The sequence below is a fragment of the Lissotriton helveticus genome, chromosome 7 (genome assembly GCF_964261635.1).
Source record: "Lissotriton helveticus chromosome 7, aLisHel1.1, whole genome shotgun sequence".
Lineage (NCBI taxonomy): Eukaryota > Metazoa > Chordata > Amphibia > Caudata > Salamandridae > Lissotriton > Lissotriton helveticus.
In genome coordinates, this window is record NC_136068.1 from 109,518,870 (window position 1) to 109,804,476 (window position 285,607).

The window sequence follows — 285,607 nt, forward strand, 5'->3', positions numbered from 1 at the left end:
CCTGACTGTGGAGGAGCTTCCTTGGGACTTACGAGATACAGTGTCATCAGAGGTATGGGATTATACTGGAGAAGAGATAGGACTGATCAAAGGAGTAGAACCAGTGAAGATCATGGTAAAACCAAATGTTGAATATCCAAGAACGCCTCAATACAAATTGACCCCGGAGACGATTGCAGGAATAAAACCTGTAATCGACTCTATGATTCAACAGGGAATACTGAAGGAAATCGTGGGTAGTCCATGCAACTCCCCGCTTATGGGTTTGCAGAAACCTAGTGGGAAATTTAGAATAGTACAAGATCTTCGAAGGATTAATAACATAGTTGTTTCATGTTGTCCAGTGGTACCGAATCCATCAGTGATATTGTTTCAGATACCATTCCAAGCTGAGTGGTTCACAGTGATAGATCTCTGTCAGGCTTTCTTTTCAATTCCATTAGATGAGGAGAGCCAGTTTCTTTTCGCTTTTAAGCTGGAAAATAGTGTCCTAACATGGTGTCGTATCCCACAGGGGTATACAGAAAGCCCATCAATTTTCAACCAGCTATTGAAGAAGAATCTTGAAAGTCTAGTACTGCCACAGAACTCGGTTCTGGTCCAGTACATAGACGACCTACTTGTTGCGTCAGGAACGGAAGAAGCTTGTAAGACAGATACCATCGCCTTGCTGAACCATTTAGCTGAAAATGGGCATAAGGTATCTCCGAGCAAATTGCAGTACTGTCTGACAGAAGTACAGTACTTGGGTCACCAGATAGAAAAAGGAAAGCGCAAGGTGTCACCAGATAGGATAGAGGCGATAATGAAGATGAACTCGCCTACGACACAGAGAGAAGTCAGGATGTTCCTAGGAATGGTCGGTTATTGCCGACAGTGGATAGCTAACTTTTCCCTGAAAGCAAAACCCTTACAAAAACTGACGCACAAGGAGGTGAGTGATCCGGTACCATGGGACAAGGATTGTTTGATGTCGTTCCTACAGCTGAGAGAGGACTTGTGCCGTGCTCCAGCTTTGGGGATGCCGGATTACGAAAAACCATTTTCACTTTACTGCTGCGAAAGAGAGGGTTGTGCTTTGTCAGTTTTGGTACAAACTCGTGGAAATGCCCGTAGACCAGTTGCATACTTTTCGGCTACTTTAGATCCGGTAGCCGCAGCGTTGCCCGGATGTCTCAAATCCGTTGCGGCAACAGGTGTCAGCATTGAAAGGTGTGAAAATATAGTAATGGGACACCAATTAGTGGTGTATGTACCTCATTCTGTAGAACTGTTAATGACCAGGACCAAGACACAGCACTTAACCAATAATAGGCTCACGCGCTACGAGCAGGTTATTCTTGCTGCGAGAACGTGACCCTTAAGAGGTGCTCTGTTTTGAATCCTGCTACATTGATGCCACTTCCTAATGATATAGAAGGCGAAGAATGTGAAGATCACGATTGCCTTGATGTGACTGAACTATGCACCAAGCCAAGACCAGATATTGTGGATGAGCCGTTGACTGACCCTGATGAAATTTTCTTTGTTGATGGCTCATGTTTAAGAGACGATACTGGTCGGTTGAGAGCAGCTTATGCTGTTTGCACCATTACTGGAGTTGTGGAAGCCGCTTGCCTGGAAGGAGTACACTCCGCTCAGGTAGCCGAACTCATTGCATTGACACGTGCCTGTTTAGCAGGTAGCAAAATTAGAGTCACCATTTATACCGATAGCCAATATGGTTTCGGTGTAGTTCATGATTTTGGGCAATTGTGGTCTCAGAGAGGTTACATGACCTCCTCTGGTTCGCCTATTCGAAATGGGGAATTTGTGCGACTGTTGTTAGAAGCATTACAAGGTCCAGCAGCAATTGCGATCGTTAAATGTGTAGCCCACACCAAAAATACAGATTTTGTGTCGCAAGGTAATCGATATGCAGACGAAGTTGCTCGATATTGTGCGGAGCAAGGATATTCTTTCACGGAAGTGGAAGTAGGTGGGACTCCGGAAAAGACAGAGTTAAACATGATGCTAGAAACAGTTGATACTTGGGAGAATTTAAAAGACATGCAAGAGAACGCTCCTGATTCTGAGAAAAAGGCATGGGAAACAGCAGGTTGTGTGAAAAGCGAAATGGATTTGTGGGTTTCAGCAGATGGAAGGGCAGTATTACCTGATGAATTAGTGAGTCCAATGGCACGACAGATACATGGTCCAGTACACTTGGGAAGAGATGCCATGCTGAGGTTATTTAGGCAGACTTGGTATAATCCAAGGTTTAGGATTGCAGCAGAAGCAGTGTGTCAAAGATGTGTCACATGTCAGCAATTGAATGTAGGGAAAAGAACACCAGTTACAATGAGTCACATTGGGAGGTCTGGGGGGCCTTTCAACCGAATGCAATTAGATTTTATTGAGATGCCAAAAATCAACCGCCTCAGGTATGTTCTGGTGGTTGTATGCATATTTTCCAGATGGGTCGAAGCATACCCTACACGCAGGTGCGATACACTCACAGTAGCAAAGTTGTTGCTTAGAGAGTTGATCCCGCGCTTTGGGGTGCCGACCTCCTTGGAATCAGATAGAGGAACTCATTTCAACAGTGAAGTTGTGACGATGCTTTGCTCTGCATTAAACATTGATCAGAAGTTGCACTGTAGCTATCGACCAGAGGCTTCAGGTATCGTGGAGCAGAGAAACGTAACTCTAAAGCCCCGAATGGCCAAAGTATGTTCATCGACGTCCTTAAGCTGGCCTGATGCTCTGCCCTTGGTACTCATGAGTATGCGTAGCACACCAGATAGGAGGACAGGTCTCTCCCCACATGAGGTTTTAATGGGGAGGGCAATGAGACTTCTATCTGTTCCAACTACAGCTTTGTTGAATATTACAGATGACCTGATCCTGGATTATTGCAAGGGACTTTCTGATGTCATTCATTCTGTGTCTCTTCAGGTGCAGGCTGCTGAAGTTCCATCTTCAAGAGACCTATGTCACAACTTGTGCCCTGGTGATTGGGTGCTTGTGAAAAAACATGTCCGGAAGAACTGCCTAGATGTGCGTTGGAAGGGGCCCTACCAAATCATCCTGACAACGAATACTGCTGTAAAGTGTGGAGGGCTGCCAAACTGGATTCATGCTTCCCATACTCGAAGGGTTCCAGCACGCTTAGAAGAAACAGCTCCTCTCACAGATGAAAATCCAGCTGTGGACGGCGAACCACTAGAGGGGATCAGTCAAGCTGTGGGGGTGTCGAAAGATGTTGGGAGTGCTACAGATCCAGCATAAGAAAGACAGGACGACAGTGAAACTGAAGTTGCCACCGAAGGAGAAAGTTGCTGTGAATACGGCTCAGACACGGATCAAGACAAGAGTGATCAAGAACCGAGTGTGAGGACAAGAAATAGGAGAACAAGGCGTGGAGAAGCTAGTTGGCCTGAGAGAAAGAAGAGGCCGAGCTTGAAGCCAACTCCAGAGAGAACTCTTGCTCCTATATCTGAAGACTCGGATCTGGACGAAGGTGCACAAAGACAGGAACAGGAATGTCCAAGAAGATCGAGGAGGGTGCGAGTGCCCTGCGGAAGATACGCTACTCCTGAGTGGACCTACCTAGCAGCAGATGTCCAGTGCACGGAGATCCGGGAGGGTGAGGGAAGTGACAGTGACCAGTACTGACCCAACCAGTACTGACATTGGAAGTAGTGTTATTGGTACCAGGAGTGGAGGTCGAATGGTTGCTGACACTCACTATCCCCAATCCTCCTTATCTGAGCAGGATAAGAGAACTGGTTTTAAACAGAATAGAATTTCCGACTTTTTGTTCAACGATGCCAACACTCGAGGAGATCATTCTTCGTTTAGAAATATTAGAATACGTGATTAGAGCCGCTGGAACACGTATGATTCCAGATTGCTAAAGACTTTGTAAATAAACAGATTGAAAGATAACCTAGCGCCAAGTGGAAGAAGAAGAAATTTAGGGACTTCCCATTTAGTGGACGGAGAAGGGCTAGGGTTGTCTGTTGCTATAGAACTCAAAGACTGATCTTGCAGAAGGGATTATCAGCTTCCAGGTGTGGTTCGGAAAGGCTGAATAAGCAAAGAAAAGAGACTTTATGTTGTGAAAGAAAATCAGAACTACACTGTCTTGAGATCATGGAGGCCGGCAACCCAAACCGCAAGACAAAATGCATAGTAGGCACACTTTTAGTGGGAGTCATTTTTCTTATAGATTTAGTAGTTACTATATCATAGGTAGTGGGACATGAAAATGAAGGGAAGGCAACAAAGGAAGCAAAAATTGTATCGATACAGAAACCTACTACTGCTGGTCAAAGGGGGGACAATACAGAGAAAGATAAAGCTTTACTAGCAGCAGAGACTCGTAGGTTGCATGTGGATGAATCACAGGGAAATTTCAAATCAAATGCATATGCTAAATTGCTTTATGAATATATTGATGCTATGGAGGCAAAGGATTGCTATGTGTGCATGCAATTGCCAGCCTCTGTAGACGAAAGTATTAGATATCATCATCTTCCATTGACTTATGGAATCACATGTAGTTTGTTGCTTAGTATATTTTATGAACGTGATGGTTTTGAGTATTATTTTTCAAATTTTGATGCTGTTTTACCAGAAGTTCCAAAACTACAAGCACATGAACAAGTGGGATTATTATAAGAGTGAAGATAGATTAAAGAAATGTTTCATTCCTTGGAAAACGTTGGATACTTCACATGCCCGAAGAAATAATTTGACTTGTAAAGTGTCAGAAATTGAGAAAAGGTTTATAGGACAGGTGGATGATCGGTATAGGAGACAGAAGATCTTAAAGGCTTCAGGCCAATGGGAAACAGATTGGACCGAGGAAGAAAGGTCACACAAAATAAAGGGTAGTAATGGTCCAATAGCTTTAGATCGAGAGAAAAAAGGGAAACTGTGTATATATAGGGTAAAACCTATTATGAGAATGTGTTTGTGGGAGAAGTAAATTGTGAACATGCTTTCCAATTAGAATATTATACAAAGGATTTCTTGAAGGGAATGCAGGTGATCCCGAATGTATATTTTGTTTGTGGAAGAAATGCATACGTGAAACTACCGGATAATTGGTATGGATCATGTTATTTAGCAATTGTCTTCCCCAAAATATACCATGCTAAGGATTTAGAAATTATAGAGGGAGGAACTCAAGCTAGAGGAAGAAGGGATGTAAGCTATGAGGAGGTAGTTGGAGACGTATTTGGTGCTATGTTTCCTCTTTTAGGGATAACACTGAATGATGTCAAGATTAGAAGATTGGCAACAGTTGTAGATAGGTTGTCCGCCAGTACTGCTAGATCATTAATGCTGGTGGAGGGAGAGATGCAATCGATAAGGGCAATGGTTCTTCAGAACCGACTTGCTCTAGACGTTCTGTAAGCCAAAGAGGGAGGAGTCTGTAAGGCTTTGAAGGTTCAGGAATGTTGTACTTACATCCCAGACAATTCAAAACCTCTAGAAAAGTATATACGGAACATCACTGAAATTCATCATGAGATTGAGGATTTGACACAGGTAAATGTGTGGGAAAAAGTAGGTCATGAAATGGGTAAAGTTGGAGGTTGGTTTGCCAACCTAGGAAAGGGTTTCATTTGGTACATACTGAAACCTATCATCATAATAGTGATTTGTATAATCACCTTGTGGGGATTGGTGCGGCTGTACCAATGGTATAGATCAAATAGGTTGCAGAGATCCATGAGAGAGCAGGAGAGGAGATTAGCTGCGATGCAGGATAATCAGTACAGGAGTCTGAGGGCTCTAGAGATGATGAAACGAGAGAGTACTGCAACGAGTTCTGTTTGATTCAGTTCATACCTCAGGGATGGTGTGATCGTGATGACTACTAAAAGTCATCAAAGGGGGGAACTGAGAGAGCGCAAATCGAGAAAAAATAGAAGTGCACCATATTTACAAGCACGTTGCATCAGTTTAGTAAAGAAAATACATAAGAGTGTTTAATTAAAATAGAATGCATATATCAGTGTGAAAAGCTAATGTAGAAGTGTGTAGAGATGTTAGAATGATGTTGAAATCCCATGTTATGTGGCTGTTGTAGAGGAGAATGTAATGCTGCTAAACGTAGAAATGTGTAGGCCACATGGCAGTTCACAGAGAATGAAAGGTGCTGTTACACTCTCACATGATATGGATTTTTAATGTTGTAATTCAAAGTATTATTGATCATAGAACTGAAATATATGTTTTATAGAAGTGTTTCATATAACCATTGTGTGTATTAAGTTAGAATACTGTTTAGACTAAGAAATTAAAGGTTTACAGAGTGCACAGGCCCGTTTCATGTAATTCTAATAGGCCTGAATAGATAAGGTCATTTCTTTTGATCTGCATGTGTTAGTTAGAGGAAGGTCATGTTAAGCATAAATTGCGGAGCCTGCTCGAAGGTTTACGACTTAGAAGATACGGTGGAGGCCGGAATTTGGGGCCCACTGCACAAGTGTCTGTTTGCAGGTGCGAGGAGGCTCCAATCAAGAGAGTGATGAATAGAGTTTTGTTCAGGGAGCCAGGCACAGGCCAGAATCGACACCACGTGAGGGGCGTCTCTAAAGGGCGTTTCTATTGTAAATGTGATTTTTGTATTAGGCAAATAAGTGAAAAGGGAGGTCTCCTCACAATCCGATAGGGGACGAGGAGAAAAACAATTGTTACAACGAACAAGTAGTCCCTAGCTGGCCTATAGTTCAGGCAGAGAAGGAAAATTTCCTCAGTTAAAGAGATGATGAGGTGGGGGGGAGGGGGGGGAAAGCCAATTGGCCAGCAAATACCATAACCACATGCAAAATAAATCACAAATGTTGAGGGAAATTTCAGAGACACAATTCAAAACACAAGATGTATGTAATTGTACAATTTTTAATTCATAGTATACAAAAATTAATATATAATGCCAGTTTAAAAAACATAAAAATGTACTTTGAAATGTACATGGGTACAAAGAAATAATTTAAAAACACAAGAACACAAGTTGTCGACGCAGCGTTTCGGTATCTAGGATTTGACCGCACTTTTGCGCCGCCCTCGGCTGAGGGCCTTCAGTAGGACAGGAAGTGAGGCATTATTTAAGGAAGTAAGATAATAAAAACTACACGAGCAGTCCTTTTTATCTGAACTACTCGAGTAGTCCAATGCGCGACAGAAAACGCGCGGCAATCAATTATCTCAAACAAGCGCCAGCTGAGTTAATTGACTTGGCGGTTTATAAGGAGTGTCTGCCACCACCCTATTGCATTCATGATCGGAGAGACGCGAGGTAGCAGGGAGGCCGCAGTACACTTGTAAGGTAAGCGATTCCGCTGGTAGGGCTAAACTATTGAATCCGCTGTAGTTCTGACGCCCTATGCGTCACTCAGCTGTCCCACAACAGAGCGCTCTAATAATCTAAAACTATAAATATCTGAGGCTCTTATGAGCGATTTGATTCATGAGCGGTACAAATAATTTAAGTTACGATTAGTATGCTCTCACTAGAGGTTGGATGTGAAGTAAATAATCTACCACCAGCTCTACCTAACCTGACTTGTAAATACTTGTAAATAATGGTAGGCTATGAACTGTGATGATAAATAGTGCGCAATAATACTCAAAAAGAGACTAAACCTGCAGAGATCACTAGCAGCTTGTAAATAAAAAAGCGTAAATTGACATTATGCAACTCTCTCTCTAGCCTGGTGATACAACTTACCCAGTGTGGAGACAAAACAGTCCCTCGCAGCAATTTATTCCCTGCGTTGAGACATCAGAGATTGGACCACTATTTCAAGAAATATATCATAATATATACGCCTTGGTAAGTATTTAACCACCAGGACCGTATTTTTATGAAAATGTGATATAATAGAATTCACTAAATGAATGTCCTTCACCTTTTCCTAGAAATTACCAGTTAGCAATGAATAATCGGTGGCTACCTGCACTCTCCCACTTTGTTTCCTAATTGAATAAGGTAACTATAAGAACAATCTAGGGCTATTGAGATGCTCATATGATTCTTATAGGGACATCATACATTGTATATACTGTCTTTTCACAACATAGGACGTTAGAGGACCCCCATAGAGAATTACTAATTGACGAAGGTAACCTCCATAGAGACCTATCTGAACAATCTCAGCGGTGTTAAATATTCAAGCATACACCAAGAATACCAATTTTTTAAGGTAATTCCATAAATTGCATCCATCAGATACTCTTAAGATTTTAATAGAGACATCATATATTGGATATACTGTTTTTCCATAACACAGGACTCTCATAGAGAATTACCAATTGATGAAGGTAGCCTCCATAGAGATCCAACTGAACCATCTCAGCGGTGTTAAGATTCAAGCATACACCAAGAATACTAATTTTTAAGGTAATTTCGCATATTGCATTTATGTCTAAGTAACAATCCCCATTACAGCTTGATATTAATAATATAAATACTTTCTAAATTATTTAGAATTACCCTATCATCTAAAGGAACGTGCCACCACAAGGTTGGATGTCACAATACTAACATAGAACCCAACAGAGAGGATCTCGTCTTCTCCATTTCAAGGTACTTGTGTAATTCCATCAAATTGGGGCTGTAGCTACAGGGGATTAACAAACCCTCACGTGTTCCAGTACTAAACACACTGGCCGTAATTTCCCTGTAGAGATGGGCTACTCTGTGAGAATCAAGGCCAATATTCCCACCCAAGTCCCCAGGGCTGGCGTAAAAAGTATATATTCTGGCCAACCTGTCCCCCACCCTTTCCAAGTCCATACCACATGCTTAATAAAAGAGGCGAAAATGTGCCCATCTTTGTTAAATGAAAATCACGACACTGTATTTGTCAGTCAATCACGCTTGATAACGTGGGTCTTTTTCTCAATGATGTGAACATGTGAACAAAATGCTAATCAAAATGTAACAGAGCCATTTCTTAATAAGATGTTTCTTCTTTTAGAAACCCTGTCCTGATGAAGGTCAAATCCTAGATACCGAAACGCTGCGTCGACAACTTGTGTTCTTGTGTTTTTAAATTATTTCTTTGTACCCATGTACATTTCAAAGTACATTTTTATGTTTTTTAAACTGGCATTATATATTAATTTTTGTATACTATGAATTAAAAATTGTACAATTACATACATCTTGTGTTTTGAATTGTGTCTCTGAAATTTCCCTCAACATTTTTGTATTAGGGACAGCACCCCTGGGTGGAGTTAGGGCAGATGGTCTGAGGAACCTAAGAGAGCGGATGGGTAGGCAGATAGGATAACTGCGAGACACCGATTCACAACGAAGACTAAGGGACGTGAGTGATCTTCTTTGGAAGTCACCACGGCTGACACCTTTTTAGGTTAAGATTTTGCTAAGTAGGGATGTCACTTAGTCTAGTGTAGGGACAGTCTAATCTGGATTTTCTTCCTTTCTGTAAATGACTCACAAGTTACAGCTTGTGTCTATTCTTGCAACTCTGATGATTTTTTAATTGGTTTTGGTGACATTCTTCTGCCGACTAAGAGCATTTAGAAAATGTATGTTTGTATTGATACCAGTATATCTTTTGAACCTTATTTTGAGATGTTTGTATCTCCAGTTAACTTTGGCTTTATAATAAACTTTTAAAACTTATTCGTAGTAAGTGGTTCTTTAGAGTGGTGTAAGTCCTTAACCGATTGACCTAGTAGTGGATTGCCTTTTACTCTATGACAGGTATCAACGGTTCAGTCGACCTGAGTTGGGATCTAGATCTATAGCAATAGATCAGAAATCCCGCCGTAACACCATCAAAAGCAGGTCTCTCTAAGGGGGAAACAAAACATAAAGGTGAATATTATAGTTTGCAATTCTCGGGCACGTTTACTTAAATACTGGCTTTATTGTCTTCCCAAACCAACTTTATGCCCTATGGTCACCTAGCCACTTCTAGTGGATTTTGGTGAAGCTCGCAGAGTGCAAGGAATGGATGGCCTTCACAGTGTGCACAATAAAACTAAAGAAAAGCATGCACACGAAAATATGCGTCAGCTCCATAAATTAAAAAAACAAAAAAACGGATTAAAGGCAATGGTTTTGCAAGTGATGTTAAACTACTGGTGAGGGGGTTCATACAACGTTGCTGGATTGAATGCTCAAGTTTCCTCTATCCATTGCACGCTGCTCCCCGCTCACTCCCAGTTATTCAACAGAGGTGTTGTGTCGTGCAAACTGATGCACCTCAGCTGGGCCGGCCTTCAGCATGGGCGAGCGGGGCCCAGGCCCCGGGAGCCAATAGTCTGATTGGCGCATGGTGCTGTGTGGATTAAGGTCAGGCTAACAGTGGCACTTCCGTCGTCTTGCCCCAGCCTTGTCAGTGTCACTAAGAGCTTGTTTCTGTCTCATTTGCCAGTAAGTGGTTTCAATCCTACACTATCATACTGTGGGCAATGTTTTTAACACTGCATTAACCCCTTGCCCTCCCTCACAGTCTCACCCCTGCTGACACATTAACAAAACCATCCTCAGCATAAGGCAGCTAATGAGCTAAGCGATTGGTGCTCTGGGTGCGCTAAGGGAGGTCTGGGGATGTTTGTATTCAGGGTGCAGTCCTTGCTCAGCCAACGAGTGACCTATGACCGCCAAAGGGACCCCCTGCTGCCTCTTATGCTTTTTTAGCATCGGCACTAAATTCTGAGCCCCCAAGCCGAAGATCCCATCCCGCCCCCACATTCTTCCCCCCCCCCCCCCCCGTTTGTTAACCCTCGGGCTGAGTAGGCAGCAATCAATAATGGAATGGTGCGACGGCGCGCCCTTTCCCTCCACCGCGAAACAGTTTTTATTTAAGTTTGTACATTTAATCAAAAATCGAAGCACTGCACTGTGAAGATGACAACAACCCCTGCCTCCCCTCCCACCCACATGACGGCGGAGGATATGATCCCCTGCTGCTGCCTTTAAATGAATTTCGGCGTGCAAAGGAAACTGCATGCCGCAGCAGCGCGGCAACATTTGCTACTGTTTTGCTGTTTCTATATATAAATACAGACAAAGGAAATATAGATTTCCGTCTGTATTTATATGTAAATATCCGTAAAAACTGAAAACCGGGAGCCCCGTCTATATCCCATCTCGACTGTATTGTTTATATTTACTCAGGTTCCAGTAACAGATACCCTGCGGAGGGGGATGAGGGCGGTCTACCCTGGGATATGGGTGGGAGTGGGCAGGACCTGTCTATGCGCAGACGGTATGAGAGCTTTCAAATGTCTAAATGGCCAATCAACAGACCAATTCATTGAAACTCTGGTCCTGGAATGTTAACGGGTTGGGGGACAAAATCAAACAGACTGCGGTACTTCAATATTTGCACAGATCTTGTCCTGTTGCATGAAACACACTTACGGGGCCACCACTACTTGGCATTGAATTGATTTGGTTATACCCTGCGAGCACATGCAGAATACACATCAGCTCCAGGGTAGTGGCGATACTAGTGAAAAGTACGGTCCCGCTTGTACTGGACCAAGTTTGACAAGACCCACTTGCGGGACGTAGGAGTGCAGTAAGCTCAATTTATGCTCTGTATATATACACACAGAGGTACTTTCCCTGAACTTAGCACAATGCTGTTGAGTATGCTGGCTGGGGTGTTGGTATTGGGTGGGGACATGAATGAAGTGATGTCCCAGGAATGGGACAAGACTGTGTGACAGAGCGGGCCACAGGACATCGGATCGCTTCAAATGTTCCGATTTATGGTGATTGTATAATCCCTCCTGTCCGCAGTATACTGCCCATGGCAGCAGGTCTAGACTAGACTATATCTTCACACAATGCACTCAGGTGGGACACTACTGTGCCGCCCATCACATGGCACGAGGTATTTCTGATCACTCTCCGGTTGAGGTCATGTTTCAAGGACCTGTCAGGGGTCTAACACTCCACCCCCACCCCCCTCCCCAACGTATTGCGCCCTGGCATCTGAAGGATAGGGACTCCAGGAAAAACTTTGGGAGCGCACTCGACAATACTTCGAAGAGAACTCAGGGTCTGTTGACTCGCAATTTACATTGTGTAAGGCATATAAAGCTGTGATCAGGGACTATATTCAGGCGCGATGAGATGATCTGGAACAGGAAATTGAGACTTTGGAGGGGCAGGTACCCCAGATTTATTGCGACTGCTCCACCTTAAGCAGCGAGAACTTAGCGACCTCTGGGAGGATGAAGCTTGTCAACACGCATGGCTAGAGAAACGGGATAGGGACAGAAACTGGATATCAGGGATCATAACAGGCAGGGCAGACCCTTTAAGCTAGAAAATATATTGCAGGGGAGGGGGGGGTTCGTAGTGTATTATGAGCAGATGTACCGCTCTGCACGAGCAGGTCATTAGATGAATCGGTAGACTTATTACGAGATTTATCCCTACCGGTCGTGTTGCAGGAAGATAGGGATGACATAAATCGGGACCTTACAACGAAAAAAGTAGAGGGGTCTATTAAAGACCTCCAGTCTGGTAGGGCAGCTGGCCCAAATGGGCTGCCTGCTGAGCTCTTCAAATGTGTGGCTTCTGTCGCGGCAGGTCCCATGTTGGAGATGTTTGATGTGGCACAATGGGAAGGCTGTCTGCCCTTGAATCTCCATTCTGCCACAGTGGTGGTAATTCCTAAGAAGGGCAGGCCGCCACATCTTTATGGATCTTATCGACCCATCTCCTTACTTAACTTTGAAACTAAAGTATTAGCGAAGGTGCTAGCGAACCACTGGTGCCAGTGATATCCTCGCTGGTCCACCCAGACCAGACAGGATTTATGCCCCAATGTAACACTAGACTGAACCTTCGCCGTCTATATGGGGTGATGCAAGCTATGGCAGCTAACCCGACAGTACCGGCGGAACTGCTTTCCCTCAATGCGCAAATGGCATTTGATAGCATCGAATGTCCCTACCTGCAGATGGTGCTGTCTAGATTTGGCCTAGACCTCAGGTTTGTGGCTTGGATTAGTCTTCTATATCGGGACCCATGTGCCCGAGGTAGGGTGAATGGGGTGCTGTCTTGTTCCTTTCTGCTGCATAGCGGTACGCACCAGGGCTTCCCTTGTCTCCCATCCTTTTCGCCTTGGCGCTCGAACCACTAGCGGCCTGGATCAGGGGTGACCTTCTAGTGAAGGGTGTGGATATGGGCAGGGTGTGTAAGGAGCGCATATCTTTTGTACGCCAATGACATTCTGCTCTATGCGGGCAACCCGAGACAGACATTCCACAGATTCATTAATGCCATCCGGCTATTCGGTTTATCAGGTAAATTGGGATAAATCTCTCGTGTTTAACTTTTCCGGTGTGCTCCCTCCCCTCAACTCTGACTGCGAGGCCTTGACGCAACAAGACATTCAAATATTTGGGAATGTGGATTTCACATTCCCCTGCAGAATTTCACAGCATGAACGTTCAGGTGCAACTGTTACGACTACGCAAGGACATTGCCCACTGGCGTCAACTCCCCATCTCACTCATGGGTAGGGCAGTCCTATTTAAAATGATGGCCCTGCCGCGGCTGATCTAGTGATTCAGAACACGCCATTTAAGCTACCTGATGCCTTCTTTCATACCATTGAGGGAGAGCAACGTAACCTGCTTTTGGGGGGTGGGGCATCGCAGGTTGTGCTCTGCAAACTCCAGAGGGGGGTCTATAAAGGGGGACTAGTCATACCGGATATGAGGTGCTACTACTTAGCGTCCCAACTCATATACTGTGATATACATTAATGGTTGGGTGTATGCACCACAATCTGACCCAGAGTATTGAGTGGACCGCTTGGCCATGGGAGCGATCGCATACCCGGCAGCGCTCTACATGAAGAAGGGGAGGAAGAGGCTCCAGATGCACACTCAGATGGTAGTGAGGGCTTGGGATGACGCCACTAAGGTACTGGGGTGGAAGGGTTAGTTGACACAACGGACCCCGCTATGATATAAGGTGGGTCGATTGAGTGGCTTTCGTGGCTGGAGCCTTATTGGTATCGACCATCTTGGGGATATATGGAAATGGGATTAACAGAGTTCCTTCGGCGACCTCCAAAAGGAGTATCAAGTGGCTGATACGGAGCAGTACAGGTACATTCAACTGAAGCACGCACTGCATTGTACACCCCATTAGAAGACCAATTGCTGTTAGAGCCCATTCCTGATAAAGCAATCTCCCTTACATATAAAAAGTTAATGAATAATCTACCAGACCCGCTCGGCACGCTATGGGCAACTTGGGAAACTGACGTCTGCCTACTGGAGGACGATGACTGGCAGGAGGCGATTCAGCGCCCTAGAGAGAAAGCTATAAGAACAAGATTTAGACTAATTCATTTACGCATCCTGCATAGGGCATACTACTCTTGCGCACTTCAACACAGGATTTGGCGGGCAGACTTGGATACCTGCCTCACAGGGTGCAGACTGCCTGGTACCTTTATTCACATCCGGTGGGAGTGCCCAGTAATACAACTGTATTGGGGGAAAGTAGCCGGGGTCATATCCACAGTGGTGGAAACTCGCATCCAAGCGGAGGCAGGCTGGCTTTTGCTAGGCATTACCGGAGAGGACAGATGGCCTTCACACACTACCACTGATAGTATGGGTTTGTAATAATTATTATTAGAATGTTATATACCTACAGGTGGATCAACTAGAAAGGCAGAGACACACTACACAAAATTGGGGTAATATGGAAGAGAGCGCTGCAGTAACTAGGCGTTATGGAGTAATGCTCTTATTTTTAGATCCACACAAGTCACAGTAAGCGCGTGAGTAAATATAGCTCGGATAATTATGGTATAGGGCTATTACGGAGATCATGGGGTTATGAATACTGTAAGACCATAATTTTTGATCCGAGAAATGTTATCTGTGGGTAATGGAATGATGACTTGAAACTTGTTTTGATAGAGCAACAGTCGCAGTGAAATAGTTTTTAGTTGTATTCTGTTATTTTGATTGGACTTAAGGATATGTTTGTGGGACAGAATGAATATTAAATGAATTAATGGTTATGTATTTATATGTTTTTGTTACAGATACCCCTGATGACGGGTTCATCCCGAAATGCATTGGGTTTTTAATAAAATCGTGATTTGTGGAAACACGTAAACTTCCTGTCGTTGATGAACTATGATTAAATCTAACAATGAGTGGAACACATTGATGATAAAAAGTAGGAAGAAAAGGAAAAATAAGGAACAGAGCAAAAAAAGTGGAGAAAAATAATGAAAAAGTATAAAGAAAATCAATGTATTTGATTCATAAGGCAGTGCAGCTTAATGAGGTCCAAAGGGGGCCTGTTCATTTTTCCATAGTTTTAACTGACATAACTGTGTCCCGACACCTACCCCAGCTCTCTGCACTCACATTCAGGTGTGCACCATCTATGCGGGGTGCTTTGGTTAAAAGCGGTCCAGAGTTATTACCACATCTAAGTGGTTATCCTCCTAGACCGGTTTCTTCAAATGCTCTTCCTTTCGAATGTGTAAATTTGGGGTGAATACCACAGAATACACCACAGCTTTCGACCCAACTCCTGTTAAGATCCAGGGTCTTTACACCTGTAGGACTGATCACGCAGTCTAGGTTTTAGAATTTACCTGCAAATTGAGGTATGTGGGGAGCACTATGCTCCAATTACACAACAGGATTCTCCAACACTTACGAGCTGTGGTCAATTCAGACCCAAATTACCCAGTGGCACGCCATTTGAACTTGTCCACTTCAACAATTTGAATGATCTCAGATATTATGTGATTAGGGCAGTGAACAAATCTATCCGAGGGAAAAACAGTTACGCCAACTTGAATCCCTGTTTATCCTCCAATTGAATACTAGACTGCCAAATGGTTTAAATATGGGGGAAGATTTGCACAATTTTTTTTATAGTTCAGGACATTCTTAGGGTTCTTATGAGTTAGAGTAGCTGCATATTTTCAATATTCTCCCTTTTGCCCATCACTACAGCCAACTAAAACAGTTTTTTTAGTATTGTTAGTTTTTTTTTTTCCTCCATCTTTGCACAGAGTCACATGTTTACATTATATATGGAACTTGCATTATACTGTTTGAAAGGGCTTTCCCCTATGCTTTAAATATAGATCTTATTTTTCGAACATGTAATTTGCACATTTTTTTGCACTTGCACTCTAATACCCTTATTGCATATACCCTAAAACAGGTGCCATACCTTAGAGTGCTGGAGATACTCTCTGAGACTAGAACACAAGTATGATTTAAGGTTATAACTGTTTTAATTAGGGTAGAGGCATATTCCATCATTATGATCATATTGTTTTATTACACTTTGTAGTAATATGCCTTTTTATCTATTTTACAGTTTTTACTGTGATGTTACATTCATGTATTCATATTTATATTCATGACTGTTTACCTATTTATCTACAAATGTTAGTACTCATGGTATTTATTGATCAGTCTGTATTTCCTGGAAAGTCTTGTTTCTCTGTTTACTGCAAGAGGTGTGGTTTCTCTGTTTACTGCAAGAGGTGTGGTTGAGTATCAACTGAGTGTGTTCACTAATTAAGAGATGTTATTGGTCCAGCACGTCATGTGATCAAGACCGTGGAAATGCATTCGCAAAGTGTCATGCTGGGTACTTGCTCTTCATTGTATTGGGTGCTATGAATTTTTGGAGTTTCTGCAAATAAAGCACGAAGATTTCACCTCTCATGCTGTGGTCTGCACCTGTTCTTCGCCGAGCTGTTGCTGGAGGTGAACCAGGATTGTGGCGAGATATTTATATATCACTCCAGGTACCTTTACCAAGTGTGAAGATTTTTACACAGCTAAAAAAACTGTGCCTTTTGAAATAGGACAGATGTACCAGTGACTAATTTAAGTATTCAATGTGTAAATAACTGATGTGTGAGCCTTTCCCACAATATACCATATGTTTTGTTTACTTGTATCTATGGCATTCAAGCCCATTCCTGTCCTTTCCCCCTGCACTGGTGCCATTTTGGCAGACTAGCACCAACACAGGCACCCTTGCACCATGCGTTGCATGCAAGCTTGATTTTTGTGTAGGAAGGGGCACCTTCCTGCACAAGAGAAATCCTTCGAAGCCTTTTTCTATTTCTGTGTGTGCTGTAGAATTGAAGCACACATACAAAGAGGAAAAAAACAAGGAGAAATAGGTATTTCACCTCATTGCGCCTACCCAGCGGAGTTGTAAGGTTTTGGTGCATCCCCAGCTTTACATGGTCTTGTAAAGCTGGGGAAGCTTCAAAATCCTTGAGTGTTGTGTGGGAAAACTCACCAGAATGCCAATATGATTTGGTGGTTTGCCCTGCTGGTGCATCTCAAAAAGTGATGCTGCGGTGGTGCATGAGACTCGTAAATATACCCATAAGTGTCCTGGTGCTAGTGTGGAAAACTGACTGTAGAAGGGGGTTCAAAGGAGCAAACTGTGTGGCTCTGTCAGTGTCCAGGAGGGGGTGACAAACTGAGTTGTTGGTAACCAGGCTAGCTGACTTGTATGTTGATTGCAAGGTCACAAATATTGGGAAGGACGGAGCTAAGAGCTGTGGATGTGACTCCACCTTGACTGGCTTACACTGGACACGTGGGTAGCTAGTGAGTTCTCTGAAAGACCAGTGAACGCTCCAGGTGAAATATCTAGATGACCTGTCCTCCTTCTGAAACATGGGACTTCCACCGCTCTTTATCCCCCACACCCTTTGCTTTAAATGAGGTACAGAACTTGGGCATCAGCATTACATTTGCAAAGAGGGAGCCTTAAATCATTCTGGAGTCTGTGCTTGCAGCATCCATCTATTCCAACAAATCAGTCTCGAGAACTAGACAGAAGCTGGTTGTACTTCAGTGTGGGAGGCGCATGCTTTAAATCCCATGAGCCATGCGCGTCCAGCTTAGGACAGTCCTCCTTTGCTAAAGAGGTAAAAAAGTAGAGCAATACTGAGGATCTGCCTTCAGCGCCCCCTTATTTCTGCAAACTCAACTGATCTTGATATAATCTGTAACATATTTGCAGGGATCAGGGCTGGAATGTTGAATCAGAGTGGACTGTCCTAGATGCCTGACAGCGGGGAAGTTCATCATGCAGAGAGACTGATTGGAAAAGACTCTAGCCCGGGCATATTGCCAGAGTCCGCATGTGCACAGTGGTGGCCACTTCGGCAACGGACGATGCAGCCTTCATCTGAGAAGATCTGGCACAGCTAGCACATGCCTCCACACTGTAGCGTTACCCCAGTCCAATATGTTTCACGGGTCTCTCCTCCTCTTCATCTCTGTGCATGTCTTGAATAGATGGCATTTAAAAATGAAGCAAACTCCCTGGTGAATGCCTCACAGCGGTTTGTCCTATGAGTAGTTCAAAGATCTGCATTTCGCCTCAGCGATTTCAGATTCCTGCTCCAACATCCTCTCTCCACCCCCTTAGCCATTCATCCTTATTCTTTTGCCCAAGGTTCCTATCGGTTTTCACCCTTCTTCCTGCCTTTGTTTTTCACCTTGTCTCCAGTTACTAGGTCATCCCGTCCAACAGCGCTCTTCAGATTCATCAGCCTACAGAATCCTCAGGCGCTATCCATCTTAGATTGGTTTTCTATAATCCGAATAGGCCACGACTCTTCCATCAAAAACACCATCTACCCAACTGGACTCTCTCACCATGCACAGCTTTTTATATCTTGTATATTTCGAGGTGCTAACAGAAGAAGGCCTTACCATATCGGTCTAACTTTGTGACCATGTCCATGCAGTCTGAAATTTTAACAAGACTATCCTGGTGTAAAACACTCTGTGATCCTTTGTAGTTTAGTCTGTGCTATAAAACACTGCAAATAAAAATGTGCATTTTAGTTTGACTTATTGTGTCACCTACAGGTGCTCTCAAGAGGTCCCTTGCTCACTACCAACAACGTGAAGAAATAGAACACGTCGTTCTGGTTTTTTCCCCCCTTGAAGAGCATTGATGGTGGTAGGGGAGGCAGTCAGTGGGGCTCTGACTGGGAATGCCTTGAATGGACCCATGTTTGTGCCTGAAGATGACTTTCCTATTATAGTGGGTAATACAGCTCATTGGGTGACACACAGGCTTGAATTTAAGTGGATTGCAGATGGTCGGTGACTAATTAACCCTTTGTGTGCGTCGGCCGTCTGACGTCACAGTGGGCGTGTGCGGAGGACAGCCAGGGGCCGCCCGAACCACGCCCACTCATAAATCACCCGCACTGCTGCGGAATTTGTGCCGCGGTCAACGGGTTAAGAGTACCTTTTGGTTGAATAGTCCATCAATTATTGTTTTGTACAGCACGACTACTCACCCGTAAGGGTCTCAAGGCCCTGTGGAGGGAGGTTCTGCTGTTCAGTCGAAGAGCTAGTTCTTGAGGTCCTTCCTGAATTAAGGCAGATGTGATATAATAATGCCCAGTGTAGTACCTGAAGATAAAACAGTCATCTAACCAGTGTTGTTCCAATTTGCAATCATGTTCGCCTTTTAGCTGCAAGTTATATGACTACTAAGGGCAAACATTTATTTTTCATCAATAACACAAGTTACTTTGTATTGCCAGTAGAGGTGGACAAGCCGGCATATCTAAAGGGAAAATTGAACTAAAGGTCCAACCTGTCTCTAAGAGCCATAACATAAGCCAAGCTGACAACATGTTTGCCATGTAAATTATGAAAAAATATAAAAATTACAAAGATTCTTCAAAATTAAATAACAGTATTTATTTAACATGCAGTAGTGCTTCACTTTAGTACTTGGATTATATCACTGCATCAAGTGGCATTTATCAGCCAGGATTGGTGGCTCAGTGGGTTAAAGCAGCCACTGCAGGGACCTGTGTTTGACCTCATGGTCACAGGTTCAAATCTGGCGGGTCCACTCAGCCTTTCATTCATTTGAGGTCAATAAAATGAGTACCACTGAGTTGGGTAACAATAAACAACTGTTATTCAGCGCCAAGACACCTATGGGTAATTGTGCACTTTACAAATACACATGTTATGTTATCACAAGCGATTGTTTCTAAACATGAACATCTTGAAGATGACGCCATTAGCGAACCAAGAGGCAAGTCAGTTGTCATTCGTACCTTGTGTGTGTCCTCGGTTATTGGAATAGATGGATAAGCATCATAGTCTATGACAACATATACAGGAATGTTTTTGCATAGGGCACATCCTGAAACAATATATTTCATTATCTGATTTGGGTGACTAACAGCCAGCATCGCTTTGTGTTTACTAGACTACGATTAGGTAATGGCCCCCACCTACTTGGCTTCCCTGAAATGAAAAATCACCCACTATTCCTTGTCCTTGTGACAGTGTCAGGCCAAAGCACATAGCACTTCTTTTTATTCTGCGGTTTTTACAGGGGTATTAGGAAATATTATTTAAAAACACTGTTCCTCGTGGCCAAGATCAGGGATCATAGAGCTCTTTTTGACATTTTTGTTTATTTGCAATTGAGAAGGCTTCTGTCAGAACTACAACCTATATTTGGGGTGCAATTCATCTTATAACAAGCATTTGCAATGCAATAGGTCTCGCATTAGGAAAGTTTGAGCTATTGGTATTTTAAATGACATTTTTTATTTATGTATTGGTTTTGAAAATAGCTAAATTAATAGCTTTGTCATTTACAATGCCAATATTTTTAACTTTGGCAAATGTGACACCTATAGCATTTGTAATGCAATATGTGTTGTACTTACGTGACTTAGAAGTATTGAAATTACAAATAACAATGACTTTTATTTTTTTAATAATTAATACTTAAATAAAAGTTATTGTCATTTATAATGGCAATAGCTGACATTTTTGTAAGTACCTTTTGTGAAGATTATGTTCAGTGTATTTTATTGTGACGAAAATCCAAGAACAGAAGTGAAATATTGGTGCAATGTTATGATGTTAATTATTCATATATACTACACATATAAAGATGTATTTTTGATATAATAGTTGACGGCTCAGATGTGCGCAATACGAGCGTACGGTATCGCGCTCTATTGATAGCTGAACAATTTTTCCTTTCAACCCATGGGCTCGGTTTCATTTACAAAGATGGCAGCTGATCGTGCCAGGCCTCTATTTGTTTTCACTGTTAGTCTCTTTGAAATTATCCCTCACCTCTGCGATTGGCTGAAGCTCATCAACCATTCAAAGGAGTTTTCGTCGGGCCAGGGAGGCCAACCGAGAAAAAAGCATTTCAACTTTTCTTCGAAAAGGGTGTAGTAGGTTGTTTACCTTAATATTTTTAGCAGTATGCTCGGTTGATATTGGATACGTACATGATATGAAGATCACGTTTACTTTCGAGGGGAATACACACAAGGAAAGGACAACACTGTCTTTTTATGGATTCTATATTGACAGAACGTTTAGAACACCGACCTGTGTCAACGAAGTGGGGGACTGGGCACTTTCTCCGTTTTAAGAACGCACTAATAAAACAATTTCCGTTGGGATTAATAATGTACCACGAGTGTGTCAATTACGTAAAAGAAATTCTCTCATTTTAAAAATAATCGTTTCTATCACCATTGCTTTTTAAACGACTCGACCGAACTTAAAAAGCAAGAACGTATTCTTTTTTTTATCGCTACATGTATTATTTGTGGATTGTGCAATCAACAGCCTGTGATTCTAGGCAAATCGATCTCCTAGCAAAATAAAATAAATGTGGCCTTGTGTAACATAACTGTTGCTCATCCATAGCGCTCTAACACCTTCGGGTCGAGTTCGCGCTATATAAAACCGCAATAAAATACATAAATGTATTTATTTTAACCGGCAGCGGTCCGGAACTCACTAGTCTGAAGTCAGACGTGTCCCAAAACGTGGCATCCAGTCGGTGCAGGAACGAGATAGCCACAATACAATGTGAAGTGCTGCCTGCAAACTGAGCATCGTCAGCCACATTCCGCACAAAATATGGTTACTTTTATAATTACTTCTAAAAAAAAAAACAGCAACTCTTAAATTTAGCATTAAATATATACAGTTGCCAGTTAAAAAGGGCAAAAAATAATGTGCATTCGAGTATCACCAACAACAGTTGTATTAAAAGGAAGATGAAAATTGCATTTACTTTTTCCCCCATGTTGTTACAGGGAATATTCCTATCACTACGGCCGGTACTTGTTTAACGGTCAGCTGCTTCGGGCTGGCTCGTGTGCAGCGGGGTGACCTGCGGGTCACGCGCTGTGCTTTCTGTTTCCTATTCAGAGGGCCAGGTGTCGCCTCCCGCGCGTTTAACGACGGGGGCGGAGCCGGGCGCGCTGAAGCCCTGCTGATGTCTGTCGGCCGTTGAGCGGGGCGTAAAATGGCAGCGGTGAGACGCGCCCGAGGGGACCCAGGCAGCGTCGCAGCTGCCTGCGGGGAGGCCTCGGAGAGCGGGCTGGAGCCCCTCTACCGAGAGAAGGCCATGTGCCCGGTGTGCCTAGACATCCTGCTGAGGCCGGTGACCATGCCGTGCCGCCACTCCATGTGCTTGCTGTGCTTCCAGCGCACTGTGGAGCTGACTAGCCTGTGCTGCCTGCTTTGCCGTACACGCATTTCCAACTGGGCTCGGCAGCACAGCCGGGACAAGACCCTGGTGGAGAGGGAGCTGCGAGTGCGCCGGAGCTTCCCGGAATGCTGCCGCCAGAGGGAGCAGGAGGAGGAGGGCGGCAACCCGCAGCAGGCAGCGTTAGAAGCTGCGGAGTGCGGCCTCTGAAGTCCCGGGTCCCAGGAGGGGGCCCGGGTGAAGACCAGCGCTGCGGAGGAGACACAGAACACGCCAAAAGAGACCGGTGAGTGGGTGCGAGGGGAAAGCGCGTGTGTCTGTGCGTGTGTCTGTCTGTGTGCACGTGGGTCTGTTTAAGGGGGGGTGCGTGTGTGTATGCAGTGTGTGTGTCTGTGTATGCGTGTGCCTGTATACACACACAATCACACGAAGCTTATAGGCACGTTGTGAGTTCAGGCTTACTGGACTCCGTAATGTTACCTACACTGTTTCCTTGTAAACAATATGTGACTGTCAACAGCACGCCCAAAGCCTATTTTAAAAGAAAAATTTACAAAAACAGACTCTTAAATGGCTGTGTGCTATGGTGCTTGCATACACGCATACACAAACACGCACGTATACACGCGCACACACATGTATACACACACGCACTTTCTGGAGCTTAAAAACACACATGTATATACACGCAATCACACGCAATCCTAGAAGCGTAAAGGCACGTTGTATAAAAATAAAGTACACCACAATTTTTGCATGAGGCCACATTTGCAACCCAGACATGGCGGCGTTAAAGTTAGCATTAGACTTATATCTGCTACTTGAAGTACAGCTCTTACATAATAAAGGAGTCACCAAATCACCATGTGACATCTGATAGTGGCTAATTGACAAAACATCACAGTATTCAGCAGCTATTCGCCATCACGCTGTTTTAAAGCAACCTGCAAATTTCCCCACTTTCGAAAACTGGCTTCAAACGACACCAGCTTTTAAAAGACAACCAATGTCTACGTTTGCATGGCGCCGGCTTCACAATCTAATACACAAAGTAAAACGTCTCAGACAGCTAATGGCAAAGTGCTTTCCATTTGCATGGAGTCAACTGGGTATGGCATACCTTTTCAGCAGCTATTTGACATTACGCTGTATAAATGGTTATTTGGAGCATATTTGGCCGTATTAATTGAAAGCTATAAACGCACTTACGCTCCCTAATAATGCTGACTTGATTTAACGCATACGTGAATATGCAAAACTTATTCCACATACCATATACTAAACATTGACTACACATAATACTCAAATAAGGTGTTGTGAATGTATGAAAATAATTATTGAAAGTTAGTTTTAAAAGTAATGCACACAACGAGCGTGTTGATTAAAACACAGCCTTACAGAAACGAAACTGATAGCAGGCTATAGCTTTTAAAAATGCCAACTTCATTGACGACTGTTATGAACCTTTCATTTAAACGTAGTTATTTATTGAAAGCATGTCGGCAAATAAGTAATAATGTTACTTGAAAGACAACTTTGAAATGAATAATTGAAAGCCAGCTTTGTAAATAATGGTCACAGCGAGCGTGTTCATTGAAAGGCAGCCTTCAACGAAAGCATAATAGGCAAACAAATATATAATTTCGAATGTTTAGGAATAATAAATGAAAGCACCTTTAAAAGTAATGCTAACAGCGAGTTTGTTAATTGAAAGAGACTCTTAGAGAAACAAAAAGGATGAAACGCTATAGCTTTTAAAAATGGTAACTAGCTTATTATTGAAAGCATGTCGGCAAATAAGTAATGTTGTTACTTAAAACACAGCTTTGGAAATAATGATTCAAAGCCATCTTTAAAATAATAATTCAAACCCACGTTTAAAAATAATGATCACAGCGAGCGTGTCCATTGAAAAGAAGCCTTGGAAAAACTAAACCAAAGCCAGCTTTGGAAATAATGATCGCAACGAGCGTGTTCATTGAAAGGCAGCCTTAGAGCGAAACTGACACTGCGCACACGGCAAGCAGCCAGCGGCGCGCTCCCGAGGTCAAAACTGACTAGGAAAAAGCGCGCGTCTGACTAGTGTCCACATTCCCAAATACGGCTCACAATAGGTCTGAAGCAGACACAATCAATGCTTACGCATTGAATGTAGGTCTGCTCGACCTAAAAAGTATTGTACTGTAATTTATTTTATGTTTGGGGGGGTTCAAGCAGGAGTTTTAATTATTTTTAAAATTGCTGAGTATTTATAGATAATTACAGATGATGTATTTCTTTTTTATGCACTTTTAAGGCCTTTTGTCTCTGTGCCAAATAAAGATTTAAAGAAGACTATCTATTTCAGACAGCTCTCAAATGTAATTATAAAGGACAAAGAGGTGACGGTGAAAATAGGTAATGATCTATGTTCACAAACTTTGTCCATGCCAGGATTGATCCCAGGTTTCCTGGTTGTAAATTGTCCAACTCGGTCCCTAGTGGGTTATCTCTTTTCACCTGCCATTTTATATCAAAGATTAGTTAATTCTTAGTGTGCTGATGAAGCTCCTCCCTGTCAAGTATATGCATTGCATGTTAGATTAAGCTGAAACAAAAAGGCTTTCTAGACCATAATACAGTGAAGGGAGGCAAAGTTCTCTGCTTTAATGTTGATATCACCTGCTTCCTCTGACTTAACAAAGAGACTGATTTCCGGAGAGGCACCACACCTCAGTGAAGGCAGTTTCGTGCATTAAAACTAATGTTCTGCCAGAGCTCAGAGTTTACAACACAAGAGAAGTACAGATCTCAGCTGTTGGCTGACTTTCACAGAGCCCGCACAGTGCATGGGTATTGCATTTTTCAATCCCCTCCTGGTTATAATGGATATTCAGCTGATTGTAGCGCAGTGTGTGGGCCTTGGTGACTAGAATGTGAGGATAGGCAGCAGAAGGTACATGAAGCCCCCGCTTGTTTTTGGTTCACAGGAGACCTCGAGCTCAGCAACAGCCAGGAATCTGGCCAGAGCATTCAGCATCTTGCCCACCTCTTATCCCCATTTGTAATCCAGCTGAGGTGCTGCTGGAGGGGTGAGTCCAGCTGAAACAGAGGCTGAAAGGACAGTACTAGTTGGGTCTGGGTTAGACGAATATTGTAAAATATGACCATGTGCAACCATAAAACCAGGGCTTTAAGTGAAATGAAAGAAAAAATAAAATGAATTTATAAAGTGCGACAATCACCCGGGGGTATCTAGGCGCTAACAGACACGGACGAGCTAAAAAGCTAGAAGATACCCAGATTATTTCCTAAATAGCCACGTTTTTAGCTTCTTCCTGAATTCCAGTAGATCTGTCTCTAGTTTTAGTTCTGTCGGGAGTGAGTTCCACAGCCTCGATGTGCATGAGATGAATCTTCACCCACCCCAGTTAGGTTTCTTTAATCTAGGGATTACAAGGTTTCCACTGACGAATGAGCGCAGAGAGCATGCTGGGATATAGCATTGAAAATGCTGTATCAAATATTCAGGGCCAATACCTTGTTGTGCCCTAAAGGAAATAAAGAGTGCCTTAAACTGGATGTGTTTACCTATGGGAAGCCAGTGTAGTTGGATCAAAGCGTGAGATGTGCTTTTATATTTCGTGATGCCTAGCAGTAACTGTGCTGCAGCATTCTCAGCATTTGTAACTTGTGTAAAAAAAGGCTTTTGAATATTAATAAAAAGTGTGTTACACTAGTCTCCTTTGGATTAAATTAGTTGTAACGACCATCTTCTGCATGCTCAATGGGATTATGGGCAACAGTAGCCTTAAGAGTTTTCAAAATGAAAAATTACGAGGAGGAGATGTGATTTATATGTCCCTCAAAAGATTTCTTGGTATCAATAATTAATCCAAGGTTTTGTGCTTTACCACTAGGGATCGGAAGAGTCCCCAGTTCCTTGGGCCACTAGTTGTTCGACCAAAAAGAGGATTTATTGCCACACAGGCGATTTAATTTTAAACATTTTCTGCTCATCTACTTCCTGATATGACGCATTTAGTCCTGAAACTGCGTTGCCGTGGCTTCAGGATTATCAGTGACAGATACAACAATCTGGGTGTCATCTGCATTCAAAACCAGAGAGAAGCCAAATGATCTCGCAAGCGGAGTAACAAAGATTAAATAAAGTGGGGGTCAAGGATGAACCATGAGGGATCCCACAGGGCAAAGAAAAGGCTGGTGAGGTAAAATCATAGAGAGAGCCTGTCTGGATACGATCAGCCAGAAAAGAGGTGATAAACTTGAGTGCATTGTCTTTGATCCCAATTGATTCAATGTGATCAATTAAAAGAGCATTATTGATCCCATTAAATGTGGCTGAAAAATCCAAAAGGATCAGAGACGTATTTCCTCCACAATATATCATCTACCTGATTTCTTCCGTGGCTGTGATCAACGCTAATTCAGTACTATGATGACTGAAATCCAAACTGTGTGGAATCAAGACACTGTTTTATCTTAAAAATGTTAGTTAATTCCTGGTTGACGATTTTTTCGACCAATTTGGCAGGAAAAGGTCATTGAGTAATTGGCCAATAATTGTTGGCGTTGGCCGTATATAAGTTGTTTTTTTTATAATGGAAGAAAAGACCCTATCTTCCAGTCTAATGAAATATCCTGCTTCAAATTTATTGTTGAACAGGGCCGTGAGGTGTGTGGCTATCACCTCTGGGTCAAGTGAATTATTCTGGCCGGACATAGGTCCTAAGGTGAGCCCGATTTAATATGCGTCAGTGTTTTGCATCTGATCCATCGTCGAAGGCCCAAAATGAGATAGAGTACTGAAGTTATGCGTGTCCTTCGCTGGTCTGTTGTTTGTCTACCGTTTGACTACTATCTATAAAAGACTCTTAGACAGATTTAAATTTGTCTTGGAAGTAAAGTGCTAGTTTGTTACAGATGTGTTGATTAATATTGGGATTCTTTGGGTATGGACGTTTTTTAACTGTTGCAAACAATTCCTTAGAGGAGTTTGCAGCTTCTTCAATTTCTGCCACAAAGGATTTCTTTTTTTCAATTAGAAGAATTTTTTTATAGGTCTGTAAATGATTGTGTGTGTCTCTTTATCTTCTGGCTTATACTTAAATCTCCATTTACGTTCTGATCTCCTACATTCCTGCGCTGGTATGGGCAACAATGGGTGGCGCAAACTGCAGTGACGGCCTGAGAACTGAGTTTAAAGTTACGTACCTTTTCGTAAGCTCTGCTATACAAAAATGGTTTCTTGGTGCAGGTAGGGTGTATGTTTTACCTTAATGCTTTGACGCTGGAATCTTTCACTTACCTGCCGTGAGGGGAACGGCTGCTGCTTCTTCTTGCCCCACCAGCGTGAGGGAGACGCCGTGAGGGGAACGGCTGTCGCACCTACACCGCCACTTCGCCTGCAGCCACCGGGGGGTCAAACACTACATCTCCCAGGTGCCCCGGCGGCTGAGTCGCGTCCCTGACGCCACCTCTGCGCCCGGAGGCGCCAGAAAAGAGAGGAGCGCCGAGCGCTCTGTGGGACGCGGGAATCTTTCACTTACCTGCAGTGAGGGGAACGGCTGCTGCTTCTTCTTGCCCCACCAGCGCGAGGGAGACGCCGTGAGGGGAACGGCTGTCGCACCTACACCGCCACTTCGCCTGCAGCCACCGGGGGGTCAAACACTACACTTCCCAGGTGCTCCGGCAGCTGAGTCGCGTCCCTGACGCCACCTCTGCGCCCGGAGGCGCCAGAAAAGAGAGGAGCGCCGAGCGCTCTGTGGGACGCTGGAATCTTTCACTTACCTGCCGTGAGGGGAACGGCTGCTGCTTCTTCTTGCCCCACCAGCGCGAGGGAGACGCTGTGAGGGGAACGGCTGTCGCACCTACACCGCCACTTCGCCTGCAGCCACCGGGGGGTCAAACACTACAACTCCCAGGTGCCCCGGCGGCTGAGTCGCGTCCCTGACGCCACCTCTGCGCCCGGAGGCGCTAGAAAAGAGAGGAGCGCCGAGCGCTCTGTGGGACGCTGGAATCTTTCACTTACCTGCCGTGAGGGGAACGGCTGCTGCTTCTTCTTGCCCCACCAGCGCGAGGGAGACGCCGTGAGGGGAACGGCTGTCGCACCGCCACTTCGCCTGCAGCCACCGGGGGGTCACACACTACACCTCCCAGGTGTCCCGGCGGCTGAGTCGCGTCCCTGACGCCACCTCTGCGCCCGGAGGCGCCAGAAAAGAGAGGAACGCCTCTCGCCCCGCAAGTCGCGCACGGGAGCGCCCGGGGAAAGCCCGGGCAAAGGGCGGGCCCTCTGTGGCCCTCAGAGGACCGAGAATGATGGGTCGGGCCACCCCCCTTGCCTCCATCAGAAAGAGGGCACAAACGTCTACCTCCTATTGAATTCACCAACAAGGTACTTTTCATCATCCGTTTGAGTATTCCTATTTACTGATTGATCATACCCCTGTTATTACGATGACACGAAAGAGGGCAATAAATAAAGATACCTCATATAGGGGCTTGCCAAAAGGGACACAATACCTTCAAGGAAATAAGCCCACTCAGCAATCTCCCTTAAACCCAGGGGTAAACGATTCTATGCAGTCACCTGAGTGTATAACTACTAATCATCCTCGTGTATCTGTTTTTGGTTATGGGAATAGCTTAAGAGGGCTAGACGAACTAAACAGACTGTGTGGAACTAAGTACATTAAAGTTGTAAGCAGCCCTGACTACATTAGCACCCCAACTGGTTCACTAAACTTGAATAACAGTCCGTACGAACAACCCCAAATCAATCCAGCAGACGCCCAGAGTACAGCAACTGTACGGCCTCCACCTGGTAAAAGGAAGTGCGAAACAGACAAACAAAATGGGAATCAATCTAAACATCCCAAATTGTCTTCAAACTCCTTGCTGTCTGCGACTACCTCCCCTCCAACTCCTGAACCGGGGGAAACCGTGGGAGGAATAGATCTTTCAGCGTCGCCCTCACAGTCGTCCTTATTGACTCTTATTGAACGGCTAATTAACTCCGCCATTTCACCATTGATGGCCAAATTAGACCTTCTAGGGGATAGACTTACAGAATTAGAGACGACGGTCAACACAAACTTGGCCCCCTTAAAAAATCAGGTATATATTAGGCAATCCCCTTCATCTGCTGTTTCTGGAACCCCGAAACCAACTGCACTAAGCACCAATGCTCAGACTCAGGCCTCAGCGCCTAATATACTAGATCCAAAGGTTCCTTATCCTCTGCCTAATCGTGTATTTCCACACCGCAACATCGCCAGTTCGGGGTCAAACATAGCACCTCATATTCACTTACCACCAGAGGCTGCTCCCTTTGTTTATGTTCTATCAGGAGTACCACCAATCACACGGGGAAAAACTGAAACCCAACACGAACTACAAAACAAAGATACCCACTGGTTATCTAGGAATAGACCCCTGCCTGCTGAACTTAATGGCAAAATACTAGCTGTTAGAAGGGTGGGCTGGCTAGGTCCCCTGCGAAAGGATATCGTGGGGGATCTGGTCTTAGTGAAATTTTGTAACAGAAACATTGTTTCATTCCTCCAATCTTGGTACCGGCAAGAAGAAGATGGACCGATACATACTGGGGACCTCTATGATTTTTACCCTCATCTCCCCGCACTTAGACCAGGGGCAGGCTATACCCATGCTATCAGTAAATCTGTCTGGAGAACGATCAATAGCAACCTCCCTGCACCTAATCGTCGCGATATGCAACACTACAGTGGCTTTTATTAGTAGACCATGGGGAGGGCGATATCTATGTAAAGGCAGGACTGCTAGAATATTTAAATCCCTAAATACTGTGTAAAGTTGTTTTTTACAATGAATTAGGTATGCACATTTTAGGACCGGGATCCTTTCCTTTTGAACAATCTTTCAAATTCTCACTTTTAACTTTGTCAATATTTTGTGACCCTTGTTAAGGTTGTCTTAATCGTATGTTTTTAATATTGTATTCTTTTATGATTTGTATAAACAAAATCGAAATAAAGCTAAATGAACTGAACTGAACTGACATAATATTGCCAGGCTGAAGACAATACTATCGTGCCCATCTCTGGCCCTAGTTTCCTTTGAAATGCAGCTCTCTGGTCTTTTCAAGCCTCGGTTAGTTGGACCTTTGACCTCCACGACCTCCGCTCTCACTTCCCCCGTCTCTTCTGTGTGAGCTGCTTCTATTGTCTCCGTCCATACAATGGCTGCTTCTGTGGGCTGGCATCGGCAAGCTTCGCAGCCTAAATGTCTCCTTTCATGCCAACTTCTAAACCAGCTGCGTGGATACAGAAGCGAAAGGGGCTGCCCCCCGCACCGTCTTCGGAAACGGGATGCGCGCACTAATTACTGCCTGCGCGCCACTGCACGCTCAGATCAGGTGTCTCGGGCTTTCCTCTTGTTTCCAAAGGAATGGATTCCTTGCAAGTTATTTTTCATCTGATTGGCATACAAGCCCCCCCTGTTTCTTCCCTTGTGCCTTGCTGATGACGCACCCGTATTTTTGGCTGTTAAATGTTCCTCGTGTTCTCCCCCACAGTTGCCCAGAATAGAACTGTCCTCTGTGATGGCTGCCGCCCCTGCAACACTGCCTTTGCTTTCTGCATCACAAGACACTTCCTTTGCAGTTTAACGTAGCGGTTGTGGCTAGGTGGTTTTCTCCCCAAATCTGTAGGGTCTTTCCTTGGTGGTAGAGCGAACTATGAAGCCGAGAGATGAACATTAACTCTCACTGAGACAAGAAAATGTGCATAACCTCGCCCGTCATGCTTAGTAATATTCACGAGGCAACGCAAGTCCTTTTCATTACAAACTTATACAAATTTCCTTCCACACGCTCTCTTCTTAATTTCCCACCCTTTACCAGAAAGACATTTATTAAGGGGGTGTAACATCCCAAACACCCTCCCACCCAAAAGCGACGACGTGCTCATGGGTTTATTTATAAAGATAATACCATTCTCTATGGCTGTTAATCTGAAATACACATTAACATTCATTTTTTTGGAGCAGCACTATATATGCAGTGCTTAATTTGAGGTGATAAGGTCTCTGGCACTCATATTAGGGGACTGGCACTTATGATTTTTACATCAGACATTTACTGAGAGCAAAAGAAAGAAAAAGAAACCAAATGGAAAGACAGAGGAAGAGAAAGACTGGGGACTGTCATAAAGGGAGAACGCAGGAGCCTGTATGAGTGAGATAAAGGGAGAGGGAGAGTCTGGCAGTGAGTTAAAGAGGCTTGAGGTGGCTTTAAGACTACCAGACTTTGTATTTGACATGCCGGCGTTTGATAGCGCGATTCGGGCTTCTGAGCAGACCTATGGTGCCAGCACCTATTCTTTTACAAATGAACCGATATATATATTCACTGAAAAAATCAAAGGTTACAGGGATGTTATTATAGTTAGCTTAGATTTATAGTTAGCTTAGATTTGACTCCTACAAAACCAGTCAAATTCAGCAGTTAGTTACCTGCGCTAACTACAACTTACGCCCTGCAATGCACTGCTTATGTCCTCACATATAAAATCACACATGACATGGTCAGTGACCACACTGATGACATCTCAAATTATATCAATGATGTCCTTATCCAGTGAGTGCTTTCAAAAAGATTTTGTTAAACGTATATACTAGAGTACCACAAAAGTTAAATTAGTTTGCTTTGTGTACTACAGAGTGATTTCTTTTTTTAACATAGTTTATATGTGTATCTGTGGGTAAGTGGGTGTCTGAATGACTGTCCAGGTGTGAGGGGCTATATGAGTGCATAACGGGTGTCTAAGTAGCTGTGTGGGTGACTAAGTGGTTGTGTGAGTGGCTGTATAGGTGTGGGTGTGTCAGTGACAGCATAGATGAGTGAGTGGGTGTCTGAATGGGTGGGTGAGGGAATGACTGGGTGTGTAAGTGGATGTTTGAGTGTTTGATTAAGTAAGTTGGTGTGTGCTTGGCTGTATGAAAGGGTGAGTATCTTTGGGATTGGATGTATGGGTGAGTGAGTGGCTGTGTGAGTGGTTGTATAGATGTATGAATGGGTATGTAAGTAATTGTGTGAGTGGTTGTATGGGTGAGTGAGTGGCTCTGTTGAGAGGCTTTATGGATGAGTGTGTGTGTGAGTGGCTGTATCACTGAATAACTGGGTATGTCAGTAGCTGTATGGGTGAATGTGTTGCTGAGTGAGTGGTTGCATTGGTGAGTGACTGGTTATATGATAACGCTCTATGAGTGGGTGAGTACCTCTATGGATAAGTGAGTGGTTGTGGAAGTACTTGTATGGGTCTGCGAATGGGTAAATGGTTGAGTGGGTGTATGAGTGGGAGTATGAGAGGTTGTATGGGGTGCGAGTGGGTGTGTGAGTGGTTCTGTGGATGATGTCATCAGTGATGTCACTGATCATGTCATAAGTGATGTAATATGTGAGGTCATAAGCAGTGCATTGTGGGAGCGTGAGTTATAGTTAGCTCAGGTAACTATAACTGCGGAATTTCACTGGTTTTGTACGATTGAAATCTGAGCCTAACTATATCGTCTCTGTAACCTTTGGGTTTTTTTTAAGTGAATTTGTAAGGTTTTAAAAAAAAAATGTGTGGTGAGCGAGTGGGGCAGTAATTGGGTATATGAGTGTGAGTTGGGTGTTTGAGTCCCTGAGAGGGACTGTGAGTCAGTGTGTTAGTGGGTAAGAGAGTGTGAGTGATTATGTAAATGGGTGCACAGGGGTCTGACTGTCTGTAAGTAGATGTACATGTTTGAATTCATCCGTGAGTGGGTTCTGCTCGTTTTCTGCCTCCTTTCGCTTATTTTTGGCCTCCTTCTGTTAATTTCTGCTCACTAATTTGACTTTTTCTGTTTGTTTCGGACCTTTATTCTGCCTCTTTCTGACCTCTACTCTGTCTTTTGCTGCTCGTTTCTGACCTTTATTTTGCCTTCTTTCTGCTCGTTGCTGACTTTTATTCTGCCTCTTTCCGCTCGTTTCACACCTTTATTTTGCCTCTTTCTTCTCATTGCTGACCTATATTTTGCCTGTTTCTGATCACTATTTTGCCTCCTGCTGCTCACTGCTTGCTTTTATTTTGCCTCTTTTTGCTCGCTTCTGGCCTTAATTTTGCCTTTCTGCTTGCTGCTGACCTTTATTCTGCCTCTTTATGCTCGATTCTCACCTTTATCTTGCCTCTTTCTGCTCACTGTTGCCCTTTATTTAGCTTCTTTCTGCTCATTTCTTACCTTTATTTTGCCTCTTTCGGATCTCTATTTTGTCTGTTTCTGCTTGCTGCTGGCATTATTTTGCCTCTTTCAGCCCCTATATTTACATTTGTATAGTGGAGGGAGGCCGATTTTTGTGCATGCCCCAGGGCCGGGCCCTTTAAAAAATTTTTTTAGGGCAGACTGGGCTGTGAAGCCTCCCTACCCCTGGGGCTCAGCCACTGTATTATAGAGGGGGGGTGGGGAGGGGGGGTGCCGCGGGACCACCACCCGAGACGATTTTGGCCCGAGGACCCCATTTCCCAGGGCCCAGCCATATCATCTAGGTGCCTCCAGGATACCAATTATGCAATTGGGACTGTGGGGGAGGCTCATGCCCCCACAGTCCTAGCCTGCTCCCCTTCTCCTGCGAAAACCGGCACTGGTGCCGCAAGCAGGGAGCTGCTTCAACACTTTCGCTGCGGCGGCTATCCTGCCGCAGCGCCAAGGGGGTGGGGGGGCCACGCGGCACGCCCATGCTGGTGACGGAACCGCTCCGTCACCAGCCTCGGTTGAGCTGTGCTCATGACGGAGCGGTTCCGTCATGGCCCCACCCGCTCAATGGAACGCGCCGCGCAGGCGCGTCGAGCAGGCCATGACGGAACCGCTCCGTCATCAGCAAAGCGCTACCGCAGCTGATGACGGAGCGGTTCCGTCATCAGCGTGGAAGTGGTTAAATAGCAGCAGACTTCTTGAGGTAGCAGTGTTTTTACCTTTTTTCCTGCATCCATGTTTGTGTGCAGGCAACAGATGAAAACTTCGCTTTCTGCAAACCGGAACTCTTTCACTGCTCCGGCTCTGAGAAAGTGGAGTTATGTTTGCTTTTACTAGGCAGGCCCGGACTGACCGTTGTGGGCACCGGGCATTCCCCCGGTCGGCCGCATGGGTGGGGCCGGTTTTGGACCCCAGGGGGACGTTTTTGTTACAGGGCTGGTTTTTGCAGCATAGCTGCAAAAACAGCCCTGTAACAAAATCGGCCGAATACCGGCCCTGGCAAAGAGCGCGGTGGCACTCCAACAGCCCCCCCCTGGGGGAGGGGAGGCCGGCCGAGAACTTTGCCAGGGCCGGTTTCAATTCCCAGTCCGGCCCTGTTACTAGGTGGGAATGGTGAGCTCCCACCAAGCAAAACAAACACCTTGGGAGGTAGCAGGAGCCCGTCCTGGGGTGTGGTGGTCCCCAGGGCCATAAATGGCTACAGGAGGGAGCCCTTACATCGTATAAGTTAGCGAGGGTGGGCTCAGCGGGCTGCCTAAATACATATTTGTAAGTGCCCCAGGGAGATGGTGGTCCCCGGGGCTGTGGGACCTGCGGGGTGCCCCCCTCATATTTTTATGAAAAGCCCCCAGGGCCTGGCTTGCTTTGGGGGTTATTCAAAAGCAAGTGTGGAAGCCAGCGCTTAGTTTGTGGATTTTTCCAGCGAATTCACAAATATCGCAAATTCTGAGCAATTTTTTTTGTAATGGTTTTAAGCCTTGGTAAGTCATGGGAGACCCCAAAACCAAGGCTTGTGGGTCAGGCTATTCCTACCCTGTCCCCTTTTCTTTTTTGATATGTGAAGACGAGTCCCACAATGGCTGACAATATTTCCTGGTTGAAGTGTTGGCAGCCAATTAGAGCTCTGCATTTCCCTGCACACGCTCGTTATTTTTTGCCAAATTGTCTCAGCCACAGATATCACAACATTCTTTTTTAAATTTCTCAAGAACTACTGAACAGATTTACCTCAAATAACAAAAGCACAATGTGCATAACCAAATCTACCTTTCTGAAAATTTGGTGTAATTCCATTCAGCAGTTTGGGCTGCAGGCATGTCTAAAGACTCTATGGGAAGTAACACACTTATTTTGGCACCCCTTTTTCTCGGCCTCCACTTAATGGATCACCCCAAAACTTCCCATGCACAACAAGACCTAACTTGACACTTCTTAAAGATTTGTGAAATGGCGCCAAAGATATAGTCAAGTCAAAAAACGCTTTTCCTATTGAAACATGCCTCTAAGTGGTTAAAAGAAGTGATGTTATAGTTAGATGAATTACTCAGTGACACGATGAACGTTTTGACCTAAAAAAAAAAAACACAAACATTCACCAGAAGCGATCTAGAACTTGTGCTGCTTTCATACATTGCTTATGACCGACCTGACATATTACATCACTCATGACATGATCTATGACATCATCGATGACATCATCCAAGCTTATTTTGTACATATTACTCTATAAGGAGTATGGCCTTAGAGGTCTGAAAGTAAATGCAATGTAGCTCAGAATAATATGAAGCATCAGTAATGCCATCACACTAACAAATCCCTTAGGTGTAGCAAGTTTGAATCATGTGCAACATTGATGCTATACCACACACTTCATGGGTAGTTGAGTTCACATTAACAATCCACCCCAGATAGACCCCTACTACACAGTGTTCAATCTTCAAACAGGTTTATCAGAGAAAACCAAATTCCTCTAGATACTCAACTTCCGTTACATAACTAATGCCCTATTATGGGCAGCCTTTATCTGTATCTTAACCTTCATAGTCACCAAAGCTACAGTGCGAAATGAAGTAGATTTGAGTGGAAAAAAGGATATTTAAAATAGTGTTTACTCTATGGAAAGAGACTCTGTACCACACTGTTTGCAGACAGTGAAACTCTCTTGAGAAATACACCACAGCGTACTAAAAAGTAGCTACTAAGAAAACTGTTCACTCTATGCCAAACATGTCCAAAGAGACACAATTCTTTAAAAAATACCCAAGGTATGAAGATGCTAAGGTACTACTACCTGGAATCTACATACTGTGGTGAAAGCTTTACAGATAGCCCATCTTTTAAAGCTAAACAAGCACATGTACATGGGGTTGTACCTGGTTCTCACAGCCTTCTATGTTATGTTGAAACTGACATGTCTCAACGATTCTGTTTAAAAACTGTACGCTGCTTACAATACTTAGACTCTACTACATATAATCTTTGCCCTGTTGGGAACTTTTTCTGCAAAAACAAAAAACTTGTGTGGAACAAACTGGGCAGAAGTTGTCAACTGTCATCTGAACACATAGTTACTCTTTAGTACAAAGATTTATAATGTACTCAATGCCACTACATATCTATGATGTATTTGGAGCACATGTTTTGTAAACATTTACACCCATTAGCTGGAAACAGGCTGCACAATATTAGGTAGAGAAGTAATATGGTAGTTACCCGCCACAATCTAAATTAACAAACTAACACACTCACTGGATGATGTCATCAGTGATGCCATAAATGATGTCATAGAACATGTCATGAGTGATGTAATATGTGAGGTCATAAGCAGTTATGCTAACTATTACTGGTGAATTTCTGTGTTTTTGTTTAGTTCCAACCTTAAATGTTCTCACTGAGATACGAACCTAACTACTACGTCACATAAGGCCAGATGTAGGTAATTTTATTTGACCACTTCTTAAATACCGACTCATACCGATTCGGTATTTAAGAAGTGGTAAAATAGAGGGGGGGGGGGGGAGATGTAGGTATTTCAGAATCGGTAAATACCGAATCGTTAAGATTTGGTATTTACCGATTCCGTAAATACCAATTCGGTAATGCCCATTGATTCCTATGGGCATTGAAGCCCATAGGAATCAATGGGCATTACCGAATCGGTATTTACAGATTCGGTAAATACCGATTTCAGCAAAGGTGCAGGGGGGTGTCACTTTGACACCCTCTAGCACCCCAAATACAGGCATGTGTGCCATGTGGCACACAGACATGCCCTTAGGATGCACACCTGAATTCGGTATTTTACCACCCAATTGGATTGGGTGGTAAAATACCGAATTCTGAAGGCCTGTAGCACTGTAAACAGTGCTACCTACATCTGGGTTTTACCGAATCGGTAAAATTACCGATTCGGTATTTTACAGAATCGGTAAATTTACCGATTCTGTAAAATTAAGGGCCCTACATCTCAAACTCCAATTACCGGTCGGTAACGGCCGAATTCGGCCGTTACCGACCGGTAATTGGCGACCTACATCTGGCCCTTTAACCTTTGATTTTTTCAGTGAATTTCTAAGGTTTTTTTAAATACAAAAACAGATCTTTACATCACACCTTACTCTGACGTTAGTTCAACCTTTGGTTTTTTCTGTGGAAAAAAATTAATGGAAAAAATAAAGGTTATAGGGACATTATAGTTAGGAAACAGCATTAAATAAAACATAGAAATTCTCTGAAAAACCCAAAGGTTACAGGGGCATTATACTTGGGGAGTAGAATTTAAAAAACACGTAGAAATTCACTACAAACCAAAATGTTACAGGGACATTATAGTTATGTTCGGATTTTACACAAATAAAACCATAGAAATTCAGCAGTTGTAATTATTATTATGTCAAGAAACTATAACGCGTGTCCTAATGTAACTCTAACTTGTGCCCTCGCCATGCACTATTTAGTCCACATATTACATCAGTTACTACATCTTCAATTCCATCATTGATAATATCACTGACATTTTCAATAAAATTATTGATGACAACTGCGGCCAGGCCCTGTGGCCAACCCCTCAAAGGCAACCTACCAGCAGGACCACTTTTGGCCCTGGTGACCCCACCACCAGGGACATATTTTAGGCAGAGGGGGGCACAGGGACCCCCAACCCCGGGACGCTTTTGGCCCCGGGTACCACATCCCCCAGAGAGCGACAACATATTTCAGGTTGAGGGGACACACAACTCCCCTCATGCAGCCAACCCCAGGTAAGGCCTTTGGCTGTGCGCAGCGGGGGTTGGCTACATTCAGCCAACCCTACGCCGCACATGGCCTTTGGCTGTGTGCAGCAGGGGGTCGCAACAAGGCTTGGCTTGTAGCCAACCCCTCAAAGGCAGCCAACCCACAGGCTCCCTCCGTGGGACACTTTTGGGCCCTGGGAACCCTGCCCTCTGGGCCCACCACTATACTTATGGGAGAGGGGGCACGCACCCCCCTCCCAGGGCCGACTTTGAGCCTGGTGATCCCATCTCCTGGGACCTGGCCATATCCTAATAGGGGAGGGGGCATGCAGCTCCTCTCCGCGGGCAGATGTCAGGCCCAGGGACCCTATTACCCAGGGCCCATCAGCTATTTAAATGGGGAGAGGGGCATGCAACCCACCTCACTGGGCCAATTTTGGCCCCAAGGCCCTCGTCTCCCATGGCATGGCCAACAAAGGGTGGGTACCCTGGTGCCCACCCCAGGCACCCACTAAACTATGGTTAGGGGCCGCACTGTAGGAGCCCCATGGCTCTGTCTCCAGAGGGAGCCTGAACTGCTCCTGCCCACAGGGAGCAGCTAAAAATGCTGCTCGCTGCGGGCAGGAACACTATTCAGATGTTTCCCCGCCCGCATCTCTGCAGGCAGGGAAAGTGCGCTCCCACCTGGAAGGAGAATTTTTATAGCTCCTGCCTACTTGGAACAGTGTTTGCTTTCGCTTGGCATGAGTTTTTAAATTGCTACCGCCAAACGAGAGCAAACACAGGTTTTTCTGCCAGCGCCAGTGCAGACCCCCTCAACTCTGGAATACCCTGATCCCATAGGCCTGTGGGCAAAAAAAATAACAATAAAATGCAGCACATTTGCAGAGGATCCGTGGCATAAAAAAAAAAAAGAAGACTTTTTAGCCATTGCCCCGGGTGGGGAATTGTTTATATTAATATGGGGATGCAAGTGGCCAGGCCGATTTTGACCGCAAGGACCCTAACCCCCGGCTGATATTGAGAAGAGGAAGGGGGCTGCTTGGTCCCATCCTCTGGGTAAATTCAGCCCAGCTGTATTAGTAATGGGGAGGAGGTCCATGCGGCGCCCCTGCATAGCCGGGCCAATTTAAGCCCCTAGGCTCCCATGCCCCAGGGCCCAGCCTCAATAACATATTTGAGGGGGTCCGCATTGGCGCTGGCAGAAAAACTTGACCATCCATACTTTTTGACTTTGCACTATGGTGTGCTAAATAAACACTTCTTAAAAAAAAATACCTGCTTATTATGCTCTTTATGGTGCAGTGAAATTCTCGCCGTGTGGAGGTTTGAAGATTGTTGGACACACACACATATATATATTATCTCCTTTTTCCATCAGTAGGTGCGGCGAGCACTCGGGAACTGGTGCCTGTCAGTAACCGTGGTGAAGGTACCACTAGGATATATACAGCTCAAACCCCACTCGTAGACCAAGTGAAGAGACCACACTCCATTGACGGAGAAAAAACGTGGTACTTTATTTACCGGGTTAAGTGAGCAGGACGCGTTTCGGCTTCACGCCTTTTTCTGACTGAAAAAAAGCGACTGAGGCTCCGCCATACTTTTACATTGTAATGAAAAAAGTGCTTCCGGTGCAAAATTAACAGACAACATACAAAAACTGACTTTGAGCATAATAAATGTCCGCCATCTTTGAATGGTAAAGAATCTACATTCAGTTTCTTTTTTATCACAATAATTCATTTAACGATATACGATCAAATCAAATACTGAGAGATGTGATTCTAGATTAAAAGTTAGCTATCACGCTCTGGATGAGCCAAGGCTCACATATGATAAAACAGTGTAACTCGTTCTGCTTCATATGTAAAGACTAATATCATTTTTACACTATAAACATTTGATGTTATTGCAAACAGTAATTTATCATTCGTTGCAATTTGTTCACCATTGGGGTTACCGTTATCCCGCCCTCGATGGGCACGCAATTCATGATTCTTGTATGCAGATCTCACTGATTTAACCTTCAGTACGTACTACGGCTAACTTCTAATGTTCAGATGGCTTATGCAATGCCATAGTCCTTGCCTATATGGCTCTCAAAATACATTATTACCAACACAAAATGACGGGCCACAATTCATATTCACAAATTTGCGAATCCCAAAAATAATCAAAAAACCCTGTAAACAAGGCAACAAGGATTTCCGTTACCTCTTAATGAACAGTTACGCCATACATCAATTACAGTACCAAATGGCTCTAGCCTAGATGTATAGCTAGCTCTTCTTCAGTATTAAGGCCTAAGGGATCATTGGTCTGTAATCCACTATGAACCTGGATTCCAGTCTCCGACGTTTTATTTTAGTTCCCTGTTCCCACCGCGTTCATGTATGGGGACATGGTCAAGGCAGTAGAATTTCAATACATTTCTATTGCTCTGATGGAATCGGGCAAAATGCCTTGCTACAGGATATGTAAAGTCCCTTCTTTCAATGGCCCTAGCATGTTCCAATATCCTGCGTTTCGTAGGATGTATAGTGCTGCCTATACACTGCAAATTGCACGGACAGATAAGGCAGTAAACGCAGAATGGTGTATTTCTTGTTAAAAACTTGGTGATTTTTTAAGGGCATGACATTCCTGGAATTTGATATGTCAGGAGTTTTTATACTATACCTGCAGGCTTTACATTTGGAGCAAGGAAAACATCTGGTTACATTACTCATTCTTGGTTAAAAGGGATTGATTTTAGAGGACTCTGTACTAATGAATCTTTTAAAGAGCAACAGCGTCTATATGTTATTTTAGGGTAATCTGGCATATTATTCCCAATCACCAGATCAGATTTGAGAATTTGCCAGTTGTGTGTCAACACATGTTGCAATCTTTAGAAAAGGTGGTGATGAATCTAAATGTACCTGCTTGTTCATCACCATGCTGTTGCCTATCTGTGAGAAGACAGTGTCTAGGAATTTTGTTTTCTGTCAGAGTTGTGTGGAATAGCCACGTACTTTAAAACTCTCAATTGCATTGTTTGCTGCTATCGAACAATCACGGTCTCTGGAACAGTTTCTTTTCAATTGTAACAGTTCTCCATATGGGATACTGTTTTTTAAGGGTTTAGGGTGACTGCTGCTGGCCTCAAGAATCAAATTCCCCGCTGTGTCTTTTCTAAACAAAGAGGTACATATTTGCCCATCCTTGATAAAGACCTTTAAGTCCAAAAATGCTACCTCTGTAGAACTGATGTGTCCGCTGAAGTGTAGGTTCACTGTGTTTGCATCCAGGGCCTGTAAATACATTTCTGCTTCTCTTTATGAACCCATCCAGAAAATAAACAGGTCATTGATGTACCCATACCAACCAATGATTGATGCTATCCATTGATTCTTATCTTTGGCCCAGGCCCCCTGCTACTCCTACCAGCCTACAAACAAGTTTGCATAGCTGGGGGCGAAGCAGGTGCCCATCGACGGCCCTCCGACCTGTTTGTAGTGCTGTTTTTGAAATAAAAAGATGTTATTTTTGCACCGGAAGCATTTTTTAATTACTATGTAAAAGTATGGCGTAGCCTTCGTCGGTGTTTTCAGTTGAAAAAAGGCGCAAAGCGAAAACACGTCCTGTTCACTTAACCAGGTAAATATATATCACACAATGAAGCACACTCTCAGGAGATGTTGCTTGGTGTAGATTTCATAACCAGTCGTTACGCGTTTCGACAGTAAAACTGCCTTTATCAAGGCAGTTTTACTGTCGAAACTCGTAACAACTGGTTATTAAATCTACACTAAGCAGCACCTCCTGAGTGTGTGCTTCATTGAACTTAATTGTGTGGTATTATGTCCGGTTTTGTTCCACCGGCTCAGCGCACCACCTGACTACATGCCAGGGATCCCAGCAGTAACTCATTTTGCACTGATATATATGTATATATATATACACACACACACACACACACACTCCAAGAATTATACGGGGTTGCTTAAAACATGCTTTATTCCTTTTAGCAGATGCGTTTCGGCAAAAAACTCGCCTTCCTCAATGCTTGTAATGCATGATTGGAACATACAGCGTTCAACGTTTATTTAAATATTAGGAACATCATCCTCATGGGTAGATTGCCATGCTTGACATAAAGAGGACTACAAGCATTTTTTTCTCATAAACGACTACCATAATTAACAATGTTCGGATCTATTATACTACTAGTCATACAGGCTCCAAAGTCTCATGGATGTGGGCGCGTATACAGTGAGAAATGTATATGGCCACGTGGAACAAAATATACTGACACTAGAACACATATATAGCTGCACAGAACATCCGCAGAGATAGCAAGCGTCAAGAAACAAAAGAGATGAAACAAGGCAAGATAAACAGTGGTTGTGGGAAAAGAAGGGACAGACTTTTAGACGAAAAGACACATAGACAGGCACAAGGAGACACAGAGTATGGGACAAGAAGTCATATGTAATGACACTAGAAGAAAGATATAGTGGGAACTGGGAAAGGAACATATGAACATGGATAGAGAGACATCACCACTGACTCTGGGATATGGAGAAATTGGGGCAGAGACTGGGAGATGTCAGCAATGGAATAGAGACAAAGGTACAGGTAGAAATAGGATCCAGCTGCCTTACATTACTTTTCAGGTTCATACATTGACAATTCTTGCAATTGATGTTTCATATATAATTCTCTGTAAGGGCTTTTTCATTGTGCCAATGGTTTGCATGGATTTGTCAAGGATTTACTATTTCTAGAAATCTTTGTTTTGTTTCTTCTTGCCACTAAGACAAGACAACACTCTGTGTCTCTCAGAACCTGTTATTCTGGGCTATCAGCCCAGTGATAAGTCTGCTGCAGGAAGTCAGACTCTGTTAGTAAAATAACAAGGTCCCATACTGAGTTGTTGTAGAGCATGGAAATCTGGATCATGGCAGTTCCTTTATTTTCCAGCAATGCTCGAACATACTGGCTGTTATCAAGTGACTCAGCGATATCAACTTACTGTACATTACAAGAATGAGGTTACTTTCATGAGGACCTACAAGGCTGTGCAGCTAAGTCCGATCGCGGGTGTCTAAAGTTTCAAGCATACAAAGTGTTTCTTGTGGGACAAATGAGTCTCCTCACTGCTACATGCGGGGAACTGCAGTGCTTAGTTTGGAGGCATGTAAGAAATGTGGGGCTCTAGTTGGCAGAGGTAGGTACCTTTGTCCAAATAGTCCAAATAGGGACTCTTGCTTCTAGTCAGGGTAAGGGGGATACACACTTTAGATAACCACTGCTCACCCCCTGGGTAGCTAGGCATAAGCAGACAGACTTCCCCCAAAGGCAATGTTTAAAGCATTTGTACACAAAACACACAGTACAGTGATAACACTACAATTGGACACCACACCAGTTTAGAAAAATAACGTATCTTTATCTAAACTCAACAAGACCAAAGCAACAAAAATCTAACATACATGTAGTAGGAATATGACTTTTCAAAGGTTTCAAACAACTGGGTCCATAGAAAACTATGGATGCGTGATTTCTCACAAAGTACCTGTAAATGCATAAAAATTCACAAGGCCAAACAGCCGTAGAGATGGCAATTGTCGAGAAACAAAAGAGATGCGTCGGTTCCTGAGACCGTGGGGAGACGATGCAACAGTTCTGCTGCACCCACGAGAAGTGATGCGTCAAACCCGGTCTGTAGGGGGAAGTGATGCGTCGACTACAAGATGGTTCTGGTCCACAGGTGGTGCACTGGGAAAACGTACCGCACAGGTACGATACGTGGAAATCCGCGATGTGGCGGTGATCAATGCGGCGGCAGCGAGAGGCGCTGCTTTGGTTTCTTCCGCCTTGATCCCTTGCTGCATCGGTTCGGTAGCGATGCGTGGAGGTTCTTCTCGCACAGTGGTGCTGCAACGGAAAAACAGCCACAAGAAGAGTGCTGCGTCGATTTCTTCAGTTCTTTAGGTTTCTTCCAGCTCCCAGCAGCAAGCACAACCTCCAAACACCCAGAACTGGAACAGGCACCTCCTGGCAGGTCAGTACTCTCAGCAGCAGAGTTCAGGGGAGCTGGAGGTGAAGTATTTGTGTCCCTGAGACGTCAGAACAGGAGGCCAGCACACACAGGCCCTTGGAGATCTTCTTCAAGCAGGTTCAAAGCAAAGTGCCACTCTTTGTCCTTTCCTTGGTATAAACAGCAACTGCATGCACACAACAAAGGGGCAGTACTCCTCCTTACAGCTTTTCAGCTCTTCTCCTTGGCAAAGATTCATCTTGAGCCCAGAAGTAATCTAAAGTTCGGGGGTTTCAGGTGTAATACTTATACCCCAAAAATGATTTTGTTCTCTTTGTGCTAGGGCCTCTGAGCCCAGTCCAAACCAGTTCTTTCCTGATTGGTGCAGTATAACCAGAGGGGATGGAGACAGCATTTTGCAAGGAAGATGTCAGACCTCCAAAAGGTACCTTGTGTGCGAATATAATCATATAGACGCATCCCTATATTTGGGCCCAAATATAGGGATGCGTCTATATGATTATATTCGCACACAAGGTACATTTGAATTGGCGTGAATGGTCGGTTACGCCACCTATTGGAGCACCCCACACTAAACTAAATTACTCAACAAATTGAATTCATATCAAGCTTTTAAGCTTAACCGTGCTGTGCACCGCGCCTACTTTTTCAGTAGACCTCCAAAAGGTGCCATGACAATTGTGAGTACCGGGTTAAAAGACAACTGTTGCCAGGTGGGGAAAAAACAGCCTGGGACCAATGGTTGGACTGTACTGAATCACCAAAGGAATTTCAAGATGGCCGCCGCTCTCAGATTATAGCAACGGTCCAGTCTTTACCTCCACAGGTGTCCCGAGGCTAAGTGAAGCGCGCACTCTAAAATAAATGCGCACGTCACTGAAGAGACTTTCGTGAACGCACCTTAGTATTAGCGCTCCAGAGAGAATTTAGGCAGAAGTGTTTTTCTCGTCGGGGAAACTCGTCCGAAGTTCTGCCCGTTACTGCCGTCGGGAGTAGACAGGGCAGCGTGTCATTTAGAGGTAAAGCGGAGCATCGCAAGAGACTCAGCCTCCACCCACCCCCAGAGACGTCGAAGCACCGTCTCTTCATGACAGCAGTCTTCTCTTCATAGCTGCAGAATTCTTCTTGGTGTTTCTTCACTCCTAGCGCCATCTAGTGAGGAAATACAAGAAGACTAAGCTAAGTAAAAGAGGGTTTACTAAAGAAATGTCGTGTGAGAAATTAGAAGGAAATTAAGACATTTGTAAATAGTTGTCAAATGTAAAAAAGGCACTTAACTCGCAAGAGAGTATACTCAATCCTGTAAAAGAAAAAGGAAGACAAATGTTAAATAGAATTTAGAGTAGCATTTAAGTCAATAAGAGATTCACTAAAGATAATATAGAACTAGAACACACCTGAGAAAGGAGTTAGTAGTATTTCCCTGTAGCAGTAAGCATAGGCTCAGGAACTAGCTCCATTCTTCCTTTTCTCTAAAATAAGAAAAGAATTCGAAGATACTGGTTTACCAGAGATACCCAGAGAGAAGATTTATCAAGACTAAAAGCTCCCATGAAATAAGTAAGTGGAGATAAGGTTCAGTACACACATAACAAGAGTTGGTACATAAGAGGTTTTATAGCTAAAAGACATTTTTGTTTGATAGGCAAATACGTGGTTGCAGTTATGAGAACACGAGAAGAACACGCGTCTTCTAGTTAAACACAGGAGAGGCACAGTTCTTGAAACTTAGGGTAGGTAGATAGTTAGATAAAAAAAAGAGAGTGACAAAGTAGAGTAGAATAGGTATTAATAATTGTGTGTTTTATTTTCAAGATCTTCTCTGAAGAATTCAGTCTGCAGAATAGAAGAAGTAGACGAGTAAAGAGAGAACCAGAGTTTCAGGACCAGTCTCTTCTTGTTTGTTATTTCTTCCACTCCCCCTTCCCGCTTAGGGGTTGTATCGGAGTCCAGATAAATGCGACTGGATCTCCGAATCATCATTGAGAGGGAGTTGGAAATTAGCGTCTCTGTTCCTGTGCAAGTTCTGGTTAAACTAAGTATATCGATCCTGACAGTAGACGAGCCCTATTCAGGAGCAATGAAATCCCCTCCTACTATTCCAAATTCCGCCAATGTCTATTCAGCTAGGCTCTGAGTCATTCAAGAAGGCCTGGCACAACTCAACCCCCCCCCCCCTGTGACTGCCTACAGTGAATGCATATCCCCAGCCCCTGTCACTCCAAAACCAGACAGTCAATACACAACCAGGCAAGAGGTACACAGAATTGTTAAACAAGAAATTGCCTACTTTTTAAAAGTGGCATTTTCAAACACACAATTTAAAAACCATCTTTACTAAAAGATGTGTTATTAGCTTCTGAGTTCAGAGAGCCTAAACGTCATTCCTAAATCTTGTCTCAATGGGAAGTTATACGTGTAAGATGTAACAAAGTATTTCCCATTCTATCCTATGGGGTAGAGAGCCGTTCAATAGTGAAAAACGAAATTGGCAGTATTTCACAATCACAATCAGGACATGTCATATGCACTGCACCCTGCCCAGCGGGGTATGTTGGGTCTTCCATAGGGCTGCCTTACATGTAAGAAAAGGAAAGGTTAGGACCTGGCAAGTGGGTGCACTTGCCAGGTGGACATGGCAGTTAAGAAACTGCGCACAGACGCTGCAGTGGCAGGTCTGAGATACCTTTTCAGGGCTACACATGTGGGTGGCACAAGCAGTGCTGCAGGCCCACTAGTAGCATTTGATTTACAGGCCCTGGCAAACTTAGCGCACTTTACTAAGGGCTTACCAGTAACTTAGTAGTATTGCTAGTGTGCTAATCCCTGCCATTGGTATAGCACTTGACTTAGATGACTGAGTCTAGGCTTGGCAGAGTTCCATACATTTTATTGCACATTGCATATTGTGAGTCTAATTCAAGCATAATTAGTTTAGGTAATATAAGAAAAATTGTGCCAAGGCTGTAGCTAAACTTCGATGCTGTGGATATCTTAACTGTTCCCATCCCCTCCCACAGTGAAAGATGAAGGCACACCCAGTCAAATAAGTCTGCAGATTTTTTCCACAGTTCCCTACATCATTTCTTTGTGGCTTTGGTAGACTAATATGCCAAAATATCTGAAGTTTTTGGGTACCATCTCAAAGGATAGTCCCCTAGAGCGGATCCTCCTGTAAATCTGGTCATGAGAAGTTCTTAACCCTTTAATAAGGTCATTCTGTAGCCATAGAAAGCACACAATTCAATTATTGTATCCAGAATGGCAAGGTTTGAACATCAGGTCATGATACAATGAGGAGCGTATCATCCAGACAGAGAAGTACTGTGATGACCCAAAAATGTTTCATTATTATTATTAGGTGCTGTTTGACTGCCCAATTGTTGCAGTTGGGATTTCAGGGGCCTGTAGAAACAGCAGAAAGCCATCACAATTCATCTGAGCCACCAGTTATGAATGTAGTCAACAAACTTTGCGCACAAAATCAGAACCTAATCAGGCTGTCAAAATAGTTCTAAGAAGGTACCCCCATTCCATTTAGCCCAAGACTTTTCTGGGTTGACTGAGGTCACTTCATCCTCCCATTTATTTAGAATTTGACATATGAGCTGCTGCACAATTCTCATATTGTCTCTTGAGGAATGATCCAGTACAAACCATCTGTGTAGAGTGCACAGGATCAGGTGTTACCAGCTTATGGCCTGTTGGCCAATGCTGTAGCAAGAATCTGAATGTTTGCATTCAGTAAGGGATAGTGTCAATACACATTTAAAAAGGCGTACCTACATCACACAAACTCAAATATGTTTTTCAAATGGGTGATGAAATGGATGTTCATAAGTATACATAAAAGCAACATGTGTGTGTCTGGAAGAGAGATTAAAGCATTTTGTACGATCAGGGCCGGCTTTAACACTAGTGGCGCCCTGTGCGACAATGTCTGTTGGCGAGCCCCAATGACCACCTCTGCCACGGATTCCCTCACCACCGCCCTTTAACAGCACCCTTCAAGTCTCCAGAACCACTGTCTCTCTGATTTATTTAATTTTATAGGACCACTCATAGCAGTGCAAGATCTCAGAGCACTTTATATCACACACACAATGCACAGAGACAATCATATGTGTGTAAATCAATGTATAGGAAATGTTACATCAGACAGGACTACAAGGTGTAGTGTAGGAGTGACGTGTCAGTGTTGCTAGTTGGCAATATAGTTGAAGAGTCCTTATTCTGGAAAAGCACAAATTCAGAATTTAAAATATAACACCATTGTCAGGGGTTCTCTTTAATAACAAGAATTGTTTTCCACCCAAATTAACCCTTCTGGCAAGATTAGGATAATGAAAGACGGGGCAAAAAAAAAAAAATCACATAGCTCTAAAATATAACTTGCAGTTTACACACAGCTCGTTAATGACTCAATGTTCTATATTATGATTTTGACTTATAAACGACAAGTAACAAAAGGAGCTCACTTACAGAAGCAGTAACCACTGACCAATTTACATTACATGCACTTTGTTATCTGCATGGTACACGTTCTTAGCAGCAGGCATTTTAAGCCTCTGCGCTACCATTGGCTTAGTAAAAACTTCCACTAGATAAACCTTTGGTCTTTTTCCAGGAACATGATAAATCACTGGAGTTATCTTGATGTTTTGATTGATGCCTACAAACATTTCTGGAGGCCAGGAACGTACACGCCAGCAGGTTGGTGCTTTTAAAATGATAATATTACTTGTAAAAATGACACCCCCACCTCAAGTCAAAGCCGGGTGCGGTGGCACCGATCGCACCACCCTAGAGCGATGAGTACGAGTGGGCGATTTGGCATCTGGTCAGCACGGATGTACGTTGTTACCACGCGATGTATTACATCACGGTACTTTACAACGCGTCTTTTACAACGCAAGTCGTTACCACGACTTGCGCTGTAGGGGTGCTGGACTTAGGAATAGTTAAATTTACTATTCCAACACCAGCCTACGTACAGTAGGGAAGGTGTTGGAATAGTAAATCTACTATTCCTTAGCCTACAGCGCCCTCCAGCGCAAGTCGTGGTTACGACTTGCATTGTAAAAGACGCGTCCTAACTGCACTGCGGGGTAACATCCGCGTTGTAAAGGATGTTCCCCGGTCAGCACTGTACACAAAACTGACCAGTAACAGAAGGTATGTTTCAGATTGCTTGGTGTACCAGAAATCATCCACTAGTATTTGCACTGTTTACCAGCCATTCATAGCTGAATATTTCTCCAGGATGTAAGCCACTTTAGGTGATGCTACCCCGTACATGTTTCCTCTTCATGAGGTTCAGCATAGGCTTTCAAATCTATGTTGATGATACTCAGATTTTTTTCAGACTATAATTCAAATAAATATTTCAAATATTGATAAACGTTCAATTGCACATCTCGCTGGATGAAGAAAAATGGCTTAGTGTACACATTTAAACGAAGCTACAATTGTGGCCTTCTAGCAGAATCTATTCCTAGCAGGAATTATCATCCCAACTGTGGGGGAAAATCTGGGGACATAGTTTTTGATTCATTTATGTCCTTGATTTGTCAAGCAGACCTATATTGTTATATAAGTATCAGATCAAGAGAAACAATATCATGACCAATGTTCCCAGAACCAAAGACATAAACCGCATGAAACTGTGTAATAAACTTGTAAACAGGCTGAAAGAAAAAGAAGGCCCTGAAGAGGTCCAAATATGCAGATGATATATTATAGGCTTGAACAATTCTGTTATATCTCCAGTTTATGCAGAAATGAAGCTTCTCACCCTTTAAGCTTCAACAAATAACTACTCCTATATATATTGCGGATCAGAGACTCTCACATGAGAGGTCACCTGTTGTGTTACCTAGGCCCTGAGCTTTAGAACAACCTGCTTGGACAACCTGCAGATTGAGCAATCACCCTGCATTCAGAAAAGCTGTTAACTCATTCCTGTGTTAATTGTTAATTCTCTGTATTGTTGCTTCCTTTCTTCTGGTCTTAATGTGTTCTTCTAAATATACTAAATAAATACAAAATAAATATGCAATTTTAAGAACCTAAAGAGGATCAAAACTGAGCAATATAATGAGCTATTTCTTTATATATAGTTGTATTTATTTCAGTAGAACCACTTATACATATATAAACGGATATTGAAATTCATTTTTCAGACAATGCATAAGCTATAAATGTAAACTTAAAAACTATTATATTAAAAGAAACACAAATATGGATTATCATAATGCTATTTCCAATGCTTCCCACATCAGTGTGTTCATTAACAATGCAATAATAATGTGGTGTATCCATCAACTTCCCTCTAAAAGCCCAAGACCAAAATATCCTGAGCATTTAGAAATGGGCAAAAGTGCAAAGTAAAGTTCTACACTAAACAACTTCTACATATAAAACTCACAACACCACGTTCTACGGGTAACAGATACCAGAGCTGCCTACATATTCTTAATTGACTGTTCCTTTTAGCACATAAATATTCAAATTGCCTCACTCGAGCCATTTTGGCTAGCCATTGGTTTAACAAAGGGCACAATGCTGCTTTCCAATGTTGAAAAATCAATGACAATGCAACAGCAATAGATTTAAAAATAAATAAATCTGTTCACTCTTTATTAATGTCTATTATTAACTGAAAGGCCAATTGCAAGGTCGATGGATCAGGTGCCACCCTTTAAGCAAGCGGCTCACTCAAGAAAACAAATATATGGCCGCAAAAACTTGGAGTACAATCCCACTGCATAATTGTGTTAAAGGATTGATGTGGGAAATTAGAGTAACATTTATATAGAAATTGGGGGCATTGTACGACATCCACCAAGCAAAAAATTCCATTCTTTTACAATTTTTATGCCCGAAACAGGAAATCTCTGCCCACTGCTTAAGGGAAATGGTGCACCCATTTGCAGGATGTATTTTACAAAGAAATTTCAGAATTATTTGCTCCTTTAAATTCTGAAGCAAAACCTTATACCAACTGCCCAATCCTAACAATTTATTATTTTTAAAAAAAATTCAACAGTTGGAAAGTATAATCCCCTTTGGTTGGAGCACAGTCCTTCAAAAACCTTGACATTTGTGCCAAGCTGAGCCATAATGTGACCTTGCTCTCACTCCGTAGCCGATCTATCTGATCCCAGGTCTTCCATGTGATATTTATTCTAAAATATGGTAATGTATTCAATCCCTGCCTCATCCATTGTTCGATTAATTGCCCACACATATGCAACCCCAAACTTCTACAACCTTGCAATGAAAAAAAGGTGGTAATCAGCATCAGCATCCCATACTTTCATCCAATTTAATTTTTTCACAATATAATTTCTTTTGATATTTTTATATCCAGTGTTTAGAGCGTTTCCAATTTTTTGGGGAAAAAAGTGGAAGCTTTGACTCTTTCTGCATTGCTATTCCCAAAAAGTTGACAGAAGACAAAGGGTCATTAAACAGGTGAGAAAATTAATCTAATAAGGCGGATGGATAATATAAACGGAAGTCCGGTAGTGCCAGTCCCTCCCCCTGATCCTTACTAAATTAATTGATCAGATTACTATGAGGCTGCTGAATTCTCCACCGACACTTTGTGGTTAAAGTGCATATCTCGTTAAAATACAATTATTTAGGGGGCATACCCAAGAGGCTCATCATGGTGGACGCGCTGAGTGAGCTCCGCTGGCCCATACAATATCCTTCAATAATCCTACCCGCCATCGCTGCACATTACTTCCCCGACTATCCTTTGTGCCAACCGTGCCTTGGGGAGCAGCTGGGGATGCCTGTGGGTCCTGTGGTGTTATTGGCGTGGCTGGGGCTGCTGCGGGCCGGTGCTCTCGGTCGGCCGCGGCCTAGCGGAAACAAAGAAAGACAGGAGCTGCTTCAGGATTCCCAGGCTGCCGAGCTGAGAGGCCGGGCTTGAGGACACTGTGGGGCCCCATCGGAAGTTGACTGCTGCGGATTTATGCCCCGGCCAGAGTGGGGATCATACCCTGCGATCTGGCGACGCCGCAGCCGAGCAGTGGAATTGGAGGCCGCCATCCGGCATAGAGGTGAGGTGCCCATTAGGGGGGAGTGGGGTGTGCTCCCGGTCGCAGAGGTGGACGGACCCGGCTCTGGTGCAGCTTGCGGTTGGAGGAGCCCCCCCCCCCCCGGCCTCCCTCTCGCATCTGAACCTGGGGCTGTGCTGTTGCCGCAAGGCCCTGCTTTACTGGTTGGTTGTAGCGTGCCAGAAATTTAAAGAGAGACTGTGACCTGCCTCGTTGGATTGTAGAAACCAACCGCCTACAATAAGGTTGATACTTCTCCAGGCGGCAGGCGGGAGTACCCTGCGTGGCCTCTATTTTGAGGGATTAGCACCGAGGATCCATGGGGCGCCCTATACCTGGCTCATACAACATAAGCGACGAGAAGGCCTAGCCTGTTCCTAGAAGGTTACTGGGACCTAAACAGACAGCTAGGAGAGGCAAGCCACTGTGCTGCTGTACCTACGTGGTTGCCAGAGACTGAGGCACAGATTCCCATTTAGGGAGAGCTAAATCGTGCCTAAAGAAAAGGCCCCTGGGTGGGATCCGAAACAGAGCACTGTGGACTGATATACAACCACGGCGGCTAGTCCACTGAGGCCGCGGAAGCCATGTCTGGCCCTCCAGATAATGCAGCACTTCTGGCGGCCATCACTCAGTCCAGGCGGGCACTGGAAACCCAAATAGGTGCGGTGGGAACGGAGGTTACACGTCTACAACAAGACCTCCGCAACGCCATTGAACGCATTGCCGCAACTGAGATGATAATAGCGGGGGTTGAAGACGCTCTAACTACACTACAACACAAAGTTACCTCCCTTGAACATCTGACCAAGGGACTGGCCCCTTCAAGTGGAAGATGCAGAGGGTTGAGTGAGAAAAAATAATCTCTGCTTCATTGGTTTCCCTGAAAATTGTGAGGGCAATGACGCAAGAAAGTTTCTTACACATCGGATCCATTCTTAGATCCCGGGTGACGCCCTTTCTCCACGCTTCGTGGTGGAGCACGCACGTAGGGCCCTGCAGCAGAGGCCTCCGCTGGGGGCCAGGCCACGCTCCACGATTGCACGTATCTTAAACTTACAGGACCGGACATCATCCTACAGCGTGCAAAGACACATACAGATCTTACTTATGAGTCCCAGCGGATCATGATATTCCTGGACTACATGAAAATGGTTTAACAGCAGCGTCAGTAGTTCACCGCGGCCAAAGCACGTCTTCATGATCTTAAGATCCCCTACATGCCCCTCTACCCGGCCTGCCTATGTGTGGTCTTTAACTCTTGCACCATCTTTTTTGATACCCCGGTGGAGGTTTTTTTTGGACAGATGAAGAGTGTCCTTTGAAGCCACATACCCCATCACACAGAGATTCCGTTTCCTTGACGGGGGATTCGACCAGGCCGCAGCCGAAGCCCAAGGATAAGTGATGCCACGGGTCCAGATCCACATGGTGTTCCAAAAATAACAAACGAGACGCTGAACACATGCTATCTCAACAGAAATAAGACGATTTATTAAGTGATTCTCCTCTCCTCTATGGGTTGTGCATCGATTTTCACTCTTTTGCATGTGCTGGTGTTCAGGTTGAAAATGGGCCCTACATATGGGCTAGCTCATGTCCTCCTGTAGAACTCAGGGTAGTACAGTGGCTCAGGGGATTCATTGGGGAATCGGCATTCTGCCCCCATTGGGGATGGGACGCAGTGCCCCCAGAAGAAGCGTGTACACACCAAGCGGCAAAAGAAAAGAAGACCGGGACAAGAAGAAGAGCCCCTATCGGGTAGGCGAGGACCAGCTGAGTATCCCGACGTCTGCCTGTACCCCAGCTGCGTGCACCTGCGCTGGAGCTCCCCGAGTGCACTCCGGTTGAGCCCACGCTCGGTGCGAAGACACGTGCATGCGCAGAGCCGCACCGACGCCGAGAGAACCCCATAGAAGCTGCAACAGAGATCGTTAGGAAAAGAGATGCGCGCATGCGCAGAAGAAGCCCAGCAAGGACAGCTAATCAGGCCCTGCTGCAAGAGTGCTGAGATGCTCTATCCTCACCGCCCCCCCCCCAGCAAATTGAAATACAGGTGCACAGTGCCAACGCCCTACAAGAAGCTACAAAAGCAAGAAAACAACAAACATTGGCAAATGTAAATCCCCCAAAAAACAAACATTGCCATAACCAAGTACACAAACTATGACAAAAGGAATGCAGAACAAACATTGGAAAGGATAGGAGGCACAAAATACAACAAACACTGACACCTCCAAACGCCACCCAAGAAGAACAAAGTCAAAGTCACCCATCACGGGCAACACGTGCACACGTGTGCCAGTTTGCTGCGAGACTAGTCAAAGCAGGAAGAGCCACGAAATAAGACCTGACAATGGTGGATCAGGCCGCACCTGCGGTTTAACAGCCTGTGGCCCCAGCCGCGCCACCACATCACGTGCACTCCCAAGTTAGTGCGCTCCCTCTGTTTAGCAAACGTATTGATCCCGCCACCGCATCGCCCAGATGGAAGGTGTGGATTGGCCGACTCAACAATTACTTCATAGCAACAAGAGAAACAGACAGAGCTGTTAAGAGATCATTGCTACTGCATTTCGCGGAAGATGAAATATACAAACTGTTCGCCCACCTGCCGGACACGGGAGCGCAAACGGACTATGACGCCGCAGTCAGAGCACTTAACGCTCACTTTGACCCCCAACTCAATCCTAATTATGAACGTTTCGAACTCAGACAAGCCCGTCAGAGAGAAGTAGAGTCTATGGACACATTCCATGCGTGCCTCAGAGAGCTGACCAGCACGTGCACCGAAGACGATCAGGCCAAAGAGGTAAGGGCAAAAGCCATCCAAGGGTGCCGTAACAAGACCCTGCGAACCCTCATCCTTCGGCCGCTTTGCATCTCATTAGAAGACATACTGATCCTGGCTCATTCACATGAGCTATCAGACGTCAGAGCAACCGCCATGGAAGCCGCGCTCAACCAAACGGCGGAACAGACAGCCACAGTCAAGACGGAGCGAGCGGATGCCATTCGCACATCGTCCCGTGGTGGGTGAGGGAGATGGCCCACCAGAACCACACGGCGGCCACAGTGTGGATACTGTGGGAAGAAGGAGCACTCTCAAGAGGACTGCCCGGTAAGAGGAAAAACCTGCACAAAGTGTGGCATCCCCGACCACTTTGCGAGCATATGCAGGGGAGGCATGGGAAGCAGAGGAAATCCCGGGTGGAGAACACCATCAAGGGCAGTGAGACATCTCACCTTGGATGAACCCATCACCTCAAGACCAGCAGGGGCCACAGCACGCCGCAGCCAGCACCTGGAAGACTCGTCCACGGAAGAGGAGGAAGAATGCTACCTTATATCATTCGGAAGTGACCTCAAACGGAGACGTCAACCACAACCCAAATGTGCCATCGAGATTGCAGGGTCCCCCGTAACGGCTCTTATCGACACAGGAGCGACGATAAACATCATGGGGTCGCAACACTACAAAAAGCGAAATCAGAGGCCACCACTCACACCGTCAGGAATCAGAATTCTCACGTACAGAAGCCAGACACCGCTTCCCTCAAAAGGAAAAATGTCCGCCCAGGTCAAGTCAGAAAGCCAAGAGGTCACGACTACATTTCACGTAGTCGAAAGAGAAACAGATATATTAGTCGGGAGTCACACGGCAGAAGATCTGAGCCTGGTCGCATTTGCAAATGCAGTAAAGTTGCTCCAAACGGATGACATCCTAGAACTATTCCCACAGCTGTTTAAGGGGCTAGAAAGCATGAAGAGAACACCAGTGAAGCTGCATATAGACACTGTGGTGCAGCCCGTCGCACTAAGACATAGACGGATACCATTTCACCTAAGACCGCTGGTGGACCAGGAACTCCTGAAACTGGAACAAGGGGTGATTATGAAAGTAACAGGGCCGACTCCCTGGGTATCTCCCATGGTCATTGCCGAAAAACGGAAGCAACAGGGGAAGATCCGGTTCTACATTGATATGAGGGTGCCCAACCAGGCTATAAAGAGGGAGAGACACCTGACACCAACAGTTGACGACAACCTAGCTGACCTTAATGGCTCCCAATGTTTTTCAAAACTAGATATAAATGCTGGTTATCACCAGTTAAAACTTGTGGAAGAAAGCAGGTACATTACTACGTTTTCGACACACCTTGGGCTCCGGCGATACAAGAGGTTAAACTTTGGAATATCTTCCTCAGCATAAATATTCCAGAATGCGGTAAGGGAGGGAAATTTTGTCGGGGCTCCAAGGTGTTATCAACGTGAGTGATGACATCCTCATTCACTTTGCGACAATCGAAGACCATCACCATCATCTCAGAGCTACCTTCCAATGCTTGGCAGAAAATGGAGTGACCCTTCACAAGGAAAAATGCCAATTCTTCAGCAAGACAATTGACTTCTTTGGATATGTGTTCAGTCAGGATGGAGTCAAAGTGGACCCCTGAAAATCCCAAGCGATCCAACTCGCCCCCGCACTGACCAATGCCTCCGAAGTGAGGAGCTTTTTGGGTATGGCAATGTACTGAGGAAGATTTATTCCAAACCTTGCCACAATTGCGAAGCCACTGCGCAACCTAACCAAGAAGGAAACCACCTGGCGGTGGACCCAAGAGGAAGAGAAAGCTTTTGGCCAAGTGAAGTCAGCCCTACTGGAAATCACGACCATGGCCTACTTTAACACAACTCGACCAACAGAACTGCTAGTAGACGCCTAGGGGCCATGCTCACCCAGGAAACTGAACCAGGGACATGGGTTCCCCTAGCATTTGCGAGCAAAGCACTAACAGCGACTGAAACTCGATACCCACAGATAGAACGAGAGGCTCTGGCCATCAAGTGGGCTTGTAGCCATTTTCATCTGTATGTTAGTGGACAGTCGTTCAGAGTAGTAAGAGACCATCAGCCCCTCCTCCCCCTATTCAAGGGGACTGCACCTCAAGCACATCCCCGGATTTAGAGGTGGGCAATCCAACTACAACATTATCAGATGGAGCTGGTGTATCGACCAGGCGCGAAAAACCCAGCCGAATTCCTGTCGCGTCATCCCGCACATCCTGCGGAGGTAGACTCCGATCAAGAGATGAAGATGGAAGAATTTGTCAACATGATCTCCTAATGGTCATGCCCAGGGGCCCTCTCCATAGAAGAGATCAAAGCCCACATGGACACAGATATGATCCTCAAGCGAGTGGCTGACGCTCTACGGGAAGGCTCCTGGGAAGGATTCCTCAGAAACATCCATGGATGGAGTGAGCGCGACTAGGAAAGTTCTGAAAAGTCCGAGACGAGCTCAGTGCTGCAGAGAATGGCATCATACTGAAAGGAACAAACATCGTCATTCCACAAAGCCTCCAAGAGCGAGCAACAATCCTCGCACATGAAGGTCATCAAGGCACGAATAGAATGAAGTTGAGAATGAGGGAGAAGGTATGGTTCCCTGGTCTGTAAGAAAATGTGGATACCGTCGTGCTTAACTGCAGAGCCTGTCAACTCACTGGCAATCCAGAAGCCCCAGCACGAGTAATAACTGAAGACCCTGCACCGTCACCCTGGTCATGGGTGAGCCTTGACTTTGTGAGTTTCCCGGACGGGAGAATGACGGCTGTTCTTATTGATAGCTACACCAAATATACTATTGTAGAGGTCCTGCCATCCACGGCATTCGTCCATCTACAGCCCGACCTGGAAAAGTTGTTTGCACTATTTGGCCTACCACACGTCCTCAGAACGGACAATGGTCCTCCATTCCAGGGCAGTGAGTTCAAGTATTTCCTGACACGACTAGGGGTCAAGCACCACCGTATCCCCCCCCCCACTGGCCACAGGCCAATGGTGAAGCAGAACGATTCATGCGGACTGCAAATAAAGTTCGTCGTATAGTCGTGGCTGAGCAGACGGACCCGGAGGTCGCTCTACAGCAGTTCCTGAGATAATATCGCAGCACACCTCCCTGCACCCCGTGGTCGCTCGTGCTGACAGGGCCCCGGCGTGACACGCTACCTATGGCCGACAACTGGAGCAGGAACCATATGACCCAAACTACAACCAAGCGAGGAGGCAGGTGATCAATGACAAAGCGAGTCACCGACGAAGAGCACAAGCCTGAGTGCTGATGCCAGGATGCTCTGTGTTGATACGAAATCATGGGAGCAGAGGAAAATTTCGAACTCCCTATGAATCGGGACTGTGGACTGTGAGCTCAACCAGAGGAACAGCCATTACCGTGGAGCGAGAAGGAGAAGTAATAACGAGAAACATCTCGTGGTTCAAAAGAGTTCCTACAACGGATGGTGCAAGACAGGAATCAGAACAATCAGAGGACAGAGAGCCTGTGACCGAAGTGATGGTACCTAACTCCGGTGAAGACCTGGCTCAAAGCCCTACAGTGTCAACATCATCCGCGACCCTCATTCCAAGAACTCCGGCCGTTGACTGAGAACCCGTCAGTCCTAGACGGGAGCAAGAGAGTCGTCAACACCAATACAACCTCAGACCGAATCCCAGACCCAATTGGAGATTTGCTGACTTTGCTGTTTGAAGAACTAAATTGGGATGGGATGTAGCGGTCTAGCTTATTGTTTGCTGTGGACAAGACCCCGGAAGCACCCACACATAATGTATCATTCTCTGGCCAGGCGTGGCCAGAGAGCTGAAATAAAGGGGCCGAGGTCGCTCGTGACTTCCGGCCGACACCGTGTACTGGAGTGTCTGTGTCTATTAATTCGGCGCAGCGCTGCGAGCACTCCTGGACGTCATCGTGGGTCTTGCCTGCCCCATGACAACTAGGATCACACTTTCTCGGTCTCTCGAATATACCACATCACTCTCATATACAACAATGGCGACAGACCTAACAGTGCACTTTCCAGGCCAGATACATGTGTGATGGAATACGAGGGGTATGTTAGACAAGATTAAGCAGTGACATAAATACCACAATACCTAATTGGATTAATTGGAGAAAACGAGTCCCTGCTGTGAATAATAAGATCCAAACTTAGAGCATTAAACAAAAGGATCTCCAATGGTTGATCTTCTACCCACCAACATATTGTGGTATTCCTCCTATTCCTTCTATGATTTATGTAGAATGTATAAGTGTCATGGGCAGAATGTTAAAGATGTAACAGGGTGATGTCATGACATTCTGGGTTTGTGTATTTTTGTATGTAAGTAAGATCAGTACTCTGATTAACTGATGGTGTCTGCATACTGATCTTGGATGGGATTTCTTATGGAATAAACGTAAGAAGATCTGAGCTTCCTGAGTCAAGTCTTCATTACAGGAATCTTACACAGATTTAACCTCATTAATCCTATCCCCAACGTTTTCTGGATATTCGCTTACCTTGCTGCTAAATAAAATATATATAACATCTGCAAATAATTTGAACTTAGAAGCACCTAAAAGAGATGCTAAGATTGAACTGTTACTATGAAAAAATAGCCAGTGTCTTGATTAAAACATTTTTTTTAAACAAAATAAAAGTAATCTCTGTAAACTGTAATGAAATCCATCTCTTCGATGTCTATTCAAAACAGCGAACAACAGGAAATAATATTGTGATTTCAAAGGTAACTCTCAGTTTAAGAAGTAAGTGCAGAGAACTACTGAAATAAAGCACACGCTTTACAACGTATTCCGAAAATGATACACACTGTGGGACCTGTGTGTTTACTTCTGCTTTCAGGCTTAGTCATAGCATACTTTTCAGAATACGTCCTCCCCTACCTATCCTCACCTTCGTTTACTCGTCTCTGAATTTAAACCTCCCATCCGCTCCCCCAACAAGAGAGAGCCCTGGGTCAGCCCTCCCCTCACTCCAGGGTCTCAGCCGTTCCTCCTGTCACCAGCCTCTTCCGGTAATCTCCCTCGCCACGTCCAGGCTCGCGCCTGCCGTCTCCGGCGAGCCGCGGGTTAACGTCTACGTCCCCCTAGTCTCCCACAGTCCTTCGCGCACTGCAACGTAGCGCAATATGGCCGCTGTCTGAAGATCCGCAGAGAACACCGGCAACACCGAGCGGAGCCAGACAGGCGCGGCAGGTGAGGGGGGCGGCGCGGATGGGTACAAGCTTGAAGGGGAGCCAGGGAACCTGGCGATGAGATGGTGGGCGCGAAGTGAGATGATTGGGAATAGTATAAAGGGGATGAGGGGGAGGGACCCATTACAAGGATGGATGTTTGCTAAAATGGGGGTACTTGGAGATGCGTAGCCCTCAACCTGCTCACTGTCATTCTATGTATATTGTTTAATGCTGTGAATGTACGCCTTTTTGGGAGAATATATCTGTATAAGGTGTTACCTGTGGATGGTGATTACTGGGTAGGGGGAGAAAATGGACTCGGGGTGTTAGAGGGGGTATCGAATATCATGGCGAAGGAATGAGATATTAAATAGAGAGCACCGGTATTTATAAGCCAGGGACATATTGGTGGCACCGAGGTGAGAATTTAGATAGGAAAAAAAGCCAAAAGCCTGCCTTCTGTTTACGTTACACCCGTATTCTTGTTCTGTATGGCACGAATAATTGTTCTGGTTTGAATGGGTCCTAAATGTGTAATGGGCAGGTTTTCTGTCTGACCAACACCGGCTTAGCCTTCACCTGGAATGTAAGGTGCGAACCAGGGCAGTTGGACCTTGTAAGAAGGCACTTGCATATAACATGGGCAAGAGGGATTGGGAAGGTTCTGGTGCAATGAAAAACCAGTAGCCAGGAACTGAAGCTTTAGACTAGGGAGGTTTTGAAAGGTACCTATAATACTTTAAGGTGCACTGAAGGTTACGGCTAGTAAAGTCCGGCTACTGAGATACGGTATCAAATGGAATGCGCCACAACTGTACCCAGCGAGATACGTTTTATTGAGTAACGGGATTTTACATGAAGGAGACCATAAAGGGCGCATTCTTAATAGCAGGTATGTCCACCGAAAGGTGGATTAAGAAAATATGCACGTATAATGTAACGTTATATTTTAGTAGTTCACCAGAAACATGTAATTGCAAATCTGTTTATGTGTACCCTGTTTGAAAATAATTGTTGCTTCAGTGATATGTCATTACACATGCGTAGACAGTGTATTTTATGATATCGCAAATAAAACTAATTTTAAATCCAACACCTTCCCTAGTGTCCGCACAGACTGGAGTTGGAATAGTAAATTATACTATTCCAACATCCAGCGCCCCCCTCCGCAAGTCGTTGTTCCGACTTGTGGAGTAATGGTATGCGGAATCACAACGCGATCGTTGTAACGGCCGCTCTGTGAAACCATGCGGTGGAAAAGACTGTGGGACAAAGAGATATATTCGGTTTTAAAAGATAGCTAGATGGTAAGTGGGAAGTATTCTCGATCATCATATATCTAGCGACAGAAGATTTCTGTACCTCTGTTTCATATCTGGCTTTACTGTAAACTATATATAGGGCCTTATGTACGTTTTTTTTACTTATACCTTCTGAGTCGATAGGATTTAAAAATATACACTCAAGATTCACGCTAATCAGCCTCTTCCTACTAGCAGCAAGCCAGGGTATTTCCCTTCCCTTGTCACAATTGAGGCAGTCTGTTATTATTTCCCTAGTTATATGCACTGCAGGATTCTTATCTTATTTTATAGTCTTATAAAGTGGCACAGTTACCCACAAAGGGTTTCCCAGCACCCTAGCCGCTGTTTAAGCTAACAAATCACAGCAGAATAGTTTTGCATATACATTTATACAAAATCATTTTTTTTTCTTTTTTTTGCAGACCAGTCAATTCAAATACAGATCTCATTTACAGTTTTGTAGTAAATCCCAGAGCAGTATTCTTATCACTTCACTGCCGTTGGGTGGTGCAGTATTACCCAGGAGTTAGGATATTTGCCCGTTAAAGTGATTCATTGAGAAGCACTTTCAAAAATGGGCAGGTTACATGATTTCAGAGCTTAGTACAAGTACAAAGTTTCTCACTTGTCACTGGGAGTTTAATATGCAGGCTACACACAAATCAAGTTCAAATATTGCTTTGGAAGGAAATAGAAGACCTATCGTGCAATCCTTAGATGGGAAAAAGTTATTGTAGTGTTTTGGTGCAGTCCGCTTGTGGTCTCTGTGGCTTTGTCATTAATGCTTTAGTTTCTGCAATTGTCTACACAGCAAATTCGACGCCATGGCTTTTTTTAAGATTGAGAATGTCAATTGCAGTGACTGCAGGAGATTCTAAATCACTAAAATGACTGATTGTGATGGACGTGCCAGCTATTGTGCGAAAGCTGGGCTAATGTGTGGCCAGTTTCTTGGCTGGCTGGTCGTGCCCCAGTGTCTGAAATTTCTTTCAACTGTTCCCTCAAAAAGATCTGGTTTATCAGGACGTTGAAAATGGAGTTTCTTTAAAAGGTACAAAACATGACCAGAGGACTTGGCTCCTAAGATCTAATATCCTTCAGAATCTTTGAAATGTTGAATTTCTTTCATTGAAAATATAAAAATCACAAATTTATTTAGCAATGAACTCTAAATGTCCATCTACAGGGATAGGTTTAGTAGGCCGATATGCCTATTTCAGGTAAGGTGGCTGTATGGGTTTTAACACAGAGACATGAAAAGGATGAGTTCACAACGTGGAAGGTAACCTCAGGCAAGGGGTGAGGTTTGCTATATGGTGAAAAGGTCCTAAAAGCATATAAATAACTTACACCTACAAATCTTAAATAAGTGTTAGGATGAGAACAATAAGCTAGTTTCTGCATTATACTGGAGAGCCCTTCTTTTGTGCCTTCCTGACCAATATTCAAATTGGAATGGTGGTTCCTATAAGTCTCCTTCAAAGCCTGAAATTGTTATGTCTGTGGTTGATTTTAAAAGACATATACAAGGATGGTATCCCTACTTGGCAAACAGGGACTGTATTCTTTGGAAAAATGCATGAATATACTCCGATTTAGTGTTTGTCTGTAAATGTTTCAAGTTAGATTATAAAGAATTAACAAAGCAACATAGGTGTTAGTCTCATGTTTTGTTGAGATGCTCAGTTTGACCTCTTGTCAGTTAATGACATCCATATAACAAAGCCCTTTAAATATTGACATTATTGCACAACGAGCCCAGAACTTGGACACACATTGACCTCCTCTGTCTGATACTTTATTCTTTTCAAGACCATGGTATCAAACTATACTAGAAAAGAAAGCAGTTGCCATTTGAGCTGCGGATGGTTTCTTTGATCAGGGAGATAAGTGAGCAATTTTAGTTAATTAATTCACAGTACCCATGATTGTAGTACAACTTTCTTATTTTAGCAGTCAACAAAGACATCTTTTGATATGTAGGCCGCTGACTATCAAGGCAGCTCCAATGAAAGCATAAGATCATATTTGAACTGAGCACTCTCTATCCTATACAGCTATGCCACACAATCTTTCGGGCTTATGTACAAAATTACTTTGCAGTTGCAAAGGCTCACATTCAGAAAATAAGAACCTTTGTGATTTCAAAATTGCCTTTGAAGATGTCCGAAGTGCAAACTGTGAATAATCAACAAGTTTACCGCATTCCAAATTAAAGAGGCTGTGTTTACGGCATCCAAATGCATTTTCCAGTGAAAAGTTGCCAATACCTCAAAGGAGATGGCAAACAATTTGCATTGGAGACAGGTTCCCCAAGGAATTCCTTCCTGTTTGTGAATATTGACAACATTTTTTTAGGTGTAGGCATTACTCCACGGGCCCACTGCTTATGGTAATTAAAAAAAAGTTTAAATCCTTGTTGTTTTCCTTTAAGGAAATTAAGCTCTTTAAGAAAAAAAGCTTCTTTTTTGCTACTTTAAAAAAAATCGCAGACCTAGCAGTCTGCTTATCACTGCAGGCCGTCATCAATGTAATGGAGGTGAATTGCAGTGTATGACCTACCGCATTAATATTTTTGAGGTAGGTGTAATTGCGACCCAATACAATTGTTATTTTTGACCCAACTTGTTCGTACATACGTTGGATCACAAAATGCCAAACCATCCTCTAAAAGTCTGTGAACAAATTGCAAACACTTTTACCCTGTGCATTCGTTGTACATAAGGCTCATAGTCTTAAATATTTTGATGAGCTAAGGGCTGCCAAAACTGACATAGAATGACATCTTAGGTTATCTTGCACCTACAATGTCTTGCTATCAAGTAATCATGCATAGCTTGCAAAATAATTCTTTGAAATTTCTCAGTGGGTACACAACGCTTCTTATCAACACAAATAATTTATTCCACTCTTTGAATGTCTTCCCTTCTCTTGGCCCAATAATATTGTGTGTTTTCTTGAACAAGTTTAGTAAAAGAGTTCATAAGAAATATTCTGTTTACAAAATTCTTGGTAATATCCTATCTTCTGTAGAGTGTCTTCTCTTTTAGGATGCTTTCTGATTAGGTAGTCAGTCACAGTTTTGAGGGAACCAGGAATGTAAGTTTATATGAACGTCATACTGTTGAGATAAAGACGCCCACTCCCAACTGTGTCAAAATGTGGCTTGTTTTAATATCTGCAGGTTTCCATGATCTGGTCTTACAGTATCTTGATGCAAAGCTTCTGACAGAAAAAACTCAATTACTTGTGTGCCTCTTTTATTGTTGTTAATTCTTATTTGCTGGCTGAATAATTTGTTTCTGCTTGACTTGTTGTATGGGAGATGAATTTTTATAATTTAGCAAAACACCACTCATATTGCATTACCAGAAACATCAGTTTCATCGATAGACGTCTCAGATCGTGTTGGAAATTTGCCTTTGCTGCAAGGTCACTCGAGATTTTTTTTCTTCACTTCTCCTGATGCTTCTTTTTGCTGGCTCTAGAACTATGTGCATTTTACTCTTGCTAACCAGTGGTAAATTGCTTGTGCTCCTCTTTTCATCCTGATTGGTTTATTTAAAAGTCTCTAGTATATGGCACAAAGGTGTACACAGGGCCAGTAAGCTAAATGTAACAAGTGGACTACAGCACCCATTGTGCCATCCTCTATAGTGACAATGTAGACATGACTATAGGTCATCCACCAGTAGCCTCACCATGCAGGTCTTAAGCTTCAAATCCAAACTTACCTAAAACCCTCCTTTTAAATTACCTTTAAGCCCTACTTGCCTTTAATGAAGGGTACATGGGTTTTAAAGGTAGGGCATGTAAATGGTTAATGTTAAACATGTCCTTCCAGTGAAAATGTCTCTAAAGCCATTTTCAGGGCATATCAAAACATGCAGGCGAGTAACTGTCTCCGCTAAGCGCAGCTAGAACTTTACCTCGAGTTAAAAGGCCATAACTCACATGTGGTTACAACTAGCACAGCAGTCCAGGACAGCGGAAATAGTCACTGTACACCACGGAATAAATCACTGTTAAAAATCTGTGAAAACTGTGACTAAATACGAAAAAGGCTGCAAAGAGGTTCTCTGATGTTTGCAGCGTAGATGCCCCCAGCTTGTTGCGTCGGTGGTATAAATGAATCCAGGAAGTCGTAGATCTTTATTAGAGAACATCAACCAGAGGAAACGGGTGTGTCTGGTCCAGCAGCAGTCAAGGTAATGCCGTGGAACCAGAACAACGGCACCTCCCCCCCCCCCCTCTCCCTTTCCCCCTTCCCTTCCCCGTCCCCCACCCGTTCCTAAGCATAGCTAGACACAACACATACGTTTGTCTCCGAGTTTGGATTCAGAGACTGCCTACGACTGTAATTTGATTCTGGATGTGGGAGGGCAGTGGGATTACCATAGTAAAACCCCCTCCCCACACACACACAGCCCTCAAGTGCCAAGTTTAGTGTGCAGAAGACTTTCACTCTCATGAAAATGGCCATAGTGTGTAGGGTTATCCCTGGGTGCCTTACTTCATTGGTTAGGACATACCGAGGAGTCATTCTCACCCACATGCTTGTCCCAGCCATAAATGTGGCAAGATTAAAAGAGTACTGAACATATGGTGACTCTCCTGACTCGCTCAGAAGAGGCCGCTCCCCCACGTTCCCAAGGCTTGGTGATCTGAGATACCTGAGCGCTCTGAAGCAGATTTGCGGTATCGTAGCGCCTGCCAGCTGACTCTGACCACCGCATCTGCGCTCCGCTCGCTCTGCTGCCTCTCATTGCGCTATTTCACCCCCGCATTGCTGCCGCTGCCTGCTTTGTGCAATTTGCATATGTAGCGCTGCTTATTTCAATCTGCGCATTGTCCTGTTATCATTGTTTTATTTTCAAGTATTTCTGCTCGATTGTGCCTCTGATTGTGCCCCAGTCTCGCCCAGTTTCGCTTTCGAACTGGTGCAGCCATTTTGTTGTTTGTTGTGTTTCTCAGCCCGTAGCTCCACCCCGCTCCCGCCTCCCAGCTGACCTCGCCCCTCCCCCATCCACATATGACCGATGCCCCCGCGCGCAGCGGTCGCGCCCTATGCGCGCCGAAGGTGCGCCAAAGGTAAGCCCGTCCGCGCCTGGACCGCGCCCAACGCCAGACCCCCTGGCTGTCGCAAAACCCACTCCACCCGCACTACGTACGATGCTGCCGCCCTCTTTGCCCTTAACCCCGGCCGCAAATCACAATGCTGCACGGCCACCCCAGGACTCACCTATGGACCCTTCGCCTGCCACTCCTGCAAATTCGCCTGCGTCAGGAACCAAACCAAACCCACAAACTCCAAACACAGCTCCCACTCCAACCACCTGAAGTGCATCTTGCTGAACACCCGATCGGTCCAGGTCCACAGACACGCCACTGAACTCTGGGACCTACTCGACACCACATCGCCGGACGTCGCCTTCCTTACAGAAACTTGGATGAATGCCTCATCAGCGCCCGACATCGCCATAGCCATCTCAGACGCTTACAAGATCATCCGAAAAGACCGCACCAACCAAACAGGAGGAGGCATTGCCATAGTCCATAAGAACACCATCCGAATCACGACCAACTCAGACGTTAACCTCGCAACCGCCGAACACCTTCACTTCCAGATCCACACCGACCCCAGGGCCACTCTTAGAGGCACCCTCATCTACAGACCACCAGGAACCCGCACACATTTCAACGAAGACATCACTGACTTCATCAGCGCACACGCCCTCTCCTCAGAGGACTACATTCTACTGGGAGACCTAAACTTTCACCTGGAAAAGAAAAATGACAGCAACACCGCCACCCTTCTGGACAACATGGCCAATCTTGGGCTCAAACAACTTGTTGACACCGCCACCCACCTTGCCGGACACACGCTCGGCCCTATCTTCACCTCCAGCAATCACATCTCATTCGATCACACCTCAACTCTCCATTGGACAGTCCACAGCTGCGTTCACTTCAGCTACAAAAAGACCACGACCCACAACCCCCCACAACCTATTCCCCGAAGAAATTGGAACAAAATCACCACCGACCAACTCCTCACGTCACTTAACCAAAACCCCCCTGCCACATCATCGGACCCAAACCAAGCTGCCACCAATCTCACACACTGGATCACCCTCAACGCTGACGAATTAGCACCCTTGAAAAACCACCAGACCAGACAAGGTAACAAAAAGGCCCCATGGTTCAACGATGACCTCTAGAAATCCAAGAAGTTATGTCGTACTTTCGAGAAAATATGGAGAAAAAACCCATCCACTGACAACCTGGCCACCCTCAAGGACGCCACCCGCAAACACCACCAGTGATCCGATCCACCAAGAAATCAGCATTCAAGGATCGACTCGACAACAATACCAACAACAGTAAAGAATTATTCAACATCGTTAGAGAATTTACCAACCCCACTGCCGGCACCAACGACATCACTCCCTCACAAGACCTCTGCGACTCTCTATCCGCTTTCTTCCACAACAAAATCGCCGACATTCATAACCGCTTTGGAAACCTGTCCGAAGAACAACCCATTCCACCCACCTCCGAACCTAAACGGCACTCTCACAACCTCTGCACCTGGAAACCAATCTCGACGGTAGACACCATCCGCCTGATGAACTCCGTCCACTCAGGATCGCCAAACGACCCATGTCCCCACCACATTTTCAACAAAGCAGACTCCATCATCGCACCCCATCTTCGTGATGTCATCAACTGCTCCTTCAACTCCGCTACCTTCCCAGAAAGCTGGAAACATGCCGAACTCACTGCCCTGCTGAAGAAACCCACAGCGGACCCATCCGAACTTAAGAACTACCGCCCCATCTCACTCCTCCCCTTCCCGGCCAAAGTCATCGAGAAAGCCGTCAATAGTCAGCTTGCCACCTTCCTTGAATCCAACAATTCACTTGAGCCCTCACAGTCCGGCTTCCGAGCCAAACACAGCACCGAAACCGCCCTCATCGCTGCTACAGACGACATCCGAACACTACTGGACAACGGAGAAACAGTTGCCCTCATCCTACTTGACCTCTCCGCCGCCTTCGACACAGTCTGTCATAGCACCCTCATACAACGCCTCAGCAACGTCGGAATTCAAGGAAAAGCGCTGGACTGGATCATCTCGTTCCTCGCCGGAAGAACCCAGAGAGTCCGCCTCCCCCCATTCAAATCGGAGGCAACCGAAGTCTTCTGCGGCGTACCACAAGGATCCTCACTCAGTCCCACCCTCTTCAATGTGTACATGAGTCCCCTCGCATCCATCGCGAGACAACACAACCTCAACATCATCTCCTACGCGGACGACACCCAATTGATCCTCTCCCTCACCAATCTTCAAGAAGGAATGAAAGAAGTAGCCGAATGGATGAAGAACAGTCGTTTAAAACTTAACTCGGACAAAATGGAAGTCCTCATCCTAGGATCATCCCCCTCTGCATGGGACAACTCATGGTGGCCACCGGCTCTGGGCACAGCACCCATACCCACAAATCACGCACGTAACCTGGGCTTCATCCTAGACTCCTCCCTATCGATGACCAGACAAGTCAACGCCGTTTCATCATCTTGCTTCAACATCCTACGCATGCTCAAAAAAATCTTCCGCTGGATCCCCACCGATACTAGAAAGACAGTCACCCACGCACTAGTTACTAGCCGACTAAATTATGGAAACACCCTCTACGCCGGAACCATAGCCAAACTACAGAAAAAACTCCAACACATCCAAAACGCCTCAGCCAGACTCATACTGGACATCCCCCGTCAAGCTCACATTTCCGGTCACCTGAAAGATCTCCACTGGCTACCCATCAACAAAAGAATAATGTTCCGTCTCCTAACCCACGCACACAAGGCCCTCTACGACCTAGGACCCGAATGCCTCAGCAAACGACTATCCTTCTACACACCCACCCGCCAACTTCGCTCATCCAATCAAGCCCTCGCCACTATCCCGCGCATCAATAGATCCACCATGGGAGGAAGATCTTTCTCCTACTTAGCGGCCAAGACCTGGAATTCTCTCCCCACTCACCTCCGCCTCACACATAACCACCTCTCCTTCAGAAAGCAGCTAAAAACCTGGCTATTCGATAAATAACGCTCCCACCCTCACTCAAGCGCCTTGAGACCCTCTGGGTGAGTAGTGCGCTATACAAATTACTGAACCTGAACTTGAACTATTGTCTGAGATTTGAGCAGAGAAGATTGGACCTACTCTCCCGCTTGTACCCAAGACAAAGAATTGGACCCCAGAGGTCATAAGACTGACCTAATAAAGTTACAGAAACACAACAAGTTACAAGAGGCCTTTTCTTGCAGCTGACCAGTGGCCACTGGACCCTACTGTTGGCCTCGGCCTGCTACCCTGTGAGTCACTAAGCACCTCTTCTGGAGGCTTTAGAAGAGTACTCCTGTAGTGGATTTGGACTTAAAGGACTAAAGTTAGAAAGTAACATTTTTGACCAGGACGAACCTGGTTAGTGTATCGGACATGCATTTCATCGCGATCAGCAACAAATGCCCCTAGTCTGGTACAAGCACAAAAGGACCTACCATTGGCACTTTGTGTTTCTTGGCATTATTTCTGCTTAAAAACGTAAAAATCCACATTTTTGGTTCCTTGTATTGGATTTTTCTCATTCTGGCGACTTTTTGTTAATTTATTTTTCTAATTTGTTTTGCAATTTGTTTGGTTTTGCCTTTCAACGTTATTGCTGTTTTAGTGTTGCATAAATAATGTACATATTGACTCTAAGTTAAGCCTGTCTGCTTTGTGCCATAACTGGCAGGGGTTAGAGCTCAGGTTTATTTAGAGTCTATAATGGTTCACCCTGGCAAGGATTGTGGTTCTTGCTTGAAGTGGGAATTTACACAATGAATACCCCAATTTCTTACAGTTACATCCGTCAATCCTTTCTTTAGTTCGGATAATACTTCCAAATCCTTAGGTGTCCAATGAAAAGGTTTTCCCCTAGGTTAGCAATAGGATTTAAGCTGTGATTTGCCACGATAAACATCTACTGCTGAACAACTTACCCCCCGGTTCAGGGAGGCATTGGGACTCCAACACTCAACCTTGTTACTCAGATTGTTTAGTTTTGCTTTTAATAAACCTATTTGGACTTCTCATAGGTGCGAAAGCAGATTTACTTCCATGGTCTATATAATCTTTTGGTTTCACATGTCTGGACACGAGTCCTACAGGATTATTTTGATAAAATTCTACAAAACAGGCTTATTGTCCCATCAAAATCTTGGTCGTGTTGTATTTTTTGTACTAAAGAAGGATTCTACTGAACTGCTTCTCTCTACACATGACTGAAACTAAGACCTTTGGATCACAGCAGGTGTACAGAGTTCTAGTGAGAAAGGCACCAGTTGACCTTAAAAAAGGTACAATAATGTAAACTTCTTTGGCATTGAAAAAGCTACTTGAGACTCTTGGTAGATCTAAACATGAAAATTAAGCTGAGTATGTCAGAAGTGGCTCAGCTTGGAACTAATGTCACTAACCATGGCAAGCAAAATCTCATTGCAATTACGGTAACACAAAAGTAGAACACATACTTTCTCAATTTCTCCCTACTGCACCTTCCTGTGCGACATGTCAGGTAATTCGATTGACATTAGTCTGTTGACTTCATGATTAATTTCATCATTAATGAGACAGTTAATTGTTTTATATGCGAGGTTACTATCAGCACCATGATCCCAATTGAGAGAGCGCACCCTTGTGCGGTATACAATATCTAGATTATGTACATGCACAATTCATAGAACACTTTCTAGCAGCATCGCAAGCGCAAGCCAAGCAACAGAAAGCCTGTGCCACAAGGTATTGTGCTTTTGGCACTAATCAACATATAAGGCAACACCACTGCCCAGTGTCATGAAATACAGGCGGTCCTCACTCACACACTCACTCCGCATCCCTATGCGGTGTGACGGGTATCAGCCAGTCCACACAGCATGCTCTTACATACACATACGCACTCCGCATCCCAAATGTGGTGCCACTTGTACCCAGCAGGTATATGGTTCACCCTCTTCAAACTCTATGGCCCAAGCCTCTCTCCACCCTCAAGTTCACCCCTATTGTCCTATACCCCGGATGAAAGATATCCAGCCTTGCCTCCTGGACACCGGGTGGCACGCGTCCAATGTCAAACTTAGTCTGGGTCCTTATGAAGCAGGTGGGAATACGTAACGGTTTTAATTAGGAGGTAGACCTACACAAGGGAGACGTTAGCAGCCGCTGATGAAGTTCAACCACAGGTCTCTAGACACAAAGGAGTCACACAGTCTCTTAACCTGTTACTGAACTGTCTCTGAAGCGTTTCTTCAACCCAGTCAATCTCTCACTACTACCTGGTGCCAAGATGTTTTCTGGAGGGGCAAGGTGTGGAGAGGGCAATTGGTCTGCTGCAATGAGGGTCCACAAGAGAATAACCGATGTATGGGCAGTAGCACAAGGGAGCCTCTCGGTAGAAGAGGAGTGCTAATTGGTACACTATGATCCGGGTCGTGCCCAGGTGATCCAGGCAGAGCAACTGGTGAGTGCAGGAATGAGTCACACCAGGCACTTCAGATTTCAAACACAATGAGTTTCAAAATTCCTCATCTCCACGGTAAGGAGGCACAGTGACCGGTGCACACCGAGTTGGGTTGCGCCAGGCAGTTACGGTCACACACAGAAAGAAGAGTTGCAATTCCGTACCTCTCTGGAAATGAGTTACAACGTCCATCACACAATGATGCAGGTGCACCAGACCAGTGCTGTCACACTCAAAACATACGCAATTTCAGCAGAGCCACATGAGTTAGAATGAGGCACTACTCCGAGTACACTTCCATCTCCGAGAGTCGCACACTGTGAATCGGAAACTTCATGCAATGAGCATGAAGTCGGCACGTCGCACAAGAGAAATGCAGCACGATCCCCTTAACCAGACACGCGGGGTTTCGCAACTGGCGAATCCACTCGCCACCACTAGACAGTTATGAGTGTCGCAGTCCACGCTGTACGAGAACCACACGCCTCCTTTATGGGCAAGATTTCTGGGACTCCGCACTAGGCAATCCAGTCTCCAGACACATCTGTAAAGTCCACGCTCACACCACGCTACCAGTTTGGATTTAGTAACCGAGGCGGGCACCTAAGAGGACACCTCGCTCCAGATGTTAGAGTAGATGTTGTAGGTCCCTCGGGGGAGATCCTTTGATGTCCAGAGATCTCTGGGAGAGCAAGAGGTCCGCCGTCGGGCCCTTGGCGAGCACACTTAGAGCACCACACTTCAGCAGGCCCTCAACCAAAGCCAGTGTCTATTTGGACTGTTAACCTCCATGTGCCAACAAAGTACTCTGACAATGTGCACAATGCAGTCCGGGTTTTCGCGTTCCAACATCCCCACAAGCGTATCTCGCCTTTTGCTGGAGGATGGCACTAGTAGTTGTACTGTCGTGTGTGTTTGAAGTCTGGGTTTTTTATCGGTTTTCCTTTTGAACCATAGATGTCTCTCCTAAATTGTAGGCCTGTCTGCCATTGTGCCTTGGAATGCAGAGCTTAACCTTTAGTGGGGCCATGATCCGACCCTAGGGCTTAGTGGCCCAACCTCGAGCTTCAACTTTTCCCATTCGGCCCTCAAATGGCAGAGGTCTGCCGTTCTCGTGGGATGCCCAGGTGTTATGGCTTTTGATTGGGGAATGCACAGATTTGCTCCCCCTGACCCCTGGTGTCCACTGGAGCCAGACACCACACTACCCGAGACTCTTGGAGCATAGGAATGCCCATATTTTATGAGTACACAAAAAAGATTGCCAACCTCACATTTCTTTTTCTCCTCACAATTGAGGGAAACAAACCACAATTACTCTGTGATCTGTTTGGTATATCTACTTGATACCTTTTTACTTTTTATTTCATTATTTTTCGATCTTTCTTGTTTGAAAAAACACAAACACATTTAACACTTTCAACATACATTCACTATGCGGACAATTAGATTCCGCATTAGATATGAAACATAAATCAATTTTTATCAACAAGTCAGGTAAAGGTCTTGTCCTGGCCCAAATGTTCTGCCTGGGGGGATGTGATTGGCCAATACCAGTAGGAAGGGCCAATAAAACTGGAGGACCTCATGGCCCTTCGGGTCCCTGACCAGGACTCGCTGTACAGAAGTCCACCTTTCTAGTATAGGGGATGAGTCCCGGCTTCATCACCGCTGCTTGGGTCTTAGCTTGTCGCCATAGGCCTCGAGTGTGGGGCACTCAGTGTGCCCTACAGAACTTTTTCCTGGTGGGCCCCCCTTCCAAGTACCAATTTCTGGCAGGACACTGATGGATTCGATGGATTCTGGTGTGACCTCGGCTGACTTCCCAATCATCTCAACAGAGATATATTCCGAGGCGGCCCCTTCCTCTTCCCCTTCTTAGCAGCGGGGGGCTGGGCCATTGTGCCAGACTCCAGCCCCCTCTGACTGCCGTCTCTGGTCGCCATAGACCGTGTGGTAGCACAGATCAAGTTGGGTAACCCCAACATCTCCACGTGTGCCCGGAGCTCCACTTCCTTCAAGATAGTGTGCTTCAGGTCATTACCCAGCAGACAAGCCACTGGTGTGGCAAAGCTTACCGTAACCTTCAATAGGCTTCACACCTCTCCCCATCCAAACGGCACCTGGGCTTCTAGGAAACAACCCTCTTTGTTGTCGGTCACCTCCACCTGGTGGGTGGCCTTTGGAATTATCTATTTTGTGAAGACCATTTGACTTCTTACCATTGTCATACCAGCACTCAGAGCCTCTACCCGCTGCCCATTGTTGGTGACCCATTTCCTATGCTTTGCTGTATTCTAAGGCACTTGAATCCGGGGGACCATCTCACTATCACCCATGGACACTAGGGAAACACCACAAAACTGCCCTTCATGGCCCAGAGTCAACTCCTTCCAGCATGGCTACGCTTGCCACCCCTTGAGCCTTTTCTCCAGTGGTCTGCCCATGTATTTTGGACCCTTGGGGTCCCCCTTTTATTGCCCATGCCACTCCTAGCACCTAGTGGTCTCCGGTGGTGAACTCTGGTCCAGGAGGGTTTTCTCCGGGTGACCTGACTTGGAACTCTGGTTTGACCCTTTTCTCGGGTAGGGTTTCTTAGGGAGCAGAAGACTCCCCCTCCCCACCAGGTCTTTTCCTAGACACTCGGGTGCTGGCCCAGAAGTCTGCTTCTTCAGCAAGCTTCCGGCAATCAACCACGTTGCTGTTAACAAGGTGTTGGCACAGGTCGGTGAAACGGGTATTGAGGAAGTGCTCCCTCAGGACTAAATTATACAATCCCTCATATTCCTTGGCCTTACTGCCAAACACCCAACCCTCCGTGCCTCACTCGTGCAACCTAAGAAGGCGATCCAATTCAGAGTGGCTAGTTTATGGCTGGCCCTAAACCATTGGCTGTATTTTTCCTGATATCAGCATAACAAGGTATTGGGAAGTATCCCGTACCTCAAGGGTTTGAAAGGTTTCTCAATCGGAGTACGTCCTCCCTGGGTAGTATAACTATCGCAAAAAAGTACCCCAATGGACCAACTTGTGGTCAGTGGTGTAAGCTAGCTAACTCTATGTGAGAAGCAATAAAAAAAGGAAGAGGGGTGTGAAAAAAGGAAGAGGAAGGGAGGCCTCTCTAGTGAAAGATTGTACCTAACTCAACCATGAATAAGGGGGGTAGGGGGGAACACTTTTTGTTTTAATTACCCTCACACACCCTAGTGGTGTCATGCTTCATCATCGGGTCACCCTGACTCCTAAAAGTCGGGGTGGGCTCAACCACAGTGTTGGGAGCTCTTTGGATAAATGAAGATCGGGGGGGTTAAAGATTAAAAAACCTCAGGCTGACCCCTGGTTTCCCTTTATTCTTGGGTCGGTCTGGGTTATTAAAAAATCTTAAACGGGTGCGTGGGACATACAGTTGTATGTGACCAATTTGTCATTTTGAACAGCATGTACTTAAAGCATATCTGGCTCCTAAAGAGCCTGTGTCATTTTACAGCCATGAACCGTAAACATACAGGGATGTGGAATTCCTATAGCCCAAGGCCCAGGACATATTGTTTGGAGCCAAGGGCAACCCATTTTCATGTGTTTTTTTTTTGTCCTTGGGACAAGTAGGCCCAACCCCTTGCGGCACAAACACTTTGGCTGCCAGTTTGCAGTAACACATTAGGGAAGGGCACTGTCTGCAGTTAAGGTAATAACTGTGTCCATATGTTAATGCTGTTCCAACCTTTATTTAGGCTTCATTAATGGAAAGCCTTTATTATTAGGGTGAGCGCTCCAAGTATAAATATAAGCTCCGACTGCATTACTGACATTTGTTCCAGTAAAAAATGTGTACAAATATAACAAGCAATATGAGGTTATGTATAATGCTCTCTGATTTGATGCAAATATTGCAGAAGCTTGAAAGCCAGATTGATGATTCTTGGCTTTCAAAATAAAATGTTCATTAAAAAAATGAAAGCAGGAAAAAAAACATTTTGCTAAACTACTATAAAATTTCAGGCACTATTTCTTTGCAGCATCATTTAGTAACGTGTTGATGCATGCTAGTATTTCCCAAAAATATTCATTATCGAAAATCAGTGTAACCATTTTCAATGAGATTATGGGAAACAAATTAAGCATTGACAAAGCCAGTAGGTCTGAAATTGGTGGTCAGCTTTTTAGTTTTGTCAATGTGTGAATTGTTTTGGCATGGTTTTTATAAAACCTTAAAGGTATGGGAGCTTCCGGGCCCTCATTATGACAAACATTGCCAACAGCAAACAATGTTTTTGGTCTCAAAAGCACACACTGCTACAGTAGTTACTGGCACTGAACAAAACTACTTTGTGTGCCGATATGTTCCTTGTGAAAGAGCAGAATGCTGTCATAGTGAAGCAAGCTGATGCAGTGAGAGTGAGAGTGACAGAATTTTAATAAATGCAAACGGGCATGGTCAACGCCAGACCAAATTAGGGGCCCCATTATTAAAGAAAGTCTCAAAAGTGCACCCATGGTATATGTCCTTGCATTAAGTGCAGCTATGTCTTTCATGAATTCCCAAGCATTTACTCAAGTAGGACAAGAAATAATACTAGAAAATATTTGTGAACTGCATTTTAGCATGAGCAAATATGCAAGTGTAGATTTGCTCATGCGAAAATCTGAGTGTTTGCAAGTTCGCTTTCCCTCCAACCACTTTTTTCCCAACTCCGGAAGAAGGTTTACGTCTGCCATTGTCAGGAGTAAATTTCCAACTTTTCTCAGTATGGGAAAATATTAGAGGAGAGTTGTTGAACACCCTTAGAACATGCAAGTTAGTAGGTTTGCACAGACTCAAAAAGGCATTCTAACCTTGTAACTATTGCTTACCAATACCTTCAGCCCCAGTATGTAGATCTGCGGAAACCTGGCAACATAGGGGGATTTCAAGTATTCAAACACTGCTATGGTATAAGCCCTGGCATAATCAGAGACACTATATCAGAGCTGTTATATAATGAGATTGCTGCCATAATTTGTCGCCGCACTACATGGCATTAAAGGGACAAGTGGATTTTGTTACAAGAAATGTATATTTATGAAGCAACCTGCCTCATGGACAAGTAGGTATTTTACCACATTTCACAGCCCTTAACATAGCGTATGACCTCACTATTGGGTACAGGTGCATCAGAGAAAATAATCTGTGACTTAATTAAATGGGAGGTAACAACTAGGGAATCATGGGGATTCCCAACATGGGCTGGCGGGAGTAAGACTCTAAGTTTGACTATGGCAGCAGATCATGGTAATGTGAGAAGTAGATAAACATCGGATCTCATGTGGGGACTGTCTGGCTGTGGACAAGTGTTGGGTTTTAGTGGTGAGCAAGAGGGAGGCTATGAAATAGGATACAGGACAGTAGCAACCACAGATCGCAAACCAGGTGGGAGACCTTCAGGTCCTGCATCGAGTGCAGGCTAATAGGAAGTGATGAGTTTCTTTTGATCTCTTTGATCTTTCACCAGTACTGTAGGAAGGTACCGTATATTCCGGCGTATAAGACGACCCCCTACTTTTCTTGATAAAATGTAGGTTTCGTGCTATACTCGCCGTATAGGACTACCCCCACTTCCAACGCAGTGCACAGTGCCACCATCGCCATTATCCACATTAGTATTGTTACGTACTCATATGCATGGTGGTTTGCCATTATCCACATTAGGGTAGTTTTGTTACTCATATGCATGGTGGTTTGCGGTGGAAATTACTTCTGTTCATTAGCATAGCCTGTGGTGGAGCCAGATGATTTCCCCTGTCTCGAGAACAATAAATAGGGTGGATATGCTACTGGATGCATTAAGGAAAATTTGATGTTTTTGGCAGATTACCGGTACCGTAACTAAATTTCCCTTTTTCAGATCCGCTTTCAGTGGGTTTGCTTTTGATACTTCCACAGTGCCACCATCGCCTACGTAACGTTAGTTCTTGTGGTTGAGTGCCCTCCTATACCGTACCTCTACTTGCACACATGTAACGTTTTCCTCCTGTAATGCCCATTTCCTATTGAGAAGCGGTCTGACACCTTCGGGTGAAGTCCGCGCTATGTAAAAACACATGAAAACCTACCTTCAAATTTTGTACCCGGGGTATAAGACGACCCCGACTTTCCAGAACATTTTAAGGGGTTAAAAAGTCGTCTTATATGCCAGAAAATACGGTAGTATCCTTCTGCATGTCTACCCCCACTTTTTGCCCGGTGCTAAGCTGTTTTTTGACTAGTCTGACTGAGATCCTGCTAATTGGGACCCGTCTATCTGCTTTCTCCCTAAACTGTTATGTATGTAGGTACAGCCCAGATTGAATACTGGGGTACCCTTGCCAGACCTAGTATATGACACCCATGTACCCAGAGCATAGGTACCCCAGAGGTCTCCCATGGGCTGCAGCATGCATTTTGGCACCCATGAGAGACTATTCAAAATGGAAGTACAGGCATGCCATTGCAGCCTGTGTAAGTTGGTGCAGGCGATATAGGTTTACTATATCTAAGGGTCACTGCACTTAAAACCTAGAAGTCACCCCTATAGCAGGCCTTTACAATCCTGAGGGCAGGTTTCTCTGGTTTAAGTGAGAGGGTGTCCCTGCATGAGCAGGACACCCCTGCAGCCTAAGGAGTCCATTCTCACGGGTTGTCAGTGAAGCAGCAATACTACTATAGGGGCATTATGCTACTGCATGATGACCTACTCTAAAACGGCTGAAACACACCCTATCGTGTTTAGTGTCAAACATGTTGGACTCATACCCCCACACCTGTAACCGGTGTGGGAGGTATAATTCCACCCCTCAGAGGCGTCCTTAGCGGGGCTCCTGGTGTTCCTGGTACCAGCCTCCTAGTCCTGGACAGCACAAAATGGTTGCTGCCGACCAGAGACACATTTCTGCCCTGCTACTGCTGAGCTAAGCTCGAGCAGGGAAGGCAGGACAATAGGCATCCCGTCTCGGGGGTTGTGACCACCTCACAGACAGGATTTACGATATTAGGGCTGGGTGGGTGTGCATTTGGAGTCCCTATGCATAGTCCATTTCAAACCAGTCCTGGGAGCCATAAGCTCCTGCTCGGGTGCGAAACTGGACAAAGGACATGGGACGATGGTTTCCGACACCACTACAGACCTAGGCACCCGGCTTACCTGGGATAGGTAACTCCGGTATTTCGGTATCCACGGGTGGGGTGGCTCTCCAACCTTCTGTCTTCCACGGGGTTTCTTCTAAGTCCATTGGGAAGGGTCCTTAAGCTTTAAAATTCCAACCGCGACTTTCACGTAGACTTGTACAGAGCATGCAGTCGTGTCCACACACTGCACACACACTCCGTGGGATCCCTATCTACTCCCCTTGGGTGGTTCCTTGGGGTACCAGCAAATCTACATCCTCTCCACACTGTCTCTTGACTCGAGTCGTGGTTCTTAAACCACTTAGTATATGGTTTGATTCCCCCCCCCCCCGTGGCCCACTGTGTATTAGTGCTATTTACTATCATTTCTTTGCTGAAGTGATGTGTGCTCTGTGTCTATCTCCGTTTTGGAAATACTGTAACATATTAGATAGTGTTCTATAATAAATACTTATTTTTATAACTACTGTGTGGTTCTCCTTTCATTTAATCAATACTATAAGATTGCATTCTGGTAAAACAAGCTGCTTTACACTCCTTTAAGACTATGCCTGAAGGCTGCTCTCCACAGCTACCACTTGCATAGCTTTCTAAGGTTGTCTGAGACCTCTTAACCCCTTCGAAGCTCATGACGGAATTATTCCATCATGAGCATCGGTGCCCCTGTGCTCATGACTTGAACCATTCCGTCATGAGGCCAGGGGCATGAAATCCCTCTGTTGCAGAAAGCAGAGTGATTTCCTTCTCTCCCCCAAAGCCTCGGGAGCTGGAGAGGAGCTTCCACAACTCCAGAGGCCCCCCTCCCTGGTTTCTTTGCAATGACGATCAGCGCGCACGTCGCGCTGTCGTCATTGCACAGAAACCGAAACTGAAATGAGCCTCTAGGCTCATTTCAGTTTCACTTTCTATGTGCTGAGGGGGCTATCTCAGCCCCCCGGGCACGAAGAAAGAGGGAAAAGGTATCATTGGAAAGGGGAGAATTCCCCCTTTCCAATGGTGCCCCTCCCCAGTGGATCCCTGCTTGGGGATCGCCCCAGGAGGGCGATCCCAAAGCAGGGATCCACCCACTAGGCATCAGGGAGGGGGGAGCGTCCCCTTGGGCAAGGGCCTTTGACCCCCCCCCCCAATTAAAAAGGGCAAATTTAGTCTTTCTTCCCCTCTGGGGTAGTAGCCCACAATCTGCCCCCCCCGGGGGGTGGGGGGGTAGAAAGCCCATTAGAAACCAGTGATTTTTCTTGGATAATAATTAGGGGTGGGGGCTGCCCAATATGGGCATGCCAATGCCCCAACACCCCTGGCCACAAACTTACAGCCTTTCTGCCTCCCCTGGGGGGGCAGTTGGGGGCAATAACCCCAAATCTGCCCCCCGGGGGGCAAATAGCCCACTATACGCCAGGGATTAAAAAATTTTTTTATAATTTGTGGTGGGGGCTGCCCAATATGGGCATGCCAATGCCCTCAACCTCCCTGGCCACACATTTACAGCCTTTCTGACCCACAGGGGGGCATATGGGGGTATTAGCCCCAAATAGACGCCAGGGATTTAATGGGCATATTTTAATTAGGGTAGTTAGTGGCAGCCCCCACCCTAATTCAAATTTGCCCATAAACCTCCCTGGCGTCTAGTGGACTTTTCTGCCTGGGGGGGGGGGGCAAAAAGCCCACTAGAAGCCAGCGATGTTTTGGGGACAAATTTGAATTAGGGTGTGGGCTCCTAAAACGGGCATGCCCATGCCCCCTCCCCCACAAAAATTACAGCCTCCTGCCACCCTGGAGTGCAGATGGGGCAGTAGCCCCCAATCTACCGCCCACCTCCCCCTGCCCCGGGCTGTCAAAAAGCCCAGTAGACGGCAGGGATTTTTTGGGGCTAATTTTAATTAGCGTGAGGGCATTGGCATGCCCGTTTGGACAGCCCCCACCCTAATTAAAATTTGCCCCAAAAAGCCCACTAGAGGGCGATGTATGGCTTGCATGGGTACCCTAACACCTTCCCCGGGTGTCTAGTTTTCAGCAATGTGTTGGGTTTGGTAGGTTTCCCTAGATGGCCGCCGAGCAAGGGGTCACAAACTCATGGGACCCCCTTGCAAAACCAGGTTGTTTTGTGATGGGTAATTTTGATGTAGCCTCAATAGGTTTTGGGCCCTTGCCTGTCGTGGGTACTTGACCCACCCACGCGGGTGAGGTATAATTTTTATCGGGAGACGTGGAGGAAGGCTGGGTGTGAGGAAAATTGTGGATCCACGTAGATTCCAGAACTTTCCCACACAGGATTTTGAGAAAAAAGTGTTTTTTTTTGTTAGCTACATTTGAGGTTTGCAGGTGATTGTGGGTAGGAAATCTTTAGGGGACCCTCTCAAGCCATACCTCGCTGGACTCTCCCGGGTGTCTAGTTTCCAGAAATGTGTGGGTTTGGTTTCCCTAGATGGCCGCTGAGCCCAGGGCCAAAAACTCATGGGACCCCCCTTGCAACACCAGGTTGTTTTGTGATAGGTAATTTTGATGTTGCCTCAATAGGTTTTGGGCCCTTGCCTGTCACAGGTCCTTGACCCACACATGCAAGTGAGGTACCATTTTTCTCTGAAGACTTTGGGGAACGCGGGGTGAGTGGAAATATGTGGATACACGCAGATTCTAGAACTTTCCACCTCAGAAATGTGTATTTTTTACAATTGTTTAGGTTTACAAGGGATTCTAGGTAACAGAACCTGGTGAGAGGCAGTCAAGTCACCCCATCCTGGATTCTCCTGGGTGTCTAGTTTAAAAAAAAAAGTATAGGTTTTCTAGGTTTCCCTAAGTGCCAGCAGGGCTAGGGTTCAAAAACTGCAGCTAGGCACTTTGCAAAAAAAAAAGGGTAATTTTTCATTGAAAACATGTGGTGTGGTCACGTTGTGTTTTGAGCTGTTTCCTGTAGTGGGTACTAAGCCTACCCACACAAGTGAGGTACCATTTTTATCGGGAGACCTTGGAGTAATTCAGATTTGTAAAGCAACTGTTATTACCTATTGACTTTCAATGCATTTCTGCCTTCCAAATGAAAGACCATGTGTAAAAAATAAGTATTCCCAATTTCGGAAATGTGCAAATATCTACTGTTTCTAAACTCTATATTTTGTTCCCATTTCAGAAATACATAGATGTCTTTAATACCGATTTTTCCATGTATACATTTTCCCAGAATAATTGTTATATACCCGGTAATAAAAAAACATTTATTTATTTATTTATTTATTTATTTTTAGTGTTTTCTATAGCGCGAACATGACCCAGCACAGGGTATCAGAGCGCTTTACAATAGCATATAAACAACATTCTTAACTTTACATGTTACTAGCCATAGGTGATTACGTATTAGCAAATCCGTAAGAGCTAACATAACCAAAAAGTTCACATATAGATTTCTATAGAGTCTTTGGAACTTAAATGAGATAAAAACTAGTATAACATTGAAGTCGCTGCTCAGTTTGTGGCTCTGGGTTAGTCAGGTTCTTGGTGAACCTACAAGTCCTATATATCCCCACAACCAGTAAGGTCCAACTAATGTAACAGTATAGTGCTTTCAAAGAGTTGTCATAATTAGAAGACGTTACATATGAAAAAGTTGACACAAAAGGCTGTTTTTTTTCAACTAATTTTCAATTTTTCCTATATTTAACTGTTAGTTCCAATAAAGAATCCTTGAAGGATCTACACAAACGACTCCTTGCTGAATTCAGAATGTTGTCTACTTTTCCAAAATGTATAGCTTTCCCAGAAAATGCCACAACTGTGTCAAAAATGTTGCTTTTCTAACAAAAGTCTGCTTGTCCCTGAAAAGCCGGGAAAATGGTGATTTCAGCACCACAACCCCTTTTTTGATACCATTTGCAGGGGGGAAAAAAACCAGACGCTTTCATCTGTAGCCCTTTTTGAGCATTTTTCCCCCCAAAACACAAAATGTAGCTGTATTTTGGCTAATTTCTGGGTCCTCTCCAGGGGAATCCACAAACCCTGGGTACCTTTAGAATCCCCATGATGTTGGAAAAAAAGGACGCAAATTTGTCGTGGATACCTTATGCGGTCAAAAAGTTACAGGGGCCTAAGCGCGAATTACCCCAAATAGACAAAAAAAGGCTTAGCACAGGGGGGGGAAAGGCCTAGCAGTGAAGGGGTTAATCACTATAAGGGTTGTCTGGATTTGTGAAAGGTGCCCACTTATGTTAGTGGACATCATATATCAGGCCAGGTTCTTACAAGTACCTCTAGTAAGTGTTGTGGAATTTTATAAAATATCTTCTCGTCTAAGGGAGGGATGCCTATGAAATCTGCTTGTCTGTTAAAAAAATGCACTTGTCCTTTTGATGTCCTGCATTGAGCTGACAATTTATAGCACCATTTTCAATCAATCAATCAATCATGCCATTTGTATAGCGCACTACTCACCCGGGAGGGTCTCAAGGCGCTTAGTGGGAGGGGTATGCTACTGCTCGAACAGCCAGGTCTTGAGTTGTTTCCTGAAGGCGAGATGGTCCTGGGTCAGCCGAAGGTGGATGGGGAGGGAGTTCCAAGTCTTGGCAGCCAGGTAAGAGAATGAACTTCCTCCGGCGGTGGCTCTTCGGATGCGTTGTACGGCTGCGAGGGCGAGGCTGGTGGACCGTAGCTGGCGGGTGGGCGTGTAGAAGGTCAGGAGGTCGTTGAGGTACTTGGGGCCCAGGTCGTGGAGAGACTTGTGGGTGAGGAGCCGGAACGTGATCCTCTTGTCGACGGGGAGCCAGTGCAGGTTCCTCAGGTGGCTGGAGATGTGGCTGCGTCGGGGGACATCCAGGATGAGTCGGGCGGAGGCGTTCTGGATGCGCTGGAGTGTAGCTTGGCTGTGGTTCCGGCGTTGAGGGCGTTTCCGTAGTCCAGTCGGCTGGTGACGAGTGCCTGGGTGACAGTCTTCCTGGTCTCGGTCGGGATCCAGCGGAAGATCTTGCGAAGCATACGCAGGGTGTTGAAGCACGATGAGGAGACGGCGTTGACTTGTCTGGTCATCGAGAGGGAGGGGTCCAGGATGAAGCCCAGGTTGCGTGCGTGGTCGGTTGGCTTGGGTGCGGTGCCCAGGGCTGGGGGCCACCAGGAGTCGTCCCAGGCGGAGGGCGAAGATCCCAGGATGAGGACTTCCGTCTTGTCCGAGTTCAGTTTCAGGCGGCTGTCCTTCATCCACTCGGCGACGTCTTTCATCCCTTCGTGTAGGCAGGTTCTGGCGGTGTCGGGGTCTCTGGTGAGGGAGAGGATCAGCTGGGTTTCGTCGGCGTAAGAGATGATGTTGAGGTTGTGCTGGCGTGCGATGGCTGCGAGAGGTTTCATGTAGATGTTGAAGAGGGTGGGGCTGAGTGACGATCCTTGCGGGACGCCGCAGATGACTTCGGTGGCCTCGGAGCGAAACGGGGGGGGCGGACTCTTTGTGTTCTTCCGGCGAGGAACGAGATGATCCACTCCAGTGCCTTCTCTTGGATACCGATGTTGCTGAGGCGCTGGACTAGGGTGCGGTGGCAGACCGTGTCGAACGCAGCGGAGAGGTCCAGGAGGATGAGGGCCACTGTTTCCCCCTTGTCGAGCAGGGTCCGGATGTCTTCGGTGGCTGCGATGAGGGCGGTCTCGGTGCTGTGGTTGGCTCTGAAGCCGGACTGCGAGGGGTCGAGGGATCCGTTCGTCTCGAGGAAGGCGGTCAGCTGTCTGTTGACGATCTTCTCGATGACTTTAGCAGGAAAAGGGAGGAGCGAGATGGGGCGGAAGTTTTTGAGATCGGTGGGGTCCGCTGTAGGTTTCTTCAGGAGGGCGCTGATCTCGGCGTGCTTACAGCTCTCCGGGAAGGTGGCGGTGTTGAAGGAGGCGTTGATGATGTTCCGGAGTTGGGGTGCGATGGTGGAGTCGGCCTTGTTGAAGACGTGGTGTGGGCAGGAGTCGGTCAGTGATCCGGAGTGGATGGTGTTCATCGTGCGGGCTGTGTCTTCGGTGGTCACCGTGGTCCAGGTGCGAAGGGTGGCGGTGGGGGGCGTTGGTTCGACGGTTGGGTGCGTGGGTGGGGCGCCGAAGCTGTTGTGGATGTCGGCGATCTTGCGGTGGAAGAACGAGGCGAGGGAGTCGCAGAGGTCTTGTGACGGAGTGATGTCGTTGGTGCCGGTGCTGGGGTTGGAGAACTCCTTGACGATAGTGAAGAGCTCTTTGCTGTCGTGGGCGTTGTTGTCCAGTCGTTCCTTCAGGGATTTCTTCTTGATGGTGCGGATGAGCTGGTGGTGCTTGCGGGTAGCGTGTTTGAGGGCGGTCATGTTGTCGGTGGTCCGGTCGAGGAGCCAGGCTTTCTCGAGGGTGCGGCAGGTCTTCTTGGAGTCCTTGAGGTCATCGGTGAACCAGGATGCCTTCTTGCTTCTGGGAGGGTTCTTTAGTGGCGCGAGGTCGTCGGCGCAGGCGGTCAGCCACTGTGTGAAGTTGCGGGCTGCTTCGTTGGGGTCCGTTGTGTTGGCGGGTGGGCTCTGGCTGAGGGAGGTGGTGAGCTGGTCTGCGGTGATCTTGCTCCAATTCCTGTGAGGTACCTGTTGCGGGTGGTGGTGGGTCGTGGATCTTTTGAAGCTGAAGTGAACGCAGCTGTGGTCGGTCCAGTGGAGTCCGGTGGCGTGGCTGAAGGTGATGTACTTGCTGGAAGAGAAGACGGGATCAAGCGTGTGGCCGGCGTAGTGGGTGGGGGTGTTGACCAGTTGCTTGAGTCCGAGGTTGGCGAGGTTTTCCAGCAGGGCGGTGGTGTTGCGGTCCTTGTTGTTCTCCAGGTGGAAGTTGAGGTCCCCGAGGAGGATGTAGTCGGTGGAGGGGAGGGCGTGCGGGCTGATGAAGTCTGTGATGTCTTTGCTGAATTGTGTGCGTGGTCCCGGGGGTCTGTAGACGAGGGTGCCTCTGAGGGTCGTCTTAGGGTCGGTGTGAATCTGGAAGTGGAGATGTTCGGCTGCGGCGAAGGAGTCGTTGGCGTCGGTCGTGATGCGGATGGTGTTCCTGTGGACGATGGCGATGCCACCTCCGGTCTGGTTGATGCGGTCCCTCCTGATGATCTTGTACCCGTCCGGGATGGCGATGGCGATGTCTGGTGCAGAGGAGGCTTTCATCCAGGTTTCCCTGAGGAAGGCGACGTCCGGTGATGTAGCGTCGAGGAGGTTCCAGAGTTCCACGGCGTGTCTGTGGACGGAGCGGGTGTTGATCAGGATGCACTTGAGGTGGTTGCTGCTGGTGTTTGTCTTGGCGGGTGCGGGGCAGGTTCGGAGGCAGGTGAACTTGCAGGTGCAGCAGGTGAAGGGTCCGTGGGTGCGTCTCGGGGTGGCTCGGCAGCAGGCGTGGGTCCGGCCGGCATTGAGTGCGTTGAGAGTGGCGGCGTCGTAGGTCAGTCGGGTCGTCTTGCCTCGGCGGGGAGGGCCAGGGGTCCTGGCACTGGGCGCGGGCCAGGCGTGGACAGGCGCAGACGGGCTCACCTTTGGCGCACCTTCGGCGCTCAATCGGCGCTCCCGCTGCGCGCGTCCGCTGCGCGGTCGCTCTGGGGCCGTCATAAGTAAGGAGCCGGGAGGTAGAAGCAGCTGGGTGGCGGGAGCGGGGCGGCGAATGGAATCACAGGGGGTGGGCCGCAGGGAGGCAGCGGCGGTAAATTCCAAGAGGCAGCAGGCAGCGGGAAAATCCCAGGAGCAGCGGGAAAATCCCAGGAGCAGCGGGAAATTCCCAGGAGCAGCGGGCAGCGAGCGAAGGAATCTGCAGGCAGGAGGCGGCAAAGGCAGGCAGGAGCGGCAGCAGTGAGTGGGGCGACCAAGCCCTGTGGAGGGCTGAGCGGTCACACTCTGTGGTCCCCTTAAGTAAGGAGCCGGGAGGGAGGAGCAGCTGGGTGGCGGGAGCGGGGCGGCGAATGGAATCACAGGGGGCGGGGCCGCAGGGAGGCAGCGGCGGGAAATTCAAAGAAGCAGCGGGAAATTCCCAGGAGCAGCGGGAAATTCCCAGGAACAGTGGGAAATTCCCAGGAGCAGCGGGCAGCGAGCGAAGGAATCTGCAGGCAGGAGGCGGCAAAGGCAGGCAGGAGCGGCAGCAGTGAGTGGGGCGACCAAGCCCTGTGGAGGGCTGAGCGGTCATATTTCAACATATAAAAAAGTTCCGAGCCTGTGTACACCAGCAAACGTACACGTTTAACGGTATTAGTCTCTCCTGAAGTGGTGTTACTGCATGGTACCAATTTTTATGGGTACATATTTACCACCCCACCAGTACTGTGCAACTCATAACTGGGGCTATACAGGGGCGTTGTTGTTGGCAGAAAGTGCTAGCCTAGGGTTGAAATACTCTGTGAATCTGTATCCCCCTCCAGCCCGCAAACTTCCATGTTTGAGTATTTGACCTCTTTTTAATCTCTTTCTGTTTATGGAAAATGTTGGACTTTAAAGAGGCAGGAATCCCATGGGAAAAGGAGGGTGTAAAAGTAAGTTTACAGCTCCTCAGAAGACCTTCGCATGAGCAAATAAACTTGTCTGTATTTGATAATGGGAAAATGGAGATCACCAAAGTTTGCCATGAATACTGCTACCAGACCTACTTCTACAAACTGAATTTCTGAAAGTGTTCAATAAATCTATGGGTGCTCGTTGGTGCTTTTTTCTTAGAAAAAAAGTTGGCATGCATTAAACACATTTTTCTAAAGGATTTCTCTGTGTAATGGCATGTAAATTTGCTCAATAGTTTTGCAAAACGTTTTTTCAGTTAGCTCTTTTTGTATGCATTTCATTTCGAAAGCAGTCCCTAGTCTTGCTTTCATGCATCTGCATGTCTTTGCTCATAATCTTAGAGCATTATTAGTGCTCTCAATTTGTTTGATTTTGTGAACATCTGTAAACTTTTTATTTATATTGGAACCAATATTTGTAATGTAAACTAAGGTCACAGCTTTTCTGTAGAGGACTCACCTTAATAGTGAAGGCTTTTGTATTCAGGAATCACATATAGAAGTTTCAACATGATATATGTATACGCACTGACCTTGCTTTAGTTGCAGGCAATACTATCTTAGATCCTTACCGTGGTCCAGCAAACTGACTGCCAAACAGTTTATGGTGCAGTGGGTTGAGCTTGCTTGTCCAGTGGCCAAAATAAACATGAAAACTTGTCATATGTCATGGATGTCCAGCGATTAGAATTCCACACCCTTACCATAGGCCATATAATTCCCTTTTTATGTTGGTTCAGAATAAATGGCTTGGAATAATCAAGCAGACACCATACAGGATCTGGGAAGGGGGCTTGTTTCACTTTTGCAAAGGCGTGTTGTGCTCCCCTCGTCCAGTGTAGTGTCTTGGTATATCTTGCTTTCCATAATCTTAGGATTTTGACTAAGTACGCAAATCACATTATCTATTGTCTGCAATATCCCTCGTTTCCAAGTAAAGTGCGTATCTGGGAGACCGTGACTGGTTGCATTCACCTACAATGACTTTGCCCATCTACAGACATGTTTCTTACCCTGTGAAGTAGATATTGAAAACTTGGAGGACCGATTTATACTTTTTTCCTAGAAGTCTTATGCCCCTTTGCTAATTCGTTTCTTTTGTCTAGTGAGGTAGATACAATTAATAAATCAACTGCTTACTGAAGCATAATGAAACCGGGGGGCGGTGGGGGAGAGAAGGGGTGTATAGGCCCCCTTTCAAAGCTTGAGAATAGCTGGATGGTGAGTCTGTAAATGCCTGTGGGAGTCAACACCAAATCCTCAAAACAACACCACACCAAAGGTAAGAGAAACTGACTGTATTTATGGAGAACAGAGAAGGTCCTTATGTATTTTGAGCAAGGTACATAGAGAACCCATGTGTCTCTGGATATTTTTATATTAAGAAAATCAAATTTCTTCTTACTCCATTTACTTTTAGACTTGAGCTGAAGTTTAATTTCTTTGATAGTTTTCCAAAGCTGAGAAAGGGGCTTCTAGCACAATGGGATCTAATTGTCTCTATTATCCGATTGAAGATAATACCCCCCCACCATTATGACCATGTTTTATCATAATGAGGTTATTCCTAAATTGGTTAATGCCTCCTTTCAGCAAGATTCAAATTATATTGAGTATACTCCTGTGTGGTCTTTATTTTGGATACTTCCTTAAGAACTCTGATCAGCTCAACATAGGAGGAAAGCCTAATAGCTGGAAAAAAGATACAGCAGAGAACAGTGTCTGCTAGTGTAGACTGAGTTAGTCGCCATCCTGCTGTAGGAGATAAGATGCACTATTAAGCTTTCCTCTGCAGTTGACCTTAGTACCCCAGGTTGGCATTATTACCCAATTTTGGACTTCTCCTAGTGACTGGTATGTCGGCCTTTCTTAATGTGTTTTCTTAAATGACTTTCTTCGATTTGCCAACTATTTTTCAAATTACTTCCTCTCCCGATTTCCCTCTGATTAAGGAGATCTTGCAGATTGTGTTGCACTTATATAACGAGAACTCTTCATGTATGATTTTTTTTTCTCTACTTAACTGGCTTAAAAACCTTGGCAACAACTTTTCACCTTGGTGTGGGTGTTTGACAGCACAAGCATGCTCACCTTCCCCGCGTGCCCGCTCTCTCGTTAGTCCTTCATTAACTTGCCCTTTTCATATTTTCACAAATTGAGAACATTCTCTCCCTGTAAGTAGCCTGCTGCCACTTACAAATTTTTAGCACATCTTGATTTTTTTAACTGTTACTTATGATTTTTCTATAAATGCGGGCCCACTGCTCATCCTATTTTCTGTTATTTTGATGGTGAGCCACTAATGACCAAGGGGCAAAAGAAACACTGTCTACATATTTGACAGTTGGAGCAACTTGTGGAAATTAGTTAGCCTGTCGCAAATTATTCCATGCAATGACATTATGTTGTATTTATTGAATAGTCTCCATTGTCTAGTTTTATCACTGTAAGTTCTCCATCACCTCCTGAGCACTGTTTGAGCCCCGAGCATTTCTAGATATATCGGTAAATTAATTTGTATAATTGCAAAGAGTGTTTTTCCCTTTTCTTCAGCAGTTTAATTTGCTTCTGAACTGTATTACCAGGGATTTGCTACCTCTTGACTAAGATATTTGCATAAATAAGTATTCTTGCTGCATGTGACTGTTTCTTATTCTTTTATTGCCGCTGGTTCAAGGTGGGTTGTAATAAGTCTGCCCCTGTTCTTCTACTGTGTACTTAGTACAACCAGTTAGATGTGAGGGCTTTTTCTATTTTCACTCCGTTTTTACGGTGGGTAATCGAGAGACTCCAATTTACTCAGAGGAGTGTATCACAAAGATTATTAGTAGGCTATCCTTGCTCTGTTCCGCCACTCCCACGCCAGTGGTTAGTGAGGTTCAGCAATTCCTTGATGAGTTGGAAAATGTTGAAAACCTGTCCACGCCACACTACATGCACTTATGATCACTGAACATTCAAAATCTGACATTTTCCTTTGTCTCCCAGTGAGTTGCGTACCTGGGAATTTGACTAATGGCCCTAAGTTTCCTAAAGGCTTCAATTATATTGCCGCAACTTGCTCCCAATATTGGTTTCTTCTAAGGATAGACTCATCCGTGAAACAGATCTAAAAAAGAGCTAGAGATTATAACTGAGTTAGAGAAGATTTTTTTTGTAGTCCAAATTAGTGCTCAAAGCCAAAGCAGATATGGAGAAATTTAACAACAGGTTATTACGAACTTTAAAAAAGAGAATGTTTACCCATATCTTCCTGATTAATTCTATACACAACAGAAGACTTAATACAACACAGCCCAAATCTTGGGGCAGGTAGAAAAAAAGAGAAGATTGTCACTTTTTCAGTGGCTTCTATTAGTTCTGCAGCAGACTCTGACTCCCCCCTCTGCGTCCCCCCTAATCTCCATCCTATTTTTTTATGTGAAGGGAAGCAGGTTAGGGCATGAGGCCGGGGTAGAAACAGTTTTTCCAACAAGGCGAGAGACATATCGTACATAAGTTTTACCAATGGGGCCAGCTATAATGAACCCCGTTCCAACATTGATTGATGCAGATTACATCAAAACCTTTCCAATCTTTAGTTTATCTTCACACCTACTATGGAAAAGTGAGGTTGTTACTCAGTTTAGACTATCCTATGTCCCTACTGAGGGAACCATTTTTTGTGCGTTGCAGGTGGAATTATTATAGTCCTTAAGGAAGTTACGCTTACATGCCTTATTTTCTGCCAGTTCTCCTTTTGAGTCCTGAAGCTGTGATGATCTAAGACCGCCATCTAATTTAAATCCACAAGTGCCATACATTAAATCCACAAATGCCAAGTTGCCAGCAGAACTTATAACATTCAAAAATATGCTTCTTAAGGAAGTATCCAAAATAAAGGATGCACAGGAGTATACTTCCTATAAATTGAATCTGGCTGATAGGGAGGCCCTAAGCCAACTTAAAAATAACAAAATCATTGTGATAAAACCGGCTGGTAATGGTGGGAGATTGTGATATGGGACCTTGTCGCCTATAAACAAGAGATCTTTAGACCATTACAAAATCGAAACCATTATATCTTATTGTGCCATAATCGCCTCCAGGCTAAGACTGATGGTAAATTGCGTAAGAAATTATTTGATTTTTCGAATATAAAATCTCCACACAGACTGGTTCTATATACCCCACCCAAAATGCATAAGGACCAACATAGACCACTAGGTAGACTCATTGTATCTGGTTGTGGTTTAGTCTTTGAACCCCATGGCAAGTAGATTGAGTATTTTTTGAAAGATCATGTGGCCACTACTAAGAGTTACATTGCATTATAGTGGCTTTATAAACTAAATTGAAGACCTTCCTTTTGGTAGTATGAAGTAAATTCTGATATTCCTAGACACACATATACCTCAGACGGAAGCAATTGTAGTAATGACTAACCTGCTTAACAAACTCAATGACCCAACTGGCGTCCCCACTGAGTTTATTGTATCTCTGCTCGACATGTCCCTTTTAAAAAGAGCTATTTTGAATTTAATGGGACTATTATTTGCAAATTAAAGGGGCATTGATATGGGCTTTTTTTGCCCCAAATTTTGCCATTATGTACATGGATGATTTAGAAAATCGACACATATTTGACATCTTGACTAATTCCCGAATATACGTTTGTGAAAGACATTTATTGATGACATCTTTATGATATAGACATGTGAAAAGGACTCCCTTGGGGTCTTCCTATCTTTAATCAATGGTCTGTTGCTGGACTTACATTTTACACACAATTTGATCAGAACATCTATTGGTGTGCTTGACCTTACCATCTGTGCAGTTGACAGTAAACTGGGCACCAAATTATTTTCAAACTAACTCAGCGTATTATCTTGCTCCATTATACCAGCAACCACCCACAAGCTCTTAAAGATGGTTTGTCTTTTGATCAAAGCCTTCTTATCCGCAGGAACTGCAAAGGGGCAATGACTATTTCAAGGAGACTGAAACAGAGTGTAAAATAACAATCCGAACAGTACCTGCGAAAACTCATTAGGAGGGCTATTAAACCAGTCATGGTACTCTCCCTCGTGAGCATTTACTGATGCCTGAGCATAATAAAGTGGCTAATCATATTGTTTGTATCACCGCATTCTGGCCCATCAGTAATGTCTAGGCACAGATTATCAAAAAGAATTGGCAATTAATAACCTCAATTGGACTGACTACTAAGGGTAACTCGGGCATAAACTCCATGTTTGGTCATGACCATATCATTGGTCACTTTCATTGTGAAAATTATATAATGTGCCCATAGACTAAAAACATTAAAAGATTTCACCCATGGGCCTATTAAATACACCTTGAGGAATGTTACTAATTGTAACTGTTCCAACATCATCTATGCTAATTGGTGCCCTTGCAAACTGGTCTGCATTGGGTAGACCACAGATAATGTTAGAACTCGCTAATGTCCGCAGCTTAGCAGTATTGGGTGTAGGAACCTTACTGCTCCCTTGGTCAGTCATTTCTTGGAAATGAACCACACTGAGAATGACATTGAATGGAAACTCATTAAAGTGATCCAAAACTGCAATGGTGCAATGACGTCCAGCTAATGATGAATTAGACTTAGTGGAAATAAATCTTTAAGTGTGACAGTATAACAATACGATGTAGTAGTACAACATGATTGCTGCACTGCACCTCCTTTTTAGGTTGCAGCCTACCAGACTGCGCATCTGTGTGGTATGCGAAAGGCATATTGGGGAGTTTCAGAAAGTTGACCTAGGGATGCTGTGGTCTGTAACTCACGTTTTCTGGCTTTCCATTTGCTGGCTTTGTTTGCTTTAGGCTCCACAACTCGAGTTCATTTACAGTATTCTTCCATAAACTTGTTTTCAGTAATAAACCGTCCACATCACATTTGCTGGCCATTCAAAGACCGAGGTTAAATGTCAAGCTGTGTCTTTGAGGGAGCCTGGTGTTTTATTTTGCTTTTCAGCGGACCTCAAAGTGAGAGTTTACAGGAAAGAGGAATGCAGCGTACTTTCCCAATATAAAATAATTTCTGGGATTTTTTGCGGAGAATTTTGAATATCGAACATGTTTTTTGCAAAATTCCTCTTTTGAGTCTATTGAATTTGTGCAACTGCCTTTCAAGGAACAATGTACAAATCTGCTTTTCAGTCTCAGCATAACATAAAGTGATCACAGGCAATTTACACAGTTTTTGGCTCATTCACTGCCCAGCTCAGGATAAGATCTTTTCTCAGGAAAGACCAACCACATTGTAACACAATTTAACAATGCTTGTTTTTTATTTTGTTGTGTAAGATATTACGTCCATGATTTGAATGGTGCAGCAGGTGCAGTGGGACAAGCAGTCACAAGTGCAATTATCTTGCAAGCACTAGGGTGATGGTTTGATTGGTGGACACCCTAGTTACTTGCTTTCTTTCACTTTGATTATTTTTTTAATAAATGCTTGCCCGTTTTGAACAGGGGGCCAGATGCAAACGTCAGGTTTGTGCTTGAGGCCCCAGACTACAGATCTACAGTTTTTTTTTTATATAGATTATACAACAGCATTGGAAGTTGTGCAGCAGAGCTGCTAGTAAAAAAAAAAAAAAATGCTATTACTTAATCAACGCTGGCTGTGTTGCAAAGCGTTTTATCTTTACTTTCAGTCATTTGCAACATGGCTAAAAACGTAGGCAACCCCAATCGATCTCGCATAGGAAAGACCTATTGCTTGTGTATTTCTGTAAGTTGGCATGTGTTTTCCTCTGGACCTTCTTTTGTTATCACTGCCAAAACATCTTGCACATAATAATGAATTGAGTGTCTGCTACACATACAATGCTTACATATGCCATTTGGTTACACCTTTCATGATCGTGTGTGGCCTTTTAAACAAGAATTGCCTGTCTGAATGATTGTGCGTACAAGCTCCAATATTATACCTATACACATGCTGAGATATCCGTCAGTCTTGTCTACTATGTATTTGGACTATGTATTATTTTTTGCATCATTGTATGAGGTTTAGCCTCATACATCAATACATTTGTATCTTTTTTTTATCTAATTTTTGATGAATTTATTTTTTTGTTGATAACTTTGACACGGCTGGACTAGGTTGGTTACATGTTTTGTATTGTTTTGCCTTGAAACTGTTATGAGTAATTGCATATATACAAATGTGAACTCTCCAGAATTGTTTTTCTGCCAGGCTTGGTCGTCGTGAGCTGGAACATTGACGTAGGCTTCAACCAAATAATTCGAATTTTTGCTATGCAATCTAATTTTTTTAGGGATATTAAAGTTTCTCTTTCTACCCAATGTGATATTACATCAAGGTTTTTTTTTGTGTTGCCTATGAAAAATTCATGGCAGCTATCATGGATCAATAGGATGCATCTTTGCATGCACATCTTATTACCTCTGCCAGAGCGCCAATTAATGCGGTCCACAATAGCAGACTGTTTGCCATGGTGTTGTTTTCCAGCTATTAAGCTTTTCTCCAAGGTACCGGTTGGCATAGTGGGTATTGTTAACGATTTTTGGTCTTCTCCTAAAGACAGGTATGTTGGCCTTTTCCATTGGCTTTTCTCATGTGGCTTTCTTTGATTGCGCCAGCCGTTTTTCAACTAACTTCATCCCTCTTTTTTCCTGTGATTTAGGATCTCTTGCAGTTCATACTGCACTCATCTAATGAGGACTCTGCATTGGTGACTTTCTTTTTTTCCTCCAAGTTGTTTTTAGCCAGCGTTCACTTTGGTGTTAAAGGTTTGACAGCACAAGCATATCCACCTCCACCCCCCACATTAGCACTTCAATAACTTTCGCTTTTAATTTTTTCGCGGATTACAAGTCACCTTCAGTAAGTAGCCTTCTGTCGATGACCATTTTTTAACACACATTTGCTTTTACCGAAACATTTTTATAACTCTTGATGACCCACTAATGACCTACGGTCGAAATGCCATTGCCATATTTGACAATTGGAGCATCCTGATGTTTCTGATTTTATTCGCACTACAAGTTCACTCTATTTAACACATTGTGAACACTGTTTGAGCACCAAGCACTTCTAGATGTAGTAGTGAATTAATGTGTATAATTACAAAGAAGAGTTTTTTTTATTTTTGAATCTTCCGCAATTTATTTTGATTTTGAACTGTATTGATAGCAGGGTTTGTTACCTTTTGAGTAGGACATTTTTATGAATAAGTATCATTCTTGCCACTTAGGACCATTGTTTCTTATGCTCTACGGCTGACAGCATTATCTGGAGCATGTTATGGCCAATTACTCTTTACCATCACATGATCTCTAATGTCACTTGGTACTACTGTTCGCAGTAATTGTTTAACATCAGCCCAATTAAACTTGTAGTACTTGAATACTGTTTGACGCTTTTCATGGAGACTCGTAGGGTTCCCCAAATGATAGGGAATTGTTTCCTAATGTTAACAGGGCAAAATGGTCACAAACGCCCGACGCGTTTCGGTGCAGCCGCACCTTGGTCACGGGTGACTTCAGTTGATACATTTGTGCTTTTTAAAGTGATTTAACAAAGAATATGGTACAAACATAAAAGTAGGACTACTTTCTCATAACCCCAGGTTTGTTGACCTATGGAGGCGGCCATTTTTGAAGTATTTACAACAGTCTAGCAGTTTTCAATGGAAACATACCTTTTAGACAAAGAGATGCCAATGTTTAGGGTGTTACACAAAACATATTAAGCATATAAAGTATCAAACTGACATTAGCAATAATTTGAACTGCATAATTCTTATTCAGGAATTGTGAATGTTAATACAGCTATGCGTATTAAGTGTAAATTAAGTTTTGCCCCAGTATGTGTATATATATATATATATATATATATATATATATATATATATATATATATATATACACACACACACATATAGCTTGATTTGGTTGTGCTCTGTCATTTATAAATGGTAAATTTCCCATTGAAAGTGGTGAACACCTTCCCACTAACATGCAGTTTTATTGCTAAAACTATATGGTATATTAACAATATTCTGTGGAAATTGGGTTTCAGCAAACCTATTTGTAATTTGAGCGTCACCAAAGTGTTCTTATTTGTTTTCTTCCTATCAAAAAAATAATCTCACAGAATTACAAAAATAGGCTTTCATAACTACTGAAATATATTTTTAAATGTTTGTACAGTTCAGGTATTGGATATTTAAATGCCTTTCATGTCACTCTCTGTGCAGCACGTCAACAGGTCAATTTACAAAATCAATGAACTCTTCAGTCGGAAAAAGAAAAGTAATTGTAAGAAGACGTAAACTGACTCCTGACCTGTGTCTCTGAACACGGAGCAAATGTTACAAGGTAAAAACAAGATTTACAGGCATCTCTATTGCTCCTTCACTTTTTGAGTGAACAGGAACACATGTTCTTTGTCAGCTTGCCAGAACAGACTAGGCCCTAAATATTGCTCGCCCTGAGAAAATTTGACTCGCCATAGCAAGTGGGCGAGTATATTTACCATAACTTAACATGTATTTGTAAAGTGCAAGTTCACCCAAAAGGGTATCTTGGTGCTGAGTAACAGATGGTTATTGTTACCCAACTAAATGGTACTCATTTTTTCCGACCTCAGGAGGGTGAAAGGCTGAGCGGACCCGTCGGGATTTGAACCTGTGACATTGAGGTCAAGCGCAGGCCTCTACGGTGGATGCATTAGTCCACTAAGCCACCGTGTAGGTGCGATCACTGGTGTGCCTCTGGCATTTCCTGCGAGCATGGGGAAACTCTAAACATCTAAAAAGTCCTTCTTCTCTTTAAATGTTTGTTTTTTCTGAAGTGGGTTAGGAGGAGGCGGTGCAGTAATCCTGTATGTCAACCTTGAACTAGAGTCTTTTATGGATCTATTTCATCCCTTACACCATAGATGCATGTTTTTGATTGTTGGTTTCCTCATTCCAATTTAGGAAGACAGGCCACTGCTCTTTAATCTTTCAATCTTTTTGTCAGTGGCTGTAATTCAAAGGAAGCTTTTTCTGGCAAGGATATTCCTACACTCATTGGTGACTCCTACCCACTGCTTTATATACTTGAATGTGCTTTTTCCACATTGAGAGTACATCAAATGGATGGAAGTACCTTTTGCTGGCGGCTGCTCCTGCTTCATCACCCCTATTTTAGATAGTGAGTCAGACTGACAATTGGGGAATGATTGAGGTGTCAAACAGCCATGTGCTGCAGCTCATCCCTTGGAGGGGGTTGAGTAAACATGGTAAACACAGGTAGGTGGACCTATTGGCTGTTTTCTAACTGATCTCCTAGCAGGAGGTTCGGAGGCATCTTTTACTCCTAAAAACTCACTTGAGTTCTGAATTCTCTGGTTACACCTTAAATAGGCTTGCAGAGGTTACCAGGCGGCTAGATTAGCACCTCTCTCTCATTCATTCTATAGGTCCTGTGTACTAGGGTCCTAGCTCTTCAGCTTGTCTTCCCCACACCACACACTATTCTAGAGCTCATTTTGTCGAAACCATGGTTAACATGCACACTCTTAACTCCTCTTATCCTGGGATTCCTCTTGCAGGTACCTCCCCAAGCTGATTTATCCTGTCGCCACCTATCCAGGCAACACCCGCTAGTGTCTTCAAAAATACCAAAAAGAGGGAACATGATCAGACTTCACAGAAAACATGGCATTTAAATGTGCTAACCCTGTCTAACCAGATCTGTGGGTTGAGAGCTCGGCCGTTCTCCACACAAGTTCCCTGGAGAAATTCGCCCCTAGGGGTCATCTTGTGGAGTCTTGGACAGCCCTGTCTCCCCACCCCAGCTGAGCATAGGGTTTTTAGGGCTGAAGAACCAACATGTCAAGGTATATCGGCTTTCACAGCTGTAAGAAGTCTGAATAAGTTTAATCCGAGCAAAAATTAAACCATCTGGAGTCACAAGATTAAGCCATAGTCGCCCTGCCGTGGTGTGAATCCAATACTGAAACCTCCCTGATACAAGGAGGTTGTGTATAGTTTTTTCGTAATGAGCGGTACCAGTTGCAGACCAACTACTGAAACTGAGACAGTTATGCCATAGCAGGTATACAGCATACTTGTGACAAAGATTCAAGTTCACTGTCAAAGATACAAGAATGTAAACTTTTTAGGTGTAGATAAAGCTACTTGTGAATTGTCGTTTAGTTCTACCAAACTCAAAAATGTGTTTGCCAGAAGTGACACTGATTGGTACTACTATGGTTAGCATGTGCTACCAACATGGCGTCAAGAATAACAGTAGGTTGTGGGTGATACTCCTATGGTGGGTGGCCAAAAATTGATCTGAGTTTACTGTATGCGGACAATAATGCGATTTTTGATAGGACCCCTAAAGGCCTCGAAAAGAGATTAGACGTGCCTCATTAATATATTCACGAGGTAGGTCTCGGTTTGTGATCCATTGGGAATTGCAAAAATCACATGGTTGGTGGCCGGCTTGAGTCGGCAGACCAACCATGCCTGGATTGCTTTTCTGTAAAGCAATGTGTTTTTTGTTTAGTTTTTTTTGTTTTTGTGTTTTTAATACAGCCCATTTTTATTAAAGAAAAATGGGATGAGTTTCAAAAAGAAAAATGAAAAGCTATCTTTGAATTTAAGAGAAGACAGTCCGAGGGATCATTCCCTGCTCTTAAAAATGTTTTTACAAACATTCACAGGGAGGAAGGGGTCCCTGGAGAACCCCTTCCCATTTGCGAATGAGTTGCCACCTGCTTGATATAGGGGGAAAATTGCACATGTTTTGTGACCACATTTCGGTCGCAAAACATTCACACATGCCACTGCGGTTTGGTATCAGGACTGGACCCCTAAACACGCCTCTTCCTAATACCAAATCGCAACCCAATTTGCAGTTCGGTAATAGGTTACCGAATCACAAATTCGACCTTTGAAAGTTGAAGAAAACCTTTTTTCGGTCACTAACGCCCTGATTCTGCAAATCGTGCTATTTGCGAACGAAAAAAACTTTTGTACATCTGGCCCAATATTTCAAAAGTTAAGCAAATCCAAGCATCACAAAATATTAAGGCGGCAAATAGGATCAAATGTGATTTACTCATGACGTGTCTGCATTTTGAAATGAAAAGGTTCTGTTTCATCCTGTGCAAGTCCAGAAGAAAATGGCATCCCATCTACAGCTTTCCATTTAATGGTTTGTCTTTTTTAGAAATCGGGGGGAAAAAAATTCTGGCACAGTCTATATGCAGTCACTGAAAACTGGTGATATATATGCTTGATGTTGATATTTTAACCTTACTTCAAGGACCGTAGATTGGGGAGTGAACAATAACTAATCGATCTGCAGGACTGCTTTGCTAGTTGTCTTCCTTTACTCGACAAACATGTGCATTAGTCTTTCCAATCTCTTTACAGGCCTGTTATAATAGGAATTGAGGAGAGGTCTTTTTTTTTTTGGCCACACTACAAGCACAGTCCTATTCTTTTTCACCTTCAGTCAAAGGGTTCTGGACTTAAACCATTTGCCTACATAGGTGGTTAAGTTACACAGGGCTTGATTGAGTGATAGTTCAGGGATTCACTTTATTTCTAAGATTACTTCTTTTTTTTTTTTTTTTACTTCTCTCTCTTCCCCGTCTCCCCCTCTCCCCCGCTCTCCCTCCCTCTCTCTCTCTCTCTATCTCCCTCGCCTCACTCTCCTTCTCTCCCTCTTCTCTCTCCTCCCTCTCTCCCCTCCCTCTCTTCTCTCTCTCTCCCCCCTCCCCCCCCCCCCCGCACCATTCCTCCTTTTCCCTCAGCTTTGTTTATGATGTTCTCAGGCAAAAGTAGGCTGTCCATAAGTTTGAAATCTAGGACATTATATACAAAAAAATTGCTTTGGTCACAGACACATTTGGAAAAGTTCTTCAAAAACTGTTTGTATAGGCATCATACTGTCTTGCATTGTTCTTGGTTATTTTCTTATGTTTCATCAAGTGCAATTTTTAGAAACTTTAGGGATACATGAAGGCTATATCTTGGAGGCAATGAAGACCATACAAATACATGATCAGAGCCCAAGGTAGCACTATTGGAGTCTCTGTTCAAAACGAATGGCATTTTGGAATATTGCTTGGTATTTGAGTCTAAATCAACCTTAAAATCAAAAATTAATAATATTTTTGCCATCCGTTTTTACGTCTAGATTTTGGGACTTCAGTCTGTGGCACTGTTGTGGTTTGATTATGAAGCTACTGCATGGATCTCATTATTAGACCATTGTAGAAGTCAGCTTGACATCATACGCTGGCGTCCTTGATGCAGAATTGGAATTATGCTCTTTACCAGGCCCAAAGAATATCCTGATGAATCCCATCCTCAATATGGGCCCTTCACCACAATCGTGAAAGTGCTTGAAAAATGATTACGTTTGTGTTTCCCAGTAGACTGCAATGCTGTGAAATTACACCATTCTAATCAACATTTGAGTCGTGCATGAAATAATGTACACTGGAAGACCATCTACGAAGATGGCATAATGGACCAGACACCAGTCTTTGGCAAAGGTGTGATTATCTTTAACTAATAAGTCCCCTTCCTTTTTATAATTTTTCTGATCTACACGCGCATTCAGTACAAAGTAACACATTTGTGTCACTCCTCTATATGTCATCAGTTAGCCGGAGATAACCGTCTTTTAGGAATGAGTGAATGGTGGACAAGCCTAATCAACAGCTCAATGTGCACCAGGAGAAGAAAGAGTTGTCTTAGTTACAGTGGGCACATGCTGTTAAAAACAAAAGGCAGCAGACATTTGATAGCGAATTATAGAGAAACTTTAAAGTGTCTTTTCTCAGGAAAATATCATGATAGGAGTTCATGCTCCGTTTGCGAAAACTGCATGCATGCAGTCCTTCTCTTGTCTTATTACAGATCTAAAACACTTATTTGGACAACACTCCTTTGTGGTCTCCAATATATTGGATTTGTCCTTGCTTGAAGACCACTCTGGTGCTGCCTGGGTGCCCTGTACTGCCTTGTTCCACCCCTTCCAGTGCCAGAGAAGGCCAATCAAATATAGATAAAAAGGATTGTATGACAAGGTTTCTTGATTAATACAGTTTATTGTTATAAACTGCATTTTGGGATTCTCCAACATTGGTGAAATTGTAACTTGCACATCGTGTGGCATGGTTACATTTACCAACTGTCTATTGCACAGCTTTAAAATTGTCTGAAAACAGATGGACTATACAACACAATAAAAATTGTAGCATTCATAACCCTATGCAAGTGTTGAAAGTATTGAGAGTGATCAGTTTGTAAAGTTGTTTAAAGATTGTACTGACCGCCTGAACCAGTCTGTCTTGTTTCGTAATTTGTCTGCCCAGCCTGTCATTCCATTACAATGAGGTGGTTTATGAAAGCATGATGTGGGTTTGCACGTGGAGCATGAGTGTAGTCTTAACCATAAATAATTATACTTTATTGCATACATATGAGTGCATCATATCATTTAACTTCCTGTAGACAAAAGCGTTGAAAGCTTGGAATGAGGAACACGGCTGTTGAAAGATGCAGCACATTTTTAACACCAACTCCCAATTTAGAAGGAATTACTATACAATGTATAACCTTTTGAACAACTTGAAGGGCATTCTGTAGGACTATTTATATTCTTTTTCTACTTCACGTGCAGTTATTTATGCTCTAAGGATTCAGGCAGTGGCACCCCATGTTACTTATCTTTCATAAATGCAGTGTCAGACCATGCTTATCATTGTTAGATGAGCCTGTTTCTTTCTCTCTCTGTCCTTCCTTTCCACACTATAAACGATATTACTGTAGGTGTACATTAACCTACTGCAATTCAGAGACTTGAGTTTTTGTTTTGAAGCACTATATAAGTTTGATTCAAAACCACAAAAGAGTTGCTGTAGCTTACTGGGTTTGGTCTTTGACTCTTACTCTGAAAGTTACGAATGGCTCAAACCTATGAAGAACAAACTAAGATAAATTGTATTCCTTATTTCTCTAAAGTGTTCCCCATAAAAACACGGCCTAAGAGGCCGAAGACCTTTCTTTGATCTGATGAAAGGTGTCTTCCCAGGTCCTGCACATTTTGTTACAATCTACATGATCTACCAGTGAGAATAACGATAAGTAATCTTTCTTTCAATGGCTTAGTCATTTTCAACCCATGGGCGGACAACTTTGTTAACCTCAACATGAGTTTTTAGTTTCAGTGCAGATTGCAATGATAATCAGTTATGGACAACATGACACATGTTCTGTCAATGCTGCCTCAAAGTGATGGGCTCACAGACCTGATCAAGCTGTCAACAGTTATAGAAAGGCTAAGACACATCAGTCAACCACTCAGGACTCTCAGCCTGGTCATGATGTGCTCTAAAACAGTGTTTGAGAACAGACACTGAGGTATATTCTCTTGAAAACCTATCATGAATGTTGTTCCAAAGTTCAGCACTAGCATGTGGTAACAAAGCGTTCACTTGCCAGAGTATTTTGAGATCTGTGGATAATTTGTAAGTGCCAAACATATGTACTATTCCAGTTCTGCCTTGAGATCTTTACCACGTTAGCAGCAGGTACACACAAGCTCATCCTGAAAAGACTAAGCACAAAAATTAGATTAGCACCTTGAATTTCACTTTGACCTCCCTCTGTGCCTTTTTCCATTTACAGAAAGACCTTGTCTCTCGTCTTCATATTTCACTCTGCTCAAACTTTCATGTTCTGGGCATGTTGCTGTCTTCGCAACATATAGAGAGTAAAAAATGCATGTCATTTCAATAATCCAGTTGCTTTATTTCCTTTAGTGTGAGTGAAAGCTGCAGGTTTTGGCTACTTGGGTGTTCAGTGTGAAAGCCAAGACTATTAGCTGTCCTCTTTTAGGTCTGCTTAGGCCCAAATGGAAAAGGTTGTTCATCCGGAAATGTGGAGGGTACAACCTCAACTTGTGCAGCCTGCAGTAACCTATTACAATTTGGAATCACGACCAATAATTAGGTAGTTTTTGCACCTCCTCAATCTATCCACTTGCTAGACCTGATCGTTATTATCAGTCTAGTACTGGAATTTCACACTCTGCATTCTTAGTAACCTGGTCAGCTGCTCTATACAGATTGTCTTGTCGGGGAGGGTGGGGCAGGAGAAGATAGATCCTTAATGTTCGTTATTTCTGAGAAATTAGACCCTGCATGAAACATTTACCTTTATCTTTAAGCAACAAGGCAATATGCATCTTTACTTCTCCTCTCTTATTGCTACATTCTTGTCACTCAAGCAACAATGAGTGTAAAACTGCATCTAAGGCAGGCGTAAATGCTGACTGGGTGATACCAAGATTAGTTACCCTACAGCACTACAAACCCATCAAGTTATTCTTGAAGCAGTTTACAAATTACACAAAAACTCTGATTTGGGAATTTGTTAAAAACCTCACTGGAGTTTCATGAAGGGATTCGCAATTATTCCCGAGACACAATCCTGACCTGGGTGAACCAAAACTTCTTGTTCACCACTGACTGAAAAAAACATTGGCAAAACCGATAGGATTTACCGGTGTCCTTTAGACATGATGTAGAGCAGCACGGCTGCTGTGCACCATGGCTAAAAGATAGAAAAAAAATGACAATAAGACATGGCCAACCCTGACACTGTCATTGTGCTTTTTTTCTCTCCTGGTGGGTGAGGTTTGCCAACATGGGCAATGGGACGAAATGTGGGAGGTAATGGGCAACATGAACAACAGTAGGGAAAGTGGTAGGAAATGGGCAATAGGACAGTAAAATAAAAAGCTGGGCATGTAATAGTTAAAACAATTTTTTTATGGCGAGGGCAACACAGAAAACTTGAAGGTTGGGTGTTGGATGAGAAGAAGCTTCACGGACAGTTGGAGGGTGAGTATTGGGAGGGGAAGAAGCAACCTGGACAAGGTGGGGTAGGAGGGTATATAGTGGGAGGTTAAGAAGCAACAAAGAGAATGTGGAACGGGAGCGGATGAAGCAACGAGGACAAGAGGGTGAGGAAGGTAGAAGAAGCAACACAGACACCGAGAGGGTGAGGGTGGGAGGGGAAGAAGCAACACGAACAAGGCGATGTTGTAGAGAAAGTAGCAACACAGACCAGGGGAGTGGAAGGGGGAAGAAGAAAATACAGATGATGGGGGTAGGAGCGTGAAAATGCAATATACACAACAGGAGGGTTCCTGGAAAGAAACACCTCCGGAAGAAGCATGACGGGTGAAGAAGAAAGAAGCAACATGAGAGAAGAACAAACAAAATAATACCCCATTCACCGTCAGTGCAGCGCAAGGACACTTAATTAAAATAAAGCAATCTGTACTTCGTCCATGCTCCAGACGAAAGAAGAGGAAGTGAAGCTGGGACGTGCTGGACAATTAGCTGGACAATTAGCTGGACAATTAGCTGGCAGTAAATAAGAGTGAAAATTAAGCCAATGAATGCTTAGCAGTGGGTGGGCTTCAAGACCCTTGTAGTAACAATCTCTTGTGAGAGAGCATGTGTGACCTAAAAATGATTACTTCTGGATCAGCTGCCACATTCTGAAGGAGGTTACCTGTAAGATTGTCATACAATAGGGTCAGTTCTTACTGTGAACTGTGCCATCCGACTGAAGTTGAACCTTCCCATCCCAGCGACATTTCGATCTCCCTCTTGCCAAAAGGTCCCAGTCATGATTGTTTCTGAGTTGATTGCAAACTTTCAGATCAGTCTGTTGGTCATGGCTCTCACTGAAAGCCCTTTCTGTGAATACGAGATTGAAAACTAGTTATTCACTCTTCCAGTGTCTGAAAAAACAAGTTTCCTTCTTTCTCTATACAAAATTGAGGGCAGCGAAACATCAGCCGCTGTTCTAGCGAGTAGCCATCTGACACCTCCTCATGGTCTCTGAAAGAATGATGGAAGTGGTGTATTGCAGATTGCGCTCTAGCGCCATCCACAATAGTCTCACCTGTCAGCCACAGGGCAAAGCAGGCCTTGCTTGCGAGCGACTCACAGGGCCACTGTGAGTGCAGTAGCATCTCACATTCTGACATTGAGAATATAGAATAAAACATTGAGTGGGGAATGGGTGGGAGGAAAAAGAGTTAGGGTAAGTTGATGCTGAGGACAAGGTTTTTTATTTTTTGGATTGGGGGAGAAGTGGAGGGTTCTCCTGAAGTGGTGTGTTGCTTGGTGCCAGTTACTATTGAGGGGGAACCTGAGGAATGTGGGGCCACATTTTGTATAACTCCTGACTCTTCTGCCACTGAACTATTCATCTGAGCAGACGCAGGAGTGTTATATTTTTGGGGAAGTGGGCAGGGAAAGGGTTGCACACCATATTCCACTATACATGGCATGTTGTGTTGACCATGGTGTTTTCTACCTCTGTGGTCCCGATTGTTTTAACCTTTGAACATGGCCGGCACACTTAAGAACGTTATCAGACTTGCAGGTCTAGTAACTTCAGCAATCTTCATGACCGAACTGTAATGCTCCTGACCCCTAAATTGGTCTCCAATTGTTTGATCCTGGCTAAATGTATTTCTCTGAGGTGCCTTTTTTAGCAAGCACTCTTTCAGTTGAAGCACTCCACTTTTTCCCAATAAAGCTCTTTGGCGATCACATAAGGTCTTGCTCCCGATACGCTCTCAAGCCCGACCTAAAAAGGGTTGATAATACTTGTGCCCAGTAAATTATCTAGTTGTTTATTAAACCTCTGCCACAAGGAAATCTGTGCTGCTGTCAGAAAGGTTTACAATGAAATTAGTCAAAGAATTCCTGTTGCCATAGTTTTGCATGGGCTTAATTTTGCTCCCCTCATCTTATTCATACTTAAGTTATTGTGTGGGAGCTTTGCCTGCTACCATTTGACTCTTTGAAATAAAACCATGAATATGACCCAATATGAGTAAATGGAAAAAAAACTGTATACATTTCAAGAACTGCTTTGTATCTACATTCATTGCTAAATACATTTGAGCAACTCAAGATAGAGAAATGTCAAAAGAAGAATTAAAAAAACAACTGCCTGACCTTCAGTTCATTAAAGATATCCATAGCAAAACTGAAGTGGGTTAAGCTGCAAGGGGTATGCCAATAAGACGTTGGTCAATGGGGCATCATTTGAGACTAAGGTGAGCAGCGATTGCACATAATCAGGGGCACTTCCAAAGAGACTCCCTCACCCTGCTGCAAAGACATACCGGCTCCACGAGGGTGGCTGCCTAACCCTAAGATGGCGGCCCTGTAACCCTGACTCTCCCAGTCCAGATCTCCTCACCGGGTTACTGCACAAACACGTGAACTAGCTCACCGACCACCTGGGTTCCCTACAAAGTCTGCTTCCCCACGACAACACCCAAACCGCGCCACAGCACCCGCCTCCCCCGCAACAACAAAGTGGCAAGATCAACTCTTAGGTGACTGGAGCGTGAGCCCCCCCGCAATTCCAGACGCCCATCGAACGGCTACGCGTTCCCTCCTCCGTTAGGTGGGTGCCACTCCTTCGTCAGGATCACCCAGCATACATACAGTTGGCACAACACCACGTACCACTCCTTCAGTCGCCGCAGCAATGGGGAAACCGAGAGCATCGCAGCACGCCGCGGTCCCCGAGACCGCCACAGAAAACATGCCAAAGACCCCGACATGGACCTTCACTACAGCACCTCCACCCGACCTGTCCATTTCGGACAAACTGGTCAAGGTCGTAAAGACCATGCATCCGGTCTTAAACATCGACCGCTATGTCACAGGAAGCCAATATAGCTGCTTCGTATGCATCACCATGCTCCAGTAGCTGTTTATAACCATGTAACTTTTACCAAACTACCTACCCCCTTCACCTCCCCGCTCTACTCCTCTCCATTTTCCTGCTACTGACCTCTGCCCTCACCTGTCCTGGCCCTAGTCCCCACCCTGTTTACCTGTGAATTTTCCCTCGTCATTTGAGATCTAGATATTTTGTCTGATGCCCGATGGAGCTACCTGGTTTAGCTATAGGGGAGACAGGTCGGGGATTCCATCCTTGGACGTCACCTACCCAGTCGGTCTTTAGCCAGACTTCCTTTCATCTCTTCTGTCGTCTCTTCCTGCATCCTCACCCTATTTATGTCTCTCCTTCTCTCCTCTCTCAATGTATTGAGATTGAACTATTTTGTCTGATGCCCGATGGAGCTACCTGGTTTAGCTATCGGGGAGATTGGCCGTGGACCCCCTCCTTGGTCGTCACCTACCCAGTCGGCCTTTAGACAGACTTCATTTTGTCTCTCCTTGTTGGCTCTTCCCCTATCCTCCCTCTCACACCTTCCCTGTCCCCTCCCCTCTACGCTCCATTTGTCTTGCCCTCCATGTTCTTTAATTGTTTCCCATTGAGACCTAGCTATTTAGCCAAAGCCCGATGGAGCTACCTGATAGCTATAGAGGAGATGGGTTTTGGGACTTCCCCCTTGACCGTCACCTACCCAGCCAGACTTTGGGCAGACTTTCCTTAGTCTTTCTGACGTATCTCCCTCCCACCCATTTACCCTTACCCATTCCCCTCTACTCCTCACTTTTCTCGTTTTCTATGTTCTTGTAATTGTTTGTCTCGCAACTGATGTAAATTGGAACTGATGTAATCTTGTAATTTTTTGGAATCTCATGTAAAGCGCTCTGCGCTCTGATACCTCCGGGTCTAGCCAGCGCTATATAAAACTCTTATAAATAAATAAAATAAATAAAAAAAGTCAAGCTGGTTCCTAAAAATGAGCTAGCCATGGTTAGGACGTGTCTTGATTGGTGGTCAATTACTTCGTCTCTGCAAGCAAGTTCAGTTTAGAGTTGCAAGTTGGGAAAGGAGAGCACTTCTGCAAAACACTGAGCTGCAAGAAAATGACTGTTACAAGTCTTAATTAGCACTTAATTGAGATGCTCAGCCAGTGCCATTGAGATGAGAGCTTGCGATTTGAGCCATTGAATTCGAAGCAATCCTTAAGCCAGTGATTATCTGGTCCTAAGTTGTAGAAAAGGCCTTCTGTAATTTATTTGGGAGCGTGGCCTCCCAAGATATTGTGTGTGTCTGGTATCATCCGCCTTCAGGATTCACACATATCAGTTATCCATAAACTAGGCATTTCTTCTTTTGGAATGAAACAAGATCATTTTGTGGCACAACCGTTGACTTTACTTAGTCAAGGTACTGGACCAGAATAGAAGAACTGCAAAGCATACAGTTCCATATCTTAAGTTTACCTGTCATGTGAAACCTGAAACTGATATGATCTTTCCAAATCAAGGCCCTTTATGCAAGCAATTAGGTTGGGCTTCCTACCACCGTAACCATTTTTGGAAAATTGGTTCTTTTGGCCAGAAGCCAATGCATGGTCTACTCTGAAATATAGGAGCATTTTTTGCTGCATCTGTCACCTTAGGAAAAATATCGTTAAACCTGCTGTTTCATGTACTAGGTATCACATGGAACCTACAATTTTTATTGCCATGCAGAATGTCACATCTGCAACATGTTTTCTTGCCGTATTCAAGTACATAAAGAGAGCCAATTCAGTACTGAATAATTGCGCACACCAAATAGGGTGTTCACTTAGTAGTCCGGGCTGAGGAAGAAGGCTGATCTGTTTAAATCTTCACAGATTTCCTCTCCATGTTGTTGCTTGTTAGATTTTAGTATGAGCTGCAATCTATATATTTACGTTTCATGTCTATGGCTGTGCTTCTTTATGGTTGAATACTCCAAAATAAATGTAAGAGGCAGTTGCTAAGTCAATCTCAATCCAGAGATCGTTGTTAGAAGACCACAGTCTAGAGTGTATACAGTGAATACAAAGCTGGGAGTGAAGACTAGACACATGGAATTGAGTACTGAAAATTTTGCAAAGCATGAATGTACCGGTCTTTCAGGTTTAAGACATTAGCAGTTAATGGTGTGGCAACTTGTAACCAGTCTCATGGGACTGAATGTCGGAATGAAGTACTTAACACGTGATTCTCGCACCATCGCTCAATTCTGGGATCTGTTTTGGCCTTCCTGACATTCAAGTTTTGTCTTTGTCATTTTAGCCTCTCTGTTTAGTGTTCAGACTTCGTCTTTTTCTTTACTTTTCAGAAGAAACTCATCTGTTAGTGGAGTTCCAATCAGTATTACTATATGCTCCATTTTAGTTTTATCTAAAGGGGGCATGGTTAATAAGAGAGGGCATTTTATTAAGCCTTTAGATTTTCCCTTTGTTTTGAGGATTTAACCATCATGGTTTTTATTTGGATATTATTTTCTATTTCTTTAATGTGGTCACTGTTGCTCACTACTCTCCCCCCCCCCCCCCCCCCCCCCCCCCCCCCCAGTTCATGAACTTTATGGGCCCTTGACAAGGAGACCATGGAAGTACAGAAAGCTAGGAAGAAACTGGGACTAGAGTGCCATGGTGGCAGCAGTAGTATACCTAGAATCAGGGAACCAACCTTTGACATGTTACATTAGGAACCTGAGCAGGATAGTCCCTCTTTACCAGGAGGGGGATGACATCCAGAAATAGATCACTGCCTTAGAGGGCGGTGCTGTGGAGTCATTGGGAGGAGGACCTGGGAGCCCCCATCTCGGATGGAGATGTGACCAGCATGTGGGTAGTGGCTCCCCAGATCTCTTGCAATGCTAGCTCTAAGCGAATCCATTTTTATGCTCTCCATAGAGTACATCTCACAGCCTTTAGAAACTTAGTACATATTGTCCCTCCACTTCGTCCGACTGCCCGCTCTGCAGTTTTTCCAAGGGCTTCTTCCATATGCTGCTGGGATGCCCCCACTTAACCTCTTATTGGTCTGAGGTAGTGCATCTATTGGCAGAGGCCACGACCACACTCTTGACTCCTTCGCCCCTGGGTATCTATTTTTGTCCTGCCAAGTACAGAGTCACTAGTCGCTTTATTGGCCTAGCCCTAGTGTTGGCCAAGCGCAAAATTACTATGCTATAGAAAAACGCAGAATGGCGGTGGAGTGAGAGTTGGCAGGCAGACGTGGTGGGATTCGCAAAATGGGAGAATATCGCTCTGGTACGTGAAGCACACATTGGCAGGCGCCCATTAGAGCAGGCGAAGGCATGGGATGTGATTCAGGCAGACTTCCGGGGAGAAGAGGCTGAAAGTGCAGATGAGGCTTCTGACTAAATGCCCCCTTTGCTGTACTCTTCCTCCTGGGTCTTTCTTGGCCCCGTACTTGAGTCCCCAATTGTATTTATGACTCCCCTGAAGTACTGACATGTTCCATCACTAAACTCCACTTCTGCCTTGTTATACCCTCTAGGACATGGGTACTTGCAAACATTTTCCCTGGGGCCACAAAGTATGATCTAAGGTGTGACCGAGGGCGGCTGCACTGATGCCAGCAGGGTGGCGGTAGGGGGTCCAGGTGGATCAGAGATGTCTAAAAAAACAACAAAAAAACACGGCAAGTATTATTTTGCAGGTTAACTAAAGTTAAGTGGTTCAGGACACCACTGTAGCTACTTTATAACTTCATTTACCCTGCAAATAAACGCTTGGCCTCTTATTTTAAACAAAAATCAGAGTATTGGTGCTCGGCAAGTAAACTGGGGTGGGGGGCTGCATGTAAAGGTGAAGCGGGCCACAAGCAACCTCGGGTCGTACTTTGAGTATCACTGCTCTAGCATATGTTTCTTTTGTTCTTTCTTCAGTTATTAAGTGGTTCCTTAACTTCTCATTGGGGGTAGAGGGAGACATGCCACAGGAGAGGGGTGTGACTGGATGTTTGTTTGCTCACTTAATCGTTTATCTTTCTATGCCTCTTTTGTTTCACGTGGCAAACTTCAATGCACTGATCACATGATCCTTTGTTCACATGCACATATCTTGACAGTAATGATGCGCTTCTTATGATTTGCATTATTGACTTTTCCCAGCGTCAGCCGATTGACTTTTGTCTTTCTCAACAGTTCATATCTTAATTATCGGAAAGAGACTATTAGTTCTAGATGCCTAACTTTAGAATTACCCCCCGGAGTCAGACTGGAAGCGTACATTTTTTTCTCAGCAGTACCCTGGGCGTCGGTAGGTGGTCTCGGTCGAGTCTGCGGTTGGTGTGGTGATCGCTGGGATGACATCACGGTATCTATTTAGACGCCGCCCCTGCGCGCTGACATCAGTTCTTTCTTTTTCCGCGCCAGCTAGCACAGATCTGGAGAGAGCGTTACTGTTAGTCACTTTTTGACTAGCCTTTTCTGACTTTTGTCGACCTCTGTTTTGATGTCGACTCGACTCCTGAGGCACGAGGGATGACCAGGCGTCGACCCGGTTTCAAGCCTTGTGACTCCTGTCACAAGCTGATGTCGGTCACCGATCTGCACCTCATGTGCCTTTGGTTCCTGGAGCACGACTACGACCCAAAGTCGTGCTCAGACTGTCGGGCTCTGAATCCTAAGTGTTTGCGGGAGCGGTCCCGAAAGCTTTTGGAGGCCTGGGAGTTGGCTCCGCGCCATTCGAGGGGAAGGTCGCGGAGCCACCACCACCATTATTCATCAAAGTCTTCGTCTTAGGGGAAGTCGAAGCTCAAGAAGAAGCCGAAGAACATCATCGCTCTTCGCCTTCTCCCCGTCCGTCAGCCGACGCTGTGAGAAGTTGGCCTGGCATATGCTGTCCACTATTTTAGTGGGCACCTTGCACCAGTCCAAACGACCCTTATTGGTGGTAGGTTTAAAGGCAACCTATATAGAAAGCTATCCTAGTGGTAGCTGTGGAGAGCAGCCTTCATACTAAGACTTGAAGGAATGTAAAGCAGCTTGTCTTACCAGTCTATAATCTCGTGAATGACCAAATGAAAGGAGAACCACACCAGGTATATATATAAAATATATGTATTTAATCTAAACACATCCCTCTAGTCTTGACGCTAGAGGTAAAAGTACATACAGTAAACTTATTTAGCACACAGTAAATTAGCACAATATATGACTAGCCCTAGGGGCGTCACAAACCATATACTAAGAAAGTGGTATAAGAATCACGATAGACATAGAGACAATGCCTAGGGCCTGTAGAACCGCTGAGGCAACCAGGAACCACCCAAGGTAGGGACGCAGGAGACCCACGGGGGACGCGTGCAGTGTCTAAAGACAGCCACGAATCACCGTTGACTTCTATGGAGAAAGTTGTGATTAGATTTTTAAAGATTAGGAACACTTAGGAGTGGACTTGGAGCAAACCCCTTTAGAACTAGACAGTTCGAGAGTCAATACCCACGGCAGCACCAAAGTACTTATGTTACCTCCCCCAGGGAAGCCGGGTGCATAGGTGTCTTTTCGTGTCGGGTTTCGTCGTTCGTTTTCTATGGCGAGCTGCGGAAAAGTACTTCAGGCGTCCAAGTGGAAAGTGTCCGGATGGATCCAAGGGTGCATCTGAGATCTGAAGAACCTGAAAGCAGAGGGGACAGAGTCTGGGTCACTAGCCAGTGACCAGGAAGACGATGAGCAGATGCCCACTGATGTCGGGTGATTTCAGGTGCAGAAGGTGATGCTTGACTCTTCAGCCACGAGAACCAGGAGGCGTCAACGACAACCAGGAGCTGGATTCGAGCTGTCCCACGTCTGATGCCGAGTGCTGCGGTGTCGGTATCCGGATTGGACCCAACAAGCCTTTGCAACAGCAACCCACGCAGAAGGCAAAGATTGGCTTCGGAGCAGACCAGCAAGGTCTGAGGGACTCACCCTTTGGAGGGGAGACAGGGCTCGTCTGGAGCAACCAAGGAAGCCTAAGAAACAAAAGAGTTACCTTTGTGGGGACCCACCAGTCAACGGACCAGGAATCACGAAGGGGCCTCGAGCAGAAATGCTAGAAGCGGGCCCATGGATTACTCGTGGAGTGCAGGCCCACAATCTTCGGTGCAGATGGTGCTCAGGGCTTGGACTACAAGTAGCCCAATGCACAACGTCGGGAAAGCTCGGGAAGTTGATGCACAACAAATGTGCACGGGTTCCGGTTCCACATCTCTCGTGATGGCTGCGGGTCTCAGCTTTGCTGTGATCTCATGTCGCCCTCTGAGATGTCTGGAAGTCTGGGTCCTGTGTTGCAAATCCTTCAGGATCTGGCGGGAGCCTCGGAAATGCAGACCGGCAAGATGCTTCTTTGGTGCCTGTTTGAACAGGGGAGTCATTCCTTGACCCCAAGGGAGATTCTTCCGTCTGCTAGGCGAAATAGAATGTAGAAGGTCCAGGATATATGTTGCAGAGTTTTGTCCAGGGTAATCTAGAGTCCTAAGGACTGGGTTCCCATACTTATACTAAGTTTAGGGGATGGACTTACTCTAGGGTCCCACCTATGGGAGGACCCGGGGTGGGGCTGGTTACACCCCTTCCCCTTCGTCCAGTTTCGCGCCAGAGCAGGGGCTGAGTGCCCCTGCAACCGGTTTGAACTGGGGTATGCACAGGGACGCCAGGTGTGCCACCAGCACTGTCATTCCAAAGTTAGCATTTACTGCGAGGTATATGGCCTGGCTGCATTACAGAACAGCCTCAGAGAATAGGCTCCGAAAGCTGCAGAGGGGCTCAGCTCATGCTTGGGCACCCTCTCACACAAAACCAAGCAGTCTGCCTTCAGGATTGTTAAGGCCAGCCATAGGAATGACTTATAGGTTTTATATGTGTCTGGTATTAAAGGTATTTATAGGTAGCCTATATCTTAGTAAGGGGTGCAAGCACCACCTTACCCAGGCTGCAGTAGCAGACCTGTGGTGCCATTTTGGAAGGCTTCCTAGGGGTGGCATAATACATGCTTCAGTCCCTGGTAGTCCTCTGGGATACCTATGCCCTTGGTACCTAAGGTACCATATACTAGGGACTCCCAAGGGTAACCCAGTAACCAATCTGGAGTGTACCTAAAGTACATTCAATTAAGTTAGAGAGGAAGCAGCTAGGCTGGGGTCCTGGATAGCAGGGCCCCAGCCAGACTAATGTTGAAAAACAGTGAAACACCAGCAAAAAGTGGGGGTAACCACAGTAAGCAGATCCTACTCTCCTACAGACGCAACGCAGGACACTGAGGGATGTCGTTCCCAGGCTCCGCCCTCGGAGCCTGCTGGGACAGCTCTGCGCCCCCCCCCCACACTTTTCCGGAAGCTGGTGCGTCTCCTGCTCATCTTCGATGCCGGCAGCTCTGGCCTCTGCTCCCCAGGGCCCCCAAGGATCCAGACCTGGATCCGGATCGGTGCTGGCTGACCTCACAGTACCTTCCCCAGCACCGATCCTTCTGATGACGCCCCCGCCGCCCGTACGCCCCAGGCCGGCGTCGACCCTACCCTCCTTAATGACTGGGACAGGAAGCTTTACCGGCTTCGACCGGTACTTTTACACCACTGTGCTACCCTGGCGTTCCTTAGCGCCCTGTGTGGCAACCAGAGGAGGGGAAGGAGGATTGGGAGGGGCCTGTTGACCCTCTGGCAGACCAGCTTTAAGAGCTGGACTGGAGAGAGGAGTTGGCTGAGGACAGTGGTCTGGATACCTCCCCAGACCTCGGTATACTTTCTCCCCATATCATGGCCACGGAGGAGGGAGCCTCCTACGCTGTGGTGTTGCCTAGGGTGACTGAGGCCTTGGGTCTTGAGCTTCCTACTGTGGCAGTCTGGACTAATCTCCTGACTGAAGTGCTTCAGCCGGCAGCGTTCTCTTGAAAGCCACTGCTGCACTTTAATGAGGGCCTCACGGACATTCTTCTTGGCACTTGGTCACAGCCCAGCACAAGGGCTCCTGTGGATAGGAAGATTGCCCGACACCACCTCCCGACCCTGGGCGATCCAAGTTTCCTCTCCCAACACCCTACCCCGAGAGCTTAGTGGTCCAAATCTCAACATCCAAAGACTTGTTCCCTACTGCTCCCCCAGATACAGAATCCAAGAAGCTAGACCATCTGGGGAAGAAGATGTTTTCTTCCGCCAGCTTAGGACTGCGGTCGGTGAATACCGCATGTCTGTTGGGCAGTTACACCCCCTCTGTGCTGCCACAGTGTGTGGAGGAGGCCCGGGTCATACACTCCCGTGCTGTTGCAGAGGGTAGAGACGTAGCTAAGTTCGCCATTCGAAGTCGGCTAGATACCGCCAACTTCCTGGGTAGAACGATTTCTACATTCGTAGCCTTGAGGCGATACACCTGGCTGAGGTCCACTGGCTTCTCTGGGGATGGCCAATCGCCCCTTTTGGACAGGTCCTTTAATGGCAGTCGCGTGTTTGGTGACAAGGCGGACAATGCGCTCGAGCGCTATAAGGACTCTAGAGTTACGGCCAGGTCCTTGAGCCTTGCTGCCACTTCTAGCCCCGTTCAGTCTGCCTTTCGCCCCTTTCGTGGCTACGGAAGGGATGCCCCACCGCGCAAGCTACGCGGCCGGGGACGTGGGACCCAATGCCATGGGTCTGGGAGCCAGCGGACGGGCCAGTCCACCAATGCTCCTTCTGCAGCAGCCTCCAAACCTTCATAGTCTGACCTTTTCAGGGCCGCCACTGGCCCAACACCACATCGACAGGTGGGTTTTGTAGATTGTCCGAAGGGGCTACTCCCTCCCCTTCGAGACTACCCCTCCCTTCATGCCACCAACACTCCATCGCATGTCGGAGGATCTCTTGGCCCTTCTCCGTCAGGAAGTTACTGCTCTCTTGGCCAATGGGGCTTTTGAGCAAGTACCTGTGCCAGAAGTAGGTCTTGGTTGTTACTCCCACTGCTTCCTGGTACCCAAGAAGGACAAAGGCCTGCGTCCTATCTTAGACCTCAGGAACGTCAACCGCTTCCTCCGGGGTGTGAAGTTCAAGATGTTAACCGTGGCTCAGGTCTTGTCTGTCCTCGACCCTGTAGACTGTATGGTGGAGCTGGACTTGCAGGGCGCTTGCTTCCACATCCCCGTCCTGCCAGCCCACAGGCGTTACCTACGGTAGGCCACGAGCATTTTCAATTTACTGTGCTCCCCTTTGGCCTTACCAATGCCCCTCAGGTGTTCACGAAAGTGATGGTGGTGGTTGCATCTCAACTGCACAGAGCAGGGGTTCCAGTCTTCCCCTATCTTGACGACTGACTGTTGAAGTCGGGCTCACCCTGGGCTGTTGTCTCCCACCTCCAGACTTTGGCAGACCTCCTGCACTGCTGGGGTTCACTATCAACGTGCCAAAGTCACACCTGATTGCCTTTCAGAAGCTCTTTTTCATCAGAGCAGTTCTGGATACAGCGCAGTTTCGGGCTTATCCTCCCGAGCAGTGAGTCTGGGATATTCGGGCTATGATACCAATGTTTCAGCCTCTATCCTGGATTGCGGTGAGAATGACCCTAAGGCTGCTGGGCCTCATGGCCTCCTGCATCCTGCTGGTGGATCATGCCAGGTGGCATATGCGGGCACTGCAGTGGGACCTGAAGTTGCAGTGGGCGCAGCACCAGGGGAATCAGATTGCATCCATATCTCGGAGGGCACTGCACACCAATTGCAGTGGTGGCTAACAGACCAGGATTGGGCAGTGGCAGATCCTCTCCTTTCCCCAACCGGATTTCACAGTGGAGACAAATGCATCATTCCTGGGATGGGGCAGTCACATGGGAGAGGCGGAGATCAGAGGTCTCTGGTCTCTGGCAGAGTCTGGGCTCCACATCAATCTTCTGGAGCTCCGGGTGAGTCGTCTGGCACTGAAGCAATTCCTTCTGTCAGAGGATGGATAATGCAGGTGTTCACGGACAACACCACTGCCATGGGGTACTGCAACAAACAGGGCGGGTGGGGTCATGGACCCTGTGCCAAGAAGCTCTTCGCCTTTGGACGTGGCTGGGACATCAGGGCATGTCCCTGGTGGTTCAACACCTGGCAGGTTCTCTGAACGCAAGGGCGGACAAACTCAGCCACCAGTGCATGATGGATCACAAATGGCGTCTTCACTCGGAGGTGGTGCATGGTCTCTTTCAGCAGTGGGGAGAGCCTAGGTTGGATCTGTTCGCCATCCGAAAAGAAAGCTCAATGTCATCAGTTCTGTGCGTTTCCAATGTGGCACTTGCTCAGCAACGCATTTCGTCGCTAGTGATATTGCGGTCTTCTCTATGCCTTTCCGCCTATACCACTTCTGCCCAGAGTGCTGAAGAAGGTCAAGCGTGACCGGGGCCACGTCATTCTTGTGGCTCCGGACTGGGCACAAAGTGTCTGGAAATTCCAAGCTCTTGAACATTGCAAAAGATCCTGCGATCAGACTGCCTCTTTGGGAGGATCTTCTGTTGCAGCAGCAGGGGATGGTCCTCTACCCAAACCTGTCCAGCCTCCACCTCCTTGCATGGAGATTGAGCGGCTACAGTTGACAGCTTTCGACCTTCCTCCGAAAGTCTGTAATGTCATCTTGGCAGCCAGGAGTCCCTCTACTAAGACAGTATACGCATGCATGTGGAACAAATTTGTGGCATGGTGCGCAGCAAAGGCTGTGGATCCCCTTTCTGCCCCTCTTTCTGAGGTTCACCTCTTCATCCTTACTTTGGCCCAGCAGGGCTCTGCTTTGGGCACCCTTAAAGGCCATCTTTTGGCCATTTAGTCCTTTCTTCGATTTCCTGATCAGCCCTCTCTTTTCAAGTCCCCTATTGTAAATAGATTTCATAAGGGCATTACTCACATCTTTCCTCCTATTCCTATTGTAATACCCCAGTGGGACTTTAATCTGGTCTTGACTTGCCTTATGCTTTCTCCTTTTGAGCCACCACATAATTGTCCTCTCAGACACTTGACTTTAAAAACTGCTTTTCTGGTTGCCATCACCTCAGGTCGCAGGGTGAGTGTGCTCCAGGCTCTATCTTCGAAAACCTCCTTTCCTTGCTGTCCATCCGGACAAGGTTGCCCTTCGAACTAGGACTTATTTTCTACCCAAAGTGGTTACCTTTTTCCACATAGGACAGACCATCACTTTGCATACCTTCTTTCACCCGTATCATTCCAAGGAGAAGCAATTACTCCACCGTCTGGATCCAAAACCTGTTTTATCATTTTATCTGGATTGCACTAAACAATTACGGGTGGACAATCAACTCTTTGTTGGCTATGTGGTCAACAAGAAAGGTCGGGCCATGCAAAAACGGACCAGCTCTCGAAGGGTTGTCCTTTGCATTAAGATCTGTTAATCCCTGTCGAACTAGGAGCCTCCGGTAGGACTGCGCGTCCATTCCACCAGGGTGACGGCAGCCACTACTGCTTTGGGACGTTGAGTACCCCCTCAGTGACATCTGCCAGGCAGTTAATTGGGCATCACTGCACAGTTCACTAAACATTACTGCCTGGATCGTCAAGTCTGGAGAGACTGCTTCTTTGGCCGTTCAGTTTTCCAGGACTTTCTGGTGTGAACTTAGTAAGCAGGCCCACCTCCGGGGTTGGTAAAGCTGGTGTATCTATTCTACGTTAAGGAATCTAACTAATAGTCTTTCAAATGAACAAATTACTTACCTTTGGTAACTATATATCTGTAAGAGACCGATATTAGTTATTGATTCATTACCGTCCCACTTATCATCCCCGTTATGCAAACTGACTTCTAGAGTAAGGGACTCCCTTTCAGGGCTCTAGTTTTGTGCACCAGTGGTCAGTGACTTGCATGGCTCTGTGCTTCTGGCGTGGAATGCCGTTTAAAAGAATGGACGTCAGCGCGCAGGGGCGGTGTCTACGTAGATACCGCGCCGTCATCCCCGCCGATGCCGACTACTAACACTGAGTCGACCAACGCCACCTACCGACGCTAAGGGGTACTGCTGAGAAAAAGTTCTCCACATCCAGTCTAACACCTGTGGGTAATTCTAAAGTAAGGAATCTATAACTAATATGTCTCATACAGATATATAGTTAACGAAGGTAAGTAACTTGTTTGATCAGACAAAATGTTATGTAAGTGCATTGATGCATGTTGCCCAACTGAAAGTGTGGCTATTTTATGTGCTTTTATTTTCTGTTTCAATAAAACTCTTTTAAACAAAAATATTAACTTTAAAGTCGCAGCATTGACTTTTGCCTGCTACAAATCAAGGAGCAATGGTGGCTTTCTGAATTAATTGTTTCTTCTCAGAAGTAAACTCACTCAGACTCATTTGTTTGAGTTTGGGTTTCTTTTTCTTCCTTTCCTTTCCTGCTTAACTGACTCACTCAATTACTGAGATTTGTCTAAGCACCTCATGTTCTAATGGGCTGATCATGTTGTAGGGTTTTAGGATACTCTGTTAAATGGTATGAGTTTTTGAGGTGGCCCCGGGTACAATTTTAAGTGTGTTCTTAGAATTCGATTCCAGGGATATTTATGTACGATGTCGCATGCGCAAACGTGCTGAGAACTTTTTGAGGGGTTCTTGTATTTAATGCTACATAGCTATGATAGTGTGATGAGATCTTAAAACAGTGCATTTCGGACTTAAAGTATTCACTATGATGGTGGATATAGCTACATTTGTTTCAACAGTTTTATCTACTTTTTCTAAATGCAAATATTCTTTTATTTTCTAGCAAAATGGCAAGTCCACGAACAAGGAAAGTACTGAAAGAAGTTAGAGTACAAGATGAAAACAATGTAAGTTGGTTCAATGTAAATTATGAAACTGGTAAGCACTTGTAAAAAGGGTACTGCATGCTTACCGTTTAGCTTTTGAAATAATTGATTTAAACAGGCCAGGAACATACTTTTTTAACATCGTGGTACACAGTGTATACGTTTGGGCAAATCTGCTGGAATTATGTTGGTCGTGTCAACCATGTATTTTAAAGCAAGCTCGACCCTCATGATGCCTTCTTTAAAAGCTGCTTTGTTGCCTTGAAGGAGAACCTCCAATGCAAACTCTGAGGACAGCCCCACTGGACACATTACCCGTATAGGCCTGATTAGTTGGCTTCCTGTCTGCCTTTTGCCCCCTAAGCAAGGAGAGTACTGGGTATCTTGTTATTCATATTTGAAAGCCACTCCCTTTCAAGAACGCCTTGCTGTTAGAACTAGCATTTGCAATGCAATAGGTCTCACGTTTGCAAGAGTTTAAACTATTGGCTTTGTAAACGACAATGCCTTTTATTTATCCGTTTTAAAATCCAACACATAAATAAAAGGCATTGTCATTTACAAGGGCAATTGCAGAAACCTACACAATTGCAAGACTATTGCATTGCAAATGTCACACATTCACCCCCAGTCAAGAGATTTGGGTTAAATCCATCATTCTTTTGCTCACCATGCCAACCCAGTGTAGACCTGGCCATATGGGGTGATGTGGAGAGCAAAAGAATGATAGAATAAACCCAGATCCTTTGGACGGGGTACATATTTTGATTTGTCCAGCATTCCGTCCAACAATTGTTTCTTTTGCATGTATTGTAAATACATCGCATCCATGGTGGAGCAAGGCTATTGCAGCAAAACTGACGCATCTCTACAGATGCTTCAGTTTCTTGTAAATCTGCCCCAGTGATTGTTAGATTATACTTTAGCCCAATATAGCAGGTGCCATCCCAGTTTTTTTTTAAGACTCTTTTATAGAACAAAGAACGATACACAAATCTGCCAAGGCAAAGTAAGTCTACCTGCACAACCTAGATGTGTCTACTGATGTAATTGCGGGTATATTTCCATAACAGTAGAATATAGTCCTTCTTTTATGTCTGCTGGAAGTGAAAATGAAGAGTGGCAGAGAGAAGCGTGTGCACAGCTCTCAGTGACACTGATGTCACCAGCATGGTGATCAATACTGCTTACTATTATTATTTCAGGAAAAATGCCCAGCTCTCTCCGTTCGCAGAATTTACAAATGTATCGGTGAGCAGCCAGATACTGAAATCATATGCCAACTGCATGTTTCAGGCTCAATTCAGGCCCAGGTCGGTAGACCAAAGCAGCACTGGCAAAAATCCAATGACTAGTCCCTCTCCAAGCTTTATCTCTCTCTTCCCATGCATCCATATTCTCTTCTACCTCTTTAGTCTCTCTCCCTCTTTCTCGTTCATGGTCTATTTCCTGAAGCCCCCAAATACCTGCTCAATTAACGCTGGGGAGCTGGGGAAATGGATAGGGCAGGATTCTCTAAGGTCAGACCTGGAGGGCTGGATCAATGCCAGATGTTTAAAATAGTTACATTTATCTAAGTGGGGATACGCTAATAATTTGGCAAGGATCCGGCCCTCCAGGACCGACTTTGGAGAATCCTGGGATAGAGGCACCAGCTGCTTCTCTAGCTTTTTAACCCAACCTGCATTGGCTCTAGCTCCCCAGTGTGAATCATCAATGGATTAAAAGACTGGTCTAGGTGGGGGCTGAAAGAAGTAATTCAGCTGGGATTGCTGCTCAGCAATGAGCATGTCACTGCAGCTCATTAGGAAAATAGAAATATACATTTACAACTAAAACTCACTCACGAATTAGGCTGCTCTCAAAATGGCCCCTACCAGGTGTGATAATGCAAGTAGGTGATCAAGTAGTATCATATCCGTTGTGAATAGATGACCAATTCATTGTTTGCCTTTTGTATCTTACCCATGTATTTTTACTTTTTGCATTCTAAATGTAGCCCATTGAACTGATTGACAGCCCTGGTATGCAACCCTTTAGTGATTTACTAACACATTTGCCTGAACTGCTAAATTTATAATCTTGTAAATTTTTAACTAAATGTCGCATGAGTTTTACAGGCACTGCGGCCTGTCAGTAATGCAACAGTTTCCACGAGCCACCATTCCGACATGGCATGAGAACTAGAATAACAAATAAGTGGAAAAAATATGCTGATCGGTTTTAATGCACAGCAGTGGCTCTGTACTGCAGTGGCTCTGTACTGCAGTACTAATTACAGCAGTGATTGCTATCAATGTACAGTATCCGCGTTTTCCATGTGAACAGTGGTAGCCAGCAACCGCGCTAAGGCTTGCTGTTAATTAGCTGCAATATTCAAGCATGGGAGAAATTGGGGAAAATGTATTAATTCGTCAGCGGTCGCCTGCCTGTGAGTCTCTGTGTCTGCTGGTAATGCCTGCGCTAGACTTTCTGGGATCACGCCTCATCCCGCTGTGTCTTGTGACAAGCGTTTACCAGGAACAATGCACCTATTACCAGCCCCCATCATCAAGAGCGTCTCTGCGTAAATTAGTCGCAGTGCCTCGGGTCAGTGTTGATGGCACACAGGTAGTTAATATTCATCAGCTTCTGTGACCAGCATTAATCGGGGGCATTGATCCTGTGATCTGCATAACTCAGAGATAAAGTGTCTGTAATCGGGGTACCTCAGCCGCCTTGCCTCGTTTATCAACATTACTTAATTGGAGTGTGTCAGATTGTTATTAACCGGAGTCAGCGTCTCTTTAGGCTCACTTAATAATGCACATTTTTCATCATCTTCATTGATTAGTGATTTATATTTAAATCAATATTAACCATGAGCAGTGCCTTTAATCATTGCTGTCCCGCCGCACTGTATGTGCGCTGCCCCGCTGGTCCTTTATCATGATCTGTACAGTTTGTGTCCTCTTGCCAGAACCGTTAGCCATTTTGGTAAGATAACTAGCCGTACCTGGCTCATGGAATTAGGCTGAGATCAGTTGCAGTACAGGTTACTATAGAGGTTGGAATAGGAAGATTAAAGGGTTCGCCGTGGTGCTAGCAGAGAACCTCAGACGCAGATGTGTTTTCTTTTATCAGGAAAAGGCGAACCCCTCTCTAGACGAAGCGCCCAATCAAGATTTATGACTGTTTCCGCCGATAAACTGGAGCAGAACAGAACAAGCCAGTGAGCAAAAGGGACGCTGGGCGGTGCGCGCGCACATGAACTGAAAGCTAAGAGGAGACTCCATGCGCGTGCAAATGGCCTGTCCGTGCACGCACATGGTTTGTCTCCCTTCGCTACGAAATAGACTCGCCAAGGCGAAGTAACGCATGCGCAGCGTTCGCTAGGCAAGACTTAAAAATGAGGGGAGTTCTCAGAAGTCTCTGGTCTGTTACCCACCTTACAGTAATTTTTAGAATCTTACTCACCACAAAGTGGGGTGTTGGAGGGAAGGGGATCAGAGCAAGTGGGGGAGGAAGTTGCAGCATAGGGAACTGAACTGAGCTCAGGGATGTTCTTACTCGGAGCTTTTGGGACAAATGTAATTGTTTTTGCTCCAAAAATGTTGAACTTCCATATTTCTTTTCTCACTTTATTCTTTCCTAACTACCCCTAATTTCGGATCCTTTTTTCTACAAACCAGTGTTTCTGCCTGGGGTCATGACAGCCATGCCTAGGCAATTTAGTTCATGGAGTTCATAACTAGGAACTAAAGAGTCCTAACATAACATTTTTGTCTTAACTCTTGTCATATTTATTCATGACATAATTGTATGTCCTCTCTTCCCTTTTTCTTCCTCAGTTTTTCATTGGGGCCTTGAAGTGGCACAAAGTGTTAGAACCACCATACAAAATCAGTTCAGTATTGTTGCTGGCAGCTGTGGGTTGAAACAGCTATCCACTGCCTGCTGCCATAATTATGGTGTCCGCTGCAGGCACAAGCACATAAAAAGAGCAGGTAATTAGTATGCAAAGTTGAGCACAATAATTCTGATATTACCTGCTCATTATGCCTTCTGCTCTCGGTGTTCTCGGTGGATCCTTGGATTACTTTAATGATTCTCCGCATATTGACTGAGGCAGTCTGCCTACAAAAGCTCCTATCTCTAGCCCTCCAACCTGTGCAACACTTCACTCGCTCCTCCCTCCTGGACACCTGCTTCTCGGTTTATGTAAAACCCACTATAATACACTGAAGCCCACATTCTGTTGAACCACTCCCTGTCCAAGGATCTTGGTGTTTTCTGGTTCACCTTCTTCCAAGGGGTAGAAAAGAAGCACACAATAGGAGAATAGTTGAAATAAAAAAACACAGGACAGGGAGGTTGCTGATCTACATATTGCAAAGGGGTTTGCATGAAAGACACTGGCCTGTCAGAGTGCTTCCTGAGTGATCATATGTTGTTATTTCCTTCGTATGAAGCATTCTGGCTCTAAAAGAGTATATTACCATTCTACTTAGGGTATGACTAAATGTTCTATAGAGGACAATCAGTCTTTGAGGTTAGTCTGAATCCTGTTTCTACTTTTTTACTATTCATGTACAACAGATTAAACTGTATTTCTAGATACCCTACAAGTCACACAAGTGGATGAGTGCATGTGTTGATTTGGTGGCATATGGTGAGATACGGGGTAACCATATGGTTATGATGGTAACACCAAATGGTGTTGTGTTAAAAAGGACTTTAAAGCTCCTCAAAAGGATGAAGACCGTGGTAAGTACTGTATCTTTAACTCAAACGTAGGTTGATGTTGTTTCCTGTGTTATGGTAGCAGGTAGTATATCCAATATATATATATATATATCAAGGCATCCTCACATGCACACATTTGGAGCAATTCAGACTCTATTATTGCCGCTTTGTCTCTTTGCCTCCTTTTCATTCTTCTTTTCAGTTTTGCTAATTCCAGTTTCTTTGAAGCTCCTTTGTGTGACAGTGAAGCGCTTTCTTTGCTTTTGCTGTGTTTATATAGCCCAACACTTCCGCCTGTTAAAGGGCAGGCAACTCCGTTTGGCAGAGCTTTTGAATTATTTTGCGCTTAAGTTGTAATGCTAAAATGAGGACTGTCCTTTGGTGTATGTTTTGTCTGTAATATGTTTATCAGAATATACCTGTCTCTGCACAGTTCTATAACCTAGCATACTGGAACGCTTTGTGCACATATTCCTGAGATTCTGACTTGATGCAGTGATGTGCATGTTTCCTGTTACGATCATTTAGTTTGTCCGATAAGTTTTCTTAAGCTTCGTCTTCATCTTCCATATTCTTTCCAATCATTTTTGTTTGTGGTGACAGTGTGGCTCCAAAAGCCCTGCCATTTACTATCCGCATGGGTGATTCTCTTGCTAGTAAAATTTACCCGAAGAATGTAAGCTTGTTTCTGACAATGTATAGGTTTTCATTCTGCGATTTATGCTAAAGGTACACCCTACATTGTTGTAGGGCATGCGTGTAAGCAATACTCCGAGTCCCTGGTTTGACAGGTCTCCTCCTTTCTCTTTCAGCTCTGCTTCGAGTGTAACGCTTTTAACCCCCAGTGGGTGAGTGTGACCTATGGAATCTGGATTTGCTTGGAATGTTCTGGAAAGCACCGGGGCTTGGGGGTTCACCTAAGGTAAGTGTAAATAGTACAAGCCATTGCAGTGCTTGCAATAGAACGGGTGGGAAGCAGATTGGTGTAAACAGTGGATAAGTATGTGTTTTTATTAGTGTCTGAGGGGCATGAAAATGGGGTGACCAAAATGTCATTCTTCAGGCTGTAAGTTTTCCTAGCATTCTATATCGTCCAGCTGTTTTTTTCCGATTCAGACCGCTCCACCCATTCTCCATTGTTGAACATGCATATAGAAATGGACTGAAAATAAGACTTGTCCATCTTGTGATGTACTCCCCAGCTTTGTACGCTCGGTCACCATGGATAAATGGAAGGACACTGAACTGGAGAAGATGAAGGTTGGGGGAAATGCCAAGTGCCGGGTGTTTCTGGAATCTCAGGAGGATTATGATCCCTGCTGGTCGATGCAAGAAAAGTACAACAGCAAAGCTGCTGCCCTCTACAGGGATAAGGTATGGGAGTTTTTCAATTTTTCCCAACCTTCTACATTTATTTCCATAGCAAAAGTAACCTGGGCGGAGCTATTTGGACATGCCCAGCCCTGCAATGTCTGTTAAAGTTGTGTTTTTGTGCACCTTAATGAATGCTGTCCTCTGAAACCCGCCATTACTCACTGGGTGGAGGGTGTATTCTGTGACAAATGCTGATACTTACTGTAGAAGGGGGTACTATGATGTGTACTCTGGTGATTGGTGTCTTGCTTTTCTCATGCAGATTGCAACTCTAGCAGAGGGGAAAGAGTGGTCCATTGAAACATCTACTGCTAAAAATTGGACTCCTCCTCAGCCAAAAATGACTCTTCCTTCAACTCACCGGTACGTATTGAGTTCTTGATACTAAGATGCCAGCCGCAAGGCAAACATATATTTGATTTAGTCCTTCTCCAAGGGAATGCCTGATTTCTGTCAGTGACTACCAAAATGCTGGCTCAGTAGGACTAGTGTTCCTGGCAATTTGAGCAATACATGAAACTGCTAAATTATAATTTGTTACCAACTGTGTAGGACTGTGTGCTTTTTGATTTGGTCTTGTTGGAGTTAAAATATGGAGGTATGACCTCAGGTCATTTTTTCCCCACTTAAGCTAATCATTTGATTTCTTTCTATCCCGATCCCTTAAGGAACAGAACAGTGAACACTAAGTAAAGCCTCAAATTCTGCTATTACCTGCCTTATAAAATTATGTACATTTACATCATAATGTTTTTATTGTGGTGCATAGAGGCTAAACAAATTGTAGATGAGACCTACAGTGGAACGTTCATGTTTTTTTGGCTTTTGGAAGGTAAATGTGTGGTTATTAAAAGCTAGCTCATCTGCCCCTCATTCCCTGTTATCCCATATGTGGCTGAGCATTGAATTCCTAAAATGTCTGTAGTGGTTGGAAGAGAGCCAACAATGAGTGTTATGTCTGCACCGGCCGTGCAACAGAAATAGAGCATAGCTGATTTTAAACCTTCCTGGGTAGATTTACACTACCCTTGTAGTTTTTCAAACCAACTCTGGAATAGTATGTGTATGGCACCATTAGATTTATTTTTTATTTTTTTTGCAAGGAACATACTTAAAGGATCACAATTGCAGAGAAGAAATAGGAGAATATTGACATAAAATATTGTGTTTCCATACCTACTTATTAATTTCAATGTAATGGTTCAAACAACAAGCCCAGAGTGGCTTTCCATCTATCTTAAAGAAAGAAAAATCTCTAGATAGGTCAATAGAAATCAAGGTATATTGTGGTGATCCATTCTTTACAAAGCTGTAAACTTTTTTGTTTTTTTATTTTGGGGATCGTGTAGGTCTTAACATTACTTTTGCTTCATTATGGCATCAAGGATTACTAGTTGGAAGCGATGTTTCCACCAAACTAAGATTTGAGGTTTTTTTTGTAATAAAAACAGAGTCTCAGTGAGAAATCCTAAACTTAAATCCTGGAAGCAATGACACAGCTGTAGGTATTACCCCATAGAAAAATTTGTTTAGTCTTGAAGTAGCACCAAAACAAATTAAAGACCTGAATCAAGACAGCAACATTCCCAAACCAATATACTGAATGGAAAAACATTTAAACAGTAACCATTATATTAAAGGAACAGAAGGTATGGCTTTTTAAAGTTTTATGTAAATAAAAACTCCAAGAAACTGCAAAGCATCAATTTAAGTATCTGTATTATCAAATGAGACCATGGGAGGCCTTTGCTGCACCAACAGCAAAAAACATTTTTCAGCCAACTGTTCTACTTGAGAAAGGCCTCATTCTGGGAGCATGGTTGGTTTTCTTGCAATATGGAACACTCAAATGCTTCCAGACTTCTTAGGTTGTTGAGTGCCTTGTCTTTCATCTTGTCACTTTCAAATCTCCCAGACCTCTGGGAAAGTCGTGTTCCATCAAGGGCTTCAGCTCTAGTCCCACCTAGTCAGTCTGTTCATCTTCCAAGATATTCTCCTTAGTAATTTCTGTCCGGAAGCTACAGGAGGGCAGCTAGTTTGACCCCTCAGACTCTTGAGATTCCCTTTAGGTCCTTGGGTTAAGCAGGCAGCTGACTGCACATCAGTCCTTCCCTTAGACATGTAGCGTGTCGTTTCTCTTATTTTCTTCCCAAAGTCCATTTGTATTTTGTGCAGCTGGTGGTGCAACACATTTCTTTATGACCAATAGGTAGTGATTGGCATTGGCATCCTATCCGGTCCCTATAAACGTCTCAAGATCAACACCGTTTCTTTGACTTTACTGAAATTTATCCTAGAATTATCAATTCCATGGCACTTTCAAGATTGTAGAATTTCATTCCCACTTTGTAGAGCACATTAGTGCTTATCAAAATGAGGAATTCTCTACTTCTCCCCTCAAAAACCAACCCTGTCTAGTCTACAGCCCCTTCTTGTGGTCAGAAGAATTAGCCTGGAGATGAACTATATAGTTTCAAAAGCACCCTTGCTACCAGAACATTACTTGGTGTTCACTTGTTGATCACACTCCCTGGGAAGTCTGATGTTTACCTGCCATTTATGCTCACTTATCTCACCTTGCATTCCAAGATATGTGGGGTAGTTGACCAATAGTTGACTGGTGATTATTCCTCCTTGCCTTTCTGCCAGAGACCATTCAGAGGGAAGATATTTTGCATCTTCCCAAAGATTTAATCTCAGTCACTAGAGAAGGCAGAGTTTGGCCTAACAGAATTGACTATTGTCCACTTTGTCAAGCAAATATTATTTTACAAACTCACCAAGGTAGCGCATTTATCAGAAATCTGTGCCATCATTTCATTTCATTGGTGTTTGAATCATCTCAATAGCTCCAACCAAAGCCAACTTGTGGAATGCCTTTTAATGCAAAGCTGACTTTTCCAATTGGAAAAGGCCATTCCAGCCTATCTAGTAAAACAATACATTTAATCGGATCACTACATGGTCATGCAGATTTCATTTTGGACATGCAACACTGTTGCGCAGTAGGCCCCCAGGCCCTAAGGCATTGAAGACCATGCTTCCGGGTGACGTGGCTAATGTAAAATACAGTCTTTTCGGATTGTCAATATTGTTTTCCTTTGATAGGTTCTGTTGCAGTTTTTAGGCTTCAGTCACCCTAATTCTGCCTTCTCAGATCTTTAAATATACTTATAAGATCGCTCTTGTGGCTGGTGTACACATTTAACTTTTATGTCAGTTGGTTCACTTTCGGTGTAGTTTTTACTACTATGATGTTACTCAAAGGTTTAATAAGCCAGTTGACGTTAGGCATTCTTTCGCCATGTTTTAGGAGCCAAAGTTGCAAAGTGGTCACTGTTATTGCAATGCCCGGTGTCTAATATAACAGAAGAAAAAGAGTAAATAATTGGGGATCACTCAAAAATATGTTTGTCGTAGTGGCAGCTGGTGATCGTTGCAATTTAGACTGTAATACCTACCCTGAATTCCAGCTAATGATTGAGCTTGACTTGTAGGAAGATTTGTTGAGGTTCTCCCCCTGAGAACATTTTGATAAAAATGGGGTCAAATTGTGCATTTTAAAGCAACATTTTCACATACATTTGATTAAATGGCACAGGCTCTGAAAGAGCACTCAATATTTTATAAGTACTTTATTGGTGTGCCTAGCCGGTGAAGCCAAAAGCTTCCCAGGAACGAACTGGGTGCCCTGCCCCTGATGGCCAGTAATTACCTCCATGTGCGATAGCCAGTCTTTTTAATGGGTGCCCTCCATATTAAAGGATTTCTAACCTGTGTCAAGAATTGCATTCGATATGCCAGTTCCAGAATGTTGCCATTGGTGCTATCCATATCATGGTTGACACATGTCAAATATAACCTTTGATATGTCTCATTCTGCAGTAGTTCTCGTTTCTAAAGAATTACATCCTCTATGCCAGCATTTGGCCATGGTTACCCGTTTTGCCAAAAATTACCTCACAGCATCCAGTGCCTGCATTGTGCTAGGTGCTCTGTATGCAAAGAACTACCTCGAATATGCCATGGCCAGCAGCTGACTCACAGGTTTAACACTTGAACACACACTCACTTAAATTCATTTACTTACTCCCATTTTCACTAACTCTCACAATCGCACCCCTTCATAGACATCCCTCACAATCACTCTAACCCTCATTCACTCTCTCACTCATGGTCATCTTTTATTCCTACTATCACCCGCACTCACTTAAACTTTCACTTAGTCTCCCAGTCTGCTTTGTCTCGCATATTATATTTTGGTCGCACTCACTTATCCAAACACGCGCGCACACACTTTAAAAAAAAAAATCTTTTTATTAAAACCTAACATCTCCATTTCAATACACATCCGGTAGCAGTGGGAAATCATTGGTACAGTTACAGTATACAAATGGAAAAATCATTTGACGAGTTCCGTGGTGCCCACTCTCCTAGCGTGTCCTGTACAAGATGTAAATTTCTCTAAAAGCATTCCCTAACCCTCTCTACTCAGCTCCTCCCCCCCCATGTTGGCCCAGGACCCCTCCCCTTCCTCTCCCCCCCTTCACTACAGGGCTATTCCCCTGTGCGCTAGTGGGTGGGTGGTCTTGCAAACAGTAGGGTTTCGAGAGAGCCTGCCAAGGGTGTGTATCAGGGAGTGGATTCCACACTGGCCCCGTTAACCCAGTGGTGAACCATCAGGGGTGCTCAGCCAGTCTCCCCTGTAACGCCTCCACGCCCTCCATACCTTTTCCCATTTCTTGGGACAGCCCCGACTGTCATAGATTACCTTCTCTGCTCTCTGGCACCAATCTAGGTCCCTCTCCCATCCTTCCACCGTTGGCACCAAGTCGCTCCGCCAAGTCGGGCTATGTTTCGCTTGGCCACCATGCTGGCGATGGCCAGCCACACCTTGTCTCCCTTGGGCCAGGTAATATCACTCGTCTCCCCTAAGATATGCCACCGTGCCTCTAGCGGTACCTCCGCGCCAATCACTTCTTCAATGATTTCCTTCAGTTGGACCCAGTAAGCACGGATTTTGGGGCAGTCCCAAAGGATGTGGAAAAAGGAGCCCGCAGCCCCGAAGACAGAATTGTGAAGCTGCAAAACCCATCCTGTAGTGCAGCTTCTGTGAGGTGTAGGACCTATGAAGGATACGCAGCTGTACCAGCCTGAATCGAGCCTGGATCGCTACCTCTCTGGGACATTGCAAGGCCTCATTCCAATCGTCATCTTCCAGTAGGCCAAGGTCTGACTCACATTTCTCCCTCAGTGGGCCCAAGATGTCTGGGAGGTTGTTAACCAGCTTTTTATAGGTGAGGGAGATAGCTTTGTCAATCATAGGGTCGAGCAATAGTCTGTCTTCTAGTGGAGCGTATTCGGGTAGCTGGTCCCCCCGCTTCAAGTGTGTGTATGCGAAAAGAGAGAACAAGGGAGACCCTACTCACAACGGAACCAGGGTAATGCGTTTATCCAGAAAACAATGGTTCCTGCGGCATATCACTTTATCAATTACTTAATAAATAAGGCTTGATAACAATCCAAATATTGAAGGGAGGGTGGCAACAAGAAGAGAGAGACACAATCATACCAGTTTCAAAACATTTTTTGTATTTCAAATGACAATTGAATAAAAATATGATTTAACTGCGACATACAATATAATATACAAAGTGCAATGTGTCCCAAGTGATTTGTGAGCTAACCAAAAAAACGTGTATACAGTTGAGTGAACTATACAGGTTTCAATTACAGCTATTTACAAAAAGGGGAAATTTGACTCAAGGCAATTATTTAAATCAATTGTAAACCAGCAACTATACAATCATAGGCACTGTGTGAGTCTTGTTCATTTCCTAGTGCGTCGACGGCGTTTCGACCCTTAGAATGAGGGTCTCGTCAGGACTGGGAGTGAGGGACGTCTTATAACTGGGTAATCCTGCGTTTAACCCATGCGTGTGAAAGTAAGTGAAAGTACTTACAGTGAACCCAGCCGGGCACACTGTCTTGCACAGCTTGGTCAAACAAACCTTTGGAGGTAGCGATCGAGCTGGACTAAACGCGCACAGGCATTTCCTGTATATCCTGCGCATTGACGGTACTGACCGCTAAACTAAAATAGAACACGTTACCAAGTTGTGCAAGACAGTGTGCCCGGCTGGGTTCACTGTAAGTAAATTTAATTTACTTTCACACGCACGAGTTAAATTCCGGATTACCCCGTTATAAGACGTCCCTCACTCCCAGTCCTGACGAGACCCTCATTCTAAGGGTCGAAACGCCGTCGACGCACTAGGAAATGAACAAGACTCACACAGTGCCTATGATTGTATAGTTGCTGGTTTACAGTTGATTTAAATAATTGCCTTGAGTCAAATTTCCTCTTTTTGTAAATAGCTGTCATTGAAACCTGTATAGTTCACTTAACTGTATACACGTTTTTTTGGTTAGCTCACAAATCACTTGGAACACATTGCACTTTGTATATTATATTGTATGTCGCAGTTAAATCATATTTTTATTCAATTGTCATTTGAAATACAAAAAATGTTTTGAAACTGGTATGATTGTGTCTCTCTCTTCTTGTTGCCACCCTCCCTTCAATATTTGGATTATTATCAAGCCTTATTTATTAAGTAATTGATAAAGTGATATGCCGCAAGAATCAAGTGTGTGTATGGCATGTTTAAGTTGTTGATAGTGCAGGAATTCCCCATCGCCCATGTGAAACCACTTCTGTAAAGTTACGAAGTCCACCAATTCTCCCTTTTTCCATACATCCCCCAGCGTATCTATACCTATCAGACTCCATTGGCGCAAGTCTCGCAGTTTCACTACCTCCCGAAGAAAGTCACCTTTTCACAAGGGCGTCTGTGCTGTAAGTTTCACGTCCCACCCCAGTGATTTTGTTGCCCTCTTCCACACCTCTATCACCACCGCTGTCTGAGGGGGCAAGGTCTGGCTGCGTCTGGATTTAGAGTACAAGGCCGCCAGATATGAATCTTCTCCCCGGGCCATACGGTCCACTCGATACGCTGGTTCCTCCAACAGGGCAAATACCCAGCCGTTTATGTTGACCAACTGTGTCTCCCAGTAGTAAAGGCGAATGTCTGGCACTGCCAACCCGCCCTCATACGGCCCTCGCTGCAGTTTTTTAAGCGCTATTCTAGGCTGCCCTCCACTCCACAATAAGGAGCGTTGCTCCGCCTCGACTGTTTTAAATATGTGCTCCGGGATCGGGAAGGGCGCGCTCTGCAGTGCATAGAGCAATCAAGGCAACACCATCATTTTGAATAAGACGGCGCGGCCCATCAGGGAGATCGGGAGGGTCCTCCAGTGCATCACGTCACTGTGTAAACGATCCAATTGCGTCTGCACATTTAACCGGAGGAATTCGGTGTCAGATGGCGTGATCCATAGCCCCAGATACCGGAACTCTGTACGCCAAGTTAGGCCCTCACAATCTTCTGTTGCTTGAGGCTGGGGGCCCGCCAGTACGTACCCCAGCGATTTGCTCCAATTGATGCAGTACCCGGAGTATATCCCAAAGCACACACACACTTTATGCACTTTCTTACATGCTCTTTTAGTTGCATCCATGCATGCAACATTTGACAAAACTTTTTCACTTCCCTTCAACTCCACCTTATCTAAGGTATTACTTGAATAGGCAGCCAAACTTTCAGACCACAAAATCCATTATGTACATTTAAAATCCACTTATAAATATTGAGTCCTTCATTCTGTAATTAGGTAACCATAGGCATATGGTCTTCTGCAATTTTTGCTATAAAACTAATTGGTCACACCTTTTTAATTCCTGAGTCTATTCGAATAAATAACATTTGTATTCAGTTTTGAGATCATAGCTTTGTAGTTTACTGTATGTAATTGATTTTATAATTCGTATTTTAGAGGGTCTTATTCTGTAGAAGAAAGTGTATTATTAAATTAGTTTCATAAACTTGTATCACATGCCGACTTCTGTGAGCCTCCATTCCTATTTGCCTTGGCATGAGATGCACAATTCTCTCATTGTTGTAATCCGAACTGGTCCTGTAGTGCCGCAACTGGGCTCTAATTTTAAGTTCTCTGATCCAATGGATCTATTTCCCTTTAAATCAGTAGCGAAGTACGCTTTTTTTGTTTGCAACCAAATATACCTTTGTAAATCAGAGCCAAAGTGTTCTCATCTTAACCTAGTTTAATTCCAGGATGTAAGTGTATATGTGTTCACCTCTGCAGCTCTTCTGCTGGCTCGTCTCAGAATGCTGGTGGCCCATCTGACAAAGCCTTTGAGGACTGGCTGAATGATGATGTCAACTCCTACCAAAGGTTGGTAGTATGTCATGTGGTGAATGAAGTGGGTGGAGATGTTGTACGCACACTGTATGTTTTTGTTGCTATCACTCAGATGAAATGCATGACCTATTTTTTGTCCATGTGAAGAACCATATGCAGTGTTTTCCATATTGGTTCCAATGTAACAAACCTTATTCCCCCCCCCCCCCGCCCCACCTTTATGCCCACCTTTATGCACTTTTAGTGGGTAGTGATAATTTTTACTAGGTAAACAAAACAACATTCCAAATGACCAAACCAATACCTGTAATGAAGCTATCAATGTGTTTGCAAGTGTTGCCAGACTGCACTGGTGCATTTTTGGGAACCAGACGATACAATAACTTGAATGTTATTTCAAAGGACTGCGTTTCTTGTGGAATTAAGATTTTTACCTTTTTTGTTTTGTAGTTCTGTGTGGTCCTTTCACCTGTGTTGAACTCTTGATATTGATCATCCCAAGGTGTGTGTTTTTCCAGTTCCAGGACTGTCATTTACATTTTTGGAGGGAAATACACCATCATTTTAGGAATAGGACATAAAGTAGCAAGGTTTACCTAGGTATACCGGATGTTGTTCCTTGCATAAGACTTGAAGACTGACTGACTTTTAGCACCTTTATTTGAAAAATGGACATAAGCGGTTGAGATGTGAATTGGAGCTTGGACTAGTGGAATGAAAACTCAGGGAAACAAACCGTTAATTAATTAATATATCTATTTCAATTAAAAAAAAATAATTGTATTTTCTGCTTGGCTGACTGATGTCCCTAAACCTGATTTAGAATTTTAAAACCCTCATATACAAAGGTCCTTGTTAAGAGTACAGCTGTCTGCCGTACTCGCGGTGGCGATCTGACCAACGCCACCTCTGCAGGACCACTTGCAGTATTCAATGTGGCGGTTGGACCGCCACAGGACTGTAAAGTCCACTGGGGATCCACGATCCAACGGCAGTCGCGCAGCAAAGGGGAGAAGCATTATGCTGGCGGTGCCACTGCTGCCCAGCCATGCATGTTAAGAGTTCCATGTCCCCTGTCCCTTTCATGGTGGTGAGCCCGCCATGAAAAGGTGGCAGAGAGGCCCCCTGCCACCCTGGGGCTTGGTGGTGCATGCATGATGGCACATGTTGTGCCCTCCTGGAATGGCACCCCAGCTCTTGCATGATGTAGTATGCATGCCACACTGTCCAGGAACATGCTTCAGGCGCTTTCAAAGTGGCATCTGCAGTTAAGGCACAACTATGAACCTTCTATAGCCGCAGCACTGACCTTCCGCCATGGATTACAGTTGTAATCCAACTGGTTTGTCGGGCTTCCTGTTGGCGCGGCGGTGGCTTGCCAATTGGAGGACCGCCAAACTCGTAATAAGGCCCAAAGTCTGGTGCTATTTAGACACTGTGCTCAAGCTGAACATTAATGAAAATTATCTGGATTGTTGACCAAATGAAGACCTCTTTAATTCTAACCAACAGGAAACTATTTAGTAAAAACATACTTTTTTTCCCTTTGTATAGTGGTGGCGGCAGCAGTGGTGCTGGGATCGGCAGTCAAGAGAACCGCTATGTGGGATTTGGTAACACCGTCAACCCTCCGAAGAAAGAGGATGATTTTCTTAACAACGCAATGACCTCGCTGTATTCTGTGAGTGGACCGGACACCTAGTTGTTTCTGAGATCTTAAGTTCATTGTATGTAGACAGGAGAATGTAGACCATGTTTCTTCGTTTTTATAGAAAACATCACCTCATGTTGTTATAGCTCCCATTTATCCAGTATTTGGGTGTCTTTCATAGATTCACATGCCTGAATCATTCCCCGTCGTCGAGACGGGAGCCTCCGGTATATATAAAAGTAATGTCCTAAGACATACATAGAAAAGAATAGGCCTAAGGGTCTCACCTTAGTGTCCTATCCACGTCCTTATGTAAAAAGGACCAAAACAGGGTAGGCCCAAGGGTCCCACCTTGGTGGCCTATCTGTGTCCTTTTGTACAAAGGACCAAAGTAAAGAGAACCAACCAATCAGCTACCACCTCCTTCTAGAACCTTCCTGTCAGGAGCCCAAGTCTCTCAGATTTTCTACCGCACGTTGTGCTAGGGAGTCTCCACCTGAGTTCTCCTCAGGAAACTTCTTTTTCTTCAAAACAGTGACTTTATTCAACTTGGATATTCATGTCTGACAGCCAGAAGAAAGGTCTTTTTAGGGCCTGTTCCTCCTGCAGCAAGAAAAGACTTCATGTTGAGGATAAACATGAAACTTGTTTATACTGTCTCTACCCTCACCATCAGGCCAAGGACTGCAAGATATGTAGGACCTTCTCGAATAAGACCCTCAAGGACCGAGAAGGACGCCTACTACTCTGGCTCAACAGACTCAAGGACAAAACAGATGACTTGGTGTCGGAAGGTGAGAGTGTCTCTGGTATTTCACATTTTTCCTTGAAGAGGCCAAGGGTTTCTTCCCCTAGCCCCTCAGACACCCCTCCTATGAAGACTTCCAAAAAGTCCTCAGAGGGCAAGACCTCAGTGTCTGGCAAGGAACTTCCTGTCACCAGGAAGCAGCAGCTGATCCCGACGACGACGACATCGTCGATGGTTTATTCAGCGCAAAAAACCGTCTCGTCGACGACGACGGCATCGTCGGCTACCTATTCGAGGACGACACCTTCATCGTCGGCGAGTAGACCTACGCCGTCGACCATCCCAGTCACTCCGTCGACGACAAAGATATTACCGTCGACGACGAGACCGTCGTGGAAGCCAGCGACGACGACGCCGTCGACGAAAACCACACCGTCGGCGAAGCCTTCCTCGTCGACTAGGAGCATTCGGTCGACGACAGGTAAACTGTCGACGACGGGTAAACCGTCGACGGTGGAGAAATTGCCGTCGACGAAAACGGCGTCGACGAAGACACTGTCGACAGTGACACCGCCGACGACGGGTAAATTACCGTCGACGAAGGCGCATGACACGGAGCCGTCGACTCCAGCGTCGACGACCACAGGGCCCTGGAAAGAGTCTGCACTCTTATCACATGCCATGGATGCTTTTCCACCTCAAGTAAGCCATGTCACGGTCAAAATCACAAAAAGACCGATTACGCTAGTCCTCACGTCGCCCAGTAAGGTGCAACAGCTACCTCCAGCCTGTATTCTGAAAGGCCAGGAGTCGGATGAGGACTCATATGTACAAGCAACTAGCCCATCAGACTTGGTACTTAAGTGCCAAACCACAGATGAGGAGCCGGAAGAGGATGACCGCGTAGAACAATTGGTCGACACCAAGCCACAGGTTACTCCAATGGTGTGTCTCCCTGCATCCATCGTCTCGGATCTCCAGTTCCTAATAAGGGATTATAAAGAGAGGTTTCCAGAGAAACCCACTGCTCCTGCACCTCCAGCTGCACAGGTGCCCGCTCCTTTGCCTCGCCATAAACCATCTCCACTGGTGCTTGAGAAGGTACAGGTGCCAATACAAGACGTTCTCTCTTCTGAAGAAGAAGAGAGAGAACAGGAAGAGGGTGAAGTCCAGGACGACGAGTCGGACCCGGATGCAGACCAGGACTATGTGGCACATTCTCTGGCCTCTCCAGAACCACAGTCTTCGGAATCACCACCCACAGACATCGGTGGATTCCACAATCTCATAGAGAGGGCTGCCAAGAGGTTCCATATGTCTATGGAAACACAAGAGACTGAATGCTTCCTTTACGATTTCAAGGAGCCCACTAAGAAGTCAACAAGATCTATCCCAATCATTGACTTTATCTGGAAGCAAGGCAAACAACTCATGCAAACACCAGCTTCTATACAAGTGGTAGTGCCCAGACTGGATAAAAAGTACAAGGCAACATCTTCGGCGCCAGCATGCCTCACAGGTCACCCCAAGGCAGATTCTGTAGTGACTCAAGCGGCACAGAAGAACTCGCGAAATCCAGCATCGCCTCTGTCGACGCCACCTGACAAGGAAGGCAGGAAACTGGATGCAGTTGGCAAACGCTTCACTACCACGTCGGCCATGACAGTGAAAGTGGCTAATTCAATTGCGCTTCTGAGCCGTTACAATCGCCAACTCTGGGCAGACATTGCACCCTACCTTTCTAATCTGCCAGAAGATCTCAAAGGGGAGGCTCATTCGCTCCTCTTAGAGGGCCAAACGTCTGCCTCCGAACTCATAGACTGCGCGATTGACGCTGCCATGACTTGTTTTCGACAACTGGCAGGTGCTGCAGTACTGAGACAACAGGGTTGGCTCAAGGCCACCTCCTTCCGCCAGGAAGTACAAACTAGAATCCTGGATATGCCTTATGATGGCCAGCACCTCTTTGGTGAACAAATTGACGCGGCCCTCACCACTATTAAAAAGGACACGGACACTGCCAAGGCTCTTGGTACCCTGCAATTTAGGAACCAGTCCTTTCGTGGCAACAAAGGAAGAGGACAACCTTCATATAGAGGTTCCTACCAAAATAGATCGTCCTATTCGTACTCACAAAGCAAACCACAATTCCAACAGCGGCAAAACCAACAGGGGCGCCAGACTTCCTACGGCAAGTCGAACTACAGAGGTAAAAACCAAAAACGCCCTGCAGGCAACCGCCAATGACTCGTCTCAATGGCTAGCCCACCCACCATTGCATTCTTTACAAATTGGAGGAAAACTTTCATACTTTCTGAAAAATTGGCAAACCATAACAACGGATCGGTGGGTACTACAAATCATTCAATTTGGACATTCCCTAGAATTTGTCTCAATTCCCCCACCGACACCACCCTGCAAACGATCCCACAGGCACCTACGGTTGCTTCTTCAGGAAATAACTTCCATGTTACAAAAGGGAGCGATAGAGAGAGTTCCACAGGCCCACAAAGGGAAAGGTTTCTACTCTCACTTCTTCCTAATCCACAAAAAAGGAAAAAAGTGGCGGCCAATCCTGGACCTCAGGGCACTCAACGTGTTCCTAAAGAAACAATCGTTCCGCATGGTAACTTTACAGGAAATCCTGGGTCTCCTGGAGGAAGGAGACTACATGACGTCCTTAGTCCTTCAGGACGCCTACTACCACATTCCTCTCCTCAAAGGGCACAGGAAGTTCCTCAGGTTTGCGGTGGCAGGACAACACTACCAATTTCGTGTCCTTCCATTCGGCCTCAAATCTGCCCCGCGGATATTTACCAAATGCCTATCCCCGGTGGCTGCCTTCCTTCGTCAACAGGGCCACCAGGTGTTCCCATACCTGGACGACTGGTTGGTAAAAGCGCCATCCGCGACCGCCGCAGCCTCATCCTCCAGCGCCTGTCTGGATATTTTCCGCCGACTAGGCTTGACCCTCAACCGCGAAAAGTCGACACTGGAACCCACCAAAGTCATCACGTTCCTTGGAGCGACTCTGGACACGGTACGCGTCAGAGCTTTCCCCTCTCAGGAGAGAGAGGCCAAACTCATCTCCCTGGCCAAATCAGTGGCTTCGCGGAAGACTCTGCCGGTCCGCACCTTCAAGTCCCTCCTCGGCATGATGTCTTCATGCATACTGCTCATTCCCCACTGCCGCCTCAAAATGCGCCCTCTCCAAGAGCAACTCACAAGGCAATGGACGCAGGCTACGGGATCTTTCGAGGACCACATACGCGTCACTCGACCCATGATCCACCACTTACAATGGTGGAGTTCAATCAAACACCTGTCAAGGGGACTGCCGTTCCTCCTCCCTGCAGAACCACACGTCATAACAACGGACGCATCCCTGGAAGGGTGGGGAGCGGTGCTCCAAGAACTTCAAATCAACGGCAAGTGGACGACACAGGAGACCAAGCTCCATATCAATCTACTGGAGTTGAGAGCGGTCTTCCTGGCTCTCCAGGCGTTCCTACCGCGCATTCGCAACTCCCCAGTGCTCGTCAGGATGGACAACACCACGACGATGCACTACCTGAACAAACAGGGGGGGGACGCGTTCGATCTCACTATCGCGAGAATCGCAAAGGGTCTGGAACTGGCTTCTGGAACATGGAATAACATTACAAGCGGAGTACGTCCCGGGCAAGGACAATGTCTTGGCGGACGCCCTGAGCAGAGAGAGGTCTCCTTCCCACGAATGGGAGCTGGACACGGAGGTGCTAGAGCAGATCTTCGAGGAGTGGGGCACCCCGCGAATCGATCTATTTGCCACCAGAGAGAACGCCAAATGCCCAAGCTTCGCAAGCAGGCATCACCACTCAGGAACCCTCGGGAATGCATTTTCCATCGCATGGCGCAACGTATTTGCGTATGCCTTACCGCCATTCCCACTGATACCCAGGGTTCTCAGGAAGATGAAGTCAGAGCCCTGCACTCTGATCCTAATTGCTCCATCCTGGCCGAGGCAGCACTGGTTCACGGACCTTCATCGCCTCTCCGCCCGGCCCCCTCTTCGCCTACAGCAATTTCCAGCCCTGCTCACGATGTCCCAGGGGCAGGTCCTCCACCCGAATCTGAGCTCTCTGAAGTTGTCAGCCTGGCTCCTGAATACCGCGAATTCAGCCACCTGCACATCCTGCAAGAGTGCAGAGACGTCCTTGCGAAAGCTAGAGCGGACAGCACTACTAAAACCTACTCACTAAAATGGAAGCGATTCTGTTCCTGGTGTGCGGATAATGGCTTGCACCCCTTCCACACCACTCCACAGCAGCTGCTGCCATACCTATTGCACCTTGCGCAATCAGGCCTCGCACATGCATCCATCAAAGTGCACCTAGCGGCGATTTCCAGGTTCACAAGGACTGCTACGGGCCCGTCCCTGTGGGCGGACAGGCTTATAAAACAATTCCTAAAAGGCCTATACAGGTCCTTTCCACGACCAAGACCAAGACCAATTCCTCCATCGTGGCACCTCAATGTGGTACTTCATCAGTTAATGAAGCATCCCTTCGAACCCATCCATAAAGCGGAGATAAAATTCCTCTCCTGGAAAACGGCCCTCCTCCTGGCGCTCACCTCTGCCAGAAGGGTCAGTGAGTTGCAGGCTCTCTCCATCCAAGATCCCTTTATGCAATTCAGAGAAGACAGGGTCATTCTGCGGACTAACCCTCGGTTCATTCCAAAAGTCCCCTCGGACTTCCACCTTAACGAACCAGTAGTGCTTAGATCATTCTTCCCAAATCCTACCACTGCAGCCGAGAGGGCACTGCATTCACTAGACCTGAAGAGATGTCTTAAATTTTACATCGACAAGACAAGACACTTCAGGAAGTCTTCTCAACTCTTCAGTAGACCACGAAAAGGCTTGCCCCTGACTAAACAAAGTATTTCGAGGTGGATTTCTTCTGCGATCACCTTTTGTCCAGACAAGGCCGGACGGCCTTTGGACTCACGAGTCAAAGCTCATTCGACTAGAGCCATGTCCACGTCTGCGGCACTGTTTGCTGGAGTGCCGTATTGGACATCTGCAGGGCGGCGACCTGGAAGTCCCCGTACACCTTCACCAGGCACTACTGCCTGGATACTGAGCTGATGAAGGATGCAGCAGTGGGCCGAGCAGTGCTTCGCCATCTATTCCAGTGAGGTGAGCCTTCCTACATCCCTCCATCCTTTACTGGTATGCACATTCTTTTACTACTATTTACATGACAATGCATTTTGGTGGGTTGCAGTCGCATGATATGTATTATCTCAGACTCATATATGATGTTCCATCAGAAATGTGCATAATATATTGCTTGCTACTCTGATTCAGGCATGTGAATCTATGAAAGACACCCAAATACTGGATAAGAAATGCGTTACTTACCTGTAACTGCAGTTATCCAGTATTAGTGTCTTTCATAGATTCACATGCACCCTCCCGCCTCCCCTGGAAGGACTCAACTATCTCTCTAACAAGTTTACGCCTAACTAGCTTGGTGCGTACGAAAATCTGAGAGACTTGGGCTCCTGACAGGAAGGTTCTAGAAGGAGGTGGTAGCTGATTGGTTGGTTCTCTTTACTTTGGTCCTTTGTACAAAAGGACACAGATAGGCCACCAAGGTGGGACCCTTGGGCCTACCCTGTTTTGGTCCTTTTTACATAAGGACGTGGATAGGACACTAAGGTGAGACCCTTAGGCCTATTCTTTTCTATGTATGTCTTAGGACATTACTTTTATATATACAGGAGGCTCCCGTCTCGACGACGGGGAATGATTCAGGCATGTGAATCTATGAAAGACACTAATACTGGATAACTGCAGTTACAGGTAAGTAACGCATTTCTTACCTTCCCAAAGGCATTATTTTCTTGTTTTGGAATATGTACTCTATCTAAAACAGAAGTATTGGGAACACGGTAAGTATATATAGCATTGATTGCAGAAATAAATATACAACATTACATTGTTGTAAACAGAGCCTGTAGTTATGCTTACGTCCTGCTTTCCATTGAAAATGACTTTTTGATATGCTTCCAACTTAGACTCGATTTAACAACTATTCTCAGTTTAGTTGACTGCATGTATTGTAAAGTTCTGGCATGTCAAGTTCCTGGATGTTTTGTGCATTAGAAAAAGTTAAAGGCAAGGAGTCAGCAGCCAGTTTTACAGTTTAGTGCCCATAGGAATTGTTGCTATTTGCAACTGGAATTACACCAAACATGGTGTGAAACTAAAACTTAAATCTGAATGGGGCATTTTTGTGATTTGGTGTCAATCTTTTCAGCAGTTTTTGTGTTATTTGCAATACAGTAAAGTGTAGGGTGGGGCTTTGATGTAATAAATAGAGAGATATCATATCAGTTAATGCATAAACCCTGTACGGACCATGGACCAGTGTTTGAAAACTATATTAATCAAGGTCAAAATAACTTTATTCGGCAGCAACACCACAAAAGTTTGACAAGCAGATAATACGTTTTAAAATGACAATACATTTTAAAATGTTTAAAAAATCCTTAGTAATAATATAAAGTCACAATTAAAACTAAGTGCATAATCGACAATAAAATGTCATATTGGTTAAAATTAAACTATACAAAATATTTCTTCTCCATATCCAATCACTGTGGTTCATAACGTTTCCTAATAGCCATTGCAGTTTTGATAGTTTGACACTGCACTACAAATAACAGTATTAGTCAGCGATTGCAGATATCTGAACCCCTCAACATATGTACATGGACAAATATTCTTTAGTGGGGGTACCAAAAATCTTCTCCTCGGTTCCTTGTAAAGTGCACAAAAAAGGATAAAGTGCAGGGTGCTCTGGTTGCCATATTGTCACAAGGCCAGGGAGTAAGATTGTCCATCCACCCAGATTGTCTGGGAAATGCCACTAGAAAGTTCAAAGTGCCTAAGCGGAATCCTATTAACCCGTTGGCTGCTTCCGCGATTTCGCGGCAGTGCGCCCGTTTTAAAAAAACGGGCGGGGCCGCGTCGGCCATTGGCCGACGGCAGCACCAGCGAGGTAGTGCTGCCGTCGGCCAATGGCCGACGGCAGCATGGAAGGGGTTAAAAAGAAACATGTCTGAATGTTCGTAGTGAAGGATACGTAAATTTGCTGTTTAGGTGTAAAAAAGCTGCTAGGACCTGACGCCTCCAATTGAGTATGACGCAAGGTTGGCCAGGTGTGGTGCGCCTCTTTTTATATTAACCTTAGTGTTTGTAGGAATACTCATCGGGGTGTCACAGTACTCACCCAAACCAATCTCAAATAATCTCTCCCTCACAAAACGAAGCCAGGGGATCTTTAAATACTAAGTTAATTCAATCTTCGATATCCTCCCTGGAAATCAGTAACTCTTCAGACACCTATATTTTGATCCACAAAGGCAAAGGGGCAGTGCCAATGCGGTCTTATACATATTCTATCCCCAGCTCCTGGTGGGAGAAAGAAGTGGCAAAACTATTTGGAATCATCAATAAGCTTTTTATAAACTTATTTTCCACCACTTGTAACAGGCAATTTTTTTGGTAGCCCCACCACGTAAGACGCACCCGATAAATATTTTTCTTTGTATAAAGTAACAAACTCAGGCATTGGCTTATGGCCTAACTTACAGGCAAACCTAATCAGCCCCTCCACAACTCTGCTTGTTTGCTGAGCTCTTGCCGTGACCAAGGGATCCCACTTCACCTCCTCATTGAACTTATTCCCCAAATATGTAAAGGTTTCCACCTTTTCAATAATCTTGCCCCTTACAGGAAAACTTCAGGTTTTATTTTTTTTTGGACCCCATGCCATTATATAAGATTTTGAAAAATTGACCTTCAGGTCAAGGGCCGATATAAAATCCGTAAAGGCTTTCAGTGACGTTTGTAAGCTGTTGGCCATCAGGGCCATAAGCACGGTATCATCCCCATACAAGAGTAGCGGGACTGGGTTGACTCGGATGCGTGAAAAATCAATTTTCTTATCCAATAAAAACTCTTCCAAACCATTAGTATAAATCAGGTAAAGAAAAGTAACTAAAATGCACCCCTGCCGAACTCCTTCGGTGGACACAATGGGCTTAGTCCTTTCCCCTTGTGTGGGTCAAATCTTACGGAGACTGAGGTGTTAGCATGGAGTCTTCTTACAAGCAGGATCAGTGCCTTTTCAAAGCTCATTTCTCCCATTAAGGCCCACAATGCCACCCTGTTGGCTGTATCAAATGCACTTGACAAGTCCATGAAGGCAAGGTGGATAAAACCCCCTTTTGCCTTCATGGACTTGCCATAATCCGGGACAACTTTAGGCATTGCTGTGTAGTTCCCAACCCCCTTCGGAAACCATATTGGGTTTTCGAGATAATCTTCTTATTAGTTGCCCAGGTCACTAGTCGAGCAAGAATTACTCTACCCAGCACCATGACGGTAGCGTCGATAAGGGAAATTGACCTGTAACAGGCAGGGTTGTTTCTATTCCCTTGTTTAAACATAGGTACTATGGACTCCTTCCAGGATGCTGGGATTGAACCAATCACAACTGATTTAAAAACATTAGTCAGCAAGGGTGCCCAAAGATCAGTATTTAATTGAAACCGGTCTAATGGAACTCCATCTGGGCCTTGGGCCTTCTTACAAATTTCTTTCGCTAGGGCTTCTTCAACCTCCGCCACTGTAAACGAAGCTCAGCTGTTTTTGCTATATCTACGGTGAGCTCCTCATTGCACACTGTCAGCTCCCTACTACTTGGGTTAAAAATGGTAGTGAAATGGGATTCCCAAATGTCTCCGAGAATCATTGAGTCCATCTTTTTCACTTCCTCAGTAAACATTTGCTGCCTTTGAGAGCACTTGCTCTCTCCAAATCCTCCCATGCTAAACGCCTCAACTCCTCTTTTCTTTTATTGATGGAACTTTTGTATAATCGTCTAGCACATTTAATTTGTTCTCTATTACGGGGGATAGATTGGAGGGCAATTTTTAAGTTCTTGTGGGCTCTAGAGCATTGGGTAATAAACCATTGTCTCTCTAGGTTCTTCTTGGGCCTGGCTGAGCGTGTTAGTCTATTTATTAGCTACATTTATACAGATTCTTTCAAAAATTTCCACAATCATTACTGAGGGAGAATCCTGTTGGAGGCACTCCATAATCGAGTCATGGTTTACTTCAATTATTTCCCCCTCAAGTAGTAGCGTATTTATCTCACCCCAGGTTATTCTTGCACCTTTGTGACGGTTATAGTTGATCCGGCGACCGTCGCCCCTGTTGTCCTAGTTATTACTTTAAGTGAGACAATGAGTGGGTCATGGTCACTCAAAGGATTTGGTTCTACAGGAAAATCACAGACAAATGTAGAACACTCCCTGGAAATAAACTGCCAACAAAGTGGGACACTGGACTGAGAATCTATTGGTCAAACTATCCAGATCATTCTCAGTGATGATGGTATTTAGTGCCTCACCCTGCGGGGTGTAGGTAAAATGCATCAAAGGCTGTCAATCTGTATCCAAGAGACCACAAACTCTTTCATTGCTGTGCTCACAAGACATGCAATTAAAGTCCCCCACCCACAAAACGCACAATGGCTGCCACTTCCCAGAAACATTGGCGATTTCCATTTGCATGGCTTCTATAAAATGACAGTTCCTTGAGTCAAATATATTATAGTACCAATTTACAAATAACCTGCATCTTATTAACAATCCTAATCAATTGGAACCACTGTGACGATCCTTTGTAGGTAGCTTTTAAAGAACTGAATTTAACTGTGATTGAGGTTACCAGTCCTCCTTTTGCCCTCCCAGCTAGGGATGGTGTGACAGGTATGTTAAAAGCGTAATAGTGGAGGTCTGCCAGGCGACAGTTAGTTCTGGCCCAGCAGCAATATACCGCGGTGTTGATGGAGGAGGCACGGCAAGCTTGGCTGGCGACTCGTAGCTGGGTGTACCAATGGGGGGACAAATCCTGCAAGATGTTGCACCGTCTGTGTCAGGGCACGCTCCATGCCCAACCCTTGCCCCAAATCTTGGATCCGGCGGGTGTGCCCATACTTGAGCCCCCAGCGATTGCGGAGAGCTTTGCCGCGTACTTTGAAGGGTTATATGCGCCTCTGGAATGTTTGACGGCTGATGTGGTCCAGCGATTTATAGATGATCTTCCCCCACGATCGGTTTCGGATGAGGTGTGGAACCTCCTGGATTGGCCCCTGACTGACGAAGAATTGGGCACGGCCCTGGGTGAGCTGAATTCCGGTAAGGCACCGGGCCCCAACAGCTTCCCCAGTGAATTTTTTTCGGCGGTTCTACGTGCAGCTGGGTCCGCGCCTTCATCCGGTGATTGAGGAGGCGCGTGAGAGTGGTGTGCTCCCTCCGGACTTGCGAGGTGGTCTTTCTGAAGCCGGGACGGCCCCCGGGGTGTCATGCGTCCTACTGCCCGATCTCGCTGCTCTACAGAGGCTAAGGTTCTGGCTAAGGCTCTGGCTAATAGACTTAAGCCTCATATTACGGATCTGGTGCATACGGACCAGATGGGCTTTATACCCTAGAGGGCGACTTGGCACAATATTAGGCGTGCCCATGTCGCAATCTCCGCCTGGAAGAGTTAGGAGGAGCCGGCAGCCTTGTTTTTGGCGGATATGGATCGGGCTTTTGATTCCCTGAGCTAGACGTATTTGTTCGCTTTGTTGAGTCACCTTAATCTGGGCCCGCGCTTCTTGGCTTATATGCGGCTGCTATACACGGACCTTACGGAGTCGGTGCACGTTGGGGGTGCGGTCTCCAGGTCCTTCTCGGTCCGGCGGGGGACGCGTCAGGGCTGTCCCCTCTCCCCTTAATTGTTCGCGCTCGCTATGGAGCCCCTAGCGGCGTGGGTGCGCATTGATGCCCAACTCAAAGGCTTTCGGTGGTCCTCTGGTCTGGCAGACAAAATAGCGCTATACACGGACAATGTTTTGTTTTTTCTCACTGGTCTGGATCGGTCGGGGCCGCGGCTGTTGCGTATCTTGCAGATTTTTCGTGAATCCTCTAGTCTGTACATGAATCCGGTTAAGTCCACGCTGTGGCTTCTCGGTGGACAGCGGCGGGTGGGAGAATGGGCATCTGGCCTTCAGTTGGCGACGGGAGGGGTGAAATACTTGGGGGTGTTTCTGTCGTAGGAGGCGGCTGTCTCATGGGATCAGAACCTCACCCCGGTTTGGGATCGCACGTGCGAAGACCTGAAGGTGTGGTCCCCTATGCCCTTGTCTATCTATGGTGGGTCAGCTATTTTTTAAATGGTGGCGCTCCCTCGCCTAATATATCAATTGCAGAATCACCCATATCTGATTCCATCCCGCTGGTTCCAACAAGTGAACTCTGTACTGGGTGGGTTTTTATGGGAGGGGGGGGGGGATTGCTCGTGTGGCACTGCGGACGTGCTGCCTATCCACCTATACGGGGGGGGGTTAGCCATATCGGATGTGCTCTCGTATTATCAAGCGGCGCACTTATTGGTCTTGAATGAATGGTGGTATGACGATAGGGGTGACCTGGCCTATGCAGTTGAGCGATATTTTATGGGCTCGGTGACCATTCATACACTGTTGTATTCAGCATCGCTTCGGCGGACCCTTCCCTCTGCCACGCAGGTAGTATTTCATATCTGGAGGCAAACATTGCGCAGAATGGGATGGTGGAATGTGCTTACTCAAGAGACCCCTCTGTGGCACAATGGTCGCCTGTCCCACCTGATAGCGCTGCTGGGATTCCGGGGATGGGATGCGATGGGTATCTCCACCTTGGGGGATGTGATGTCGGGCTGCTCCCTGAAGTCCTTACAGAACCAGCAGGATGAGTTTGGGATGCCCCGCTCCCAGTTCTTTAAATACCTCCAATTTCACCATGCACTGACTCCACACCTGGCGGGCCTGGAGCAACTCCCCGAATTTAGTCCGCTAGAAGCCAAGCTCTTTATGGGACAGTTGCCGGATAAGAAGATCTCCCTCATATATCAGACGCTGGTCCACCACTGTTCATCTGATTTGCAAAGACTCAAGTCTGCGTGGGGAGGGGATGTAGGGAGCCTAGAGGAAGAAGATTGGGCGGAGGCCCTGGCGAGTCCTAGAGAGGCAGCAATATCCACGCTCCTGCGACTGATGCAATTTAAGCATTTACATCGCACTTATTTCACACGAGAGCGCTTATGGAGGGCGGGCATGGTCAATTCCCCAGAATGTCTCAGGTGCGGGTCAGAAGTGGGCACACTCTTACACACTGTCTGGGAGGGCACAGTACTACATAGATTCTGGGATGGGGTGTTTAGATGCCTATCGGAGGTATTCGCTTGGGAGCTCCCTCGTGACCTGAAATTGGCTCTGCTGCATGTCATGGAGGGTATAGGGGGCAATAGATATAAGCGCCACTTGTTATTCCTGGTCCTGATGTTGGCCAAACGAGACATTGCCAAAGCATGGAAGGCGCCCAGTGCCCCGCCGTTGACCGCCTGGAAGAATGGCGTGGACTTTTGTATGGAACTTGAGCAACCTGTATTTGTAGCCAGGGGGTGCCCCCGTAAGCATTTTAATATTTGGAAGCGATGGGCTGACTACCAGGGGTTGGACTTGGACCCCCACCTGAGAGGTCTGTCTTCCCGACAATCTGAGTGATGGATGTTTGGTGTTGCACGTGATTTGGCTCTGTGGGTTTAGCATGCTCTTGGTTGAGATATTCCTTAGTAAACTGTGCATTGGCAGCGGCGCATTGGGAGGGGGGAGTTGGGGGGGGGGGGGGTGTTCGGGTATTTAGTAAAAGTCTGATGATGCTAACCTTGAGTAATTAATGTGTGCAGCAGACTCCGCATGTCGGGGCTATGCATTCTTTGCAATTTCAGACAAATAAAACGTCTTTAAAAAAAAAAAAAAAGCATAATAGTCCTCCATCACTATACTCTCTTTAGCCCATGTTTCCTGCAAACAAATCGCATCAAAACCCCCGATATATTCCAGCCAAACCTCATCCATTAATTTAGAGTGGATGCCTGCAATGTTCCAAGAGATTACTTTAACTGAGGGTGTAGGATGACTCTAGCCAGTATCCAGTGGTATAACATTTGAGGCAAATGTGCTTACCACTGGTATCTTAGCCGGCCCCTCATCTTCACAAGTGTTTTTTGTGTCTACATTTGTGACATTGGAGCAGGTTCTAGAATCACTCATGTTCTCCTTAACAATGGTACCACTGAAGAATAAGTCAGGGTTTTTTTGTTGCCGAATACCTCTTTTGTCATTTCTCCCCCTGGATCAGCATATAGGAGACCACTACTTCTGTTATCTGGTTGACGTCCAGATTGTCTAATTAGTCAATCGATCTCAGTTAAGTCTGAGAGTGTCTCCTAGCGATTGGGATGAAAAGAGGAGGAGCGGGTAGGGACATCTATGATTTGTCTAGGCTGGACGGGCCACTTGCCAAAGGAACCAGCCTGGTTAGGAGGGTAAAAGAATTGCAAAGGTTGAGCCTTTTATTTGTTCGCTAGGTGAGTCTCTAAGCAGTTTTAGGGCAAGGTGTACACAACTCGCATCACTGAAATTAAGCACGACACAATCCACCTGAATACTTTTCTTTGTGTGACCTACCCATCTCACCTACCTGGCCATGATGATCTATTCAAACCAGTTAAAACAGGGTGGAGTTTTCCTGGAACACTAATGTGCAGATTTATTTATGTGGCTCTGGCAGCTTTCTTGTTTGCCGGGGAGTAACATCGGATCGCCCTTTAAAATCAGACTGTAGGGTGTACTTTCAGGGGGCAAATTTAGTGGGTCGATTGCCCCCCTCCCTCCTAATGGGCCATCTAGGTGATTGTGGGACATTGTGTTCCCCAAGAGGGATCTACCCCCGCCCCCTGGATTAGATGTTTTAGGATGCAAAACTCCCTGCTCCGGGTGTTGACTCTGGAGGGGGAGGTTTCTCTCAGAAACAGGGTCATTTGATAACTTAGCCAGTGTGCTAATATTGATAGTATCCTGGGTATAAACGCAAGGACGTGAAAAAGCATTGAGATTAGATGCAACTCTCACAGGGGCCACCCCATCAGATGAGGCATCCGAGAAAATGACACCCCGCCCTTCGGTTATATCACTTGGTGGTAAATCTCTCTAAATCGCTTTGTGTACTGGAGAATTTCCTACTGGCACTAGGACTTGACGGACAAGGATTAGTTGCTCCTCTATGTTGGTTAATCTTAACAAAATTGGAGCTAGGGCCTCCTGGATTAATTTGAGTTTTCCTGTTAAAATATCAGACCCATCCCGACATTGGTTACCCCTCCTGTACATAATTTACCAACTTTTCCTGATATGTGGGTGTGTTTAAATCTTTTTATCTTGGGTGACTGACTATTAATCTTATGAACAGTCCCCGCTCTCTGTTAGTTTCCTCTGTCCTCCTGTTATGATCAATGGGCCAGACTTCGTCGTGGTCAGTGTAACCTAGCAATGGCAGAAAAGATGTAAACCTTTAACAAATGCAGTTTGACCCTTCTCTGGGCATCTTCTGTTTTTTTCGCAAAAATCTCAGAAGGCCCTTGTTTTTTTGGGGGGGGGGGGGAAATCACAGCTACAGAGAAGCACAGTGAAGCTATGGTTATGATTTTCAGTTGAAAAACTGCTGGAATCTGCCAGTTATGGTTAGCTGGAGTCGTAACTAATCCAGACCTCACGTTACATCACTTATCACCTCAATATTAACACCCAGTATAAGCTGGACAGCCTATATTTTATAACTTTGTAACAATCAAATACGAAGATACATAGCACAGTGGGGTAATTTACATTTTACTCTGCATACCTTGAAGGTCCCACAGTTATGAGATTAGTAGTCCTTATTGCTGGAAATGAAGTGATATGCTATAACAATAAATAACAGGAGCACTAGGAGATGAGAACTTGTATTGCAACAAAATATTGCAGATCCATAATGTCGTTTGACATCATCTTTGTTATTATTTATTAGGTCATGATCAGTGCATTTTCGGTGAGTGTTAGGATTGTACATCTGAACTTGTTTGACACCTTTCAGGTTGTTTTCCACTTAAAATTATACCCACATGTCATTTTAACTATGTATGTTCATGAAATTTCAAAGTTGGTATCTTGTTTTGTAGGCAAAATAAAATAAAATGTAACCTAATATGAGTTCTTCAGTGACATGTATGCATAAGAACATGCCACGCAATCAGTGTGCTTCGTGATAATGTTAATGGGATCGTTGTGAAGGGATTGAATGAGAAATGCTGTCAAATGAAAGTTAGCCTGATCACAGTATTAAATTCTGAGAATCTGCGCTGTGCCAATCCTATAAGGAATTAAAAAAATGTTTTTATGTTTATTTGGTTCAGAATTAGGAGTGAGGTTGCTCAGAAAACAGAAGAAAGACGGTGCTGAGATTGGGTGTGGAATCGATTTTCTTTATGCACGTAATTTCTGTATCTGCGTAGACTGAAGGATGTGGCTGACAGCGATAGCGTAAAAGTACAAGGCTTTGGTTTATTATAGCTTGGGAACACTAAAACTAAAAAATTAAATACGCAAATACTTAGTTTCGATTAATTCAGTTATGACATTAAACTTTTGCAAATGCCTTGTAAAGGGAAATGTATCAAGTTTACATGTACGCCTCAGTATTGATTGTTTATTTGACATATTTGTTCTAGGGTTGGAGCAGTTTTACTACTGGAGCGACTAAGATTGCATCAGTGGCTAAAGAAGGCGTAAGTATTATAGTGCAGACATTTTTGGGTTTTAATCCCATGGTACTGCTCTTAGAGAAGTTATGTATATTTTTTGATTTTGTCCAATAACTAATGTTTGGACATTATACGAGATGGCTTGTTCCTAAATATGGAGAAAGGGAGAGTGGGTGGGGGTTTTCCCATTGCAAGAGAGACTCTATCATTGAATTATCTTCGATAGAGAGAATATCTCCATCCATGTTTGGGTGTCCAAGCTACCTGTTTGATGTGTATGGCCTTTTGCCATCTAGAGCCTCAAAGTTTCCCTTTGCTCTAAAGTTAATGCTCCACCTCAGGAAAGTCATGCCGACAAGATCAGTATTGTGAGAGCCTAGGTAAGATGAAAGAAGTCTAGCACCTGCTATTGAAGCATAAGAAACCACTACCTACATGTGCATAAACACGAATCCTTCAAAAGGAGGATGTCTTCCTAAATCATAGAATTGATATCCAGTCATGCCACTCATAATAATATCTCTACCGTAGTTTCGTTGATTAGAAGCTCAACAGCCCTAACATGGTACGCGCCTAGGTCACTTTCTTCAGACCTTCTCTATTGTGCAGCATTGTATCAAACCTAAGCCTCAGATGCAATAGTCTAACAAGAATATTCTTCTCATTTACCTGAATCCATCCTTTAGTCAGTCAGTTTGCATAATAATGTTGTCGTTTTCCTTCAATGAGAATAAGGGTAAAGTGACAGTAAAGCTAAACACTGACACCTTGGTCCTGCAAGTCCAGGCTTGCACTCTGATTTCAAGAACTCTGACGAAGATGTTTGAAACCAGTGTTTAATAAAAATATCAAAGATGTGGCAGGGCACTAGAATAAAATACTAATTACAAGACTCTGTGCTCTTAACTGATTGCAGAATCTATGTTTCAGTCATTTTTCTAAAGATTGATGGATCGAAAATACACAAATGTAGTAGACGAGAAGATACGGCAAACAGTGTTGACATCACTTTGAGGAGCAAGAGCCACAAACCTTGGCGTTTATTACTAGACCTTCTGGGATTCCATGTACAATTTCCAGATCCAATTACCTTGTGCTCACAGGAAGAATGAGAAAACTGAAGAGGTGGTTCAGTCCTGATAATTGCTCTGCTGAGCTGTTAGTGCACTAGGTTGCACCCAGGAAGCCCTTATTATTTGCTCCTTGCCTCTGCCCAAACCCACAATTGTAAATGTAAGACCTCCTGTCTTCTGGAAGTGCACTCTCCAAGCAGAAAAGAACCAGAAAATGAAAACTAGAGCAGAGACTTTAAAGTTGGTTTTATTCAAGATGTCCTCTCGCCAGTGTACCGCTCCGTTCATGCAGGGTAGGCTTGCCCCAACAGCATTTACAAACACCCTACTGAGGATGTAACCGCATTAACAGCAAAACAAAAACCAGCCTAATAGCAGCAAAAGCAGAAACTATTTCCCAGTGGATGGGACAACCAACAGCTGCCTATATTCCATAGAAAGGGTGCAGCAACATAAGGTCTTGACACATTACTTTGCTTCGATCATTCAGCACCAGATCGGGAGAAAATATATCTGACTAACTATAAGTCATGGCAGAGTATGATGAATGTCAAATGGGTGGTTAAAAATAATACAGTATTGCTCCAAACTATGGGCCTGATTTATCCATACTAATATTATAAAGAGAGAGCCCAAACCTTTGAGGCGGGTAATCTCAGTAACCACAGTACCAATCACAACACCCAATACAGCGTTGGAAAGGGCAGTTGCAGCAAAAGGACATAGGCTATGCAGACGGCCACCATATTTTTTTATATTTTTTTGCAGAGTTTTATATAGCGCGAACTTGACCCGAACGGAATCAGGTATCAGAGCGATTTACATAGCACCAGTTACGTTACATGAGGACTCACATTCATTTTTGTTAGGCACGGTGAGATTAAGTGATTTGCCCAGAATCACAGGATGTTTGGCGTCGTTACCAAGACTCGAACCCAGATCCCCAGGTCCGAGGTCGAGCGCCTTAGCCGTTAGGCCAGCTCCTCCATACATTTAAAAGGTAAAAGAACCGTGCCAGCAAAGTAGTCCCTTGTGGGTGTGTCTGCGTTGTGCTGTGGTCGTGGGCTGGGGGCGTGACTAACGCTGGGGGCATGTGGTACGGCCATCACATCGTGGGCTGTGGGCGTGTGCTGGGGACGAGACAAACGCTGGGGGGCGTGTGTCCGCCCTTCATGCCATGTGAGTCGTACATACAAGCGCCAATTACGTTGCTGCGCAGCATCAATGGGCACGCTGGGGGCGTGACACGCTGGGGCGTGAGAAACTCTGGGGGCGTGTGTCCGGCCTTCATGCCATGTGAACGCAATTGCGCCGCATCAAGGGGCATGCTGGGGGCGTGTGCTACGTTCCGCCCTTCATGCCATGTGGGTCGTACATTACTCAGAAGATCGTCTGCTGTGGCCGTGTGCTGGGGGTGTGACAAACGCGTTCACCTGGAGGCCTGGTAAGTAACGTTACTGCAGCCTCTCCTGCGCGCTGTTACTGAACTCTCTCATTCAACGAAATTACACGCGCCTGCTACCATCAACCAAGGCTCTAGCCGGGCTCAGGCTGCAGATCAGTACACTAATTACACGCGCCTGACAACATCAACCAGGGCTGCAGCTTGGCCTCAAGCGGGGGAACACGCGCCTGCTAACATCAAACAGGCCTGCATCTGGGCCTCAAGCGGGGGAACACGCAAATGAGCGTGTCTGCGGGGACAATTACTGCAGCCTCTCCTACTCGCTCAACTCTCTCATTAAACGGATTTACCCGCGGCTGATAACTCTCTCATTCAACGACATTACATCTGCTAACATCAACCAGGTCTGTAGCCGGGCTCAGGCGGCGGATCACTACACCAATTACACGCGCCTGCTAACATCAACCAGGGCTGCAGTTGAGCCTTCTCCGTCCCTATTCTAATGGAACAAAAAATGTTGTCTACCGCGAGATTTTAAAATAAATTGCCCTTGCCAAATACACACATTACACACATTCTGTTTCATACCTGGACAACGTCCGGACGGGCTGCTAGTATTATATACTATGGGATTTATATTTCGGCGGACTGATATCTGTCACCGTTGTGACTCAGTAACCCACCCACCGAGATCTAAATCAGGCCCTCTGTTTGCGCAGTTCATTGCCCAGGAGCCAACGCTGGCCATCAAGACTTTTTTTCTAGAGCAGGGGGGGATGCTTGAGCTACTGCTTTTTAAACCGAAGCTTCTGAAAAAGTAGAACAATGGAGTATATTTACCAGAAAGGTGATCCAACAGCAGAAAATTACTAAATCTGCAACATTTCATAAATTAATTGGCATTAATGCAGCATTCTACACTCCCCACCCTTTAACTTGAGGATTGGAAGTGCTCCAAATACTTGAATGACATATGTTCGAGGCATATGAGCTGCAGATTCTACACTTTGCATTAGATCGCCACCTGGTGTTGGGCTCGGATGATTGCATGTTGTGGTTGTCTTGGAAGAAGTCTTTTGTAGTCACGAGATAGGTGACTCCTCCCTTGGACGATAGTGCGCATGGTCATCGGCTCCATCCTTGGATTGTTTTTTTTCCGCCACTGGGTTCGGAAGACATTTTTCTGCTCCGGTTGGAAATCTAATTGTCAAGTACTTCGATGCGTAAAAAACTTATTCAAACTTCACCTAACTACTTTCAATATCAGCAAACATCATCTTGACTCCATCAGCTCAATTCTGGTCGTCGACGCAGGCCGTTGGGCCTATCCACGCCGTGAGGCCTGCCCCTCATGGAAAGGACGCCATTCAAAAGATGCCCCGAGTGTGAAGCAAAGTATCCCAACAGTGACCACCATAAGGTCTGTAAACTGTGCTTATCGCCAGAAAACGAGGAATCTAGCTGTACAGCCTGTGCGTCCTTTCGATCTAAGAAAACCATTTGAAATCAGAGGGCCCGTCGACACGACATGCAGAGATCCACTCCGGAACCGGTGGAAATCTTCTTCGAAGAGGTTCCCCTCGTTCCTGAAGAAGATTCCGATCTCCAAATCGTCTCGTCAGAGGCAGACGACTCAGGTGACTCCATACCATTGGGTCAGGGCGTGAGTACTACTGCCCCTGCCACATACACAGCACCCAAATCGAAGGCAAAGGTCAACACTCCGCCTCTGGGGCCCAGTCGCGACCGAAAAACCACTTAGAACGCCCCGCCATCGAGCCAGGCTCCGAAGAAAATACTCAATCCTTCCGGTAGCTCCTTACCGAGCAAGCCGCACGTGCCGATCCCACCACCTCCCTCTGCACCAAAACCGAAAGAAGTCTCATCTTGAAACCATCGACTTCTAAGGACAAACCTATGAAGCCAGCGTCCGACGCCTCGAAGCCGACGACACCAGCTCCTGCTCCGAAGCCATCATCTTCGGTAACTAAACCCACAATGACTGATTCCGATGCACCCAAGCCCTCGAAACAGCCAACGACTCCGAAAACAACACCTTCAGTGCCAAAATTTACACCAAAGGACACAGTAATAACTCCTAAGGCTAAAGACAAGCAGCAGCCATGCCCGGAACAGAAAAAATTGGCGCCGGCAAAAGTTCCGCAAGGAGAAGAACTTTTTCAACCTGATCCTCCACAAAAAAGATCTACATTGACCCAAAAACAGGTGCTGGATCCACTACACCACACAGGAAGAGGAAGTCCGACACAGCACCTACACCTGCAGTGCCTGTCAAGAAGGAGGACTCTGCCACATCTCCTATGCACCCTTCTTCTCCTATACTTCCTTCTCCTTCATCTCCTGTTCCTCTTACCAATTCACCTCAAATTTCTCCTGAACACTCTCTTCTTCATTCTTCACATTCACCTCAAAATGATGAGTATAGCCTAGGGGGAGGGGTAGACCCAGATGTCCTTTCCCACATACTATTGATGATCCAGACTAGGAGTACCCAAACCCGCAAGATGTGCCAGATATTCCTGACCCACAGTCCTATCCATCAAAACCTTCTCCCCCCGAAGATAATATTAGTTTTGGGCACTTGTTAAACAGGGCTGCCATTTACCATGGAGTCACTATGCATTCAGATGAGGCAGAGGAAGATTTTTTGTTAGATACATTTGAACAATCGCAAAGGTCTGTTCAAATTCTTCCTATGATTAAAGGGGTCATCAAACATGCTCCAGAGGTACTTAAAGGTCCTGTACGTGCTAGGATCCCTAACCCTAGAATTGAGAAAAAATACAGGCCTGCTCCTGGGGATCGTTAAAGGACAACTACCCTTAGATTCACTAGTTTCAAATGCTAGAAAGAGGGCAAACTCACAGACGTCAGGTGAAGCACCTCCACCTGATAAAGAATCTAAGGTGATAGTTGCTTCAGGCAAGAGAATAGCTGCACAAGCTACCAATACATGGCATATAGGTAACACACAAGCCCTCTTTGAAAGATACGACAGGGCTCATTATAACCAGTTAGAAAAACTACTACAACATCTACCTGAACGATATAAGGCGCAGGCAAACAACCTTATACAAGAAGGCAAGTTAATTTCAAATGCCTCAATCAAGTGTGCACTTGATGTAGCAGACACTGGATCTAGAGCTGGTAACACTAGTGTCCTACTTAGACGTCATGCATGGCTACGCATTTCAGGATTTAAGCAGGAAGTGCAACCTACTATCTTAAATCAGCCATTTAACTAACATCAATTGTTTGGACCAGAGGTAGACACAGCACTTGAGAAAATGAAAATAGATACAGATACAGCCAAATCTATGGGAGCTTTGCAGTCCACACAGACTAGAGGCTCCTTTTGTCGCCCCTTCTATAGATGAGGCTCCAAGCAAACTGGAGCAGGCAATACAGCTTCCTTCAAGTCCAATACACAAACATACTCTAGCAAAGGATATTTTAGAGGAGGATATAGAGGCAACAACAACAAGGGAAGAAGTCGGGGTAACAACAGTAATCAAACCTCTTCCACCACAAAACAGTGACTTCCCTCAGCTCCCCCAACAGCATTCCACTCCTGTGGGGGGCAGATTAACACAGTTCCTACCTGTCTGGAATTCCATCACAACAGACAGGTGGGTAAGCCAAATTATCCAGTATGGCTACTGCCTCGAACTTACAGCTACCCCTCCACACATACCACCCAGGCAGCGTCCAATGCCTACAGAACACAATCAAGGAGAGGGGTTTACTCGCTGTATTTTCTAATACCCAAAAAGGACGGGACACTAAGACCAATTCTCGACCTCAGGCCCCTCAATCATTATATACAATCAGATCAATTTCATATGATTACTTTACAACAAGTCCTCCCATTGCTGCAACAGGGCGATACCCTTTCAAACTAGATCTAAAGGACGCCTACTTCCACATTCCTATACATCCTTCTCACAAGAAGTATCTAAGGTTTGAACTGGAAGGACAGCATTATCAATTCAAAGTCCTTCCATTCGGGGTCCCAACTGCACCAAGAGTATTCACAAAGTGCCTAGCAGTAGTAGCAGCACATCTCGGAAGACATGTCTTCCCTTATCTAGACGATTGACTCATAAAAGCCAAGTCATTCAATCAATGTGTCCAACACACACATCAAACAATTCAATAATTGCACGACTTAGGGTTCACAATCAACTACACCAAGTCCCATCTGCAGCCCTCATGTACATCAGTATTTAGGGGCTACAATAAACACGTCTACAGCTCTAGCGTATCCCAGTCCAGCAAGGATACAGAGCATTCAAGCCTTAGTCACAATGTTCCAACATCAACACTCTCTCCAAGCCAGAGTGTTCATGAGACTAATCGGCATGATGGCATCTTGCATCTTCATTATACCATATGCAAGACTACAGATGCGTCCGTTACAGGAATGTCTAGCACAACCGTGGAATCAGGCTCAAGGGCAACTAACAGACCTGGTGTTGGTAGACAGCCGCACACATCGCTCTCTGCAGTGGTGGAACACCAAAAACTTGACAAAGGGGCGGCCGTTCCTCGAACCTATTCCACAAATAGTACTTGCAGCAGACGCATCTCTCACAGGATGGGGAGCCCATTTAAATTTAAATTTAAAAGCATTTATAGAGCGCTCGTGTACTAGGCAGTTTCTTGGCGCTTAAAGGCAGCAGTGGCAAGAACAAGCAGGCAGAGAACAGTAGGCTAGCAGTTAAACGCTTGCTGGAACAAAAGGGTTTTTAAGGCCCTACGATATTCCATATAGGAGGGCAAGAGTCTTATTGAAGGTGGGAGGGCATTCCAGAAGGTGTGGTCCAGAACTGAGAATTTCTGACCACCAGCTCTTTTCTTCTTAAAGCGTGGTACTGCCAGCAAGCCCAGGGAAGAGGAACGAAGAGCTCTCGGCGGGCAGTAGTTCGTGACAGCAGAATTGATAAATGCCGGGGCAGTGCCCGCTCGGGCTTGAAAAGTAAGGCATCCCAATTTAAACAGTGCCCGCTGTTTAATAGGAAGCCAATGAAGGGCTTTCAAGAGAGTGGTGGAATGGTGTGACTTAGCCAGGCCATAAACCAGGCGAGCTGCCTGGTTCTGGACCAGCTGAAGGCGGTCACACCTCACACACATCACACCTCAAAACAGGAAGATCAGCCGCATTCTTCAAAAAAGGAATCCACTTCTCCTAAGGGTCAATCTGTGCCCTCTACGCCTTCAAAATCCTCTTTAAAAAAAAGCAGGCGTCAAGGTCTCTTCATGAGACAGTTTTACCTCCTAAAAAAAGACGATACGTCGATGATTTCTTCGTTGACAAGAATTTCCGTCACCACAACTGTGACAACATAGACTTTTTCTTCTCCTCAGGCCAAGATGATTGTCGTTAACATCTTCTCCATCGACGTTCGTATCCGTGAAGGTGAGACCGTCTGTTATGACAACTTCGTCTTTATAGTCATCGTCGATGAAAAAGAAGCGGCCCTTGTCAGGACCTTCGTCGACGGAAGCGCCGTCGCCACTGAGGCTGTCGGCGGCTCTCAAAAGTAAATCTTCGTCGGCGGTAGCCACATAGACTGAGCTGAAGGTCTCGGAACCCGATCCTCGTCAACGAAGTTCGTCAACGTCCAGACCGTCGATGGAAGAACTGTTGATGAAACCTTCAGCTTTGACATCTTCATCTGTAGACGGCTTGACGTTCTCGTCGATGCTTGTTCCATCGTCGGTTCTAGCTACTTCTAGGGACAATTTAGGACTGCCTAAGAGAGACTTCTTAGGAGGTATAATTATCTGTACACACCTCTGCAAGTAAGGTGTCTCCTTGTCCTCCGGAATAAATCTTCGACTATGGAGCAGATGAAGAGGAATCAGATGATGATGATAGGTTTGGGGCAGCTCACAGTCTGTCCAAACCCCTTATAAAGTGCAACAACGATGAAGTTGAAGTCTGCTTTTAACCCTGAGATTACTAATCAAGAAAGACGAGCGGTGTTTTTTACCTTGAGGTTACTAATCAAGAAAGACCAATGTCTCTTGCCTCAAACTTGCACCATATGGTAGAGGATTACTACTGCAGGTTTCCTCCCTCTGAGCCGGCATCTTCCAGTTCTCAGACACCTATTCCGCAGCCTTCCTTGCTCATCAGATCCCCCCCACCTCCGTTTTCTCCATTACCTGCAGTAATGCAACATCAGGTCCAAGAGAGTCGTACTACTGATGAGAAGAGTGAGAGTTGGACGAGATATCCCTTCCTTAGGAATGGGATGATTACCAGATCCAGACACCATTGCCTTCCACTCCATCTCCTATAGATTCACCACCTGAGGATATAGGGGGCTTCCATACCCTTATGGAGAGACCGGCAAAGAGGTTTCAGCTCCCTATGGTCACTAAGCAGGCGGATTGTTTCTTATGATTTTAAGGAACAAACTAAGAGACTGGTCTTTCCCTATTGTAGACTTCATATGGCAGGAGGACTTAAAGGTCATGAAGACGCCAGCCTCAATTCCATCAGTCTTGCCTAAATTAGAAAAGAAATACAAGGCTCTGGATAATTCTCCTGCCTGCCTTATCGGGCAACCTTAACCGGAATCTGTGATATCACAGGCGGCACAACGCCGTGCCAGAAATCCTGCATCACCATTATTGACCCCTCCTGATAGAGATGAAAGATGTCTTGATTCCATCTGCAAAAATGTTTCCACCATGGCAGCAACAACTGTCCGAGCTTCCAATTCTCTCTCTATCCTAGGCAGATACGTCAGGCAAATGTGGTCGGACATTTCACCTTTTACAGAGATGTTGCCGGATGAATCAAGGCTGAAGCATTAATGATTTTACAGGAGGGAGAAAGAATCTCAGCTGAGATCATTGGCTGTGCAGTGGATGCTTCTTCCACAGGATTCTGCCAACTGGCAGGGGCTGCATTCTTGAGGCGTCTGGGCTGGTTATGTTATGTTAACAACTTCTAGAGCGCACAAATTCTCTTGGGTGTCTCGGTGCTAAGGATTAGCCACTTATTGCACAAAGAGCCAAGTTTTTAATTGTTTCCTGAATTATAGCAAGGTGGGACTCGTCCTAATTTGTAGGGCGAGCGAATTCCATAGTTTAGATGTGGCCACTATGAATCTATCACCCCAGTTGGCTTTCTTGGTTCTGGTTCTGGTACAGGTTGAAGGCTACTTCTTTTAGATAAGAAGTTCAAACAAAGGTGATCGAAATGCCTAATGATGGCGAATCCCTATTTGGCCAACACATAGACGAAGCCCTTCAGACCATAAAGAAGGATACGGATACTGCAATGGCTCTCAGCACTCTTCAATTTAGGAAGCAGCCCTTTTGGGAGCAAGAGGTCGTGGCTCGTCATCCTTTCAAGGAGGATACAATCAATCTAAACAATATCAACCGTACCAAGGGTAAATCAAGGTACACATCTACACAGCAGCAACAGTCATTTAAGCAACCTCCGGCTGCTTCCTTCAAACATTACAGAGGAAAGACTGCCTACAGAGGCAGAGATAACTCGAAAAAACAGTGACAACCGCCCGCTGCCAACCACTTTTCCCATCAATCCAGGCAAGGTTGGAGGAAGAATCTCCAATTTCTTCTCCAAATGGTCTGCAAAAACAACGGACAGATGGGGTTTGGACATAGTTTCCAGGGGTCACACTTTGGAATTCTTAAAGATTCCTCCAAATTACCCTCCCAGAGGTTCTCCTCCTGCTCATTTAAAGGAACTTTTGTCCCAAATAAAAATAACGTTGAAGAAAGGAGCGATCAAAGTGGTACCAAATTTACTGAGGGGAACAGGGTTCTATTCGCGGTTTTTCCTCATACAAAAGAAATCTGGAGAGTGGCGTCCCATTCTAGACCTTCGTTGCCTCAACAAATTTCTATTTAAAAAAAAAAGCAATCCTTTTGGATGTTATCTCTTCAGAAAGTGCTTCAATTGATGATTGATAAATCAGGAAGATTTCATGGAAACCCTAGACACAAAAATTTGTGCGTTAGAGTGGCTGGCAGAGATTTCCTATTCAAGGTCTTACCTTTTGGCCTTTGTTCAGCGACCAGAGTGTTCAAGGTTTTAGCTGCGGTGGCGGCTCATCTTCGTTTAAGATGGAGTCTAAATCTTCCCTTATCTGGACGACTGCCTCATAAAGGTGAAATCTTTTTCAGTGGCAAGTAGTCACACTCGAAGATGCCTTTCTCTCTTGCAGCCCTTAGGTCTCTCGATAAATCTACCAAACTCTTGGTTAACCCCGTAATGGTAAAAACATTCTTAGGAGCAACTTAGACACACATCAGGCAAAGGCATTTGTCTCACAAGAAAGACAACAAAGGATTTACAAGTTAGCAACCCTACGGCTCTCAAAAAAGTCAATTTCTGTCCGCAAGTTCAAATTGCTTCCTGGAATGTTGTACTCTTATATTCACCTAATTCCCAACTGTCTGCAAATGAGACCCTTGCAAGAGGAGCTGGACAAGCAGTGGCTGCAGTTCTCCGGTTCCTTCGACGATGTTATCAGAGTAACACCTCACATGAAAGAAGCTCTACTATGGTTGACTCACATCCCAAACATAGTGGGCGGCCTATCGTTCATAGTGGACTCACCAGGTTTCACAATAACAACCGATACATCCCTCAACGGGTGGGGAGCACATCTACAAGGAATGACAGTGAAGGGAAAATGTGACAGCCAACAACGAACATTGCACATAAACCTCTTATAGTTGAAGGCAATATTCCTGGCTCTGAAATCCTTTCTTTCCATGATATCAGGAGCTTCAGTATTAATTTGGACAGACAACACAACAAGTATGCATTATTTAATCAAGCAGGGAGGTACAAGATCAATTATTCTATCCCTTCAGGTACAGCAAATCTGGGATTGGGCTATACAACATCAGATAACACTGATGGCAATGCATGTTCCAGGAGTGACCAACATCCTAGCTGACTCTCTGAGCGGGTCAATTATATCCAACCACGAATAGGAATTTTACCAACCAACATTGAATCACACCTTTCGGTTGTGGGGCAAACCGAGTTTGGATTTATTTGCAACCAGTCGGCACCGCAAATGCCAATTCTTTGCCAGCTGGCTACCTCAACATTGACCTTGCGGGAATGCTTTGTCAATAAATTGGTCAAAGATTTATGCTTATGCTTTTCCTCCGATTCCTTTAGTCCCAAGGGTGCTTCGGAAGATGAGGAAAGAACCCTGCCAAATAATTCTCATAGCCCCAGGTGGCCTCGCCAATTCTGGTTCACAGAGCTTCTACTCCTATCGGAGTGCAAACCCAGGCTGTTGCACCCTTTACAGAACTTGCTGACAATGAACTGCGGCCAGGTTTGCCATCGGATCCAACATCACTGCGATTAGCAGCCTGGCTCCTGAATGCTATGAGTTTGCCATTGGTGTGCAACCTCTGAAGTGCACTCTATTCACCAGAACAATTGCTGCCTTTTTTCCCCAACTTACAAAATCTGGCCTTTCGCATTCTACTAGTAAGGTATTCCTTGCCACAATTTCCAGGTTTCAACGACAAAATGGATCACAGTCTCTTTGGTCATCAAGAATATTAAAATAATTACTTGGGGATTATTTAGAATGTTCCCTCCAATTAGGCGCCCTCCTCCGCCTTTGCATCTTAACATTGTATTAGCACAACTCATGAAAGCTCAGTTTGAGCCTATTCATAGGGCTGATCCTGAATTAATTTCATGGAAAACATCACTTCTACTGGCTCTTCGGCTGGACGAGTAAGCGACATGCACGCTTTCACTACTTGACATCCTTTCCTCCAGTTTACTAAGGACTCAGTTATACTTCGGACAAATCCAACCTTTATTTCTAAGGTTCCATCTGATTTTCATTTAAACGAAGCAGTCATCTTAAAGACTTTCTTCCCTAATCCACAGATTCCAGCGGAAAGGGCCTTTCATTCTCAGAATGTTAAGAGATGTCTAATATTTTATTTACAAAAAACAGCCTGTATCCGTAAGGCTGATCAGCTTTTTGTGGCCTATGGAAAAATAAGAAAAGGGTTTCCAGTGACTAAACAAACTCTAGCATGTTGCATTTCCTGTGCTACCCAATTTTGCCATCAGCAAGCGGGCAAGCCTCTGCATTCAACCATAAAAGCGCATTCCACGAAAGAGGTCTCCTCATCTACAGCTCTTTGCCGGTGTGCCTATTAAACAAATTTGCAGAGCAGCAAATTGGTCCAGTAGGCACACTTTTACCAAGCATTACTATCTGGAAGCTACTATTTATGCTGATACAGCAGTGGGACAGGTGGTGGTACGTAATCTCTTTCTGTAAATTGAGCCTCTATTATTCCCACCTCCTTTTAAGTTTTAACATTGATATATATTTATATATATTTAAGATCATTATGAATCTGTGCATAGACATTGTCAGATTATTATATAGGTTTTTGAATATATAAATAAAGGGTTCATAAGTATGATATACAGTGTTATTTTGTACTATATTCTTTCTGTATGAACATTTATACGTATGTGTTAACTGCTATCTACTCTGATTCAAACATGTGAATTTATGAAAGATACCCCAATACTGGAGAAGAAAATAAGTTACTTGCCTGTAAACTGTGGTTCTCCAGTATTGGTATCTTTCATAGATTTCATGTGACCCACCCACCTCCCCATAGAGGCTCTCCGTTTTCTTATTGTATGTTTCTACTACACTTGTGCTCGAAAATCTGAGAGCCTAGAGCCTCTGCGGAGATGGTTCTAGAGGGTGCTGTTGCCTGATTGGCTGGAGTTTGAGACATATCTAATGACTAGGACGAGATATTAATTGAATGGTTTTACTCTATTAACTTTAATGTTAAGAGTAATTACTTACTGCTTTTATGTACCGTGGGACTCTCACTTTCACGACTGGGAATAATTCAAGCATGTGAATCTTTGAAAGATACCAACACGGAGAACCTCCGTGGCCTCTAATCCGGGTATGAGAGTCACCTGGATTAGGGGCCACCGAGATACCTGAACTGTGCAAAGTCTCCGGTTGGGGAATTCAGTCCGCTTCATTGACGGAAGACCTTCTCCCTGGGGGGGGGCTCACTGGAGGGCTGTTTTAAAATATGAAGTCATTTATCACATGAGGATGCGCAGGACCCACTATGGTGTGAAATTGCAAAGGGGGCACCAAAGCCTACTATAGGAAGACTACTAAAGACTCGAAGTACCAGCATGCAACATTGGGTTAGCAAGTGCCGAATGATGGCGAAATAAAAGACGTGCTGGAAAGATGCCTTCTTTGATTTCCTGCCCCTCTCATGTATGCCTGTGAGCAACTTACCCAAAGGGATTTTTCTTTTCTCACTGCGTAAGTGCCCTATTCCTTTTGGGTTTGAAAGGGCCCCTCTTTTTCCTAAACATGTGAACGAGCATCACAGCTCCAAAACGCGTAAGGCAGTACCAATCTTCCCGAGGGAAGGGAAGCCGCTGAGTAGTCACTGTGACTGAATTTCGAATGCACTTCGAAGCGTTGGTTCTTTGAAGTAAAAAATGATGTGCAGCAGTCCACTGTCGTGAAGTTGCACCACCCGGATTATGGGCCATGGAGACACCTGAACTGTGCAAAGTCTCCGGTTAGGGAATTCAGTTAGCTTCATTGTCGGAAGACCCTCACCCTGGGGGGCCCACTGGAGGGCTGTTTTAAAATATAAAGTAATTTATCGCATGGGGATGCTCAGGACCCACTATGGTGTAAAATTGCAAAGGGGGCACCAAAGCCAACTATAGGAAGAATACTAAAGACTCAAAGTACCACCATGCAACATTGTATTATCAAGTGCCGAAAGACGGCAAAATAAAAGATGTGCAGGAAAGATGCCTTTTTTGATTTCCTGTGCCTCTCATGTATGCCTGTGAACAAGGAGCATCACGGCTCCGAAACGGGTAATGCGGTACCAATCTCCCAGAGGGAAGGGAAGCCGCTGAGCAGTCATTGTGACTGAAGTTTGAGTGCACTTCAAAGCGCTGGTCCTTTGAAGTAAAACAAACTAATTATATATCATTCTAAGGCGACACATTTTTACTAGCGCTTCAAATCTTTTCTCAGCCTTCAATACTATTGCTCCCTATATCCTGAGATACAATGTTCTGTCATGGATCATCATGGTGAGTGGCTGTCTCTGTGCAGATCCCTGAACGGAAATCTGATTCTGCAAGTGGGTTAATTTCATTGATACAATTGGTTAACAAATTGCATAATAGGTATAGGATCTTCTTTAACTTTGTATGCGAATGCCCCCTTTCCCCTTTAGAAACACGAGCTCATCTGCAATTGGTTTACTTGGATCCTTCACTCAAATCTTATAATCAAAAGTAATTGCCTAACTTGCAACTATATGCATTGTGGCAAAGAGAAATATTGGATTTCCTACTGAAGTGCCAAATTCTTCCATGATAAGGGTGATGTCTATGTGCCTATTTCCTCCTTCATTTTCTTTTTCTGGATTAGGTTAGGTTTCAATTCCTCTAAATGTTTTATAATGTTAAATAGATTCCATTTAAAACTAAAAAGTACCAAATGTTTTCTTTTTAGAAGCATGCATGCTTTGAGATCCTTAAGAAATTGTATACACTGAAATGTACTACAAATCCCCTATCTTTGTGAAAATGTTCTGTTAATGAGTTCAAAGAGAATACCAATTAGAGAAAATTAGTTGGAAAACAGGAATTTTTGTTTCTATAGTCCAAAGTCAAATCATGACACTGCAAGGCACTAGTTTTGTTACTTTTGCATAGTGTTTTCGATATATCTTTACATTTATTTTCTTGCTTGCAGGCTACAAAACTTGGATCTCAGGCAACTCAAAAGGTAAACGTGCCTTGTGATCCTAGATTAATCTGCTGGAGTAGTATGATAGTTTTTAGGCACTGCTGTTTTAATCTTGCTTTTTGTTGATTGCGCCACATTTATTTATTCAATTGCTATCCTGTGGATATTGTTGTCTTTTCTTTTCTTGAACTTTGTCTCAATATTTTGTCAATCCCCCCTTCCCTCTTCTGCAAGACTCCAAAACACAAGAGTAAATGGCAACCAGCTCCTAAAGGTTGAGAGTGCATGAATTAAGCTCTCTATCTAAATGGGCAAAAGCTAAATGTTGTAGAACTGTGGTTTGAATCAGAGTTTAAATTTTGGCTGTACAAAGTACAATCTTAGTGTTAAATATTACGTCAGATAATACCCTAAAATCCACCTGTCCTGCAAATAGTTTTGCATGTCTAAACATGCACCATGGAGGAGACTAGGCTTCTGGAACTGACGTAATTTTGTAACTCGCTAATCCTCATGTGAAGCGCTCTTATACCTCCCGGTCTAGCCAGCGCTATATAAAACTCTGCAAATAAATAAAGACTAGTATACACTGGTTTCAAGACACGTTCAAACTCGCGGTCAGCCTTTCCTTCAGTGATGCTATCCTCATGTTCCATTTGTTCACATAAAATCAGCTTCTAAAGCATTTTCTATCCATTGCCTTTTTGTGATCCTTACAACAATTTCTTCAATAGCTAATGGCAAAATTCAGCAAAAAACATATTTAAAACTGAAACTAGTGTACATTTGAAAACACCCATGCAGGGCAAGTACTAGTAAATCTGCCACTGCTTATTTCCAGCCACGTATTCTTTAAATAATGGCTCCTCTTCTAAGGAAGTGATTACTTTCCTGCTGCATGAATACTACACTGTGATTTATCAGGGTTTGTTTTATAGCTAATGGCACCCTTTGGGGGGTCACTTCATGACTCCGTCTCACTGGCCTCAAACCTGAGGTCCAGCAGAGAAGCCTAAATCTTCTGTTTGTTGTAACCAATTTTAAAGAGCAGTTTAAACTTTCATAGCACTCAAGCTATAGTGCACACTATGGCACAAAAATGTCTTGAGGGACATAAAAACATTGTGTTTATATCTGATAAATTCTGGGAGACGCAATGTGCTTTCCATGTTCACCAGATTGGACTGTACAAAATCGGCTTGTGATAGGAGGTGAATGAAGACTATTTTTAGAAAAGTGAGCAGATTATGGAAAGCACTACACCACCCAGGCCCTGCCAACCTGAACAGCCCTGTGCAGTTCAACCTACCCACCAGGCACCTCCGCTCAGCCGAACTCTCACATGGACACATACCATGCACACACTAAAGAAGAGCAGGAGGTCGTGCTTTCTCACGCTTCACTCCTGAAGCGTGACACGATCTCCAAAACTACATTGGAGCCTACTCATAACTTCTTGAATTTTGCACGAAGCTGAAGACCTGGCTTTTTTCTAGTACGGCCCCTCAATGCCAGCACTTCGTATCTGCTAAGTGTTAGGGTATCCTCATGAGTGACTAAACACAATAAAAAAATATCATATAACCTAACTTAACTTTGCAGTCATTACCACTCACAGAACAAAATCATTCACACACTTTCTGTTCAAAACCCATGTTGTTAAAGACATTCTAGAAGGTCTTAAGAATGTTTCCCTTCCCTTAAGAAAACGTCCTGCACTCCCGAACTAAATGTAATTGTATCTAAATTATTATGCCCCTATTTGAGCCTATTGCTAAAGCTACAATTCAGAAGTTTCCTCAAAGCCTGTTTAGTGATCATAACTTCCTCCTGTAGGATTAGTGAGATCCAGGCATTCTGTTTTAGGGAATCCTATACTGATGAAGACTCATCGGAGTTCCAAACTAAAGTAGTAGCCTATTTCCATGTTAATCATACATTTTATCTACCAGCATTCTTCTGCAGTTCCTCTTCTACAGCTGAAAGGGATTTACATCCCCTTGATGTCAAAATGGTTTTGAAGTTCTGTTTAGATAAGACCAAAGCTATTTAACTGACTGGTCCATCTGCTTGTTAGCTATGGCCCAATAAGGGTTAGCCACTTCAAAACTGTCCATTTCTAAGTGATATGTATTGTATATCTTACAATGTTAACACTAGTACCAATAATATTTTTAAGCTAGACCCAGAGTCCACACTACAAACAGGAGAGCAGCGACTGCTCAGTTGTTGAGATGCATTTACATTGCAGACACTTGTATTGTCACAGATTTCAGAACTGACACCCATGTGGGTCATGCCACACTGAAGAACCTTTTTAATACTGTGGTTTTTGTCTTTTTTTGGTTTTGCTTTTTTTTTTCTCTGCATTTCTTAGTGATGGTTTGCCTGCATTTAATATTCACAACTAATATTGAAAATCCCCTGTTGGAAAAGGAATAGTTACTTAGCGGTCCTAGTTTCCATCTTTGGCAATTTTCATTATATACGTAAGGAATTTTCACTCACCCTGGAGAAACGGTAAAAGGAATGGTCCTAGTTCTACCATAATCCGTTGTTTCCATTAAAAGAGAACTAGCTCAACACCTACCTACAGAGATTATACAAATACTGGTGATATGCTATTCATTAAAGGAGCAGCAGTTTTCCCCAGCATTTTCGGCATCAGCGTATTATGCAGCATTTCCCCTATTTTCGTTCACCCTCCCTTTTAAAACAAAAAAAAGGTTTGTGGAAGAGTTTTCTAGCCCCCAAGTTCTGGTGGCTTTCTATATTAAATTAGTTTCTTTTTTAAAGAAAATAGATAGTTGACCAGTAGCTTTTTACAAGCTTTTCTAAAACCTTTCTTTTTGTTAGAGAACATTGGCTTTTCTCTGAAATAAATGTGTGTGTGTATACTATATGTATTTTTTATAACACGTGCCCCAGGATCTGATGTGTGAGCTGGACAACTGGTGACACGGTACTGGCATATGTAGGCTCTGCAGTAGAACTTAAAGTTCCAGTGGGCGCAATATTAGGGAAATCGCTTCAATATGCTCCAGATCTCTGAGGGAACTGCAAAAAAACCTGCACTGGTGGCTAACAAATCGGGATTGGGTCAGTGGCCGACCCCTCTCCCTTCCCCAACCAGATCTGACAGTAGTGACAGATGCATCAATCATGGGCTAGGGCAGCATCTTGGTAGAGGTGGAGATCAGCCGCTTCTGGTTTCCGGCAGAATCTGAACTCCACATCTACCTACTTGAGCTCTGTCCGATCCGACTGGCATTGAATGCATTTCTACCCTCCATCAAGGGAAGGCTAGTGCAAGTATTCATGAACATCACTTTGTCCGTGTGGTACTACAACAAACAGGGCGGTGTGGAGTCATGGACCCTTTGTCAAGAGCTCCAGTGTCTCTGGACAAGACTTGAATGTTCTGGCATATCCCTGGTGATTCAACATCTGACGGGCTCTCTGACCTCCAGAGAGGATAAACTCATCTGAAGATGCCTAGCAGATCACGCATTGTTGCTTTCCGCAGGTGATGCAAAATCTCTTTCAGATCCTTGGTTAAATCTGTTTGCCACTGGTAGGAACTCGCAATGTCAGCAGTCCTGGGAGCTGGAGTTTGCTTTTCATCTCGAGTGGGGCTCCACCCTCCTGTGCGCCTTTTCGTCCATATCACTCCTGCTCAGATTTCTTAGGAAGATCAGTAACAATTGGACCCAAGTCATCCTTGTGGCTCCAGATTGTGCACGGAGAGTCTGGTATCCAGAGTTGTTGAGCATGGCCATCGGTCCTCCGATCAGGCTGCTCTTCGGGATGATCTTCTGCCGCAGCAGCAGGGGAAGGTCATCCACCCGAACCTGTCAACTCTTCTCCTTCTTGCATGGAGATTGAGTGGCGACGTTGACCCCTTTAGACCTTCCGCCCGCAGCATGTGAGGTTATCTTGTCAGCCAGGTGTCTCCCCACAACGATGGTATAAGCGTGAGATTGCAGAAAATTTGTGGCATGGTGTACCGTAAGACAGATGATTCCCCTTTCTGCCTCCTTTTTTCAGATTCTTACCTTCATTCTGTCCATTGCCCAGAAAGACTCTTCTCTGTGCATCTCAAAGGCTATCTTTCTGCTATTTCAGCTTTTCTGCAGTTGCTTGACCAGCCACCCCTCTTCAAATCCCCTATTGTAAATGGAATTTTTAAAGGTTTACAACATTTATTTCTGCCTTTTCTTTCATTTTGCCCCATTGGGACCTCAATCTTGTCCTCCGTTTCTTTATGTGAACTCCTTTTGAGCCTTTGCACAATTGTCCACTCAAGCTCTTTACCATCAAAATGCCCTTTCCCTTGGCTTTAACATCTGCTTGGAGGGTCAGTGAATGTCAGGCTTTGTCATCCAAGCCTCCCTACTTGAACAACTACCCAGACAATCTGGTGCTACATATAGGAGCTTCATTTCTACTGAAAGCAGTCACTCCTTTTTAATTAGGCCAATTCATCACTTTGCCTACTTTTTGCATTCTGCCTCATACCTCCAATGAAGAGGAGCGACTTCACCGCCTCTACCAAAAAATAGTGATGTTGTTCTACCTCAACCGCTTACAAGAGTTCTGGGTGGTCGATCAACTCTTCGTGGGATATGTTGGAGCAAAGAATGGACAGGTTGTGCAGAAGCAGACTATCTCCCGATATATCAAAATCTGCAATGCATTGGCCAAGAAGCAACCCCCCAAGATTATGCTTGCTCATTCCCCCTGAGCTAAAGCTGCAACCACTGCGTTAGCACGCAGAGATCAGCACCAGTACATCTGCCAGGCAGCAACGTAGGCTTCTGTGCACACATTCACCCAGTACTATTGTCTGAACAGTCTGGTCCGTATGGATGAACGCTTTGTGCTCCTGGCCCGTTCATTCCTGCAAGACTTTCTTGTGTGAAATTGGTCTGCAACCCCACCTCTGGTGAGGTATTGCTTGGGTATCTATTCTAAGGTAAGGAATCTGCAACTAGAAGTCTCTGTCAGATGAACTAGTTACTTACCTTCCGTAGCACCTTATCTGGTAGGGAATCTGTCTAGCCACGGATTCCTTACTGACCTACCTATCCTCCCTGCTCTGTGAACCGCTTTCTAGAGACAGGACGTTTACCGATCAGGGTGCTCATTTTCCACATTATTGGTCAGTGTTTTTCGTGGCTTAACGCTTATGGGGTCTTAAGTCTTGAAAAGAAACTGACGTCAGCTTACTAGGGTGGGACCTATATAGGCATCACCCACATCACCACAGTTGCTGATGACTTTGTGTAGGGCCGAACGATATCACGTAGCGGTGCGCAGGGGTACTATTTAAAAATAAAATAATAATCGGACCCCTGATGATAATTCTAAGGTTAGGAATCTGTGGCTAGATAGTGGTTTTACCCGATAAGGCGTTACCGAAGGTAAGTAACTTGTTCGTCAGAACCTGTTTGCAAAAACCATTTTCCTACTAAAAGATAGTCAGTCATGTCTTCTAAATATATAAAAGTAACTTGTTCGTTAGAACCTGTCTGCAAAAACCTTTTTGTACTAAAAGATAGTAAGTCATGTCTTCTAAATATATCAAAAATTTTTTATAATGAGGACCATTGTCTTGTGAGCTCTTTCCTTTCTCTTTTCAGATGAATTCATATTCAAAGCCGTATGTTTTCTACAGTGATTTCCTTTTGCTGTTCTGATTTTTCCTGCCTTTTGTCTCAGCTTTTTCTTTTGGAATTGTGGTTTCAGAAGTGTTCATATACTCTTAAAACTAGGGCCTCCGTTTTAAATTTGTAGAAACACTGCTTCCTTTTGGGTAACATGAAAATTCCCAAAGCTTTAGGTAGTTAGTTAACATATCTCTATAATATCATGCACTTCTGGTCCTGTCCCTAGTCGGCCCTACGCACCTTCCTTACTGTCGATTAATAGTTAATTGTTTTGACACCTGTTTTAACTGTATGAAGCTTGTATGGTACAGTATTTTAGCAAATTCATTTTCCCCTTATCCTGCCCCTATTTTAGAGGTCTGGCATAGATAGTTGTATCTGTCCTGCTAAAATCATGTAATCAAATAAACTTCTTGTATAAAGAAAATTACATATATAATTCTGAGGGATACCTCCACCTGCAGATTCTTCACCTTTTGACTATCCCAGGCATTGTACTCCATCTAGAAACTTTTTTATAGCTCTCCTTAGCGGTAAGTGGTGCTGGCTTTTCAGTGCAAGAAGTAACATCATTATGTTGTCACTGGAGCCATAAACTCCCCCACCTGCGCCCTGACATCAGTTTCCTTTTTTCCACTCCATCTACGCAAACTCAAAGCTTTATTCTTGTCTGAATATCTCCACAGAACAGTTTCGTTATTTTTTAAACTCTTCGGGGACTGTGATGGCTAAATAACGTTCATAGCCCTGTAGTATATCTACTTGGGTCCGATCACAACGTTAAGGCATGTAGTTTATGCCGAAGAATGCATCCCAAGGCATGGGAGGCCAAGCTTTTTAAAGCTCTGGCTTGTGATGATCACTGAGCCAAATGGGAATTAAGCTGTTCCATTCTTCAAAAGGTAAAGTCACCAAGGCATTCCCCTCCTTCTCAGGACTTCTCTTTGGCGCCTAAGCTAGTTGAGCTACCTTCACAGGCTCAAATGCCTGTTGCTCCTTCGGACCAAGCACTGATCCCTAATCCCCTGAGGCAGCGGCGCCCACCACCAGCCCAGTCAGCAACTCCTCAACTTCCCAGCCCAAGGAACAACTCCTGGGTGCCCTATCTGAAAGAGACACGTTAGTGATAAATTCCTTACCTTAGAATATCCCCAGGCGTCAGACTGGATCCGGAAATGTTTCGCGTAGCAGTACCCTTGCGCGTCGTCTGCGGCTCCGCGTCCGTCGTCTGCGTCGTGGGCGCCGTGATGACATCGTCTGAGTACTTAGACGCCGCCTCCGCGTGCTGACGTCAGTTCTTCTTTTTTCCGCGCCAGCAGCGCAGATCCGGAAAAAGTGGTACCTTAGTTACTTTTTTACTAAACTTTTTTGATCTTTTGATCATTCTTTTTCGAAATTCTTCGACTCCTAACGGTGCCGGTAGGGATGCCAGGTTTCAAGCCCTGTGAGGATTGCGACCGACTGATGTCGGTCACCTACCCTCACCGTCGGTGTCTCCACTGCCTCGGCGTCGATCACGACGACAAGACCTGCTCCGACTGTCGGGCCCTGACTTCGAAGGCTTGGCGGGAGCGGTCCCGTACGCAGCTCGAACTCCGGCAGTCTGCCCCGCGCCGAGAACGGTCCCGGTCCGGACGGAGGTCGAGGGACCGGTCGCGGGAGAGGAGCCATCAGAGTTCCAGGAGTCGACATCACTCCTCCGGGTCGAAGTAGTCAGGTAAGCACAAGAAGTCAAAGAGACGTCATCACTCTTCCGACTCCCCCCGATGCTCGCGCGACGCGGCCGGGGGTTCTGGTGACACCGCCCACGCGGCTCCGTCGGAGTCGCAGGCGCCACGTCCGGCCTCATACCCTCCAGTCCCTGGGCCTAACGCGGCGCCGGAGGAGATCGAGCGGTTCCTCATGGCCATGAGGTCCCTCTCGCCTCTGACGGGCTCCGCGGCGCCTTTGGGCCCAGCTGACCCGTCTGGGGGGCCTAGCGGGTTGGGGGCTTCGGTCCCGACGCCGTCGGGTGCTTCGGCTCCGACGCCGCCGGCGCTTTCGGGCCTGGCGCCGCAGGGCCCCACTGGATCCGGTTCCGGATCCGGGTCGCCGCCGGTGGACTTAACGACCTCCCCGGCGCCGACCCCCCAGGTGTCACCCCCGGCGCCTCCCTCGACCCGGTCCCGGCGCGGCGCCGCCAGGCGCCGCTTCAGACGCCGTTCGGAGAGTTTACTTTCCATGAACTGGCCCCATCTTTTTCTGACCCTGAGTATCAGGAGATGGGTGATGAGGAGTATTGGGAGGGGTCTGAGGACCCTCTGACACGTGAATGTCAGTCCCAAGAGGACTGGACAGGGGAACTTGGGGATGCCAGTGGTCTGGACACTTCGCCCGACTCTGGCTTTGTCTCACCTCCTACCGTGGCTACGGAGGAGGGGGCAACCTATAGTGTGGTGTTGATGAGGGCGACCAAGGCCTTGGGCCTTGAGCTCCCCGTCGCGGCCGTGAGGACTAACCTCCTCACTGAGGTCCTTAAGCCGCAGTCATGCTCAGCCGAACCTCTGCTGCCGTTTAACAAGGCCTTGTCCGACGTTCTTTTGGGCACTTGGCCCAAGCCCGCTACAGTTTCGCCTGTAGATAGGAACGTGGCCAGACGCCACCGCCCGGCTCCGGGCGACCCATGTTTCCTGTCCACCCACCCCACCCCCGAGAGCCTGGTCATCCAGGCCTCCAATTCCCAGACTGCATTCCCGTTGGCTCCGCCGGACAGGGAATCCAAGAGGTACGAGCAGTGCGGTAAAAAGATCTTCTCCTCCCTTAGTCTGGGACTGCGGTCTTCCAACACCGCCTGCCTCTTGGGCCGCTACACCCACTCTCTGTGGGATACGGTTGCGGAAGTGCTGCCAGAGTGTCCGTTGGAGGTACGGGCCAAACTCGGCCAAGCCCTTGTGGAGGGCCGGGATGCAGCCAAATATTCTATCCGGTGTGGGCTGGATACCACCGACTCACTAGGTAGAGTGATGACAACGACAGTGGCGGTCAGACGTCACGCCTGGTTGAGGTCCGCCAACTTTTCGGCCGATGTCCAAAACACACTGATGGACATGCCGTTTGATGGCCGTCGCCTTTTTGGCGACAAGGCAGACCATGCGCTTGAGCGCTTTAAAAACTCCAGGGCTACGGCCAAGTCCTTGGGCCTCTCGGCCCCGCGCCAGCAATCGGCTGCCTTTCACTCCTTTCGTGGCCACGAAGGGGTGTACCCACATGTGCTGCCAGCCACGCTCCGCAGGGTAATACCCAACGCGGTGGCAGCCGTGGAAACCGCCGTGGCGGCGGTCGGGGACAACTGCAAGGTCAGTCCACACCTTTCCCCGCAGCATTCGCCTCGAAACCCTCCTAGTCAGTGCTTTCAGGCCCATGTGACGCCAGTGGGGGGCAGGGTTCGCCATCACCACCTCCACTGGCGCACTGTCACGTCGGACAGGTAGGTGCTGCAGATCGTCCGAAGGGGCTACTCCCTCCCCTTCGAGGCGACTCCTCCAGCCGTGCCACTGCAGAACCACCGTGTATCGGGGGATCATTTGCGACTTCTGCAGGAGGAAGTTAACGCACTCTTGGCCAAGGGGGCCATCGAGCGCGTTCCTAGGCCAGAAGTAGGTTGTGGTTGCTACTCCCACTACATTCTGGTACCCAAGGAGGGCAAAGGGGGCCTACGCCCTATCTTGGACCTACGGAGCATCAACGGCTTCCTCCGGAAGGAGAAGTTCAAAATGCTGACTCTGGCTCAGGTCTTAGCTGCCCTGGACCCAGGAGACTGGATGGTAGCGTTGGACTTGCAGGACGCTTATTTCCACATCCCCGTCCTGCCGGCCCACCGGCGCTACCTGCGGTTCATGGTTGGCCACGAGCACTTTCAGTATACCGTGCTCCCCTTCGGCCTTACCAGCACCCCACGGGTGTTCACAAAGGTGATAGCGGTGGTCGCAGCTCATCTGCGCAGGTTGGGGGTTTCAGTCTTCCCCTACCTAGACGACTGGTTGTTGAAGGCGGGCTCGCCCCAGACAGTCGTCAGCCACCTCCAGACTACGGCAGATCTCCTGCACCAGCTGGGGTTCTCCATCAATGTGCCGAAGTCACACCTGTGCCCCTCTCAGAAGCTCCTCTTCATCGGAGCGGTTCTCGACTCGGCACGGTTTCAGGTTTATCCACCCGAACAGCGGGTCCGGGATATTCAGGTTCTGATTCCGATATTTCAGCCTTTATCCCGGGTCTCGGTCAGGTTGACGCTGCGGCTTCTGGGGCTGATGGCCTCCTGCATCCTACTGGTGCATCACGCCAGGTGGCGGATGCGGGCTCTGCAGTAGGACCTGAAGTGGCAGTGGGCCCAGCATCAGGGAATCTGTCCGACCATGTTCTGATCTCGGAGGGCACTGCAAGACAGCTGCAGTGGTGGCTCACGTACCGCGATTGGGTCAGCGACAGATCTCTCTACCTTCCCCAACCGGAGCACGTAGTTGTGACGGACGCGTCCCTCCAGGGCTGGGGAGGCCGCATGGGAGAGGCGGAGATCAGAGGCCTCTGGTCTCCGGTGGAGGCCCGGCTCCACATCAACCTTTTGGAGTTGCGGGCGATTCGTCTAGCACTGAAAGCATTCCTCCCCTCTGCCCGGGGGAGTGTAGTGCAGGTGTTCACGGACAACACCACCGCCATGTGGTACTGCAACAAACAAGGCGGGGTGGGGTCGTGGACCCTTTGCCAGGAGGCTCTGCGCCTCTGGCAGTGGCTGGAACGCCAGGGCGTGACCCTGGTGGCTCAACACCTGGCAGGTTCTCTGAACGCCAAGGCGGACGAGCTCAGCCGTCTGTGCATGATGGATCACGAATGGCGTCTGAACTTGGACGTGGCGCAGGGCCTCTTTCAGCGATGGAGAGAGCCTTGGTTAGATCTATTCGCCACCGAAGAGAACACGCAATATCATCAGTTCTGCGTGTTCGAATTTCCAAGGCGGCACTCGCTCGGGGACGCTTTTCGTCGCGAGTGGAGTTGCGGTCTGTTGTACGCCTTTCCGCCTATACCACTTCTGCCCAGAGTGCTGAAGAAGATCAAGCGCGACCGGGCCCAAGTCATCCTTGTGGCTCCGGACTGGGCACGAAGGTACTGGTATCCAGAGCTACTCAGTATGTCAGTCGATCCCCCGGTTCGTCTGCCTCTTCAGGAGGACCTTCTGTCGCAGCAGCAGGGGATGGTCCTCCACCCGAACCTGTCCAGTCTCCACCTCAATGCTTGGAGATTGAGCGGCGACAGCTGAGGCCATTTGATTTGCCTCCTGAAGTCTGTAATGTCATTCTGGCAGCCAGGCGTCCCTCCACAAAGTCGGTATACGCCTGCAGGTGGAACAGATTTGTGGCATGGTGCACAACAAAGGCTGTGGATCCTCTCTGAGGTTCTTCTCTTCCTTCTTTCTCTTGCCCAGCAGGGCTCTGCTCTGGACACTATCAAGGGCTACCTTTCTGCCCTTTCAGCCTTTCTGAGGCTGCCTGATCAACCTTCTTTGTTCAAGTCCCCTATTGTAAACCGATTTCTAAAGGGCATCACACACACATTCCCTCCTGTTCCGTTTGTGTTGCCTCAGTGGGACTTGAACCTTGTTCTTACATTTCTGATGTGCGCTCCCTTTGAGCCACTTCACAACTGTCCTCTCCGCCTTCTGACTCTGAAGACTGCTTTCCTGGTTGCCATCACCTCTGCCAGGAGAGTGAGTGAGCTCCAGGCCCTTTCTTGTACTCCTCCTTTCCTTCCTGTCCATCCGGACAAGGTTGTGTTGCGTACTAAGCCATCTTTCCTGCCCAAGGTTGTCACAGCCTTCTACATCGGGCAGTCCATCACCTTGCCAACCTTCTTTCCGCCTCCGCACCCCTCTAAAGAGGAAGAGCGGCTCCACCGCCTGGACCCAAAACGTGCGCTCTCATTCTACTTGGATCGCACACGCCAGTTCCGGGTGGATGACCAACTCTTTGTTGGTTACGTGGGCACTAAGAAGAGGAAAGCGGTGCACCAGAGGACCATCTCCCGGTGGATCATCTTGTGTATCCAGGCATGTTACTCCTTGGCTAAAAAGGAGCCCCCTGTTGGATTGCGGGCTCATTCCACCCGAGCCACGGCGACTAAAACTGCCCTGGCCGGGGAGTGCCCTTACAAGACATCTGTCCGGCAGCTACGTGGGCATCTCTGCACATCTTTGCAAGACACTACTGCCTGGACAGCCAAGTCCGGAGGGATGGCTTCTTTGGTCGTTCTGTCCTAAAGGACTTTCTGGTGTGATTATTGGTTTGCAGACCCACCACCGGGGTTGGTATTGCTGGGGTATCTATTCTAAGGTAAGGAATCTATCACTAACGTGTCTCCTTCAGATGCTCAAGTTACTACTTGTGTAACGATATATCTGTAAGAGACATTAGCTAGTGATAGATTCCTTACCGACCCACCCATCCTCCCCGTTCTGCGAACCGATATCTAGGGTTAGGGTTACCCCCTTTCAGGGCCCTAGTTTCAATGGCACCAGTGTTGGTTTTTAACATGGCTCAGCGCTTCTGGCGCGGAACAGCTGTGTCTAAGAACTGACGTCAGCATGCGGAGGCGGCGTCTAAGCACTCCGACGATGTCATCACGGCGCCTACGACACCGACGACGGACGCGGAGCCGCAGACGACGCCTACCGACGCGCAAGGGTACTGCTACGCGAAAAATTTCCGGATCCAGGCTCACGCCTGGGGATATTCTAAGGTAAGGAATCTATCACTAACTAATGTCTCTTACAGATATATCGTTACACAAGTAGTAACTTGTGCTACAGGTGACTAGAAGTGCTCTACAAATCTGCTGATTGATTCAGGTAACAGACCCTGCTCCTTGATGAATACCTTTTTTGATGTTTTCCAAATGGTCCCCTCTGAAACACCTTTGGGCCTCATAAATCCTATAGGATACGTGTTTGATACAGTGCTGATGGCCTAAGCTCTATCCCCATTCACGCCATTCTTCCCGTTACCTCCCATAATTCTTGCTCCAACTTGGACTTCAGCCTCCACTTCAGTGCAACGACTGCCACCACTTCTCCATGTTCCACAAGCCTTACTCCCTGCACCAGGCCAGCCATCCCTACCACTGCCAACGCCACCAGCACTGTAGTCAGTCCTGCAAACAACTCCCTTGGTGCCCCACGCAACCTCTCCAGAACAAGATCTGCCCCGATTCCTTTGCCTCTAATGGAACTGCCTACTCCAGAACACCAATCCAGAAAGGAGGCCTAGCATGTCATGGAAGAGTGTCAATATTTCTGTGGAGATTCTGATCCACTTAAAGAGCTAATTCAGGACACCACGAGGGTAATGATAGGCAGGTTGGCACCTTGGACCCAGATTTCATGACACTTGGGATATCAGTAGCCTTGATACCTCAAGAGCAGGAACTCTACTCCCCGACTGGCCTTCTGCCACCGGAGATAACCTGAATGGTTCATCAGACAGCACCAAAATGTACTGTCCTTGAAGATGGTCTGAAAGACGAAAACTGAACAGACCGAAACGTCGACCATTACATCTATTTCCAAGTGGAAATGAATTTCTTTGCGAGTTACATATTCTTATTGTTTGATTTGTGACTTTCATCATTACATTTGGAATAGTCATTCTTTTTATGTACTGTTAGCACAATTTGATTCTGGCTTCTTTGCATAAATATGTTGCTGTAAATATTCACTTTTATTCTGTACCCTACCGCAGGTATCTAATGTCCAAATAAGACTGACATTTTCATAAATATCCAAGTTTCCTCGTGTTGTTTTTTTCTTTTGGTTTGCATTGTTGCTTTGTTGTCTATTGACACTACGAAGTCATCTCCTGTTGGAGTGAAACTTTAGATCAAATCACACAATTGACCAGAAGTTTTTCTACTTAAACAAAATCCCTTGCAGGTTCTCTTTACTTGATCATTGCATTGCCCAAACCTACAAGGGTATATCGGGTTCCCCTCTTTTTATTACTCAAATTTAGTGTGCAGGCAACTTTGATTTCATTCACATTTCAAATCCATTTTTGCTAAAAAAAGCATTTAAATTTAATTTTGTAAAGATTCTCCAAGATTCTACACTTGGTTTGGCTATTTGAGATACCTAAAATGGGCATGACTATTTGGTGTTTAATTGCAACTATGATGCTCATGTTGGAGAACAACTATTACAATTAACTTGCATTTTCTTCTGTACGAAAGGCAATGGTCGAAAATGGGGGGGGGGGGGAGATTTGAGGGGCACGACGTTCCCATGATTTTTTTGATTTGAGAAAAATAGTTCCCCCTCATTTTGCTGCCTATCTTTTACTGTATTTAATGCACGTTTAAAATAATGACTTGCATAGTCACAGTGCGTTCTGTCACAGATTGGGACCTTCTAGTACTAAACATTCACAAGTTACTATTCTCAACTACACCAACCAGGATTCACTTCTGTGGCTGTCTGAAAACACACCTACCTCTGCGGTGCATAAACTAATAGAGGTTTCCTGCTGATTAACTGAAGTTGTATTTGGTTTTCATTTAAGCTGTGCCTTATTTTAAATGAAGTTACCCGAAGGAGAAAGACTGAAAAAAGTTACAGAATATTTTTGTTAGCGATGTCTTTGACCCCACACGTCTTTACACACAATCAGTTTCAAAATATTTTCTAATGCACTTCAACCACTGACTAAAGGCTAGAAAATCCTCCAATCCTCTTACAAAGCAGCCTACCTCTTTTCATTCACATGGCAGGGGCAGCAGAGTTAAGATACATTTCTAATAAATTTTAGTTGCCGGGGTAAGGGCTGTGATGCATGCATAGGCACCTAGCAAGGTGTTCTTGGGTGCAGTGGTTGGTACATTTTTACCTTAGTTCCTGCATTTGACATAGGCCGTATTCATTAATTATGTTTGCACTGGTCCCACGTAAAATAAATGAGAATAGTGAACAGCTTATTTAATAAAGCAGTTGGCTTCCTATGTTCACCATACGAAGGGTCAACTTCTGCTTTACAATTACATTTCCAAAAGTGCAGGCCTTAGTGAATGATTTGATTATGTCCTTTAAAAGCTCTTCGGTTAGTATTTATTGCTGCCAGAATGAGGTGTCACTGTCCCTTTCCAGCCCCAGTAATGCATTTTCAGTCTGCCACTATGAATGGTTCATGCTACTGTAACCTGCTTGAAAGATGCCTTTCAGTGTTTTGCTAAAAGCTGCTTCTTCTTCTACTTTTGCTCTTCGTCGCTGTCCTGAGTAAAGATGTGGGGTTCCAAACAGCAATCTGAGCTGGTAAAACTGAGCTTCCTCCTCTTGTGCATGGGCCCTATGTCCCTGTCTGTTTTTCACCTGTACATTGTTCTGTGCAGCTTTGTCATGTACCTTGTTATTCTGTGGTTTTTATATTTGATTAATAAGTCATGTAACATTTCCCTTCATTTTTTAACAATAATAAACTTGAATGCAAAAAAACAACAATTTAAATAGCAGTCCTTCGTTTATTTTGGCCAGTTGAGCAAACATCAGATATATAGTGAGGCATTTTGGTTACTGGGGGCACTGGCCACCTCGCATAGTACAAATATGTTGATTTTAAGGACCCTGTCTTTCAAATGGATCAATGGAAGAAGTTATTTTATTTCGAAGAAAATACAGTGATGTCAATGGAATTTAGCCAAACTCCTTGTGTGTACATGTACAGCCTTCCATTACTGCTTGGATGCCCTGAAATTTGGGATGAAGGTTAGGTTTAGTTTTTCAGCGTATGAGGAGTAGTGGAAAATAATATATCTAATGGCATTATGAGCAAACCATTATGAAGAAATCCATTATGATGAACGTTAGAAATAGGATAATGCTTAGAGTTGTTTGAAGGGTTCAGGTTAGGTTTACATTTAATGTTGGGTTACTTTTAGAGTTGATTAGAGTTTCATTTCCAGTTAGGGTTAAATTTAGTAATAGACAGATTCAGGGCTATGGATGCTGTGAGGGATACTTTTAGGGCTTTTTACAGTAGAGGCCGAGTTCCTGTTGTATTTCCTACCTCATGATATCTTTTTTAACAGTTCATAATTAGCAATGCAGTGTGAAATGCGTTTTTCTTTTATGATGACTGGTTCTGCAACCTACTGGGCTATTTCCATAACATTTCAGTTTGAATTTCTGTAAATTTCTCCCCATCTCTAGGGGGCAGTTTATTTGCATCACAATTCGCTGGTTACCAACATCCCCAATACAATTATAAAACTGAATTGTTTATCTGAGTAGTTTGGCTGTTTTCTTTTTTGTTTTTTGTTGTTGAAGCTCCCCTTATCTTGGAGATACTATGTTTTCTCAATAAATCAGCTCAAGAATTAGCACCTTGAATTGTACAAAATGTTTGTTTAAGCAGAAGAATCCTAGTTTAACCAGTTAAACTGTCTAGTGATGTTCCATTACTTATCTCATTTAAATGGTGATCTTGACCCATTTATTTACACCCTTTGCTTTGCCAGTCTGTTTAGGGCTTTTAGCTTGCATAGCACATTCTTGTATTCCCTTTCACTACTTCTAAGTACTGGTGATTCACCTTTGAATTGGTATTTTAAAAATTATAGTATAGGTATGTTTAAAAATTATAGTATAGGGGAGAGGTGTGGCGCCGCGGCCAGGGCGACTGACGCTGGAATCTGGGGATCACGGTTCGATCCCCGGCTCCGGCGGCAGATTAGCCCAGCACCATGTGACTCTGGGCAATAGCTCGCTTAATCTTCCCGACGGCCCCCAGCGCCTAGAGACCCTTACGGGTGATTGTGCGCTTTACAAATGTGGACTTTACTTTACTTTGTGTCTATAAATGAATATGCCACGCCGTATGTGCGCATTCCATGAGCATCTTCCTCTGCCATGAACTTGGTGCGACATAATTAGTTAAAGAAAGCTAAGTGCAGTATTATACTACAAGTGAGGGGGAGGGAGGAGGGAGAACAGAGAAGGGCTCATTCTCCTCAACCTCAAATTAGAGAGCCATACTCCATCATGTGGACTGTCCAGGCCACTTTCTTATGAAAAAAGCAAACATACTTTTATAGAACCCTCCTCCAGCATGGATTCCCTTGATGGCCTGCTTCATCATTTGGGTTCCTTCCTGTTCCACTTAGAAACAAGGCGTGCTGCGACCAGTAAGGCTACTCAGGAGCACTGAATAATATCAGATTATGGAAGAAAATAGGAGTTGAGAGGAGGGGGGAAATTCTGTTAAAAATACCTAGCTGGTAGCATTTGTAACTTTAATAAATGCCCCAGTTGGGATGGTTAAAATGTGGGAAAGAAAAAGTGGGCAGTGCGGAGGGCAACTGTGGCCCTAACTTCCTCCTTTGATCTGGTATACATGTTTCTGCCACCCTTCCCTGTGGCTTTTGTCAGTACCGGAAATCTCACTCCCTGCGTCCATTCCTTACACGCTTTTCCAAAATTTGTGAGGTGCATTCCAGTCACACACCATCCATACTGACAAAACGAAAGTTAGCCTGAATGATTCCAAGACACTGGGAAGATCTGCGTGCACCAATCTCCGACATAGTGCTAACACACCATATTGTATGCTGTTAGTTCGTGCCAATATCTTTATCTCTATGCCGAGTCCAGCCTATGAGAATGAGTTTAGGGGCGGGATCATCTAGTTGGGGCTGTGTTCTGTAACCAAGGGAAACTTCACACAGGATGTTGCCCTTGTGATTATTCACTCTCATACATCTCACAATGTGCATGCAACACAGTACATGCGTGTAGTGACACTTAAAAGTGCGCCACAGGTCCACGGATGCGAGGCGTGCCTGTAGGTACACACTGTATTTATATACATAAAAAATAGATGAAAGCGTTTAGGATTAGGGTCCTCATGTATTCTTAGAATCAGGACTTGTGCGACTGTGCCATACTTGGGTCTCCAAGGTCTCTGCCTGGCCCATTGACTTATAATACCGTCATCTGTTCCTGTATCTAGCTCGGTCTCTGAGCTTTTGAATGATTTTGAAGCATTTATTTTTGTTGGATGAGAGGCTGTTGGGAACCCAGCATTGTGTGGCCTGTGAGATGTTTTGTACAACTGTGACTTATGTTGCTTACATAAAGCTATTGTTCTCTTACCTATTTTTGTAAGTCTTCCTTGGAACTAGCCAGTAGTTTTTAGGTGCCTGTCCATGGTCACCTTCCGCTGAGCTGATAATATAATAAAAAAGGGAGGTGGAGGTTGCATGATTCTGGATCACAGTTTACTCTGTGTTAAATGATATAAATGTTCTAAGTTTGTCTTCAAGGATTGGCTGGTTGGGTATGGTACAATTTGACTGGGTAATCTGAGTCAATTTGATGTCATAGTTTCAGAGACCTAAAATAGAATTGACTTGCAAGTAAGAACGCCCTGCTGTCGTACATTTGCTGGCAGTGGACACATGTCTCTGGTGGTTTCCTAAGAATCCTTGTAGCTGCTGCTTTCAGAGTCTCTCCTAAGAGTCTCTCATGCACACATTGTTACTGCTGCTAAGTAGTAATGCACATGAATAGTTCATCTGAATGATCCTGTCTCTGCCTAGTCTCTCTTTCATAGTATTCAACTCTTCTCTGTTTTATCGTTTGAAGATGTTAGCGTTACAGTTTTCTTGAAGTTCTCAACATAAATGCTCAGTTTGTTTTTGAGTAATGTTAGTCTCAAGATGTACTATGTATTGAGCTAGTTACCAGAGTGTACATTTATCCAATGTAACATGTGTACAAATATTGAACCTCTAGAATTGTACCCATGGTTAATTTTAGAAACTAGTAGTTGTGGCACTTGATGGCGTGCGCCACAGAAGTGTTCTGTAGACCTCATTGTGGTTGGACCATAAATAATGCATTATCTGTTGGTTTTAGTACCATTGTTAAAGTAATAGTCTTAGCTTCTGCAATGGCAGCTGTTACTGTCATTGTGGGCACACCTACTAGTCTTTTAAAGATGCACTGTTCGCAGCCTGCAGTTCCAAATGGAGGAAGTCCATGGAAAGTCTTGTGATGCGTGCCAAAGTGATTTATTTACTCCTCTCCCATGTAGGTTTCCATTAGCCTGGACCGGTGCAAATAACTTGTTGGTCCACATTTCACAATGAATTTGTACTGGTTCACACTTTAACTTTAACATTCGGAGGGTGTACTTTTGACTTGCCAGGGTCTGTATCCGTGTGATTTGTTTTTAGGTGGGAGGCCTCCTCCTCCCTCCCCACCTTCCCCCCCATCCCCCAACATGATCATCCTGAGATGAGGAATACCGATCTGGACTGATGGTAACTGTTAAAGCAAGATATAACTTATGTAGTTTGATTTTTAGAATTTTTGAAACAGGTTTCAGAATTCCCTCTTATATTCCCATCACCTCTTCCACTCTGTCATTTATGGTTCTTCCTTGCAGCTTTACATTTGTGTGCATGTCTTCTTCTCACTTTGTTGCTTGTAGAAGGAAGTGCCTTTGTCACCCTTTCTGACTGCTCTGATGATGGTCTTATTATCTGTTATTACATGAAGCAATGAACCTAAAAAAGATTTGACTTTTTCATTACTGTTTTTTGTGCTTTTAACTAGGCTTCTGAGTTAGGTTCGAATTTTAATGAAAACGTTCTCAAACCAGCCCAGGAAAAGGTAAACCTGTGACCAAAGTAACTCCTATGCTAGAGCATCTGGTGACGGGGTGATTATCCAGCTGAACGCCATTAACAAATCTCTCAAATAACCTGGTGGTGGGCATGATTACCAATCTGTTATGATTAAATAACCAAAAATAACACATGAATATGGAATGTTGTATTAAGACGGAGATCCTTTATCTGCAATCAGTAACACATGGTGACCTACATACACTGCTTTAAAATCACCAAACTAACAATGCACTCACACAATAAATTGACTTGCTTAACTATATACTAAAGTGCATGGCAATTCTGTGTAAGTGCCAGATTTAACACCCACAGAAATGTGTGCATTTTCATCCAGTGAGCATCTAACCTTGAATGCCCATTGGGCAATGCCATATGATCGATGTTGGTTGCTTTGTTTGTACTTTGTAGTATTGAGCATTGTTGAACATCCGATTGCATTGTGTGCAGTAATCTGTTGCTGACCACTTAGTGTAAATGGCCATTTTTTTGTACCAAAATTGTATTCGTTTCCAAAAAGTAAAGCATACAACCAGTAATGGTAATGTCGAATACAGGTGCTTGCATATAGTTTATGTAAAGCAGAAGTAACATTTTTAGCTATTATGTCAACTAAGTATAATACTTGGAAATGGTACTACTGAATGAGTACAAACAAGTAAAATATATATATATCAGAATCTGTATTTGCAAAGGGGTAAAATGAGATCTAACATGAAGGGAATTACAACTGCCTGCGGTGGTAGACGGAACAATGACACACAAGCATCATACTCTAGAGGAAAACTAAACAAAATAATCCACTAAACAGAAAGGGAAAAGGGAGATGCGATGATGGAGCGATCATGTAGGGGGTGGAAAGCCATGTGGTCTTTGCTGGTGTTAACAAGACATCGAACCAACAGCTCAAGAGATGGTGGCATCAGTAGAGCCAAATCTATATATAATGTGGTGGAAAGGAAGTTGTTAAGTTTCACCAAATGTTCCTTCAGGTTATAGGAACCCCTGAAGATTTCGAGATGTTTAAGTAACCCATGACCCAAATGTATGACATGATACATTGTTAGTCTGTTTCCATTTTAGTAGGATGATGTTGAGGCCATGTTATTAAAAGGTCCATCGATTTAGGTCTATATCTGAAAGAGTGGTTGGAATAGAATATGGGCACCGCATTATAGAAATGTATGGCCTGGTCCCAAAGGGTGTCCAGGACTCTAGCGCGCACTACAAAAACAGTTCAGATTATTCCAATTTTCTGGTTACGAATATAAGTTTATCAAGAGTTCAACAATATTACACTTAGCTCATCTGTGCATTATATTTTGAACATTTTCACATAAACAAATAAATGAACAGTTACATTATTTGTATCACAAATGCATATTCACAAAACAATACGTTAAAAAACCCAATGCATTTCGGGGCTGAGGCCCCTTCGTCGGGGGTCTGTTAAAGGCAAGAAAGAAACTTCGTTACTAGTGATGCCGTGGGGGCTGTATGCTTTAGATTTATCTATAATTATAGGGATTTTTACCACTGACGCAAGGTAACTCAATAGCAATTATATCGAGAAGATAACAGTCGATCTAAAAAGAAAATAAAGGCTTCTTATACAAAAAATATATATTGGCAGAGATCTTATGTGTCTCATTGCGAGCGTATACTGGAGAATAAAAACCATCCTTATAAGCTCACCTGCAAGTGTAAGTTGAGTCGCTATGAACGGTTGTCCTAAGAAGATGGAAAGTACAGGAGTGTGACTAAGTATATTATCTAATCCGAATGTCAGAAGTTCGTGAAGTTACAAAAAAACATCATTTACCTGCGAGCCTTCGTTATCGTTCTAGCGGTCTCGCTGAAAGAATTAAGACGGTGCGGCTGATAATAAGTGATAACCGCATTATAGAGACAGAAAATGATTTTTGTGTTGAAAATTGTGCTGTTTTGATTGGTTAACCTATCCCAGTATTGGGTCAGTCATTTGCATGTGAGAAGGTAAGTTGAGACATAAATCTCTGCAATAAATGAGAAGGGGGAAGCACAAATGATGTTCAATAAAGAGTCACGGGGGTTTTCACTCTGAGTCTTTGTCGGACCAGTGGCCACTTGAGCAAGTAAAATGCAAGTTCATAATTGGACCAGTTTAGGAGGTTGCAACCTCCCTTCTCATAAGCGAACTAAAGTTGTTTTAAGGGTGGTTTTGGGTTAGTTTTTTTTAGGTTCTTTTAACACCAGAGAAATTCCTAGTCGACTTGATGGTTGAGAAGAAATGAGAAGTATGACTAGGTAACATGCTTGTAAAGAAACTTTACAAGAGGAGTCACCATCATTTTCAAAGTTTCCAACCTACCCTGCCATGAGGTGTGTTTATGGGACCATGCTAAGAGTAGGTGTTTGACTTAATGAATCACTTTTTGCTCATTATATGTAACCGCTCCGATATGTCACCAGAAAACCATATGCTTTAATACTTGATAAACTTAGATTCCCTTTGGAAGCCCGAATACACGATGGCTGACAATGAATATTCAAGGGTTATACCTTGATTGTATTCTTATTCAAGGAGTATCCTGAGAGGCTGGAGAAAGAATATATAGTCTATATGGTGTCCAGTATGGCTGAATCTGGGTCATTGGAAAAAATTAAAATGTCAGTATATGCTTATGTTTTAAAAGAAGGACCGGAGTGGACAGTTTTAGCATTGGGTGAGTTATTTATCATTATTAGTAGAAGGTACATTACCAGAAGGAATAATAACGGGGAAATTGGACAAAGCAGTTGGTTTCCCTGTAATGTGAAAAGAGCAGAAGTGACACCATGAATTCTATTTTCGCTGTGGGAGTAGCATATGAAGCCATGATCATTTTTAAGTGCTCGCCAAGGTTGTATTGACAACTCACTGCCTCCTAATAACGCCAGATGACTTTATCGAAGGCCTTCTCAGCGCTGTGGGAACTGTAGTAGGCGACTAAGGCAGAGAGGCTTTTTCAGTGAAAAGGCTGAAAAATTGAATGTTACCGCTAACTAGTCCCCCCTTAACAAAGCCTGACTACAAGATATGGATTTATGTTGTTATAAGTGATTCAAGGCGTTCAGCTAGTATATTCATGCATATTTTTGCCTCCATATTTATCGGCGAGATAGGTCAGAAATGTTTTCGTTCTGAGTGGTCTTTCACTTCTTTTGGAATGAAAACAATGGCCTCTTTGGTTGCGGTGCTGGATACCTTACCAGAAGTGGCAAAATGATTGATCAGTGGATAAACATGGGGTTAATATTGTGTTGGCAAATGTTGCATAAAAGTTGATGGGAAGACCATCCGGCCCAGGTGCTTTCCCTCGCGGGATGATTATAATTGCATTCAGGTTTCACTTATCTCTATGGATTTGTTTAAAGAAACATTTTCCTTGTCGGAGACAGATATCATGGATGTTTTTCAAGAAGTCTAAGCATGTCTCCTTGGTGACGTTTATATTAAGTTTGTAGAGGGAAGGGTAAAATGTCTTGAAAACCTCTAAGATGTCTACTGTTTTGGATTTAACAGTACCATGATGATCTATAATAGATTTATTAGTCTATTAATATGTTTGAATTTTAGTTAAGTTTGCTCTTCTGAGGTTGGACACCTACATGCGCCTGTCTACTTATAATCATATTGCATACATATTTGAGACATTTCAGAGCATTAAGAAGAGAAAAGTCCTTAGAAATTCAGTATAGTACGTATTTTCCCTTGATAACTTTTTCTACCTTGTTCAGGCAGGATGTGATAGCTTTATTTCTTTTCGCCACACGGCTGATGCATTGTCCGCTAAAGGTGCATTTCAAAGCATCCTAAAGAGTGATGTGTGAAGACACAGAATTCACATTATTTTGAGTAAACAGCACTAGCTCCCTGTCTAACTGCTGGACTACGGTTTCCAAAACTTCAGTTTCCATGCAGCATTGAAAAAAATAGGTTTAAAGGGGTGGGATGTGCAGGGTAATATTGTAGTCTATATGGTCAGAAACTAGGATAGGTACAATTGTTAAGGATGTCATGGACAAGGGCACGTAATCTACCCTTGACAAACTGTTATGGGGCAGTAAAAAAAAGTAAAATAACTGCCAGTGGGAAGCGGCAGTCTCCGGATGTCAGCCAGGCATGTGCAGTCCAAAAATTGTGGGCTTTGGGAGTTACTTAAACACACAATGCCTGTTTAGGATAGAATCCATTGGTAAAATAATAGTGTCCCAGAATAATGCGAGAAGTATGGTGTAAACATGCCGATTTGGCAGTCAGATAAGTCTAGAACTGTGGCTTGTCGCTGTTGGGAGTGTAGGTGTTTATGGCATATAATTCCATATTGCCATGTTGTAGTTGGGTAATTAGTCATCTACCATCAATAGCTTGCTCCGCAGAAATTATTGAGAAACCTTAATTGTTAGATTTAAGAGTTATCACTTCTTTTTTTAAATTTTAAGATCACCACTGAGCAAGATAAGTCTGAGATCCAGCCACATTCCATGGATAAAGCTTTTTTTTTTTTTTATAATGAATTTTAGTTTCTTGAAGAAATCTTAGATCATCATTAACACTATTACAATATTCAGCAATCATTTTGCATTTCACCAGGTGGTTGAGTCCTTTGGTGTTAAGGGCCGCCACTTTTATGGTAGACATGGGAAAATTCTATGCAAGAAGCATGGTAAGTGTATTGGTGAGCATAAGAGGATCAGGAATCGAGCTGTATGGGAAAAAAGTGAACAGCAAATCAACTAAGTATCATATGGTGGTGTAAGAAAGGGAGAGAAAAATGGTAGGAAGGTGGCAATAACCATATAAAACCTACAAATAAAATGCTCCCGATAAAGGAGAGGGCAATCCCATGAGTCTGTTGAGCTACAGGAATTGTGCGGGTTTCAGCGCAATGTGGAACCCTCTGCATCTAGAAAGCAGGTAAATCATGAAAATACATATAAAGTAAGGATGGAATAGAGATCAATGTACCTAGATTAGATATCATTCTAATCAGCATTACAAATGCAGCTATAATACAACTAGTGAGGATGACAAATCCTACAATAACAAGAAAGCAGGGAGTTTAGTGAGAGAATTAAAGTTCAAAATGCATGCCAAGCAATGCACAATAAATAAATAAATAAGCCTACGTCTGAGCAGTCCCAAATGAAACCCAACGAGAGACCCAAGTCAGTGGAAATGAAGTGTCTTCTGAAGAGGTGTTATCCTCGTTAACGTTTCAGATGTGTTCCCATGGGAAAGTTTCAACATCCTAGGGTACAGTGAAGATCGGTGTTTTGCCTTTACGGATAACTTTAAATGTAGATGGGCCAATGAAAAAGTGTTAGATTGACTATTTCTTTAAGTTTTTTCCGGCCGGCCAGAAAGTTATTTTCCTCCCTGTAACTGCCTGGCAAAATCATGTAAGAGAGAAATTATTGCCCCTTTAGAGGACTTTGACTTCACCATCCTGAGATGAACTAGGATGATTTTCAAGTGTTGGCGTCGTAAATATTTAACAAAGTTGATATATAATGTTGTGGATATCTATTTTCAAGGAAGTCCATCATCAAAGGTGCCACATCCTCAGCCCTGTCTGGGTGGTCAAAAATTCTGAGATTAATGCTCCTATTGTAGTCTTGAAGATCAGTGATGTTACAATAAAGAAAGGCTATTAAGGATTCAGATTTCAGCAGTTGTTTGGAATGGATTTTTTTTATTTCTTCGATAACTCTTAGCCTGCTCCCTGCATTTCAGAGTGACGTTCAGGTCCTTGAGGTCCGTTCTGATACCAGCATCTTCCACTTGCAATGAATCCATATTTGTCTTGGTACTTTAAGCAATGTCATGTGCTGCATTTAGTGTTCTTAAAGATAGCCTCAAGTGTGTTCCGGGTTATCAGCTTTTCCCTTTGCTGGAGAGTAAAGGACTGGTGGTTCTTGCTTGGTTGTCTTTAGGTTCCCTTTACCATCTCTTTCCTTTTTGTCCTTGGATTCTGCCATATTATGGGTGGAACTAAAGGGAGCCCAGTTCAGACCACATCTAATTAGACCTGCTGACAGGAGATATAAAATGGTGGAGGGTTACACTGCCCCAAAGTATAAGTAAGCTCAATAGAACAGCACGGTTGAGCTAGTCTGACCAGAGCTGGGTAAGGTAGAGTAAGTAAGACCAGATCAGCAGTGGTTGGAGTAGGACTCTGTAGGATATTACATTTGAAGTGTTGACATTAACATTGTTAACTACACCTCCTTCCTTTGAGTGTTACCAGGTATTGATTAATGGGTTATGCCAGCTCTTCATGAATAATGAAGAAGCTCAGGTAGCGCAGAGGTAGGCCAGCTAGAGACCAGTAGGTAGGAGGGCTGCTGGTTGCCAGGTCTGGAAGCAGTGTTTCTGTTGATACTGAGGGCAGGCAAAAGTGATCAGAGCAGTGCACCATGACACTCACTAGAAGGTTGTAAAACACCAGGCTGAGGGAAGGTACCCAACGATGGGGAGAAGTCAGGCACTCCGTCAAGAATAAAAACCAAAAGCCTCAACAGCTTGGTGACGTGTAGCGGTTGCCAAAGAGAGGAAGATCCATATATCCAGCAGCTTCGTCGGCAGAGGAGACCAGTAAAACCCCTGGTATCGGGTTCTACAAATTTACTGTAGTGTAGACGTGCGGCACCCAGTCTCTGCCACACATTTCCTCATCGTGCGGTTACATTTAGGCTGCAGGAGTGGTGTTAGGCTCTATTGTGCACAGCTGGGTTACTGAAGTTCAAGGGAGAGCTGCCATCTTGCATGGTGTCCAAGCACGCCACCCTGAGTGTCCATTTCTGAATAATATATGATTGGGAATGAGGTCTCAGCAATTTGTGGCTTGCCAAACTCCTTAAATGGCCCATGTCCATTAACACACATGGATAGGGTTATGACTTCTATGCACAATGGTTTTTTCCACATAATTATTTCACAAGGATAAGCCCACCTGCCCATCCAAGCCTATGCTTGTTGTTTATTTTTTTAATAAATCCTTTTAAAGTGGAATGAATTCCATCTCTCTTTAAATGTTTTAGACCAGCTACACTGTGCTGCCTTGCCTGCGTCCCTTTCTGGTTTAGTTTCTTTCTTCTCACCCAATATAAGAGCCTCTACCTCTTACTCCATACTCACTGGATGGCAAGTATTGGTCAGCCTCATACCACATTTTTACTCCACTTAAAGTTAAAGCTGCCTTCCATAATCCAGTGACTTGCCTCTACCCTCCTTCCACCACCCCTCCCCTGTCATGACTGGGCATTCTTTTACGTACATCGCACTAGTACCTTTCTATTGGCTCCTTGGAACCTCTATTTATATATGCTCATATCTTTTGCCTCTCTGACCTTCTTTGACGGTCTTCAACTGAATCATTGGTTTATACTGGATTATATTCCCTCAGCAGAGTTTTATTTTAGTTCCAGGTTCCCTTGGTATGTTGAGGTACCTGAAATAGCAAAGTGCCTGGGAGAGCTATTTGAATTCTTCTATAAAGGTGTTGACGTTTTCTGTTGGTCTGTTCTGGATGTAAATTTGTGATTCAGAATTGGAGGCATGGCAGGTGAGTAGATAAATTATTGAGATGTTAAAGGGGTTTAGAATCATGCAAGCGTCTGAAAATTTATGGATTAGAACAAGGACAAAATATGTGTCATAGATATGTGCGCATCTGGTGTAGGCAAGTGGTCTGCCACAGAGTTAAGTGGGCTTTGATTAGCATGAGTTCCAGAGTTTTGGTTGCTGGGGTGTTGTGTAGTAAGTGGAATGTCAAGAATGTTGAAGTTAGATGACTTATGAGTTTTGGTTTACAACTACATTTGCTTGAGAATGTGAGAAAAGTGATTGTGGTTTGTCTGCTCATTACCTTGCTTTTTAATAATGTAATATGTGCTTGTTAGCCACAAAAGCTTTGTGGGCCCTAGTGTGGCCAAGGAGGAGTTGCCCTATTTATTCATTTTGCTCAAAGATACTAAGTACTACACTGATTGTTATTCTTTGGTGTGTGGGAAAATGATCACTAAGCCCTGATTGTGGGATTTGCGATGGGTTAGAGAACAGTGTTACTGGAGCCAGAATAATGTATACCTCTGTATGGGAGCCATTGTCATCTACTCATCTTCCATGCACGTTTATCCAGAAGAACCCCCTCCACCAGTCAACCTCATGCTGTATATTGTGGTATGCACAGAAAAAGAAGGGATTGAGATGGATCTTACATGGTCACCTATTCTCCCAATCTTTAGATATTTACAATTTTTGCTGCTGCCAAAACTGTGCTTGGATCCCTGGGTCTGTCTGCTCCATTTCATACCATAAACACAGACGACTGCTCTATAATAGTAGTCACTTGTAGTTTCTAAATTGGCAGTGTCGAGACTCAAAACCAGAGCACCATAGTGTATAGCAGCTGGGTAAGGTGATAAGAATATGACATCTCATTTTTGAGTTGTATTTTTATAAGTAGCTGTTTGATTCCAAGGATTTCCACAGATGTCTGATATTGGGCCTTTTCATTAAAGACAGTTTGATGTGGAGAAAGAGATACAGAATGCCTAGTGAAGTGGCAGGGAGTTCAGCTCCCAGCAGTTAGACCGGTACAGTTGTGCCATTTTTTCTGCCTGGTCTACATTTCTTGTCTAGGTTGTGTAACTGGTAGACATTTACACACTGCTAACAATAATTTGTTAGATTTACGTAGGCTGACAATAGTTTGTAAGACTTGAGTAGGAAACGCTCTATAATGCATGCTTTCCCATGCTCCTTTTTAAATACAGTTTAACTTGTAACTTATTGATTGAGACGGGTTTGAAATGTGTACAAGGAGTAACCAAAGAGTTAATAGCTTGATCAGCTGGTGGAGTAACTATTCACCCCCTCTTTTGAACACATTATATGACATCCAAAATTCCATCTGTATCCTGTCACCCACCTACTCAAGACAGTGTTGCTGGTTCAATAACAAAGCAAAGGAGAAATTGATCATTTGCCTTCAACAAAACAATTCCTGCTAATTATTTGAGTGCATCAACCATTTGGTGTGATGATCATCTAATATCCTCAGTCCATTTTCTTGTTTTACAGTCAATAAAGTCATGTGTGTTCTCCATTTTTTGTCCTCTTCCCCCCACAGTGTCTAAATGTTTGTTTTGATGTTTATGTTTAAGTATTTGGGAATGTGCCAAGTCATCTCCAGCTGCAGACTTCTACAGCATTAAGTAGACACTAATTTGAGCTATTTTACTTCCTCCAGGTGAAAGAGGGAAAGATTTTAGATGATGTTTCCACTGGGGTTTTTCAGTTGGCAACAAAGGTACGAAGAAGGCCTCCCTCTTTCGCAGAGGGGGGTCTGACCCTTAAGCCAGTTTCCATTTTCCAGAGCACACGGTGTTTTTTTAAATAAATTCACAGAATATTATGCCCATCGATTTCTGATAAGCTTCCTCAATTTGTTCATTCATAGTCTAAAAATGTTAGCGATCATTAACAACATGTTAATAAATGTCACTTTTAGGGATAGTTTAATTGTAGTGGAATTATAAAACACATGCTTTGACAAAGGTATCCTATCAAAAATTATTAAATATAGTTTTTCGGAAGATTTTACACATTGTAACATTGAAAACCCTTCAGCCTCTAACAACGCCATTGTTTTGACCCATCGGTTAGTAGCTTAGAAAGGAATATCATATTTGCCCTCAACTTATTCCCATCTCCTTCCGACCCCTTGTGCACAGTCTCCTCAATCAAAAGAAGCCTTAGTCCGAGAAAAATCGATCCCCTGTTTGAGAGCCACAGTAAGGTACAAGTTACTGCTCTTTTTGAATCATTGTAAATATATTTTAGAAGTTAATATTCATGTGTTTCACGTAGAGCAGAATGGACATTTTTCCTTTCTATCTACATGTGAAATAGTCACCCTCATGTGTGATCTTTTTGGAAGCTCGTAGATTTTCCACTTGTAAAAGCCAAATGCTTAAATAACATGTATTTTCCTTATTCATGAGCAGGTGCAAGTTTTACTCAATAAAACCTCTGTTCTCTGCACAGACTTTAAGATTGGCAAAGGAGTCATTGCTGTAATACTGCAAAATCTCTACCGTGTGCTCTGCGTAATATGGAAACAGCCTAAGGGAATTTTTTATATTTGCTTTCCTTGTTAATCTGTGCCTTTTTTCATTCTTTCTCTCCCCACTGCTGCCTATTTGGTATGTGGTAAGTTTGCACCCGGCCAATTTCCTCTTTTGCAATGTTATTGCTTCTGTTTAACAGCTATATAGAGAGAAACATGTCCTAAGCAAATGTTTCTTTAATGTTTGCTTGTCTCGTTGCTGTTGAAGTCCCTAGCACAGTCTGTTTCTGGAATAATCATACATTGTTGCCCAATTATACTGCACTGCTAAGCTTTCTATTTCCATCTAATTTAAATGAAGACCTTCTTAAAAGTTAGTGACCACTCCAGAGTTCATCAATTCCTGACTGTGGCATTCTCTGTTTGACTTTCTTTGTATTTTTTTAGTAAATGTGCAAGTTAATTTTCTAGTTTTGTTCCTGTATCTTTTAAAGCCCCCAGTACAGGAGTGACTTAATTCAGGAAGAGACATTTTTTCTTTACATTGCTGAGCACTATACCTAATTGTACTTTTTCATGTGAAGATATTTGATATTAATGTTTGAGCTGAATGTCCGTGCCTGGATTTAAACTATTGACAAAAGGACTGATCATATTTCCCTCATCCGTGATGACCAGAGTAAACAAACCATAATATACTGCTGCTCCCTTTTATTTAGGTTCAGGGTGCTGGAACCAAAGGATGGCGGGACGTGACTGCTTTCTTTGGAGGAAAACCAGAGGATTCCCCTGAAAGGTATTTCCCAAACATTTTTATAGAACTGTTTCCATGTGCTGATATCATAGGGCTCAGTACTATTTGCCACAAGAACCACTAGCTCCTAAGTAGGCCTGGGCAGAGCTCACCAAGTTACCGAAAAGCTCCTAATTCAACGGAGTTAAGTGAGGAGGCGGAGTAGGCAACCTTCACCATGCCCCATGGCTGTAAATATTTGTTTTTCAGCTTATTTTTTAGGTTTATAATGTCTTTATTGAATTTTAAAATTTTAATTATACAAAGAAAAAAAAACGCCAAAATCTTGCACCATTGGTTCGCACAAAAAGGCACACAGCCACTATTGGATTAACAAACCAACATCGCCTCTGCACCTCCCTTAGAAACTAAACCCCTCTCCCTCGTCCCCCCATAACCCCCTCCCAGGGATTTGTCTATATACTCTATTTGGGTACCGCCGGTGACTCCTTCTGTAAGCCGTAAAATTCTTAAATGCTTGGGACATGAGTTCTTTAAATTCGGATGAAATGCATTGTTCTAAATGGTTTCCCCAGATCGGGGAATGAGGCCCCTTGGTTTGCAAGGGAGAGAGAGATGCGTTCCATGCCCAAGATGTACCATATGTGGTGCCGCCAACCAGTGTGAGTGGGAAGACGGTTTGTGCCCCACAGCGCCAGGATATTTTGAAGGGCTACTGCAAGGGCCAGACCGATCTGACGGCCTTTGCGGTATTTGAGAGGGAACATGAGAGCATTAGGCAGGCCCAAGAGGATATAGGCCGGAAAACTGGTAAGTTGTATGTCAAAGCAAATATCGATCTCGTCGAGGACTTCTTCCCAATAACCAGACAAATTCAGGCACTCCCATTGTATGTGCGCTAGTGTATCTTGAGCCCCGCATCCCTGCCAACAATGGGTGTCTCTTGTAACATTCCCCCTGTGAAGCCTGGGAGGCGTGAGATACCAATAAGTGGCTATCTTGCTGGCTTTCTCTATGCCTGCTACATTCCTAGATGTGTGCTTGGCTCTGTAATAAATATCTTCCCACTCCCGCATTGATAATTCCCGGCCGAACTCTAATTCCCATCTCAGCTGGCTTGGGAATTTGGTGTTTGGCTGGGGGGGTTTACAGTTGAATACATAGATCTGAGACAAGCCGTCTGTCTGATTATTTGGCTAACCGCTATCTTTCGAATGGCGTCAAGTGGTGCTGTGTCAGGGGGTGGGTATTTGAGTGCATAACTCAGTGTCTGATTTGCTGGTATCTATAGCGCTCTCTTTCGGTGAGGCCCTGTTTCTGACAAAGGTCCTAAAATGTCAGGGGCTCATTCTCGTCGAAAAAGTGTCTGACATATCCACAACCCTCCCAGGTCCACCAATGAAAAGTCTTCGTCTCCATACCAGGAGAGAAGTCTGGGTTTGCGACTGTGGGTGTCAGTGGAGATGGAAACGTTGTCAGCGGCCTTCTTTCAGCTACTTTGTCCCAGGCCGCAAGGGTAGCACGTGTAACCTGCGAGAGATAAAGATTTTTGGGGACAAGCTTGTTTAGGGAGAAAGGGAATCCTCCAGAGGGGTCACCCGGCCAGGGCCCTGTCCATGAATAGCCAATTCTTTTCAGAATCCGAGCGGGACCACTCCACAGATGATCTTAGTTGAGCTGCATAATAAGAATTCTGAACTAAACTACCAAGCTTCCGGCATGCAGGACAAAGCTCAGTGAGCACAGCGCATCAGGGCCCGATATTGACCTGTGAGTACAGGTGGGCGGAAACTCCGCTATGCGGCAGAGATTTTGCCAAACTCCGTGCTCAAAGTGGAACGCGGAGGGGGCAGAACTCCGCGAGCGGAGTTCACCGCTCACCCCTACTCCTAAGACAAATATTTGAATCTCTATTTTGAGGTGTCATTATTAAACTTATAAAAGTCAAATCATTATATATTTAGTAAATTATATATATGTGTGTGTATATATACCTATATTATTTAAAGTGGGTAACAGTGCATTATGGTTCAATATTGCCATTAACGTGTTCTGGTGAAATCATGAATCAAAAGGATAAAGGGATTTTTGGCACTGGAGTTTAAACCCCGAATATGAAAAAAGGAAGACATTTGTGCCAAATGTCACTGCCCCCCCTCTGCACCCACAAGGCCATATCTGCATTCTCAGCTTCTCGTCCACAGCTTGCATCCTCTCACTCCTCCACTTGTACTTTTTCAAATTTGTCATCCCATCATCCCTCACTGTTTTAAAACCCATTCAGGAGTTGCCATTTACAGCAGATTAAACAAATAGAAAACCTGTCCTTCCTTGACATTGTATAATACAATCGTTTTCATTTTTGGTTGCCTTCATGTTTGTTTCATAAAAATCGTGCTGTGTACTGACCATTTGACTGTTTCAAAGCACCACGAAAGGTGTTTGTTACACACTTTCCCATCCAAATATTTTTTTAATGTAAATACAAGATTTCATAACTAGAGTGACTTGTACAGAATTTTTAAGCCAACCCCCATGAGGTACTAATGAAATCTGAAAGAGACACATTAGTATTAGATTCCTTACCTTAGAATATCCCCAGGCGTCAGACTTGATCCGGAAATTTTTTGCATAGCAGTACCGTTGCGCGTCGGTAGGCGTTGTCTGCGGCTCCGCGTCCGTCGTGGGCGCCGTGATGACGCAGATCCGGAAAAAGTGGTACCTTAGTCACTTTTTGACTAACTCTTTTTTGATCTTTTGATCATCCTTTTTCGAGTTTTCGCCTCAATCAGTGCCGGTAGGGATGCCAGGTTTCAAGCCCTGTGAGGATTGCGACCGACTGATGTTGGACACTGACGCTCACCGTCTGTGTCTCCACTGCCTCGGTGTCGATCACGACGACAAGACCTGCTCCGACTGTTGGGCCCTGACTTCAAAAGCTAGGCGGGAGCGGTCCCGCAAGCGACTCGAACTCCGGCAGTCGGTCCCGCGTAGAGAGCGGTCCCGGTCCGGACGGAGGTCGAGGGACCGGTCGCGGGAGAGGAGCCATCGGAGCTCCGAGAGTCGACATCACTCCTCCGGGTCGAAGTAGTCAGGTAAGCATAAGAAGTCGAAGAGACGTCATCGCTCTTCCGACTCCCCCCCCCCGATGCGGCTGGGGTTTCTGGTGACACCGCCCACGCGGCTCCGTCGGAGTCGCAGGCACCGCGTCCGGCTTCATACCCTCCGGTCCCTGGGCCTAACCCGACGCCGGAGGAGATCGAGCGGTTCCTCATGGCCATGAGGTCCCTCTCGCCTCAGACGGCCTCTGCGGCGCCTCCTGGCCCAGCGGACCCGTCTCGGGGGGCCTAGCGGGTCGGGGGCTTCGGTCCCGACGCCGTCGGGTGCTTCAGCTCCGACGCCGCTGGCGCCTTCGGGCCCGGCGCCGCAGGGCCCCACTGGATCCGGTTCCGGATCCGGGTCGCGCCGGTGGACTTAAAGACCTCCCCGGCGCCGACCCCCCTGGTGTCACCCCCGGCGGCGCTGTCCCCAATGCCTCCCTCGACCCGGTTCCGGCGCCGCTTCAGACGCCGTTCGGAGAGTTTACTTTCCATGAACCGGCCCCATCCTTTTCTGACCCTGAGTATCAGGAGATGGGTGATGAGGAGTATTGGGAGGGGTCTGAGGACCCTCTGACTCGTGAATGTCAGTCCCAGGAGGACTGGACAGGTGAACCTGGGGATGCCAGTGGTCTGGACACTTCGCCTGACACTGGCTTTGTCTCGCCTCCTACCGTGGCTACGGAGGAGGGGGCAACCTACAGTGTAGTGTTGACAAGGGCAGCCAAGGCCTTGGGCCTTGAGCTCCCCGTCGCGGCCGTGAGGACTAACCTCCTCACTAAGGTCCAACCTCCTCACTGAGGTCCTTAAACCGCAGTCATGCTCAGCTGAGCCTCTGCTGCCGTTTAATGAGGCCTTGACCGACGTTCTTTTGGGCACTTGGTCCAAGCCCTCTACAGGTTCGCCTGTAGATAGGAACATGGACAGACGCCACCGCCCGGCTCCGGGTGACCCATGTTTCATGTCCACCCACCCCACCCCCGAGAGCCTGGTCATCCAGGCCTCCAATTCCAAGAACGCATTCCCGTCTGCTCCACCAGACAGGGAATCCAAGAGGTATGAGCCGTACGGTAAAAAGATCTTCTCATCCCTTAGTCTGGGACTGCGGTCTTCCAACACCGCATGCCTCTTGGGCCTCTACACCCACTCTCTGTGGGATACAGTTGCGGAAGTGCTGCCAGAGTGTCCGTTGGAGGTACGGGCCAAACTCGGCCAAGCCCTTGTGGAGGGCCGGGATGCAGCCAAGTATTTTATCCGGTGTGGGCTGGATACCACCGACTCACTAGAGAGAGCGATGGCAACAACGGTGGCGGTCAGACGTCACGCCTGGTTGAGGTCTGCCAACTTTTCGGCCGATGTCCAAAACACACTGATGGACATGCCGTTTGATGGCCGTCGCCTCTTTGGCGACAAGGCAGACCATGCGCTTGAGCGCTTTAAGGACTCCAGGGTTACGGCCAAGTCCTTGGGCCTCTCGGCCCCGCGCCAGCAAACGGCTGCCTTTCATTCCTTTCATGGCCACGGAAGGGGTGTACCCACACGTGCTGCCAGCCACGCTCCGCAGGGTAATACCCATCGCGGTGGTGGCGGTCGGGGACAACGGCGAGGTCAGTCCACACCTTCCCCCGCAGCATCCGCCTCAAAACCCTCCTAGTCTGTGCTTTCAGGCTCATGTGACGCCAGTGGGGGGGCAGGGTTTGCCATCACCTTCTCCACTGGCGCACCGTCACATCGGACAGGTGGGTGCTGCAGATCGTCCGAAGGGGCTACTCCCTCCCCTTCAAGGCGACTCCTCCAGCCATGCCACCGCAGAACCACCGTGTATCGGGGGATCATTTGCGACTTCTGCAGGAGGAAGTTACGGCCCTCTTGGCCAAGGGGGCCATCGAGTGCGTTCCTGGGCCAGAAGTAGGGTGTGGTTGCTACTCCCACTACTTTCTGGTACCCAAGAAGGGCAAAGGGGGCCTACGCCCTATCTTGGACCTACGGAACGTCAACGGCTTCCTCTGGAAGGAGAAGTTCAAAATGCTGACACTGGCTCAGGTCTTAGCTGCCCTGGACCCAGGAGACTGGATGGTAGCGTTGGACTTGCAGGACACTTATTTCCACATCCCCGTCCTGGCGGCCCACCGGCGCTATCTGCGGTTCACGGTTGGCCACGACCACTTTCAGTATACCGTGCTCCCCTTCGGCCTTACCAGCGCCCCACGGGTGTTCACGAAGGTGATGGCGGTGGTCGCAGCTCATCTGCGCAGGTTAGGGGTTTCAGTCTTCCCCTACCTCGACGACTGGTTGTTGAAGGCGGGCTCGCCCCAGACAGTCGTCAGCCACCTCCAGACTATGGCAGATCTCCTGCACCAGCTGGGGTTCTCCATCAATATGCCGAAGTCACACCTGTGCCCCTCTCAGAAGCTCCTCTTCATTGGAGCGGTTCTCGACTCGGCGCGGTTTCGGGTTTACCCACCCGAACAGCGGGTCCTGGACATTCAGGCTCTGATTCCCATCTTTCAGCCGTTATCCCGGGTCTCGGTCAGGTTGACGCTGCGGCTTCTGGGGCTGATGGCCTCCTGCATCCTACTGGTGCATCACGCCAGGTGGCGGATGCGGGCTCTGCAGTGGGACCTGAAGTTTCAGTGGGCCCAGCATCAGGGCAACCTGTCCGACCATGTCCTGATCTCGGAGGGCACTGCGAGACAGCTGCAGTGGTGGCTCACGGACCGCGATTGGGTCAGCGGCAGATCCCTCTCCCTTCCTCAACCGGAGCACGTAGTTGTGACGGACGCGTCCCTCCAGGGCTGGGGAGGCCACATGGGAGAGGCGGAGATCAGAGGCCTCTGGTCTCCGGCAGAGGCCCGGCTCCACATCAACCTGTTGGAGTTACGGGCGATTCGTCTAGCACTGAAGGCATTCCTCCCCTCTGTCCGGGGGAGCGTAGTGCAGGTGTTCACGGACAACACCACCGCCATGTGGTACTGCAACAAACAGGGCGGGGTGGGGTCGTGGACCCTTTGCCAGGAGGCTCTGCGCCTCTGGCAATGGCTGGAACGCCAGGGCGTGACCCTGGTGGCTCAATACCTGGCAGGTTCTCTGAACGCCAGGGCGGATGAACTCAGTCGTCGGTGCATGATGGATCATGAATGGCGTCTGAACTCGGACGTGGCGCAAGGCCTCTTTCAGCAATGGGGAGAGCCTTGGTTAGATCTATTCGCCACCGAAGAGAACGCGCAATGTCATCAGTTCTGCTCATTGGAATTTCCAAGGCGGCACTCGCTCGGAGACGCGCTTCGGCGCGAGTGGAGTTGCGGTCTGTTATACGCCTTTCCACCTATACCACTTCTGCCCAGAGTGCTGAAGAAGATCAAGCGCGACCGGGCCCAAGTCATCCTTGTGGCTCCGTACTGGGCACGAAGGTACTGGTATCCAGAGCTACTCAGTATGTCAGTCGATCACCCGGTTCTTCTGCCTCTTTTGGGAGGACCATCTGTCGCAGCAGCACGGGACGGTCCTCCACCTGAACCTGTCCAGTCTCCACCTCCATGCTTGGAGATTGAGCGGCGACAGTTGAGGCCATTTGACTTGCCTCCTGAAGTCTGTACTATCATTCTGGCAGCCAGGCGTCCCTCCACAAAGTCGGTATACGCCTGCAGGTGGAACAGATTTGTGGCATGGTGCATAGCAAAGGCTGTGGATCCTCTCTCTGCCCCTCTTTCTGAGGTTCTCTTCTTCCTTCTTTCTCTTGCCCAGCAGGGCTCTGCTCTGGGCACTATCAAGGGCTACCTTTCTGCCCTTTCAGCCTTTCTGAGGCTGCCTGATCAACCTTCTTTGTTCAAGTCCCCCATTGTAAATAGTTTTCTTAAGGGCATCACACACACGTTCCCTCCTGTTCCGTTTGTGATGCCTCAGTGGGACTTGAACCTGGTTCTTACGTTTCTGATGTGCGCTCCCTTTGAGCCACTTCACAACTGTCCTCTCCGCCTTCTTACTCTGAAGACTGCTTTCCTGGTTGCCATCACCTCTGCCAGGAGAGTGAGTGAGCTCCAGGCCCTTTCTTGTACTCCACCTTTCCTTTCTGTCCATCCGGAAAAAGTGGTGTTGCGTACTAAGCCATCTTTCCTGCCCAAGGTTGTCACGGCCTTCCACATCGGGCAGTCTATCACCTTGCCAACCTTCTTTCCGCCACTGCATCCCTCTAAAGAGGAAAAGCAGCTCCACCGTCTGGACCCAAAACGTGTGCTCTCATTCTACTTGGATCGCACACGCCAGTTCCGGGTGGATGACCAACTCTTTGTTGGTTACGTGGGCGCTAAGAAGGGGAAAGCGGTGCACAAGAGGACCATCTCCCGGTTGATCATCTTGTGTATCCAGGCATGTTACTCCTTGGCTAAAAAGGAGCCCCCTGTTGGATTGCGGGCTCATTCCACTCGAGCCACGGCGACTACAACTGCCCTGGCCCGGGAGTGCCCTTACAAGACATCTGTCAGGCAGCTACGTGGGCATCGCTGCACACGTTTGCAAGACACTACTGCCTGGACAGCCAAGTCCGGAGGGATGGCTTCTTTGGCCGTTCTGTCCTCCAGGACTTTCTGGTGTGATTATTGGTTTGCAGACCCACCACCGGGGTTGGTATTGCTGGGGTATCTATTCTAAGGTAAGGAATCTAATACTTACGTGTCTCTTTCAGATGCACAAGTTACTACTTGTGTAACGATATATCTGTAAGAGACATTAGTTAGTATTAGATTCCTTACCGACCCACCCATCCTCCCCGTTCTGCGAACCGATATCTAGGGTTAGGGTTACCCCCTTTCAGGGCCCTAGTTTCAATGGCCCAGTGTTGGTTTTTAACATGGCTCAGCGCTTCTGGCGCGGAAAAGCTGTGTCTAAGAACTGACGTCAGCACGCGGAGGCGGCGTCTAAGTACTCCGACGACGGACGCGGAGCCGCAGACGACGCCTACCGACGCGCAAGGGTACTGCTACGCAAAAAATTTCCGGATCCAGTCTGACGCCTGGGGATATTCTAAGGTAAGGAATCTAATACTAACTAATGTCTCTTACAGATATATCGTTACACAAGTAGTAACTTGTGCGCTCGGCACAATCACATTTTGGGCTCTGCATGACAAGTCACTTATTGGCCGCAACCTACCTATCTTGAACGCTGCTTCTGCAAGATTACTTTTTCTGTAAGGTTTTTCACTCAAGAACTGTCTTCCAGGAGACACTGGCTCTACCCATTCATACACTGCAGCAGAAGCTAACATCAAAAGGAGCAGCCATTGTCCTCAACAGCTTCCACCTGTTCTGCATTCACCGAATCACTTTAGTTAGTCTTTATTTTTCTTTGACCTTTAATCTCTTGTCAAGGAGTTGATCATTTCTTTTTTGGACTATTGGATGATCCTTACCAAATATCCATGAATGACACAGTTGATTTTTGAGGAGTATGCTCTCCTCCTTTTGTCCACCTTTTTGTCACGTCCTCCCTCAAACCAGACTTCCTTGTGAGACAGCACCTTGGTCTTCTAGGCAGATGCTCCTCGCAATTTCGGAAGGCTGTTGTGGGAAAGGTGAACTTGCTTCTTGTCCTCCCACGTTTTGCCCCTTAAATGGGATAGGGGTTTCGGGCAACCTTTTCTTCAGGCAAGACAAGTACCTTGGGCAATACTGGATGGCGTTACTGGACCTACAGGATTCTTACTTTTGCATCAGAGTCCAACTGTCTCACAGAGATTATATTTGCCTTGTGCTTATATCTGCACACAGTAATATTCATTGCTGCCTCTTGACCTCTCCATCGGACTGTAGGTTTTTCAACAACATGGGGTGGCACTTTCTTCAGGTCGTCAGGCATATGCTATTAGACCACTTCCTGGTGAAGGTTGCCTCACCCCAGCTTGTCTACAACCACTTGCTTTGCACTCTAAAACTAATTTTTTTTTAATTTCTCTTTATTTTAAGCTTACATAAAGACATGCATTTTAGAACATGTTATGCAATCTCCTACCCTGCATGTAAAGGCCGGGTGTGGGGGGGGGGGGGGTGTGGGGGGGGGGGCAATGAAAATAAGACCATAGTTGAGTTACTGACATTCTAACCTCAGGTGTGTGCTTTAGTGTATGAGGGTGTCTGCTGCAAAAACGTGACAGAAGGAATGCTGGTATTAATCTCACTCATTGCCAATCGCTATGGGCCGCATTCCAGATCAGCTGTTCGGGCTAGACTGTTCGCACTGTAGTAAGATCAAGACTACTTGCATATTACTGGGTCAAAACTGATGTGGCATTGTGGATGTTAGAAGAAATGGGGTCTGTAGTTGGCATTGGTATGAACCCTGACCAAATAGGCACCCTCACTCTAGTCAGTGTAAGGGGATTACCAGCTAAGATAACCCCTGCTCACACCCTTGGTAGCTTGGCACAAGTAGTCAGGCTTATTTCAGAAGCAATGTGTAAAGCATTTGTACATACTCTAACAGTAAAACAATGAAAACACTGTAAAAGGACACCAAACCAGTTTAGATAAATAACCAATATTTATCTGAATAAAACAAGACCAAAACCCCACAAATCCCACGTACAAAAGTAAAAACATCACTTTTCAAAATTTAAACCATTTGAGTCTATGGATGCGTCACTTTTAGCACAAAGTACTGTGGATGTGTCAAAACCAAAGACAAAAGCAGGCACAGGGGAGGTGTGAAGCTGCAAAAGCAAAGTAATGCATTTGTTCCTTACACCCAGGGTAGGTGATGTCAGTTCTTTGCTGCCATTGGAGGGGATGTGTTGGCTCCTTACTGCAGCGCAGGGAAGGTGATGCGTTGGTTCCTTACTGTCATGGGAGACGATGCGTCGATCTCCAGAAACTTGGCCTCGGTTTCTTACTGATGGCCAATATCGATGAGGAGACCTCGTCGAGGTACGATGAGTTGAAAATCTAGGCGCGCTGTCGAGGCAGGGGCTTTGAAGCTGGCGCTGCACCAACTTCACTTGCGCGCAGCAGGTGATGCGTCGATTCTACAGTGGTAAAGCAGAGACTGCGTTGGAGTCGGAGCAGCTGACACGGGACTCAGGCTGCAGTGACTTTTTCAGCCGCAAAGCAGTCACTTTGTCGATTCTTAGGCTGAACTGCAGTGTTGCTTTGGAAACACTGCTGCTGAGAGTCGATATGTGGATTTTCTTCTTAGATCACCGGATTCAACTTACAAGGGAACTGGATTTGGATTTGGCACCACTTGGTAAGTCAGGGCTCTCAACAGAAGAGACCAGGCACTGGTAGGTGAAGTCTTTGGTGGCCCTGAGTCTTCTTAACAAGAGGCAAGCACACATAAGCCCTTGGAGAACATCTGAAGCAGGATGTATACAGCATAGTCCAGTCCTTTTAAACCCAGGACAGAAGCAACAAGTAGCAGGCCAGCACAAGCAAAGCAACAGGCAGAGTGTAAGTCCCTCCATCAGCGTCCAGTATCTTCTGCCTGGCATGATGTTTTCTGATTTGAGAGCATCAGAGATCCAATACTTGTACCCCTTTCTGCCTTTAAAGTAGACAAACTTCAAAGGAAAGTCTTTGTAGTGCACAAGACCCTGCCTTTCTCTGACCTAGCTCCAGACACACCACAGGGGGGTGGAGACAGCTTTGTGTGAGGACAGGCACGGCCCTATTCAGGTGTCAGTCACAACTCCTCCCACCACTCTAGCTCATGAAGGCCCATCAGCCTGGTGATGGCCCATCAATATATGCAAAGCACACCTCAGCTCCCTTTGTGTGACTGTCTAGAGTATATGCACAAGAGCCCAACTGTCATCCTCACCCAGACATGAATTATACAGCGGGCAGAGGTACAGAATAAATAAACAAGAAAATGCCCGCTTTCTAAAAGTGGCTTTTTCAAACACGCAATTTAAAAACCAACTTCACCAAAAGATGTATTTTTAAATTGTGAGTTCAGAGACCCCAAACTCCTAATCTCTATCTGCTCCCAATGGGGAACATCTACTGAAAAGATATTTCAAGGCAATCCCCATGTTAACAAATTACAAAGATTTGTGTTGTAGAAGTTCACATGTATTCTTTTGAGATTCACAGGGCTTTTTAGGTGGTGTCCAACCTGCCTGTCCTTCAGTGTCTATTGAAGCTCCGATTTGGATGTTTGTTAACCCCTTGAGTGCCGAGGGACGTAACGCTTATGTCCTCAGTTGTGGTGCTGGTGTGCCATGGACGTAACTGTTACGTCCTCAGTACACCACAGGGATTTCCTTCTTTTTTTGCCTCTGGAGGTATTTTTTTCCCCAATGTAATGCTGATCGCGCGCATGGCCCGGTGATGTCATTACATTAAAACTAAAACAAGCTGATCTGCTTGAGTCAGTTTCACTGTTTGAGTGCTTGTGGGCCCATTTCAGCCCCAGGAGCACTGAAACACACAGGAGAGTTATCGCTGGAAATCTCCCCTTTCCAATGGTACCACTCACTAGTGGATCCTTGCTTGGGGCTCGCCGCAGTAAGGTGATCCACCACTAGACACCAGGGAGGGGGGAGCAGCACCTTCTGCAAGGGCCTTTGCACCCCCACATTCATTTGGGCAAATTCAGTCTTACTGGGTGGGGGCTGCCTTAAATGGGCACTACAAATGCTCCCACACCTCCCAAATATTGCCAGTCTTTCTGCCCCCCTGAAGTGCAGATGAGGCAGTAGCCCCTGATCCCCCCCCCCCTCCCCCCTCCGGCATTAAGCCCACTAGGCACCAGGGATGAGGTTTGCAGAAGATTCTGGGTAGGAAAACATAGGGGGGTCCACACAAGTCACACCTCGCTGGACTCCTCAGGGTGTCCAGTTATGAGAAATGTCTGGGTTTGGTAGGTTTCCCTAGATGGCAGCTTAGACCGGGACCAACAACGCAGGTGCCCTCCTTGCAAAACCTGATCGTTTTGTGATACAGAATTTTGATGTCTCCACAAAGCGTTTTGGGCACTTTCCTGTCGCAGGTACTTGGCCCACCCACACAAGTGAGGTACAATTTTTATCGAGAGACCTGGGGAATGCTGGGTGGTAGGACAGTAGTGTCGGATTGGTGATCCCACAACTTTCCCCACAAACAAATGTGAGGAAAATGTGAATATTTTAAGCTAAATTTGGGGTTTGCAGGGGATTCTGGGTAGGTAAACATTGGGGGAGCCACACAATCTACACCTCCCTGGCCTCCCCTGGGTGTCTAGTTTTCAGAAATGTCTGGATTTGCTATGTTTCCCTAGATGGCAGCCGAGCCCAGAACCAAAAGGGCAGGTGACACCTTTGCAAAAGCAGGTTGTTTCGTAAAAAAAGAATTTTGATGTCTCCACAATAGGTTTTTTGGCCATTTCCTGTTGCAGGCACTAGGCCTACCCACACAAGTGAGGTACCATTTGTATTAGCAGACTTTGGGGAACGCTGGGTGGGTGGATGTGTGGGGCTCCCTGTAGATTCCAGAACTTTATATCACAGAAATGTGAGGAAAACGTGGTATTTTGTGTTTGTTGTTTTTTACAAAGTTTTGCAAGGAATTTTGGGTAACAGAACCTGATGAGAACCATACAAGTCACCCCATCCTGGAATCCCCTGGGTGTCGCGATTTCAAACATGTACAGGTTTGATAGGTTTCCCTAGGGGCTGTCTGAGCTAGTGCCCAAAATCCACAGCTAGGCACTTGGCAAAAAAAGGTCAGTTTTCTGTGGAAAAACGTGATGGGTCCACGTTGGGTATTGGGCCTTTTCCTGTCACGGGCACTCGCCCTACTCACCCGAGTTGTCATTCTATATATTTCTTCTAAACTCCATATCTTGTTGCCATTTCGGAAATACATAGGTTTCCTTGGTGCCTATTTTTCACTCTTTATATTTTACCAAATGAATGGCTGTATACCTGGTACACAATGAAAAAACATTTCAAGGTGTATGGCTCTGGGTACCTCGGGTACTTGGTAAACCTACAAGACCTTTATATCCTCGCAACCAGAAGGGTCTCACGGACGTAAAAGTATATTGCTTTAAAAAATCTGCCATAGTCAGAAGAAGTTACATGTGTAAATGTAGGCACAAATAACTGTTTTTTCCAACTCAGTTTCAGTATTTTTTTTATTTCAACTGTTATTTTCTGTAGACAAACCTTGAAGGATGTACACAAATGAACCCTTGCTGAATTCAGAATTGTATCTACTTTTCAGAAATGTATAATTTTCCTGGCAGCAAAAAGGTTAAGCTTGCACCATTGGCTGTTAAAAGTACCCATTGGCCAGTAAGCAACTATACTCACATTTATTGCAAGACTGAAATCCCTGTTTTTATACTCTAGTCTGTTAACTCTATTACAAGTACTGTAATAAACTTACGGGGGATAATGCCTCTGAGTAAAGTCTTATTCCAGGTTTGTCGCATCACACAGCAGTGTGATACGTTTCAGTGGTTAAAATTTGTTTAACTCCTTTTTTGCACTATTGTACATTCTCTCTAGTAAATCTGGTATATCAATATAAGTTACTGATCAAACTCTTTCTCCATCTCACTAGGCCCCCAATGACCGATGGATACCAAAACAGTGGTGAGGACGGGTATCAGAATAGCACGTCTGGCAAAACATTTTGGGAAACCTTTGGTAGCCCCGATGCAGCCAAGGCCCACCAGTCGCCAAGCAGTGATAGTTGGACTTACGCCGACAATTCTACTGAGAAGAAGAGCTCCGACAGCTGGGACATCTGGGGCCCTGAGCCACCCTCCAATAATCAGAATAGCAATAGTGACAGTTGGGACAACTGGGAGAGTAACTGGGAGAGTGCAGGCACTGATGCCAAGAACAAAAAGAATTCTCCTGATAAGCCTGCAAAAGCACCAGTGGCTGATGATGGGTGGGAAAATTCAAACTGGTAGCACAGCCACTGCAGAGGAGCATATGGTCTGCACTGGCCTATCTGATCTGGGTCAGACCATCTACTCTGCTCTTGAAGTTTTCTTCTGCCTGATCTCACCTCCTGTTCTGTTTTCCAAGCTGCTACCCTTGTGGGTTTGCTTTACGTTTGTCATTGCTTGCCCATGGAGATTCCCACTCCAAAGGAAATGTTTGATGTTTTGTCTCTGTTGTGGTACTGCCATAACCGGAGAAGACCAGCTGCTCTCCCTATGTTTCTTTTTTTGTATTCTTCTGTAGGTGATATCTATATATTTTTGTTTTAGTCATTCTCACCTCATGATTGAACAAATATTTTAAATGCAATTTAGGATGGGGGGTCTATTAAATCCTGGAGTTTGTTGATTTCACGTGTTGAAAGAGGCCATTTCCCCATTCTGCGTATGCTGTAGGAGCCCAGAGTTATCTTATTCATTTAAAAAAGACAGTGTCTACGACATTGATAATGTAACTTATATCCAACACTTTTGTGCCCCATTATGTCTTGGTTTACTAGTCCAAAGCCATAATCGATTGCCAGCTGACAATGTATGAATGAGGAGACCCTTGCCTCTGCTTTGTACGTTTTCGCTATGCTAACTCTCATTTGTTATTCATTTACACTACTTGCTTTTAATATTTTAAAGGGAAATTCTTCTCGTGTCCCTTTTCAGTATTTATCAAATGTAAAACGGTATTTAAAAAAATCATGATTATGTATTTCTACAGTGTTGAGAATATTCTTGTAAAACCCTAAAACTTAGACTTGTCTAAGATTTTCCACAGGCATTGTAGATCTCGTGAATCATTGAGCCTACATTAATAATCTGTGCAGTATTTTTTCATGTTCTCTACCTTTTGTGCAGAGTGACTTCCCTGAATGAATCCCTTTCTCAACCTTTTATTAGCAGATGCTTTCCATCTACCAAAACAATCTATATATTTGAAACATTAGTACGAGTGAGTCTTAGCTTCATCTGTTCTTGACCCTTTCACACCTTTTCTAAATTATTTGTGCTCCTAGTACCAGGTTCGGTTGCCAGTTTTTCTTTTTTCGTTTAAGGCTCCATACTTCAAACACAATTTGCTTTCCAGAGTCTCCTCCATACAAGCAAGCATGTTAAATTGCACATATTTGTTCACTGTAAAAGAGGTGAATCCTGTCAGGGTTAGTTCTCCACCCATGGTAACTGTTTCTTTTGTCTGCTGTCTGAAAAGACCATCATTTGGAGTATTGTGTTCACTGCCTGAAGGTCGATTGGGGAAGCCTGGAGTGTGTTGAGGAAGAAAACAAAAAAGATAGAAGGAGCAAGTAAGCCATTTGGAACTGCAGTGGACACTGACTTCTTAACAGTCTAACTCCAAGCTTTGGGTGCATGTAGTGGGATTCAGACTCACCCGCAGATCCAAAGGCACTGGCTTTTTGGTCATCCATACAGAGCAAGGCGAAGCATGACCATCATGAGGTCACAGCTCCAGCACTAAATATTTCCCTGTGTATTGGAGAGCGTAGTTTGGAGAAAATCCACATTAGCTGTGGCATGTTTCCTCACTGAGTATAATGGTGTCCAGACCTGAAGGATTCCCACCACGATTGACATTGTCAAATTCTTTTGAATATTTATTGAGTAGGGTTCAGATTTGAATTCCATGGAACAGAAATGTGTGCCCAATAATGAAAGACTGTGATATCTCCAGATATCAGCAGCTAGCCTCCCTAGGGGGTACCGTCAGACTTCCTCTAACTCATCTGGGTTTCTAGGGGATCTGGTGTTAGCGTACGTATTGTGTAAATAAAGTTGTCATTTGTCTTTCCTCCGTGAGGGCAGGTGCATTTCTTAAAAACACAAGTGAAGCTCTCCTACACTCAGTGGTAGTTGCTGGAAAAGGTACACCATAGACAAACTCTTAATTTTCACTTTACCAAAATGGTTTTGAGCAGTGTATTCAAGTGTTTGTTACACGAGCTGGCCATGTCGACATGTTTGTACAGAGTAGGTGTGCATGCGATATGTCAATGGAGTTTACTCATTTTCTAGGATACCATAACTATATGGAAAATCTAAAGATGGACATTTATTGTCAGTGTTGCACTTTGATAAGAAGTGCTGATTGTATGCTCTGAGCTAGAAGGATGCTTATTTCTGCATTTTCACAAAACCTAGACACAGTAGGCTGCTTGATCCTTGCATTCCAATTTTGGTATTCTTCTTTTCCCAGTTTAGCTGCATTATTGTTGATAAATGGTACTACAGTAATAACGGTGCATCTTGGAGCAATGGGTGTACAACTTTTCTACATCTTGATCATAAAGGTTCAAGAATCATGTTCATGTTGGTTTTTTGGGGAATTTTTCTACCTAGTATGGTTTCAGAGCAAATTTGAATGAACCTTAATAGAATCTCTTGTAGATTTTACTTTCCGTAGGAACTGCTTCCTCCATCGCCATCAAATTGAATATTATCACTCTGAAATAGCAGTGCTTGCACGTACCATCTCGAATAAAGGAATGATGGCATTGTACATCTTGTTAGTGCGTTTTGCAACAATATTCAGCATTAGCTTGGTGATGTCTCAGAGAAAGGTGTTTCAGAGACTTCTCTAAACATACAACTATGGCTGTATCCTCGTTGTAAAAATCTGTCATCCATGGTTGGAAGATCAAACATAGACCCACTAACTACATGGATATTATGAAAATGGGTGAAGGGAATCTCTGTTTTAACAAAACATGAGTGATTATCTGACCAAGTAACTGGTACACAGTTTAGGGTGAAATGTGAAGCCTGTTTTCCCCCCTGGGAATACTTTTAGCCTGATTAACGAAATGTCTGTCTCGACTGTTCTACTCAAGGGGAGGACTTGGTCTTGGACTGGAGTGTAATCCACGACCATGTTGGGTTTTCTAAACCTTTCTTCTGTGCCTGTGCCATTGCAACTCCACCTTAATACTCAGGCCTCAATATCTAAACCCAGCTCCCCAAATGTTTCAAAGTTGAGGTTTTGATGTCTTGTGTGTTCAATGTGATTTCTCATTTTTGCCAGTCCATCAGGTTCAGTCCCTGCCTTGTGAACCGCTAAAACGTAAGTACCTATGGGATGATGTATCGTGATGTCTGCGACTGTCAAGCCTTCCATAAGGCAGACCAACTGCGCAAAGCTATAGCTTTGTGTTGGTTCTCAGTAGCGTCTGCACAGAGGCAGATTATATTTGTAACACTGTTTGAGTGGTGTCTAAATGTTCACAGTAGTCTGGCTGGCGCCAGTTTCTAGTAGAAGGATACTACAAAAGCCATTGAGAGGATGTTCCACATAAAAATGTCCCAAGCTGAGAGGAAGATCAAATTTGCTCATGCAACCCCTGACAGACATTTATAGCTTTAAGAACAGTTGCTTTCTTATTTGTCGCCACACTTGCAAGGAATTCCCAGAAAGCCATAATATGTAATGTCTTTCGCCTTGTATGGTGATCTTTAAAATTAGTCCTGTTATTTTTGACTAAAATAGTTACTCATTTTAACTCCAGCCAATCTTTGTTCTGTGCCATTGGTTTCCCCCTCTGCATTCCCCCATAGATTACCATTTAGTCCGCAAGAAAGTGTCAATGTTTAGAGTTTAATTTTTCACCTTAAAAGTAGAAAGCAACTGAGGAGCCAAGCAATCAGGTTAATGTACAGTCAGGAGTGAAGTGCCCAATCAATAAGAATGTGTCCTAAATGCATTCTAAGCTTTGTTGTGCATTGCTTTGATGCTGCGCAGTAGCGAGTAGTGAGTTGCTTCAAGGCGCCACTTCTTGCTGAAGTGCTGTAATTCCCTTGATTTTCAGAGTGGCTTTGATCGTTCTGAATTGAAGCAAACCCTTTTTTCTGAGTTAGGCTTGAAGTACCCTTCTTGATACCTGGGCAGATTGTCACACTTTTGCTCTTGGAAGGAAAAGTGGCTTTCAATTTAAAAGACTGCGGATGTTTACTGTACAAAGCCCCGACCGTAATGGACGAGACAAAGAGTATTTAGCGAGTTATTATTCTGACTATACGCTCTGGTGATTTAAAGCTCATTTCCCAGGGTAAGTTGTATGTAGTTCCTGCCTGTTTACCTTTTGCCTCTATAATTACAAGCATCATCGATCCCCATGCATACTGCAGGCCTGTGCTTTCCCCAAGTATGCTCAATTTATGAGAAATACATTCACCATCGGCAGTGTATCACCTTCCTCTGTTAATCGAGAACCCTCGTTGGTTGGTGATCATAGTCTCATAATTATGGAAGTATTTAAGGTATTTGTGGATAGTCTCAGATAAGGATGACGACTGGACAAATTAAGAGAGTGAAAGGAAACTGCTGGTTTTGTACCAACTCTTGAAAATACTAAACTCCAGTGCTTGAACTGAAACTTGTAGTACTGTGGGATAAAATGTGTAACCCTCTTGCAAATCAGTTGTCGAAGGGTTGCTACACATTAACTCGCATTACGTAATACAGTTTTCTATTAGTCTTTGCCTGTGTGTAATGCCACATTTTACATCACAGATGTTCTCTGTACTTGATGTCTGTGGTCAGCAACTGTCTAACAAGCATGGTGAGGTGGTAACAAAAATGTGGTGCAGATGACTTGGCCTTTCACAGTTCCAGTGAGCCTTTTCTGTTTCTTCGACATTGAGCCTCACTCCCCTGACAAAGAAATAGGGAACCCAGAACTAACCCTAGCAAGAGACCCAGCTATGAAAGAAAATAACTAATCTGGAGCAAAACGATAGTTTCTCCTCTATTACCCTCTTATGTTGGCACTTCTGGTTCAGGAACCTAGTGGTAATAAATAGGTGTTTTAGAATATAGGCTCGAGGTATTCTGTGGTCGATTTAAAACAAATTAATAATAATTAAGCCGTGCAGGGAAAACAGTTTTAATGGCATTGATTGTTGTGGTTTATATTCATCACCCAACACTGCATTTCTACAATGGTGTGTGAACTAGTACTTTCAAGCTTCCTTCCCCCTCTTGATCCTATGCATGTTCAAAAAGTATGCCTTCAGTGCTCATGTACCACAGAGTTTAAACTAACTTGTAATTTTCTTATAGTATGAGCAGAGCAATGTGCAGGAAGGAAGTCACTATAACTTGGCAGGTGTATTGCTATTTCATATTCTGCTTGTAATGTCTCATTTAATGGGAACTGGTCTCTTTCAATTGGTGGAATCAAACTGATTCTGGAATGCCTTGCTTTAAAATCGTCTGAGGGTAACCCTCTAATTTACAACACAACATGTGACGTTCCCAACCAACCGTTGATCTGACAATTTGGCATACCCAAATTATCGGTGTATTATGTTAACAGTAAGTTTGTTTGTACAGGTGAAAGGCATGTAACATCCCGGGACAGGGAGGAACACGCTGTTAAAATGCTGCTCAATTTGTAGCTGTGAAATTGCCATGAAGATTCTATTTATAATGTACAGAAGTGCCATTATTGGCTAACGCTTTAGTTGTGTCTTTACCTTTGAGCAAGTCCCTATCGGTCAAATTTAGCTGTTCCCCCGGCATTCACACTCTGTCACTCTATTTAGTAGACAATGTAAAACATAACAGTTGCCCCTTCAACCTCCACTCTTGCTTTCTTCCAGCATTGTTCACACAGCCTCAGTGGTGCTAAAAATAGGAAGCCCAAAGGAGACGTTCTACCCTGTGCTGAGCAGTGTCGGTCATAGCCTCATGGGAGGAACCCAGGCCCACTCTCAATTGTTGGGTTAGAGATCCCTTGTTACTTCCAACTTCACTAGGGTCAGTCTGCAACTCCAGGGATGAGACCAAGCCTATTAAAGCGTTCTCATCAACAAACTGGGGTAGTTCTATTTTGGAATGCCTGACCTCTGCTTTCAGTGAGATGGACTATTAGTGTGAGAGTGCATGCTGCAATGGCACTTAATACATCATACCCAAAATTTCCGCCTCCTGAAACCAAGCTTCCGCTTTAACAACATGGTGACTTTCAGATTTTTAGCAAGTTTACATCGCATCCCCTCATTAAAGCGGCTTCTGGCGACGCATGATCCATAGAAGAAAGGTCCTAGCTAAACTAAAATTAATTTTGTGCTCCCTTTTAATTGGAAACACAATAGTGTTTCTGGGGGGGTAGATTTCTTGCGAATTATGTTCTAGAGAAAGCATGATCTAATCAAGCAAGTTGTTGGCTGCTAATAAAACAGCTGGTGTGACCCAAGCAAGGCAATTCTTGCACATTACTGCTTTCTCATGGTCATCTATAAAACCATTCATCTGGATTGGGGCCTGTTATTAGATCAATGGTAAAATGTTCAAGAAATGAAAAACCGCTATGATGGCATTGTTCCTCAAATGCTCCACCCAGAATAACTTTAGACTTTCTACATGATTCTCCTTTTTGTGTTGTGCCCTGGGTATATTCATAGGGAGAAGACCCCAAGCAACATACTGTCAGAGCAGTTTGACAAACATCCTCTGCCATTACATACTAATATATTGTATATGAATGCAACCTTTCAAGTGTATTTTAGCACTCTGTATACTGATCCATCATCCACGGCAAGTAGAGTGAGAAATTGTCCATCAAAGCTGCAGACGCCAGTAGTTGACCTAATGTATCAATATAGATCTTCAATTTATGTAAACAAGAGTAGTTCTGTTGTATTTTTGTGAATTTGCAGAACACATTTGTAAAGCTGCTGTATAAGTATTGTGACAGAAGCCAACGGCTGCCCCTTAATGCTTAAACTTTTTTGTTCAGTGTAAGCAGCTGGGTATTATTAATGTTCTGACTTTTTAGTATATTCAGTTCAGTTCGAGGCTGCCCTCCCCATGTTTACAGGCCTCATTTCTTTTTGGCCTTGTGACCCTTTTTTGGTTTCCAGTGTGAAATCGCATCTCTTGTCTGGGAATGCACTTTACCTTTCTCCTGCCTTCTGCTGTGTTATGCGCTGCAATGCCATCATTATCATTTCATAACCATCTTTGTGCCCTGTGGTGTTAACTTCTCTTTTTGAATGGAGCTAATAATGTCTGTGCTGTAACTTTTTCCTTAGGTACAAGGGAAGTTCCAGCTGTTTGGTAAAATATATCTGGCATTGGTCCAAACTCCAATTCATGCAGTTTCATCCCCTGACCAGAATCAACCTCACATTTGGCTTTTTGCCTATGCTGAATGAAAGGAATTATTTTTAAAATGGCAGTGTACATATTTATGACCTCTTATCTTCGCCCCTCTGTGCGCAATGACCGCTGGAATGCTGGTTGCTGCTTCATTAGAGAAATACTTTCCTTCCTGCTCACTGTATATCATTCGGGAACACTCACTACTTGTCCTCCATTGGGCTGCAGCTGTCACACAGACTGTTATGGTGCCCTTTTGATGCTCGTGAGCATTGGATGTTTGACTGCCAAGTCACCTTTCAGAAGCAGGTGAAAATTGTTGGTTCTGTGTCAGCAGTGTTTTTTTTCTTCCAGTTCTCAATCCAGCTCCAGGCACCACTACAGGGCATTCACTCTCAATGTTACCATGCAAAAGGCTCAAAAAACCTTGAACCATTTTGTGAAGCTGCTTATCTGTATTAAAAACTTGTGAATGTCCAGGGATTATTAAAGCTCCAGCAACGAAGCCAGTTATGTCTCCTTGAGAGCTGAAATGCTTGCCTGTGTGTTGTAAATCTGGATTTTATCAATGATGTTACTGAATTTAAGTTCAATTACAAATTTGTTTTGGACAGTCAAACTTTGTAACATTCCATAGATTCTATAATGTGTTTGCATTAATAATGTAATATTTTTGTGCAATATATGGTGAGCAGTGCACAAATCCTATTTCCTGTTGTTCTCTCCAAGACTACATCATAAGGGGAGGCGAATCATAAATTAAATATGTGAATTGTCCTGTTAACTTTCATAGTGTCTTTTGTTCAGAGCAGTTCACCAATCAGTTTTATGTTTTCTTATGATCTGTCTTCAGGCAGCCCCTGCTATGACTCAAGACAGCCCTTTCGGACGACCTATTATATTTTGTGATATTGTCATAGATCAATGACTGGCAAGGAAAGGTTCATGAGGGTACTCTGTAGAGCTTTAGAAAGAAGCTGCTGTTTGGACTAAGTTGAATGTTCATACTTTGATCTTTTTTAATAGTTTTCAATGCACTTTGAAGTAGAACATTTTATAAGTCAAACATGTCAAGCTCTGCTTGGGTTTTCTATAGGTAACTTTTCGAGCTATTGCACAGCTGTTGCTTGAGACTTCTAACCTTAAAAACCATCTTTTTCATCACCATAACATCGGATAGACGTGTGAGTGAACTTAAGGCTCGCTGTGTAAATTCGCCTTACACCACTATCTTCCCTGGTGAGTTGGTTCGAAGGACCAGAGCTCGTTTTCTACTGAAAGGGTGTATTTCTTTTCATGTCAGCCAGGCCTTCACCTAAGAAAGAGAGACTCAATTGTTTAAATCCTAAAAGATTTAGTTTCAATATTGATCATGCTGAGGAGCACAGACTGGACTATCATCTGTTTGGTTTTGGGAGCAGTGAAGGGTAAAGCTGAGCAAAAGCTGACCATTTCCCTAGTGATAGTTTTGTACAAGAAGATCTGTTATACACTGACCTATTAACAGCACCCAGAAGTCTTACACGTCGATACCAAAGTTGCTACCACTGCGTTAGCATGCAGAGTGCCTGTCCTAAATCTCTTTCAGTCAGCTATGTAGGCTTGGGCAAATACGTTCATCAAGCACTACTGCTGCAACAGTCAAACCCATCAAGAGAAGTATTTTACCCAGAGGAATTTTTTGCCTCAGCCAGATCACAAAACCAATACCTAGGGAGGTATTGCTTTGGTATCGATTCACATGGGTGAGGAATCTATTTTAAAAGTACCAATCAGAAGAACAATTTACTTATCTTTGTTTACTATCTTTCTAGTGAATATTTTACCCGCAGGACCCTCTGCAACCTTCCTGTTCTGTGAAGTAGACACTTTACCATCTAAATCAATCCTGAAGTTAGCGATCAGAACCCTAGTCTTACCAATTTGCTGATGGGCTGTGCATCTGAGGGCATGGACAGCCTAGAAAGCTATGCCACCTAGCATCATGCAGGAGAACTGCTTTGAAGGTTTCCGGGTCCAGCCTGATGGCTATTCACAAGGTGAGGAATCTGTGGTAGACTTTCTAACAAAAAGATTGATACCAATAATGAGACACCTGTATGGTTTGCCAGGGTTCTTAATGCGCTAAGCATTCAACTATTTTTAGATGCATTCTTTCCCCATTTAGCTTGGTTAAAAAGATGAGACCAGAGAAACAAAAGACCAAAACCAAGAAAGGAGCTAAAGCAGCGAAGTGTGGATATATATATATATACCGGAGCTTTGTGATGTATATTTGTGTGTGTGTGTGCGCGCTTTTTTTTCGGTATGACCACAGAAGTTTGGAAGAGATTTAAATGCTTACAAGATTTGTAAAATTCAGGCACTTTAACATTCTTTGGATCATAATCACTTCTGAGTGACTAAGTCTTAAACCATTGTTAATTACTTCATTTTTCTTGTGGCATTCTTGAAGAAGATAATTAAGTTTTCGGTTCTTTTCTCGGAGCCGCTCTCCGAGCCATTCCAGCAGATGGCCATCTTCGCCCTCAATAACTTATTCCCTCAAGTCAGGTAAATTGAAGAAGCACAAGAAAATAAATACGAGGCATTCTTTGACCTCCCCCTTCAAATGAAATTCTTTTTGACCCTGCTTCTGCACTCCCCCTGTGGAGCCTCGTTGGTGCTCACTCTAAGGTACCCCGATTTTCCTGGAGCAACACCTGCCAAACTCAGAATTTTATGATGCATGCTATCATTGGACCGCTGATTCCCTCAGGAACGCTTCTGGGCCCCATGGAGCCCCAGCTGGATTACTACTGGCGGGTCCACCCTCAATGCCACCTGGACCCTCTGAATCCGTTCTGACGCCAACACAGGTGCCTTCTTCCACCACAGCCCCCTCCATCTTGGCGCTCAACTATAAAAGCATATCCTTATTCCTGACTCATAGCTAATGCCACTGGACGTCATTGCAGGGGCTGTCCAAGCCCTACCAACCACTGGACTTCCCACCACTTGACAGCCCTTTCCTACCTGCAGTGGGAGTGAGGGAGGGTTTGGTCATATGGAGAAGGACCCTAATCCAGCTACGAACTGGAATGAGGAGCTGATTAATGCTAGTGGGCTGGGTACTTCCCCAAACTGACATAATTTCCACTTTGGGCCTGGTTTCGGAGGATGGTACTTCTTTCGTCACCACGCCGCTCGGGGCAAGTGAGGTCCTTGCCCTGCTGTTTCCAGAAGTCAAAGTCAAGACCAGTGTGTTTACCTAGGTGCTTCATCCAGGAGCGTGCTTGGTTGAGCCCTTACTTCCTTTTTAATGAAGCCCTTGCTGACATTCTCCTGAGGCATGGGCCAAACCTTGCACAGGGGCGCTTGTGAACATCAAGATTCCCCACCGCCATCGATATACCTCGGGGGGACCCAGCCTTCCTTTCTCAGCACCCCTCCCTGAGAGCTTGGTCATCAGGCCTCATCCTCTAAGGTCAAGCCAAATGTGTTTTTGATCACTCCACTAGACGGAATCAAAAAGGCTGGACCCCTCTTGGGTCCTTACTCCCATACTTTGTGGGTTTTGTAGCACAAGGGTGGCCGCAACATCCTCAACCAAACCTTCATGGATGGTCGGGTTGTTGCAGCGTGTGCCATTAGGTGCAGGCTGAACACAGTTGACTCCCAGGGCAGAACCGTTGGCCTCCACAGTGGAGCTTTATCACCAGGCCTGGTTATGGTCCATTGATTTTTCGGGGATGTCCAACCTTCACTCATTGACATGCCCTTTGATGACCCCCACCTCTTTGGGGTTAAGGCTGGCGTGGCGCATGAGCATTTTCAAGAGATCTGAGTGACTGCCAGATCTCTTGAGCTTTCCTTGTCTGCCTGCTTTTGGCAGCAGTCTTTTCAGGGCACCTACTGGCATTCGCTCTACCAGCTGTTCCCACCGATACAACAACTTTCCCAGGCCTTTTCGCGGACGGAGTAGTAAATTACGATACAGGATGCCGAAGTAAGGTGCAGCGAGCCGTTTAGCCTCCGCAACTCCTCCTGCAGCCTATATGTTCTTTTAGTGTATACTTCAACCCACACAGCCATCCTGTTATGGCTGAATGAGGGACCACTTATCTGCTGCTAAAGTCAGGCTTGTCCCAGGCAGTCACCACCCATCTCAAACCTACAGCGAGCCTTTGGCACTTGCTGCAGTTCATGGTGGGTCAAGAGCATTTTCAGGTTGCTGTGCTCTTTTAGCCATGCCTGCGCCACTTGGGTGTTCACTAAAGTGATGGCTAAAGTCCTCCAGGGCCGGCCTAAGGCATGTGCAAGCTGTGCACCTGCACAGGGCCGCCAAACCCCAGGGGCCGCCACGCCAATATATATCCTTAGATACATATTTGCGTGGCGGCCCCTGGCAGGGATTAGGCGGCCTCGGGCCCCCTACCTACACTCCCTGCTCAGGGCCTCTGTGAGCCTAGAGCCGGCCCTGGCACCGTCGCCCCGCTGCACGCACTCCGCTTATTAGATTGCACATAATGGCCTATAATCATCACAGCTACCGGCACAGGAATCCTATTACTCTGTGGGGAAAACATTTCCATCAAAGTCGATGACACTAAGGAGGAATGGCAGTGACGACCTGTCAGAGGGGCCCCAATGGGTGGGGACACGAGGTCTGACAAGGCAGGGGGAGCAATGGCAACTGCCTCTGCGAAGATAAGCCCGCTGGACCGGTGTGAAGGCTTGTTGTTCGCGAGTCGGCGTCTTTATGCTAGAATTTGTCATCCCAGGCTTGGCGAGACTTGGCTTTATGGATTGCCCATACATTTGAGTGGGTTGGGACTTCTTAAGTAACACAGGTTCCACGTTTTTTGTTCAGCAGTGCACACTGTCTTCATACGTTATCCAGAAGCGCGTGTGAGGGCACAGTGTTTAATAACAAGGTGGCCAGAAGAGAAGCCCTGTGTCAAGGAAAGTGTAGTTGATCAGGGGCCGTATTACAGAAGGTGCCACAGGGGCGCAACAGGCATTTGCCCCCGGGGCACCTTGGTGTTATAGAAGGGGGCGCAGATGCTTGTGCGTCCCCTTCTATAATACCGATAGCGCTGGTGCACTTAATGCGCTAGCGCTACCTTCAGCGGGTGTTCCCTCATTTGCATTGGGGCGTGCCCTAAGCAAATGAGGGAATTCCTTTGACTCTGTGGCTGCGCCATATTACAGACTAGCCAGTATTTATGTATCAGTGAATAGATTCATTAATATATGTATCCTTTTGCTTCTGAAGTGGTTTTGCAAGAGAGAAGGAAGCATATTGTGGAAATATGTAATTTTGATACATTGAATCCTTTGTTCATCTGCAATCAATGAGCGGTGCTACGAGGGACCACTCCTTTGGGGATCAGGAAGATTATAATGAAAACCTTCGTAGTAGTGAATAAGCCATGTAGAAAGGTGGGATTCCTTTTTGGTGATCCGAAGAGCCAAGCCTTGAGGCTCTTCCTGAATGCTTGCTTTGTGAGGCTTATTCTGATGTTGAGGCATAGTTCGTTCCAGGTCTTGGCCGTGATGTAGGTGAAGGATCTGCCTCCCGTTCTGGCTCTGTGGATGTGGGGGATTTCGGTCAGGGCTAGGTCGGCGGAGCTGAGGTTTCTCTTGGTGGCGTAGAAGGAGATTTGTTTGTTGAGGTATTGGGACGGGTGTTTTCTCCTGCTTTGTTTAGGAAAATCATACCCCAAATCACTTGTCTATTGTCTCCACCTAGTTTGATTTCACCCTAGTATTTCATGCTAAGCCTGGTCCTGCAATTTTATTTGATTGTCTTTGCATCAAATGTAATTCCTTTTGGGCAGGAACATCCCCGTTCGGTCCTTTTTGTTGTATACATAACCAGGGGGTTTGTCCTGAGCAGCACCAGGTATTTTTTGTAATGCCACCTCATACAATTTTTTCATAAAGTAGCTGTTGAACACAAAAGTTAATTTCTATTGCCATGTGTATGACTTTCTGGCATGTACCTAATTTTAACATTTTGTGAGTGCTAGTACTAAGCTATTTAGCGGAGTCAGTAGTAACACAAATACCAGTTGGTGCCTGTTCCTAGCTTTATCGCTTCTTTAGGTTGAGGTGAAGCAGGGGCGGCCTTAAGCATGTGTAGCTGTGCACCTGCACAGGGCCACCAAACCCCAGGGGCCGCCACGCCAATATATATCCTTAATATAATAATCCTCTGAGGATGGATACATATTTGCGTGGCGCCCCCTGGCAGGGATTTGGCGGCCTCCTGCTCTGTAACACCGTCCTGAGCTCCGGGAGGCTCTGCCCCGCCGGACCCCCTCTTCCGGGACCCCTACCTACGCTCCCTGCCCAGGGCCACCATGAGCCTAGAGCCGTCCCTGAGTCCTCTTCGGAGGTCAGGGGTTCTGGTCTTCCCCCTACCTGATGACCAGCTGCTGAAGGTGGACTCGTCCCAGAAAGTCGTCACCCACCTCCAGACTCTGGCAAAACTTTTGTACTCACTGCGGTTTACTATCACCTTGCAGAAGTCCCACCAATTCCTCTGAGTTGCTCCCTTTCATTGGAGCCAATCTGGATACAGTGCAGTTCTGCACCTACCCGGGAGAGCGAGTCAATGTCATTCAAACTATGATCCCGATGTGTCCATCTTAATCTTGGATTTCGGTGAGACAGACACATGTGGGCTCTGCAGTGAGATCTGAAATCGCAGTAGGTGCTGCAACAGGGGAGCCTTGCTAAGCTGCTCCTGATTTCAAAGGAAACTGCAAAAGACCTGCAATGGTGATTGACGAACTGCAGTTGGGTCAGGAGCAGGCCACTCTTCCTTCAACAAAAGCTTACTGTGGTGATCGATGCATCGCTTTTGTGTTGGGGCAACCATCTGGTCAGGTAGCCACGTGGGCTTCGCTGCACACTTTTACTAAGGATTATTGCCTTGACGGCCAAGTCCGGAGAGACTGCTTCTTTGGCTGTTCTTTTTTTCCGTGAATTTCTGGTGTGATCTTGGTTCGCAGACCCACCACCGGGGTTGGTATTGCTTGGGTATCTATTTTAAGGAAAGGAATCTATCACGAACGTGTCTCTTTCGGATGCACAAGTTACCTACCTTCGGTAACCATATATCTGTGAGAGACATTAGTTGGTGATAGATTCCTTACCGCCCCAGCCATCCTCTCCATTCTGCAGATTGATTTCTAGGGTTAAGGTCATCCATTTCAAGGCCCTAGTTTCAATACACGAGTGGTCAGTATCTTGCATGGCTCTGCGTTCCTGGCGCGGAAAGTAGTGTACAGAATGGACGTCAGCGTGCAAGGGTGGCGTCTAAGCAGCTTCCAGTGAGGTCATCCCGACGATCATGACGCCTACGACCGACGCGGAGCTGCACAACCCCACCTTCCGACGTGCAAGGGTACTGCTGACGAAAACTTTCTGGATCCAGTCTGACGCCTGGGGGTAATTCTAAGGTAAGGAATCTCACTAACTAATATCTCTTACAGGTATATCGTCACCGAAGGTAAGTAACTTGTTCATTTGGCATCCCACCGGCAGGTCTCCCCTTCGTCCCAGCTGGAACCACTACCAAGGCCACAGCCCTTCAGTAACTCATCAGACTCTGATACATTGCCTTACTTGACGGAAGGGCACACGTCCTTCATACTATATTTGGAAGAGACTGTGAAAATCATGTTTAAGATCCTGGATGGGTTTGCACACTGCTATACCAATCACAACTAGAAGGAAGATATTTTGGATGCAAGCGTTCTGGACTTTTTGACAGACGGTGCTGGTTTCCTTCAACTGGCCCAGCCACGAAAGACAGTGCCTCATTTGCAATGATGATGCGAGTACAGAGGACTTTCTTGGCCTTCAGTTGCCCACCAATGAGGTGAAAACAAATGTCCTCACTGAGGTACTTCAGCCAAGGCAAACTAGTTCTGAACCTCCGCTGCCATTTCACAAAGCCCTCACTGACCGTCTTCATGGGGCTTGGGCAAAGCCTTTTTCCGGACCACTGGTTAACAGACAAATAGCACAATGCCGTTGTGCAGCCCTGGCTGACCAAGACATTCTAATGCAGTACCATTCACTGGAAAGCCTGGTCGTGCAGGCATCCACAAGTCTAATAAACCTCTGTGCCTTCTCTACCACTCCACTGGATAGTGAATCTAAGCACATTGAAGCGTTTGGAAAGCGCATGTTCTCTTCCATCAGCTTGGCATTATGTTCAGTCAATGCTAGCTGCATGTTAGGGCCGTTATACCCACCCCCTTTAAGACACCATTTCTCAGGATCTACCAGTGGTGCCATATGATCTGTGATCCACTCACATCCACACCATTCAAGTTGGCCACAATGCAGAAAATGTTACTATCCGTTGAGGGCTGAACATTACAGACTGCCTTGGTTGGGCAATAGGCATCAGTTTGACTTTCCGGGCAGACACCCGGATGAGATCCACAGGTTTCTCTGGTTATATTTAATCTATCTTGATGAACATGCCCTTTGATGGCTCTCATCTATTTGACGAAAAAGCAGATGCGGCCCTTGAGCGATTCAAGGATACTAGGGCCGCAGTGTGCTGCTAGGATCTTCTACCCCACCACACCAGTTTTGGCCCCTCTGTGGCTATAGTAGGGGATTTCCATAACCCCATCAACCTTTGAAGCTCACCCAACAGACTTTGCACCTTTTTCAAGGCTGTGGTAACCATAAAACCTGATAAATTGGATGTACTCTTGCACTCCTATTGTTTTTGCGTTTCTTTGAATTTGTAGCGTGCTCCTAGGGTGTGCACTCCGTTGTGCACCAATGTACTAGGAAAATGTGTGCCCTGAAAATTGGGGAACGTCCCCTGGTCACCCTTTTGGGTTTATTCAGTTAATAACGAAATGTATCCAATTTTTTGTTTGGTTGTTTTTATTCATTCATTAGATATCTTTATAGAGTTGTTATTCACTCTATCTTATAAATCCTTTTCATATTTAAATCCATGTTATTACACTATCCAATGCATTTCGGCTGTTGTCAGCCTTCATCTGGGAAACATTCATATATAAATCAAAATTTATGTTCAATACACGAGGATGCAAAATTGCATCAACAGGTTATTGTCATACTGGATTCCCGTGATAGTAGCCAATCTTCATAGTGTGATAGTGTGTAATGGGACTTTTAGGTGACTTATATCCGTGTTATCTATTCTTAGGTAGGTGCCTTCCACTGTGGCTGTGGTGAAACTGCTCCTGGCGTCATCATCGTGGTGTTTTAGTTAAGCTGAGTGCTCCGTGTTAATGAGCACTTATGTCTTAGTGTGGCGTTCCTAATCCGTGTAGTAGCAGTTATAAGTGACTTGCAATTGTCTGGGCTGGGCTAAGACTGTGTTTATAATCCATCTAGCCCAACTCTACTGCAGCCACGTTTTGGTTTGTCCTCCGGCACCTACCTGAAAGAAACACGTAGAATTACCCATATGTGTCAGAGTGGATCCGGAAAGTTTTCGTTAGCAGTACCCCTGTGCGTTGGAAGGTGGCGGCGCAGGCTCTGCGCCCATCGCAGGCGTCCTATTCGCCGGGATGACGTTGCAGCAGCTACTTAGACGCCGCCCTCACACGCCGCCGTCAGGTTTTTTTTTTTCCACGCCAGCAAGCGCAGATCTGGGAAAAGCGGGTATCCCCAGTCACTTTTTGACTGAGTTTTTTCGAGGCCTTTTGTCTCAATTCTTTTGAGTCGATCGACTCCTGGTGTCGTAGGGAAGCCCGGCTTTAAGAACTGTAGGGACTGTCACTGCATGATGTCGGTGACCGGTCCACACCACGTGTGTCTCTACTGCCTGGGGCGCAACCACGACTCCAAGTCGTCCCCCGATTGCCGGGCCATGGCGCCGAAGAGTTTGCAGGAGCAGTCCCGAAAGTTGCTGGAAGTCCGGCAGTCGGCATCGCGCCGCTCAAGGCCCAGGTCCCGTGGGTGGTCGAGGGACCGGTTGCGGAGCCATCACCATAGTTCCTTTGGATCTAAGTCTTCGCACTCGGAGTCAGGTAATTCGAATCATTCCAAGGAGAAGTCGAAGAAGAGTCGTCGCTCTTTGACTTCTCCTCACCCAACGAGGGTGCGGGTGGCGCCACCCCGCGGCTCCGACAGAGCCTGCGATGTCGCCGCCAGCCTATCTGCCCTTTCCGGGTCAGTCGGCGACACCTGCTCAGGTGCAAGATTTTCTTGCTGCCATGGCCTGACTCTTTGGGCAGCTTTGGCCCCGGCGCCGCAGGACCCCCCCCCTGGATCTGGGCTCTGATCACGGGCGACACCGGTTGACCTCATAACACCTCCACCGGTGTAGACTCCTCCAGCACCACCTCCTCCGATGTCATCTGGTGCTACTGCCGATGTCGGCCCTAGTTTCAGCCCCGACCTGGACACAACGCCAATACCGACGCCGATGGGGCCTTTCTACCCCTAGGAAGGGGAGGACTGGGAGGGGTCTGAGGACCCTCTCATACAACAGTGTGACTGTGATCCAGACTAGCCAGAGGACTTTGGGGATGCCAGTGATCTTGACACCTCACCTGGGCTTGGTGTGCTGTCCTACGGTGGTTACAGCGGAGGGAGCCAGTTACGCAGTGATGTTGCGAGGGAGGCCGAGGCCCTCCACCTCAAACTCCCTACAGTGGCCGTCAGGACTAACCTCCTGACAGAAGTGCTTGAGCTGGAGGCAACCTCTTCGGAGCCCTTGCTGCCTTTTAATGAAGCACTTTCGGGCGTTCTTTTGGGCACTAGGTCCAGGCCCAACACTGGGACTCCTGTGGACAGGAACGTGGCCCGAACCATCACCCGGCTCCGGGCGACCCCCTCTTCCTCTCCCAACACCCCACTCCTGAGAGCTTGGTTGTCCAAGCCTCTGCTTCACAGAGTGCGTTCCCTTCCTCACCTCAGGATAGGGAATCCAAGAAGCTGGAGCAGCTTGGCAAGAAGCTGTTTTTATCTGCCAGCTTAGGACTGCGGTAGGTGAACACAGCATGCCTGTTAGGCTGGTATTCCCACTCTGCGTGGGACACGGTTGCGCAGGTGCTGCCCAACTGTCCGGAGGAGGCATGGACAGTACTCTCCAAAGCTATAGCAGCTGGGAGAGACACAGCTAAGTTCACCATTCGTTGTGGGCTTCATACCGCCGACTTGCTGGGCAGGACAATTTCCACGAAGGTGGCGCTTCGGCGCCACGCCTGGCTGAGGACAACTGACTTCTTAGAGGATGACCAGAACACTCTGATGGACATGCGCTTTGATGACATTCGCCTTTTTGGCCATAAGGCAGATAGTGCATTGGAGTGCTTTAAGGACTCACGGGCTACGACCAAGTCCTTGGGCCTTTCTGCCACTCGCCCTCCTCCGCCTTCTGCTTTTCGCACCTTTTGTGGACTCGGAAGAGGTACCCCATCACGTTTGTTTCAGAGCCACAGTCCTGCGCAACAACAACCTCAGCGTGGCTGCGGGCATAGGAACCACCGAGGTGGTTCTGGGGCCCAGCGGGTGGGTCAGTCCACCTCCACCCCCGCAGCATCCACTTCCAAGCCTTCCTAGTCTGAACTTTCAGGCCCATCAGGCGCCAGTGGGTGGCAGGATTCACCATCATCTCCCCAACCCGCGCAACATCACCTCTGCCAGGTGGATGCTGCAAATAGTCCGAAGGGGTTACTTCCTCCCCTTCGAGACAACCCCTCCAGCCATGCCACCTCAATACCACCGCATGTCGGGAGACCATCTTGCGCAGGAAGTCACGGCCCTCTTGACCAAGGGGGCCATCGAGCGTGTTCCTGGGCCAGAAGTAGGTTGTGGTTGTTATTCTCACTACTTTCTGGTACCCAAGAAGGACAAGGACCTGCGTCCTATCTTGGACCTCAGGAACGTCAACCGCTTCCTCCGGAAGGAGAAGTTCAAGATGTTGACGCTAGCTCAGGTGTTGTCTGCCCTCGACCCTGGAGACTGGATGATAGCGTTGGACTTGCAGGACCCATATTTTCACATCCCAGTCCTGCCGGCCCACCGGTGTTACCTGCGGTTCGTGGTAGGCCACGAGCACTTACAGTTTACCAGGCTCCCCTTCTGCCTTACGAGTGTCCCTTGGGTGTTCACTAAAGTGATGGCAGTGGTCGCAGCTAATCTGCGCAGATCAGGGGTTCCAGTCTTCCCCTATCTGGAAGACCGGTTGTTGAAGGCGGGCTCGCCCCAGGCACTCGTCTCCCACTTCCAGACTACCGCTGACCTCCTGCATTTGCTTGGGTTCTCCATCAATGTCCCGAAGTCGCACCTGATTCCCTCTCAGAAGCTCCTCTTCATCCGAACGGTTCTGGACTCTGCACGGTTTCGGGTTTATCCTCCTGAGCAGCGAGTCCTGGATATTCAGGCTATGATTCCGATCTTTCAGCCTCTATCCCGGGTTTCGGTCAGGATAACACTCCGGCTCCTGGGCCTGATGGCCTCCTGCCCTCCAGCATCCTGCTAGTGGATCATGCCAGATGGCATATGTGGGCTCTGTAGTGGGACCTGACGTTCCAGTGGGCACAGCATTACGGCAACCTGTCCGATCAAGTCCAGATCTCGGAGGGCACTGCACGACAATTGCAGTGGTGCCTCACGAATCACGATTGGGTCAATGGCAAATCCCTCTCCCTTCTCCAAGCGGAGCATACAGTTGTGACTGACACGTCCCTCCTGGGATGGGGCGGCCTTGTGGGAGAGGCGGAGATCAGAGACCTCTGGTCTCCAGCGGAGTCTGGGCTGCACTTCAACCTTCTGAAACTTCGGGTGATCCGGATTGCACTGAAGGCATTCCTTGCCTCTGTCCGGGGAAGAGTGGTGCAGGGTTTCACGGACAACACCACAGCCATGTGGTACTGCAACAATCAGTGCGGGGTGGGGTCATGGGCCCTATGTCGGGAGGCTCTGCGCCTCTGGACTTGGCTGGAACACCAGGGCGTTTCCCTGGTGGTTTAACACCTAGCAGGTTCTCTGAACGCCAGGGCGGACAAACTCATCTGCCGCATGATGGATCACGAATGACGTCTGAACTCGGACGTGGTGCAAGGTCTCTTTCAGCAGTGGGGAGAGCCTTGGTTAGATCTATTCGCCCCAGAAGAGAATGTGCAATGTCATCAGTTCTGCGCTTTGAAATTTCCAAGGCAGCACTCGCTAGGCAACGCTTTTTGTCGCGAGTGGAGTTGTGGTCATTATACGCCTTTCCGCCTATACCACTTCTACCCAGAGTCTTGAAGATCAAGCGCGACTGGGCCCAAGTCATTCTTGTTGCTCCGGACTGTGCTCTAAGAGTATGGTATCCCGAGCTACTCAGCATGGCCATCGATCCCCCAATCAGACTGCCTCTTCGGGAGGATCTTCTTTCGCAGCACCAGGGGACGGTCCTCCACCCAAACCTGTCCAGCCTCCACCTCCTTGCGTGGAGATTGAGTGGCGGCACTTGATGTCTTTTGACCTGCCTCCTGAAGTTTGTAATGTAATCTTGGTGGCCAGGCGTCCTTCCACTAAGACGGTATACGCCTGCAGGGGGAATACGTTTGTGGCATGGTGCACAACAAAGGCTGTGGATCCCCTTTCTGCCCCTCTTTCAGAGGTCCTTCTATTATTATTTTCTTTGGCCCAGCAGGGCTCTGCTCTGGGCACTATCAAGGGCTACCGCTCTCCCATTTCAGTCTTTTCACGGCTTCCAGATCAGCCTTCCCTTTTCAAGTACCCTGATGTAAGTAGATTCTAAAAAGGCAATAATCATCTTTTTCCTCCTGTTCCTTTCATAATGCCTCAGTGGGACTTGAACCTGGTTCTGACATATCTGATGTGTGCTCCCTTTGAGTGACTTCACAACTGTCCTCTTCATCTTCTCACTTACTGCTTTCCAGGTTGCCATCACCTCTGCCAGAAGAGTGAGTGAGCTCCAGGCTCTTTCTTCTAAGCCTTCTTTTCTCTCTCTCCATCCAGACGAAGTTGCTCTAAGGACTCCCCCCATCTTTTCTGCCAAAGGTTTCACTTCAAGCATACCATCCCTTTGCCCACTTTCTTTCCGCCTCCCTCACAAGAGGAAGAGGGACTCCACCATCTCGACCCAAAACGTGCGCTCTCATTCTACCTGAACCGCACTCAACAGTTCCGGGTGGATGACCAGCTCTTTGTTGGCTACGTGGGCGCCAAGAAAGGTCGGGCCTTGCACAAGCGGACCATCTCTCGGTGGGTCATTCTGTGCATAAAGGCTTGTTATTCTTTGGCTAAAAAGGAGCCTCCAGTGGGGTTATGTGCCCATTCTACCAGTGCTATGGCAGCCACTACTGCTTTGGGACGGGGAGTTCCCTTGCATGACATCTGTCAGGCAGCTACGTGGGCCTCACTGCACATGTTTACCAAGCATTACTACCTGGACAACCAAGTCCGGAGAGGCGGCTTCTTTGGCCGTTCTGTTCTCCAGGACTTTCTGGTGTGATCTTGGTTCGCAGACCCACCACCGGGGTTGGTATTGCTGGGGGTATCTATTCTAAGGTAAGGAATCTATCACTACGTGTTTCTTTCAGATGCACAAGTTACTTACCTTCGGTAACGATATATCTGTAAGAAACATTAGTAGTGATAGATTCCTTACCGCCCCACCCATCCTCCTCGTTCTGCGAACTGATTCCTAGGGTTAAGGTCATCCCTTTCAGGCCCTAGTTTCAAGGCACCAGTGGTCAGTATCTTGCATGGCTCTGTGTTTCTGGCGCTAAAAGTCGTGTACAGTACTGACGTCAGCCCGCGAGGACAGCGTCTAAGTAGCTGCTGCGACGCCATCCCGGCAATCACGACGCCTATGACGGATGCGAAGCTGCACTGCGCCACCTTCTGATGCGCAGGGCTACTGCTGATGAAAACTTTTCGGATCCGGTCTGACACCTGGGGGTAATTTTAAGGTAAGGAATCTATCACTACTAATGTATCTTCCAGATATAACATTACCAAAGGTAAGTAACTTGTGCGTTAGCGCGAGGTTTGGCGATTATACACCGGTTATATCAGCCTATTGCACTCAGTACTTTTCTTCAGGCACTGCACGTTAGCCAGTCGGGAGAGGCTTAACCTGTGCACTCTACATTGGTGATCTGATCTCACTGAAGGTTTAACTTGCCTGTCTTTTTTCCCCGCTGTTCCAGTGGGAGTGTCACGAGTCCACAGTGGACCAAACCCTACGGCTTGTCTACAATGTTAATTGCTCCTGTTTTGCAGCATGCCCGTAAGGCCTTGTACTCTGGTTCCCATTCTTTCCCGGGAGTTGAGCCATAATAAGGGATGGGGAAAAGGAAAGCTGTGGAGGGCACTGAGGGGTGGGTCAGCAGGGAAGGTGAAAAAAGCCAAGTAATCGAAGAAACACTCTGGCAAGGATTGTGTTTTATATCGAATTGATTGTCTGATAGAAGAGTGTGAAGGCATCTTAGATGCTGAGCCAGCAACCTTCCCATGCCCCCTTGCTAAACAAACCTCCCCTAGCCGCATCAATGCGGCGGCTTTTCCCGCTGTACGCGGCAATTTTGAAATTACCGCGTGCGCTCGTCATGAGCGCACGGCAGGTTACGCTCATGACGAGCTGAGCTCGTCATCAGCCCCGAAGGGGCTAGTATTTCCAGCCCTAACGGTATACCAGTTATCCCGGATATGTTCAGAAGACTGAAAAACAAGGGTGTCCCCTTAAGCAAATATGGGGGTTGCACATCACAGGGGTTCACTCATTTCCCCCCCCTTTAATACCTGGTCCCCAAGCCAGTTAGACCCAGCGCGCCAATAGGTCCACTCCCTCTATACATCTGAAAAAAAGATCAGAAGGGTGATCCCATTCATCAACATTTAGAAGGGGCACGCGATTCAATACCTGCACATGATATCTACTGTCGGAATCAAAGCACTCACCAGCTTATTAATGATTTAAGGGTAGAGGTGGGGGCAGGGCCGGTTCTTGGATTTGCGGGGCCTGGGCTAGAAGGGAATGTGCGAGGCTCCTCGAATTTACATAAATGACTCCTTGCAAGGAGACAATTCAGAGACACTGCGGGAGGCCCATAGTCCAACGTTTTAGCACACCCACAGTTTTAACTTTCGACCCACAAGCAATTCTCACAACTTCAGTCCGATAGGTGTGAGAATTGCTTGTGGGCTAAAAGTTAAAACTGTGGGGGCGCTAAAATGCTGGACTATGGGCCTCCTGCAGTGTCTCTGAAGGGTCTCCTTGCAATTGGGACAAGTGGAAGCATCTCCCTCCCCTAGACACCATCGCTGAGAGGCCCAGGTAGGGGGGGGGGGAAGGGTTCCCCCTCCCATGGACCCTAATTGCAAGTAACACCTTTCTTAAAAATGGATTGCCAGGGAAACCATAGGACACACCACCAGTGCGGGCCCCATGCTGGTGGGCTAGCGCCGGCCCTGAGTGGGAGCTCTGAGATCTACAATCACTGTCTCACCTTGTAAATCAAGATATTATTGCAGAGCTGCTCATGACCTTTACCTCCCACTGAGCCTGCTCTGAGAACGGCTACTCACCCCAGTTGTCCTCGACCATTCTTACACCTGCCTAGTCCCCCAAAAATGAATCCCCTTGCCCATAGGCGCCCCCAACTCTATCCCATTGTCACTTCACGCACCCAAGTACTATCCTTTCCTCCTGAGCCAAATTTCTCACAAACAAACTTAGTTTCCACCTAATGCAATGGCAGAGAACAGAACTCTTCCAAATATCTCGGGGTAAGAAAGAAAATGATGCAACAAGGGGCAGAATTGTTTGAGCAAGGCAGGATGCAGACACCATCATTACTTCTACCCCCACTCATGCCCGCTCAAAAAATTTATATGGTCAATGTCACTAAACTTGGAGGGGAAGCAGGGAATGCGGGGTAACATCTCGTTGACTAACAAAGTGATTCATTGGATTTGCCACGTGAGGGGATGCCGCTCAGTGATTTGTGATGGCATCGTAAGGGCAAGAAGATGCACAATTTTTTGACCAACCCTTCGACTGCATCAAACTTACCCTTAAAGGGGAAGAGCTGTCCGACAATCTCCTAGCCATAGAATTCCAGAGCTGCCCCCCCCATCACTACCCTTACGCAGCTAAAACACCAACCCCCCCCACCCCGCCGAGCTGACAATAATCTAATTCCTGTTCCCCCACCGATGGGACAACCAGAAGCTCACAATTGGAGACCAATGACTGACTCTTGAGGGAGGATCATCAACATGCTAGGTATCGCTCTATATACTCTAAAAAAGTAACTGCTTGTGTTAACCCAGCAGGCTTATGGCTACTAACCCAGAAGAGGGAGAATGGAAAGCTACAAGAAGCGAAAGGGTGCAGTCCAGCGTATGAACATAGAGGGTCATACTCTAGCTTGAATCTCAATCCTAAAGGAAAGCCTAGGGCTACCAGTAGCTAGTGTCTACCTAGCCCAAGTGCTGCACCGCGTTCAAACCCAGAACCTAATTGTCAGCTCAACATAGTATCCTGGAACGTGGCAGGGCTAAGCAGTAAAATTCCTCTTCCTCATTGGAATAAGCTTATAGAAGGCCACAACATTTGTATTTTCCAGGAGACATGGAGCCTGACTCCCATATACAAGTCTGGGTACACCTGCTATTGTTCACCAGCAATTACCAAAGGGAAAGGACGTCCGGCAAGGGTTTGATAATTTGGGTCAGGATTGCGTTGGGTAGTCAGATCGCTCTTCTTCCTAGTGCTACCCCAGATATCTTTGGGATTCGCATCGAGGGCCCTTTGGAGAACCCTATTGATTTATTTAACATATATGTAAGGGAAACCAAGGGGTGTAGATCTTCTGCCACACTTACGCAACTGGAGGAGTTACTCGCCAAGAGTCCTACACATTCAAGATTAATATTAGCAGGCGACTTTAATACCACCTTTGAGCATCTCGACAAAGAAGATCTATCGGGCACATACGAAGATGATCGTAAGTGGGCTGTTCCCAACTTGGACCTCTCCCCAGTTAAAAAAATTGATGCAGCTGGCGCTCAAAGTGAATGGCCTAAATTTAGAATTTGGTTTAAGGGCTGTGAATGGGAGAGCTATTTCAGACAGACTGCGTGCGAACACCTTCAAAAGGAAAAGCAGCCCATCGACTATATCCTACTAGATCTGAGGCTCTGGAGAGGAGTAGTCGATACGAGCATGGGTGTTATAACCGACCGTGATCACAACCCTCTCTGTCTAAGCATGAAACCTTTGTGGGGCGAATTCCCAATTGCATGGGAACTGTACTTCTGAGCATTACCAAGGAGGTTCACCCAGCCAATGACAGGCGAAGACTAAAATGGCCGAATGTGGCTCTACACGAAGCTAATGTCAAGGGCAGGCAGCAAGATCTGGCGGCAGGCACACTTGAATGACAGTCCCTGGCCACAAGCGCAGAAAGTGTGGCCAAAGCAGTCTCTGCCCACTCCTGCCTCTTTGACCATTTAAGCTCTTATTTTTCTGTCTCAGGCGGGAACCGAAGGCCTGGTAATCCTAAAGGGGTAATAGCCTCCTGGTAAACAAGGTAAATGTAGTGTACTTGTATAGTGCACGAATCGACCCCAGCTGGGGTATCTCGGCGCTTGTACAGATACCTCTGTGGAACCCTTCCTGGCTTTTCCCTGTGAAGTGCCCTCTCCTGGGCACCCCCAAGGTGAAGCCAGGCATCCTAGCGTTGTGGGGGCCATTGTGGAGATTAAGCAAGCTATTGCCCAGAGTTGCAGAGTGGGACCCATGATTAGAATAGGCACCAAGGCGAGAATTATCAGGTCCGAGGAAATTGAGCCCAAGACCCGCGGAGGCGCAGGGGCGTAACAAACGCCCCCGCGGTGCGGGGGGCCACACTCTGTTCAGTTAATTAAGGGGGCCCCGGCCCCCTCAGCTCTTCTGAAAGCTGTGAGAGGCTTGCACTAACGCAAAGCCTCTCTCCCTCTGTGACTGAAGCAGGTGCAGCCTGCTGCCTGCTCCGAGCCCCTCGCCCCCTCCCTCTGACTAAAGAGAAACAAAGTATCAACATTGTTTTTCTTCAGTCAGAGCCAGAGGCAGGCCCGGGACAAGGACGGGGTGGGGGCCCCAGAGACAGCAGTCTCCACTGCTCCTCTGAGGAAGCACAAAGCCTGCCCCCCCCCCACTCTCTCATCTCCACAAGCAAAGCAAGCCCACCCCACAAGAGAAGACGGGGTCAAAGGTGGGGTGGGGGCCCCACCCCACAAGAGAAGACAGGGACTAAGGTGGGGTGGGGGCCCCACAAGAGAAGAGACAGGGACAAGGATGGGGTGGGGGCCCCAGAGACAGCACTCTCCACTGCTCCTCTGAGGCAGCTCAGAGCCCGGCCGCCACTCTCTCCTCCCCATAAGCAAAGCCCACCCCACAAGAGAAGAGACGGGGACAAGCATGGGGTGGGGACCCCAGAGAGTAGGAGGCAGCACCGAGCACTGCTCAGAGTCATGACCCTGATAAGGGTGGGGTGGGGCCCCCCAGGGAGAGAGCATTCTCAAGGGCAAAGCTCATATGAGAAGGGAAGAGGCAGCAAAATGGGGCCCTCAGGTAAGCACTCTTGTTAGAAGCACTATGGGCGTCCGCGGGGAGGGGGAGGAGGGGCAAGGCAGCGGGGAGAAGGGTGCAAGGTAGAGAGGAGAAGGGTGCAAGGCAGAGAGGAGAAGGGTTCAAGGCAGAGAGGAGAAGGGCGCAAGGCAGAGAGGAGAAGGGTGCAAGGCAGAGAAGAGAAGGGTGCAAGGCAGAGAGGAGAAGGTTACAAGGCAGAGGGGAGAAGGGTGCAAGGCAGAGGCGCGAAGGGTACAAGGCAGAGCGGAGAAGGGCGCAAGGCAGAGAGGAGAAGGGTGCAAGGTATAGGGGAGAAGGGTGCAAGGCAGAGAAGAGAAAGGTGCAAGGCAGAGGCGCGAAGGGTACAAGGCAGAGCGGAGAAGGGCGCAAGGCAGAGAGGAGAAGGGTGCAAGGCAGAGGGGAGAATGGTGCAAGGCAGAGGGGAGAAGGGTGCAAGGCAGAGAGGAGAAGGGTGCAAGGGAAAGGGGAGAAGGGTGCAAGGGAGAGGGTAGAAGGGTGCAAGGCAGAGTAGAGATGGGTGCAAGGCAGAGAGGAGAAGGGGGCAAGGCAGAGGGGAGAAGGGTGCATGGCAGAGAGGAGAAGGGTGCAAGGCAGAGGGGAGAAGGGTGCAAGGCAGCGAGGAGAAGGGTGCAAGGCAGAGGGGAGAAGGGTGCAAGACAGAGGGGAGAATGGTGCAAGGCAGAGTAGAGAAGGGTGCAAGGCAGAGGGGAGAAGGGTGCAAGGCAGAGAGAAGAAGGGTGCAAGGCAGAGGGGAGAAGGGTGCAAGGCAGAGAGGAGAAGGGTGCAAGGCAGAGAGGAGAAGGGTGCAAGGCCAGTGTGCAAGGCAGAGGGAAGAAGGGTGCAAGGCAGAGGGGAGAAGGGTGCAAGGCAGAGGGGAGAAGGGTGCAAGGCAGAGGGGAGAAGGGTGCAAGGCAGAGGGGAGAAGGGTGCAAGGCAGAGGGGAGAATGATGCAAGGCAGAGGGGAGAATGATGCAAGGTAGAAAAGGGTGCAAGGCGGAGGAGGAGAAGGGTGTAAGGCAGAGGGGAGAAGGGTGCAAGGCAGAGGGGAGAATGATGCAAGGCAGAGGGGAGAATGATGCAAGGTAGAAAAGGGTGCAAGTCGGAGGGGGAGAAGGGTGCAAGGTAGAGGAGAGAATTATGCAAGGTAGAAAAGGGTGCAAGGCGGAGGGGGAGAAGGGTGCAAGGGGGAGAGGGAGAAGGGTGCAAGCAAGGGGGAGGGCGAGAAGGGTGCAAGGCAGAGGGGAGAAGGGTGCAAGGGGGATGGTGATGAAGTTAAAAATTTGCCCCCCCCCACCCCACGGAAACATTTCTGCAGACGCCCATGGCAACGCACACTGCTTTGTGAGAGAGAGTGGGCGAGAGTGGAGTGAGAGAGAGAGTGGAGTGAGAGAGAGAGTGGAGAGAGGGGGACGAGTAAAGTTTGAGAGAGGAGAGTGAGAGAGAGTGGAGCAAGACAGAGGAGAGAGAGTAGAGAGAGAGAGTAAAGAGAGGGTGGAGAGAGAGGCAGTGGAGAGAGAGTGGAGAGAGAGAGTGGAGGGAGACAGTGGAGAGAGAGAGAGTGGAGAGAGTGGAGGGAGAGAGCAAAGAGAGAGTGGAGAGAGGGGAGAGAGAGAGTGGAGAGAGAGAGAGTAGAGAGAGAGAGAGATTGGAGAGAGAGAGGAGATAGACAGTGGAGCGAGCGAGAGTGGAGAACGGATGGAGGGACAGTGGAGAGAGTGAGAGTGAAGAGAGAGAGAGTGGAGAGACAGTGGAGAGAGAGTGGAGAGAGAGAGTGGGGAGATTGGAGAGAGAGAGTGGTGAGAGAGTAGAGAGAGAGAGAGAAGAGAGAGAGAGTGGGGAGAGAGAGAGTGGAAAGAGAGAGAGTGGAGAGAGATTGGAGAGACAGAGGAGAGAGAGAAGAGAGAGAGAGTGGGGAGAGAGAGAGTGGAAAGAGAGAGAGTGGAGAGAGATTGGAGAGACAGAGGAGAGAGAGTGGAGAGAGAGAGAGGAGAGAGAGAGAAGGGAGAGAGAGTGGGGGGAGACAATGGAGAGAGAGTGGAGAGAGAGAGAGTGGAGAGAGAGACAATGGAGAGAGAAACAGTGGAGAGAGAGAGAGAGAGTGGAGAGAGGGACAGTGGAGAGAGAGAGACAGTGGAGAGAGAGTGGAGGGAGAGACAGTGGAGACAGAGTGGACAGAGTTGAGAGAGAGAATGGAGAGAGAGAGATAGAGTGGAGAGAGAGTAGAGACTGACTGACTCAGAGACTGAATACTGACTGACCGAGAGACTGACTGGCTGAGAAACTGACTGAAAGAGAGAGAGAGAGACTAACTGACTGAGAGAGAGAGACTGACAGAAAGAGCGAGATAGAGAGACTGACAGAGAGAGAGAGAGAGAGAGACCGACTGACTGACTGACTGACAGACTGACTGACTGAGAGAGACTGACTGACAGAGAGAGAGTAGAGACTGACTGACTCAGAGACTGAATACTGACTGACCGAGAGACTGACTGGCTGAGAAACTGACTGAAAGAGAGAGAGAGAGAGAGAGACTAACTGACTGAGAGAGAGAGACTGACAGAAAGAGCGAGATAGAGAGACTGACAGAGAGAGAGAGAGAGAGACCGACTGACTGACTGACAGACTGACTGACTGAGAGAGACTGACTGACAGAGAGAGAGAGAGAGACTGACTGACTGAGACTGACTCACTAAGAGAGAGAGAGAGAGAGAGAGAGAGAGAGAGACACTGTGATGGAATTGGGGTCACAGTGTATATGGAGCTATGCAATGCCTCTTAAGATTGCTATTGTCTACTAATAAAAACGTATTATCAAAATGTGCTCTTTGTAGTTACATCTGCTTTTGAAATACTGCATTGTCTAATGTTTTAAAACGGCAACGAGAAGGAGCAGTGGATGCACTTTTGTCAAAACTGGGCCCGATGTTGTATATCATGACAGGAGTCTACATCAGGAAACCCACCTAAAATGTGGGCCTACTGATGACAGGGACCCTGTAATGAATGGACCACCACCTATGATAGCCTGCTGGCAGACTAAACCCAACCTTTTAACTCCACCATCCAGTGTTACTTATAACGGCTGGATTGGTGAGAGTGGCGTCACAATCGCCCCGCATCCACTGCAGTATGGCGGGTCACTGGCCTGAGAACTCTAGACTGGCACGGAGGATGGGAGGGGGGCCCCCTCCATGTAGTTTGCAGGGGGGCCCCCTCAAGTTCCGTTACTCCACTGCGGAGGCGGGAATTGAACCCTGGTCCCGGGCTAGACCTCTGCATCAGGGTCTGCCGCTCTAACCATTGAGCCACACCTCTCCACTACACTACACAGGTACTGTAGATCTGAGCATTTAATTCTAGCTTCAGCCATCAAAGCAAAAGACAGCAGCCTAATTACAGCCTAGTTTGTTGTCCTGAAGGTCATTTAAATGAAGTTGCTGAGCATCAGCTACTTCTGTTTAACATTGCCTTTACCCAGGTTAAGAATGAGCCTCTTCCTGAGCAAAGTCCTGCACCATTGCAGTGGGTTGGTTGAACTCGTGCCTGTGTTTCAGACTATACCTGTCAATAATGAAATAATGGTTTTAGATTGTATAACGGAGAGACTGCTAGACATATAAATCTACCCATATGTTTCCACACTTGCCCAAAGTGGCGGATGTCACCTTTAAGGGAGCTGCCATTAGCGCCACAGTCCGAGTAGGGAATTATTATGTAAAAAACTGAATAGGTAAGGGCACGGATTAGAGGTTTGAAGAGTTATTGATGTACCGGCAAGCAAGGTTCTAGGTAAAAGCAACCACAGACAGGCCCGGACGGGCCATAGCGGGCACCGGGCAATCCCCCGGTGCGCCGCAAGGGTGGGGGCTGGTTTTGGGCCTCCGGGGGGCCGATTTTGTTACAGGGACGTTTTTGCAGCATTGCTGCAAAATCGGCCCTGCAACAGAAGCGGCCGAAAACCGGCCCTAGCAAAGCGCTCGGCGGCACCTCCAAACCCCCCCCCCCCCCGCCCCCGAGTGGGGGGGGGGGCGGCCGAGCACTTTGCCAGGCCGGTTTTGGTTCCCAGTCCGGCCCTGACCACAGAAGAAGTTGCCGCCCCCCTAGAAGGTGTCAGGCAGGGCTTTAAGTGAGCACTGGCAATTATTTTCAGGGGTGCTCGAAACGGGTCTCTATCGGGCTCTAAAGTTAGTCCGTTTTCTTTTTTTTTTTCTTGGACTGCAGTGAGAGCACGCACATTGATGTGCGCATGCTCATTTTGCTCGCTACTGGGCAGTAGAGGTCAAGGACGCCATTCCACTTGAGCTGAGTTGTAGGAGGAAGGAAAATCCTTTAAATAGAGCCATTTTCTCTCAGGATTTCCCTTCTCTTTTTGCGGTTAGTAACAGCTATTGACAAAATCCAATAGTCCTGACTTGTAGATATGATGTTACTTGTTGTATCCTATATCTGGATGCAATGACAGAGGCAGCAAAATACATGTCGGGCAGCACACTATGCTAATTACAAATTTTTGGCTTATGTGGTTTTAAGCCAAGCCGTTAATTACATAGGCCACGCCCTTTCGAGAGAACCCATCCCATTTTTTTTTTATCCCACTTAAAGCCCTGGTGTCCGGGATACCCAGATGTTGGAATAAGAAAGCAAGAATGTATGTAAGTGTAGGAAGTATGGCTGTGCGTCCCCTAACCTTTTGTCATGTGCTGGCTAAATACTGGTGCACAATTTCTCCAGGTGCCCAGGATCAACCCAACCCTCCTAATCCCTGCATACACGTTGGCAGCATAACAGCTCTCCTCTCACGCCATGCCATGCCAGGGGCGTTGCAAGGGCACCATGGGCCCCGGGTCAAGCAATTAAAATGACCCTGCAGTTCCCACTTCCACACACACTCACTGTTGTTTAGGTAATAAAAAATACACCAATAATCGGGGGTCAATAGGCCCCTATGGCCAGTGGGCCCCGGTGCCACTGCACCTGCTGCACTGCTGGAAGCACGGCCCCTGTAATGTACATCAATGACTGCCCGGGCTTCAGCTGCACTCCTCCCTTAATGATATAATTCATCTAGAACCAACATCAGCTGCAGAATGTCAGTGCCTGTATCCACTTGCTGCCTGGTCTGCATAGTTCGGAAGAGTCGGTGACAGAGCATAGTCTTCAGTGGGAGGTGGCAACTGGCGCAATAGACGGTAACCTGCGCTTCAGATTACTCTTTGTACCGGAAGTGACGCTCTACTATGAACTCTGAACAAACTTAAACCTGCGCCATTCGACCTTTTCCTTCTAAATGAGTCCGCCGGTCAAACTACGCGATATCCTCTGAGCTTTCTTAAGGGTTGAGTGGCTGTGCAAGGTCGACTCGAGACGGAGCTCCCATATTCCCATAACAAACTGATGGCTGTGGTGGATGCACACCTTCACCAGCAGGGGGTGCACTTTCACCCTTATTTAGATGACAGGATTGAGTGTTCCTTCCTGCAGAATTCCTGGACTCTTTTACTAAGGTCTATCTCTTCTCTTCCAGATCCGCCTGCCACCAAATGTCCCAGAAACTCTGGTTCAGAAGAGTGACAATGGACGCTCATCGGTGATGGTTTTGCCTCCTCCAGAGAGGGTTCTGATTATTACGCATATCTGTGATTTTCATGAAACATCTTCTTTCACTGCAGTGTTAGAGAGTTCTTGGTTTACTGGCTCAATTCTTCCAGATTAATCCTTCCACCCTCCACAGATGGGGAAAAAGGGATACTTCTATTCACACACTCCCCATCCTCCTGAATCTCCTCAGGTACCAGACTCGACCCAGAAACCTCTACAATAGCTCCCAGGTCCCAGGAGGTGTTTGCATCAGCCTCGGTCATGACTTAATACAAACCGGGGCAAATTTACAAGCCCCTTACGCCAGATTTGCGCCACCGTTGCGTCACTTTTGTGACGCCGCGGCGGCGCAAAGCCAGCACCATACTGTGGGCTATTTACAACGTGACGCATCTGGGAGATGCGTCACGTTGTAAAGCCCTGCGCCACATGTGGGCGTTCCTGCGCATGGAGGGGTGGTCTGGTGCAGGAACTCCTCCTAAATGTGGCTGAGTGAAATCTACAAGTCACATCTACAAGATTTCACTCAGTTACTTTTAAGGCCATGCTGCATCAAAACCCCCTCGGGGATGCGACACGCATCTGCCCATCCGTGCGCCACAGTGTGTTGCATTGTAAATGAGGCGCATCAGTGGTGGCGCACGGGTGGGCAGATGCGTCGCAACTCTTCTGGCACATCCCTGCTGATTAGCAGAGATGCGCCAGAAGTAGTAAATCTGCCCCACTACCTCTGCGTTCTTACATCAGTTCCTCTTTTTCCACACTCTCAAAAGCAGACCAAAAGCTCTGCTGTTTACACTGTATTCTCTCAAAATTTGCAGGTTATACTGAATTCTTTCCTCTTCTGCATTTAACCCTGACTGTGTGTAAGGATATCTGCCCCTAAAAAACAGGGTTTAAAGCGTGCCACAGGCATTAGATGTCTGTCGCGAACCTGCATGACATCTGTAGGTGGTACCTCAGCGCCAAGCACATCTCCAAGTCCTACAACATACGTTCCTTGCAACCTACCACGGCCATCGGTGAGTGGGAAGCCAAGCTCTAGGTTGCCAAACATAGAAATTGAGGTCCTTCCTGGTCCAGTCACCATCCTTGAGGTGAAGCCAAAAGACAAGCCCAAAACTAAACATAAGATGTAATTTCGAGGTTGTGTCTCCCTGATGTTTCCTGCTCTCAGGAGAAGTTGCATAGTCTTCTTTCCAAGAGCCCATCTGGGGTCAATATCCGATTCTGAACTGATCCCTGCTCTGGAGCTGATGTGCCTTTAGTGAGTTTCCTGGGCCATCATCCACTCCTTAGCCAATTGACGCCTTCAAGGAGACCATCCTACAACTGTTATAAATGGTTCCAAGCTCCTCTGGTGGGCCTCCAATCCCCATGGATCTGTCTGGACCTCCGATCAAGCATCTGGCGGCAGAGCCTTCCCTGGCGTCAACTAACCTGTTTGGAATCAGACCGGCCCACCTCAGGTTCCAAGTGTCATGCTATGAAGTCACTAAGGTGCAGCCTCAGCTTGGGGATGACCCCTCTCCTGCTCCTCTGCCCTGATGTCAGTGTTACAAGAGTCTGGAGGTCATTTTTGGTTCTAACTCTTTTGCCATCCAAGAGTTTGATCCGGTTCCCCATGATGAGGATGAAGAGGAGGCCGGCAATCTACTTTTCCCATTAAACACATACTGTCCTACACTGCAACTTTCAGAAGGCCAGTGGCTTGTATACTCCATCTGAGACTGGATTGAATTGACTTATGGGGACCTTTTCTGAGGAAACTGCCTAATTTATGATGGTGGTTAGCAGGGCCACAGAGGTCTTGGACTTGCAATTGTCCACAGTGGAGACTAAGACCAATCTACTGGATGAAATGTTGCAGTCTGGAGGCCATGGACGTCTGAGCCCTTGCTGTTGTTTAACAAGGCCCTTACTGAGGTCCTCATGGCAGCATGGTCCAAACCTTGTTCTGCTCCATTTGCAACCTGTCTGATTCCTCAATGCCACGTGCCTTATGCATGGGACCCATCTTCTTTAATGCATTATCCAGCTATAGAGAATCTTATTGCACAAGTCTTGATGAACAAGGCAAATTATAATGCCTTTTTTCCTGTTCTCCGGTAGGGGTGGATATATCTCACATAATTTCATAGAGTGTAACTACTGGGGGTGGGTGGAACTTGTAGAGTTTTACTCCGTTGAATTCCATGGAGTTGCATAAAAACTGTGTGGAATTCCATGGAGTTCCACTCATCGACAACAGCCCTGAACACAAAGGGGCATATTATCAACAGATGGCGATAAATATCGCAAAGCGCGCACAGAGCATTTCCATTTCTCGCCGGCTATCGCTGGATGTTATCGCCCGGTTAGCGTGTTATTAACAACGCTAATCTCCGAGGCGATAATTAATCCAGTGATAGCGGCAAAAGACCTTTGTCAAAGAACACCTCCGTCTAATAACACCTACTGGCACCCAGGCAGTTTGAATTGGGTGCTCACACATTAGGTGTGCATCCTCACTTTAGTATAGGTTTTCACAAGGAGTGTCATGCATGGGGCTGGTCCTGAAGAAGCGGTTTAGGGGATACCTCGAAACATGTCGACCGAAAATTAGGGACTGTATACAAATAACAGTTATATCTTTACCCTACTATTTAACCCCTATTTATCCTTATCAACTAGGAGCAAGAATAAAATATTAGCTCACTATCTAGGTATTTTTAACATCACTTTCACCACTCAACGAACACTGCATTACACAGTTCTTCACAAAAAAGTGCTCCTATGTAGTTCCGCAAGTTGCAGCACACCCCAAGCAGCAGCTGTTTGGGTTGGACACAATGATGAAGCATGTCACCTTGGGGCAACCCTGGGTGAGTAAGGGGACTCAAGAAAATAATTTTCTTTTCTTTGGCCAGGGGTTTTGTTTTTTCACGCATTCAGCGGAATCCCCATTCCCTTGGTTAGGTTTTTTTAATCTGACATTTACAGATTTTTTGTGAACTACATCACTATCGACAACCATAAGGAAATTTAAGGCAAAGCAAGCAAAACTGCAAGTTGAGCCTAAAAAGTGGACAGGGCGCACTCCTCCGAGATAATATCTTTGTTGCAAGGGCACCCAACACATTAAGAAGATGTTGGCTTGAAAACACTACAAAAAGTCTAACCCAGAACGACGTCAAAATAGACACACTGACCATGCAAGTAGACAGGCTAACTGCTGCACTCAACAAGCACCTAAAGCGTATCACCACTGCCAAAGGCCAAATTTCCCAACTGGAAGATGACACAACAGGAAATAATTAAAAGGTGCTGGACATGAGTATTGTGTTTAATGTCATCAGGGCAAAGAAGGAAGACCTAGAGGCTAGGTCGTGACACAACAATCTGCGCGCTGATACAGGTAACATGGTGGAGTATGTAAAATCCCTGAAAACTGACTACGTCTCTCTGCTCTTTGCGGTGGAGAGAGCACACATTCTTTGGGGCGCGGCCTCCCCCAGGGGTGACACCACATCCAATCATTGCCAGGCTGTTCAACTTCTGTGATAGATACACTGCCTTACGCTTGGCCCATGAGAAGCAAGCACTAACATAAGTGGGATCTGAAGTCTCTATATTCCCGAACTTTACGGGAGTAGTTGCTTAGTAAGTGAAAGCTGCAACAGCCCTGCATGCAATACGCCATGCTCTTCACAGCACGTCTCTAGATAGTACACAGAGGTGAAGCCAATATTTTTGTCCTGCCACAGAAATTCGAGTCATTTGTCAAAAAAACTCATCAATGATCTGCGAACAACCTCGAGATGCACATTCGTTATGTTATGTTATGTTATATATGGGTCTTATATAGCGCAACGGCTACTCCAAAGGAGTGTCCCGGCGCTTTTATGCTCCAGACCCAGAAAAGAAAAACTAAGAAACACAACAACAGACGAGTTAAAACAAAGAATGGAGACAGTAGAGCTCTAATTGGAGAATATCCAAGTCTTGAGACCCTTCCTAAAGGCCATCAGAAGAGGGAATAAGTGACATGGAATGAAACCTTTTTCACTTGCCTTTGGGATCACATGGAAGGCTTCCTCCCCCGCTAGTGGCACTCGACCGCACGGATGGGAAAATGCACCAATTGACTGTGGAGTTATTAGATTGCTAACAAGTGATGCCTGGATGAACCTCACATAATCTCCAAAGGTGCTACTCACTACAGGGACCAAAGTACCTTGGTGCGTTATCGTCAGAGGACGACTTGCAAGAAGCAAAGAGGCGATGCGTCATCATTGAACTGCAGGATGAGAGTAATGTGTCAGCTCCGAGCTGCACAAAGTCGAGGATGTGTCAGAAATGGAGGTGATGCGATGTTACTTGATCCTCGCAGCAGCGCCAATGCGTCGTCGTTGATGGAGATGCACCGGTTCAGAGTGGCACAGTGGGATTGATGCATGGTTTCTAGCTGAAGCAGCACTTTATACCCACTGCTAATGGCTCAGGACTGTGTTGGCACTACTTGGCAGGGCAAGACTCAAGATTGCAGAGTCCAGGATAAGTTGTAAGTATTTGATATACCTCAGATTTCAGAACAGGAGGCAAGCCAGCAAGCCCTTGGAATCACTCTGTTTCTGGGTCCAAGTGATGTTGGTCCAGTTCATCTCACCCAGGCAAGGAAGGCAGCAGGCAACAGGTCAGCACACCAGAAAATCAGTTCTTCCAGAACAGCAGTCCAGCAGACTGCCAGTCCTTTAGCAGCACATCAGTCTTTTTTCCTGGCAGGATATCCATAGGGCCAGAAGTGTACTGAAGTGGTCGGGCCAGAGGTCCAGTTCTTATACCCAGTGGTTCCTTTGAAGTGCAGTATATTTCAAAGAAGGGCTTTGAAGTGCACAGAAGTACTCCCTTCCTGCAATGGCTCTGGACTCGCTACATGGGTTTAAGCAGTCCTTTGTGTGGGAACAGGACACAGCATATTCAGGTTTAAGTTTGAGTTTGTGCCCAGCTGCTCCCTTCCATCCTGCCCAGGATGGCCCATCAGGATGTGGATGGCCCATCAAGTCACACCTAAACTCCCTTTGTGTGTGGCTGTCTAGAGGTAATACACAAGGTCCAGCTGTCACCCATCCTAGACGTGTATTGGAGACAGACTGCAGGCACACAGGGCTAAGAGCAGAAAAATACCATATTTTCAAAAGTGCCATTTTGAAAATTGTAATGATAAATTTAACTTTACTATTAAAGAGGATTTATCATTGCAATTTCAGAGATCCTAAACATTAGAGATCTACCTCTTGCCTATTGGGAATTACAGCTCATTATATGGAACACGGAATCCTCAATGTTAACCTATGGGAGGGGTTAGCCTCACAGTAGTGAAAAAATAATTTAGGAGTTTTGCACTACCAGGATATGTAAAACTTAGAAGTACGTACGTGTCTTACCTTTTAGTTACATCGCACCCTGCCCTTTGGGCTACCTATGGCCTACGTTAGGGATGACTTATATGTAATAAAAGGGGAGTATAAGAATTGGCAAGGGGTTTTAAATGGCAAGTCAACATGGAAGTGTAAACTGCACACCCTGTAGTGGAAGGCCTGAGACTTGTTTAAAGGGCTACTTAAGTTGGTGGCACAATCAGTGCTGCAGGCTCACTAGTAGCATACAATATTTGGGTCCTGGGCAAAAGTAGTGCACTTTACTAGTGACATATAAGTGAATTAAATATAACAATTAGGTATATGCCAAACAAACCATGTTGTTGGGAGAGAGCACAAGAATTCTATCTTCGCAACCTGATTGTCTCTCTGTGTGAAGATGGCGTAACCCTATATCTATCCAACCCATTGCAGAACCTGAGCCCGGTTATATGGGAGTTTAACTTATTTCATGGGTCTTAGGCATCGTTATCAACTGGAATAAATCCACAATTATCCCTCTTATACAGGCCACAAAAACTCGTACAGTGGATTTCCCGCTGTCCTGGACCATGCATTCTATCAAATATCTGGAGTCTGAATCCATCACAATAAAGAAATAGTGATAAGGGACAACTACTGGAGTGCCATGACCCTTATCGAAGTGGAAATCCATAGCTGGATATTGCTGCCATTGCCATTGATGGGATGAATAGCGCTAATAGAAATGTTATACTATCCAACCTACTTTATATATTCTACAACATTCCCCTTCTTCCGACCCAGTACTTTTTTAGGACCCTAAAATCACACCTGATTATGTTGGCCTGGGCAGATAAATGGCCTTGGGTACAGTGGGAAACTCTGACATTATCCTATGAACAAGGAGGCCTTGCGGCCCCCAATTTTTAACTCTACTACTCCTGTGCTTAGACGCATTTTGGTCACTTTTGGCATTGGCACACTTGGCGATTGAGCACAACAATGTATATCCAACCCCACTGGAAGCACTGATTGAATAAACCCCATGCTGCAGCTGTGTGGAGATAAACACAGTCTCCAGCACACAGTTGGCATGGGTAAAGATATGTAATTGACTGGACACCCAGTTTTTTATCCCCTTTAACAGTCATTGACCGACTTTCCCTTAACCTCTCTCACTTGTAACAAAACATTTTTCCACTGGTTGAATAGATGGTGGATACATAGGCGAACTCTCTCCATCTGGCCACTTTCTGGAATGCCAAACAGGTGTATGGTGATACACCCCCTCCATTAGACATATTCACGTACTACTGGGTCTAGTGGCTCAGTGGACTAATGCTTCCATTGCAGATGCCAGGCTCTCCACACCACTGGAGTCAAGCTATCCAGGCTGATGAAGGCTGATAGCCAGAAACCGGTCCTTGGATGCTTGATTCCGGTCTGGGAAAGACATGGCTTGGTAGTTCGGACTGGACTGTTCCCATGAGGCACAGGGGCAGAGCTGATTTGCATATAGCCAGTGTCTAACCCAGGGTGGTGTGGAGTGCAAAACACGATGGATTTAGGCCCAGATCCCTGTACTGGGGTGAATGTATGACATTGTTCTACATTCTGTCCATCAACTGTGTTTTTTGCAGTGTTCGACCTCATGGTCACAGGTTCAAATCCCGGCGGGTCCACTCAGTCTTTCATCCATCTGAGGTTGATAAAACTGAGTACCATTGAGTTGGGTAAGAATGAACATCTGTTATTCAGTGCCAAGAGACCTTTGTGTGGACGTGCGCTTTGCAAATAGACGTTATGTTATGTTACTGCCTTTGGGTGGTGTGTAGAGACTACTTCCCAACCTTGCCCCAAAAACCTGCATAGTCAAACAAAATGACGATATTCCCCACTACCTCTACAGTCAAACGTTTGGTGCCTAATCTATATTCCTCCATACGAGCTGAGACCCCCTTTCCGCACCCTAGTGCCAGATAGCAATAGGATATAGATCTAGGGAGCATCCTTTCGAAAATAGAGCCTACTGCTGCAACCAACTGGGGGAACTATCCCCTAACAACAGGCCTCAGTTTAGTCACTGTAAATATGTTCACCAAGTCTACTACACTCCCTAAAAATTGTTCTCACACAAATTGCATGTGCACTCCCAGGGGCTTATTTACAAACCCCTTGTGCCGCCAGTGTGTCACTTTTAATATGGGAAAAAGTGATGCACTGGTGGCGCACGGGGCTTGTAAATAAGCCCCCTGGTGCACCAGAAATGGCGCACCGGGGGCAAACTTCATGCACCATGCATGGCAGTGCCCTGTGCTACCTAAATACTGGTGCGGGATGGGCTAGGTGTTCTCAGATATGATCGCAGAGAGACTAGAGGTGACACCAAAGATAACCCTACTAGGATATACCAGAGAAGTACCACACACAATGCAGCAGTGTGCATTTTTGGCATTGTTACTGGCAAGAAGACGCGTGTCCTTTCTGTTGGGCGAAGATGGCAGACCTAGGGTGCGGGACTGGTTACCAGGATATGTCATTCTGTAACAACCAGATGGAAATATATTAATTAATGATACCTCCGACAGGCGGAAGCTGAGGGTACAGAACTCTGCTTGTAGATAGTGGCATTGAATTGGCATTGGAGGTGTGGCATGGCCAGCGGCATTTTAAGGATTGGGGGGGGGGGGAGGCTGGGACAAAGGAATTTTGGGGGTGCCTGTTCAGAACAGCTTTACATTTATGATCCAGTTTCAGCTCTTTCCAGCCATCTTTGGATCGTGCACCGGCACACTGGTCCAAATTCTAAATCTGTTTGCATCTAATATTCAGGCATAGTGACATGCTTTTTTTCAATATTATAATTCAGCAGCAGCTCACTAATATTATTTCAAATAATCATTGTGACCCCCCCTCCTATTTCTGATATGTAAGTTAATGTTTTGATCTAAAACAAGCTTATATAGGTATGGCATGGCCATATCACTCACATTAAAAATAAATGAAAGGAAAACAGTATTTTAAACAATCTTTTTAAGAATTGTTCAAGCTCATCATGGCGGACTCTCTACAGAACGGACTGCCTCACTCAGGAGCCCCCCTTAAAGGCTGGAGCCCTGCGCCATGGTCCACTTTGCTCATGCAAACGTCTCTGGGCATGGGGTTGGTGGAACAACCGACTTTACAGACTGAAGTGCCGACCTGCCCCGTAGGGCATGGGCCTAAATTATACTGCGATGGATTCTCTAATGTGCACACTATGCGACCCCTAAAAAAAATATTATGTTTGGTTTTCTAGCACAAAAAAAAATGTAAATCCGTATTTGTGAAGCGCAAACTACTCACCCTTACGGGTCTCACGGCGGTGGAGGCCATCATGGAAATTAAGTGAGCTATTGCCCAGAGTCACATGGTGCTGAGCTGAGCTGCCGCTGGAGCCGGGGATTGAACCTGGAACCCTGTGCTCCGAAGTCAGCTGCCCTGGCCGCTGTAACACACCTCTCCACTGTCTACAACACTGTGCTGTGCTTGTTTGGTTGGCTTCTTTTTCATTTTGGGTTGTGTAACTGATGGAAACCAATAAAGATAATAATACAAAAGTAAGTGGTGTTGATATTATTCTTTCATTTATGATGTCGCCTCAGTAAATTGAGAAAAACCTATTTCATCATTTTTCAGCAGAATGTGTAGGGGATTTGTATGATGCCACCAACTGGGACATTTAGCATTCAGAAATCTCAGTGAGTGACCGCCTTTCTTGATTTATTTTACTTGAGAGCACTTGCCACACACAATGGCTCCAGTCAGCTTTTTGATCATTTATATCTCACCGGATGGGTGTGGTGTTCTGAACCTTCATGTAAGCCACAGCTTCCAGGTTTTGGAATGTGGGGAAGGTTGCCAGGCACTGGTTTGAACTGTTGTTCCTGTCAGTTATCTTCAGCCTGCTGTTGGATGGGGTCTCAACACTTATGGTCCTGATTAAACCTATAATCTCTGAAGCTACACTCCAGCTCTCATTCTCGGGGGACCTACCTCTACAATGGGATTGAACTTAGTTTTGTCCTGAGGAAGACCCCAGTGGATGTTTGTCAGTAGCATTGATTAAGGATCGAAACGTTGATACTTTAGAGAAACTAGCTTGTACTACTTGCGTCTGGTTGGAAGGCAGTGACTTTAAAAAGGGTGTCAGCAAGTGGAATGTAGCCACATTTTTCAAAAACTCTGTAAAATCTTACCGAATTTCTCTTTTTAACCATAGCACTGTTTTCCATTGCACAAACACTTTATTTGTCACCTTTGCAGTAGCCCATTCTGTTTCGAATTTTGCTATACTATTACCTGTTTTGTAAACATTTAATTGAATTAAATAGACAATATATTTTGTAGATATAAGATTATTAATGCAAAGCAATATGTGTGAGTGAGGATAATTGAGCAAATTATTCTAAATCGTATAGATGATGAATGAATTCCGACACAGCCGTATGTGATTCTACCCCGTATCCTTAATTAATTAATTTAGAAGCTACTGCCAGGCTTCAGTGATAAAACCATTGACGACGTCAATCTTCGGAGTGCAACTAAATGGTGACCCTAAGGCACCAATTTGAAGTTTACAAGATGCATATATATTTGGTACCCTTCAAATTGTGGCCAAGAATTGAAAGACAGATGGGCCTTTCTGGAAGAAAGTAAAACATGCATTGAGGTCAACTGCACAGGATGTAAGGGGATTTTACATTTGATGTCATTCAAGCTCAAAGGGCTTGTGATGTCAGTTCCTTTACCTGTAGATGTTTGCTGAATCTGCCCCATGCCTTGAATGGGCAGTATGAATTCTTTCCTTCAGAACTGCAGTGCTTGGAATGGTATTTCTCAGCTGGGTTGCAACATTTCGAGTGTGACACAGCAACCTACTCTGAAATCATACTATTTCCTTTCAAAGTATTTCTCAGTTTGTCATGAATGAGATTTGTGTGCATTCTGACTCAGACTCACACCACAAGCTTTGAAAACTGGACACCAAATAAATTGTCATGCTCTGCATACAGGCTTGGCTCATGAAAACAATATTGCCTTCATCAATGTTTTGATGTTTTTTTTTTAAGGGTGCATCTTCAGGGAGAACTAGGCATTTCTTCGGGAGGAACAGAGAGGTATAGGGGCACATGACTATGATGGGCATACTTTATTACTGAATGGGAGGAGGCAAAAGCACATATCAGTTCATTAGGTGTGAATTTTGGGTCAGGGAAAGATGCAAGTGCCTGTGTGGTCGGGGTGGACAGTGTTAAATGCCTTTCATGTTGTTTTCCATATTTGAGCGGTGTGCCACAAAATCTTGGCTGTTATTACTCACAAGGTGTGTGGGTGCTAATAAGAAAGGGGTTGAGAAATAAGGGGCATATTTACAAGGGTTTTATCTTCACTTTTTTGTCTTAAAAAGCCAAAAAAGCGGAGATAAAACTATTGCCCTATTTACAAGAGGGTGCTAACATGCATAATCGCATGTTAGCATCCTTTTTCCCAACGCCTCCCTTTGCATCTCTAATGAGATGCAAAGTGGGACTCACTGGGTGTACCCCGGGTGGACATCCTTGCAAATATCGCTGATGTTCACATCACAATATTTACAAGGCTGTCCCAGCATTTTTGCACACATTAGATTTTGGAGAAAACACTGTTTTCTCCAAAAACTAACGTCTGCTAAAATGCAGACTTAGCTATCCCTAACATTGGGGTGGATTATGCTGATACGACACTGTGGGTCGTATCCGCAAGGTTATCGCCGTATTGCAAGGAACATCGCTGGAAAACCAGTGATGTTCCCTGCACAACGGCGCTCGCTATCTCTGGAATTTTTATCGCCCTGGAGTAACACGTTGTTAACAACGCGCTACCAGGGCTATAAATTCCCGAGATAGTCTGCGATAATAAAATTATCGTTATGCAAGGCCAGCGATAATTATCGCTGGCCGTTGATAATATGCCCCTAAGAGTTTCAGGATGACTGTCTCTAGGAGGTAGGCATTGTCAGCAAGGGCAAATAAACATGGGTGATGTACCTCCAGGTGAGTGTGTATAGGGATCCCCACTGTGGCAATGGTGGTTTGTGGGATTAGCGGACCGTATGTGGTGGTAACAGACTGGCATGTTTATATGGCTGGGCCCCTGAAACAGAGAGCTGGGAGAGCAGTTGGCAGCACGTTTCACTATGAACAATACTTTATGGAGGAACAATGTAAACCTTGTACCTTGAGTAAACACTCTCAGTCACTATAGTAAAAGGCAAAGGTGATTGCAAGCAAATAAGCAATAACTACGACCTGGGACCCAATGTACTCGGTTGTGCCCTGGAGTGCACTTTGATAAAGCTAGTTTAGGCCTGTTGGCACTGGAATAGGGCACGGGGTGAATATAGAAGGCATCCTGGTGGGTGAAAAATGTTTGTAGGTAACGAGGTTCCTGCAATAGCTATATTTACGAAGCACAGTGTGGAGTATTGTTATGGAGGGCAAGGCAACCTGGTGGTATGTGTAAGGGGGTAGTGGGGCAAGGATTGAAAGGATGGGCCAGCTGGAAAGCACAGGATGGATGAGGGACAGCTGCAGCTGGGATTCCAGGAGTGCAGCAGGAGGTATTCCATTAGTGGAAAGAATTGTGGCTCAACAGTTCGAATTGAAGCAAGCCTCAATTATTGCTCTGATGCAAAGGTATCTAGTGCAATAGTGATGGAAGGGATGCTTGAATTGATGTCAGCCACTGGCAATTCCACTGGGTGACATTTCAGAACATCATTTTTTGTTCACTGTGCCATTCTAGACAAAGGGCTGTCTTAAGCAAATCAGCCTTGGTCCTGGTCCGCTAGGAACAGTACAGCCCGAACTGCCAGACCAGGTCCCCTCCTGATGGGAATGTAAGCAATCGAGACTGTTTTTGCCCTAAATTGGTCTCTTAAGTGAGGTATAGCGTGAGTCCTATGACACAGTGAGCCACCACGGCCGGTAGTAGGTGTAACTGTAGGGCGGTGACGTGGGGAGGGGGAGGGGCAGGGTGGGGGGTAGTAATGTATGGATTACGGACCTTAACAGGTAAGTAAACATATAAATAAATAAAACCGAATTTTGTTGCGCGCACTGCATCGCATTTGGTGATTCAGTGCACACAACGAAATTCGTTTTATTTATTTATAAGTTTACTTACCTTGTCCATAATCCATACATTACTACCCCCACCTTGCCCCTCCCCACATCACCGCCCTGCAGTTACACCTACTACCGTCCGTGGCTGCACCCACGCCACATATGGTCATACTCGTCGCACTTAAGCATCAATTGCAACAGCAACAAGGTGATGGAAGAAATGGCTGAATCAGGCTCAGCTGCTGTCAATCTGAAGTATTTAACAACAAGGGGTGGTGATGGACAGAGTTTCTGAATTAAGCAGAATACTCTCACCCAGTCAAGAGATCAGGGCTAGATCCAACACCGATTTTTAGCTCACTGCACCATCCCAGTTCAGAACCTGGCTATATGCAAATTAGTCTGTTCCTGTCCCAGTGCATGATGGGAACAGGGCAAACCAAACTACCAAGCCAATTCTTACACTGGGAAGGAAACAAGCTTCCGGGGACCGGTTTCTGGCATTTCAGCCGTCGTCGGCCCGGCTTGCTTGAATCCTGATGGTGCAATGAGCAAGGGACTCACATCTGAGTATACCCTTCCACGCTTAGGGTGGACAAAATATTTAACAACAAGGGGTGGTGATGGACAGAGTTTCTGAATTAAGCAGAATACTCTCACCCAGTCAAGAGATCAGGGCTAGATCCAACACCGTTTTTTAGCTCACTGCACCATCCCAGTTCAGAACCTGGCTATATGCAAATTAGTCTGTTCCTGTCCCAGTCCATGATGGGAACAGGGCAAACCCAACTACCAAGCCAATTCTTACACTGGGAAGGAAACAAGCTTCCGGGGACCGGTTTCTGGCATTTCAGCCGTCGTCGGCCCGACTTGCTTGAATCCTGATGGTGCAATGAGCAAGGGACTCACATCTGAGTATACCCTTCCACGCTTAGGGTGGACAAAGTATTTAAAAACAAGGGGTGGTGATGGACAGAGTTTCTGAATTAAGCAGAATACTCTCACCCAGTCAAGAGATCAGGGCTAGATCCAACACCGTTTTTTAGCTCACTGCACCATCCCAGTTCAGAACCTGGCTATATGCAAATTAGTCTGTTCCTGTCCTAGTGCATGATGGGAACAGGGAAAACCAAACTACCAAGCCAATTCTTACACTGGGAAGGAAACAAGCTTCCGGGGACCGGTTTCTGGCATTTCAGCCGTCGTCGGCCCGGCTTGCTTGAATCCTGATGGTGCAATGAGCAAGGGACTCACATCTGAATATACCCTTCCACGCTTAGGGTGGACAAAATATTTAACAACAAGGGGTGGTGATGGACAGAGTTTCTGAATTAAGCAGAATACTCTCACCCAGTCAAGAGATCAGGGCTAGATCCAACACCGTTTTTTATCTCACTGCACCATCCCAGTTCAGAACCTGGCTTTATGCAAATTAGTCTGTTCCATTCCCAGTGCATGATGGGAAAATGGCAAACCAAACTACCAAGCCAATTCTTACACTGGGAAGGAAACAAGCTTCCGGGGACCGGTTTCTGGCATTTCAGCCGTCGTCGGCCCGGCTTGCTTGAATCCTGATGGTGCAATGAGCAAGGGACTCACATCTGAGTATACCCTTCCACGCTTAGGGTGGACAAAATATTTAACAACAAGGGGTGGTGATGGACAGAGTTTCTGAATTAAGCAGAATACTCTCACCCAGTCAAGAGATCAGGGCTAGATCCAACACCGTCGACGACGGCTGAAATGCCAGAAACCGGTCCACGGAAGCTTGTCTCCTTTCTGGTGAAGAATTGGCTTGGTAGTTTGGTCTGCCCTGTTCCCATGATGCACTGGGCCAGGGACAGACTAATTTGCATATAGCCAGGTTCTGAGCTGGGATGGGGCAGTGAGCTAAATAACGGTGATGGATCAAGCCCTGATCTTTGGACTGGGTAAGAGTGGTCTGCTTAATTCAGACACTCTGTTCATCACCACCCCCTTTTCTGAATCGTTTTTGGCCACTATAGATGTGGCAGGGTATACTCAGACATGAGTCCCTTGCTCACTGCTCCATCAGGATTCAAGCAAGCCGGGCCGACGACGGCTGAAATGCCAGAAACCGGTCCCCGGAAGCTTGTCTCCTTTCTGGTGAAGAATTGGCTTGGTAGTTTGGTCTGCCCTGTTCCCATGATGCACTGGGCCAGGGACAGACTAATTTGCATATAGCCAGGTTCTGAGCTGGGATGGGGCAGTGAGCTAAATAACGGTGATGGATCAAGCCCTGATCTTTGGACTGGGTAAGAGTGGTCTGCTTAATTCAGACACTCTGTTCATCACCACCCCCTATTCTGAATCATTTTTGGCCACTATAGATGTGGCAGGGTATACTCAGACATGAGTCCCTTGCTCACTGCTCCATCAGGATTCAAGCAAGCCGGGCCGACGACGGCTGAAATGCCAGAAACCGGTCCCCGGAAGCTTGTCTCCTTTTTGGTGAAGAATTGGCTTGGTAGTTTGGTCTGCCCTGTTCCCATGATGCACTGGGCCAGGGACAGACTAATTTGCATATAGCCAGGTTCTGAGCTGGGATGGGGCAGTGAGCTAAATAACGGTGATGGATCAAGCCCTGATCTTTGGACTGGGTAAGAGTGGTCTGCTTAATTCAGACACTCTGTTCATCACCACCCCCTTTTCTGAATCGTTTTTGGCCACTATAGATGTGGCAGGGTATACTCAGACATGAGTCCCTTGCTCACTGCTCCATCAGGATTCAAGCAAGCCGGGCCGACGACGGCTGAAATGCCAGAAACCGGTCCCCGGAAGCTTGTCTCCTTTCTGGTGAAGAATTGGCTTGGTAGTTTGGTCTGCCCTGTTCCCATGATGCACTGGGCCAGGGACAGACTAATTTGCATATAGCCACGTTCTGAGCTGGGATGGGGCAGTGAGCTAAATAACGGTGATGGATCAAGCCCTGATCTTTGGACTGGGTAAGAGTGGTCTGCTTAATTCAGACACTCTGTTCATCACCACCCCCTTTTCTGAATCGTTTTTGGCCACTATAGATGTGGCAGGGTATACTCAGACATGAGTCCCTTGCTCACTGCTCCATCAGGATTCAAGCAAGCCGGGCCGACGACGGCTGAAATGCCAGAAACCGGTCCCCGGAGGCTTGTCTCCTTTCTGGTGAAGAATTGGCTTGGTAGTTTGGTCTGCCCTGTTCCCATGATGCACTGGGCCAGGGACAGACTAATTTGCATATAGCCAGGTTCTGAGCTGGGTTGGGGCAGTGAGCTAAATAACGGTGATGGATCAAGCCCTGATCTTTGGACTGGGTAAGAGTGGTCTGCTTAATTCAGACACTCTGTTCATCACCACCCCCTTTTCTGAATCGTTTTTGGCCACTATAGATGTGGCAGGGTATACTCAGACATGAGTCCCTTGCTCACTGCTCCATCAGGATTCAAGCAAGCCGGGCCGACGACGGCTGAAATGCCAGAAACCGGTCCCCGGAAGCTTGTCTCCTTTCTGGTGAAGAATTGGCTTGGTAGTTTGGTCTGCCCTGTTCCCATGATGCACTGGGCCAGGGACAGACTAATTTGCATATAGCCAGGTTCTGAGCTGGGATGGGGCAGTGAGCTAAATAACTGTGATGGATCAAGCCCTGATCTTTGGACTGGGTAAGAGTGGTCTGCTTAATTCAGACACTCTGTTCATCACCACCCCCTTTTCTGAATCGTTTTTGGCCACTATAGATGTGGCAGGGTATACTCAGACATGAGTCCCTTGCTCACTGCTCCATCAGGATTCAAGCAAGCCGGGCCGACGACGGCTGAAATGCCAGAAACCGGTCCCCGGAAGCTTGTCTCCTTTCTGGTGAAGAATTGGCTTGGTAGTTTGGTCTGCCCTGTTCCCATGATGCACTGGGCCAGGGACAGACTAATTTGCATATAGCCAGGTTCTGAGCTGGGATGGGGCAGTGAGCTAAATAACTGTGATGGATCAAGCCCTGATCTTTGGACTGGGTAAGAGTGGTCTGCTTAATTCAGACACTCTGTTCATCACCACCCCCTTTTCTGAATCGTGTTTGGCCACTATAGATGTGGCAGGGTATACTCAGACATGCGTCCCTTGCTCACTGCTCCATCAGGATTCAAGCAAGCCGGGCCGACGACGGCTGAAATGCCAGAAACCGGTCCCCGGAAGCTTGTCTCCTTTCTGGTGAAGAATTGGCTTGGTAGTTTGGTCTGCCCTGTTCCCATGATGCACTGGGCCAGGGACAGACTAATTTGCATATAGCCACGTTCTGAGCTGGAATGGGGCAGTGAGCTAAATAACGGTGATGGATCAAGCCCTGATCTTTGGACTGGGTAAGAGTGGTCTGCTTAATTCAGACACTCTGTTCATCACCACCCCCTTTTCAGAATCGTTTTTGGCCACTATAGATGTGGCAGGGTATACTCAGACATGAGTCCCTTGCTCACTGCTCCATCAGGATTCAAGCAAGCCGGGCCGACGACGGCTGAAATGCCAGAAACCGGTCCCCGGAAGCTTGTCTCCTTTCTGGTGAAGAATTGGCTTGGTAGTTTGGTCTGCCCTGTTCCCATGATGCACTGGGCCAGGGACAGACTAATTTGCATATAGCCAGGTTCTGAGCTGGGATGGGGCAGTGAGCTAAATAACTGTGATGGATCAAGCCCTGATCTTTGGACTGGGTAAGAGTGGTCTGCTTAATTCAGACACTCTGTTCATCACCACCCCCTTTTCTGAATCGTTTTTGGCCACTATAGATGTGGCAGGGTATACTCAGACATGAGTCCCTTGCTCACTGCTCCATCAGGATTCAAGCAAGCCGGGCCGACGACGGCTGAAATGCCAGAAACCAGTCCCCGGAAGCTTGTCTCCTTTCTGGTGAAGAATTGGCTTGGTAGTTTGGTCTGCCCTGTTCCCATGATGCTGTGGTAAATAAATAAATAATACCCTATTTTTGACTAGACATATATCATAACAGATAGCTCAATAAATAAGAGTCAAGATTCGAGGTAGTAGGAGTTTTGCAGGTTTAATACAGCATAAGGACAGGAACAGGACAACCTGCATAGGAACAGGGGCCCAGCAGCTGCTGGGGCTGGCTCTGGGATGAGCGCGCTAACTTTTAATAACAATACACGAGCATATATACATAGCGCAAACACATAGCATTACATTGCAGTAGGCGTAGCAGTGGGTGGAGCAGAAGGCGTGACGCGTAGCAGTCGCGAAAGATAAGAGTAAAAGTAGGTGTAACTGGGCGTATACATAGACATGTGGTGCAGACGTAACAGAATATGTCATGAATGGGGCGGAAACATTGGAGGGGGCTACCCTAGGAGCCGGGACCTCTAACCTGGTGGTGCGCGCAAACTGGCAATGACGTGTTACTAGGAGAAGCTGGGGGCTATGAACTCTGGGCTAGGAGCAGAGACTAAAGTCTGGAGGGTCGGAGCGACATGTACCTAAACCCTATCTAGTATCTGATGCTTAGGGAACATGTTGATATAAACTAAGAGTCAGGAGGGGAGAGGCTAACGGACTCTAAGACTGGAGCATGCATTATTCTACATGTAGTGCGTGATGAAGAATATTAAATGACCATTAAATACAGTATTTCTCTTAACATGGAGACGTGAAGGCTAGACAATGACGGAAACTATTGATGCAGTTCAGTAGCTTAGGAATGCAGAGAAGGAGGACTGAACTGATAACTGGAACTATAACATACTTTTGGCAGACTCAGAGGCAGAGCCAAGCTGCACCGGGCATTGCGAGGCAGGAAGTAAGTGAAAGGTCGAGGATACAGGTGGGGGCTGTATCGCTCCTCAGCGAGGACTTCAGGAGACAGGAACTGAATCTGATGTCTCAGGCCCTTTTGAGGCCTAGAAACGGGGACTTTATAATGGAATAACGTGCACACTGAGAAACGTGGCAACATTACTTTACATAGGCCTGATATCCGTAGTATTCACGAGGCCTGGAAACTGGCATACTAGAGGTGGACACAACTGTAATTGCGTCATTAATCGGACATGGGGAGTACATATGCATATTGGTCATGCACACATAACATATGATGGATGACACGTAGGGACACAGAACATGACAAAATTTACTTTTCCACATTCCCTCCTTGTCACTACGTTTCCATCAGGAAACATCAATATTCATGATACCATCTATCATTTCATATAGTATCATTTGCTCGTCTCGAATTATCCTGGAACGGGATTTAGAACGGGGCTTAGAACTAGGAATACAAGAGGTAGCACAAATGCCGCAAATCGCAGGGCCACATTGTATACAGAGGCAGCAGCTAAATATGATCGCTACTGCAATACCTAGAAAGGACAATATTTTCCATCCCCATGCGGAAAGTGTATTCCAGAACCAACCGGACCATGTCCAGGTGCCTGGATTCTGGTGTAACAGATGGGCAATTTTATGGAGTCTGGTTATAGCTGAATAAACAGACGGCGCGTTATTTGGAATGAAAATGCAGCAACTAGATCCGATGACTCTACAGGCCCCGCCCCTATCGGCCAGTATGACGTCAAGGACGAGACGATTCTGGAGCACGACAATTCTCATAAAGGATTGCTCTTCGGTTAAGTTACCTAGAGCAGAGGCAGTCTCATCTACTACAGCTTCAAGGGTTCTTGTTAATCTACGAATTAGCTTACTATTTACAATTGTGCCTAAATAAGGGAAAACACCTTTATCAATATCAATGAATTGTTCTGCAGCAGTTTCAGTATAATCGACAATCGGGAGGTTTCTCTTGTGTCTAGTATGTACTAGGAAGGAATTCCTATGGTAATCAGGTGGGGCTAGAAAAACAGGTGGCAGTAGGAAAGCAATATAACAGGTTCCCTCCCAATCGAGGGGCAGACGAACATATGCGGTTTGACCACAAACAAAATAAGAATGACGTGAAGCTTTAAAAATAGATTTCCCACTGTCACTATACTTGACAATAGTAGTACAATCACTATGTCCTACATGTACAGAACCTTTATTTCGGACACATAGTTCGCCTTTGACTGGTAGTACTGAAATAGCGGGTGAGTCTGAAGTAGTATCAGACTGAACATTCAGGACTATAAAATTCGACGAATAATTACCTAAATTATACACTTCATTTTCTAGATCTAAACCTGTTCTGTGGGGGAAACCTTGCTTGTCTGGGAAACATGTACTGTTAAGAAAAGACATGTCTGTTGAGGATGACGTTAACGTGGACCATGCTCCACACGAACCATTATGTGAAAAAGGATAAGGAAAAAGTGGCAGAACTCCCTTCGGTGTCTGGAAAGGGGGGAGTCGACCACACACCCAACAATTAGTGGCATTGCTGGTCTGGTGTGAGTAATGTAACATGCGGATAAATGAGTTATTACGCATAGCGAGGCGGTATGAATATTCGTGAGGAGGTAGATCACTAAACGTGTGTTCTACTGTAACATTAGAATGCTTATTTACATGAGGAACTGGAAAACACAGGAAAAATGCGTAACTGGTGCAGGAAATCAAAAGGCTGAGAAATAATATGAAACTTAGAAAAACGATACATCGGTTTGAGTTTTGACTAACTCTCTCACTATGGGGGTCTATTTTATACATGTCAGAAACAGTCTAACCGCTTCACCTAGGGGAGGACTTATACAATCAAACTGACTGACTTATTTTACTAGACCGTAGTTTATGCTTATACTCCTGCTGCGGAGTTTTCTCTACCAAGGGAGGGGTTATATCAATGTCATTTGCGGGACAGTCCTTAGGAACAATGTTCTGGCAAGTCTTGATATCCTGGGAAATGTTTTTAGAGACCGGTTTCAGTCCTTTAAAAAGTTTAACGTGAGAAAGGTGTATCCATCCTTTTCGGCCTTCCAACTTCACGGCTGTACGGGTAGTGAGGAGGACCTGACGGGGCTCTTTCCATCGAGGCTCCAGCGGACTTGATCTGTCGAAGTTCCGGACGAGCACCATCGAACCTGGAACGATCTCGTGCGGTGCCACCTCGGTATTGTCTGGAAATGCGGCGGCAACCTGTGAACGACATGAGTTGAGGGCAGACATCAAGGAAGCTAGGTAATCTGTCAGCATATTACATGAAACATCAGTAATACTTCGGGGTCTAGGAGTACCCCACATATTAGGGGGGCGGCCGAATACGACCTCATACGGGGACAGACCTGATCTGGAATGTGCGACCATGCGCATATAAAACAAAGCGACTGGCAGAGCTACTAGCCAGTCCACACCTTTTTCTTTGCATACTTTGGCAATTCGGATTTTCAGAGTCTGATTATGTCTCTCGACTAGACCGGCTGCTTCAGGATGGCGTACACAATGAAACTTCCACTGGTACCCTAACAACAGGGAAACGTGCTTCATTAACTCAGATGAGAATGGCTGACCGTTATCAGAATATACGACTCTAGGGAGTCCATATCGAGGGAAAAACTCACGAACCAACTGCTTGGCAGTGGTCGCGGCTGTGTAATCTGGGACTGGATATGCTTCTGTCCATTTGGACAAAGCGCATACAACTACAAGGACATACTTGAAACCTCGACATCGCTCCATCTGAATATAATCCATCTGGAGGACCTCAAAAGGGTGGTCAGGGGGCTGGAAACCCCCTTGTTCCACCGGGACACTTTTACCTGGATTAAACTGACAACATATCATACAGGTACGGACTTTCTGCTTGGCTGCAGCTCGTAAATGCTTATTGAACCAAATGTTCTGGATACTGTCTAACATAGCTTTTTCTCCTAAATGTGCTGGACTATGTGCGGTATTAATGATGACTTGAACCATAGAGTCGGGGAGAAACCATGTGGCTCTACCCTTCGTTAACCATCCTTGATCTGTCTGGACCCCTCCTTGTTCAGACCATTTCTTGATTTCTTCGGGAGTAGCATGTAACTGGATATCTATGACATCTTGTGTAGGGTCCTTAACTGTCATACATGTAGCCGGATCTGAAGTATGTGTCAGGTTAACTGGAATGTCTGCAGTCTGTGCTGTAAGCTTGGCTGTGCGATCTGCTAGATCGTTACCTTGAGAAATAATGTCAGTAACTTTCGTATGTGCTTTGCATTTCATGATAGCAATGGATGTCGGTAAATGTATGGCATCTAACAGAGCTTGAATAAGGAGACCATGCTGAATCTTGGTTCCATGAGAAGTCATGAAACCTCTCTCCTGCCAGAGCACTCCGAAGTCGTGTACAACTCCAAATGCGTAACGTGAATCTGTGTAAACATTAACTTTCAGGTTCTTGGCGTGTATACAGGCTTGTGTCAGAGCAACTAGCTCTGCTGCTTGAGCGGACAGGGTATCAATGCAGTGTGTTTCAATAACTTCGGTGTCAGTAGTCACTGCATACGCGGCGACTAGTTCTCCTGTACTAGTTCTCATACATGAACCATCCACATAAAGTGTCAGGTCAGGATCTGGCAACGGAATATCTGTCAGATCTTGTCTTGGCTTTGTCGTAATGTTAACTACTTCCACGCAATCATGTGTGGCAGAATTTGAACTAACTGATGGTAACAGTGTAGCAGGATTCAGGATGTTGCAGCGTCTGATTTCTATGTGTGGCTGGAACAGTGTCAATTCATAACCTGTTAAACGTGCAATTGTCAAGTGCTGAGTTTGTGTTCGGTTTAAAAGGACTTCCACGGAGTGTGGGACTTGTACTGTCAGAGAGTGTCCTAAAACTATGGAATCACTTTGTCTGATAGCTAGGGCTGTGGCTGCAACTGACTTGAGGCACGCAGGCAACGCCTGGGCGACTGGATCTAATGTGCTCGAAAAATAAGCACAGGGCTTGTATTGTCCTGCTTGATCTTGTGTAAGAACAGATAATGCTGTACCTTCACGTTCAGTAACGAAAAGTGTAAAGGGCTTACTGTAGTTCGGTGTCGTTAGAACTAGAGCTTGGCATAGGGCTTTCTTTAACTCGTTGAAACTAAGTGTATGTTCAGATGTCCAAGGGAGAACAGTCGATACGGCTGCCTCCTGTGTCGTTAACTGTATCAGTGGCTTGGCTAGAAATGCATACTGGGGAATCCATTGTCTACAATAAGAAGTAAGGCCGATAAAGGCACGTACCTCCTTCTGGGTTCTGGGCTGGGGAAGACTCGCTATCAACTGGATACGGTCTGGTGTCAACTGCCTACCCCTCTTGGACAGCAAGTGTCCTAAGTATACCACTTGCTGGACACAGAATTGAAGCTTCGAAGGGGACACCTTGTGCCCCATCTCGGCTAGGAAATACAGAACCGTGAGTGACGCTCGCTCGCAGTCACGTTCAGAACGGGCTGTGATCAGGAGATCATCAACATACTGGAGCAGGGCAGTGTCAGTTGGCATGTGAATGTTGTCTAGTTGTCTCTTAAGTGCTTGACTGTAAATACTAGGGCTTTCTGTGAAACCTTGAGGAGCGCGTGTGAACATATAGCTCCTTCCATTTAAACAAAATCCGAAAAGAAACTGGCTGTCTGGATGAATGGGAACACTAAAAAATGCGTTCTTGAGGTCTATGACAGTAAAGAACGTGGCTTCGGAATCAATGGCTGTCAATAGGGAAGAGATGTCTGGGACAACTGGGTACTGCGGAATAATACATTTATTAAGCTCTCGTAAATCAATCACTAATCGATATACTGGGGGTGCATTTGGATCAGTACGTTTCATGACTGGAATGATCGGAGAATTACATACGTTGGAGTCAGTTTCTACAACTACTCCTTGAGCCATGAGCTCGTCTATAATTTTGGATAAGGCTGCTACAGCCTCGGGTGGCAATCTGTACTGTCTGATTCGTGGTAACACTACACCTGGTTTGAGAGTCACACGATAGGGTGTGATTTGCATGTAACCTACATCAGTTGGACCTTGCGCCCATAGATGCTGCGGAACATTAGACAGTCTGGAATCAAAATCTCGTAATACATAGTGACCCTTAAAGTCACGTAGGAACAGACGTATTCCCTCTGGGGAACAACATATAACGGCACCTAACTCTTTCAGTGTTTTAATGCCTAATAGATTTTCTGGACATGACTTAGTAAGTAACAGATCAGTAGTGCGGGACAATGGACCTACTTCTAGAGTGACTGGCTTAGATATCTCATTAACGATAGGCTTTCCTGAAAATCCAAGGGAAACATTTCTTGAGCCTGAGAGCGGAGCCCCTGGAACCTCGGCATGACTAATTGTGGTCCTACTTGCCCCTGTATCAATCAAAAACTTTCTGTCTTTCCCTAATACTTGACTGTGAACATAGGGACCTTCTTGATCTACAGGTATCTCGATGAGAGGCAAGCCTACCTCCCTCTCTAGGCTGTTTCATGAATATGGCTGGTACTCTGGATACTCAGACTGTGCATACTGGTACATCTGCGATGTAACGTGCTGTGTTGCAGCGATAGGATGCGGTGCTGTAACTGTCTGCGGTGTATTCTGTGACTGAGGAATCTGTGAAACTTGTTCTTGTCTAGGCGGACGTGGTCTTTCTTTAGTCTTACCAGTAGCTATGTTGTGTTTCAGAACTGCACACTCGTTTATAAAATGACCTGGCTGTTTACAATAATTGCAGTTCCCTTTAACGGGTGCTGCAGGATGACTGGCTTGATTCGGACCCCTCTTCTGACTGTCTTGAGGAACAGATTGTGCCACTAGTACTTTCATTTTCGTGTCTTTCATACGTTTTCTTTCGTGTTCCTGCTCTTCCCTGATTCTATTCTGGTGATACTGGAGCATCTGGAGCATCTGGGACGGAGTATTTGCTTGCCAGGTGCTTTCGACTTTCAGAACTCGGTTTTTAATTGGTGGACTTGAATTTTCGACTAATTTAGTAACAAAAAGGTGAGGGTATGACTCACTACTTGTCTTGAGACCACTGTTGATACTGAAACATTTTTCAAATCTAGAATAAAAATCACTAATATCTTCATCTTGTTTCTGTTTACAGGCTGAGATTGCATCCCAGTCTTCTTTTCTAGTTGTCAATAATCTGGGTAAAACTTGAATCAATAATTCTGGTAATTCTTTACATTTATCTCCAAGACCGGTACCTGGTACTCGTGCCTTGTCTTCAGCTTCTAGAGCTGTCCAATCGATCTTTTTCTCTCCCACCTCCCATTCTTTTTCTTTGAGCTTTTCATACACCCCTGCGGGCAACAGGACCTTTAACATTTTAATGATATCTGGGTAAGTGTATTCTCCCATACGGAGCATGTCCTTTAATTCTCGATGGAACCCTGCTGGATCTTTGTCATGACAGGGAATTAATTTCTTCATCTCGAGGAGTTCCATCTTTGTGATTGGAGTGTATACAAACACTCGCTGCATTTCGCCACCCGTTCCTCTGACTGGGTGGACTTCTCGTAACGGATTCTGTCTGTCTATGTAGAATGATTTACTTTCTGGGGGTGAGACATGAACAAAATGCGGGTTCAAGAATGTTCTATATTTGTGACGCTGTTCTAGAATGACACTAATTAAATCGGTACCTAGACCTCTCCATTTATACTGGAGTAACTCGTTCAGGATATCATGTAACGGACCTGGATCAGAATGTTGACCCTCATACAGAGTAATGAGGTGCTGAATCATATACATACCCACCAGTCGCTGCTCGGCTGGGGGCATTTTCAGAAACATTTGTGCCACTATTTCGTCTGGAAAAGTGGTAGAATCAGTAATCCATCGGACTGCTGATCGGGCTAGTTCCTGTTCATGCATGGTACTTAACTCACTATAACCGATTCGTGATTTCAGAATGTGATCGGTAGCTTGAAATACTTGTTCTAGGGAACCTTGTTCTGGTGCTGGATGATGGAAAGTTGGCTTGTGTTCTAGACATAAATGGCGATCTGGAAATCTAGATTTTCCTACATACGCTATTCTGGCAGTATTCTCGTCGTCTTCCTCTTCAGGATCAGAGGTACTTTCTTTCTCGCTTACTTGTGCTGCTTTACGCTGTTCGTGTATCTTTATTATTTCTCTACGGATTTTCTTGTACATACTTTCCATGGCACCAATGGTATTGTGCTTTCCTTCGGCTATATTATCACTCCACTTTGTTAGAGTTTTCATTTCTTCTGGATCTTTAGACGGGTAATCTTGTTCTCTTATTAGACAGTTAATTAAGAACTTTAATATCATACGCTGAATCTCGGCTTTCCTTTGAGACATGGCATCACTAATACTTTCTGGATCATCCCCTGTACGGATGAAACGATATATCCTGTCTAGATCTTCCTTCATATTCGGCAAGGTGACTAGATACTCGGTCACCCTCCTTACGCGTACTGAATATAAAACCATATTAAATTCGCCTGGAACTGGGTCATAGACACATTCGCCAAGGGTTTGCCTGATTTCTGCAACAGACTTATTACTCTTAGGAGTACGCTGTGATGCTTGAGCATGTAATTCGAGTGCTGATAAACGCTTGTATGGCGGCGGGGTTTGAGGAAGACCTCCTCCTGCGGCCCCTAAACTAGAATCATCAACTGATGCTTTTCGTCCTGGCAGGGTCGGTAATTGTAACGTGGGCTGGACTTGTATGGCGGGCTGACCCGGGGGGGCTGTTAAAGGCACCCCAGTGTCTGGAGGAGCAGGAATTACCTGATTTACAGGGACTGGCGGAGCGCGAACAGGATTTGCATATTCGGGGACTGTGTCGTCCAGATAGGACGAAATAAAAATATCAGCTGCGGTCGGTTTGTGACGTAGCTTGGTCGGAACTAATGGTGGCGGGAAATTACTGGATGCCTCTGGGGTCGTTTTTGGCAAGCCCTCAGCAAGAAGAGGATACATACCCTTAATGAGGGCATGCCTCTGTCTGTCTGACTGTTCGGCTTTGACTCGTTCACCTATCTCGATTAATTCTCTTTCTTGGGCTCGTTCTTGGGATTCTCTACTTAGTTCTGACTTTCTGATTTCTTTTTCGGTTCTTTTATGAGCTTCTTTGCGCCATAACTCGATGGCATCTTTCTGTGACTGTCTGGCTTTCTTTTTCCATAATGCTTCTTCTACTCGCATGATGCACTCGGCATCCCATGTACCCGATACGGGCCATCTATACTTTTCTTCTAACTGTTTGGTATAATCTACCCATAAATCTAGATATAATATGGCGCTTATGCCATGTTTCTGATACATAAAGTGACCTGGACTGTCCCTAGGCGGGACAGGAACTGCTTCTTCTAACAAACCCTTTCTAGTTTTTAACTGACGTAATCTCGAAAAGAGAGACATTGTAAACTTGAATCGGAACACAATACAATAGACGAGGAACAATAACAATTGGGAGAACAATTCAGGCATACCACGACATTGGAAATACATTGAACAACATCATAACATTACAGTTCGGACAGAAATATTACCTGGAATACTGAGAACAGAAACACAAGAATTTCTCGAGAACGGAACAGACTAGAGTTACTGGATGCACTGCTGAAACAGTACGGAACATACCGGTCCCATAAAGGGACGCATCAAGACCCGTATCCACCTAGGTGAACACTTCGTTTGTGGGCCTGGGTACCACCTACCCACGGACCAGAGTCAATTTAGATTGACCCTGTCTAGATACTACCCCAGTAATGGTAAACACCGGGCAGCAAGAACGGAAGCTTCGGACTGGACTGGACTGCTACGACGACGGACGACGAACTTCGGACTTCAGTTACGGGTGGGCCTCCGGATACCTCGGACCTTGGACTCTCGGCTTGGGCTCTGGTCGGGACTCGCCGCGTTCCTCCACCGTCTCGTTTGGATGCTGGACCGCCTCCTCCGTCTCCTCCGTGGGCCTGAGGGATACTTGAAGCAGAAATATCTGCACGTGGCCGGTATGGTTCCGTCACGGCTGCAGAGGGTCAGGGGGTCGGCGTGGCTTCACCGACGCGTGGGGAAAGGGCAAGTCCCTATTCGGGCGCCATTATGTGGTAAATAAATAAATAATACCCTATTTTTGACTAGACATATATCATAACAGATAGCTCAATAAATAAGAGTCAAGATTCGAGGTAGTAGGAGTTTTGCAGGTTTAATACAGCATAAGGACAGGAACAGGACAACCTGCATAGGAACAGGGGCCCAGCAGCTGCTGGGGCTGGCTCTGGGATGAGCGCGCTAACTTTTAATAACAATACACGAGCATATATACATAGCGCAAACACATAGCATTACATTGCAGTAGGCGTAGCAGTGGGTGGAGCAGAAGGCGTGACGCGTAGCAGTCGCGAAAGATAAGAGTAAAAGTAGGTGTAACTGGGCGTATACATAGACATGTGGTGCAGACGTAACAGAATATGTCATGAATGGGGCGGAAACATTGGAGGGGGCTACCCTAGGAGCCGGGACCTCTAACCTGGTGGTGCGCGCAAACTGGCAATGACGTGTTACTAGGAGAAGCTGGGGGCTATGAACTCTGGGCTAGGAGCAGAGACTAAAGTCTGGAGGGTCGGAGCGACATGTACCTAAACCCTATCTAGTATCTGATGTTTAGGGAACATGTTGATATAAACTAAGAGTCAGGAGGGGAGAGGCTAACGGACTCTAAGACTGGAGCATGCATTATTCTACATGTAGTGCGTGATGAAGAATATTAAATGACCATTAAATACAGTATTTCTCTTAACATGGAGACGTGAAGGCTAGACAATGACGGAAACTATTGATGCAGTTCAGTAGCTTAGGAATGCAGAGAAGGAGGACTGAACTGATAACTGGAACTATAACATACTTTTGGCAGACTCAGAGGCAGAGCCAAGCTGCACCGGGCACTGCGAGGCAGGAAGTAAGTGAAAGGTCGAGGATACAGGTGGGGGCTGTATCGCTCCTCAGCGAGGACTTCAGGAGACAGGAACTGAATCTGATGTCTCAGGCCCTTTTGAGGCCTAGAAACGGGGACTTTATAATGGAATAACGTGCACACTGAGAAACGTGGCAACATTACTTTACATAGGCCTGATATCCGTAGTATTCACGAGGCCTGGAAACTGGCATACTAGAGGTGGACACAACTGTAATTGCGTCATTAATCGGACATGGGGAGTACATATGCATATTGGTCATGCACACATAACATATGATGGATGACACGTAGGGACACAGAACATGACAAAATTTACTTTTCCACAATGCACTGGGCCAGGGACAGACTAATTTGCATATAGCCAGGTTCTGAGCTGGGATGGGGCAGTGAGCTAAATAACGGTGATGGATCAAGCCCTGATCTTTGGACTGGGTAAGAGTGGTCTGCTTAATTCAGACACTCTGTTCATCACCACCCCCTTTTCTGAATCGTTTTTGGCCACTATAGATGTGGCAGGGTATACTCAGACATGAGTCCCTTGCTCACTGCTCCATCAGGATTCAAGCAAGCCGGGCCGACGACGGCTGAAATGCCAGAAACCGGTCCCCGGAAGCTTGTTTCCTTTCTGGTGAAGAATTGGCTTGGTAGTTTGGTCTGCCCTGTTCCCATGATGCACTGGGCCAGGGACAGACTAATTTGCATATAGCCAGGTTCTGAGCTGGGATGGGGCAGTGAGCTAAATAACTGTGATGGATCAAGCCCTGATCTTTGGACTGGGTAAGAGTGGTCTGCTTAATTCAGACACTCTGTTCATCACCACCCCCTTTTCTGAATCGTTTTTGGCCACTATAGATGTGGCAGGGTATACTCAGACATGAGTCCCTTGCTCACTGCTCCATCAGGATTCAAGCAAGCCGGGCCGACGACGGCTGAAATGCCAGAAACCGGTCCCCGGAAGCTTGTCTCCTTTCTGGTGAAGAATTGGCTTGGTAGTTTGGTCTGCCCTGTTCCCATGATGCACTGGGCCAGGGACAGACTAATTTGCATATAGCCAGGTTCTGAGCTGGGATGGGGCAGTGAGCTAAATAACGGTGATGGATCAAGCCCTGATCTTTGGACTGGGTAAGAGTAGTCTGCTTAATTCAGACACTCTGTTCATCACCACCCCCCTTTTCTGAATCGTTTTTGGCCACTATAGATGTGGCAGGGTATACTCAGACATGAGTCCCTTGCTCACTGCTCCATCAGGATTCAAGCAAGCCGGGCTGACGACGGCTGAAATGCCAGAAACCAGTCCCCGGAAGCTTGTCTCCTTTCTGGTGAAGAATTGGCTTGGTAGTTTGGTCTGCCCTGTTCCCATGATGCACTGGGCCAGGGACAGACTAATTTGCATATAGCCAGGTTCTGAGCTGGGATGGGACAGTGAGCTAAATAACGGTGATGGATCAAGCCCTGATCTTTGGACTGGGTAAGAGTGGTCTGCTTAATTCAGACACTCTGTTCATCACCACGCCCTTTTCTGAATCGTTTTTGGCCACTATAGATGTGGCAGGGTATACTCAGACATGAGTCCCTTGCTCACTGCTCCATCAGGATTCAAGCAAGCCGGGCCGACGACGGCTGAAATGCCAGAAACCGGTCCCCGGAAGCTTGTCTCCTTTCTGGTGAAGAATTGGCTTGGTAGTTTGGTCTTCCCTGTTGCCATGATGCACTGGGCCAGGGACAGACTAATTTGCATATAGCCAGGTTCTGAGCTGGGATGGGGCAGTGAGCTAAATAACTGTGATGGATCAAGCCCTGATCTTTGGACTGGGTAAGAGTGGTCTGCTTTATTCAGACACTCTGTTCATCACCACCCCCTTTTCTGAATCGTTTTTGGCCACTATAGATGTGGCAGGGTATACTCAGACATGAGTCCCTTGCTCACTGCTCCATCAGGATTCAAGCAAGCCGGGCCGACGACGGCTGAAATGCCAGAAACCGGTCCCCGGAAGCTTGTCTCCTTTCTGGTGAAGAATTGGCTTGGTAGTTTGGTCTGCCTTGTTCCCATGATGCACTGGGCCAGGGACAGACTAATTTGCATATAGCCAGGTTCTGAGCTGGGATGGGGCAGTGAGCTAAATAACGGTGATGGATCAAGCCCTGATCTTTGGACTGGGTAAGAGTGGTCTGCTTAATTCAGACACTCTGTTCATCACCACCCCCTTTTCTGAATCGTTTTTGGCCACTATAGATGTGGCAGAGTATACTCAGACATGAGTCCCTTGCTCACTGCTCCATCAGGATTCAAGCAAGCCGGGCCGACGACGGCTGAAATGCCAGAAACCGGTCCCCGGAAGGTTGTCTCCTTTCTGGTGAAGAATTGGCTTGGTAGTTTGGTCTGCCCTGTTCCCATGATGCACTGGGCCAGGGACAGACTAATTTGCATATAGCCACGTTCTGAGCTGGGATGGGGCAGTGAGCTAAATAACGGTGATGGATCAAGCCCTGATCTTTGGACTGGGTAAGAGTGGCCTGCTTAATTCAGACACTCTGTTCATCACCACCCCCTTTTCTGAATCGTTTTTTGCCACTATAGATGTGGCAGGGTATACTCAGACATGAGTCCCTTGCTCACTGCTCCATCAGGATTCAAGCAAGCCGGGCCGACGACGGCTGAAATGCCAGAAACCGGTCCCCGGAAGCTTGTCTCCTTTCTGGTGAAGAATTGGCTTGGTAGTTTGGTCTGCCCTGTTCCCATGATGCACTGGGCCAGGGACAGACTAATTTGCATATAGCCAGGTTCTGAGCTGGGATGGGGCAGTGAGCTAAATAACGGTGATGGATCAAGCCCTGATCTTTGGACTGGGTAAGAGTGGTCTGCTTAATTCAGACACTCTGTTCATCACCACCCCCTTTTCTGAATCGTTTTTGGCCACTATAGATGTGGCAGGGTATACTCAGACATGAGTCCCTTGCTCACTGCTCCATCAGGATTCAAGCAAGCCGGGCCGACGACGGCTGAAATGCCAGAAACCAGTCCCCGGAAGCTTGCCTCCTTTCTGGTGAAGAATTGGCTTGGTAGTTTGGTCTGCCCTGTTCCCATGATGCACTGGGCCAGGGACAGATTAATTTGCATATAGCCAGGTTCTGAGCTGGGATGGGGCAGTGAGCTAAATAACGGTGATGGATCAAGCCCTGATCTTTGGACTGGGTAAGAGTGGTCTGCTTAATTCAGACACTTTGTTCATCACCACCCCCTTTTCTGAATCGTTTTTGGCCACTATAGATGTGGCAGGGTATACTCAGACATGAGTCCCTTGCTCACTGCTCCATCAGGATTCAAGCAAGCCGGGCCGACGACGGCTGAAATGCCAGAAACCGGTCCCCGGAAGCTTGTTTCCTTTCTGGTGAAGAATTGGCTTGGTAGTTTGGTCTGCCCTGTTCCCATGATGCACTGGGCCAGGGACAGACTAATTTGCATATAGCCACGTTCTGAGCTGGGATGGGGCAGTGAGCTAAATAACTGTGATGGATCAAGCCCTGATCTTTGGACTGGGTAAGAGTGGTCTGCTTAATTCAGACACTCTGTTCATCACCACCCCCTTTTCTGAATCGTTTTTGGCCACTATAGATGTGGCAGGGTATACTCAGACATGAGTCCCTTGCTCACTGCTCCATCAGGATTCAAGCAAGCCGGGCCGACGACGGCTGAAATGCCAGAAACCGGTCCCCGGAAGCTTGTCTCCTTTCTGGTGAAGAATTGGCTTGGTAGTTTGGTCTGCCCTGTTCCCATGATGCACTGGGCCAGGGACAGACTAATTTGCATATAGCCAGGTTCTGAGCTGGGATGGGGCAGTGAGCTAAATAACGGTGATGGATCAAGCCCTGATCTTTGGACTGGGTAAGAGTAGTCTGCTTAATTCAGACACTCTGTTCATCACCACCCCCCTTTTCTGAATCATTTTTGGCCACTATAGATGTGGCAGGGTATACTCAGACATGAGTCCCTTGCTCACTGCTCCATCAGGATTCAAGCAAGCCGGGCTGACGACGGCTGAAATGCCAGAAACCGGTCCCCGGAAGCTTGTCTCCTTTCTGGTGAAGAATTGGCTTGGTAGTTTGGTCTGCCCTGTTCCCATGATGCACTGGGCCAGGGACAGACTAATTTGCATATAGCCAGGTTCTGAGCTGGGATGGGGCAGTGAGCTAAATAACGGTGATGGATCAAGCCCTGATCTTTGGACTGGGTAAGAGTGGTCTGCTTAATTCAGACACTCTGTTCATCACCACGCCCTTTTCTGAATCGTTTTTGGCCACTATAGATGTGGCAGGGTATACTCAGACATGAGTCCCTTGCTCACTGCTCCATCAGGATTCAAGCAAGCCGGGCCGACGACGGCTGAAATGCCAGAAACCGGTCCGCGGAAGCTTGTCTCCTTTCTGGTGAAGAATTGGCTTGGTAGTTTGGTCTTCCCTGTTGCCATGATGCACTGGGCCAGGGACAGACTAATTTGCATATAGCCAGGTTCTGAGCTGGGATGGGGCAGTGAGCTAAATAACGGTGATGGATCAAGCCCTGATCTTTGGACTGGGTAAGAGTGGTCTGCTTAATTCAGACACTCTGTTCATCACCACCCCCTTTTCTGAATCGTTTTTGGCCACTATAGATGTGGCAGGGTATACTCAGACATGAGTCCCTTGCTCACTGCTCCATCAGGATTGCCGGGCCGACGGCGGCTGAAATGCCAGAAACCGGTCCCCGGAAGCTTGTCTCCTTTCTGGTGAAGAATTGGCTTGGTAGTTTGGTCTGCCCTGTTCCCATGATGCACTGGGCCAGGGACAGACTAATTTGCATATAGCCAGGTTCTGAGCTGGGATGGGGCAGTGAGCTAAATAACGGTGATGGATCAAGCCCTGATCTTTGGACTGGGTAAGAGTGGTCTGCTTAATTCAGACACTCTGTTCATCACCACCCCCTTTTCTGAATCGTCAATCTGAAGTGGCATGGTGGACAAAAAAAGTGATGGACTAGGATGTGGTCCAGGTACTCACAAGTGATTGAGATTAACGTAAACATTCCATTTATTACTTTTTGTAAAAAAATGTGTGATGCTCTAAGTCTTGTATGCCCAGATGTGTTTCTCATGCTCACTGTGCCATTGAAACCAAGCTACACCCGACTGAAATTGCCAAATTAGGCTGCAAATGTTCTTGGGGTGCTAGTGTACTGGTTTGGAGAGGATGTTTTCTTGGCAGAGCGGGGTTGATTGTTTCTATTGGACCAGGACCAAGACTCATTTGCATATGGCTGGGTCTAATCTGAGATGTAATGGTGGACAAAAAATGAAGGACTGGGATTCAGCCTGAAGTAAGTACCAGTGGCTGAGAATAATTCCAGCAATGCATCCATCGCTTTTTTTAACTTTTTATTCTGATGCAAATGCAGCAGTACCTGAGTTGTCATCTTTATGGGGATGCTCACATATTAAATGACCTTTTATCCTTGGATTCAATACCCCAATGATGGTAACCAGAGCTGTAACTTAGTGCACTTAGTGTAACTTAATGGGAGAGGTGCAGGCCATAGGAGCGCAAGGGAGTTAGGGGTCCACCCCCAGATGCTGCCATAAGATTCACAGGGACCACTCATAGGAGACACTGCCAGAGATGTTTTAAGGCATGGGCAAATTAGGCTTTGGCCCTGGGCTCCCACCTCTCAAGCGGACCCATTATTCAGCTTTCAGGACAGTCCCAGACAGTGGCATAACGCAAAAATGATGGGGCCACCTTCACAATATGAAAAGGGGGTCCCAGGTCTCCAATATCTCATAAATATTCAAAGGTTTTGCGCTGAAGGGGGACCCCCATGAAGGACTGGGATCCCCTCAAAGGTTTTGGGGCCAACAAAGAGGGTTGTCAATATTCAGACAATAGTTGCTGAGGGCATGAATTAACTAAAAGTTGATAATAAATTCAGAGTTGGTCAAGCAGGGGGGCACAAATTATGTTTGGCCAGGGGACCCAAAGATCCTTAAGATGTCCCTGAAGACTGCCCTACAAATGCATTGCATTATTGACACTGATGAACATATTAAGCGTGAACCCCAACATCAGAGTGGAAGCCCTTTCAAGTGTGTGATCTGTGTGGAGCCTTAAGAAAGCTAGCAAGACCAGGAAATAACTATGCCAGTGTACCTCAATACTTCAACAATTGGGCACTTTCAGTACTGAGACCAGCACAGAGCTCCACCAATGCACCTCAGTCTTTCGCAGGACCCATGTTATAGAGCACAAGGAGCCAAAGAGGCCTGCTTTTTGCTAATTATTCGTATCCCATCCCAGAGGCAAGATAAAGAAAAAAAATCTGTAAAAAGGAAGAAAAATATGTTTTAAACCATTTGTGCTGCTTCTTTATCTTTAATAGGGGATGGTCCATATGGTTTCCAGACAGTGTGAAAATATTGAGAATACGGATTGTGATACCATTGGAAAAATATATGAAATATTGCATATAACTTATTTTAGAGTGTATACTGGTAAATCCCTCCAATCCATCTGCAAACAGCCTAATCAAAGTCTAATTTCAGAAGAACAGCTAGGTAATGTTTCTTCCAAGAAAACAACATGTTAGCCATGAGAACAAGAATTGGCAAAGCCTGTAGGTGTAGCCAATGCGAAAGCTGTTGGCTTTGCAAATGTCTTTTAGCCAAAAGTAATTTTAGAAAAAAGTTCTGGCCGAACTTTTTTTCTTACTTTTAGCCATGCTGCACAGCCGCGCTGCTGTACAACATGGCTAAAAGACATTGGCAAAGCCAATTGCTTTCGCATAGGCGAGAGCTATTGGATTTTCCAATGCTTGCTTTGTATCTCGGGCTGAGAGGTGAGAGTGCACCTGTTGTATGCAACATCTTTCTGAGACATTACTTACAACCAACAAGTTACCTTGTGCAACACATTTAAGAAGAGCACTTTTCACTGCAATTGAATATATAATTTGTGCTGCTTGTCAATCAATCAATCATTGAATTTTGAAGCACGCTACTCAAGGCGCTTGGGGGATGAGCAGCTCTGGTCAGTCAAAGAGCCGGGTCTCCCTGAAGCTATGCAGAGGGGGGGCGTGTCTGATATCGATCGGGAGATCGTTCCAGGTCTTAGCCGCGATGTAGGAGAAGGTTCTTCCACCCGTTCTTGCTCTGTGGATGCACGTGTGTTCGGTGAGGGTGAGGTCGGCAGATCGGAGGTTTCTCTTGGGTACGTGGAAGTAGATTCTTTCATTGAGATATTGGGTTCCGTTGTTGTGGAGGCATTTGTAGGCATGGGTGAGTACCTTGAAAGTTACTCTCTTCCTGACTGGGAGCCAGTGTGTTGGGTGATGTGTTTATGTCGAGGGATGCCAAGGGATGCCAAGGATGAGTCTGGCTGTGGTGTTCTGTATGGTCTGGAGTTTGCGGAGCAGATGCTGGGTTATCCCGGCATAGAGGGCGTTTCTTTAGCCCAGTCTGCTGGTTATGAGTGCATGGGTGACGGTCTTTCTTGATGCGGCAGGGATCCATTTGAAGGACTTACGGAGGATCCGGAGGGTGTTGAAACAGGAGGAGGCGACAGTGTTGATCTGTCGGGGCATGGAGAGGGAGGAGTTGAGTGCGATGCCGAGGTTCTGGGTGTGGTCCTTGGGGGTGGAGGGGCTGCCGAGGGTGGTGGGCCGCCAAGTGTACTCTCATGCAGAGGGGGAGAATCTGAGGACGAGGACCTCTGTCTTCTCCGAGTTGAGCTTCAGGCAGCTGCTGCTCATCTAGGATGCGACATCCTTCATTCCTTCCTGGAAACTGAGTCTGGTGATGATAGGGTACTTGGTAAGGGAGAGGATGAGCTAGGTGTCATCGGCGTAGGATACTATGCTCAGTCTGTGCTGTCTGACGATGGCAGCGAGGGTGGCCGTGTATATGTTGAAGAGCTTAGGTCTGAGCTATGATCTTTGGGGTACTCTGCAGCTGATCTCTGTGGGTTCAGAGAGGAAGGGTGGAAGTTTGAATTTTTGGTTCTGCCGGTGAGGAAGGAGCGGAGCCAGTCGAGAGCGGTTACCTGTATGCCAGCGTCGTGGAGTCTGGTGGTGAGTGTACGTTGGGAGACAGTGCCGAAGGCTGCAGAGAGGTCGACTAGGATCGGGGCAGCGGTGTGGCCTTGGTCAAGGAGGGTGCGGATGTCGCCTGTAGTGGCAAGTAGTGTGATCTTAGTGCTGGGGTTGCTCTGGAATCCGGATTGGGAGGGGTCAAGGAAGATGTTCTCTTCGATGAATTTTGTTAGTTGGACGTTGACGGTCTTCTCAGTGACTTTGGCCGCGAAGGGGAGGAGGGAGATTGGTCAGTAGTTCTTGAGGTCTGAAGGATCTGTGGGGTGCTTCTTTAGTAGGGGCTTGACTTCTGCATGTTTCCAGTCATCGGGGAATGTGCCGGTTTCGAAGGTGGCGTTGATGGTGTGTCATATTTCCGGTGCAATGGCGGCGGCGTCTCTGTGGAAGATGTGTGGAGAGCAGGGGTCTGTGGGGGCTCCTGAGTGAATGCCTTTCATGGTCGATGCAGTGTCTTTGGTGGTGACTGGGGTCCAGGAGTAGATGGTGTGCTTCCTGGCATTGCTATAGGAGGGAGTGGTTTTGGAGTCAGGGGTCTTTTCATTGAAGTTGTAATAGAGGGACTTGATTTACAGATGGAAGTGGAACCGAGCTTGTTGCAGAGGTCCCAGGAGGGGTGATGTCCGTGGTTTTGCTTGGGGGTTTGGTGAATTCTTGGATATGCTAAAGAGTTCCTTTGAGTTGCTGGAGTTGGCGAGGATCTTGTTCTGGATGAAGATCCTTTAAGTTCTTGTATGTGGTGCGGTCTTCAGAGGTATTACTGTTTTTTCAAGTCTTCTCGAGATGTCTGCAGGTGCGTCTGCATTGTTGGAGGTCAGTGGTGAATCAGGTGGCCTTTCTGGGGCACTGTCTGTCTGGGTTGCGGAGAGGTACGAGCTTGTCTGCACAGTGGGTGATCCATCTGTGAAATTCTTTGGCTGCGAGGTTGGAGTTAGTCGTGGTGGATGGGGGATCGCAGTTGAGGGTGGAGTTGAGCTGCTCCTTGGTGACCTTGCGCCAGTTCCTTCATGAGACTTCAATTTGTAAGGACCTAAAATGTCCACAGCAATGTCAACCCACGAGCCACTTGCGTGCTCTATGATCACCATGGGCTGTGCTCTGCAATTTAAAATGTTGTCACTGCATGCACATTGAGAACAATCTCGAACAACTCTCTCTATGTGAACATCCATAACCGGCCTCTCTGATCCTCTCCTTAGTCTTCGCTACACCCATGTGACTTGAGTGAGCAAAAGACACAAGTGTGTTTCTCAAACATTCAGCAACCACCAACTTACTGCCACGCATTAGTAAACCACCGATCACAGCCAACTCGTCTTTGACATGCCAAAATCCTTTAAGATTCTCCCAACAATCCTGTTTCTCTCCCCAGCCTCCTTGTACCTTAGCCATAACCTGTTCCAAATTTAGATAATTATTCAGGCTTTCCTTCCACATTTCTTCTGAAAGTAAACCATTACTAATCACACAGACGTTTACCCCCTGATAAAACTCCTCTCATGCAAAAAAAATCACAATCCTCAGATAAAATAGAATTCTCAGTAATCCCACACAGCCTTGAAAGACAATAAGCCAAAATGTTTTTGGCAACAGATAAATATGAAACCTTAAACTCAAGCTCTTGCAAGGAAACCATCCACTTCCTTATCCTATGAGACACAAAATCAAGTCCCTTCTTTCCAAAAAGATCTCTCAGAGGCTTGTGGGCAGAAATTCCCTCAAAGCACCTACCCTACAAGACCTTTTTATGTTTGCGTACTGCCCAGTAAACAGCCATTGCCTCTTTTTCCACCACTGAGTAATTACATTCAGCACCCCTCACAGGCCTGGACATGAAAAGAATAGTTTTCTCTGATCCATCCACCTTTTGCAATAGTACAGCACCTAATCCTTTAGAACTTACATCTGTCATTACATATGAGACTTTGGAAGGATCAAAACTAACCAAATTGGGAGCTTCATTCCAATGTTTCTTAATTACATTAAACTCATTGCTAGATGGTTGTCCCCACTCAAATTCACATCCCCTTTTCAGTAAACCATGCATGCATTCCATTTTCTGTGCAAAGTTGGGAACAAACTTACTATAAAATTCTGCCATTTCCCAAAATTTCACCAATTCATCATGCATGTTCTGGGAATCTGGGGAGGGCTGGTTATGTAAATACAACAAACAAAGAACAAATGCATTAAGGTTCTTTTATTTTTGGGTCGAGTCTACGAGAGCATGCATTGCACGTGTCTCGTTTGAGATACACTATTGTATAGAAAAAGGGCTTGGAGCTCTCCCATTGCTTACCATTTATTGGCTTCATGGCACTCTTCTTTACAGCTTCCTTATTTGGACAGTTGGGGTGAAACGTAATCTCCAGTCAGTCTTGTGGCGCACGGACCAAGCACTGATTGATTGAAGTCAATCAGGGGCTGTCCTCTGCTCCATATGTAAATGAGGTACTATATCTTCCTCTCCCAGCCATTCCTTCCATAGAGCTTGCACTTTTTATTTTGTTTAAAGAGGCAGCCAGAAACTGCTAGTTAAACTTTTGTCTCACAAAACTTGCTTATGCGTTTTTATAGCTTCAGTGATTTATTTCCTCCCTAATAAACTGTCAGTGTTTTAATCATTGTGAGGCAGTGCTAACCAGTTTTTGAAGGGTAGAGATGGCATTTTAGTGACATTGCCAAATACTCCAGCTTTATTTCCAGGCAATTTAACAGCATGCATTGTTAGCTTTACAGTCATACTGGAACTGTGCCTAGCGAGCATAGACTGCAGTTTAAACAAATTGGAGTATATTTACGAAGAAATGGTACAAGAAGGCGGTGCTAGCAATTTAGCTGCGCCACGATGCATCGTTTCAAATATGCAGGGGTGCACAGTATTTACAAGAATATGGCGCACCCATGTTTTCCCTTGCACTGCCATTTAAAATAGCTGCCGAGCGCCAACACTGCACCCTTCGGTGCAAGGGTGCCTGTGTTGCTCGAAAGATTCCCTGCAACACAGGTGCAAGGGTGCCTGTGTTGCTCGAAAGATTCCCTGCAACAGAGGGGCAAGGGTGTCTGTGTTGCAGGAATGATTGGTTATGTGAGGGAAGGGACGCCTTCCTGCACATAAACAATCTTTAAAGGCGATTTGCTCCTTCTATGTGTGCCGCAGAATGCAGCACACACAGAAAGAGCAAAAATGAGGAGAAATAAAAGTATTTCTCCTCGTTGCGGCAATCTAACGCCTGCTATTCAGTGGGATGCACTTTTGGCCTCCCTCAAATGTACACATCCTTGTAAATCCGGAGCAGCATGAAAAAGCAATGGGTGTTGTGGTAGAATGCACACAGCTACACCCATTGCATGCCCCTTTCACACAGATACCTACATGAAAGGAGACAATATTTACAAAGCGGCGTTAAAGTGACTTAACGCCACTCTGCAAATATGGAGCAGGGCATTGCGCCACAGGATCGTCCTAGAAAGTGACGCTCCGGTGGCTGAATGCCATTGTAAATATGCCCCATTGTGTGTAAAGCTGATGCATCTCACTGCAAGACATCCAGGGGCCTATTTACAAGCCCCTTGCGCTGCCAGTGCGTCACTAAAAAAGTGACGCTTGGGGCGTGTAAATAAGCACCCCTCAGTATAAATACCAGAAATCCCTCATGATCTGTCATCACACAGACATCAGCAATAGGTATTTCATGTGATGGTAAAAACTACAGAGAAAAGGATTCTTTACAAATTCAGCCCCAAATGAAAAGCCCAAGCAATATCGAAAAAAAGCTTTTGATGTGCTGCCATTCTTTAACTTCACAGACATGTACCGTCCTTCTGTGTCGATAAAAAGGGAGTGTCTGTTAATTTGTGACTATATATGTACAAAGTTCAGACTTTTTGGGGTGAACAAACGTGATATGTTACTTTTGACTTTGGCCATATAAAAATAGTTTCACAATATTGTCGCCGAGCCAGGAACGGGGCAAGTAGTGAGCGAGGAGATATTTCATCATAAAGCTCCATACTAAGCTCTAGAACATTTTCTCAG

At 45.8% G+C, this 285,607-nt stretch overlaps 1 protein-coding gene and 1 long non-coding RNA gene across 4 annotated transcripts; one reads left to right on the forward strand and one right to left on the reverse strand.

Annotated features, from left to right (window-relative positions):
• Positions 1 to 45,771: 45,771 nt before the first annotated feature.
• Positions 45,772 to 60,528, reverse strand: LOC144768174 (uncharacterized). The gene is made up of 3 exons (XR_013598490.1): positions 60,402 to 60,528; positions 45,976 to 46,050; positions 45,772 to 45,878 (listed from the first exon to the last, which is right to left on the reverse strand). It is a non-coding gene; the product is annotated as an uncharacterized LOC144768174 (long non-coding RNA).
• On the forward strand, positions 60,410 to 220,670 carry ARFGAP1 (ARF GTPase activating protein 1). Of its 3 annotated transcripts, none has more exons than XM_078651634.1 (13): positions 60,410 to 60,703; positions 120,667 to 120,730; positions 126,247 to 126,356; positions 126,637 to 126,808; positions 127,071 to 127,171; positions 135,035 to 135,124; positions 136,646 to 136,772; positions 153,187 to 153,243; positions 168,543 to 168,575; positions 187,833 to 187,889; positions 197,182 to 197,241; positions 198,720 to 198,796; positions 212,391 to 220,670. In XM_078651634.1, exons 2-13 carry the CDS (start codon positions 120,671 to 120,673, stop codon positions 212,746 to 212,748), a joined length of 1,302 nt encoding a protein of 433 aa, XP_078507760.1. In that variant the 5' UTR covers positions 60,410 to 60,703; positions 120,667 to 120,670; the 3' UTR covers positions 212,749 to 220,670. The 3 variants fall into 3 exon arrangements, with proteins under 3 accessions (XP_078507760.1, XP_078507762.1, XP_078507761.1); XM_078651635.1 differs by lacking the exon at positions 60,410 to 60,703 and adding an exon at positions 97,443 to 97,536; XM_078651636.1 differs by lacking the exon at positions 187,833 to 187,889 and having other exon boundaries at positions 60,569 to 60,703; positions 212,391 to 217,633.
• The last annotated feature ends 64,937 nt before the right edge of the window (positions 220,671 to 285,607 follow it).

Excerpts from the sequence above, each read along its gene's own strand:
- ARFGAP1 (XM_078651634.1), top strand. The coding sequence starts at position 120,671 with ATGGCAAGTCCACGAACAAGGAAAGTACTGAAAGAAGTTAGAGTACAA. Across the intron at positions 153,244-168,542 it reads CATCAGTGGCTAAAGAAGGC|GCTACAAAACTTGGATCTCA; the intron begins GTAAGTATTATA and ends TCTTGCTTGCAG. Across the intron at positions 197,242-198,719 it reads TTTTTCAGTTGGCAACAAAG|GTTCAGGGTGCTGGAACCAA; the intron begins GTACGAAGAAGG and ends CCTTTTATTTAG.